We start from the raw sequence: 280,147 nt of genomic DNA, 5'->3' as shown, positions 1-280,147 counted from the left end.
CTATTCTCATCTATAAAAAGATATCAAAATCTCTGCTTTGTTGGTTATGGTTAGTTTTGATATAAATACATTTAAAGCAATGCCTTTGCGATCAACATTTGTGAGATAGCCTATTGCAAGTTAATATTAACGCAATATTTGGTAGTCAGACATTCGGGAATCAGTACTCCATCCCTTAGTTAGACCATGCTTGGGTGAGTTCACTAATTACTGGTTTTCTAAAAACCGGGCTGCAGACGATAAATAAAACTTAACTTTGTTCGTAGTTCCAGCCTTGGGCTACGCAGTGTGACACAAAACGAATAAGTGCCTAATGACAAGTTTTTGTGTGTGTTTAGAAAGTAAAGGATATTTTGTGAACGAAACCGGTTTTTCCAAGGTTTGGTCATTTGAAGTGTGTTTAAAATACCTATATGCTTTGGCTCTTTTTTGGGCTACTTGCAAAAAAATGGTTTGTTTTTGGGATTGGTTTGAAACGTGTTTTGGTTGGGTAATTTTGTGGAATCTGGCAACTCTGCAAGGTTTGCTTCTTTAAATGTAGCAAACCTCACAAGGTTTGTACATTTGTACAATTACGGGAAAATATTTTTTGTGTTATGAGGTTTTCTCAGCGGGCGTCTTTAAATGTCGCAAACTCCGAATTCCTCGCAAAGCTTGAGAAGGTTTCTGCATTTGAAAGCCTACCGCAATAGGTTTTCATAGTCTCCCTAAAGAAGATAGATTTAGACTAGCAGCAAGTAATGATAAGGTTGTCTGTAGTCTAGGCCTATCTATTTGGTGCAAACTATGAACAGTTGAAAACCTCATCGGCCATCAATTGTAGAAACCTTTCTCAAGATTTGCGGGTTTGCTAGGTTTGCTATATTTAAAGAAGCAAACTTTGTAAAGTTGCCAGATTCCACAAAATTACCCAGCTAAAAACACATTTCAAACCAATTTTTTTTGCAAGTACCGTAGCCCAAAAAGGAGCCAAAGCATATAGGCATTTTAAACACACTTCAAATGACCAAAACTTTTGGAAAAACCGGTTTCGTTTACAAAATATTCCTTACATTCTAAACACACACAAAAACTTGTCAATAGGAACTTCTTCCTTTTGTGTCACACGGCGTAGCCCAGGAACTACGGTCACCTGCAAAAGTTAAGTTTTATTTATCGTCTGCAGCCCGGTTTTTAGAGAACCACTGATTAGTGAACTCACCCAACCATGGTCTAAGGGATTAAGTACTGATTCTGGAATGTCTGACTACCAAATATAAATTGCGTTAATATTACCTTTCAAGTTTTAACATCTCACAAATGTTGATCGCAAAGGCATTGCTTTAAACGTATTTACATCAAAACTAACCATAACCAACAAAGCAGAGATTTTGATATCTTTTTACTGATAAAAATAAGACATCAACACTAAACAAATAACATAATCAAAAGGGTTTTAAAAAAAAATGCACTCGATAAATAAAACGCCAAGAAATAAAAAAAAAAAAATTAAAAAAAATACCATCTTGGCAACCTTGTGGTTTGCGAGGTTTGCTAGGTTTGCGAGGTTTGCTAGGTTTGCGAGGTTTGCTACGTTTGCTAGGTTTGCGAGGTTTGCTAGGTTTGCTACATTTAAAGACAGCCCAAGCCTGCCAAGAGAAAGTTTACAGAATTACCCAAACTAATTGGAAAAGTCACACTTGTAACTAAAAATAGGAAGGGCTGTCCTTGAAAAACTGTGTCTCCTAACTCATCATCAAGTAAAGAAGAGTTAACAGAAGAAAAGATACCACCTGTACGCGTCAGAAACAAAGATAGGATCCAGTCTACAGCAAAATCAACTGAGGAAAAAAGATCCTCCTTTTCCTGAAGCTGAGAAGCCATGATAATTTACCCATTGATCCTGATAATATAAAAACGCCGTATGATGTTATGAAACTCTTCATCTCTGACTGATGATTTTGTGAACAAAGTAGTGAGAGAGATCCAGAGGTGTGCAGCACAACAAAACCAATTGGCCTTCCAGTCAAAGGTAGATAATTCCTTAATAAGAGCAAGTCATGCAATAATGTTTATGACAGGATACATCACCCCTTTCACACGCAGGATGTATTGAGAGAGGAGAGATGATACAAGCAATGTGATGGCAAGAAGAGCTATGTCAATGAATATTTTTGATGAAATAATGCGCTATAGCCATTTTTCCAACTTAAACCACTCTAAAGACAACTCATTTTGAAAAATTACCCTTCTTTTTGAAACTTTGAATGAGATAGCAGCCAAATTTGTAGAAAAAAAATGAGTGCGTAGCTGTAGACGAATCAGTGATCCGTTATTTTGGCCCCCCACCCTTTCAAGTAAATCATAAAGGACAAACCAACAAGATTCGGGTTTAAAATTTGGTCTATGTGCAGTCCCTCTGGAGAGCTAATCCACTGTGTCCCAACGCTAGAGCAAAAACAAACATCTTCAAGTATGGATTGAGTCAGGGGGCCTGACGTTGTTTATGGCCTGATGAAAAGTGCTCGACTGATTCCTGGTTCGAAGGTTGTGTGCGACAATCTTTTCAGGAGCCTGGATTTCATAGATCATCTGTCTAAGAAAGGGATAGGTATTTTGGGGACAATGAGGTGAAATCGAATAAACAATCTATCTTTACCATCAAAGAAAGAGACCAATAATATGAAGAAGGGAGATATGAAGCAACTTTACCTTGGAGTCAAACCATTGTTGTTGGAAAGATTCTTGAACACGGTACTGTCTTTCAGTTATAGTAGGTAATCATTTTATCAAATTTTAGATACTCTTGTGATGCAGTAATGAAACTGGACGTGGATCAGCCTTACTTACTCAAGATCTACAATAACAACATGGTAGGTGTGGACCTGTTGGACAATCTCAGTTCCTGTCATTCCATCCGCTCAAGAAACCGCAACTGGTACAGGGGTGTGTACAATTGGATTCTAAATATCAGTATGGTGCAAGCTTGGAGGTTTTGTAGAAATAATTGGTGCAATCACAGAAGAGAGAGAGATATGGAAAAGATTAGGCTCCTTGACTTTATCCGATCATGTGTAGAAATGACAATTATGATCAATGGGAACAAGACATTTTCTCTCTACCATCGACGCATGCACTTGTCAACCGTGAAGAGATCAGAAGGGATCAGGGCAATTACCTGATCATCAAGACGGACAAAAAAGGTGTCTGCAAACACTGTCACAAATGAACGTCAATATACAGATGCGGTCGGTGTTATGTTCGACTGCACCCAGATTGCTTTGAAATGTATCATAACTGAAAGGAATTTGTAATATTATATATCTGTTTAGATCGAGTTTCGTTTGTGCGTTTCTCAATAAATCTAATGAAAAAGCGATGCATTTTTATTAGAAATTCATTTTTAACGCATCTCAGGGCAGCAGTATTGCTTTTTATGACTTCAAAAATTCCATTACCGGAAAATGCTAATTTCTTTTATTTTACATCAAGCCTTCGTACGAATGCCCAAGCGTCCATAGAGGGACGTACCATTTTCTGCATTTCTGGTACAGATATCAAAAAAATTTCTTTTGAATATTCATATTCAACCCATAAGGACCTTACATGAAACTTTTTGTAAAAATATTCCGACTAGAACGATGACCGGGCACTAATGGGTTAATACCGTACCGTGCAAGCTCTGTACAAAGTTAAAAACAAAAAAACCTAGATTCACCTAAATTAAAAAAAAAAAACTTAAAACCCAGATGTGGTAAAAAAAAACAGATCTAGGTGGAAAAACCAAGCTCTGGCATCCTTGGGCTACATACAGTATCGCAAAAACTAATCGTACCACTACCACATCCAATGTGGGCTTTTTTATTTTTGGAACAGTTGCAACCACAGACATCTTATTATAACTAGACTGCGCTTCTCGTATTTCGATTGAAGAAATTGAAAAAAGGCGGCGGCCATTGTTAGTGTCTCAAACTCGCGTGAAAGCTGCGCTGTTAACGATAACATTTCTGAGCTGGTTGCGCTTCTGCAGAAAACTAACTTGTTAACTATAATTTAGAACTTTGGTGTAATAGAGGTTTTATTCATCTATGAAATGAATAAAAGCATGTGTTAAATTGCACAGAATTATACATACAGTCTATAATATAAAGCAAAAACACTGCGATGCGAGAGCACGTATACGATACACTGAATGCATCATTTCCAGCAGTTCAGCAGAACTCTTACCGTATTCAATTTGGCGTTACAGCTGAGCTGATGATTAGCCTATTGTAAAAACAGCAACAAACAGTGTATTACATCAAACCTAAGCAAATGATACGCTATATTATAGCGGCTATAACGTAGGCCTATAGCTCAACAAAATCAAAACAAATTAAATATTCACCAATACTGATGTGATGTCGAAAGGAAGTAGTTTATTGGTGTTTGAAAAGTACTGTTTTGTTAAGCGTTTTACGAACCAATTTGCCTTGTATTTGCTTGCAGGTTTCCTTACCAATGTGGTAAAACCTAATTTTTAAATAACATTTGGACACAGTTTTGACTAGCGTAAAAATGTGATTATCGGTAACGGTGCATTCAAACACAAGATCCGTGAGATTAGTAAATATCTTGGAATGGTTTATATTTCCAAGCACAGCTACCGCAATAGCTTCCACAATGCCTGGATGAAGAGGTAATCTCCCAGCTGTGGTAGTTAGTAACCGTTTAATGCATAATTCAGTTTCTTCACAAATATATACAACACTGAAAGAAGGTTTAAAAAGTCCACTTCTATCTTTAAATGATAAGAAGCTGGGTTGAACAGGTAAAGTGTGTGAACTCAGTTCAAAGCGGCACCTTGCACATAACGTTATCTTTGCGCACATTTTGGCAGCATAAATTAACAAATTCTAACAATATGTTTGCGATTGTAGAACAGCAAAGGTGAAATCATATAAAGATTTCGTCATACTAGGTGAATTGCGGAGATATTTATTAGTTGTTATTTCACAGCAACTTGAAACTGAAGCTATTTCTTTAAAAGTTATTGTTGATGAAATCACACGAATTTACGTCATAATGCAACGTTTTGCTACAACGGAGAAAATCGAAAGCCATCAATCTCTATTGAACAGAATCCTGGTAAAAGCTGCGGTTGTGTTGTTGCATAGAAAACTATTTGTTTTGTCAATTATTTGTTCACAACAACTGAGTTTTTTAAGAAACGCAAATATTATAGGAGAATTACATTTTGTAGAAAGTTAAGTTGTGTTCAGTCGTGTTCTCATTGCTTTAAGAATTGGCGCTCCAGTTGTTTCAGGAACGAGGAGGCGACTGATTCTTAACTAATTAATTCATCTACTTCTACTTGTTTTAAAGTATCAGGTTTGGTGGCCGTGCTTAACTACTGTATATTTATCGATTCATATACCGCAATATTAAACCCGTTCATGCACGTCTTAAACCATAATAGTTTTGCCACCTTTTCCTTTTGTTGGTTTTGTTCCTGTATTTCTTTTTCACAATATCATTTGTTTTGCATTCTGACAAGGAAAAATAAATTGAATTGAATTCAAAACAATGAAAATTCATTACGGGTCCCTACAAAAGCATTGGCAAACGCGCGGAATAGGTACACTAATAATGGCTGACGTCTGAACCTGCTTTCTTCAAAAATCGTAAACGAGAGAAGTGACGATGCGCGGTCTAGTTATAATAAGATGTCTATGGTTGCAACCAAAGTATGAAATTTGGTGTTGCCAATAAATTTTTTTAAATTTAAGACAAGCCAAACGTTTTTTCGAGATAAAGAAATTTCCAAATCATGAATTCAAAGCATACATCTTGCAATACATTCAAATTTAAAGAAAAATGTTTTTCAAAGAATTTGTAAAACATTTACTCCTGAAATAATTGTTTTGCCTTGTTTTGCATAAAATCTTTATGTCTTTTGTTGTCTTATTTTGTTTTTTCACTTTCACTGTTACCGTACAGCAGACTTGGACCTTTGGACAACTAGAATTCTAGGATTACAATTAGAGCTACTCAAGTTTTCACAAATTAGAGTAGAAATTAGAGTTAAAGTTAAAAATTAGAGTTAAATTAGAGACAAATTAGAGTCAGCCCCGATAGCTCACTTGGTTAGCCCGTGACTTCTGGAATGAAGAAGCTTCAAAATCAAGCGGCGCTGATGGTTCGACTCTCGGGGTGTGCACTTGAGCAACGCATTTTAGGACTGCTTTCCATTCAGCGGCACCTAATGGATGGAATAATTCCCCGGAAAAAAGACTTCAACAATCGGAAACTTCACTCTGTCAATCTTGGTGACCGCCTGACCGGCCCTGCGTCAGTGATTCGAAGCCTCTACAGTCTACAGACTACAAGTATGCGAAACTGCCAGGATAAAGCTCCGCAAAAAACTTTCCCAATCCGAGGATAAAGATTCAATCAATCAATCAGAATTTAATCTAGATAAGAATTAAATGGACCTGGACGCAGTCATGCAGTTGTCACATATCTTTTTTTAATTGGACAAAAACGCCAATGTGGCAACTCGGGATCAAAGTGTCATTCCACCATCACAGCGCCAAAACCACTTACGTCATAATATAGATTGTAACGTCAGTGATTTGATGAATTACTCGAATTTTTCATGACTTTTCTGCTCAAGGGATGGAAACACTTTGATCTTGATCGTTTTATTGCATTGTCTTTTTATAACGTTGATAAGAGCGCAGTAAGGGAACGTTCAAATATTACGTAACGCTTTTTTTCCGAGTTTTTGACCCCCCCCCTTCCCCATGTAACGCCAACGTAACGCTTTTTTCAATCCCCCCCTCCCCCATGTAACGCTTTTTCACTACGAATTCAGCACAAAAAACTACCATTCCGTACTCGAAAGCGTTACGTAACGTTTTGCTTGAACCCCCTCCCCCCCGATGTGACGCTAACGTAACGCTTTGCATAACCCCTCCTCCCCCTCGAAGGCGTTACGTAATATTTGAACGTTCCCTAAGCTATCCTTCCATTGGCCAAACAATAGCCTACTGTTGGACAAACTAAAATTTTTAGCAAAACTAGAGATTGGAACTACTGGTCACAGCGGTAAACCATAATCTCCTCGTTGGAAAATTGTAACATAAGATTCCCGGACCCGTTCGTCTGTATATGCAATGACCGAAAAGAAACACTCTTCTGAAACGTTTATTCAAGAACTGTATTTCTGTAAAAATAGCCCTAAGGCTGTCGAAATTGCGACGCAACACCGTACGCCACTAAAAACTTGTCACTACAATACAAATTACTGAGATAAAAGACGGAAATTTCGTCCAGCTGGTAAGCACTAAGCAAACAGTTAAATATGCGACCAACTTCTTCAAGCAACAATTTTAAAATGACGAGAATAGATTGCAACATTTCAAACGCACGGATGCAGCTACTGTGACGTAATAATGACAAGAAATGACAAGCCATTCAAGCACCTGCCCAAGTTTGGCTTACACCTGTTCAAGTTTGGCTTACACCTGCTCAAGTTTGGCTTAGCCTACACCTGTTTTAACGATGATGTATTAATGTTATGCTGCAGCTGCAATGTTTTACAGGTCTTTGCTAGGGGGGGTCTTTGCAAACGATTGTGCAATCTGCTCATTTTTTAGAAATATTCCATTACGTAATACACTAAGATTCAGTAGACCTGAACGGTTTTCATGACGTTTGATTTGGTGAACAATTGTCTGGAACAACTACAATTAGAGCAAGCACGTTTTTACCGAATTAGCTTAGAATTAGAATTACCGATATTTCGCTCTAATTTATCGAATTAGACAATTAGAATTGTCTAGTTGTACAAATGTACAAGTCTGCCGTAGGAATAGTTTATTTGGCTTTATCAGTGCAGTTTGCTTTCATTTCTGACTATCACAACATAAAAACAGTATATAAGCTACCAAATATAGTAGAGGAGTAAAAATAGGTAGAAGCGACAAAACGAGGACGTTATAACGTGCATAATACCAAAACAGGACAATCAGTTTAAAATATGGCACGGTCGCACCACCTTATATTTTATTTGTGTTTATTTATTTGCTTCAAACATGCACACATGTTACACATCTACAGTATGGAATTGCAGGAGTAAAAACAAGCAACGATAAAAGCAAAGTAAGGAAAAATACACGTAGCCTACAAGGGAAAGACTACAAACATCTCAACCTTCTTTGTAATGTAAGGCCGACAGCAATTTCGGCCTACAAGCAACACCACAAAATTTTGATCTTAGATAGACATCAGTATTTAGTAGGGCACAAATTAGATTATTTTCGGAGTCTGAGCAGCGGAACAGAAAATTATACACATTTTTTCTCAATAGAGCATCAATAGGCCTAATTAGTAGCCTACATCACAACAAACTTTGTGAGTGCTCACACTTTCATATCTATGTAAACCAAACACACGTCTATATGCATGCCTTATTGCATAGGCAATTTTAAACTTTAATTTTTATTTAGCAGAGACATTGCTCCACAGGTGTGAATTAAAAAGAGGAATACAATAATTCAGCTTGAAACACAGCTCATCTTAAGTTACACCCACACTAGGCTACAATCAGGGATGTTTGACAAACGTAGGCACATTATTAGCGGCACAATACAAAGGTTTGATTTGCATTCATCAAATGTTGGCATGCACAACAATCTAACCTTTTAGTGTACGGTAGCCTACGGTAATTTATTAAGAATCGATTTCGCTATAAAGACTTACGAAATAGCGGAATCAGATCCCCTCGGCGTGGAGCAAAGGCTAACAGTTCCTTTGTTTCCAATGGAGCGGCTGGTCGGCTCCGATAAACGAGAAAGGCAAAGTCTCGTGCAGCGGACATTGGGCCAGCGGGAAGGATATCTGCACATTAACAAAAGAGCTGAGAAGTTACGTGAGGGTGATAATAAATCTAGGTATCAGTTCAGTTCAGTTGTTTTTTTATTTCTGACCATCATATCAAAACAATACACATTAACATAGCAAAGGTCAAGAAAAAGGTAGAAGCGACAAAACGCGAACGTTAAAACGTGCTTGTGATCGAAGTAAGTTATTGAGTTGAAAAAAATTTGGCACGGTCGCAACACCTTCAGAAAAATTTAAGATATAAAGGGGAAATAAAAAAAATAAAAAATGTTACAAAACAAATAAACATATATAGGCTATAACTTTATTAGCCTACATAACTTTAGCTGATATATTGAAGATTTGTATGGACAGTTGCTATGAAGATCGGCCATGGTGCGTTATCAAGACTGCTGATGGTCGTAAGGGGAACACGTCTTGATGCGTTTAGCTCATAGCAAACAGCAAGGCAGGCAAAGAAAACCCCACAAAGAAATCCTACCACGGGCAAAGCCATTTCAAGCGCAACGCACCAGGCCTTGCACGACTCACAAAATAGATAGGCTATAACTTGACGACATGAAACAATGACAAAAAACAAATAAAACAAACTAGCAAAAAACAACATCATCATCTTGCGGAAATTCAATTATACCCAGGGAAGTTATGTCTTAAAGATATCAAGCGTGCTTTGATAAAAGTTGCGTTGATAAAGCGATAATTTTAGACCCCTGTCAGCTAAACTCGCCACTTCCACACCGATCCAACGTTTGCTAACGTTGAATTAATGCAAAAATGACAGTCATCGCCAGCTGGGATGTAGTAGTGGTCTGTCCCAGTAATATGATAAATTTGAGTTACCATATGTTTTACACGTTAAACCATATTAAAGTGACAAAAAATATCCAATTTGGCATATTACGTTAAAAAAAATAGATAAACAATCAGACAATAGCATGACGATCCAGTCCAAGATATTGAAATAAAACAACTGGTTGGAGCACATGGCCACCGCTTCACCGAAAGATGGAGATTGGTCAAAAACGATGGAAAAACTTCTGCAGACTCTGTAGAACTTCTGTGGACAAAAAACACAAGAACCAGAAGGCCAGTAGGAGTACTTACAATCTTACTATTTTGCTAATAAATCTACACACATTGGCTAATCATTGCTGGGCAATAAAAAAAAAATATTAGTATGTTTGGTGCATGATGTAATACTTAGATGGGATTATTTCAAGGAAGATTTAGCTTGTTTATTTTTGATTTAAAGCCTTTTACAGTTTTACATTCATTTCTTATAGTAGTTGGAAGCTTGTTCCAAACTGTTGGCCCCGTGTACCGTATTGATTGTTTGCAAGTGTTAATTCTGCAATATATCGGAATATAAGGAGAATTACTTCTTGTTGTTAGGCTACTTGATTGTTTACACATAAGTATATCATTGAATGTTGTGGGAAGCAGCTTTTTTGAATATTTAAACATGAAAGTTGCAATCTCTGTAGTTTTCATGTGGTTAATTGACTTTAAATTATTGAGTTCCATTACACCTTTTATGCTTTCTCTGCGGTCAATGTCAAATACAGTACGAAGAAAGTTATTGCATGTACGTTGTAGCTTTTGCAATGTAGTTTTGTTTTCATGACACCACGTTGAGATACAATATAATATCTGACTCTCAACTAGAGAATGGTAAATGGAGAGAAGTGCTTGTTTGTTTAGGAAAGGCAGGGATATCTACAACTACGGGATTGCTAACTCACGTTTAATGACTCAGCAATTTTGTCATAAGCGGGCCGACGGTATTTTTGAACTTTGAAGTGTTTCCACAATTCCTTTGCAAGTTTGCAGTGTGCTGACCAGAGAATTCATAACTCTGTGCTTATTAGATTGTCACTGCAGAATTAGTTTTGTTTCTTGGTTATGATTTAAGTAAAGGGAGTAAATGTAAAGCTTTGTAGTGGTTCTTTGCTTAGATTGGCTGGCTACTAAAATGGTGTGCTAGGCTAGGGGTTCAGCAGAAGCAATATATGCAAGTTAGGATATAAACTTTCCTGCTAACTAGTCAAAAATTTTAAAAACTTGAGTTTAGGCTATTTATAACTATATAAAAACATCTATTTTTGTAATCTGACAATTCAAATAGACTTTCCCCCTTGTCTTTTATGCGGCATTAAATGCCATTAACTTTTTGTATGGTACCGTAGCCTACTACTACAACAATCCTATGCCTGCCCTGCATGTACTAATCGTAGGCTACTCTGCAAAGTTGATGGCAGGTTGCATCAGTACATGCTCACACTATGGGGTTATTAGGCTTACCAGTACCAACATTGTTGCTGATTCTCACCAGCTACGGTACGTTGATAATCAAGTGGCTAGGCAAGTTTCACTGAAGGTGCTGACCTGATCACAAGTTTGATTCATGGCAGTAGGTATCACTTGTTTTTATGAATGAGCAGACAGGAAAGGCCAGTTCAGCTTCTGGAGTAGGCCTGGTTAAACTAGACTTCAAGAATTTTGTGTGGCAGTCACCAGTAAAGTGAAACTGTCACTTTACTAAAATTACCGGTAGCCAGTAAAAATATTTCATGACAGCCTACCTTAAAAATATTTACACTGCTTGTACCATTATCGATCCATGTATATTGCTTTCAGCTAAATTGCAGTGTTAAGTTTCTATCTGTATTTAATGTAAACTGAAAGATGGTGTATAAATGTTGTGTACCTGGTTATAAAACGAATGACAGTAAAGAGAAAATTGCTTTATATAGGTTTCCTAAAGAACATGAGCTAAAACAAAAATGGATAAAAGTAATTCCGAGGAAAGATTGGATTGTCACAGAGTCATCCAGAGTATGTTCCCTGCATTTTCATGAGAATGACTTTGTAACGGATTCTTGTTATACAAGAATTGATCGAATGGAAGTACGGGGTTCAAGTACATTGCAAAGAAAGCGATTAAAATCTGTTGCAGTTCCTCGTGTTTTTTTGGCTTTACCCCAGTATCTGACAAAGGCAAGTTCTGTGCCTCACAAAACTGCATCATCTGCATCTGCCAGGTTGAAAAAAGAAAATTCTGTCATTGAACAACAAAATCAAAATCTGTTCCAACAAGAGGTGATCAAAAATTTTGCTTCATTTAAGACAAATATTCAGAATGAAGTATTACCAAGTGGTTATGTCGTTATTTTCAAAGAATCAAATATCCAGTTTCATTATATTGCCATTTCTGAAGACTTCACATTTGCACCCAAACTTCTATCCTCTGTTGTTGTTACTGATGCTTTGGAAGTTCAAGCATATGTGTGTTCTGCAGTCCTGCCTCGCATAGTTTATAAACATCTCTTCGCTTCTCAATGTTTAACAACCATTTCTGAGCTTACAAATTTACTGGCATTATGTAAATCACTATGCAGCAAGTCATTTGATAGTATAAGTCATACTCAGTTGTTGGAGTTAGCTGCATCATGTCTAGAGCAATGTGCATCCATAGATTTGACCATTTGCAATGAAAACACATGTGTGCCTTTATTAAAATTTATTGTAGAACAAATATCTTTACTCCAAGTACCAAAAAATGCTCGTCGCTATTCCACCAATACTACCACTACTGCATTTTTATGGCAACTGACCAGTTCATCCCTTTATAAAAAACTACGAAATTTTTTTGTATTGCCTTGTCGAAGCCGTCTTCGTCAGCTTTCTACTGGAATGACTGTTGACTTTGCAAAACTGGATTTGGAATATTTAAGATTACGAACATCTGAATTATGTCAACGGGAACGAATTGTCGTTTTAATGATGGACGAAGTGTATACTGCTCAGCGTGTTGAATATACTAGTGGCTCTTTCATTGGTTTAACTGAAGAAGGTCAGCCTGCAAAAACTGTATTGACATTTATGGTCCAATCAATAAGTGGAAAGTACAAAGATGTTGTTTGTCTCATTCCTGTAGAAAAACTTGACACTAATTTGTTGAAGAGTTGGTTTGAACGTGTGATGCTTGCACTCAATGATATCTTTTTTGTAGTTGCTGTATCTGCAGACAATCATGTCTGTAACAGGTAAGATAACATTTTTCTAATTACATCATAGTACCGGTAGTTTGTTTGGGTACTTACTGCGTAAGCTGTTCATATATATAATTGTTTAAATAAAATATTTTATTATGCTTTCATTCTCATATGCTCGATAGTCTCTTAGATCTCAATGAAATAAAAACTCAAACTTTTGCCTGTTGCATTTGCAACTTTTTATAAACATTGTTTAAAAACAAAGTGACATCTATTGCTGTATATACCATTTTCACCACTTTAAGCTGTACTTTTTATTTTATAGGAAATTGTTTGTTGATCTGTGTGGTGGAAAGCTTTCGCACAGCATAGAGCATCCATTGAGAAAAGAGGAAAAACTGTTTTTATTTTTTGATTTTACTCATAACCTGAAGAATATTTACAACAATTTTGCAAAAAGGAAAAGGATGCATCTCCCTTGTACTGGCCATGAGCACCTGCTTGGTCAGTCATGTATTGCAGAATTTCATCATTTGTCTCGCCTGTATGCTATGGAAGAAGACAAGGCATTAAAGGTTGCTCACAAACTGAAGAAATCCTCATTAAATCCAAGCAGCATTTCACGGACATCTCCACTACATGCTCTCAGTAGGTGTTTGGTTAGTGTTCTTATAAATGCATTATTGTACAAATGTACAACTTGGTAGAAAATGCATTCAATGTAACTTCTTCAAAAACTTGAAGAACATGTAATCAAGTGCAAATTGTATGATATTGGTAATTTTAAACGTTGATTGGTTAAAATATTTTTTCTTTTTTCCAAATGTAGTTCTTGCAATTTCTATCCGTCTCAAAATTCCATGGTCACACCTCCCATCTTCAGTTATTAAATGTCCAAGATAGGAAAAAGATTTTACTTTTTGTATAATTTCATTGTCAATTATAATTTGGAGTACTGGAGTGTCTGATGATTTTGAGATTATTATTGATTTGGTCTTTTTAGCGTTAATTTTCATATTAAATTCTTTACCAATTGGCAATTGAGTTAACATTGTCCACTATTTCTTGAAGATCTTCTTGTGATTCAGCCAACAGAACAGTATCATCAGCATAGCGTAAATTTGTTATGTTCAAGCTATAGCTATATAGCTGGTAATAAATTTTATGTATTTATGTGCAAGGTGTGTGTTTGTGTTCATGCCAATGCTTTACTAGTATTTTTGTGTGACTATTGACTAGTTATTTTTTGGCATGCAGGTGTTTTCAATGAATCAACTGTTCGTGGCTTGGATCATTACAGCACAGCTTGTTCAGCATTTTCAGAAACTGCTCGATATATCAATTTTGTCACCAACATTTGGAAAGTAATGTCTGTTAAAACTTGTTTTAAAGGTATGTACAGTCTATGGAGGTCAAAGAAACAAGCACTATAGTGCAGATAAGCTGAGCCTATGTATAACCCTATAAAATTTTGGTACTTTGTTTAGGAGAGAAGAAAAGAGATCCTATGTTCATTCCATTAAGCATCAGCCATGAGACAAATCATGTTGGGTTGCTTTTTTTGAAAGAAGCAACAAAAATTTTTGAAGAATGGCGTGTTTGTGGAACGGCTGGGCTTTCCAACGAGACATTCACAGCTTGCATTCAGTCCATGGGAGCAGTAGTTGAACTTGCCACCTACCTTCAAACCAATCATGGTTTTGATTATCTGCTTTCAGGCAAGGTTATGTCGGATCCTATTGAAGGCCGCTTTGGCTGGTATAGGCAGGTCAGTTTATATTATTCTGTACTAGTATTATTAGAGATCACTGTATGGTTTGCTAAGGATTCGCTGGTGTTGCTTTTAGTGCGTTACATATATTGAGTTTCATTTTTTGTATACAGGTCAATGGCGGCAATTTCTTTATTTCCGTCAAGCAGCTGCTTTTGGCTGAAAAGAAAATACGTTGCTTAAGTTTGCTACAGCAGCAAACTCTGTTGGCAGCCTCAAGAATTTCTGACATTTTTTCTAATGATGACGATGGTAGTGAAGTTAATGAAGAGCAGGTTTGGCTTGCAGACTTTTTTCTTGGTATTGTATTAGAGGATATGTCAGAATCGGATGCTGCTATTGCCTACTATGTCAGCGGATACATTGCACGCAGCATTGTACGCCGCACGAAGTGCTGTGCTTGCAAGGAGTTGCTAATAAAAGGAGATGATGAGCCTGATTTGAAGAGCTCCATCCCAAATGAGCATAAGCATCTGTTTGAAATGGCTAACCGAGGAGGTTTATGTGAACCGTCTGAATTTTGCTTTGGGACAACTGTACTGGCTGCTCAGTGTTATCAGGCCATCATTAATGATCCTTCTATGATGAGAAAGTTTTTATCTTTAAACAGTCATCAGCGTGCCTTTGTTGATGCAATCAAAAAGATGCTTTGCTCATCAAAGATTCTTGTTAGTTTACTAAATACAAAATGTTCTACTGGGCATTGTAATTTTGACTTAATTGTGCAATGTGCTTTTAATTGTTTTTCAAAAAATCAGCTTAAACGTTTTAACAGTCAACCAACTGTTGATACACCACAACCTAAACTGCTTCGAAAAATCAGAAAACTAACATCAAAAGCTTCTAGTAGCAGCTAATTTTAAGTTGTAGGAAATATGCTTACATATCTTCACATGTCATTTGTATTGAACTTGCATTTTTCATTTTTTTCACACTATATGTATTATGCGTATGATTGTCACCAGACTTCTATCCAGTATTATTTGTGCATAATGTTATAATTCATTGCGATTAAAGGTGGGAAGTACTTTTCCGATACCGCTACTGGTACCAACAATACATTTTGAGCCATGTATGGAGTACTGAAGTACTTTTCAAAGCTGATTTCAGTCGATGCCGGTACTTTTTCGGCTCTTGCTTAGCTAGCATTATATCCACATTAGCGAGAATGCTTTCAGGTGTTTGGCTCATGAAAGTTGGAATTTACGCAATATTATCACACCTTTCAGGCTCCTCGGTTATCAGTAGTCTGCAGACGAGCTAGTCACTGTCAACGCTTATTTTGGCACTAATGTCTGTGTGTGCTTGGTTATTATACGTCTTTACTGTATTCGCTATTCCAACCACGCCACTGCTCTATTGTGTTTTAGGGTAGTATTTTTATGCTTTATTTTGTGTAACTAAAAGAAAACTATCTGTTTTATTGCTTCATATCTACTGCACACGTTTTAATTTGAATTTATGACTCCTGTTACGATGCATACCCATTTTGTTTTCTCTTATTGCTTACCGTATTCATAATTAACGTTTGTGGTAGAGCTTTCTTTAGCCTGATGGCTACATGCCGACGCAAGTTGAATATTCCATAAATATACGGTTAGTTACATGGTACACTTTTGTACTTGTACATAGATGACTGAGTGCAGTGGCGTTGCCAAAGGGGGTTTAGGGGGTTACAACCCCCCCTTTGGCACGCGTGTGACGTCACAAGAGCGAGTTTTGCCAATACCAAACATTCAAATATCTCAGCCAGGAATTAACAAGGAAAAAACATAGAGACTTAGCTTTATTACCGAAAAATGCCCAAGAAAACATGATCTTATCCTTTTGCTATGCCACTGGACAGCACCATTTTACAGGAATATTTATACCAACATTTTTGTTGAAAATGCTCTCAGAACGCACCAAATTCAAAGTAATTTTTCAAATTTTTCTGGGGGAGTTCCCCCAGACCCCCCGCCGCTGGGTGTCGCCTTTCGCGAAGACAACGTCGGGCTTCGCCCGCCGGCCGTCAACCCCCCCCCCCTTTCAAAATTCCTGGCTACGCCACTGACTGAGTGCCTCCTGATTGCATCGTATCTTCACAATGTGGTGATTTTGACGTCGGCCCGCTCCTGTCATAGATATTTTCTAGTTAGCAATCCCGTAGTTGTAGATATCCCTGAGGAAAGGCTTAATTTTTTTTGTCACGCAGAGTGTTGATCTTATTTTTTGAAGCAAGATTTCCATATGAGATTTCCATGACAAATGCTCGTTTACAATTATTCCCAGAAACTTTATTGAGGCAACTTGTTCTATGTTGCTTTTTCGAATATTCAAGGGTGGGTGGTAGGCTATGATAGTGTCTTGCTTCCTTGACTTGAAAATAATATATGTTTGGTTTTGGTGACATTTAGAGACAATCGATTTGTTGATAGCCATTGATCTATGCATACAAACTCTTGATTTGCCGTATCATATACCGTAGAAACGGTTTTATTTTTATATATAATGGTGGTGTCATCTGCAAACATAATTGCAGTTCCGTGTTGAAGGCAGTTAGGAAAGTCATTTACATAAATCAGGAATAGAAGAGGGCCTAAGATAGACCCTTGTGGGACACCCAAAGATATGTTGTTAACATTAGAAGATAGTGTGCCATTGAAAACCACTCTTTGTTTTCTATTACTCTGGTAACTCATGAACCAATCATAGGCCACGCCTCTTATTCCGAAATGATATAATTTAGCTAGCAATATTTTATGGTCAATGGTGTCAAATGCTTTAGATAAATCAAGATATTATCAAAATATTATTACTCACATCGCAGAAAACCAAGGTATCATTCTCAGATCTTCCCCACTACTATGCTTGTACTCGGGATGTTGCTGTAACAGTTAGCCTACATCAAAGCATGGGCGGATGCTCCAGGCAATTCGACGTCCGCTACAAGCACCAACCATAAGCCCAGCTAGAGTGAACAAACACAGACTATGCTCTTAAAAGGTAATGGTGGTCCCATACTTGATTTACGTCTCGGGTATGATAAAATAAGGTTCTCCCTGTGTTACGGACAATCGTTCCCCAAATCAAACATGAAACCTTTAAGGTCATAATTTACCTGGCGTCTTACGTCATGGAATATTTCTGTAAACGATGAGGTCTTGCATCATTCTGAATTATAAAATATTGCATCAGCCAGATTTAACTCGTGTGAAATTATACAACAAACCTACGTACTGACTGTTACGTAATAGAGGCAATTTATGTGCGTTTGAAATATGGCAATCAGTTTCGTCGTTTGTAAATTGTCGATGAGAAAGCTGGTCAGATATATTAAACAGTTCTGCGTTGCGTACTAGCTAGACGAAATTTCCGTTCTGTATCCAGAAACCTGTCTTGTGGTGACAAGTTGTTTTGTGCGTAGTAGGCTACAATAGTAGGCTACATACGCGTCGTTCTATCTCTTGTAACATCCCGTGTAGCTGTCCTGTGTCCTGAAATACAATTCGTGAAAATACTTTTCCAGAAGAGCGTTTCTTTCGGTCATCGCATACAGACGAAGGATTGAGAATTTTATCCTACAACTTTTCTACGGAGATATATGTTTTTTCGCTGTGACCACTCTGTACTAAGCCTAAGGCACTAAGGAGAGTAGGGTACGGTAGCCAGTTCCTTTCTTTCGCTTGCCTTTCCTCAGAAATTATGCCCACCCAATTTATTAGGCTACACCCTAGGTAGAGGTGAGCGTTGTTGTCAATAACCGGCTGAAGCTGGGTGTCGAATCAGTTTTGCATAATTGGAATCCCACCGCCAGTGCTTTTAAAGGTGCTGTAAATGAGATACTGAACCGGACGCTACAATATATCATTTATAATATTTATACAGTTGTAAATGTTGGGCGAGAGGTGATCAGAACACAATGCTTTGCGATTTTGAACAACGACTGCAGTAATATTTAATTCGATAGCAGTTTGCAATGAAAAAAATATTCAACAGAGAATTATCGTTGACAGTAAAACAATCGTCTCAATTACTCTGCACAAAGAAAAACACGGCCAAAAATTAGTACCGAAAAACACGATGGCACTGAAACTAAACCAAAAAGCATTTGCTATTTAAAAACGCAGTACTTGCTTTCGTATAACTGTTTGAATGAGAAAGTGCAGACTCGATGACCTCTTACGCGTTTTTAAGACTACGATATTTCGCACTCTCTCGTTGGACACTGTACGTTTTTGTTTTATATACGTTTTGTCTCGCATCCCTACAAAAATAAATGATCAGCCATCCATCTTCAGCAAATCTCTTGACAAAGGAGAAGCAACAAAACGTGAAGATATGTTTGGTTTCAAACAAGATGTTGTATGATTTAATTTTCAGGCTGTATGATCGGCGTCTATACTCATTTGATATCTATCTATCCTTTGATGATGTAATATTCAGTCTCTTTGCCTTGCAAAGGGCCACTTTTGTGCTGTTTTTTGAAGTGGTGCTCAAGAAAATACCTGGCAACACTGAGATAAATAATTATTTTGTTTTTGTCTGTTCCTGCAACCTGTATGCATGATCGTTCGTTAAACTTAAACCAGAGATTGTTAAACCTTGTTATATATGTCTTAAGTTTTCAAAATTTCAATAGCTGATCATGTTGCTGCAGTATTTTTTAGGTTAGCTATTTAGTCTTTTGCTGCTTCCTGTTTGTTGTGGTATCTAGATTGCTATGGTGCTATTTTATTCGTATTGTTTATACCGGTAGCCTATATATTTATACCATGCTATTCTCATAACAGACGACATAAAAGTTTTTTCTCTCACAGCATGGAATATTTACAGTAGATCTTCCTACACCATCCTCTCTTTTTTAGTCTCTTCTGTTTGTTTTGTCACTTATCTGCTGTACATTGAATTGAAGAGGTTTAGAGTGCAACAGCCTATGTAGTGGCAACCTTTTAGTTTACTTGTATAGCAAGGCCTGTGATGACAGTATTTTAGCATTATCTTAATTGACAGGGAGTATCCTAAAGGACCACGTATTTTTATAGTACAATATTTAAAATTTGTTTCTGCTTACAGACACAGGCAGTTTTCCGTGCCTAGGTGACAGTTTATTTGCTTGATCTATTTAACAAACTGTTGTCTTTTTTAAAGAACGTAACCAGAATTCAACATGGATGTTGATGGAAATAATCCGTCAACTCAAACAACAATAACACAACGGCCTAGCGGCAATAACCAGGTCATTCATGTTCGACAAGACTCTGCATCTGAGCTGGAAGCGCTGTTTAATACTGTGATGAATCCAAACTTCAAAAGTAAATCTCTTCCTATGAAGGCTAGAAACTTGCCAAAATCATTTTTTGTTCAGCCAGACAGACCACGACAGGCACCACATTTTCATCATGGTCATTCGCAATCCATGGGTGTTTTAGGTGGTGATTCAACGTCAACTCAGATCAATCATTCTCGGAGCTCTAGTTCTGATTCAAACGCTTCCCATCCATCTCCTGCTGGAATCACTTCAAACACAAATAACAACAATGGCGTTTCAGTTTCATCTCCCGGTATGGCTCACGGGAGCCCATTAAATGGAAACATCAACCAAAAACCAGGATATAGTTTATCCCCAGCACAGAGACGAGCTGTTGCTTACGGCCAACATGCCAATGCAAGAAACCAAAATCTTCAAATTCCCCAGGTATTGCCAATAAACCATTCACTTAAAACTACTAATTTTGATTATCAACAAGTTTATTAAATGTGATATTCTTTTATAATACAAATAGCACACTAGTGTATCATGGGAAAAGTGGTTAGAAATTGCTGAAGTAGGCATAAAACATCAAATCATGTTGCATTAAAATTTTATTACTCAACAGGATTATGGCTCTTAATTACGTTTGTTTTATATATATCGTCAACTTACATTTCTGGTTCAACAGCTGTTTTTTCTATTCAATATGCTTTGATGTTTGAAAAATATTTTTTTGCCTTGATGATGGCAAATAGTTTTTTGGTGTCATCAAATTTTTGTCTGACAAATATCGTAGGCAAATGAGAAAAAAAATAACTGGTATTGCAAGCACAGTAGCAGGCCTCGAAATTCACGGCGGACACCGCGGACATGTCCGCCGTCACAGCATGTGATGTCCGCGGGAAGTACCACCTAGATCGTTCATATTTGTCCGCCGAGAAATAACACAGGAACTAGCGACACAAATCGTCATTGCATAGCACGAACAATTTTTGCGAGAATATAATTTCCCGCGCATTCTAGCACGCATCTAGAAAATGTTAATATTGTATCGTATCCCTTAGCTTCCATTCAAGCACAAAAACTTTCAATTTTTATGTTGCTTCGATTGATGACATTGAATCAGCGTAACATAGGTGAATTCTTCACCAAGAATCGATGGGAGTACGGTACTTTTACACTATTCACGCGCAACTTAGTTCAAGTCTTACGTCAGAATGTCTGGCTTTGATCTCCGAGTAATATTGATAAGGCAAGGTTGGTTACAAAATTTGTTAAGCTTTGGTATTAAAGTAAGAAAGAAAAGACCCAGGGAAAATTCACTTTCGCTCACATGACGCGCAAAAATAAACTTAAAGAATAAAGCCGAGTGAAACTTTGCACAGCAGAAAATAGTAGTGTTAGTGTAGAAGTTTTCCGACTCGTGCCCAAAGCAAATTGTGACGCAAGAAGCCACACGACCTCGTTTGGTGGAAGTTAATCAGTTATGCGGCGTATCAAGCAGCTACAGGGCGCTTTGACTCTTCCAGCGCACGTCGTTGGTCTGATGAAAGCCTTTCAGAGTGACTTCACTGCAATTTTAACAAGCCTTCTAAACCGTAGCTATAGTTTTCAAATGGTGAAGAATTATCAAGATAAAGGGATTAAGCATGACGATCGACTCTAAAACTGGTGTGTCCGCCGTGAGATTTAATTTGTTCGCCGAGATAGCTGCTCAGACCGGACACGTTTGTCCGCCGTCAACAAAAACGAATTTCGAGCCCTGCAGTAGTGCTTTTTCATCTTACATGATAAATTACATCATCAATAAAGTGAAAATAAAATAGAATACAGTACCGGTACTACCAAAGAAAATCATAAACTTAATAACCATATAGCTGATGAGTACTGGTAACCAAGTCTTGAACTAACTCCATAAGCTTCCAAACATTCAAGTGACATAACGCTGTAACATTCAGCCAACACAACAATTTTGTCCTTTTTATTTTTTACTTTGCTATGGTCATGGTTTGTGTATTAACTGCATTGATTGTGTTAGGTTGCTCATAATCGCTCAAAGTCATCGCCTGCAAGTTTGCAGCTTCTTGACATTGCAAGCCTTCAAGTAAAAGCTTCGGATATACCTCCAGATATGCCGTTACCAACAGGATGGGCAGTTGCTAAGACACCAGACGGCCAACAATACTTCATGAAGTAAGTTTTTTTATTACCTGCGGCCACTGGCCAGCCATGGTTCAAATAATAATTAGGTATACGCCTGTTTGATAAATGTTTTTTTTTTAGTTAAGGTGGTGCATCTGTTTGATTATTGTCGTCATATGTATCACAGCCAATGCTACCTATGATGAACTAAATGCTGAGCTCTTAAATTTTGCCAGCACTTCTATTGTTTCAAGAGGGTTCTTGGTTGTCTAAATAGTTTATTATGTTAAAAATTTGATAAAAATATAATTTGCTGTCTGCCGCAGGCTCAGCCGCCAAGGTAGCAACCCACTGGGCAGAAATCTTTGTAGTCTTATTTTCTAATGGGAAGTATGATACATTTAAGTTGTTTTATGTTGAAAATATGCTTCAGAAGTATGTATTTACCAGCTAATTGTCTTCTTGTTCATCTATAAGTTCAACATTTTATCTATTTCCATCTGGTTTCAAATTTGTCTCTATTTGCTGTGCAACAAATGAGCTATTAGTTGAATGATTGATTTAACGTGGACATAGTAGTAATACAGGAAGTTGTACTTGCAAAGTATTTGATTAACAATGTTTAAGTACCTGTTTTTACATAGTGACACAAAGTGGCTCATTTTGTAGTTGAATAATGAATAGTAGTAAAAAAAAAACAATATTCAGCAGAAAGAACAGTTTTTTTTTTATTATATATATACTTTGTATGTATAAAAGAAGGTGGTGAGATGGCGCAGAAGATAAGGTGCTCACCATTATCACGTTTTTATAAATAAAGATTATCATGTGCCACCCATAAATTTTGTTGGAAAATATTTAATGATGACTATTGTTTCCTTATTTGGAAGTTTGTTTTTGCCCAGCGAAAAATACATCCTAGTTCTTTCAGTTTTGTGTTCATCAATCCATTTTGCTTGCCAGGCTTGGATAATTTTGTTTATGGTAGATTGTGTCTGTGTGAAAATTTCAAAATTTAACTCTCTCAGTTTTCTGCAAAAATTAAGTGGTTCTACTTGTGTATAAACTTTCATTAACCTTTTTTCGTTTTAGTCCATTACCCTAGCCAGAAAATTATACCTTTTTAAATCGGTTCAACGTCCGCAGATGTTTAATCGATGTATAAAAGATCTGGTTTTCTTGCCGGGACACTGCTGGTTTAGAGTTTTGACAAGTTAAATTTCACATTGAGTGAACGTTTTGAGATTGCATACTTGACATCACACTGAGAACGATTCAGACCACCATTACTCATTGTTATACATTCATTCAATGTCTTCTGATGTCGAAGTCATTGCGAAAAAGGACTGATTTTACCAGACTGGGAAACAATAGCTTAGCGCAGATCAAATAACCAGTTTGTAATTTTCGCTTGGCTGGTTTGCCAATGTATATGAAAGCTAGCTATTACGCTTTCGTAAGTTGGTGTAAACAAGTGTATGGTGACGAAATAACTCCTTGTTGTTTGTGAGAAGACTATTTTAAAACATCTTTTGCCGCTTAAATGTATTTGTTTGCCGTTCCACCTGCTTTGACAAGTAGTCTGTTGTTGGCTATTATTGACGTAACATAAGTGCACAAAAGTCCCATCTATAAAAGGGTCTGCTACTATTCGGTGAGTCCGATTCGGTGAGTTCCTAACCTCTAACCCCAAACCCCTAACCCTAAAACGGCAATGATAATTAGGCTACGGCACCCGATAATTAAAAAAAAATTGAAAAAATCCCCCGTTAAATGATCGGACTCACCGAAACGGGCCATTCCGTCTATAAAAACCTTTTTTTATCTCTTTTATAATTGTCAGCAGTGCTTTCTAATCAAAAATGCTTTGTCTGATAATTCGTCATGCATTTAAGTAAATGCTGGATTTCATTTGTTATTGTCAAAAAAAAAGTGGTGGTACCATCAACCCATCATGTGAAGTTTTCTGCTAGTTTATTCATTCCTTATGACTCAAACAGATAATTGGATTTCTAATTACAAAAGTAAAAATAACCAATAACCGTGTTATTAAATATTTCCATACATTTATTCTTGCAATACCGTACGCACTTTGTAACAAAAAACTATGAAGATAAGTCATCGGAAGTTTTTCTATCGTCTTCCAGCAAAATGATTGATGAGACAGAAACAGCTGATGACCCACACTTAGCATTTTCTTTAGAATCATCTGTACTTCAACCAAGATCGCTCAATTGTCTGTGTTGAGCAAGTCACATAGTATGTTACCACAGTTTGAGGCGGGTCACGCGGTAGGCTTCATGCTGGGCCTGGGTGGGCATAATAATTATGGCGCGACACGTACACCAAGCCTTAAAGCAACCGGCGGCCATGGCCGCTAAGTAGTGCTTAAATGACCGCCGGTGCTACCTCCTCAGTCGGCCAAGTTTGGCCGCCGGTTTCTTCTAGCCAATTATTTAATTTCGCATTAGAATGATCGTGGATTAAATGTCGAAAATATGTAGTATCAAAGAGTGACGCAGAATTAGGTCAGCGCCTCATAATCACCATTATTGTATTGCGCGGGAACATTTGCTATTGTAGGCCTATATATTGTAAATGGAATACATCCAGCTGCGATCACCAGCGCTGTAAGTCTTGTTTGCAATTCCCGACGTTTATTTTAACAAAGTGTTAATCCAAAGTGATAATTTACATAGGCTGGCAATGTTGTTGTTTTTATATCGATTCAATGTTGTCGGACATTGAATCGTTGTTAAAAAGGAGAACTAGGTTAGTTGAAATCGGAAGGGAAAACACGTGTCTTCATAGTTGAGAAATGTTCCGGCTGTGGGTTAGTGACTTCACACCTTCAATGGTGACATCATAACTGTTTTTTTGTTTTTTTCGGTCATTTATCGGTCATTGACCGATTTTTTAGCAAAATGTCCGAAAAAAATGCAGTCAATTCGGTCAAAATGTCCGAAAAAATATATAGTCAATTCGGTGCAATAAAAAGATGGCTGCGGCCGGGTGTTGCAAGGTTGAGTTTCGCTGATGAACGTTGAAGAAACGTTTGTCTGTTCTAACTTTTCTCAGATAAAACACGACAACGTTTCTCAGCGAAATTTAATGTTGTAGCTAGTCAGGAAGTGCAAATTTTGGTTTGTATCAGCTATACTTTAAAGCAGGGCTTCCCAAAGTGGGGGTCGCGACCCCTTGAGGGGTCGCGTAGCGTAATGAACTTCGGGGGTCGCAGAAAGTATACAAATTTTACACAAAGCACTGCATATTAACACTTACAGTATGTGCAAGATGCTGTGAAAGTTATTAACTTTATTAAGAGTCGTGCACTCAATAGGCTACCCGTATTTTGTAAGATTATATGGTGAAATATGGAATAGGAGTTTAAAACCCTCTTTGCTGCATTGTAAACGTGGATTTCAAAACTAAAGCCAACGCTTTAAAAAGTTATTAGTGTTAAAAAATTAAGTCGTGATTTTTCCAACGAAAAAAAGTTTAAACTTTGTCTGCCGTTTTTGTAAAGACGTTTTTGGAAAGGCTTTTCAAATCATGCTACTTGTCAGGTTTGCTTGAAAAAAAGGGAACGAATTTAATTTGTCCTTCCAAGAAGAAAACATCTATGTTTTCACATTGAAATCTAAAGTTGGAGCGTTCATCAAAAAATTAAACATCTAGAAACAAAAAATTGAAAATGATTCATTTGAAATATTTTCATTTATTGAAAAGTTTTTGACTGACAATGGCGTGGAATCAAGCGTTATTAAGCCTCTGGTTATCGACACTTGTCAAGACTGTTGAAAGAGTTTAAAAAGTAGTTTCTTCTAGAATTGGACAATACCAATTTAGATTGGATCTAAAATTCATTTGCAATGCAAAAGCAAAGTACCGAGCACCTCTCTTTCACATCTCAGGAAAAATTTGCAGATCTATCTTTTGACTCTAAGTTGTGGCTTGAATTTTCTGGAAAAAAGTTTTACACTTTTTGGCTTAGCCGAACGTTAGAGCGGAATATTCACCATTATATGGCTTAGCAGTAACCGCACTCCTGCGGTTTGTCTCCACGCATATGTGCGTGTCAGTGTTTTCAACGTTGATAAACTACCGTTCCAGCGTAAGTAACATTGAAACCGGCTATTGACAAACATCGAGCGACGGCTGGACCTGCTTTGTGGCAGAGAGCAGTCGCACTCATCCCACTGAATAAATATGTTTACTTTTTGGTTTTGTTTGCAGCAGGCTACAAGTAGTAAAGTAGTAGGCTTCGAGTACGGATTGCTTGTTTTTAGTTTTCGTTTAAATTAAACCTTTCAATAAAGATCAACTAACACCAACATACACCAACATATACCTAATACACAAAGCAAACAACAGAGAATCCTGGAAACTTTTCATACACGAGGCAGTCAATGCTTGGAATCAAGTGCGACAATAAAAGAAGAAGAAGAAAGATCACAAACGTTAATTTTGCATAGTTTATCCTTTCAACCGTAAAGGGTCGCGGAAAATTTTAGGAGATTAAAAGGGGTCGCGACCAAAAAAGTTTGGGAAGCCCTGCTTTAAAGGACTATTTTCATCAGAAAAAATGACCGAAATAAATAAAAAATAACCGAAATTTTTCAAGTCATTTCAGACAAATGACCGAAAAGTCTCAGCAAAAAAAACCCAGCAACATAACGGAATAAATGGTCACTGGTCAGGTTTTATGAAAGGCGGTTTAATGCAGTTGAAACAATCTTCTGAGCTGCGAGTAGTTGCAACAATGTAGTGTCGTCAGATGGTCCTGCAATACCGGATTACAATCCCGATAAAGCAGTTATTGCGTGGTACAACGATTCTATAGCAGGACGTCGCCCAGACTTCAACAACGCTAAGTGATCATTGTAACACTGTTGCAAGTTTAATTCTATTTACTTGTCCTATCGTTTTATATTTTGGCCTCCAAGCGCGCAGATTTGTCTGCCGAGAAGGAGCTCTCGGTGGGCCACGATGGCTGCCGGAAAAAAAAACACGAGTTTTAAGGCCTGGTACACAATTAAAGGTTCCCGGGTGGACCTTACGTAACGTTATTGTTCATTCACTTGTTCGCATGTAGGTTGTAGGCCTGTAGGGATATCGTGTAACCGTTATCAAGCAGCAAAATCTGTCATTTTTACATTGATTTAACGTCTGCAGACGAATTTTGCTATCTCATAAACTGTCTCGTTATGAATTACAGTCACAACGACAGAAGCACCACATGGGAGGACCCGAGGATAGAAGTTATCAAGCAACAACGGCAGAGCCAACTCGCGACTATGCAGAGTCAATCCCTGGTACAGAATCCATCAAGCCAATCATCGCCCATGCAAAACAACAATCCACAGAATGAGGTCGGTGTCAGAGCCTTAACCGGCAGAAAGGGTCATTTTTGCATAGATTCATCGTCAACAGGTTATGAATCAAATCAATGTAGAAAGAAACATCTTTGCATAGCTGGACGTAGGAATCATTGATAATTTTATTGCCTTATCGCAAGTTTTTTTGTTCTGCAATGATATTAACAATTTTTCGTAATTTCTAATTTTCAAAGAGATGGATCGTGTTATAATAACAGATTCACGTGATGCTTCTTATAATTGAGTTGAGTGCCTGCCGCACTTTCAACTTGCCATGTTGAGTTTCAGCGATCCTTGCATGTTTTTTGGTGTTTTGACTATTAACAATGGTGCAAATGTCTTACGGACGACTTCATTTACAATAAATCACAAAGAATGAGTACTAAGTCTTTGCCATGCTATTGTCCTGATATTAAAATTGGTAGCAGACTATTTGTTCCTTTGTTATAAACGTTTCGTTGTATTGGTTGCAAATTTGTGACCAGCTTTCACCTAATACCAGAATTTTCATGTCTTACCTGTTTTTTCAATTTGCTTCGATTGTAGTTTTTTTATGAACAGAATTCGAATTTGTCAGCTCTGTGCAGAACAACACCCGTGCCAGGACGTTTAAACACTCAGTGTATATAATCAATAATCATATTGTTACTTCAGATTATTTTACTGCGGTGAATAAAATTGCAATAATTTAAGACCAATGGAACCGATTGCGGTTACCCCAGCTAAATCTTTTTCCGTAACTTTTCAGTTGCCAATGGATGCTCTCCCAATGGGCTGGGAGCAAGCATCCACTCCCCAAGGAGAAGTCTACTTCATCAACCATCAAACGCGTTCCACAAGTTGGGTGGATCCCAGGTTACAACAGAGTGAGTCTCTTTTTCTATTCAACCAACAACGTCGCCAGACGTTGGAGCGATGGAAAACTTGGAACTTTTTCTTCCTACCTTTTGTTGATGTCCGACATTTCCCCAAACAGCAAAGCAACCATTTTTTTTACATTGATTTGTTATATTATAGGGGGTCATTGTGCCACACTGGCATGCTCGATCATTAGATTTACATTGAAAGATAGTGAACTAGAAGGGGTAGACCATTTATTTCAGTTAAAGACACTCTTTACATGGGAAACATGTCACCCTCGGATCGGTCGGCAGCAAATCAGCTCTTTTTACATTAATCCAGCATCTTCAGACGTTGAATCAATGTAAAAGTGAACTGGTTTTCTGGCTGGGCACATTGCTGCCGTTTGCTCGCGGGGCTGCAAAGCCAACTCTTGGTGTGGGCTGTAGAATGGACACTCAAAAGTTAACTTGCCTTTGTTTGTAAAACAATATGTTTTCACATCAATGTAACGTTATCACTTTAGCGTAGCATATAAAGCAACACCGGAAACAAGTTTGATGTTTTTTTGTTGTTTCATTGTTTAATCTGTTTTTATAACTTTCATTGTTTTGCCAGCCAACTTTCGCATCAGGCTTCTGTTGTAGAAAATCGGTTAGAGCTCAGCTTTTGTGTCACTGACACTTCAATGAGAAAGAAAACAAAAGAACTGGAACTTGTTGTTTTCATGTTGTGCTTCTTTCTAGCCAGCAAATCAGTGCTTTTTTACATCTTTGCAACGTCTGCAGACGTTGAATCAAAATAAAATTGACCGATTTGCTACCTGGGGTAAACGCGGGCCTAAAAATCATTCTTAAATTTTGACTGTGCTGCCGAATGTGGAGTAATTGCAGAAGAAATTGTTTGGTTTTCTGAATGTCGATGTGATTCTGATTGTGTTTGGTTTCATTCGCTCATAGTGTGGTTGAAGCAGTTGACGGCTTGACGCGCTGGTTTAGTCTGGTCTGTGCCTGGGGCGTATTAATAAATGCAACTCATTGCAAGTTAAATGTGTGAAAGAAATATCCATGGTTTTGTTGACATGTCCAACAACAAATGACAGTTTACTTTTCTCTGAAATCAGCACTCACCACAGTTCGTTTTACAATTTTGATCTCTTAAGTTGCTATGGCTTTGTATTGTCTACTGATGTTTTCATTTTTTTGGTTATAAATAAGGGTAAAGCAAAGAAGCAAAATAATAATAAATAAAGTGTTTCAGCTAAAGTCTCAGTTACTTACATATATTATGTACAATAGTTTAATTCTTTTTTTGTTTTTCATTCAACTTTCCTTCGGTCAATGTTGTTTTTTGCAATGGCCTTTGTCACCGCCGATTTGACTATCCTCTCAAACTCGACATCATGATGTATAATTTTGTTTTCGTGGCTATAATTTGGTTTAATTCTGTGACTGCACGCTGTCAATCATATTAGTCCTCAAACTATAATAGATCTGTCTCGACACATCAACTAAACTATGATTATGCGAGCGTGCATTGCATAAGGGGATATAACGCATCCACAGGCCTTCACTTTGCCCATTTACATCATTCTGGTGACGTTTAAATCGATAGAAAAAAATCTATTCCTAAGGATGTACTCTAAACTGGTAGATTCATCCTCTGTGTTCGCTTTACTGGTTTATCCCACCAGCTCCATCAATCGGTAGTTCCGGCTTGTTGCTCCATTCAGGGGCGTAGTCAGAGAGGGCAAAGAGGGAAATTGCCCCCCCCAAAATATTTTAAATAAACATTTTACAATCTGTTACAGCGTTATTTGACAGAGATTTCCTGTTGATTTAGGCTAAAAGTACCCTCAAACTGCAAACTTTTGACCCCTCGGCCCCCTTCAAGTCCTCCTCTGTTGGCGACTAGTTGCCTGGCTCACTGGCATGTGCGATATTTATTTATTTTCCCATCCCCCGAAATTTTGTGCTGACTACGCCCCTGGCTCTATCTGTCCACAGCGTTTGTGGGACGAACAGCACGGATAGAGTTCCTCAAATTTTCAAAGAAACGTTTTGCAACTGATTGCAGTTACTCTCTACCCAGACCTATGTTAATTTTATTTAGATGACAAAGCGCACGCATCCAAACCATTCTGTTTTATTTAAGTCAAGATCAAACATCCTGACCTCGTATTTTTTATGCAGCTACTGTGGTTTTAATGTGCAGTAATAATAAAATGCATTGCTACAATACAAAGTTTGCTTTTTTCACTGATAGCCTTACATCCCACGCAGTGCTCAGTGTTGACTAAATAATACTTAGATTTATTGATTTACAAATATATCATTGTCGCCGAATTGTTGTTTTAAAGACCTTGTGTGGCATGTTAGCACACAGTTTGGCTGGTACATTTTACGATAACACGATTTCCACATTTCTCCATCAGCACCGCATTGCACGCTAAGTTGAAGTGGAAATTTTGTGGAAAATTTTTTCATTTTTCGCAATGTTTACCGTAAAATTTCGTTGTTGGACATTTTCATTTTGAAATGCCACAACTTTATTGTACGGCTTTGTGATATGGTTGGGAAGGTATTTATTGCTACAGCACTGTTGTTGCAAAAGTAAAACAACTGCAAGAAAGACGATTTCTCGAGCGTTTTTTTTTTTTTTATGAATCTAAACACTTTTGAAGCATTTTGTCACCTTACCATATGTGGTGCAATGTAGATACATTGCTCGCGTCAGTCTTCACTATAGCTTTGGGTCACCGATTCTATCTTTTATTCATCAAATTGTCACAAACCAAGCAAAAAGTCAGTCATCCATTTGCAGCCTTGCTTAGCTACCAAATCTGTTTTTATTTTTGCGTGGCTGTTCTATCATATTGTGCATTTGTGCCAACGTTTTATTCGTTTGCAGACTTTTAATTGATGTAAAATGTACTGGTTTTGTTAACTATTGGGGTATTGTCTGGCGCGGTCCAGGCAAGAGTTCGTTTTTGATTCCCTTCTTGCGTCTACTTTCACTCAGTGGAGCCTCAGACATAAGTTGAGTTTGGCTCAATTAGGAGCAACCAGTGTCAGCATTTTTCATTCATAAATGTCCAAAACAATGGTGCCTGGTTGTTTTCAAGCTTGGCAAAGGTCAGTTAGTTTCTTATCAACTGAAACTGCCGTTTTTCATTCATACAACGTCGCCAGACATTCAACCGATGTAAAATTGTCAAAGTTTTTGTTAGCTAGAGCAAGCCAAAGAACTCTTTAAGAGTCTTCTTTTCAAGTGCTACTGTGTGTATTTAACTCTCGCCAGATTTGTTTTGATGAAGCTTCAGATTTCGTATGTTACTAGGCAGCAAATCAGTCTTGTTTTTATATTGATTCAACGACTGCAGACGTTAAATCAAAGTACAAAGATGTGATTTGTTGTCTAAGTTTTCCAAGCGTTTTCTTTGACACGGCCTGTGAGTGAGTTTACCCAGACAGCAAAATTTTCTTTCTGGGTATTGGTAGCTATCATGTTTTTCTACCTTTAAAAGTGTCTCATATTGTGATCGCCGTTAGCTTGTTTGCAAGTAGCTTATTTGGCTGCACTTCATGCCTTGAAGAATGGCACCTTTCTTGTATACAGTGCACGGCTTAGTCAGTTTTTCAATGGATTGTTCTTTTTCTTAGCTCAAGCACAGCCAGTAAAAAGTGGCTCCGTATCAATGACTAGCGACGTTAAAACGATGTAAAAGCGGAAACTTCGACCGGCTAACTTCGACCGGCTGAAAGTTGTCTGGTCAACCAGCTTCATCCGGGATGGTGAAAAACAAACTGATTTACAAAACCATCAAACATAAGTGACAGCATCCCCGACAGCAAAATTGGTCACTTTTAAATGATGGATTTTGCTGTCTGGGTGACGCTGACCGAGAAACTTCACACCAATCAAATTGGGGCTGATTTCTGGGCTGAGGTTGGATTGATTTTGTGAGGCCGACGTGGCTGTCCACTTCCTAGCAAAGTCGACTGTTGAAATAATACACAGTACACACCCAACCCTGATAAACAACTCCTGATTTAAAACTGGCTCAGTCCAACCGAAGATCTGGAAAGGATTTGCCTGGTAAACAGGCCCATTCTGTATTTGTCCTCTTTGCTTGATAAATATTCGGTTGTTCTTGATATTTTTAAGTATCGGGTTCAATTCCTGGTAAGGATGTTTCTTTTTTAACGAAATAAACAAATCCTTCATGCAATTCTTCATACCCTCCCTTAGCTTAAGGAAACATTTATTGGACGTTATTTCTTAGAAACAGAAGTGCAGATAGAAAACGACAGCCAAGCAGCAAGTTAATCGCTGCTGCTCAAGCCAACAAACAAGTTCACAAAACGCGCAAACGCAAATTTTGGCGGAAAGGTTTTACAACTTTCAGTTGATCCAACGTCATACAATCGGTCGCAAGTCGTGATATTTGCACACGCGTTCTGGTCGCTGTCGTTACGAGTGTCTGGGCGGAAACCGACGTCACTTGCGCACTGGCTGCAGGTCGTGCTCGCACTGCCCACCGCGCATCGACGCCCGATCATCCCTAATATGGAGGTCTCACCGATGAGGCGAAGCTTGTTGCTGGGGGCTAGTTTCTTGTCACAAATTGCAGGTTTTTTATTCCATAACGCTAAATCTCTTCGTTTTGCGTCTAGAGAGTATGTTTTGTTATGACTGAGGATTTCATGCAAATACTTTTCAAAACTTTTTTGCGTAACATTTTTTTGCAATTAAATTGACGTTATTGTTCAATAAACGTAAAAAAAGGATTAATTTGCTGGCTTCGCTGTACCCGTAAAAACATGGCCGTTCTAAATCCTTTGTTGTTGACTGAGGTATCTAATCCTTGTTGTAGATGCAACTGGTAAACGTGTCATTTAAATATTGTATTGCGTGTCAGTTGCGGACATTTAAAAGCAAGCTATTGTGGCGCTTTCGTATCGGCGATCATAAAACAAAATCTTTTCTCATTGGGTTTTTATTTGTGTCATTTTTACCAGTCATCTTTGTTTCTAGACAGCAAAATCCATCATTTTACATGATTTAACGTTTGCAGACGTTGAATCAATGTAAAAAGAACAAATTTTGCTGTATGGGATTGTTCCCTGCTAGCAAAGTTATCGTTTTGACACCTGTTGACGTTGAAACAATGCAAAAAAGATAGTACTTTCGCTACCAAGGACCGTCAACTTGTGCTGGGAGAGGACGTGCTTTAAACGAAACTTTTAAAAATAACCTTGATGAATATCCGAAGGACTGTCACATTTGCTTCTCATCCGCTTATTCAAGTATAATAATCAGCATCTAAGATTCTAAGTGAAGTCTTGACTCCATGAAAACATTTGCATCAGTGTTTACAGTTTTTGTGAAAATTGTAGTTGTACAATAATTCAATCATTAGTGTGCATCACAGAAAGAATTTAGTTTTCTTCCAGCCAGTGTGTGTCGTTGGGGACTTGGCGTATTGCAATGTGGCATTTTGAATGCAGTGCAATAGTTGGCCAAAAACTTTGTCATGCTCGGCGTTTGGTCCACGGATACCCCGCTCTGAGACAGAAGACTTGTTTAGATTGGAATGGTGCTTGATCTATTGACTCGGTGTTGGGTTTCTGCTGATGTTGAGTGCTTTCCTGACGTCATCTCCTTCCACGCCACTTCAGAAAGAAAACTTGCGACAATCGGTTTTGTGGGAGAATTAACGAAGCACTATTTTCCAACTTGTAAAAACCGATTCACTACTGAAAGACCCCAAAAGAAGCCATTGTATTCTATAGCAGTTAGAGTTAAGCAAACGGGTGGCCAAAGCTCAGTATCAGGTCCCTGCCGTATCGGACTTTCAATCAATGTAACACGGTGGGAAATTTCTGTAAACGAATTGTCTAACTCGACGTTCGCACTTAAAAGTTACGTTTTAAGCTTTATATAGTATGCATTTGCTTGTGACCGTGTGAATGCATGCACTGCACACTAAAGTCAATTTTGTCATTTTGCAAAGCTGCACCTGTTTTGTCTATCGTCTAAACCAGCCCTCACTGCCGTGCCGTGGTGTGGTTGCTGTGGTGTTTGTAATGGGTAAAACTGTGAAAGACAACTGACTAGATGTTTGAAGACAGTTTGATTGCTAAACAACGAAGTTTCGTCCGTCTACAATATTGTTAATTTGCTTCCGACAGAAATCCGTTATTTTTGCGTTGATTCAACGTGGCACGTTAATAGATTCTGCTGTCTGGCTTGTGATCTACTCCCCATCCAGTGAACGCTGCAGAATTATCGCTGAGTACGAATTGACGTCGGGAAAGAAGGGAGCGCTATTTGTAGTTCACTTACCTTCTTAAGTTTGGACTTTTTCCCCCAGTAGTAAAATCCGTCATTTTTGCATTAATTCAACGTCAACGTCTACAGACGTTGAATCAATGTAAAAATGGCGGATTTTGCTGTTTGGCTTCTAGCAAGTGGACATGAGCCAACTGTTGCACATGAATGTCATGATAGAATAGAGCGCTGTCGGTCACTCAACTCTAGAAAAGCCATCTCTGGCTAGAGAGTGGTCGAATTGGAGAAGATACTAACAACATCAAGAACTCACATCAAGCGTTATATGGTATCATGGCGTGTCTATCATAATTCGCATGCGCAAGGGTACCAAGAAATTTCTTTGAAGTAAACCACAACAAATGATCTCCCATCTGACACTATAAACAGCAAACAGTTGAGTTTAGTTCTGATATGTGCTTTAACATTGCAACTGTTGCAAAACGCTTCAGGAAGGTCTGGAGTAGGGGTGCAGTATCAGGAGCTATTCCTGTAGAACACATTCTGTCTGTGCTGTACTAGAACAGCGAGGTCAATAAACTTGCTCAGTTTTTTGGTAATTTCGGCATCTACAGTATGTAATAATGTAAAAACAATGTCTTACTTGTAATTGCACCCACACTCGACTTCTTGGTAACCATTCACTTAATCCGACATTATTCGTGTTCGATTGGTGTCATGTGAAGGAAGATTCACATCACTCATTTTATTGCTAAAGTATCCCAGACAGCAAATCAATCATATTCTACATTGATTCAACGTCTGCATTGATTTAACGTCTGCTGACTGCAGAGGTTCCATTGTGTGGTTCAAACTTTGTTGATGTTGACAAACTGCAAAGGATTATCTTGCTGGCTGTGCTTGATACTGCAGGCAGAACTCATCTAAATCGGTACTTTTACATTGATTCAACGTCTGTGGACGTTGAGAAAGTAAAACCAACCGATTTCATTGGGTTGAATGCGATTAGTGTACAATCTCACGAAAACAGGATAGAAAAACTTTCTCATGTGTGCTCGCCTTTTACACTCACATGAACTTTTGTATACTAGTTTCTCTTTTGAATTTAGTCACCAAATCTTCATCCTATTTTCCCGCTTTACTGACGTTTCTTTCACCTGCACAAGACGAATCTATTGCAGCAGAACGGTCGCGCATCCATCCAGACAACAAAATCCGTCATGACGTTGAATCAATGTAAAAACGACGGTTGTTGTTGAATGGGAATTACATCCCGCAATAAGAATCTTAAACGTCAAACTGAGGTATCCAATGGCGATGTTTACATTTATGATGTAAACTTTGTATTCTTCACAAGACATAAACTGAAGGCAGTGTGTTACTTTTGCTTTTCGCTATAGGCAATCCATCCGTGCCTATGACAGTATAGAAGGGCGTCCACCTAATTTATTTTTAGAAACGCAAACTAGGTTTTTAGCTTTTTGTGTGTTACAGGTTTCACTGACTTAGTAAATTGTTTCATCAAGGACATATCATTGTCTCTTTTCTCTACAGCCACTGTATCTATATTATCATAACAACCGTTTAGAATCCCTTACAATAGGGTTACAGGGTCGAACATGTAAATTATATTTTGCCTGCCATGTTTTAGTTCAAAAAATGCATCAGCAGATATTGTATGTAATGAACAAAGCAACATGTTTAAACCTTGTATTCTACACCTGCAGCATTATCAGCAAGTGTATTCAACATTTTAAGATCATTTACATACGTCTAATTAATGTAAAACAACACATGACCGATGTGTGTTTTTTAATTTCTGTCACCCTCGGGCATTGCGCCATGACAGCTTCTGATGTTATACATAGAATTTATTGTAGGATGTTTGCTTAATGCTATATTAAAAATTGTGGTTTTGATTCCGAAAATGTAATGAATCATCAATAATCTTATGTGTCCGTTTCGGCGAGGCTGCAAGACCTTATGTCGGCCATTGTAAATATCATGTGTAAAAACAATAAATTTTTGCAGATTATCCTTGATATTTGTAGCAAACTATCACACAGTAGGGAAAGAAACAGTTTATAATTTCGGTTCATTCAATATTTGTCGTTATAAGAGGTTAAGTTTATGAGTGAATCTTCAGTGTGGCGTCTGCAAATGATTGCAGAGTGCTGACTTACTTTAGAAATATTGTGAGTTCTGACCCTGCTGTCTGTTCCCTGTCTCTTTGTGAGGTCTGTAAATCAACAGCTTTGGTTGTTACGTCAAGCGTGTCGTTGGTTACGGTTCAATGACTTTTTAAGAGAAGCTCTGTCAAAAGTTTTTTGTTTCACACTTCAGAAGCTACACACCTCTCGGTCACACCAGCTTGGAGTAAATGACGTTTACACACATTGAATCAATGTACAAAATTGTTTTTTGCCGACAGTGTCATGATTATTTTTGTGGCCAAATTAACGCACAACGATGGCAATAATACGACTACGGAGTACTTTTGTATGTTTTTGACATTTCATGGCAGCTTACCTGTAACACAACTGAACATACCGTCTATTCACATTTACATAATCGAATCATCCATCTCTATTGTGTTTTTCCATTTGCCAGCACATCTTTGGGCTCTTTGATTAGTTAGTCAGTACATGTATTTTTGATTGCTACATGTATCAAAAGTACATGTATTTTTGATACATGTATTTTTGATTACGTAATTTTGTTTCCATTGTTGTACAATGGCTACAGTGTGCTTCTGACGATTTAAAAAATCAAAAAAGGTTGTTTAAAATGTTCAGCGTTTTAAATCTTCAGTAGTGTGTCTTGGCCATGACATTAGGCAAAATAACTGGCCTCATTGGGAATGGTGTAACTTCGTCATGTTAAATGTAACCGGCTTAGTGGTCGAAGTGTTTGTCTTTGATGCGATAGGTATGAGTTCGATATAGCATCAGATCATCCCAAAGACTTGTTAAATTTAAAGTTATCACTGATTGACTGCAAGCTGTAAAACTATTACTAAATGAAGTTGAAAATAAAAGTGGCACCTGCTTGGCACTCGTCGAAGGAATTAATTCAACATCATTATGTACTCTGCTGCGTCTTTATGCCAGATCTCTCGCCCTGGCCTGCTCCCTAGTCCCTATCAGTCTCTATCGCATCACCAGCTGCTTGTTATCTTGTCTGGGATTTCATTTGAGCCACTTAAATTTGATTTAAAGGAGTGTGTTTTGCTTCCTTGTGAACTTGCTTTAATCTGTCTGCTTCCCAGATCAAGTTTTGTTCAATAAAATATCAGGGCTGTGGAAGTCGGGCGAAAAATACGCGACATGACTCCTCGATTTGTAGCTGGCAGTCTCCGGCTTCAATGTTGCCAGATTTTTTTTAAGTTTTGTCCTTTTTAATGTTTTTAAATTTAATTTCAATTGTGATCGGAATTGAAACGGTGACTTTCACAAAACTGACAAGAACAAACGCTTCTATTTTCTGGCAAAGTTTTAGATCACAACATGGAGACCAAGAAACAATGTCTGAAAAAATATTGTAAAAAAACTATTGCCCATCGTTTTGTATCAAGTTGGAGTTGGTCTTTTTTAAGGCAGCCACTTAATTAAACAAGACAATTCCCTGTAGGACCCGGTGACACCGCCAACCAATTAGAACATATTTCAGTGACTACGGTTCAATCGTGACCCTTCTATCATTCAGCCAGAGAGTTAATTCTACTTTGAACTTTGTTTGGTAATTACAGAAGAAAAAAAGAGTTATGGTTTAGGTGGAAATCGAACACGTGTCATCGAAATGACTACCACTGCCCTAACCCTTTACGCCAAGCTGTGGACGGCGAAGCGTTGACTTGTTTTACTTTATATCAGAAATATTTTCTCTATTTTTCCTGCAACTTCTGATTGGTTGAAACGCTGTTCCTATAACTTTTGATTGGTTTGATGTTAATTTGGTTTTTCAAAACTTTTTAAATTTAAGTGCCTACATTTCTTTTAACGACTCCGACTCCGGACACGCCAAAATCCCTCTAACTCCACAGCCTTGTTAAATGTACAGCCATGCCTCGCTGATTTGACTGACGTTGTTTAACCGAATAATTTTGTTTAGCGATGGTTTCTCATTTGTTATCGGGATTAAAAGTTAGTTAACTCAGACGGCAAAACGTTTCTAGCTTTGTATAGTTGTTACAAGCGTGTCAAAATTCTGCTTACCGCAATAGAAGGAAGTGCCCAAGTTAGCAAATCAGTCTTTTTCACTTCGATTCAATACATGCAGACCTGTTAAATCAATATAAAATAAAGAATGACTTTCCAGCTAGGAAGAAGTTGGCTGCAACAGACTTTTACCAGCAGCGGGAATCACGTTGCCTGAATTCCAGTTAACAGGATTTGACTATTGTGAAGAAAGAGGCGTTCTTCCCGGCTATCAGCACAAGGCTGAGCACTCACTAGTACAGCGAGCAGTTGCGATTCGCTAACCATAACGGTATAGCTTCCACGCTAGCCATTCAGACCATCCAATCAACAATATGTTTCTCGGCAGCCGATTTGTAGCAAGAATTGACAGCGATAGACACGTGTTTCGCCCATGAGGCTGGGCTCATCAGTATCGCACCGTGTTCTAGCCACAAATTTATTCGACCACCGCTTTACCAGTCAGTTTAACTCTTATATTTGACTGACTGCGTTGTTGCTTGTTTTTGTGGAAATTGTAACTTTTTTTGTCGAAGTCGCTGTATTTGTGGCTATGGACAAATTGGACAATTGCGATCATCTTTAGGGCCTACCACAGCATGCACCACTTTTACCAACCAGCTAATGAGTTATTTTTCTACGTTGATTTTACGTCTCTAACCGTTGGTTGATTTGCTGGCTGGAAATGTGCCCTCAATGCGGTTGACAGCCAACCTTGCAGCTAGACGAAGAAACGATGCAAAAAGGCAGCCTTTATTAACTGGACAGATGTTCTTGTTCTTGTTACTTTTAAAATGTTGTGCTGATTATACTGTGTTTCCTTAGGTCACCATCATAGGAGCAAGTTTGCTTCATTTTGTTTATGAAATGGTCTTAGTCATGCCTATGCTTTGATGTTGTGTTGACCTTGCTTTCTAATTGGGAAACTTTTGAGAGTTGCTGGCGCCAGATCTGGATTGAGTCCACTTGAGTTAGCAAAATTCGTTTTTTTTGCGTTGATTCAACGTCTGTACGCGTTAAATCGATGTAAACAAGACGACATTTACTGGCTGGGAGCTTTTTCCGTATCTTCATGGTTTGTTTCCCTTAACAACTATCACAAGGCCAAACATTGTGCCCCTACATCTGCACCAGACAGCAAATCAATTGTTTTTTGCTATGATTCAACGTCATTAAGACCACGACCTCAACGAGTCCTGTTTTCAACGGCTGTAGACGTTGAACCAATATAAAAAACGGTTGATTTGCTATCTGAGAAGTTACCTTGTTTCACAATGAAAATGTAGCGTTTGTTAGATAATGTCCGTTGATCTATCTCTATGTCAACCACAAAATGCACCTATAAGCAAATCAACGGCTAATTTGAATACTGAAAATTTTGGGTGTTCATCAGGACAATTATCATTTCTAGAACTAGTTGCAACGTTCAGCTGATGAAATTGAAAGTAAAAGCAACAATAAACAGGTTGGTTTATTGCTTCACTGACGTTTCGCGCACCATGACAATGCGCATCCTCAGAGAGAATAACATACAAAAGAAAATTTTACAAAGTTTTATACTGCAGTGCGATTGAAGGCAACAAAAATAAAACACGCAATATTTTAAAGATTGGCCAATGATGTGTGACCGGTTACTTTCCACGTTAAATTACGTAAAAACTTCAAACAATAAACATAAATTCGAAGCAGTGAAGACCAACATGGCTAATTTACCGTCTGGGGATGCACTGACTATCAGGTGGTTGTGCAGCCTTAGATTTGTCATCTTTCATGTGATCAGCTTCATTAGTTGCTTTAATACAATGTTACGTTGAATTGCCTCAAACAAGCTTTCAGTGTGTGATGCTGCGGCATGATAATTGCTGTCTTGTCTTGATAAGCTCAAGTCACCGATGACGTGAGTGCCTATTCAGCGCTTGCCGTAAACAAACATTCACTATGCTACCATGACTGTGAACCTGAAGCTTTTATTTTTGCTGTACTAACGTTGGTTTGCATCTAAGCAACGCAGAAGGGTGTAATTCTTATGTTCCAGTTGTTTGCGATTCTGGAAAGAAAATGGACCTTGCATAAAAATAGCTCCGAGCTATTTTTTCGACTGAACTAAAAGTTTTACAAAAACGTTTTGCTCAATCAACTAACAACCAAGTTCTCAGTCCGCAATTAAGTCATTTTTACGTTAGTTTAACGTCTACAACTGTTGAATGCATGTAAAAAAGGACCTGCTGAAGTCGTGGTCTCGCTGGGAGTGGCATTTGTAGCTTATTGTCAAATTTACCGCTCAATGTTTATGCGAATTTTGCTTAAGATGTCCACTTCTCAGACAACAAAATCTGTCATTTTTACATTGATTCAACGTGTGCAGACGTTGAATCAATGTAAAAATGACAGATTTTGCTGTCTGGGATTTGCATATTTAATGAGCGGTGTTCAATTTCTAGGTAAACAACAATTCTATGGATATTACCCTGACGCATATCACGATACCGTTTATTGAGTTTGGCTACTGCTTTGTATTTGGGTTGTTCAGAATAAATGCTTCGAAAGTGTTTCGAAGCGATTTTTTTTTCATTTAATTGCAGTGCCATTTCGAGCTGTGTTTTAGGAAGTGAAATTTCGTTTTGCCAAATTCATTTCCAACTCACTATCACAGCATTTTTTTGATTTATCAATTTTGTGATTTCACTTTTGTATAGACAATTATTTATAGCGTGACTTCTGAAGCCTGCTTGACCCAAAGCTTTCTTTGCATGATCAGATGTCCAAGCCAACAACAACACCAACCAGTCCAACAACACCCAGCTACAACAACAATTGATGAAAGTAAGTCTTCACTTCCTTTCTCGGTTTCCATTTATATTTATCATTGATTGTCAAGCATCAAATTACGTAGCAATGGAGCACGATTTCATCGGAAGTGTGTTTGGTTGTGTAAAAAAATGACAAGCGTTCGCGAGGTTCTCGGTTCGACTCCCACAGAAAACGAGCATGGCAGGCAGGACATTCGTCAGAATCGTGGTGCGTTAAAACATCGTGGTGCGTTAAACACCGTTCTGTGGTGAAGAACCACACTTCTGTAGAGTTCAGTTTGTTCTGACGGCCAGCTTCTGAAGAGAATCGGACGGTAAGTGTTGCAGCTTCAAGCCATACCTTTTTCTCGCTATCTTCAAACAGGTTTGTTATTGTTCTCACTTTACGTCTTCTTTCCTCAACAGGTGAATCACATGGACATTGCCGCATCTGGAGGCCAAGGAAGGGGCTCCGTTGCTCCCCAGCAGCAAGGAATGCTCAAGTACTTCGCTCAAGAGAAGGAAATGATGCGAAGGCAACTTCTTAAACAGGTTAGGCTTGTTACCCACTCGGCAAAACCAATATTTTTGACATTGATCCAACGTCTGCTGACTTGAAAGCTTTAAACGCAAAAAAGACTGATTTTTAACCGACAAAGGGTTATAATCGTAACAATATCCGTCATTTTTACATTGCAATTGATTGAGTTTCGCTGTTACCAGCATGATCATTACATTAATTCAACGTCTGCAGACGGAGTTTGATTTCTGGGAACCTTGTTGCGTGCAGATGGTTTTCTCTGTTATTCACAACCAGAAAAAAGTTAAATTCACCTCCTTTTGATCAAATCATTTAGCAACTTTCTACCGGAGGATTAGATCCGTTCCTTGGAGGCAACAACCACAACTTCCACCAACGAAACGCGAGTCTGGATAGTGGAGTTGGGATGGGCGCAGGAGGAGGAGGATTCAATCACACCCGGACACCGGAGGATTATCTTGGCAGCGTAGAAGAGATGGACACAGGTGGATGGCTCAGTGCATTGTCCCACGTAGAACGTCTAGCTTAAGACATTTCTTTGACATTGTATTACCGTGAGGTTCAAAATATTGTTTTTACAGCATTAATTTCACATCAAAAGAATAATTGTCGCGTAACATCAAAACCGTGCAGACTTAAAGTGTCATTTTGGGTGCATCAAAATAGACACAGTCTTATGTTACTCTGCAACAGGCAGTTGGACCACTATATGACCCTAAAATGCCCACATGGTGATTTAGAGCACTAAAAAGGGCCATTTCTGCCTGATCGGGTTTTCAGACACTGTTAGATGTTTGTTAATGGCACCACAACTCTCAAACTTGATTTGGTAGAAGAAAAGTTTTCAAGTATTGCAAATGATCATGTTGTAGACTAACATATTGATTGGTTTGGGTGTCAGAAGCATTCAAAAATTAAAAAAACACCTTTATGGGGCAAAATATTAGGATTTTGGTGACCCACCTAATACCCAAACATAAGTAATGCTGTTTTTTATTGTTTAATTGTGTATTATTGTTTATAATGAGCTAGCGTAGCAAATTTTAGTTATAGGGCTCTTAAAATGGCAAAAATTGCTATACGGCCACCCCCACAAGTCAAAAATGAGGGTGGTACTCAAAATTTAAATGCCCGCCATGGACAAACCCTTTGAGATATTGATCTAAAACTCTTTCATTTGGTAACCTAAGGTATAGTATGACAATGTTTCAGCAAAATCCGAGGGGTATCGTGGTATTCAAGATATTTTCATATTGGCTGTTTTCATGTGGAATGACCCTATTTTTTGTTTTTTCAAGCTCGATGTGGACCCGGTAGAGTTCATCCAAATTTGGTAATATTTTACACAACTGATTTTCTCTAGGGATACTACAGCTTTAATATACAGGGTGGGCCAAAAGAAGGCTTGGGAACAGTTATAAAAAGTAGGGTTTGGGTCTAAAAGTAAATTTATTGTTTTTATGTGGGTACTTTTAAATGTCAAGAATGCTCGTTATATCTTACACAGAAACTGTTTAATCTCATGAAGTGTACCGCAGGTCAATTTACAGCATACAAAAAAAGTTTAATAACTGTAAGCCTACTTTTTGCCCACCCTGTATATAATGCATTGAGAAATTTTTTTCATGACGGAGGTTGATTCGCCCTAGTGTCCATTGCTGCTTTCTCAACACTTTCAAATTTTGTTATGTTGTTTTCAGAAGATTTTTTGACGTTAAAATTTTTTATTCCAGGTGAGGCAAGTCGTCGACTTCAGGGCCCCAAACCTTCCCACATGATTTCCGGGGTGAGTCATCAGCAAACTTCCCACGGACCTCGCTATCCCGACTTTTTAGACACTCTACCGGCATCTAGTGTAGACTTTTCTATTGCAAACAATGGGAGTGGGGTAACCCAGCAACAGGCGGCCCCCCAAACCTGCCCCACATCATCTGGAACCCCCCTGAACGGGACCGATCTGGTGCCGTCCTTATCAGACACCCTTTCCCCAGACTTTGATGTGGAAAGCATGTTGAACCACGTGAAAGCCGAAAACGCCGACAACAGCATGATCTGGTTGTGACCGGTCTTTTCCTGTTCAAAATCTTCAGGACTTTTTGTAGATTTTTTGTCTTTTCACTCTTGCTTATCGACGATGGTGCTTACATATGATGAAATAACTAATCAGTGGATGAAATCACATCAACTGAAGGTTATTTAATGTTAGTTTTAAGTTGAAATATTGTTCAATATTTTTGAGTGTTTTGTTTTGTGGAAACGGATTTCATGATTTGTACCAACCTAAAAAGATTTGACTATCCATGGTTGCAAAATGCCGCTCGCCGAGTTTTTTTTTTGTATTTACGTTTATGGACCTGAAATTGTACACGAAGTACCCAGACAGCAAAATCCTTCCTTTTGACTACATCTCGTGCATATTCCTGATGCCTTACACTTCCATTGTAATCGGCACGTTTCCCTCTATGGAGATTTCGTGGTGTGATTATGTTCGTGATCTTCAATTCGCTGTCAGAGTGGCATCGAATTAAGCTATACCGTACATCAGTGACCTCTCAATCGCGGCCCACTTCCCTGGGCACAGATCATTGATTTTTCTTTGAAGATTTTATTTTTTAATCAAGTGATGTTCTAATGTATAATTTTTTCAATTGTGTCACTCACTAGTTGTGTCATCAGTCAACGTGCGCTTCCTCCATGGCCTTTAAAACACTCAGTTTTCATTTACTTGTGAAATACGTTCATTTATTTGCCTTGTGCTGATGTGGTTGATGAAATCTTTGAATACCAGTAGGCAATTGCCTTTTTCTCATTGAAGATTTTCATAGATTGATTTCATGATTTCATGATTCATGATTTCATGATTAAATTCATTTCATCTACCCTTGAAGTTGTTAACATACAGCAAAGCAACCGTTTTTTTTTACATTCAGACGTTAAATCAATGTAAAAGACGATTGATTTCCTGTTTGGAGCGATGCTACGGAGGTTTTTGTATGTGTTGATCGTATGGAAGTATTTTCTGGTAGCATTTTCTTCTGTTACCTCGCTTGCCTTTGTTCTAAGCATATATCGTTACCCAGTTAGCAAAATCTATACTTTTTACGTTGATTCAACATCGGTAGACGTTGAATTAATGCAAAAAAGACGAACATTTCTAGCTGATGTAATCAATTGCCCAGCCATTAAATCTATTTCTTTTTACGTTGAATCAATGCAAAAAGGACGAATTTTTCTAGCTGGTTTGGCCAATTGCCCAACCCCTAAATCAGTCCTTTTTGTATTCATTGAACTTGTGTGAACTTATTTACTGGCTCTATTGATATCGCTACAATTCGAAATATGTTCATCTTTGGATTGTAATTACAGCACAATGTGTAACTTTTATATGCAGCTTTATTGTTGGAAGATTTTTTATATCGAACCCATGTTAAAGTTTTGGTTTTGTCGTGACCCAGACAGCAAAATCCGTCATTTTTACATTGATTCAACGTCTGCAAACGTTGAATCAATGTAAAAATGACGGATTTTTCTTTCTGGGGAGCACTTGTCATTGGAGTGGAGAAAACTGACTGCTGATGTTTCTTCGCTAATCAACCAATGGTGCTTTGTTTTCAACCCAGCTAAAAGTGTCGCAAACTTTTCAGAATGAACTTTTCATATTCTGAATGGAGCTCCTTGAACGTGGCCCTGATGGCACAGGCTTTGAGCTAACTAAGCTCAACACAAACACCGTAGTTTCCATTTTCGATGCTTCTGTGATGCACTACAATAGTTAAGTTACCCTTTTCTCTATATATTGGTTCTTGCATTGTTCGGTAACTTTACCTTTGAACTGTCTTCGAACTAAAGTAAGTTGATTGGAACTTAGAAAATAATTCTGCCTTTTCTATGGAAAATTTTAGGAACCGATTATGTACAGTACTGGGGTTCGGATTATCATTGCGGCCACGTTCAGCTGGTGTGTGGTGATTTTACCCGGTTCTATGCCTTTTTAAACGTGTCAAATTTACCCAGGCCAAGTTATTTCGAATATAATTGCCTAAAGGTCTGTTGAAGGATCCCAGTACAGGTACGTTCAATTATTCTCCATGCAATTTTGTACTTTTCCTCTCTCAGTTGGTCAGTGAAGGTTTTGTATATACTCCTTTCCCAGCCAGGAAAATTCCTCTTTTTCACATTATTTTAACGTCTGAAAACGTTGAATCAATGTAAAAAAAGACAGATTTTGCTGTCCGGGTTGTAGTCACCGCGACGCTTTCATTCCAGACAGCAAATCAGCCGTCTGCAGACGTTGAATCAATGTAAAAAACGGCTGATTTCCTGTCTAGGGATATTTCCCTTATGACGCAAGTGCCATTTTGTGCTGTACCTTTCAACGTGACGTTTGTAAAATAAAAGATCACCTTAGCGGTCACAAGGTGGCGTATCTGAGTCTCAATGCGAAGAACAAAGCTTGGGATCAATCTTTTTAGATAAATTTGTATTTTTTTGCCATAAAAATTGTGATCTTTCTCAACATGGAAAGTCGTCAACTGCCGAGCAATAAATAACAAAACACATTGCAATAAAATAACGTGTTTTAAACATAACATCTACGTTATAATTTTTTTTTAAGTTTTGAGTTACATCAACTAAAACTAAGAACTAGGCTATGTGTTTCATCATAGACTGGAACAGATTTAAAACACTACGAGTATTATTTCCCAGCATTTAAGTCAAATTAACTCGAAACTTAGTGTCACAAATAAAAGCGTTTATACCACCACTGGGCGGTAGTCAGTAATTCTGTTTTGAAAAGTCATAGAAGAAAGCGACACGGAAAGAGTTACATAATCGAAACTAAATTCCCCAGACAACAACACCCGACGTTTTTACATTGATTTAACGTCTGCAGGCGTTGAATCAATGTAAAAATGTCGGGTGTTGTTGTCTGGGTCCTGTATTCTTTTGTTTGTTGATGCATATTTTTAAGCGTGTTTCAAGCAAACTGTTGTCACATCACACGCCACATTGATATCCTATATGTCTTCTCATCCATGGGATGTAGTGACTTATCCGAGTGTATCCTCCTGGTATCCCAAGTGCACAATCGTCTCCAAAACTAGTGATCCCTCTCAGGTACCAGCGATTGTTTTCGCTGCACGCAAAGGGGCCTCCGCTGTCTCCCTGAAAGTTAAAACATTTTACCGACTTTAATAAGAGCAGGTCTACCAGGGAACTAAACTACTGAGTTTTAGTTTATTACAATTTTTTCAAGATAAAACTTAGATGAAGTCATATGTTTCAAACTCGACTTTTTGCTAGAATAAAAACAAGCATTTCAAAGTTGCTTTTGTGAATGTTGGCTGTGCAATATTTTCGATTCGGTTAGATATAAAAAACTAACTTCTTGTGCTTCCAACACAACCTACTCAATTTGAGCAAATGTTTTGTGTTACTTACTTGGCAGGTGTCGGCATTCGTGAGACCTCCGGCACAGATGACTCTTCTCCATTCGTACGAGGTGTACCGACAACTCCTGGCGGGTGTTATAGGAAGACGAACTTGCTTTAAGCGGCTAGCTGTTGGTCCCACGTCTGTTTGCAAACAAGTCCATAAAATTGTGACATGAGTTTAAATTGCAAGATTATTATCAACAGAAATCCTGAAGTTACAATTCTGAACTAACAGAAAACCGTCAATCAAATTCGAAATGGAATTGTTGCTGCTAGCCTATATTTGGAATCTCTTGCTTGAATTTCAGGGCAGCTGGCGGAAAGCCAAGTGTAGCTTCGTCCAGTGCTTTGTAAGTTAGATGGACGCTCAAGGCTTAAGAGTATCATTGTCATCAGTTTGTTTTTCTGCGCCGCATTTGTAAACCACCATTGTCAATCTCGGTAACCGGACATGCATCAAAAGCCTCTACAGTCTACAAGTATGCGAAGCTATTAGGAATAACCAATCAAGGCTTTGTCAGTCCGAGGATAAAGATTCAAAACCAACCAACCACCGATAGCCAAACTCTACTTGTGCATATTGGAATGGAAGCAGTCAACTAGGCCTACCATGCGATTAAGCTTGGTCTATAGTTAGGGGCGGGGTAGGTTTAGTCATGGGAGCCGCTTCACTGGACAAAATAGAGTTTAGTTTATTTTACTGTAGCTTTCAAATGTAAAGATTTTGTTTCTTATGAAAGACTACAGAAGCTTCAGCGTTGAAGATGAAAAAAAAATTGGTTTAAGGTAGTTGTTTTCATAACGAATCAAACGTGTTGATCAATTTTCGTCTGCTCAATGTTCTAAGGTTGTCGGTTCAAAACCCGAGAACACGGTTGTCTTTTGGTTCATGGTTCCGTGTACGCAAACGATTGTATCAAACGTTTTATTCACTTTAATATGTGGCATTATTGGGGACAAACAAATTTAGTTGACCAAGGAACACGCTTCACGCTTATAGCCAGACATAAAGAAGCTTTTTTTGTTTATCTGTCCGCTTCTCGAAAGGTGTTGCGAGCGCGCCTAAGGCGTTGCGACCGTGCCCAAAGCCTTGCGACCGTGCCCAAAGCCTTGCGACCATGCCCAAAGCCTTGCGACCGTGCCCAAAGCCTTGCGACCATGCCCAAAGCCTTGCGACCATGCCTATTTTTGTATTTAGTAATCATTTCGGTGTAGAGCATGAAATTAATCCTCGCTACCTAACATAATCTACAGTAGATAAGGGGAAAACACTTACTTCTAGTTTCTCCCCAGCCGGCAGCGACACATTCATCGTTTACTCCTGGAAATCTTCTTAAAGCTTCTTGATGTTGCTCCGTGGTAACTCTTCGTGGAAGAGGAGGTGGTAAACAAATTGGTCTAATTCTGTCCCACTGCCGGGCAAATCCGTCCAATTGGATGAGAACCAAATCGTTCAAATCATTGGTAAAGTTGTATTGAGGATGGACAAGAATTCGTAAAGCTCGATACGACTGAAAATGAAACAAATAGTTTTGTGTGCCGTTATCTTTAAGATAATCGCATTTTACAGCATTGGTTCGACCCCGGCTTCAGCTGGTTGTTGAAAACACCGCTCACCTCTACCCAGGGTGTAATAAGTTGGATGGGCATAATTGCTGCAGGAAAGGCGGCCGAGAGAAAGGAATTGGCCGCCCTACTCTCCTTAGTGGCGAAGGCTCATTTAAATTGAGAACCTTATCTTCTCATGCCCAACACTTGAATCAAGTATGGCACCACCTTTACCTTTTATAGCACATAACGCACCAGCAACGTATCTTTTGCATTAAAAAAATAAAGTTTAAGTACCAATTAGCCAATATTTAGCAAATTCTTATCCAAACTAGGCTACTGTTCCGGTAATCAAAGAAATCAACAAGACTTTGACCTAGGTCTTGGCCTCTTCTACCATACCAACGAAAGAGTTTGTTCAAACATTGTCTAGTTCGGGCCATAACGATTGAAAACTATAACGTCATAGCGGATTAAAAAGTAACAACGTGTACGTTAAATTTAACGTCAACGTTAAGTTTAACTTCAACGTTAAGTTTAACGTTTACGTTAAGTATCTCAATCAATTGCATCTTCTACTGTACTATGACTACTTGCAACATCAACAGCAAGGATCAATCACCGGAAGCTGGTTTCTATTACAGCGGTACAGTTCACCAACCCCGGGGATTGAACCAATGTTGATTCATGGGTCGGTTTGCACCATCGCTATGGTTTGAGCATGGCATAACAATCGAACCATCTCTGGTCACATTCTCAACGCAACAATAGATCAATTCTTTGCTTGCTACTCTTGCAAAATTATTTTTATACAATTGAAGCCATTTCTTTGTAATTTCAGCAAATCGTAATAACTACCTCCGTTGTTCTTCCATCTTGCTGCTTGTATTGCCAATATTTTCCCAAATGAAACCAATATTTATTTCTGTCAATATTTCGAGGCCTAAAACAATACCAGATAAAGTAAAGTATTTATAGTTTATTGAGACATTTAAACTTGTAATGTAGCATTACTTATGGACTTATTAGCATTAGGAGAAATAGGGTTCAAACATAAACAAATTAAAAAAAGTTTCATATCTTGCCTAGTTTGATGCCATGATATTGACCCAAACACATTTTTGATGGGTTGCATTGGAATATCCCCGTTCAAACATAGAATGAAACTAAAGGGAAAGTTTGTATGCAAATGTTGGGAAGATAGTGAAGAATTTCAAAACGTTTTGTTCCTTTGCAGTTTAAAGCTGTTACAGTTGGTTGGTTTTGAATCTTTATCCTAGGACTGACAAAGCTTTGATTGGTTATTCCTGATAGTTTCGCATACTTGTAGAGGCTCTTGACGCAGGGCTGGTTACCGAGATTGACAGTATGAAGTTTACAGATTGTTGAAGTGTTGTTGCCGGGAAATTATCCATCCATTAGATGCCGCTGAATGGAGAGCAGTCCTTAGAATGCGTTGCTCCAGCGCACACCCCGAAAGAGAGTCGAACTTGCGCCGCGTGATGTTAAGCCGCGCGCGTAACCACTGAGCTAACGGGTTGTCGTATGGTAATTGATAATTTTCTCAATCTTACTTCTAATACTCACATGGTCCAAGTATTTCGGTTTAAAAAGCAGTGAGCCGCGGTTGCCACCCAGTCCGAGCATATCAAGGTTCCGGCGCAAACCATGTGAAGATAGTTGTTTGTGATTTGTACAATCCATGGCCAGTTGCCATCACGCGCTGTGACGCCACCTAGCGTATAAAAATTAAATTGCCAAGGTGGTTGTAAATATACAAAATAATGAAATGTGCAATTAAACGTACTAGAGAACAACAGCATGCCCGTCAAGCCGGTGCTAGAGAGGAACCTAATTACGAATCTAAAGGATACGATGCCTGGAAATTTTCTGTTTGAGGTAAATGCACGGCTAAGTCCAAATAAGCGACAAGTAGTGCAATGATCATGCTGCTAAAAGCGAAACTCAATCTATTGCATAGCCTAGTCCAAATACTATCACATCATCATGTTGGTGAAAAAATCGAAATTCCATTAAAGTAAACAAAAACTTGCATTGGTTGCAGTGGAATTTTATGCCAGTTGGAACCATCCAAATAATTTGCTGAACAGCAAATTAATCATGAAGCTAGTGAGACCTAACTGACTGCCCACTGAAGTTATATGATTGCTATCAAACGTTGTTAATAGCCTAATCTAAATTAGAAATTTCAGTAATTAAAAAAAATGAAGTGCAATCTAAATGTTTTATTTACCTATGATTTTATTGGAAGGAAGAGACAATGGAACTCCACATTGAAAGACTTTTTCTGAAAAATGAGCAAAACGAGTCAATATTTCAATTTTGTTACTACATCAGTGAAACAGAGTTAAGATTCAAGATATGGACAAAATATGTTGGTAGATAATAATTAAGTGATATGAGTGGTGGTTTTGCAAGCTTAACTAGTTCAATAAAAACAAAAACAAAAAGAAGCAGAAGTTCAATTGCAAAAGCAATTCCTCATTGTAAGCTTTATTTGGCATTAAGCAATGATAAAGTTGTAATTTTTGAAAATAAACTATGAAAATCAATTTAAATCCAAATCAAAAAAAAAATCAATCAATTAGCAACTACGCCTCAGATGATACAACAACATACTCACGTCGGCAATGTTCTATTTTAACGCATGACCCATTGTGCCATATTGGCCGTTCAGTGGGACAAGCGCAACCTGGCTCACAAGTGATGTCATCTCGTGATGACGTATCTACCACACTGCTGTTTCCATCACCTTAAAAAAAGCGCAGATGATTAGAAGAAGGAAAAGCTTAGTTTTTTTACTGAGTTTTGTTCTCTGCTGTAGCTCAATGTGTTTATGGTTTTATTGTTTTGGTATTTTAGACATTTTCGCAATCAAAGACCAATGTAATTGTTACTATTATGTCTGGCAACACTTTTATTCACATCCTACTTTAGCCAGGTAGTTTCTTTCGCATGTTCTATTCATGGTGTAAACACGTCACAAAAATATTTAACATTTTCCCAGATTTTTTTTTATTATGATACGTTTGATAAGTCTTTCACGTCCTGCATTTTACAACAGTTTGGTTGAAAAATCCTAGCGGTTCCGCAGGGTTTCCTTACAGGGTTCGATTTGTGATACAAATCTTTAGAACATGAACATTCTTCCAATTGCAAGCTTTTGTCTCGGAGAATTTTGATTTCTCATTTGACGATAAGCATTTTCAAAGGTGTCAATAAATTTTTGATATTTTGTTTCAAAACAAAACTTGGTGCCATGCAAACGCGCGTTATTTTAAAGTGATGCTGGGCGTAAAAGCGTTTATATTAGAATTATATTTAAAGGTCGCTACGCACTTTTTATGCAAATCTTCCAAGGACCGAATTTTGAGGATGTTGTGTCTTCGCAGGTCAAACGACAAATCCTCCTGCAAAACGACCACATTTGCCCGTTGTGGCATGTGCGAGGATATATTCTGTTCTCTGCAACAAATAAGATTGAATTTAATTAAAAGGAAATCAAATAGTCATTAGTTTTTCATCGATAGTTTATGGACTGAGTGGAAAAAACACAAAAAAGACAAGTTATGAATTAACATTGCGATAATTTCTCAGTTTTGAATAAAAATTTAATTTTATTGCATAAAAAATTTGCAGCTAAAAGTACAGTAAACTATGTCAACAGTAGGCTACTACAACAAGCTAATTTTTTTTCAAAATAAATAACCCAAAGCTGTTTGTATGTTCTACATTTAGTGATGAAGCACGCTTATTCAAAATTGTTTTGTCATTATTACCATTTATGACGCTATAGGCAAGTTTGAATCCTCTGCTTTCGTTGGAAGAGTCTGACACAAAAAATAAGTCCACATCTCCTCCAGAGTAAAGAAGATAGTTTTGAGGTAACAAAGTTCCACATAAAGTACTTATTTTGTTATTTCTGTTGTTACGAATTTGAAGTCTGTCGAAAGGACAATGCTCGAAGCAATTTCCTATTCTCAAGTCACAAAGACCCCTGTAAACAAAAAAGAGGTTGCTTCAGCGTAAAAATGCGCTTCCTTCGTATTTTAGTTTCCACGGTTGCATATTCTCCATATTATACCAAGTTGGCAGTTTGTAATAGCGGTTTTATGTGTTAGGAAGAATTAGGATGTTCAAAAGATTTTGTTATCATTTTTTTCAGCGGCTCTAAAGTTTGTAAATCAAAACGTGCTTGCGTATCGACTGAAAGATTTCATAAAGATACGACGTGCGCGTGAAAGGTAATACAACGTAGAACGCATTTACACGTCTGTAAGTTTAACAGTGGTTGTCAAAAAGGTATCATGTATTTACACCGGTTTTTCCGTATCCAAATCCATCAACTTGATGATGACAATTTCATTACTATTTGCTGGAATTGTCCAGTGGCAATCTAAATTTCCCGGATAGCTGCTCGGATGGTCAGGACTCATAATTATTCCGTATTTTTCTCGCATCAATCTGTATCCTCCGCATCCTGAAACTGAAATTGTAACGAGATTCTTACTATCAACCTAGCCTGTGCTCAAACTTAGTGGATTACGACAGTTACAAGATTAGAAGATAAATTTAGAAATTATCATCTGCAATTGACAATAAAACAATGAAAAAACATGAACCTCAACAAACAAACAAAAATAACACTGGTCTAAAAAAAGAATTTTGTTCTGGTCTTTGGCTTTTGAAAACTAATTTAATGTAATTTTGGGGTGCTGAATCCGAATCTATAGTCAGATTTTTACTATCACATCAGATTTTTGAGATATGATAACAAAAATACTTTATTTTTGTCAAAAGTGGAAGATTTGACGTTGCGTTTACCACCGCGTTTCATCATAATCAATAGAAACCAACACATTCGATCTTGTTCCAGGAATGGCAATTATCGTTTTTTTACAAATATCTCTATCCAGACATCACAATTCGTTATTTTTACATTGATTCAACGTCTGCAGACGTCTGCAGACGTTGAATCAATGTAAATATGATGGATTTTGCTGTCTGGTTATTTCGAAACCACTGTTCTTGACTTCTTACCTTCTCTGTCTGGAACTTTCTCGCAATATCCAGACGGCCCTACTTCATAGCCATCGCAGCAATGCTTGACATACCGATGGCAACTTCTTTGAATCACGTGTTGTCTCTCCCTGTATTGAAGACATTTAATTTTTAAACGTCGAATCCTCGAAACGAAATTGATTGTAAAAAAAATCGTAAACACAGTCGAAAAAATTTTTTTTTTTTAAATTGCAATTTTTTAATTAAATTTTACACAAAGCAATGACGTAATAAAAGTAAAAATTGAGTAATCAAAGATAATGATCCACTTGCCTGATGCATCTCACATAGGAGCCGCCAAGTGGACAAAATGTCACGTAGCTGCGATAGTCTGTGTAGTTGCAATTATAATTTTCAAGACGAGAACAAGTCAAATTAGTCCTGAAAACAAAAAAAACATTATAAGTCCTGAAACATTAAAAACAAGACAAAAAAAGTATCTGGACACTTAAAGTAGGACCTGAATATTCTTGCAAATAACTTTCAGTTTATGATCGCATACATTGCATGGGAAATTCTTATATCATTCGTATTCTTCAGAAGTTGAAGATTTAAAATTATGACTAGTCAGAATTGAAACTTAGCGACCATGATGGTGAACCAGTGTTGGCGGGGGGTAGTGCTCTTTTGACTTGTTTATGACACCACCAAATGCAAAAAGTAAGTTAATTTTTCACAAGTTACCTCCATGTACTTTAGTATTTGAAACCATAGGCCAAGTCACAAAACTAAAATTACTGTGGTTCACAGCGAAAGCATAATGAATGTCAGAAAATTTATTTTACATAAAACTAGGTCCACATTAAAACTGAAACACGGAAACAGCAAAGAAATGTTTCAGCTGTATCCAGTATGATATTGTTGTTGTATGAATGGCATCCAGTACTAAAATATATTTACCTTTGCTGCTGGCTATAAGCCACTACGTTTGCTCTGTTTCTATTTCTATTTTGATAGAACTTCACTCTTGTCCTTTGCCTTTTCGCTATTCCAGAACTTAAATCACTGAGTTTGCTCAAGTATGAAGAAGGTAATTCCAACCGTTTGGATTGTTCCTCGTCGAAGTAAAATCTCCCAGAAAAATTGTCAAAATATTCCCTGATTTTTTTATCATTGGAAATCCAAAAAGCTGTTAAAGTTCTTCTTCTGAGGTTGATGTTATTTACAAATATTCTTTCAAAACTTTGCCTGTCTACGAACTTATTTTGGCATTCGATAAAGGAAAAAAACATAAACAAAAGTAAAAGTTTTAATAAAGGCATTTTATTACTTGTAAATTTAGTGACCTCCTAGCGCAACCTGCAAAACAAAAAGTAAAAAGAAGAAATAGCTTGCGCAGTTTCAAAACATTTTATTGAATGATTCCTTGCAGGGCTTGATTTCTGATATAATTTTTTCTAAGGCCTCGACTAATTTCTATCTTTTGTTCCAACGACATCGATATATCCCATCTGGAGGAAAACACAACTAACTCTGAGTACAATAAAATGTAGTCTGGCTATTCCACCCAGCTAGATTTTCAGCCGCTGCCAGCACCTCGCCAAGATAATCTATGTGCGACGACAGGTATATGACGTTATGGTATTTATATGTGATATTTGTTCCTGCTGAGACCTTTCAGTGCAGTAAAATGCTTAGTTACTTTTTAATGTACAAACAAGCGAGACCTTTGTGCTTCTGCGTGACCGGAAAAATTAATTTGTAATTGCTTCGGAAAGTAACTACGGTAAGAAATACAATAAGTCTTTGCATGATGCAATGCGAGAATTAGACATCTTCCACGAAATTGCAAACTTTTGCACTATCTTGCGGCTGCCTGATGACATAACACACAAACGAATTTTAGCAATAAACCAATGCGAAAATTTTTCTCATTTCTATGAGTTGGTTTCATAACAATTAGTAAAGGGTAAAATCATTATTGCAAAATCACCACAAATGAAATGCATAAAACACTAGTAGTAAGAGTTATCTTATCTTTAAAAAGAGATCTATGATTATTGACATGTCGTTTAATGGCACTACCTGATACTGTTGACTTGCTTTTAAAGGTTTGCCAGTGCAGTAGTCAATAACTATTAAGGCTAACCACTCATTTAATCATCAATCTCCTTAGCTTGCTGTTAACGTTAATTGGTTTTATCGAGAATAGGATTATATTTTTAAAATAAGAATTAACATTAACGTTTCAAAGAAGAATAAATACAAACAAATCGTACAGTCGAGAAAAACAACAATGTAAAATTTTAATTGGCTTAATTACGAATATCTTTGTTCTACTTCTGTATCAAATTAAAAATGGAAAACTACAATAAAGATGTGTTTTCGTAATTTTAAAACAAAGAACCCAAGGAGAATTAGAACTGTGGTAAGTGCTAATTATAACGTTTCTCTTAGGACAGGCACCTTCCGTGGAACCAAGTTGCAAAAAGTGGTGTTTCCCCATCAAAGAAACATTGCATTTTGTCAATAAAAGGTTTGTAGCCTAATAATGGGAGAAAAGTTTAACCAAAGCTCCAACGTTGCTGTGCTCCTCCTTGCTAGTGATGGTTCTTATTTATTCACTCAACAATAAATGCAGATGTTTAATTTGAATTTTTTTGCAATGTTTTAGTCATATAAACACGATTGGATGTAAAAAATTTGAGAAAATTAAAGATTACTTGTAACTGCCTAAATGTTGTTTTATTTAACTCTATTTATTTCCTGATTTCAAGATGCAACAAACTGCCTATTTTTTTATTTGGTTGATTGTCTCATCTTGCGTTCCCATTTTCCTAAGACACAGACAAAAAATAAAATTACAGAAATATCTAGTTTTCAGAGCTACCAAAGCTTACCTGTTCACCTAAAAAAAAGTTCGCATTTTGAATGGAAAACCAATCTACCCTTCATAACCGAACTCCAACCAAAATTACGCATGTGTGTCACCTAGCAAACTATAGATGCTTGCAAAGCAAAAATAATTCCACTCGGAGGTCAAAATATTTGAAAAAAAATTCGGATGACTATAAATAAAGTTATTCGAGACATGTCACACTCCGACTTGAAATCAACACTCGGTAAAGATTTGATGTGATATTTAATACAAAATCAAGCCATAATTCGTTGCCTAGAGGCTCGCAGCAGTTTCTCTCAGAGATGTCCCATACCGTCACAGCAATCACTGGCTTGCTGTTATAAAAGCTGAGTTATTAAAATTATTATCAACCGTGCACAATGCAACTAGAGATAAATATGACCATCTGCAAAATATATGATATTCAAAGAATGGTATTTGCCATCTTATTTGGCGTATAGAGGATCTTGTTGAAACTCTTACAACGCATATAACTTTCAGCTGTGCAATAATTATACTGCTTTTATACTAAAAAGAAAACTTTGGTTTCATATTCAAAGCAGCTTTGCAAAAACGAATTAACAAACAAATATTTTATAAAAAAAAAAAAAAATATACCGTTTCTTAAACTGTATTAATAACCCACTTGCTTGTTACACAAATGTACATAAGTAGTCTATAGTCTATGCAACATTATGAAATGTAAAAACAGAAGGGATACGACTTGCCAACAAAAAATTGTGTTTATAGATACGTTTCTAATAGAAAATTCAATGTGTTACGTTCTTTTAATATTAGTCCCTAAAATTGCATTCACCGATATTAATAGCCTACTTTTAGCTAATAAAATGGCTGAAATTTGTTTTATATTCTGAAAAACTGTCCATTATTTGGTCTAATCTGGTTATTAAAAGATCATACTTTTAAACTCCATTTTTGTGTGCAGCCAAATATTGAGAAACGCTGCAATTCATCTATTAACAGGGAGTTGGATTTAACGGTTCTATGGTGCAATTTCCAACCTAATTTTCCAACCAATTTCCAACCTAAATACAACAAACAAAATCTTCACCCTTTCGTCTTGCAAGCACAAATTCGTAAAACTTGTGTTTTTTGTTGTCTTATGTTGAAAAAAGGATAGTGGTTGAATTGCCGCGTTTCTGCTCACAATTTTTTCTGTATTAATTAAGTTGACACTGAATACAAAATTATGATTAAGACTCTCATTAGTTTAAAATCTTTCTTCCATATTACATGGGTTTGAAGGGCAAAGTTTTCAAAAAAGGTTTTAAGCTGCCTCCCATGTTTCCATAAGTCATGTTACATATTCCTTGATACAGTTTATGTGTATCTGTTTACATATTAGAAACGCCCCAGCTAAACTTGTATTTATAACCAACGTAAAATAAGTTTCGGGTTTGTCTAGCTTTAGGGCGTAATGTTATCCGGAGATTAATACATAACTTTTAATTTAAAGATTAAAAATTTTGGTTTAGATGCTATAGCTATCTGGATGGTGCGATTTTACAAACATCTAAAAGCCATAAAAGACTTTTAAAAGTAATCTTTTTGACTATAAAAATAGAATTTTTGGAATCGACTTAAAACTAAGCGTCGGCTAACGAACAGTGTGGTTCTTAACTTTTTTAGGCTTACTGCACCCTTCAAAAGAGAAAAATATTTTGTGGCACCCCATCACAGACAAACAATCCTTCACCTCGAATGCAGCTGGTTGCTGGAACCAAACCTCAACCGTTTCATACTAAAAACTTTAAAAAATGGTATTAATAGCTTCTGTGCTTGACTTTCAGATCTACAGTAACGCAATGTGTTCGCTTTTTGTGCGTTCCCTTGGGAAAGGCAATTAACAATAAAACCTTCAGAAATCAACACAATAATTGTGCAGTAACATTTCAATGTCAACCTACTTTGAAATTGAATGTCGCTTTGAAACAATGTTTTAACAAAAAATAAAAAAAAGCAAAGTAAAGTATATTTATTTTGAAGTCAGTGTGAAACTTGATAGACCTATATCCGATGATATCGTTTTTCCCTTAGCAGACAAAATGGGCAAAAACCTTTCCATGCACAGCATTCACCTGCTAAACTACAATCGAATATCAGTGCAACTTGTACATATACAATGACACCACAAAGCTACTACAATATAAGAGTGCCACATCAAGGATTAGTGACCGCGAAATATCATAATATGATAGGGTATGACAAAAAAATGCCGTAAATGATGCAACAAAAACAATCGTGCATGAAAATTTATCAGCAACAATGATCCTATAGCTAACCATTTGAAAACAAATTAAAAACGAATATGAGAAATAGCTTGCGGCACCTCATAATATTGTAAATGGCACTCCGGTTTGGAACGTCTGGAAAACCTGAATCTATTACGCTTTCAGCCTTTGGTAAAACGTAAGTTAGTTTATTTTGTTCGGTTTTGTGTAGAATTTTGGTGCTATGTAAACTGATAAACCTAATCCATTTCTTGAAAAACGTTTATCGGTGTTTTATGCAAAGTATTGAAATAAGAAACATGGATAAACGGTCCAGGTGGGTGTCAAAAGTAGGCCACGGTTGGATCAAAGGAGTAGCCACGAGAGCTTTTGGGAGCAATCGCTCTCCCCCCCTCAATTTTATCTTGCCCCCAAAAGAATATGTTTTGAATACTATCACAACTTTTTAATGACATTGTAGTTGCATATTCAATGACATTTCATATTTTTCTGCATTGAGTAACCATTCGACGTTTAGTAACTGTATTTTTAAACAATTTTTTTTATTTCAAACATTAAAACATTTGCCTTCCCAACAATTGCTTTCTATCCCCTAAAATTTTCTTTCTAGCTACATCACTGGATTGGACGCAAAAGAATCAAAATATTCGTTGACACCAGACACCGCTCGATCCAAATCCTAACAATGATGCCATAGGTGACCTGTTTTTAAGGCATTTTGGAAAGTCAAATTAGTCTACGCTAACCTTTCTTATCGCTTAAACACAAGGAAATATTAACTTATTTTTAAGATAAGATGTTATCATGTTAACATTTTCCAACGATGTCCACAATTGACATGCAGTCTTATTTAATTAACACATTATGTTCGCTTTGCCGGTACAGCTTTCAGCCGCCCATGCGCTTATCGCTGCTAAGTTCTCCAATACAACACGACCACTTTATTTCCACAGAACATTTTCTTAGGTCATTGTAAGGTAAAATGTTCAAGTTTGTTTGAAATGTACAACCTAGGAAACTTTTTTATACAATTTACGAGTGAAGCGCTATGATAAGAATTTATTGAGAATGTTATCCCGGGTCAATTGACAGTTTATCATTAAACTGATTAAATTTAATGCCTACAATAACGCGGGTACTTTGAAAGGTGTGTTGTGCTATAATTTTTGGGGATTTCCTTGACGACATAAAGTTGTTTACAGACTCTGAACAGCTTGAAAATTTCTTTTTACCGCTGTCTGCCAGACGTTTGACTTTACCAGCGCAAGAAATCCATTTTAAAGAAAAGTATTTTTCGATAATTGTAAAATAAAAGGTTTATTTGACGCATCAAACATAAACTTAAAAATAAAGCTGTCTCTGATACGCCAACTAAGGTTGGTTTTCTTGCAATTTTTGATTTCTTACTACAATGCCATGTTACCCTTTTTAAGCCTGCTGTAGTGTAAGCTTTCCCGAAAGGTTGCTTTCTTGACCTTATGATAACGCTGGACCAATGCAACATATTTTTGAATACGACAACAAATTCTCAATAAAATAGGTACTGACACTTCCTGTCTTATACTAGATTAACTTTGTGTCTTTGCACCAGTACAAACTTCATCTTTAATGACTGTTCCAGACAGTATCGTAGCCAGGAATTTTGAAAGGGAGGGTTTTGACGACCGGCAAGAGAAGCCGAACGGCGTCTTTGCCAAAGGCCACACCCAGTGGCGGGGGGTCTGGGAGGTAATCCCCAGAAAATTTTGAAAAATTACTTTGAATTTGGTGCATTTTGAGAGCATTTTTAACAAAAATGTGGGTATAAATATTTCCGTAAAATGGTGCTGTCCGGTGGCATAGCAAAAGGATAAGATCATGTTTTCTTGGCATTTTTTGGCAATAAAGCTAAGTCTCTATGTTTTATTGTTGCTAATTCCTGGTTGAAATATTTGAATGTTTGGTATAGGCAAAACTCGCTCTTTAATGCAGTTTAGTTTAAAATTAGCCAAACTTTGTTTTAGAGACATAGAAACTGAAAGCATCATTCTCAATATCGTGACGTCACACGCGTGCCAAAGGTTTTTTTTTTAACCCCCCAAAACCCCCCCTTGGCTACGCCACTGCTTCCAGATAGAGCTGTTGACGCAAGGTTTCGTGTTTGAAAGTGGCGTGACTGCACAAGGTTTTCACTATGAGGGTTAAAATAGGTCCATTGGCCACATTTTCTTTATTAATTTTTTTTTATACAATTACCGTATTTTTTAACCAACGTATAAAAAATGAATTAAATGGTTACATGTGGATTTATAAATAAGCAAACCTGATAAAAGGTTTTCATGCTACAACTAAATCTATAACGTTCAATGTTCAACATTCTAACCTTAATTTTAGTGTTGTACATTAGGGTGTTTTTAATTTTCTCATATCGTAAGTTTGATTTGTACAGGGCACCAGGTTGTTACAATTGGTAAGAAAACAATGTCTTTCAAATTTCAAGAAATTATTTCAACATTTACAACTTGCGCAAGGAGGTTGAAAAATCCGCAAAATCAATAAAACAAGCAACTTTACAACACGTAACCAAATAACCAGCTTTATTCAGTACTTTTAATATGCACGCATTTCAGGCACGTTTATAGAATAACAAAGCAAATATAGCAACAAAGCAACTATTCCTCTAACAACCTTTACACCGTGTTTCACCCATAACCGAGATGATCAGAAGCAGTGGCGTATTTAGAAAGCTTATTAGGGGGGGGGGCGGCAATACATTGTGTCAGTCAGCCGTGTAGCGGTCCAGAATCGCCAAAAATACCGTCATATGATATTTGAACGGCCCCATACTTTAAATCAAGAGCGATTCCGCAGAAGTAAGTTACTGTTCCAATCAATGAACCAACAAAAGATATCAAACTCTTCAGAACATAAACAATAATGGAACATAAACAATAAGTTAGTCCTTCCGACCTCGAATACTTTTGAATATTCTCGACGATTCGCAATGACAGCCATCGCATTAAACTTAGAGTTTGCGCTTGGCAAATATGTCAATGACTGCATCATACTCGAGTACAATATTCTTGTTTAAATACATCTGAGCTAGACCATCCAAACATGGCTTTTAATTTTTTTTGGCTACGGGAAATTTTCTTCGATGATGCTCCACTACCTGCAGAACGTACTGTTTCTGCTCCTCATCTCTAGTCAATGTCGAATTGAACTCTGTCATAAGCGCCACTCCTCGTTCTGCCAAATCGTTTGTCACCCTCAGGGCAGAAACTGTTTCCTTGGCACTTTGGTACGCCTCATTTTCAGCCCAGTATTTAGGATCAAGGGTTAAGAAGCTTTTGTCTAGACCAGTGGTTCTTAACCTATGGGTAATTACCCACATGTGGGTAATTTCAGGATAGCAGGTGGGTAATCAGCTGAACCAGAATATTTAGAATTATAGATGTAACAAACAATGTCACAGTTGTGAGTGGTAAAGTTGCTTCATCACTTAAACTTTTTTTTGATGTTTTGAGTCCGTTCAAAACAACCAAACAAGCACAGTGATATTTTATCATTTTTAGAATTGTTTCGTCATAGTGATTTATTTTTCGCATTATTTTTGTTGCCGGTTTTATGTATTTCATTTTTGTGACATAATAGTAAGATGTTTCTTGTATAATCAGTTCATTTACAGTTGTTTTATGAGCAAGCTTGATGGCTGCGTTGCTGTTAGCTATGTTGCCAGATTGGGCTACTTATCGCAAATTGGGCTACTTTCCATATGTGATTTGCGACAAAAAATTGAGCTTGGCGACTTGCGACTTTTTGGGCTACTTTTAAATTTAGATTGGCGACAATATAACAAGATTGCGACTTTTTTACATCGGAAATTTCTTACTAAAGTAAGTTTCGCTTGCAGTCTACTGACAGTTTATTTGTAGTTTACAAATTTTACAGCGCATTCTCATGTTTCCAAGACGTAGCAAGGGACACGGTTGAGTGAGTTTCTAGTCTATTCTAGCGTTACGTTATCACCGAACTCTACGTAAGTGCTTGAAAAGCAGTGTGCTGAAAAAGTAGTGAGAATCTAATCTGTACCCGATAGAGCCTGATGTGAACGTGCCTTACTGTAAGGTAACTCTGTTGCTATTTACCAGAATAATTTGTGCAATTTCACTGGGTTTGTTAAGTTGATTTTTCATATGTGTGTTTTTTAGCTGTACATTCAAGAGCATTTGACTGCTTGTATGTTAATTAATTAACATTTTTTTTCATGTTCTTCCACTGACTGGCATGCAGTTTTTACATAGTTTACTAATCAATAGTAATAATTGGAATAAGAATGAATGGCTTGATGAAAATGTATGTTTGTTGAATTTGTGTAATGATGATTGTACACCTTGTCCTTCAGTGAAAAAAAAAACCAACACATGACAAAACTGAGGCTAAGCAGTCCTGTTATGAAGTATGCCTAACAGAGACATCCAAAAGATTGTGGCTGTGTCAGTGTTAGAACGCCTCACGGGGGGTCTGGGGGGCGAAGCCCCCCAGAAGTTGGAAAACAATTCCTGCGCCCCCTGCTATAAATTGGGCTACTTTGGGAGCAAATTTGCTACTTTTTTGGCTACTTTTTTTTTCAAAATCTGGCAACTCTGGCTGTTAGCAGTTGTTTGAAGTAGTTTACACAGTGTATATAGTGTACATTTAGAGTTAGTGTTGAGACGAGCGAGCTATATACTTTTGAAGATGAAAGCTTGGGAAAATGATGGGGAAAGCATATCCAAAAGTTGTGCAAAACCACTAACATTGTTGACTATGTTCCCTTCCACTTATCTCTGTGAATCAGCATTTTCAAGTGTTGTTGCTTTGAAGTCAAAATTACGAAACAAGCTGTTAGATCTGAAGTCAGATTTGCTTTGTGCAGTATCCAAAATCGCACCCAATATTGCATCGATTGTACACAACAAAACCTCAAATGTCTCACTGAAACTATTGATGCCGTTCTTTACATTAAATGTTGTTTTTGCTGAATAACGCTGTTTTATATTTTTAATATGGTAAAATAGATAAAATTAGATTTTGGGTAATGGGACTTTGATCTGGACAGAAATGGGTAATAAGGAAAAAAAGGTTAAGAACCCCTGGTCTAGACCAAGTATTGTGAATAATCGTTCAGTTGCAGTAGTGCAGAAATCAGACAGTTTTCTCTCAGCAATATCGGGTAGGTACCACGGCCCGGTTTGGCGGATCTTCGGATCCATGACTGTTTGCCATACTGCAAACCATTTCCCTCTTATCAATGTCAGTGACTCTGCTGTCAAACAGTGCAAAGGCAATGAGACCTTCCGACAAGTACCACAGGTGTCTGGAGTAAGCCTTGAAGGCTAATTGAGATACTTCTCCATCAGCATACGTTGTTAAGTTCTTCATAAAATTCAGGTCGTTGAGAGGTGCCTGTATGGCTGAATCACAGCTGTGCCAGTGGCCTATGTAAACACTCACAATAAATAAGCACATGCGTAGCAATTGATTGGACGTTTTGGGCTGCGTCTGTCTTCGGCCAGTGGTACGAAGGTCCAGTTGGAATTGCTTCCTGAACAGCCATATTTTAAGGGAATATATCGCTCGTGCCATCCATCTTGCTCGATGAAGTGCACCAGGGTGACGCAATTTAACACCTCTCTTCGGCACTCCTCCGAGAAATATGATGCTGAGTTCTAATAATTCAGCGTAATCGTCCCGAGGATGATTGAGATCTAGCTTGTCGCCCCTAACTTCAGGATTTCTGCGCGGACAGGTTGTAATTGATCAGAAACAGCAGGATCGTCCAGAGATGTGCTGAAGTTTGCTTGATCTATATTTGGCCAGAAGTCGCGGAACCGAGCGAATAAGTCGATGACTGGGGACTTAGAAACAGCATCTACCAGAGAGAAATGTTTTTCAAGGACAATCCCCAAGGAAATGACCTGAACTGCTACCTACCAGCCAAATTTTATCTTTAGACCTTGTCACAGCCATTGTACAACCGCAAATTGTTAGTAAACTGAAATAAATGCAACAGCACAACAGACATGACAGTGTAATTTTTGTAGTTTTACGAGGTGTTGCAATTGTGACGTAACAATGCTTTATTTGTTCTGTGAAGTAACGTAGCCTACAAGTACCAGTAATTGCTTATATTCCGCTGCTAGATTATAGGCTAAACAACCTAAACTTTAGCTTCTTTGCGCAAGTAGTAAATGTCGACGGATTTCAACAAAAATTTGCCAAAAGGATTTTTTTACTGAATGGAAATGAACACCATCCTGTACATTAATATTAACAATGGTTAGAATTTTGCGTATTACGCTAAAAACACCCTATTGTACATGTGATACCAGCAACACGCGCTTGCGTGGTGAGAAAAGTGCAAATTTGTTGCCGATTCACACATACAATATGTGCTCTCTACTGCATCCACGCGGTTTAATTTCCAAAAATATACACTTATGGGCCACATCGGTAAGCCATTATTTTATGATATGAGCGTAGGGACTCAGTGCACTTAATCGTGAAACTTGAAAAAGAAGCATTTGATCATGTGCTGTAATAGTTTTGATAGTCAAGGTTGTTTTAATACTTTTGAAAACGCACAGAAATTAAAACAAAGAAACAAAAAACATTTTGCAAATATAAACCACACATTTTTCACAAGAATTGTATTCACAACAAAATGTGACATTTGATTTCATTTTACAAGTTTTTTTGCCTTTTGTGACTACAGGTTATTAGACATTAAAGAAAAACTCAAGATAAATGGCACACGCCGTTCACTAAACAAACAAAACAATCAATAAACAGTCATAAACAAACCATTGCATACTATGCAAAGTCTGGCAAAAGCAACAACAGCAGGCCGCACTCCTCAGAAGAGTTGCGGATGTTAGAAGGCGAGTCAACGAATTGACGCGCCTGAGGCCACGTATAAGTTTGCAACTGTCTCGACGGTTTCAAATCCATTACTAATGTCACATATAAACAAACACTACCACTGTCTTATGGCCTTCTTTTTGATCTTTTTTGGTCATTATTTACAAGGGATTATCCGTTGTTACAGAAGATTTATTGCACGATTTTTCATGAAATGTTTCCTTGTAAAGTCATGTTGGTGCAGTGCATGCCTTTATTATAAAGGCTTTATATGAGATAAAGCATAAACTTATCATTACCCAATTTCACCAGATTAGTCAAAAATTAATCTGTTTGTTCTGAACGTGATCTTCTGTAATAAGAATCCCTGACCCAACATCAGCTTAAAGTTCAATTAAACTAGAATTTTAACATATTGAAAACTAAAAATGAAAGCTTGTAAAAAAACTTTGGGCTTTACATTTGACAAGTTGGGCCCATTGTGGTTGTTTTAGTGTCTAAATTTGCGAAAAGAAACTTTTTCAAAAGCTAAACAGATGTTTTTATCTGAGGATGCCATTTCGTGGTACAGGTCATCTATCTTACGTTATACCTCGGGATTTTAGTCATACATAACCTACATTAGGGCCAAAATAAAACAAACAACTTCGGGGAATATAATCTTTTTTGTGATAAATATTTAAGCAATGGCAAAAAATAAGCCATATCAAGATGACAACAGTTTTCAATCAAAATGCAATTGAATCAAAACAAGACATTTTTCTGACGTTTTGAAATAAATATAAGTAACATTCAAAATAGCTGGCGCATGTAGCAACTTAATTTGAAATTTTCCATCACAAGATTCAAAGTCAAACGCTTTTCTTAACTTTGTCGAAGGTTTACCAAAAAGATCTCTGCCCGTTTTTTTTAATCAAACAGTTCGAAATGAAAATTTTTTTAAAATTTGAAAAACAAATTTTCGTTTAGTCGCAAAACTTCTAGTTCTAATTTGTTTCAAAATGAAAGGGATTTTGTTTCTTTGTCTACTCAAACGTACAAAACAAATTCGAAACGCACGACAACCTCTGAACACAGAAAGCTCCTGAAAATGAAAGTCTCAAGTTTGGATTCTTCGAAAAATAACTAACTATTCATGTTTCTGCATCTTCACTTCAAAACCTTTCAAATTTCGTTCTTTTTGAGAATAATTTTTTAAAGAAGTTTAATTTCGTCTGAAACAAATCGCTTTGAGCGCCCCTAGTTTCTACTCTTGCCAATCAACATTCGGTTGAAACATCAAGCCTACTTCTAGAATTAAATCTGTTCTGTTTCTACCCTTATTTTCACTTCATCACATTTCTGTAATAAAAAACGCTAAAGCCCATAACTGACTTAACCTATTATTAGTTAAGTTTTTTTTTTTTCTTTTACAAAAGCATTGCAATTTGCTTCAACTTTTCTACGTTCTTTAGTTGGGATACAAACTAACCACTGGAGCAAAGCAACGCTAATTAGCAACATTCTTTGAAACGAACTTGTTTGTGCAGTTCAACGACTTCTGTTTGATCACAAACGACCGACTTACGTTTGTACGTTTCCATATACAATTGAAACGTTTGTTGGCTTGTCTGCGCCCTTAAACGTTTCCACGTTAGATGGCGTCTGCCAGATCAGGGATCAACTGATTAATTGCTTAAAAATATCTGAAATGTGCTTTATTAGTAGACGTCACCTAGGATCAGAGCTTTTAGTGGACTTTGCAATGGAAAGCTGTAGCTGACTGAAGGACTTTTCCAAAAGAATAGCAATATCCTTTTTGATCACATTCAGACAAAAACACTGCATTTTCATCATCTTCAGTATCATCATCATTATCAAACCACAATCGGCCAGTTAGAGAAACCAAGTAGCCTACTCCCTCTTTGGTTCCATTACTGCTTTGATAGATATAACTTACCTACAACATGTTATAGGTAGCCTAATATTTATTTGTATGTGTTTAGTAGGCTACGTTTTTTCTACGTTTTTACTGCCGTCAATTTATTTTATGCTAAAGGACGTACTTTCAACTAACTCGCACTCTTGACGGCCATTTTAGACATGTATTCTCGCGACCCGGTTGCAATCTGTTCGCAACCCGGAAATGGGTTGGGACCCGGTGGTTGTGGACCCTTGATCTAAATCTTCAACCACAAAGCACAAGATTAGGCTGGATGCGATGAAAAACGTTTGTGAACATTGAACCAACTTAAAACGCGCTACATTTGTTGGCTGGTTAAGCATATATACATAAGTTTGAACACTTATGAAAAGCCATAGATAAATTACATCCAGGCTTGAGGAAATACTTTTGCGACTTTTCGTTGCGATTTTTACCTCCGGTAGGTAGCGCTAAATACACGTAAAAATGGTTTTACAACCAGGTTGGAGTTTTGATCGTCTGAAAAGGTCTGTAAATGAACAATAATTTATTTAGTTTAAAGAATGTTGCAGAATAATTAAAAGCAGAGATAAATTGATTTGATGAAACATCATGTTTAGATAATCAGTGATGGCCAAATTATTCGAACCGATTGACACCGGATGAGTTAATCAACAACCATCATCCTTCTTCCACAGAATGGAGAAAACGCCTGTTCCAAGCTGATGCATTCTTGTGTGACTTGCATTGTTAGCCAGTGCTTTGTATAGAGGAAAAAAGTAGAAAAATTATCTCATAACTACTTAAAGTTTGACCCTTGAAAATTTATTAGCCGATCAACTTGCCATTATGTAACTGATTATTGTGTCTCCTATGAAATTTGCCAAAAAACGTTTATTGTATTTCCCTTTGCACCTGTGGAAACCACTGCGGCTTCCTTGCCAAAATTGAAATAAAATCAACAGTATAAAAGTAAAACAAAGAAACAAAATTATTTATTGACGGTTACGTCATTTAAATGTGAATGTGTTGCATGGTCTTTCAGGTTGCAGCATACTTTCAGCAATCAGCAATGATTGAAATAGTTCAGCAAAAACACGGTTGTAAAATGTACAATAAAGTTCTAATTTACATAAATTATTGAAAGAACTTGGCACTTCATTGCCTCCAACCCTCGACGAGAGGAAGGAACTTAATAATGATGATGTTGATTGAAACCAGACTTTGAAAAAGAGTTTTGAGGCGTATCTGGCACCTCCACGACCCAGTAAACAAGCACTGGCCCAGCAAGAGAAATATTTAAAAAATACTTGAACAAATACAAACTACTACGTCAGAGGTTGAATGTACTTATCCGAATTACCACGGGCGTACTAATCACTAACAAGCAAATATTGAAATCTTGACAAATAATTATAAACGACGTCACAGGTTGTTTGTTTTCAAGTTAAAAACTATCACTTGCAACAGCATTTGGTTGCAATTTTGTTAATTTTTACCTTTTTGAATTATGTAACTATGACATCATCTCAGTTACGTCTTTGTGCCTAAACACAAAAACATGTAGGTAAATATTGAAATTATTAAAATTTATGTACACGCTGTAACATAATATTTATTTTCAAATTAAAAAAGCATATTAATTATTTGATTACAGTTATTTTGTTAATTTTTATCTTCTTTAAATTACTTAGTTGTCACATCACCTGATTTACGCTTATGTGTCTAAAAATAAAACATGCAAACATACTTAAGTTTAAACTTCATCGAATACAGTCCAGGGGTGTGCAACGTGCGCCCGCGGGCCAAATGCGGCCCGCGAAGAAAAATTGTGCGGCCCGCGAAAGTGTGCCAATTTTGAATTGTGTACGGCCCGCGAAACGTATTTATAATTTAGTTTAGTCTGGTACGTGCGAACAATTCATTGTAGAGTGGATTATTGTACATTTCGCACCTTCTGTTAACCATTTTCGAAATCTCCCACCGGTAAGCGCTAATCCGATTGTATTTAATTATTGGGAACGTGAGTAGATCAGAGGCACAGAATTGTACAGAGAATAGCTCAAACAATGAAACCGTATTCTGATGGTAATTTTGTGAAGCAGTGTCTTATCGATGTCGCAGAGGAAATGTGCTTTAAAATGAAGAGTGAAATTTGAGAAAATAAATCTGTCACGGTGGACGATAGCGAGGCGTATCGATGATTTGTGATATTCGTGACACTCTCAGGGATAAGGTGAAGAACTTTGTTTCATGGAGTTTTGCCATCGATGAAAGTATCGACCAGAAAGACACAGCACAAATGGCCATATATGTAAAAGGAGTGGACAAAGGTTTGAACTAAACGGAAGAGCTTCTGTCACTACAGTCAATGAAGGGCACGACAACTGGTGCTGACAACATCTGTACGGAAGTAATTGATGCTTTTGACAAGTTCGAACTGTACTTGTCCAGCTTATGCGAAATCGCAACTGATGGTGCTCGATCCATGTCCGGAACTGGCATTGGATTCATAGGTCTATTGAAATCAGGGTCTATTGAAGTAAGAAGAAAGTTGAGGGAGAGAAAAATCGATGATGACATAGCAATTTTTCATTGTATCATTCACCAGCAAAACCTGTGCACAAAATCCTTGAAGTTCAAACACATCTTGAGCCCGGTTATTAAGGCAGTAATTTCATTCGAGCACGAGGGCTCAACCATCGTCAGTTTCAAAAGTTTCTGGATGGTCTCAACACGACACATAAAGATCTACTGTACTTTTCCGAGGTGCGTTGGTTAAGCAAGGGCTGCATGTTGCAACGATTTTACAAACTGCCGAAAGAAGTCGTGAATTTTTTGAAACTTAAAAGGCACCCAATAGCTGAAATGGAAGATAAAAATTGGATATGCGATCTAGTTTTCTTGTTTGATTTGGCTACGCACCTGAGTGATCTCTACAAAACTGCAGTGAAAAAATCAGTATGGGAATGAAATGTATGGTCACATAAAAGGTTTTATGAACAAGTTACGACTTTGGAAAATCCACATACAGACAGGAAATCTTTTCCACTTCCCAGCTTTGAGAGACTATGAAATGCATCTTGAGCAGAAAACTGAATTTGCAGACCAACTTGAAAATTTATTGTACGAATTTTTGGTTCGTTTCAAGGACTTCAAATCTGATGAACATTTCTTTGATATATTTTTTTCCCCATTCAAGACAGACATTGACAAAGCACCAGCTGATATCCAACTTACACTGATTGATCTTCAAGTGAAAACGGATTTGAAAGCAAAGTATTTAGAAATGAATCTTGGCGATTTTTACCGAAAACATCTCGATTTTTACCGAAACCAAGATGACTTTCCACATTTGAAAAAAATCATTACTTCAAAAATGGCTCTTTTTGGCTCAACGTATTTGCGCGAACATTTTTTTTTTCTAAAATGGGCGTCATAAAATTCCCCTATCGATCGGTTTTGACAAACGAACACTTGAAAAATAGACTTCGAATTGCGAGCACTACCATTAAAGCAAATTTGGAAGAAGTCGTCGGGAAAAGAAGCCAGCTGCAAATTTCTCACTCAACTAGTTTAAAGTCGGTGTGACAATAAATTTAAATGGCAGTTTTCTTCAGAAATTTATGCTTTCCACATTTGAAAAAAATCATTGCTTCAAAACTAGGCTACTAGAAGGCACATCGTGCGGCCGCGGTTTCACCCCAATATTTATATCTGGCCCTCCTGTAATAAAGGTTGCACACCCCTGGACTGTACACTATAAAAGATGCTATGATAACCATATTAAGCTATAAACATGTTTTCCAACCGAAACTGTTGCAGTGGTAAGCTTTGGATAGCGGTAAGCCTACGATAACAGTTTACAAGCGTGCTTGCCACTGACCAAATAGGAAAGAAAGCAGAATAGAGTTTTACAGAGAAAGTTTGTAACAAGACCTAATTCTACGTACTTGCTATGAAATGAAGACGGTCGAATTTAATTTCAATCAAACATACCAAAACAAAATTTTACTTTGCAAAAAACGATTTGAAACAAAATTCTTTACCAAAAGATGATCACTGGAAGCAAATAAGACAAGTAGCCTAGAAACTATATGTCCGCCAAAAGTCGTTTTGTTTTGAGCACTCAAACTATTTACTATATTTTAATTTCAAAATAACCCTGTAGGAATGACCTTGTGATGGTTAAAATATAAAATCACATCTTTACTTGCATAGTCTTGATAGCCTTGAAACAAAACATTTCTTAAAGAGCAGTCTCAGTTTCGTCACGTTTACAGTTGGGAGTCGGTTCGCTTGCACCGACAGCAATCCATCTCAATAGATGCTCGTGCTTTACGGCGGCCTCGGCTTTGTGTGCTGTTAGCATTGGAAACGTTTTCTTGAAACCGCATTTGTGCTTGCTCGAAGCTTGTGCAGTTTGGGCTTGGGAAACTAGCAAGTTGAGTTGATAGGCCTACCGTGTATTGACGTAAACAGAACCGCAGATTTATCTGTCAAAGACAAATTAGTCGTGTTTTTTTTTCTGTGCAATGTAAAATAAAAGCAGGAAATACAGCTAGTAGCATTGTTTTTCATTAGCAGCTGCAAAGCCAGTTTAGCAAAAATTGCTTGTTGGATAAGTTCTTGCAATCTGACTAGTCAATAGTCATCACCAATTCACTGCACTATGAGGCAAAGAAAGCCGAATCAGAGTTCTATTTATTGTGTGCGCTGTGCCGGCATACTTTATCATAAACAACGTTCTTCTTTCAATTCATGAACTTATATGACTGTAGCTTGGTCTTATTTTGTTCCCTTGTTGTGCATCTAATCTAGAGCAGATGGACAAACGTGAGAGTTATATAAAACAGTGAATCATTTTTGGGCTGGATGCATCCAACCATGCTGTTCTTATAATGGATAACACCTGCACTGGTTTCTTTCACACGAAAAACAACGTGTCATATATTTCAGCGTCATCAGATGCCAACAAGAAGACATAGCCTACATAGCTTTTTTCTTATGCCAGTTTAGAGTTGTTTGTTTTCGAAAGTTAATTTTAATTTCCAATGGCCGATTGCAGACGTATTTACAAAATGTGATCATTTTTATAATGTGATCAAGTGGGACATTTTTAATCATAAAATCAAGTTTATGATAAAAAGTGGCTTAAAACAACCAATAGAGAAATATTGTGTGGTTAAACTACCGATTGAAGTTTCCGGCCGTTGATTGAAAAAATACTAAGCTTATTTAAGGTTTGGTAGCCTATCCAAATGCTATTATTAGTAACCAAAAAATTATAAAAGGTTCCGAAATTGGAGCTGCACGATACGATTTTTGGGGTTGACACGAAATTCTTCACAAATGAATTTAATTGAAACGAAACTAAAACAAACATAATTTGTATAGCAAAAAATATGTTGGAAAAATGTTTGTGCCAACTATTTGTGAGCCTAAATAATTGTCTCATTTTAACCTACGTTTCGTTATAGCTTTGAATTTACAACGAAACGAAATGAACAAAATTGAAATCACTCAAGTTTGAAGTAAAATATAATATTTTGAAATATTGAGGTATTTTTGATGCACGGCCATTTCCAGTCAGACCATCCTCAGGTTGAACAACATTGCATTTTATTTTACTCATGAGAGTTCAATTAAATGTCATGATTTCACTTTCAGATTAACTTTGAGTTCAATCAAGAGCAACAAATCAACAAGATTTGGTTCCCTCAAGTCGACTCATTGGCTATGGTGTCACGTTCCTCGTCAAAAAGCTTTCTTTTTACATTTTTTCAACCATAGTGATCTCCATAACGATGTTGAAACGGAAAATTTAGCTAACTGGCATAAGCGTAAGCTTAGATTAAGTTCGAATAGTTCGACCTTAACCCTTATCAAAGATCCAATTGCATTTACTCTGTTGGCGGTAACCGGAAGGCTAATAGTTCGATTCTCTTCTGATGCGCTTGCAAGATTTTATTGTGGCTCCATAAAACAAGAAGATAATCTTATGATTATGTTTCATTTGCTTGTAGTAGGTTGAAAGGACTACTGACTTTTGCTTTTCAAATTAGACCACCAAAGTGTAGCTTATAATCTAGTTGGGCCATGCTGTTTGTCCCCACTGCTTGCAGCATTGCGCAAAAAAAGCGATAAATTGTGGTTATTATAAAGCAAATATTCGCCTAAAATTGACATTAAATTATTACTAAATCATTTGGTTAACACTAAAGTTAGTGAAACAAACAAAACGTCTTCACTAGTGGTTTTCAAGTGTTTTTGTTATTTTTCCATGAGACTTTCTTATAATTGTGTTCGAACTTGTGAATATGTATTTTTCTGGAAAGGTTCAGAAGGTGCGCTTTGCCGCAAGCAGATATTGAAACCCACAGCAAAGTGCTGACCATCTCTCTGCAACGATCTAACATAGCAATTGACACATGCATCTGGACATTTCCCACAGAATCTGTTCAATCGCCACAGGTTACACAACGTCCGCAAACGTTAAATCAATGTAAAAAACGATTGATTTGCTGTCAGGGTTGTAGACCAATTGTGTCGGACTGCATGAATATCCGGTCCTCGATCGTGTTGTTCCATAACTCTACAGTATGACCCTTTTGTCAAGTTCCCCTTTATGTTCATTTGTACCAGACGATCAATTAGATTTAAATTGACAAGTTTGTTTGCTGCTTTCTGCTTACTCTCAGTTGAACATTTACACAATTTTAAATAAAAACGATTCTTCAGCAACTAGCATTGTCACAGGATAGCCTACTGCATGAGTAAATATTTGTGACACATAGCTTTTTGTAAAAAGACAAAAGGATAGTGAATGCGTAAAGCTCTTGAGCATTTGCGCCTGCACTCCTGTAAACGATATTAACTTATTTTCGAAAGAACAGAGAATGCAACTTCGCGATGAAGAAAAAGGCACAGTCCTCCTACGATGACGTGTTTATTTATTAACCCACCTCTCCCAATCGCCAGTTGTTCTTAGTTCACTTCGCGCTTTTTTTGCAAAACGGAACGTGAAACATGGTTTTGCTCAGTTGGAAATGAATGGAAATAAAGATTTAGTAGTTGGAGCAACAACATTGGCTGTTGGGTCTTGTTTTATGCTAAAGTCTGTTTCAAACAATCGTCTTAAAAACTTAGGCCTGCATGAATGTAATGCAGCAGAAGTGAAAAAAATAATACTTACAGGAAAATGTATGAAGTTGAAAGCAGATTTTTTTGTCGGGTCCAGGCTTACGCCCTGAAAAATTTAGATTAATTGGACAGAAAGGCACGGAAGCCAATCTTACCTTCAGGTGTCCTGCCAGGTGTCCAGTCGCACTGCGCACAGCCAAATACAGAGCGGTGTCGAACAGTCGCCCTTCGAGTGCTGTTTCAGTTCCACTTGGCAATGTAGCTGACTTAGCTAAGAAACTTGAAACCAATCAAGGTCCTGCTTACTTTTATAACAAGTTGAGCTATTCGACCTATTGCTCGGGTCGGCAACTTGGTACACAAGATGAACCCAAGTTTTGAAGAGTTGTTGTACGAAACAAAATTAGTAGGTTCAGATTCATTCACACAAGTAGAAGTTAATTATATGCAACACCCAACGTTGCATTGAACAAGCAGATACATACCTCGACATGGGTGTTGTGCGTTTCTGGTGCTGTCACACCTAACATCTATGCTTGTCTGCTAGGCTTTTGTTTATCAATGTAAAGTCATGGTTCGAAGTTTCCCTACAGTTACCGCATCGCAAGCTTTGAAACTAAGTATCCTTCCCACTTTGTGACGGAATTATTTTGCAAGTTCAATTACTAAAAACGTGCCAAAGATTGTTCAATGGATGTCAATTGCCCACATGCGTTTTGTTGCTTGCTTTGTTTTCTGCAGCTTGCGAACACGCTCTATTGTGATTGAGAAGCAGAAAGCACATCGGTTTTCTTTCATTAGGAGACGTGAAATACGGTCAAATAATTTTGCAAAAGTATTTACACAAATAAACTGCAGATTAGTTATCCTTTTATTACCCCATGATTACATTTAATTCAGTAAAAAAATTGTTATTTTAGTCGTATAAATTGAAGTTTTAGACAGGAAATTTAGTTAGGTTATTGGACCCAGCCGTTCTCACGCCTGTTGCGACTTTTTGCACTTTAAGCCAATTGCTTGTTTCTATGTTGCTGTAGATAGCAAAGAATTGTGAATCCAACTATGAACCATCAAATTGTTAATGTCGAGTTAGCAGCTAGAAAATTATAAATTTTTAATTTAAGCACATCTGAAGGGAGTCTTAGCTTAGTGGCATTAGATGTGCATTTGTAGCTTAACAACGTAACAAGCGATAAGGTTATGTCTTCCCATTTGAATTGTTTTTTTTTTACATTGATTTGACGTCTGCAGACGTGAAATCAACGTACATATAACCAATTTATTACCTGAGTTGATACAGCTTGTTAGATTTATCAACTGATCTAAGCTAATTCTTTTAGTAATCTGTAATTCTTTGTTAATTTAATCGACTTAACAGCCCTCCGCAACAGTCCATATCTCCTTCGAGACCAAGGCCTTTCAACACAATCATCTCAAATATTTCACATGATATGATGTGACGCGCAGTTAGAACTTGTGTAATCACATAAACTTCAAAATAACTTTCATACTCTTTGCAGTAGGCTACATTAAGAAAAAAAATGTAAATTTATACCTCGCCGCTAAAAAATACTAAAACACATTTTCGAAAGGCCACTACAAATTTTGACCTAGAAATAATGTTAAAATTACGCTTAATAGTCTGCTGCTGTTTTTTTTTACCGGAAATCAAAAACATAAAACATGCCTTTTATATTGAGGTTTTTTTATAGTATAATACTGGTAATTGGACGTGTTTAAGGAGCATCCACTTGCAACATCAAGTAAGTGAATTGAATATGCTTGTGTTCAATTTTAATCCGGTGGTGTCTCCATTACTAAGATGACCATGTCTTTAATATGCGGCAATCGCTTTCACAACTCGTCTCAATGCCGACCTGTTCAGAGAGTTCCCTTACATCAAGTCTACGTTTTTCTATGTCAAGATTTTGTTGCCTTTTTTCCTTCAAATGTCTTTTCCATATCTTCTTGGATCTTACTCGCTTTCCTTAACCGCCCACTTACCCCTCGTCTTGAAGCATCATTTTTCTTCAAAACATGCTCACACCACCTCACTCCATTTGCTTTTTCCAACTCATCAACCGTCTAATTTAACCCAAGCAAATGCATATAATCTACGGCATTCTTCTTGTCTATCAGCTTCACACAACACACCGTTCTCACTATAGCTCTCTGTCTTTTCTAACATTTTCATTATAGTATACTTTTGTGTAAGCACCATGTCCCACTTCTGTACAGCATTGCTGACTCCACATAACTACGGTGGATTTTTTTTCCCATCTTCAAAGAAAATCTTCTTCCATGTAACAACCATTGATGCTCTCAAAGTTTTACTCAACTAAACTTTGCCCTTGCAGTCATCACAGTTTTTCCGCCACTGTAGGCATTTAACTTATCTCCCAGATTTCACTTCATCATTTAGCTTTGCTACAGTTATCCACTATAAAGTTAATGTATCCAATCTTCTTGCATCTTTCATCATTTTTAGGATAATAATAATACGAAGAGCCATAACGTAAAAGGAAAATGGAAGGCAAATTTAAGAAAGCGCATACATTATTTGTTCTTGAGGAAGTAATTCGTCCGATTAGGTCGTAACGCTTTTGCAACGGAATGGCCATAAGTTTGTAATATGCCGTTATGCGTTATAGTAACTTTTAGTTTTGGATTCACTCTAAGTTGTTGAAACAGAAGATGAGCCTGTGTTGACGTCTGAAAGGAGGCCTGAACAGTTAATCGAATGATGCTATTGGTTGATTCGAGCAGAAGCGACTTTGCAGACGTTTCTACATTGCATTGAATTAATTATGTGCTATATTGAGCTACGTAGAAGCGATATCACCTAACTTGTAAGTGTTCTTGGAGGCTTTTATGGAAACCACTTAGCTCAAGGACAACTGCAGTATAAATACAACCTATTGACTATCCGTAAGAGTATTCTCCATTGGTAAATTTATTGCTTTGAAACAGAGGATATGCTAAGTTGAAACGAATTCAAATTGAAGGCCTAAGTTTAAAAACTATTATTTAGATCACCTTTTTGAGTTTTTGAGTTGGTGCTAATCTTAGGAGTATTAAATGGTCTATGATGCGTCGTAGCACGAGTTAGTTTATTTCGTCAACGACTTGCTTTTGCCTCACCAACCAGGGCAACGTCATTGAGATCGAAACGAGATTTAGTCGAAACGTATTCTGTGTTAAAATGAAACAAAGCATTGCTGTTTTGACATTTCAAACCGTACAATGAGAATAAATACTGAAACTTTCACCACTGTTGTAAATTGTATCTGTTGTTGAACTTCCAGTAACCATTTTTAATTTTGGTGAAGTGAAGTTTTTGTAATAATATAATTAGCGCTTACAACAGATGTTTGCAATTGCAACCTGTCTGAAGTCTGTGTCAATTGGCGTAACAGCGTATAGCTGGTGTTTTCCAAATTAGAGCTAAATAGATGAAAAGTTTTGCATTTACTAAGTTGTTACTAACTTGAAACAGCTACATACCAAGAGGGTGTTTTTTATGTGTTTCAGATTAGCAGGCTTACTTATTGTAAATGGTTGTCTGCAATATGTGGCGCAACCTACTTATAGCATTGTTACTGTCTCTTGCGATAGTGAGGTAAGAACATTTTTTCATTTTTGTGTATTATTTTGTGCACTGCTATTGTTCCTCACATTTCAGTATGCGCATCTGTTTTTTTACGTTGATTCAACGGCTTCAAAGATTGAATCAATGTAAAAAAGAACTCATTTGCTAGGGGATACCTAAGCCAAGTGTTTCCCAATTGTTTCACTGGCTATTCAAATGCTAAACCTAAATTGAAATGCAGATCTTTGTCAACCACTACGACACAAGACGTTGTGACGCTGTTGCTTTGTCTAGCGACTTTTAAATGTTTTTTGTTTTTGCAAAATACAGGCTGCTTCTGGAAAAATCATTTGTCTCATGACTTTTGTGTATTCTCTGTTGCTGATTTACATATGATATCGTGGTCGTAGTGATACAATTTTAGGGGTGATTGCGATTATGGCGCAAGCGTTGCCAGCAGTACAAGGATTATTTTTTATATTCCAAAGCTAAACATTTCAATATCATTCTGCATGTGCAACTTGCAATAGCACAAGTTGATAAAAATTACTTTCATAAAAGTTACTTGTCTGTTGATAAGCTTGGCCCTGTTCCAGGCTTGGCTGTTTTATTGTAAACGCTTTTTCTTGTGCATTAATTCTTACATTGTGAATTATCAACCTTTGAGTAATACGAAGCCTTTCAATTTTTCGTACGAGGGCAGACCTGTGGAAAAAAAGTGTCATCGAATAGCAAATGTTTATAAGTAGCTTTAAAGTTTAAATCTTTGTTGTTTTGCTTCAGACCAACAATTGTTCTCTGTAGCTTAATTTTTACTTGTTCTTTTATTTTACGTCATAGTTTCACGCGAGGAGCCGAAATTGATGAGTTGGCGGCAGAGTTTACTGCAAACTACTCCACAGATGGAGCAGTTGTCTTCCACGACTCTGGGATTGCTGCTTGGAATTACCAAACCGACATAACTGACGAAAATCAACAGGCTATGGCGAGTTTAATGCGCTACAATGAAACCTTCTATAAAAAAAGGGGGATTGGGCCACTTTTTCCCAGACAGCAAAATTGGCCATTTTTACATTGATTTAGCGTCTGCAGATGTTGTAAAAATGACCGATTTTGCTGTCTGCAGATCATGGGTTGTACTATGTGACTCTTGATTTTAAGCCGCACGAAGTACTGCTAAAAATTACTAAAAGTTTCCTTTGATTGTAAGCCGTGCATCAAATGAGGTGGAAATTAATGTTAAAACGCTGATCAGATCAAAGGTTCTGTATCAGTATCGCTTGGTCTAATATCGTTTCTGTTCTCTACGCCAATATCAGCCCCTACAGATTTCCAAGTTTGCATGAATTTGATTTGTGTTGTGTTCGAGCTGTGCGCACTAATTAGTTCAGATTCATTGTCTTCATTATCATAGTCATTTAAAAGATCATTCGAGTTGATCATTGCCGCATTATTACAACAAACGATATTCGATAACACTCGGAGATTTTTTGACCTTTTGTATGAAACACGGGATAAAACGATTGAAATAAACCTCAAAAGGTTTGAATTGAACAGTGAACACTGCTGCCTTCCTTTGTAATTTTGGAGTAAAATTTTGTTGGATAAAAAAGTTAGTTTCAGCAAATACAACCATAACATATCATGTTCAATTAATTCTTCTTTTTGCAGATTGACGAAAACTTGAAATCAGCTGAGTTTACTTTGGAATATGGAACAAAAGCAAAAGATTTATTTTCGAATGATATAGATTCATTAACTAGTAGGTGAACTTTTTGATGTAAACAATGCCATATTATGGTAGAGGTATACTACTGCTCAGAAAAAATTCTAATACTGCTTTTGGATGTTGAAAGTGGTGGTTCAACGTGGACCCATGTAATTCGGAGCTTCACTTTCTAGTATTATCATCATGTAAAAAAAATTAAGTACTACAAACTGATTATTATTTTTTTTGTTATTAGTGTGTATTTAATGCAAAAAAAGTCGTACGATTTCTGGTTAACTCTGAAAATTAAAAAAATTTACTGTATCAATTTGAAAAAACAAAACAAAAAAACAACAGGTAGAAATTAAATTTTACTACACTGAAATATAAGTTGAAACTTCATTACTCTGCTGTTGACACAACGCGGATGATGTAGGCGAAACACATGTCTATCGCTGTCAATTCTTGCTAAACTCGACTGCCGAGAAACACATGTTTTTGGAAAAGTCTTGGTGGCTAGTGTGGACTGTAGAGGCTACACTGGTATGGTTAGCGAACCACAATACTCGCTGTTCTACAGTGAGAGATTGTGCTGACGCCAGGAAGATCGCTTCTTCTCAACAGATAAATTGAAAGCTGCAAACAAATTCATTAAAAAAATGCGCTCAACAAAAACGAAGAATCGTAGGCCTATGCGTACACAATTGCCTTTTCAACGAGATATTATTTCGCTTGAAGTACACTGCTTCAATGGATTTTGTCTCAAACTCAGACCTGCTTCAAAATTGGTCTTTAAATTGCTCGATTAAAACATTAGCCTACTGTGGCACAATGCACTGGATGCAAGAAACATTTTAATTGCATTTATGTTTCGTTATCAATTGTACTCGTCGATTCACGCGCACAACTAAGTTGATTGGAGAAGGAACATAAGGAGTAGGCGACTTCAACTGAACATATTGGTCCACTTGCATAGACAAACACGTAAAATGGATATAGCAAAAAATTGCTTTTTTAACAAGTGTAGCCTACCTTGATTTTTTGAAAACCACATGGATTCCTTTTCTAAAATTACTCATAAAATTAAGGCAAATTGCTGATTCAGAGTTAAGCTTTCGTTTATGTACTTCAAGTTATTTATTTAACTTTTCCGAAGTCGAACCACGAAATACGATATATACAACACGAAATATACAATCCAAAATACACATCACCACGAAATATAAAAAGAAAAGAATCGATGTGTTATTTAGCAGCCAGAAGTGGTCATCACAAATGAAGAGCAGCCATGCATCAAATTGATTGTTTTTGCAGATGCTGATGACAAACGACAGATAGAAGGGATCATGGTCCTTGGCACGGCAAACCTTTCTCCTGAAGAACAGACGCAGGTTGGAAGATATGCATTAGTTTCATCAAAGTAATTCCTTTGGTTGAAAGCATCTCTTTTGCTGCCAAAGTCATAATCCAAGCAACTTCTATTTGCAACTTATATTTGATCACGGTCTGGTTCAAATACCCCAGCATATACTTAAATGAAATCAATTTAACATCTCACTTATTGTAAGTTTCCTTCCACTTTCAAAATCTCAAAACTACGATGTTACAGTCAGTCATGTATAGCTTTAGCCAATTTAGAATGTTGCAGTTTTCTATTGCAAGCACAGTGATATTTGCATGTCGTTTGTCAACCGATTTTTTTACTTTCCATTTTATATGTGAGTGTTATATATTTGTAATTTTGATGCTTGTACAACATTTGTAATGCATGGAAATTCACTCACTAGCTTATCATTAGAAATATAGACGGTACATTTGCTTAAATTATGCGGTACACTGGTGTGCCTCGGCACATAAGTTGAGATCTATCTGTTAACTTTCTATATTTTGGGCTTTACATTTTTTACTTAAACTGACCAAGAATTCTAAGTATTCTGCTTTTAAATTCATTTTCTTTAATAAGATTTGGGGTAGTGCATTGACAAAGATAGCATTACCAATGATATTAAAAATAACAATCAATTATGTAACTTGTTTATTATAGTTTGTTCAATTTTCTAATTTTTTACTCATTTCAGAAGCGATAATTTTGGTTTATAACAGACCGTTTGTATTTCTTTTCATCACCAAAAGCGTTGTTTTACGTTTACTCTTTTATTTGAGAATTGATGTTTATTGGATTTGAAATGGCATGATTAGCAAAATAGATACTCATCGTACATTTCCAAGGCATTATGTTCATATCACTGTTAGCCTGCTTGTAATGTTGTCTTGCACCCTTCACCAATAATTCTTAACCTGGGGTCCGTTGATCTCTTGGGGTCAGTAAAAATCTTTAAGAGACCTGTGAATACATTGGTTTAAAAATGTTCTAAAAGTTTACGCACTAAAATACATCTATTTGCAAAGACAAGCTGTGGAAAATGTTTACTCAGGTTTACGCTTGCAAGTTGACGAATCTGCAGATATGATAACCTTTTGAAAGGGTTGTGTGATCACAATGAGCTTAAGAATCACTACTCTACTGCATGATTAAAACTGAACGTGTATTTACTAAAATTAAATACTTTCCAGTACAATACAATCACCAGCGATATGGAAGCCACTTATAGTCAAGCGAAAGTGGAACTTTCTGATGGTAGTGTGGTCCCTCTGGACCCTGGTACGTACATTTGACGTTTAGTGATAGAAAAAGGTTGAGTTTTAAAAAGGACACAATGTTTTGCATTTTCTTAAACTGATATATCTGCAAAAAACCTCACAATGAGAAAATGCAATAGCTTCATATTAATAAGAAAACAAGTTTTGAGAACTTCCACTTCGTTATTCGGATTCACTTTGGCAGTGAGCATAGCTTTGGGCAAAACATAGTCATGGTAATGCGGCCACAGTAAGCGTTTAATTTTCCAGCGCAGCCGTAAACGCAAGTCCGAGCAAAATGTCGTTTTATTTATTTTTAACAAAAACTAAATGGCAGATGTTTTATTAACTATCAATATATATCAAGCTCCGAAACCGTGCAGTAAAATTATATGATTGTTGCTTTGTTTGACCTTACTCTATGGTAGATATTCCATTGCCTTGAGCGACTTTGCTGGATAGATTATTTTTGATTGCATTTCTGTGCTAGAAGTGAACATTTTTGGTGGTTCCTTTTTCGTTTCCAGCCGTAATTGCGACGTGAAATAGCTTTACGTTACTTTTGATCTGGCTGGGCTGGGCTTTTGCTTTTTGTAGCTGGGCTTTTGATCTAATGCAAAGTAATCGAAATTTGCTTTAATTACTGACGAATGAACGTTATGCAAACGTACAATAAAGAAGACTGCACAAAAGTGGCAGCACCATATCGTATCAACGTTATCTAAATGCTTAAAATTGAGATCTCATACATCTGTTTCATTTTTCTCAATGTGTTTTAGACCTTACTGCTCTCATGGCCACCTCAAGGGACTATGAGGAACTGAAATGGGCTTGGAAGGGTTGGTATGAGACAGCAGGGCGACCCATCAAGGATCAATACGAAGAATTTGTTGTTCTTTCCAACAATGCCAGTAGACTTGATGGTGAGAGCAAATTTTGACTAAATCTTTGAGACTATTTAAAGTTTTACTTCAGCTAAAATTAACACGCACAAACAACATTTCAAATTATTGTTTTCTCTCCTCCGAAATTTTTTTCTGTCATATTTTTGTTTCTCTAAGTTCAGTGTAAGTTTTTAAGGCTAGTTTAATCAAAAACCACATATTTTTGGTAAACCTAAGTGATTAAAATATTCAACACATGTAAAATTGAGTCTCTCTTTCTAGCTTTTTTTTTGAAAAAAATGTTGCAGCTTAAATGTAACAACAAAATAATGTCATCATGGTAACAATATTATTTCAGCTATCAATGCTTTCAATCGAAAGAGCACATAAAATTATATTCAATCAATTTAATACTTCAATTTCTTGCTTTTTAAGAATTTGCGGACACTGGAGAATATTGGAGATCTTGGTATGAGATGACTGATCCTTCTTTGGAGGAAGACACGGAAAGGCTGTGGCAAGAAGTAAAAAAATTGGCAAATTTAAATTAAAGATATTTTTTTTATTTCTTCATTTGTTGCCATCAAAAGCCTCTGTGCCACGATAGTCGTAGAAAATTTTAAAGCTTTTGTATGAAAATATTACATATCAAACCCATATTGAAAGCTTTACACGCAGACGTTTTTAAATGGTTAAAAGAAAAATATATAGAAAACGCTGAGTTTAAATAAAATTTTGATTTGCAGCTTTACAAAAGCGGCCTGTTTGCAAACCAATAAATAAAAGTGCTTGATCCTCATGGGCGAGTCGTATTCAATTAAACATTTAATTCCTTCAGTTTGCGAATTCCTTGTTGGTCATTCCTCATTGGTCTGGCTAGCGTGAAAATTCCCAGACAGCAAAATGACCTTTTTTGCATTGATTCAACGTTTGCAGATGTTGAATTTATGTAAAAATCTGTCAATTTGCTGTATGAATTTCTTGACTTCCTTTTCAATTACATAAATTAATGTGAAGAAGGGACGTTCTTCCCAGCCATCAGCACAATGTTGATCACTCGCTAACCATAACGGTGTAGCTTCCACGCTAGCCATAAGACCTCCAATAAACGATAAGTTTCTGGGCAGCCGATTTGTAGCAAGAATTGACAGCGATAGACACGTGTTTCGCCCATGAGGCTGGGCTCATCAGGATCGCACCGTATTCCTTTGTGGCAAGAATTGGGAGCTCTAGTTGGCAATTGGGAGCTCTAGTTTTTGAGCCAGAATGTTTGCTCACAACAAAAGCGAAACAACACTTCACTGCAAAGTCGCTGCAGGTTGAAAGATTGTTTTTTGATAACTTTGCAGATATGCTGAGCAAAGTATAATGTTGGCTAATCAAGACGTGTATTTACAAAATTCGATAATTACAACTAATGCAAATTGCTTCATGAGATTGGTCCATTATTCATTACATCTCCAGCATGAATAAACTTGCCCAACTGCCAGGTGGGCTGCCCATATTAGGAAAACAATAACATTACATCAACCTTCACAAAAAGTTATAATACAATAAATCATGACTATACTTGGTACCTTGCACCACATTGAACGGAGATACGTGTTTAGTTGTGTAGTAAATCAACAAGTTCCGATTAAAAAATTGCCATTTTTGTTGATTTATTACAATGAGCTGTTATCTTTGCCCAAGCAACGTAGCTTTCGTACTGATTGTTTCTCTGTTATTCATATGCCATCTGCGACATTACAAAAGCAAACAGAAAGGAAAATGAAATCTCACCTGCGTCCACATTTACTACTAGTCTCGTAAATTTTCCCATAAATTCTGATTAGCCATTGTCATAAAGCTGCAACCTTGAATTCAGTTTCTCTCTATAGTGGGAAGTGGGAACAATTTATTCTTTGTTTTGGCAACGGCATGTTTTTTGGCAATTGTGGAAATAATTTATTCATGTCTTGATTTCGATTCAGCGAAACAAAGCTGTTTTTATTCCGAAGCGAAACAAAAAATACTTCACTGAAAACTTAATTCAAAATGCATGAACTGTAGCAGCATTTCAGCACTGTTCTAAAAATATGTCCCATTGCAGAAACTCACTCACTCACTGACACTCTGAACAACATAAGCGAAAAAAGTCACAACTTTTGCAACAGTATCAAGTGATGTTAAATCGGTTTTTTATTTTTTTACAGCTCCAACCCCTTTATCAAGAACTCCATGCTTACGTGAGACGAAAGCTTTACAACTTCTATGGACCAGACTACATCAACCTCAATGCCCCCATTCCGTCTCATTTGCTTGGTAACTTGTTGTAAAATGTTCATAAAAAATAGCTTTCGTTTTTTAAGTGAAAGTTTATGGCAGGAAATTGGCAAATGGGAACGAATGTATTGCCTTCAGTTTACTCTGGACACTTGCAATAATTCAAGTGTTTGACAATACGCTTACCTATGCAGCAAAAACGAACCGCATCTCAGAATAGGTTGGATACACGTAAGACAATCGTAATTATAAGTTGTCATTTCTTGAGTGTTAAAAAGCAGCCTAGCTAGATGAGTATAAACATTAACACAGAAGGGTAAGGACTTCAATTTTAGGCATAGATAGCAGCTGCTGGAAAAAAATTAACACTAATTACATACTATAGCAGGCAAACTAGCTGAAAAAAAGCTTGCTGCTTTAGATTTCTTGTAGTTGTAAGGGCAAGACTCATGCTCAACCAAACAGACCTTATTTTTATGTTGAAAATAAGAATATTACATCCTTGACCGCTGAGTACTTTCTTGATACAACTAATCATTATTACGGTTGTAACACATTTGTTGTTTATCAGCAGTCGATTGGAGCAAGAATTGATAGTGATAGATACGTATTTCGCCCATAAGGCTGGGCTCATCAGTATCGCACCACTAATTTATGCCACAACAAATTTGTTGTTGTTGCTAAAAGCTCAAGAAAATTTACAAAGTTATGCTCGATTAATTAAAAGCAGCTAAAAACAAAAAAAACGTCACCCAGCAGTAGTGTTGTCTGGAGTTGGTGTCAATAAAAATGGCGAGGACAGTTTACACAAGAAACACCAAACAAACAAAAACGTGATAGCTAGGATATAACAATCACCATGTGACAGGAATAATCAGAAGGGGTGAGATGACTATTCGATAACCCTGTTTAAAACCCAACTGCAAAGTATCACTGTATTTAGAAATTTCGGTTTAAATGTGAAACAACTTGGTAAGTTAAGAACTAGCCTAAATCCTTTTATCCTCTTGTTTAGGAAACATGTGGGCACAGCAATGGGGAAATATATTTGACCTTGTTGAGCCATTTCCTGGAAAAACAGGCGTTGATGCCACTCCTGCCATGATCGAACAGGTAAGGATGTGTACTTGGGGCCGTAACTGGCAGGGGGGCTACAGCCCTCGTTGCTTATACCGTTGGTCAATTATAATTAGCTACATTTGATGGAACAGTTTGTTCATGATTAAAAATTAATTTTTCTGCCCCATTAACCAGATATCTGGTAGGCATCTGGTCTTATCTTTTTGTTATTTTATTTTGTTCATCCAAGATAACCAATTTGATTGACTCGATTGACAATGTAGCCACACTTAATGGGGTCGACTGTAGTTTCCGCCAAAATAAAATATTTTAAAACTTCCAAAAAATTTTCTAAATTTTCTTGCATATTCCAGTGTTATGAAGTTGCTGATACTTTACCAACATTAGCCTACCCGTAGTGCTACTTTGGCAACATCCATGAATTTTATGCATAGAAGAGTTTCAGCTTTACAGAATCATTTGTGGAGAATTCGTATTAAGTTGTGTTTGGCTATCCAGAAAACCTTCTTCATGCCTGTAAGCGTTAAAGTAACGTTAAACAGGATTGGACTGAATCAAATTGAATAAAGATTAAAGCAAGGCACTGAAAAATTGGCAAGTTTGACTATTGTAGCAGTAGCATCAAAGCTTTTGATATTAAAAGTGACTACTGCATGTATTGGCATTTTCAGGGATACAACGCAACGCAAATGTTTCGAACTGCAGAGGAGTTTTTCATATCGTTGGGACTAGAACCAATGACTGATGAGTTTTGGAAGAACTCCATGATGGTAAAACCAACCGATGGACGAGAGGTGACCTGCCACGCTTCCGCTTGGGATTTCTACGACAAAAAAGACTTCAGGTTTGTGTTTAAATATTAAGCAGTCCCTTTCACTTTTATAAAAATAATGAATTAAAAAATTGAAAGCAAAACGTGCCATTTAAACGGTTTTGACATCTCAAGACCAGTTTGCAGTCAACCATTTTCAAACGGGGACTCAAACCAGAAAAGTGATGTTTTCGACAGAAAGACATCATTTCCGTTAATTCCTCCCCCATTATGGCTCGGCAAAAGAGAAAGTTTTATTCAAGAGCACTCAAAGGCTAAAATGAAAACACTTGGGCCAAAACAGGGTTCTTTAACCCCTGGGTTCTCACACCACTGGTCTTTCTAATATGTACCCACACTGCAACAATGCTTGCGTGTTGTAGAACCATTTAGTGGTGATCACCATGATGTTCGTCAACAACATTTAATCAAAACGTTGTTACCTTTTTTGTTGTTCCATGATAGCCTACGTGGGAGCACGGTGAGAGTTTCTATGTGTATTCGTTCTTTTTCTCTTTCTTATTTCCGAAATACTCAGAAAGTGAATATTAACTTGAAATGCCCTTATTGCATGAAGCAAGATAACCACAGTCGGTGTCGTATTTCAGCCTTGTTGTGAGTTACAGTGACAGGCGCACGAATTCGTCAGCTCTTATTAAGAAGTCAAACCAACTGAATGTGTCCTTGCTTCCCATTCGTCAGTACGTTGCTCCCATGCCCTGTGATTTGTTTGGTATTGTGCAAATATTTTTGCCGATTGTAATGTTAAAATCCAGTAATCACACAAATGGCAAGCAAAAGCAAAGAAAAGAAACGTTGAATCAGTAATCTTATCCTTCACTTCTCGTTAGTCTCACACCTGCAGTGCGTGTGGTTGACATTGCAATCAATGATTCAATCTTATTTTATTTGCTTAAACATAGTCTACCGGAAACACTTTTGTTTGGAAAATATTTGAAGAGAAACTGAACCGCTTTTCACGTTTGTATTTTATTCTTTTGCCTTTGTCTCGAATAGACAATCGCGTAGACAGGGAGTCCAGGGGGTACTTTTGGACATGAGCCCAGAATGATTTTAGGGGCCCATAACCTTTACAAAGAGTCCAGGAACTTGAAGAAACCGCTTCGTATTTTTTGCTAGTGCGTTTTTCTTAGAAGTGTCTGGATTTAGGGACAATCGTCCGCCCCGATAGCTCAATTGGTTAGCGCGTGACTTCTGGAACGAAGAAGCTTCAAGATCAAGCGGCGCTGGTTCGACTCTCGGGGTGTGCGCTTGAGCAACCCACGTTAAGGACTGGTCTCCATTCAGCGGCATATAATGGATGGAATAATTCCCCGGCAACAAGACTTCAACAATCGGAAACTTCACTAGCTGTCAATCTCGGTGACCGGGCCTGCGTCAGTGATTCAAAGCCTCTACAAGTATGCGAAACTGCCAGGATTAAGCTCTGCAAGAAGCTTTCCCAGTCCGAGGATAAAGAATCAATCAATCAATCAAAGGATCTCATTGGTACCGGATCCAAACTATCTTTTTGACGGCCTTGCGTATAGGCATAGGTCTCACCAAATCTGGCAAAATTCGAAAACAGTTTTGACCAAACATTAACTGATTATTTTTGCATTGATTAAACGTCTGAATATAAAAGGTACAGCTTTGTCACTTGCTGTTTCGACAATAAACTAAATAATCTTTCAAACGTCGTGCTGTTTAACTGAGTTTGTTAATTGTTATACCTTGCTGTATTTGATGAAGTATGAGACATCAGAAACAGCAGCATTAGAGCACAAAACAATGTAAAAATAAGTTTTGTTTAGTGTTTGAACAAACTGCATTGATGACTTTGCAGATACTGCTTCAATCAATCAAGTTTATTCCAGAATAGCTTGACATACGGTACATTGTACAAAACTAATATATCAAATGCTTCAATCAATCAAGTTTATTTCAGAACAGCTTCACATACGGTACATTGTACAAAAGTAATATTTCAAATGCTTCAATCAATCAAGTTTATTTCAGATACGGTACCTTGTACAAAAGTAACACCATATCCATACGGAAGCTACATCGTGGAGGCACCGAAAAACACATATGCGGTTGTCAAAGTGAAAATGCCATCACAAATATGAAAAGAGAGTGAATTCTGCTTTACAACAAACTTCCAACACTCACCGAACAGAAATCCCAAAGAAAACAGAACACTCAAATTTACCAATTTACATATTAAAACTTAAACTAATTGGAAAATAATAACGTTTTGCATTTGTAAAGGATAAAGATGTGCACTGTGGTTAATATGGAGGATTTAATCACCATCCACCATGAAATGGGTCATATCCAGTACTACGAGCAATACAAGGATCAACCAGTGCCCTTCAGAAGCGGAGCCAACCCTGGATTTCACGAAGCGGTTTGTAGTCTTTAAAAAATGTGACAATAATACTTCTAATCATAACTCTTGCTCTCTAAGTAGCCATACCTACTTAGTTTTGTTGTGATTTCTCTGAAATTAAATATTGTGAATGAAAAAGAATACAACCCAAAATGATTTCCGTCAAATTGTACTTTTATCTTCGATGTACTGAAGGTGAAAATGGTTTAGTTTGTAAAACATTTAACAAAGCTGAGTGCCGCGTTTACGTTTTCGAATTTTTTGTTGTTATCCAACTAAAACAAACTTTCCGACCAGTTTACTCCAAATAAAAGTAATTTCTTGAAAACACAAAAAATTAGATGATAGTTTTGATAAAAAGAGTGTGAAAGTACTGTGGGTTGCTTGGTTGCAGACTTGTCATCTATGATTCTATGGGACAAAACTAAATCGAAAACTTCACTTTGTCAGTCTCGGTAACCGGCCCTGCGCCAAAAGCCTATACAAGTATGCGAAATTACCAGGAATACAAGGCTTTGTCAGTCCGAGGATAAAGATTCAAAACCAACCAAACCAACTAGCCAACAACGTAACGAGGTTTTCACTGAACGTAGGCTACAATTAACAACAAGTTCGAAAAGTTTACAATTTGGTTTGAAACTTGAGTTTCACATATTTTTTAAAAACACAGTTTCGGGAGATAGTTTGCTTTCTTGTACCAAAGACAGGCAAGACACAACAATGCAACAGGGTTGAGTTAACAGTATATTTTACATATTTACAAATAGTTTAACAGTCAAACGTTTTTGGCCTTTGTTTTTAGAACAGTTTTCTAAACAAATTACATTCGTATGATACAAAATTATCTTTTCCTCTTGTTTTGCTTCATCTTGGAACTTGCTCAGGTCGGAGACACTCTTGCTTTGTCTGTCAGCACTCCAGCTCACTTGCAAAGTATCGGCTTACTCGACGTTGTGGAAGATGATGATGAAGCTGACATCAATTACTTACTGAAGCAAGCCATGGACAAGATAGCGTTTCTACCATTTGGTTACATGATTGACAAATGGCGATGGAGGGTCTTTGATGGATCAACAACAAAAGCGAATTATCAAGACAAATGGGATCAACTGAGGTAGGCTACCATGTAAATAACATATTGTACCTGTTGTTTTTTAAAATTACTTTGAAACCATTGCTCAAACAAACAAGTGAAATTTTTTGTTCAATGTTTACCTTGCACCATCACTAGGGATCATTGCATTCAGTAATCAAAAGGTTAAAAATTGCGTTGTGAATAACAGATCTTACGCCAATAAAAACGCTGTGTCTCATCTCAAACTGATAAGATCATGGTGTTGTCATTTGATACTGCAGTGACAAACAGTCTTTATAATTAATAATAATTATCCAATTAATCTGCAAATTAATCTTTGACAGATTGCAGTACCAGGGCATTCTACCACCAGTGGAAAGAGATAGCGTTTTGGATTTTGACCCCGGTGCGAAATACCATATCCCTGCAAATACCCCTTACATAAGGTAAATATATTACTTAAAGGTCGAGTACATTTTAAAAATTAACTTTATGGTTAAATACAATTCATTCCCAGTGTAGTTAAATGCTTCTTTCTACTGAAAATGTAAGTCAAAACGTATCTGAAGAGCATTGTTTTACCACCAGTCAACGTTAAGCCACTGTTACGGACATAGGTTTACAAACTTTTCCGTTTTGCTTAATAATCTGTTTCTAGAAATTACACATGAAAGAGGATTGACTTTCTGTTATCAGCAACATTTATCTTCTAGATACCAATACAAAACGATTCCAAGCTAAAATCTCGTCTTTAGCTGTTTGCCTTCGTGTTTTGTTTCCATACAAGTCTGAAAATGTGTTTTTCGACGAGTTTATTGACTTTTATGTATTTGGTTTGTAGATACTTCGTTAGTTTCGTAATCCAGTTTCAATTCTACAAAGCAATGTGCGATGAAGCGAACTTCCAGGGTCCACTGTACAAATGCGATTTCTACCAGTCCACCGAAGCTGGAGATAAACTCGCGTACGTTGTTACAGATAGATACAGATTATTATCATCTACCTATGGTTTGGCGTGCTAAAATTATTAATTATTTATGACTTGATTGAATAATATCGTAAAGGGAGAATACTTGTTTTTGGCATCCGTAATATTGTATACCCGTACCGTATGTACTTGTATACCCGTTTTTGGTACCCCTATGGGTTTTGCTTTGACACATTTTTGGGAATCTTTCACTTTTCCAATCTGTATTATAACATAATAAAGAACTATGAAATATATTGCACGCGTTTTTGAAGTTAGATACACGTCAAGCTTGTAAAGTGAACAACTGCACATGTAGGCACCTGGTAAGCAAAAGTGACTAGAGTGTTTTCGTTAGGTATACTTTACACTACAGCACAGCCTATAAATTAAGAAAGACTTCTTTGTAACATTTACAAAATGCAATTATTTTTGTTAATCTAATGATATATTTTTGTTAATCTAAACTTTTGCTCAATCTTTTTAGTTGATGTTGTGTATTTTGGTTTGTTTTCGTTGAAACAATGTATCTTGCTTTTGTTCCCCTTAGGTCTTCTCTTTTGCGTATTTGTTAATCAGCGCTTCTCGTTTTGTTTCACAATATATTTTGGTTCCACGCCTTTTTGATGGTATAGTTTCATTCTTTCCATTTTGAATACAAGTCGAAAACTTTTGTATGGCTCTTGTTGAATGAGTTAAAAACACAACAGTTGATAATGAATGTCATCACAACAGTCGTTATTGCTAAGATTTTTATGTTCGATCCACAAAAAGCCTTGATGGCCATTTCTGCTATTTACTGAAGCCAGCATGAAAATATAAAGTTCATTACTTATTACTAGGGCCATTTTTATATGACCTTAAAAAATCAATAATATGACTTTATTTTTTGGAAAATATGACTTTATATGACTTTATGTGAAAATCGTTTATTTTTACATGCGAACAACGTCACTCACGGAACTAACGAGTAAAACATACGCAACATAACAGTAATACACATCCATTTTTATTTTAAACCACTGTTGTAGTACAGTTTCATCATAGTGTGGAATGTTACAGTTTTTGAAGTTACGATTTGGACGTAAAATGACTTTAGTAAGGAAAATGAGTGCTCCACAGACGCTGACGTGGGTTGACACTTCTGCAGTTTTGCATAAAGCGCTGGTGTAATGTTTTGTCTTTGTAGCTCCATAATTTGTTTCACATCGTTTTTGTCCAATCGCTTCTTAATGTAATTTTTGAGCTCAAGCGGATCTTTTCCGAAATCAAGGGCATTTAGATCAGCATGGGCCTCTTTGATGGTGTACGTACAACTTTCCATTTTGAGTATTAAGTTTGAAATATTGTTGTAGTGGAGGCATATTTCTGTTAACTGACTAGTCAACTTTGGATCGTTGACTGACCTTTTGACGCTCTTTACAATAACTCCTTCACCTTCTCATGCATTGACTATTTCTTTCACTTTAATGCAATGTGTGACCTCATAAAATATAGTTCTGTGACTGTAAGTGTTATGTAGGCTAATCCTACAGTTTGCCTTCGTTCAATCAGAAATTGCCTTACTTTCTTAGTGCTTAATTGCTTCACCGCTTAAATTGGTACTTTTTATTTAAAGTATACAACGGTATGACTTTATAACTCAAAAATATGACTATATAACTTAAAAAGCTGATTTATGACCTAACCAGGAAAATATGACTTTATATGACTTCATAACTTTCTTAATATACCTCATAGGGATGCGGTTTTTGCGTTAAAATTGATTTCACGACTTACTGATGCATAGAAAAAAATATGACTTTAATGACTTTAAATGGCCCTACTTATTACTATGCGGTGGGATGGCGCAGTGGATAAGGTGCTGGCTCTTCAATAATGTGAACTTGGTTCGACATCCGGCATAAGCTGGTTGTTGATTGAATACCGCTTGTCCCTACCTAGGGTGTAATAGGCTAAATCAGGTGGGCATAGTTATTGAAAGGCGGCCGAGAGAAAGGAACTGGCCACACTACTCTCATTAGTGCCGAAGGCTTACTATGATGAGAACGTTATCTTGTCACTACCCAAAGCTCATTAACTGTGTATGGGACCTTTGCCGGTACCTTACTTATTTATTATAACTGCTTCAAATATGAAAAGCTCTTTTCTCTTTTGTCGCATTGAAAGATCTTGCGGTTGCAGGGCGATGCTGCAAATGGGGTCAAGCAAGCCGTGGCCAGAAGCAATGCAACTTCTCACCGGAAGCACTGAGATGTCAACTATACCTTTGCAGGAATATTTTGAACCTTTAACTGAGTGGCTGAAACAGAAAAATATCGAAAATGGGGAAGTCGTGGGTTGGAGCGACACCACGTGGAGGCCGAGTAAGAGAAAAAACTGTTCTCCATAAAGCTAGTGGTATGCTCTTGTTGTTTCTAATCTAAGGTCCACCGATCCTTTAGGGGTCCGAGAGAAGTTTTAAGTGGACCCGTGAAATACCCATGTCAGAAACTACATACCAAAGTTGAAGCAAAAAGATTCGTATATAAAATATATGAAGAATTCGTCAAACGATAAATACTATTAATACTACAAAAAGTGCTCAATGCCAAGAAAAAAGCCAAGCAGAGTGAATTACATCAAATGTATAGTTACTCTTCTGTTTGAATAAGGACCTTCTGATGATCTCATTCTAGGGTGAAACAGGCTGTAGAGGCTTTAGAGAATAGTAACTATACTTGATGAAGAATTTGTAGTATTTTCACTAAAATTTAAGCTTAAAAGTTCAGGGGACCTTTCTACTGGCAACACGTAGAAAAAGGCTTTAACTACTCAAAATTCCTCTGACATCTTCGATACTACCTGAGAGCATAAGGATCTTTACATCGCCTGCAACTATTGATTATTTTCATTTGGAGATCGGTCTGAGACTCATATTAGATTTTTGGAGCTTCTGTTGTGAATCTACCAGTTGTAGCAAGTGTTGCAGTTTATCTGAAACTTTAAGAGAACAGTGGCATTGAATTTGTGCGTGAGCTTAAAAGTGTCTTGAATCTGACAAATGAAATTTAGCAGCTCTGTGGTAAAATGGCTTGTACTGTATCTTCGTCGTTGTTTCTCATAAATTTTGATTTGATTCCACATCGGGTGGATTTAGAGTACACACGAAACTTTACCGATTGCGTTCTTTTTTGCGTAAACCAGTGGGAATAAGTCGGGTAAAACTTGGCAACTTTAAAAATAGGCTACGTATTATGGTCAATTGAAAACAGTACCGTAGCCTATGGTCGAACTTAATAGTGGTAGAGAACAACTAACAAAACAACAACCTACTATCATTATCAAATGAAGATTGGCTAAAGTTTGCTGGGTTGCCAACTGAGCAGTGCTCTATAAGGTATTCAATATTCATGTTAGAAATTAAGTTATCCTTGTTTTCCAGAGGGCTATAAATCGCCTAACACTGCTGACACCTTTCTCAACAACTTCAACACATCAGCGGAAGTGTTTAACTATGACGCTGTTTTGGCGGAATGGAATTACAACACTGACATCAAAGAAGAAACGCAATTGGAGAGCGTAAGAAACTACCTTACTCGTTTCAGTAACCTACCATATGGATGACTAAACATCCTCTTCATCGTAAAGTAATTATATGACATATACATTCTTCTTCTTCTTCTTCTTCGAATATATTATAAAATAAAACGTATTCTTTTTCTGCTTCTTGTGCAGTAGGTTAATAAATAACAATAAACTCTCTTTTTTTTAATAGTCATTAAAATGTGTTTTTGTTACTTATGTTCTTTCTCTGCTCTTTAAATCTGTCAAATTTTAGATAATTTTTATAAAACAAAGTCAGTACAAGTCTCACCAATTTAGATCACATTACTCCACCGAAAAACCGCACGAACTTTCATATTAGGGATGGTACTGCTCTAGCTACTAATATGGGGAAAATGTTGAACAGGAAGCAAAGAGTCAGGCTCTATCTCAGTTCCAAGCGGAACAAGCTGTCCTAGCTAAACAATACAACCCGGACGAGATTGAAGATCCAGCGAACAAGAGGTTGATGGAGAAGATCAGCGATGTTGGCCTTGGAGCTCTTAGTGATGAGAAGTTGAAAAATGTAAGGATAAGATGATACAACCCCGGAATATCGCAGCAGGCAATACTATGTCCAACCTCGTTGCGTTAATTCGACAAAAATATCTGTGCTTAGTTAACTTCGTTATAGTGTACCAGTTTTATAAGTATAGTGCTATGTACAATTCTTATACAATCTTAAATGTTTCACTGGAACTTTACTCTTGTCAACTGCATTTGGGGGAACCAGACAGGGGATTTCTTCAATGTCGTCGCACTTGACAAGAGAAGCGTTCCAGTGATATATTTAAGATGGTATAAGAATTGTAATGTACAATAGCATTATATTTACAGAAGCTGGTACGCTAACAAAGTTAGCTGAGAACAGATTTTTTTTAAATTAAGCTGTGATCACCTTTCACTCATTAAGCGCTGCGGAGTTGGACATACTATTACCTGCTGCGATATTTCGGGGTTGTATTCAAATTAATTAACCTTGATTCAAACAATCTGTTTGTCGTTCATGTGATCGGGTAGCCAGAGTGCCTATTACCGGATCGAAACTGATTGAGTGTACAAGGCTGTACTTTGACCAGACACATACCGTTAGCATTTTGGAATTATTTTTATCCCTACTTAAATCCAATTCATACCCACTAGTCACGACGACACTGTCTGCTTTGTACACCGCTGAGGAGCAACGCATATCTACGATTGATACAGCGCTACATAAAAACAAGCATTATTATTAGTCTATTATTAATACGTCTGAATAGATGATTTTAATGGGTTGTCATAAAACCGCATTTACTGTATGTCAATTGGACGCCTAAATAGTTTCCAAATTTTAATAAATTGTGAACGCTATGTTGTATTTGAAAGGGTTTGCTTTAAAATTAGACACTTGAGTTTCCCCACACTTTTATCGAAATAAAAAGACAAAAATTCCGAAATCCACAAGTAAGCCTAAGCTACATCAGATTAATGAACCTTTTCCACAATACGTCATCAGCTTTCATCAGTGAACTCAAAGATGCAGACGACGTACAGCACAGCAAAGGTGATTGTCGGTGACAGTGATGTAGCTGTTCCTCTCGATCCGGACCTCACCAACATCATGGCCACATCACGAGATTATAACCTCCTCCGTGATGCTTGGAAAGGATGGAGAGATGAGAGTGGTGCAATGATGAGAGATGATTATAAGAAATACAATGAACTAGAAAACGAAGCAGCTGTTTTGAACGGTGAGCTTTCATTAATTGACGTCAAATTAACGTTTTAAAATCTAAGAAATTTAGATTGAAAATTGCATAAGTTGCAAAATTTTGTCCAATTGTTGCTTGATAGGGTGAGCAACTTGTGATAACTATTAAAAATTATCAAGCTAATTATTTCAATAAATGAAGAAAAGAAGGATTAAGAACTTTGGAATTGAAAGTGCAAACATATATTGATATAAAATGAAAGTTTCAAGTGATTTCTTGCATAAAGATCTTTATAATGAAAAATATCTTAACCTTTTCTGTAGCTGATGGATTCAAAATCACAGATATTAACTTTGTGTTTATTTGTTTATTTAGATTACCCCGACATGGGAGCTTATTGGCGATCTGTATACGAAACTCCAAATATTGAAGAATTGCTTGAAGACGTCTGGAGGGAAATGCTTCCCCTTTATCAACAATTACATGCTTACGCAAGACGGTAATAATTAAACGGAATTTACACAACACTTGTTTGACTATATTTTATCACTAGGTGACCATTGCTTACCTAGACATAAAAGACAGTGTTTATGATTACTATAATTTATGATTTGTGTAACGTACTGTATATTATGTAAAACTTTAAGACCTCATTTTTACGTTTTTATCGCCTTTACGTACTGTCCATAAAATTGAACCTAATTTCCAATATTGGTTATACAGTTGGTTAACACCCAAACCAACGTTTTCGTTTTATTGCCCCTAAAATCGTCACTACATTTATTCAATCTTGCACTTCCAGAAAGCTATTCAACTTGTATGGGGAAAACGTGATCAACTTGAAGGGACCTTTACCATCCCATTTGATGGGTAACATGTGGGCACAGGATTGGGTCAACATCTATGACATACTGGAACCATACAAGGGAAAGGCCAGACCAGATGCAACTCCAGGGATGATTGCCAAAGTAAATTGTGCAAAATTTAAATATACTCTAAAAACGAATAACATGCTTTACTTTAGTCACAATTGCAAACGTTTTCGGCTATATCACATGTTAGCCATTATCAAGCATCTGAACAACTGAAATACTATAATTCAGTTATTGTACTGGATAATGTAGACTACTACTCCTACTACAGTTGTTTCATTGAGTTATAGTAATTCAGTTGTTCAGATGCTTGATAATGGCTGACATGTAGCAGACCCACAGCCGACAACGTTTACAATTTCAGTTTATTTTTTTATCTTATGTTAAATGCTATGTTGTTGCTTGATCTTATCTGCTAATGGTTCGACAAAGTTGTCTGTATACCAAAATTCTATCAATAATGGAACCTACACTTCACGATTGTTGGGTAAAGTTTGTTTGTACCTATAGAAGTACTAAATGTGCATTACGACAGTGATTTAAAATCATAATATTTGTTGCTTTTCGGTTTTATTGGTTACATAATCGTCGCTTCAGAGCAAGAAATAACTAAATATATTATAGTTATTATTACTATAATATTATCATATAGTGTACAGTATATTATAATAATTTCTTCTCATTCAAGACTTTGGATAACGCTCTGTATGAAATATATGTAATATTATAATCTATTTTTTCTTTTATTATTATTATCTATCTTTTTTATTGTTATGTTGCTATTTTCATTATCGTATGTTATTATTAGGGCCATTTAAAGTCATTAAAGTCATATTTTTTTCTATGCATCACTAAGTCGTGAAATCAATTTTAACGCAAAAACCGCATCCCTATGAGGTATATTAAGAAAGTTATGAAGTCATATAAAGTCATATTTTCCTGGTTAGGTCATATATCAGCTCTTTAAGTTAAATAGTCATATTTTTGAGTTATAAAGTCATACCGTTGTATACTTTAAATAAAAAATACCAATTTAAGCGGTGAAGCAATTAAGCACTAAAGAAAGTAAGGCAATTGCTGATTGAACGAAGGCAAACTGTAAGATTAGCCTACATATATAACACTTACAGTCACAGACCTACATTTTATGAGGTCACACATTGAGGTCAACTTAATACTCAAAATGGAAAGTTTTACGTATACCATCAAAGATGCCCATGCTGACCTAAATGCCCTTGATTTCGGAAAAGATCCGCTTGAGCTCAAAAATTACATTAAGAAGCGATTAGACAAAAACGATGTGAAACAAATTTTGGAGCTACTAAAGACAAGACATTTCACCAATGCTTTATGCAAAACTGCAGAAGTGTCAACCCACATCAGCGTCTGTGGAGCGCTCATTTTCCTTACTAAAGTCATTTTTAGGTCCAAATCCTAACTTTAAAGACTCTAACATTCCACACTACATGAAACTGTACTACAACAGTGGTTTAAAATAAAAATGGATGTGTATTACTGTTATGTTGCGTATGTGTTACTCTTTAGTTCCGTGAGTGACGTTGTTCGTATGTAAAAATAAACGATTTTCACATAAAGTCATATAAAGTCATATTTTCCAAAAAATAAAGTCATATAATTGATTTTTTAAGGTCATATAAAAATGGCCCTAGTTATTATATTATTTTATTTATTATTCGATTAGTATTTATCATTATTATTTTCATCTTTGATATCTGTATTAGGGATGGGACGCTATGAAAATGTTCCATGTCGCCGATGACTTCTTCAAAGATATGGGACTGATTCCTCTTCCTCAAGAGTTTTGGAACGAGACAATGTATACGAAGCCAGAAGGAAGAGAAGTTGTTTGTCATGCCTCTGCTTGGGATTTTTACAACCGAAAAGATTTCAGGTTAGCTTTGAAAGTTGTTGTGATTAGGGCTTAGATTTATCGCGAAACCGAGGAAATCTCTACCGAGGCAGGTGTGTGTGCGTTTCAACTGTCTTCGCAGAGAAGTAAGGATATTGTTCTGAACTGTAAGTGATGACACCTTGTTATTGTTTGACATTACGTTGTTTGTCCTAGAATAAAAATGTGCACTCAAGTTCAGCAAAACGACTTCGTCACTATTCACCATGAGATGGGTCACATCCAATACTTTCTACAATACAAAGACCAACCTGTCACCTTTAGAGATGGAGCTAATCCTGGCTTCCACGAGGCGGTGGGTTCAAGTTGTTTTAAAATGTCTTTCGAGGTCTTTCGTGGTTGTAAGATTTAATTCATTTATTGCTACAACGATTAAAAATATAAAAATAAATTTTAAATCTGTCTGTTACGCAAAACTAGCATTTATGTCTCGATTTTAGTTTGTTGCATCTCAAAATTTCATGTAGTATGTAGCCTAATAAGCTGAACATTTCCTGAAAACGGTGCTTCAAAACTTCGAGGTGTTTACAAATTCGAATTTTCTGACACAAATTGTCTGTTTATTTTGTCTGTAAGTTAGTTTAGAGTTACCTGTGTGCTTATTAAAAAAAGGGTTGATGAGTGATGTATATGTTTGCAATACAGTAGCCAACTGCAGCCGCGCATACTGGAATTTTTATCCAGCCCTGGAAAATGCGCTGTAAGAAATTTTATATTTTTATCTACGTCATAGTGGAACCGAACTAAGTTTCTCATCTTAGGTTGCTAAGACTTATTGACATGATTTATTGTTTCAATTTTTTAACAATCAAAATGCTTACGGTTCTGCGATAAAACGTTTATCGCTTTGACCGTTGAACGGCAAATTGGCGATGAATCATATCTTGAACGTTGAAGTTTTATGGCTAAATAAACATGTTACAAATCGTAAACCAGATTTAAATTTAATACAAACATGTTGTACAGCAGGTGCAGTGTGTAAGCACAACTATTAACTAAGTTAACAATGATTCTTTCAGGTCGGAGACACACTGGCTCTGTCCGTTGGTACACTGGACCACCTGTACAAACTAGGCTTGATTGACAAGCCGTCCGATGATGATCAAAGTGACATCAACTACTTGATGAGTGTGGCTTTGGATAAGATCTCCTTCATCCCATTTGGATATCTCATGGACAAGTGGAGATGGGATGTCTTTAGTGGAAGAGTAGGCATCAGTTTTAATCAACAAACGTTTAAATGAAGTATCAATAACTTATCTACTTCATAATAATTTGGAAAACGTTGATTTGCATGGTTATTTTTTTGATGGTTTAGATCAGTGGTTCCCAATCTGGGGTCCGCGGACCCCTTGGGGGTCCGTGATTACCTTGATGAATTTTGGGGAAAAAAACGAAAATCGATTTTTTTACTTTCATTTCTCTTATTTAATTTGCTTACGTTGAAAAAATTTCGGCATGGCACTTTGGGTCACATTAATATTCAAATACTGCTGACATTTCTTGAACAATTCATTCATTTTCTTATTTGAGCAACTGTTTAACCTGATATTTGCCGCAGGAGTCATAAGGGCAATGCAATATGAAACAGTGAGTATAGCATAATTATTACAATAGTCAATAGTATGTTAATTGAGTTTCAGGAAAAATTTAGCTAGGGGTTCGCAGAATTAATAATTTGTCTAAAGGGGTCCGTGACAACAAAAAGGTTGGGAATCACTGGTTTAGATGAAAGTCTCGGAATTTTGGGGTTTAGAAGCCCGAGTGGTATTATAGGATAGACCGGCTTTGAAACAAACTTATTTCAAACGTTTTTTTGTAAAATTGTATGTAGCCTAAACTGTTTTCTGACTTATTTAGTTTTGAAATTGTTTTGTCGTAAAGAATTTAGTTTCGTTGTGTTTCGACCAAGGATGCGAAATGGCCAATGTGTTGGACTGGAGTTTATGCAAGAGAAGAGCTTTAGCTTGCAATCAAAAGCTTTTTTCCAGTGGATCGTAATGATCGAACTGCGAAAAGCAATTTTTCAAACATCAAGCGCAATTAGAAATTATTAAATATCAGATTACTCACAGCGGCAAGTAGGCCTAGAACATTTTTCAACGTTGATTAAATGTCATTTGACAATATTGATGTCTATATTACGGATGTAATGAGTATACCTCATAATAATCATAACTGCAGACAGTGCACACCGTTTCGGCCTTCCGGCCTCCTTAGTGCAGGTGCATTTATAGCCAAAATTCAAACATAGTCTAACATCGGTAATATTTTCCAAGCCCACAAAGTAATTGTTATTTCACAGGTTAGTACTTCCAACATGAATCAAGCCTGGTGGGAATACCGATTGAAATACCAGGGAATGGCGCCACCTCTCGACCGTACAGAGAATGACTTTGATCCTGGCGCAAAATTCCACATTGCTAATAATGTTCCTTACATCAGGTAAGATAACCGATCATCTTCTTTATGAAAAAGATGTTTAACAACGACCAATAGAGTCGTAAAGTCAGCATCGTAAAAGTACCAACTTCTCTGTTTAAAATATTACGAGAATGGTTACGATGAAAGAGCGTGTGTATGTGCAATGTAAAAGCGTATGTTGTGAGGTATTGAGCAACTCATTGCAGGGCCTCTTTTAACAGATTTCCAGTGGAGGGGAAATATTATCAGTTAATGTCGTAGCTGCTAGGGGGCTTCGCCTCCCAGATCCCGCAACTCTTTTCTGACTTCTCTGATGCATAATTTACTTGGCAAAAGGTGTTATTTCATTTTTTTCTCATTTTTTTCTATAATAGCATCGACGTCCATTTGAAGTCCGCGATGAAAATATTATTTGAGTTTTGCTTACAGGCCCACTAAGTAGGCCTACATTGTCAATGTATTATTGTGCTAGTGCCAAGGGTGTAGCCAGCACAAAAATTTGGAGGAAGGTGGGCAAATAAGCACTATTTGCAGATTTTGTACATCCGGCTACGAGTTGACGAAGGTGAATTATCCTCCATTGGGAGGGGGGGGGGCTTTCACCAAAAAAAAAAACACCTAAAAATTGAGCGTTTTTGAGAGTAATTTCAGCCTAAATCAACAGTAAAACTCTGTCAAATAATGCTGTAACAGAGAATGAAATGTTTATTTAAAATATTTCTAGAGGGAGGCAATTTCCCCCCCATAACTAGCCCCCTGGATAGTGCCAATACACCATCATTCTTTTCAGTGACCCTGGGAGCTTCATTTCTTACATTACCAGATTCATGGATTAAATTTTTTTGTGGTGTCTTAGGACTTTCATCTTGTTCTAAAGTTATTTGATCCGGGTTTGCTACACGAGAGAATTCTGCACTTTTTCTCCTTGGATCTTCACGAAAAGATGAAATTCGAGCTTTTGAATCATCACGTTTTTTCTTTGCAGAATATGCAAAATCATTTTTTGCTGATATTGCTACTTTTTCGTTATATCTTATTCGAAATATTTTATGTTCTTTCGCTTTCAAACGAAATTATTTCTCCTAAGTTTACAGTATTTCGATTCGTTGATAAATAAACTGCCTGCGTCTCTGATGAACAAACGATTACTGACTGTGCAGAAGGCAATTGAAGTAGAAATTGGTGGCAGCAAATTACCTCGAACAAAACTAATTGATATAACTGTGATTTAACGCGATAGCTTTTATTGGTCCGATAATCATGTTTGTCATGTCAAAAGAGTTTTAACCGCAAAGGAATAATGCTGATCAAATGCTTAATTCTGAGAAGAAATTCTTAAATTTTTAAAAGATGGATAAGGCTACTTATCTTTTTGTAAAAATTATAGACTGTTATTGATATTACTTAACTTGAAGAGAAAAAATTACAAAAAAAGTGGGGTCAAAAAGTTTAGCGAGAAGCCAAAACCTTTCAGTGGGAGGCAATTGCTCTCCAACTATCCCCTTAAAAGAGGCCCTGATTCATTGTAAGGACTGCCCTCCATTTAACGGCATCTTGTGAATGAACTAATTTCACAGACCTTGCGTATACATCAGAGGTTCATAGTCATCGCTACTCTACTTATCCACACATAAAAATGTTGCAGGTATTTCGTCAGTGTTATTGTTCAATTCCAATTCTACGAAGCGTTATGCGATGCCGCTGGTCACACTGGACCGTTATACAAATGTGATTTCAACGGGTCAACTGCCGCTGGTGAAAAACTCAGGTAAAAATTTATTAAACGGCAAAATAGATAGAGTTTCGCTTTTAGCAGCATGATTGTTATTTATTTCGCAAGTGCAGAAACAAACGACCTGTTTTAGCTTGAGGCTGCGGGTTCGCTGTTGTAGTAATGGTTTGTCACTAGCTTTCGGAACACAGTTCCTGGTCATGTGCAATGAGGAGTGCACGGTATTGTATTAAATTTATTTAAGTATACATGTCAGAGTGAAAAACTTAGGAACTTTGTTTTTCAAAGAAACCAAGCAGTTTATGCAAAAGCTTGTCTATTTAGGAGAGGTTAAAGCTGGCACTGACGTTTTTTTAAGAAGTGGGAGTTTAGTTTTGATTTGATACAATTTCACATCAATAAACATATTAAAAACATTTGTCACGTCATAATCTTTTTCCACAGCTCCATGTTAAAGCTAGGTTCCAGTGTCAGTTGGGAAGATGCTCTTGAAGTGATGACGGGAAGTCGCGTTTTGTCTTCTTCTGCACTGGTTAGTTACTTCCAACCTCTCCTCACGTTTTTAGAAGATGAAAACCGAAATAATAAAGAAGTTATCGGTTGGCCTCAATACTCCTGGCAACCTCCGACAAGTAAGTTATACACAGAGAGTTCTGAAATGATTCCGTAGCGTTAACAAGGGGTCCAGGGGAAATTTTGGACCGGGGTCCGAGATGATTTTTGGGGTCCGAAGCCTTTCAAAGCCCCGATAGCTCAGTTGGTTAGCGCGTGACTTCTGGAACGAAGAAGCTTCAAGATCAAGCGGCACTGGTTCGACTCTCGGAGTGTGCGCTTGAGCAACGTACGTTAAGGACTGCTCTCCATTTAGCGGCTCTATAATCGGAAACTCCACTCTGTCAATCTCGGTGACCCCAAAGCCTCTACAAGCATGCGAAACTGCCAGGATTAAGCTCTGCAAGAAGCTTTCCCAGTCCGAGGATAAAAATTCAACCAACCAAAAGGGCCCGGAAAGTTGACAAACATTGACAAACACCGTATATGTTTTGGATATAATGCGTTTTTCTTAGAAGTATCTTGATTTGGGGCCCGAGGATCTTATTGGTGCCGGGCCCAAAATATCCTCTCAACGGCCCTGTTGAAATCGCCCGACACATAATCACCCAGACAGTTAATCACTTGTGGTAATGGTGGATCATGGAAATCAGTTCTAGGTTTTTAAATGACAAAACGTTTGTTGAATTTGAATTAGAACCTTCTTCAAAATCCATTTTAAGATGAAAAATGCTGTCTAACTTACTTTGATGAATGGTGATTTCATTTATCTAACGTTAGTACCGTCAACCAGGGCTAGGCTACTTTGAACGGTAGTCTAACTTTGAACACTAATTTAAAAATCCGACTACCCCTTGTATTAAGGCCTGTAAAAGGAACACTTTAAATTGCATTTCGCGGAAAACTTCATCAAATGATCGTTATTAATTGTCCTTTCCGAAAATGGCAAAATAATAATATTGTTGACAGTAAAAAAAAAAAGGTGGGTCCCATACTTGATTCAAGTGTTGGGTATGAGAAGATAAGGTTCTCATTGTACTAAGCCTTCGGCACTAAGGAGAGTAGGGTGGCCAGTTCCTTTCTCTCGGCCGCCTTTACTTCAGCAACTACGCCTACCCAATTTATTACACCCTGGGTAGAGGTGAGCGGTGTTTTCAACAACCAGTTTAGCCGGGAGTCGAACCAGGTTTGCATAATTGGAAAGCCAACGCCTTATCCGTTGCGCCATCCCACCGCTTAACGTTGCGCCATCCCACCGTTGCGCCATCCCACCGTTGACAGTAATAACTGCTTTGAGAGTATTTTCTGGAAATTTTAATATTTTGCCCCCAGATAACAGTTTTAAGTAGGCTGGAAACTTTTATGCCGATCTTGGAAAGTAAAAGAGCTTTTGACCCAGTTTTTTTAGAAAAAGGTTTCAATTTTATTAGCATGTCGAGGATAATTGAAAACTGGATTTGTGTTGAGCATATCGCTTGTAATTACGAAAGTTCTGGATCGCATCACTGTTTTAGTTTAGGTTGCCTAACTTTGAACAGTGTTCAAAGTAGCCCGAACATTTTCTTTGGACTACACCACTGTGATATAGCGATGTTCAAAGTAGCCCTAACATGTGGCTGTATTGAGGTTGTTCGTTTGCGCCATGTTCCTCATGCACATGGCATGGACTGTTGTGTTTGTTGTCATTTCAGTGTTTTGATCGCTGTATACAACTGCTTTTTCACGTGATTAAATTTAATACCATTTGCTCCGTGATTTATTAAACCTTGCAAGAAAAGTAGTTATTATTGCTTCATGATTACATTACGTGAAGTTTTGCTTCATGATCCAGGGCTGCTGACAACTCTTTGTCCTGGTAGCGCAGCTAAGAGGGCAGTTGGGAATCGCACAACCCGATTGAGACGTGTGTGACATCACAATAAGTGAATCAATAATAATAACATTAATATTTTTTCTCATTTTTTCACTAGATACAATGCAAGGAGAAGACGGAATTGTATTATTGAGTGGAAATTCCGCGACCAGCACAAAAGGATCTTCGTCCATGATTATTCTGAGTCTGCTAGCTGTCATGAAAATGATGTTTGAGTAAATTGATATTTTTGTACAGATGCATTTCAATTATTATCACTGCTTCAATTGCTGAATTTTCTTTCGCATTGGCATGGGTTTTCATATAAAAACGTAACCGATCGGTTTGTTACCTGCTCCAAATCTATTTTATTGGTTGTAGTCAACGAAGCACAAGTTGGAAACCTTTATGAAGATAGGTTATTGAGAAAAGTGACAAGTTGTGTAATTGTAATTCGATCTATGCACTAGATGTTTTAATTTTTTGACAAAAATTACATCGAAGGACTAATTTTTGATGTCGTGTTTTTCTGTCTGCTCGCACAAAGTTGACTATTCAGCTTACTAACTAGCCTTTCTTTCCGTAGAGAGGAGGTAGGAGTAACTCGAAACTGACGAGTATGAATAAAATAACTAGGTACTGACGAGTATGACATTATGATGAGTACTGACATAAAGGCAATAAATCGTTGCAGCCGCTTTCTGTTTTTAATTTTATGCACTGTCAATTGCCGATATGCAGTATGGTAGATAGCTAATCAGGGCCGGATTTAGCTGATGGGGGGCCCGGGGCACTTTTAGATCGGGGGCCCCCTTGTAAAAAAAATTTTCGCGCCTTTAAATCCAGTACTGCACAGCATTTTACAGAAACTTTAAAGGCTGAAAGGAAACAAAATAACATAAAATCACATTTTTTCCACGTAGGGGAGCCCTTCAAAAGTCGGGGGCTCGGGGCACCTGCCCCTTCTGCCCCCCCCTAAATCCGGGCCTGTAGCTAATGATAATTTTACTGCAAGGAATGGTACAGTAAAATTGGAAATACTGTGCAACGATGCTTTTTCCATTGAAGCGGTACTATGCTGTGTTTGGTATGTGGCTTTTTTATGATTGTTTATCGCAGAAAAAAATGCTGAAATAAATCGTTTCAAAATTTTTATCTTTTTCGTTGACGTAGTGCTGTATGCCAGCCTCGTTCAATTGAACAGGGCATAGAGTCAAGACCATCTAAGATAGTCTTGGCAAAGGTTCTCTAACTGTGCGTCACGACACTCTGGTGAGTCGTTTCAATTTTCCAAGGGCGTCACACAATGATTCTGCTTTGTATTTAAACTCAGTTGTGGAAATAAAATGCTTACAAATATTATTATTTTCTGACACGGGCATTGAAACTTATAGTTACAAAACTTTAGCCATTGATTATACGATCACAAAGCACAATTCTGGTTCACTTCACTGAGAGACAAACGAAGGCTGGAGACACAAACAAATAAACAAAAACACTGAAATTCCTATCGTTGGGTGCGTCGCAAGCCCAACAACTTTTGCAAGGTTTGCAAAAAACATGTTTGAGAACCACTGGCATAGAAAGTAAATTCGTATGTGATTGTTTTTAAAGTATTGAAATTTTGTTATTATCCCAATGAAAAATCAAATAGACTTACTGCACCTTGCACAAGTGACGAAGGTATAGGCTACACGTATTTTCCTTCAAAGTTAAATAAACTTAATTAAAGTAGGCTACAGTAGTTCAGTTTGTTTTTATTAGCCTACTGACCATCACAACGAAAAACAATATATGTCAAACATAGCAGAGGTCTAGAAAAAGGTAGAAACGACAAAAACCAGTTTAACCAGCGCAAAGTCAGAAAATCGAACCAACGCCGCTTGATCTAGCAGTTCATTTGCAAAACCAGGCGCTTAGCCAATTAACTAATGACGATATGTTAAAAACAAACCGAATTCAACTTCTATTTGAGCAAGCAGTGTGATCACTTCACAGTGTTAAACCTTTTTCTTATTTTAGCTGCACAAAAAACTTCCTATTCTGCATAGGCTACACTCCTAAAAATACACGTGCAAGACTTAGGCTATGCGGCGGTTCACGTACTGTAATAGTGGTCGAGTATTTTCACCTTCGGCTCTAATTCGGGTAGATCTGAGATCGATAAACGAAGACTTTAAAAATAGTACCGATTATGTTTTTTTATATAACGCAGTAGTCGAGTAATAATGAGATGGTATCGTAAACCTGATAGTGATATATACAGTAATTAAAAATGAGCCCTGTCGCTAAAAGACCTTAGCTGTTATAGAGCGACAATAAATAAAACCATAACATTATTATTATTATCATTTTATAAAATATGATTATAAGCGAGTGAAAATTGTTTGCAACAATCGAAAAAAATCTGCATCTCTTTTCTCGATTTTCTGAAGGCACATGGCCAAGTAGGCTACCCCGGCCCGGCGCTGCGTTAAGTTTTGAAATGGCTATGCCCGTGGTAGGATTTCTTTTAGGGGTTTTCTTTTCCCACCCTGCTCTTCATGATGAGCTAACGCATCAAGAGTGTCTAGAGTCTAGACCAGGGGTCACCAAACTACGGCCCGCCGGCCAGAACCGGCCCGCGAACTGATTTCATCCGGCCCGCCACGTGCTGCGGAAATTACGGCTGCACTACAATTCTGTACATGTGCTTCCCTTGGTATTAGCAACCGTCTTTGGCTTTGCCTTTTTGTATAATGAGACTTCATTGTTAAAATTGTTCGTTTTTATAGTTATTTGTTGTATGTTAAATTTGTATATTTTTTCACCTGGAGCCTACATGTTGGTGTTCTGTTTTTATCATTAGGCCACCACAAATGGGGACAGCCTAGGCCAAACTTGGAAAAATGTAATGTTTTTTCAAGAGCACGATACCCCGTAGTGTATCACAGCAGGGGATAACTTTTCCAGCAACCTTTCGACTTTCACCACAACTTTGCTATTCCACCGCTGACTTTGTTATTTATTGAGTTCAATTCAAGTCAATGGAGATTCTAAAATAGTTGTATATCTTTTCGCAATTTGCATCCGGCCCGCAGCTGTTAATCTCGCAGCAATCCGGCCCTCAAAGAAAAAAGTTTGGTGACTCCTGGTCTAGACCATCAGCACTTTTGATAACGCATCAAGGTCGAGCAACTGTCTATTTTGTCTTGATTTTTTATTTATTTATTCATGTAAATGGTTAAAAAAAATTCAATTGCTTTTCTTCTCTCTTCGCTTTTTTTTTTTAATTTAAAAATATTCTACTAAGGTGTTGCGCCCGTGCCATATTTTAAACTGATTGTCTTGCTTTGGTACCATGCACGTTATAACTTCCGCGTTTTGTTGCATCTATCTTTTTTAGACTTATGCTATGCAGTGGCGAAACCAGATCCATTTTATAGGGGAGGCTATAGGAAAGGGCAAGGCTTTTTCCAGGGGGGGGAGGGCAATATTTTCAGTGACGTCATAAACGAAGGAAGTATAAACGTTACTGGAGTTTAAATGCAAACCTTTTCAAAACCCAAGTAACCTGCTTTCACTTAAATAACCGTTAAGCTAGTCAAAAACTTAACATCAATTGGGAACACAATGCTTTAAAATAGGCTACTTTCTTATCTGTATATCTTAGCATCACACTGGATAGGACCCTATCCTATAAGACACATCTAAGTTACAGAAACTTAAGAATAGCCTAAATCAGTGGTTCTTAACCGGGGGGGGCGCGCCCCCCCAGGGGGGCGTGAAGCATCTCTCAGGGGAGGCGCGAGTTTTACAACAATTTCAATTTTTTTTAATTACTTTAATGTCCTAGGACCTATGCTGTTCGTCATATTTTGTATTTTATCTTGTTTTATATTGTATTCAGTAATTCTTGCTTTATAGCATCATTAAGCATCATGACATCATTTGAACTTTTATAGCCAAACTCGACCTATGGAAGAGTCGAATTCAACAAGGAAATCCATCGAGCTTCAGTAACTTGGACTCTGCTCTCAAAGATGGTAACTTTTGAGTCTGAGTTGAAGAAACAAATAGAAATCCACCTTAATGAATTGAAAGCGGAGTTCATCAAATACTTTCCAGATCTGGATGAGAAGCGTGAAAACTGGAAGTTCATCAGAAACCCGTTTCAATGCAAAGTAGTTGATATTTTCGAAAAAGGACAAGAGGAGTTTCTTGAGATGAAGTTCAACTCCACAGCTAAAGAAGACTTCAAAGCACTGGAACTTGAGACGTTCTGGGCTAATTACCTTCCTGTTTACGCTCTTATCGCAACTAGGGCTCTTCGAATTCTAACAATGTTTAGATCCACGTATCTTTGTGAAGCTGCATTTTCTGCTCTCGTTGCTATCAAGACTAAAGTACAGAAACAGGCTGAGAGTTGAAGGAGACTTACGTTGTTCACTCTCTGGAGTTACACCTCGCATTAAAAATCTAGTCGCTAAGAAGCAGTGTCAAGTATCTCACTGATGTGTACAATAAACAGACAAAAATGCAATTTGTTTGGTATGATACTTGTTTAAAATCTAGGGGGGGCGCGAGGCACATGACCATTATTGAAGGGGGGCTTGATAGAAAAAAGGTTAAGAACCACTGGCCTAAATTATCTACCCGGTACTCGCAACAACCCTCTGCAAAAGCGGGGAAACTCAAACTGGGGAACATATGAGCACACACTCAAACAGACAGTAGGCTACTAACTCTCTGCTATTGAACGGCTGAATACCACACTCCACTAGCCTATAGTATGCTCCACATCATGCCTTACCAAAGTGATTGACTCTGAACTAAACGAAGCGTGTAGAATAAGTGGTGTCAAAAAGGAGGGCCCACAGATAAGTGACTTTTATGTTTTGGTAACAACATGTTTACTGTAATGTTAGGCTACTGTTTATCCGCCCCGATAGCTCAGTTGGTTAATGCGTGACTTCGTGAACAAAGGAGCTTCAAGATCGAGCGGTGCTGGTTCAACTCTCGGGGTATGCGCTTGAGCAACGCATTCTAAGGACTGCTCTCCATTCAGCGCCACCAAATAGATGGAATAATTCCCCGTCAACAACACTTTAACAATCAGAAATTTCACTTTGTCAGTCTCGGTAACTGGCCTTGCGTCAAATGTCTCTACAGTACAAGTATGCAAAACTACCAGGAATAACCTATCAAGGTTTTGTCAGTCCGAGGATAAAGATTAACAGTAGGCTAGTAAACTACTAATTTGAATGGAGCGGACATGTGTTAGTAATGTTAGCAAGGCAGATGATACAGTGTGAGTTAGTAGTTTTAGCATGCATGTTTTTTGCTTTCAGTATTCTCTAGTATTCTTTTCAATCAGTGGTGTTAAGGGTGTGGTTTCAGTTGTCAGTCAATGCTTTTTCAGTCAATGGTCTTTCCGCTCTTCATTTAATGTTAGTGGTTCTGTACAATGTTGGTAGGATAGTTAGTTTTAGAATATAGCCTATATTCTTTGCTTTGAGTTTTCTTTAGCAGACTATTTATTATTTTTTCTCAGTGGTGTTAGGGGTGTGGTTGTTAGTCAACGTTTTTCTAGTCCAGAGGTGACGAACCTGCGGCCCGTCAAAGAATTTTGTGCGGCCCGTAAAACAATTTGACAATCGCTCATGCATTAAAAACAAAAGACATCTCAAAGCTGTTTTATGCCTTCACTGGTACATCTTTCCGTTGCTATTTTCTTGCCCTAAACACTAACTTTCAGGGTTTAAAGTTAGAAAATAGAAAAGCTATAAGGTAAAGTTGTGAAAACACTGTGACTATTCACCAACTTCACCTTGTATTTTGAGAGTTGCCACATCATCTGTTCGACCTAATACTGAAGGCTTAGTCAAGCACAAAACTTTTTAAAAATCCCACTAAGCAAAAAAATTCAATGCTTCAATGTTATTTTTTAATATTTTATGCTTCAATGCTGCATTAGATAGCTTCAGCCGTATGATTCGCATGGGCTTTTGTTTATTGTTTGAAAAAGAAATTTCATTAACTGATTTGTTGTTTAGGAGCATAATGGTCGAAACATTTAGCCATCTTGAGCAAAAAGGATAGGGCCAAAAAAAGAAGAAATCATACTCATATGAAAGCAAAAGCTTCGAAAACTAAACTGTCTTCATTATCAGTGCATGTAGGCCTAGGCTACTGTTGCTCTTTTTTGATCAAGTTGATTTGTTTTTATCTTTTACTGTTGTACGTTTCGATTCTGCGTAAGATAATTTCAACTGTGTGGGGTTTATTACTTTCATCTGCTGTTTGTTACTTTTCATGAATAATATCTTGAGTCGCTTCTAAAAGATTTCATAGTAGGTTACGATTAAAAAGTTGTGTGGCCCGATAACTCATGTGTAATTGACAAAGTGGCCCGCACCGCAAAAAGGTTCGTCACCTCTGTCTAGTCAATGGTTGGTCTTCCGACACTTCATTCAATGTTCAATGTTAGTAGCCTAGTTAGTTTTAAAATTTATTTTGCTTTCAGTTTGTCTAGCAGGTTATTCTCTCATGCCGGTATTGTTTTTGTTTAGTGGTAGCCTATTTGGGATGTGATTATTAGTCAATCTTTTTAGTCAATGATCTTTCAGTTGTTCATTCAATCTTTGCAGTTTGGTACAATGTTTGGCTAGTAGTTATAGTTAGCCTATAGCATGCATGTTTTTGCTTTCAGTATTCTCTAGTACTAGTAGTGTTTTCGTTTGGTGGTGTTAGAAATGTGGTTTGTGTAGAATTTTGACGCGAATTCTACGTCAAGAATATGTTTCTCACTGGCGCAAGCAAGCGGATTACAATCGTTCACTAACGTTGATACAACATTTTTCAAGATGCGGCGAAAGGCTTCGAAGAGATAACGCGCTCAGCCAGTATTTATAGTCACATACAGACAAACGACATTTAAACGTTGAATTAACGTGGGCCATGCTATGCCAACGTTTAAATGGATGATGAAATACACCGATTAATTTTCAGCCCACAAGATGACGTAAGCTTGTTTTTTACAGAAGTAAAAGTTAAAAACAGAATTGCTAAAAATGTAATTATTTTCGTACAATTCGATAGATCACCAACTCCGTGGAAAGAGATATATGGATTTAAGTAAACACAAGCTTTATGTCTGTAAAAGTAACGTAATAATTCTATCAACACGAAGACGCGATTGACGTTTCAAAGGTTTTTCTTGAAACAACAAGCATCGCTTGATCTGGCTGATGCTTGACATAATACTCAAGGCAATTACAAAATTAACAGTTTGGTCAATGTTTTTTTCGTAAAGAGTTTGGTGCAGAGCCACTTGTCCAAACTACTGATAGCAGTGGCGTAGCCAAGGGGGGGGGTTTGGGGGTTACGACCCCCTCCTTTGGCACGCGTGTGACGTCACGATATTGAGAATGATGCTTTCAGTCTAAAAAAAATTGCCTAATTTTAAACAAAATTTCATTAAAAGAGCAAGTTTTGCCAATACCAAACATCTCAGCCAGGAATTAGCAACAAGAAAACATAGAAACTTAGCTTTATTTCCGAAAAATGCCGAAGAAAACATGATCTTATCCTTTTGCTATGCCACCAGACACCACCATTTTACAGGAATATTCGTAACCACATTTTTGTTGAAAATGCTCTCAGAATGCACCAAATTCAAAGTAATTTTTCAAAATTTTCTGGGGTTGGGTCCAGACCCCCCGCCGCTGGGTCGTCAAAACCCCCCCTTTCAAAATTCCTGGCTACGCTACTGACTGATTTAAATGGAATGGTTGTGTTTGTAAGTAATGTTAGCAAGTTCAGATGGGACAGTGTTGGTAAGTGAAATCGGTAGCCTATATAGGCCTAGTGCTACTTGCTGTGCCCCTGTAGCATTTGGCAGTCAGGTAGGCTAGGCCTAAGTTTATTTGTGCATGAGCTTAAATGAATTGGTTTAAACCTGCCAGGCAAAACATAATTTTGCTTTGTTACGCCTACGCATTTAAAAAATGATATAGGCAGTGTCGGTCTTAGGGTATTTCGGACCCTGTGCGGAATATGCTTTGCGGGCCCCACTGACAATGATCCAATTCAGTAGCGTAGCTAGGTATTTTGAAAGTGGAGGGGGTTTTGACGGTCGGCGGGCGAAGCCTGACGGCGTGTTTGCCGAAGGCGACACCCAGCAGGAGGGTCTGGGGGGCCTCCCCAGAAATTTTTGAAAAATTACTCTGAATTTAGTGCATTCCGAGAGCATGTTCAACAAAAGGTGAAATGTCGTGGGTGGCCTAAAAGCATGTAAGCTTGTAAAGGTAGCCCGCCACGACAATCTCAGCACTTGCCTTACCCTAAAGCCGCAACTGACTTCAAGGATACCGGTAGCCTACTTGCTTGTTGATCGAATTTAATTTTTCCATTAGAAATGACAAAAATTACTGCATTTTCTGAGTAAATTGCGGGCCCCTAATTTGCGGGCCCTGTGCGATCGCACGGTTTGCACACTCCAAAGACCGGCACTGACATAGGCTACCGTAGTAAAATTTCGACTAACTGCAAAAAATTAAGTCAATTTAATTGAGCAAGCCAAATTTTCATGCTAGCTTCTGCTGTGTGATATAACTTCTGGGTTGAATGACTCCAATGTTCATGAACATTGCCACTATTTTTGATTAAAAATCTTTAATGCATTTGGCTTTCATTCCGAGTAAAGGATGTATAGGCTAGCTATGACATAATTACAGTGATGTACGCGCATACAAAAAATATTGACGCCGTCAGCGTAAACGCAAACGTTCGAAAAACCATACGCCGTATGCGTCAGCGTAGCCTAACTTGTAAAAAAAAGTTGGCGGCGTCAGCGTCAGCGCATACACTAGCGTTAACTCATTTTGTTGGTTAGGTGCCAAACATTCACACGGTATAAACCACTCGAAACAAACAAGTTTTATTTTGAATTTCTACGAAGAAACACAAGCACCTGAAAGTGTTCATCTGACATTTTGCTGCGTTTTGGTTTCAATATGTCTTTGCCCATTGAAAACATTCTTTTAACTGCAGAGCTCAGAGCTGGAAGGTATTGGCGTGTTGTAGCGAAAAAAAGACATTAAAAAGTATACTTTGACGTCATGCGCTAAAAAACTGCGAAAACTTTACGGCGTAGCCTCAAGCGACAACTTACTATCTAAAAAAATGTGGCCGTAAGCGTTAGCGTAAACAAAAAGTCTACCCCGCAAGTCTACGGCGTAGAATTTGCGTCGTATACGTACATCTCTGCATAATTATAATAGACCTGTGTTTCAATACTGGAAATTTTGGGTGTTCGTCAGGACAATTATCGTTTCCAGCACTAGTTGGAAAGTTCATCTGATGAAAGTGAAAGTAAAAGCATAAATTAAAGTAAAAAAAACAGAAGTAAAAAACATAAATTCGAATCAGTGGAGACCAGCAGTATTAAAATCTCCGAAATTAAAAAAGGCTGGTATTTTCGTTCGTGTAGTCAAATGTTAATTTTTTTTGTATTTTTGACAGGGATATCGATAACTACGGGATTGGAAACTCTGTGGAACTGAAAACCATTTTATCCACCAATAGGGTCACTTTTCTTTGTGCGCTGCTGTTATAAATAATCACATAAATTGACCTCAAATGGCAGCAAGTAGTAGGCTAAATGAACAACCAAACGTGTAACAATCAATTCACCTGCTGTAAATTGTAAGGTCTAGCCTAGTCTTGCCTGGTTTGTTTATTTGTTTGTATTCCATAGTGTAGTCATGTTGTATTTTGTTTGCTGCTTAAAAAATTTCCAGAGTGATTATTGGTTTTAGTTCTGATGACATCGTAAACGGATTGGCTTCATATTGGATTGGTCTGTGAACAAGTTGATGATACAACAGCATATTTCACTGATTGCTGAACACTCCTCATTTACTTCTGATCCGATTTGCAGTACGCAAAATGCTTAAGAACAACAGTAGGCGGTATTTGGACTCGTTGCATTCATTCGTTTTTTGGATTCATCGTTTTTTTTTTCTAGCAGCGTAAATGTACTTTTAGCCTATACATCAATTAAGTTTTAATGTGAGTGTACATTTTGTATTATTATTGTAAAATCAAATTTTGTATATCTTTTAGTCAGTATTTTATTTTATTAATCTTTCTGCAGTCGTAGTAATGTGATTACCCTACTGATGTATGGTAGCCAGTAGCCACTTTAAAGGGCGGGGAAACCCAAATTAACTTTTTGCGAGTTTTTTGTTTCAGCGTGATGTCATTGTGTACAACATGCGTTTTAGCAAAAAAATATCCAAATTTTGTTGCCCTCGTCTCGCTAAGGCCGCTTTTGTTTGATACCCGTTTGCGAGGTCTCGCGCTCATCAAGCTGTGACGCTGTTCGCTGTGACGTCACAAGGTACATATAGTTGTGACCAAAAGTTTAAGACCAGACTTGATTCATGACCATTTTTGCATTACTTCAAAATACTGCATCAGATATTGTTTCAGTTGCATCATCGTTATGCATCATCTTATATCTGATGCAGTATTTTGAAGTAGTGCAAAAATCGTCATAAATCAAGTCTGGTCTTAAACTTTTGGCCACAACTATATGTACCTTGTGACGTCACAGCGAACAGCACCACAGCTTGATGCGCAACGAGACCTCGCAAACGGGTATTAAACAAAAGCGGCCTTAGCGAGACGAGGGCAACAAAATTTGGATTTTTTTTTTGCTAAAACGCATGTTGTACACAATGACATCACGCTGAAACAAAAAACTCGCACAGTTAATTTGGGTTTCCCCTCTCTTTAACAAGGAAAAATTCTGCCACTGGAATTGACTAGAATGCACCGCCAACCAATCATAAGCTACGTTTTCTATGACGCGAAAAAGAGCGAAAAGATGATGATACAAAGCAAATCAAGTGATGGATTTTCTGTCTGCTGGTTGACTTAGGGGTTAGGGATAGAAAGTAGTTATTTCGTTGACGCGGGTTCGATTCCCATCACTGCTATTGCCCTTTTTTCTTCTGTAATTACCAAATAGAGTTCAAAACAAGCATTAACTCTATGGCTGAGTGCTAGAAAGGTCACAATTGGATGGTAGCCTCTTATAACATGTTCTGATTGGTTGGCGGTTGCATTCTAGTCAATTGCAGTGGCAGAATTTCCACTAGCTAAAGTGGCTACCCTGATGTATAGCACTGGATAGAGTTTCCAATCCCGTAGTTATAGATATCCCTGATTTTTGATAGTCGACCTACAAGTATACTGTAGACAGTGTTGTACGCGTCATTGAAATAATTTGACGGCGTCAGCGTCAACGCGATTTGCCTAAAAACTTTACGGCGTAAAGGACTGCGTAAGCTCTTAAAGAAATTGACGGCGTCAGCGTCAGCGCTAATTTCTAGCGCTATTTTTTGCCAGCGTCTCATAAAACGGAAATATTTCAACCAAGTTCAGGCTAACAATAGCTATAAATAAAAAGCAGGTAGGCCTATTATGTTTTGAGACTGTATTGTAATTAGCTGCTCAGCCTATTAGTTATTTCCTTGCAGAAAAACAAGCATTTCAAAACGTTTGTCTGACAATCTGCTGCGTTTGGGACGCATATTCAGGGGCGCAGGAGCGATTTTTGACTGGATGGGCAGGAGTATGAAAAAAGGGCACTTTTGTTGCTAAAAGGCCAATTTTTTTTGTAAGTTTTAAGATAAAATATAGCGATAATGCTCATCTATAGCAGCTCATTATTGAGTAATGATAGGCTACAAGTGTCCGCTATACGAAGAACAATGGCACGGAAGGGCATCATGTTATTTTATAATGATGTAGCCTAATATAACTTACTGTGATGGAGAATTTTGTGTCGTGAATATTATTTTGAGGCAAAAATAGAACATTATAATTAGGCTAAAAGCGAATAGCATAAATTGTTATATTGCAAAGTGTGCAGTAGCTTACATGACCTTAAAAGGGCACCATTGCCCCCTCTTCCCTCTCCATCCACAGAAATTTTAGAGCAGGGGGGCATCCGCTCTCCCTGCTCCCCCCGCTTCCGGCGCCCCTGCGCATATTGTCCTTTCCAAGTGAAAACATGCGTTCTACAGCAGCGCTGGTTGGTATTGGTATATTGTATTTCAAAAACAAGTTGAAAACGTTTAGTCGGAAAGGTAGGCTATCACTGTTCCAAGCGTGCTGTGATAGTTTAGCATGTATAAATCTTGTAACGAGGTCCACTGCACCAACATCGCTCTTTTCAGGGGTATAGAGCTCTTGAAATAAAGTATATTCAACGTCCGCGATGCCATTCATGGATGTTTCGCTTTCTGTCTCTGATCCCTCGTTCTCAATAGCCTATACATGGGATCACAATTTGGCGAACTTCTTCCGCATGTATTCCAGGGAGCCATTCCAACCAACGCAAAAGCCGGTAATTCGGATGAGTCGCGCTGGCCAGAATACATTGTGAAACTCTTATTGTGAAACGAGATTTTCCATGAAAACAAAAAATGACGCTTAGCGCTTGAGTAGCCTACATGGCTTGACGCTTAAAATCGGCAAAATAGTTGACGGCGCTATCACTTCCGTCAACTGAAAAATAAATTGACGGCGCTAGTCTCAGCGTCAACAAAAAGTTGACGCCGTCAACGTACAACACTGACTGTAGATTAAATCGTGTTATTCCCAACTTGCATAAAAAAAAAACAAAGACCCGACTGAAAACGCTCTACTTTTAAGGGTGGTGGCTGACTAGATGACTGCTTGTGGTCTTTTACTACCATCCTGATTGCGCCATAATCTAACCAACAGTTGTACAATGCATTGTTTTGACAATTACATTTAGGCTACTCTGCTCTGCTTGTTTATTACTAGGGGAGACCGGGGCACAGTGAATCACAAATGTTTATTTTTGCATTTATTCACATTCAAATCAACATAGAAACATAAAATTTTGTCACACGATTCCGCATAATCTAAACTATACATGACTTTAATGCAAGATCTGCTGCACTTTTACTTTTTGAAATTTTGCATTTTAAATGTAAACAAAAAATTGATTCACTGTGGACCGGTGCCGGTACACAGTGAATCACGGTTACAATCAGTTACTTTTTAAAAGTGAGACATAAATTTCTTCTTGTAAATAGGCAAAAGGAACAGATCCATGAGCTACACAGAGGCGTAGCCATAGGGTGGGGGAGGGGGAGCCATCCCCTCGATTGCAAGCTTGCCTCCCCCGGCATTGAAGTTTTATTTTTGATGATCTGTTCTACAGCTTCTTTCATCAACTCCGGAGGAGTAGCACCAACTTTTCTTGGCTTTTTTTTAGCTCTAGGCATATTTAGTTACAAACGTATCTAAAATAAAAAAAAAAATTTTATACACATATCACAGTATGCTAAAGTCCGGTACACAGTGAATCAAATCCGCCATTGATTCACTGAGGCATGATTCACTGTGTACTATGCCTATCCTCAAAACAAAAATGAGAAAAACGTGCTTTTCTCAAACGAGTTTAGTTTTAAGTTTTATTCCTATTTATGCCCACTTATAACTGTACTTTTCTATATAAACACTCTTGCATAAGTTTGACCATGCACAAAGATATGATCAAAACTCTTCAACATAATTTTTTTACTTTTTACTAACGAAATCGACAAATTCTATCTTGGACAAAATGCTGAACTATGCTCCGCCTGTGGTTTTGCACGTGAAACGAAAGCTTTACTGTGGTCACGCAACAGCGATTACAGAGAAAATTTGATATATACTTTTTACGTTTGATCGGGTGATTCACTGTGTACCGTGATTCACTGTACCCCGGCCTCCCCTACTTATGGGCGCTGTTGAAACAAAATAAATCGAATTGACTTGACTATCACGTGACAAGGAGTGTGGATACTGACGTCATGACAAAACAAAACTTTGGTCAGCTGACTTTATGTTATTGAGGAACAACATTCCAATTGTGGTTGTTGCAACTGCAGTTTGCACTTTGGTGTTTGTTATTTTGTTCAGAACGTTTTGCTCAGCACAAGCTTGTTTCAAGTGAGAGAAAATTTAACTAAATTTGCTAAGACTAAGGTGTTTAGTGGGGCAGGTAGCTGTGCATTGAAACATCATAGACAGTTGGTAAAGTTTTAAATGAATCTTGGTTCCTCTTTTTACAATTGTAGGCTTATTATAGAACTAACCTATTGGGTTCAACCAATGACAATATCCAAAGAGACAATCATTATTGAAAGTAAATAGCTATAAAATAAAATATTTACTTTTTGCTGCTGAAACAAAGTAGGCATATGAAGCCGAGCAACGTGATCAAGTTTAACATCTTCAAGTTTATTGCATTTACATGAACATAAAACTACGCAACAAATTAAGTACCGGTATTGAACGTTTTCGACATCACAAGATGTCCTCTTCAGGAATAACATATATACAATTAATATATATATACCACTAGTGGTACGCGAAGTACTACTAAGCGCTAACTTAAACTGTTACTATTTTGTACCAATTCTCAGCAATTCACTTTTACAATAAAAATACTTGCTTTATTAACGTAACAACTTTCACGTTTATATGTTATCTACAAAACGAGCAATCGTGGTTCAGTATAAGCTGCCCACAGTTTGCTGTGATCGATGAATACTGCCTCCACCAATAAGCCGCCCACAGTTTGCTGTGATCGATGAATACTGCCTCCACCAAATATGCTGTAGCTTTCTCATTTCTGCTAGGATTTTAACAATTTTACTATCGTTGGATGGCATTATGCTTCATCTACCCGAATGGATTAATTGCCAATCTAAAGTAGGCACTATATTTATGTAGCGCTAACTTAAACTTTACTATTTTGTAACAATTTTCAGCAATTCAATTTTTACAATAAAAATACCAAACCAATACAAATTAAAAGAGTATGTCTTGTTTTATTAACCTAACAACTTTCACGTTTATATGTTATCTACAAAACGAGAAATCGTTGTTCAAACGTAACCGCTCGACGAAGCTTTTTTCCAATGCATTTTTCAAGGCGATTCGATCGTGGTTCAGTATAAGCCGCCCACAGTTTGCTGTGATCGATGAATACTGCCTCCACCAAATATGCTGTAGCTTTCTCATTTCTGCTCGGATTCTAACAATTTTACTATTGTTGGATGGCATTATGCTTCATCTACTCGAATGGATTAATTGCCAATCTAAAGTAGGCATTACATTTATGTAGCGCTAACTTAAACTTTACTATTTTGTACCAATTCTCAGCAATTCATTTTTTACAATAAAAATACCAAACCAACACAAATTAAAAGACTTGTATTTTGCAAACAAATAAAAATGAAGAAAAGATCAAGTTAAACAATATTGGCAGGCCAACTGTCAAATTAGTTTCCGAATAACCATTGAAAATGGTTAAGTTGGAAAACTTGCAATTGATACTGCAGTTGTGGATTATTGATCAAGTATAGCTTGCCAACTTAGCCTACTTAATGATGTCTTACTGAAGATAGAACGCTTAACTAGTGCAATTGAAAAAATGCACAACAAGCTGTAAATTAGAAACATATTACAAAAATAATTGGTTGATTGATTCATTGAAACATGCAAGCATGAATAATTGAATATATATTATATAATCATTTTTGACACCTGTGCCATTAATGCAGAAGGTTTAATGCAAGTTACATTATACTCAACACATTACATTGAAATAAGTTAAGTTTCGACAAGTATTATAACTAAAAATGTAACAATGCATTCGTTTTACTTTGTGTGTCACAGATTAAATTATTGTGCAGTTAACAAAAGTTGTGAAAAATGACCGAAGAAGTAAAAAGTACTGGAGATTTGCCTGGTGATGAAGCTCCTTTTATCCCCGATTCTTCGTTCTCCCAAGACATGGCTTTAAGCAGCTTCTCACAGGTGCAAAAATTCAATCAAATGTCTCTAATGTATGATTTTCCCTTATCTGACCTTATGCATGCCGTACATTGCTTAATCCTGACCTTCTCATTTACACCGTCATGTTTGATTAAGTCATCAACTGAGCAACTGTGTTTCTTGCCACCTTCTCTACTTTAGTTTTAGTTTGATAATTTGCTCAAAATTTAAAGCCACTAAGAACTTTGTTGTGTATCGCCTATCGATACTTACAATATTTTTTGTAAATTGTGGTTACAGTATGCACATTGCACTTGTGCAGTCTCAGAGATTGTAAAAGTTGTATGGGACAATGATGTAATCAGAATGTGTTCCATATTTTTAGGTGATTTTTCCTGATATCCCAGATTTAGTTCCTCCAGAGACTGATACTGTAGTGACTTACATTTTGTCTGAGGCTCTTCAGCCATCATCAAGGGATTGGATAGGTCTTTACAGAGTTGGATGGGGAAACCCAAGAGAGTATGTTACTTATGTATGGTCCTCCTCAGAGAACACCGGCAACAATGCCCAGAAGGTTACATTTAAAGGTAATGCATCTTATGATATTAAATATGGTATATATATATCATACGGTATAATATTTTCATAAAGTGTTAATTTTTGAAAGAATCACAGCATGTCAGCAATGCAACATGCTGTAATTGAAGTAATTAGATGTAATGGAAGTATTTTTATTCTAAACATATACTACCCTTTTCACTCATCATATATTATATGATATATATACATTGTTTCAATTTCAATTCTTTAATACACTGTGTGTAATACCTAAATTACCATGGCAATAGTTTTTGCCATATTGAATATTGCCATTACAAAATATTGCCACATTTAAGCTGGCATTTTTGGGACATGAAGTATTCGAGTTTTTGTGTTTCATAAACTGTTGGAGCTCATTATTAAAACAAGATCTTGAAACACTTTTCTTGGGTCTAAGATCTTTGCTACCATCAAGAGTTTTTTATCTGTGCTTAGTATTCATATGAGCATGGAAAAACATTCTTCACTTTTTCAGCTTCTCAATTGCCACATGATGATGGTGAATTTTATCAATTCTGTTATGTCACCACAAATGGCTACATACGGGGAGCTAGCACTCCATTTCAGTTTCGTGTTAGCACTGAAAATGATCATTTAGTAGAAGTTGAAGACGAAACAGGACTGGTTATCTTAAAGACAAAATCTGATACATTGGAGGTATTTTTAAATACCGGTACTTTATTTCAAAAACAGATTTCAAGTCAGTACAGTCTTGAAGTAGCAATCGAAACGAGCCCATGATGAGTGAATTGATGCCTGTTTTTATATATATAATATGTATAATTGTATATATATTGTATGTATTGTATGCAGTACATATAAAGATAAGGTTTGATGAAAAATGTGATCTACACAGTACACATCCCACTCTCTGAGTTTTGGAATAATAGTTTAAACACAAGCAAGTTCACTCTGATGACATTCCATATACAGGTGGAATCACTGCTTTACATAATGAATAGTCATTTTATTTCTTAAAACGCTTCAGAGTTGTGAAGCTGAAACGATTGCCAATTATTTGTTATGAATAATAATATTACATGCAAAATTTTTGAAAAATTAATCCTGTGACAAACCGAATTTATCTGTGCAAATCCCACTTGTATTATTACTTGCCAAAATACATGACTTTTTATTAAAGGAAAAAATCTCTTCCCTTAATCTTGAGAAGCAATCACTACAAGGAACCATTGTGGGCCTGACAAAGACGAAGTCTGATCTTGAAGTTGAGCTGCAGAAGCTTTCAGATGAGATTGGAGATCAGCAACACAGATGCAAGATTACTGAGGACAAAAATAGTGTACGTGACCTACTAGCCTTACTCAGCTTTGTGCTGCGTATAAGTTGGTCAAATTTTTAACTGAGTTATCGTCAAAGGCAAATTGTTACTCACGCAGTTGAATTTACAAACTACTGTCAATAGGCATTAAGCAGCTATGAATTACTGTGGTACATATGTTTGATTTGCTTCTTTTTGTCTCACCTTGTAGAGAACAAATTTACATTTGCGGTGACTATGAACCTATACGCAATCGAGGTATCATTTATTTCTAGAAATTGCAAGCAACACTTCTCGCTAAAAGTAGAGAACTTGAAAAGCTAACCAAGAGGTTAAGCAAGGCTGACAGCCGGATTGAGAAGACTAAAGCTCAACTTGCTGATGCAGAAGCTATCATTGGAACCTTAACCAAAGAACTGAACAGGTTAGTGGTTATAATCGCAGTACACTGGTTTGACACAATGGGGGCTTTGAAAAAAATGGGGCATTGCAAATCCCCAGGAAGCGTGACAATTACTTGGTTTTTGCATTAAATCAATGTTTGCAAATAAGAATTTTATTTGAAAAGCTTGCTACAGGAAATCTTGTTCTTTTATCAAATCATGCAATCTGGATAGAGAGGTTACTTTTACCAACCATAAGCAGACGGGAGCGCAGCGCATTTAAGATGATAAAGTGATAACGTGATGATGTATATATAGTCATAACATTATAAATATTTTGTCATGTTAAATGCCGTCCGTGGTGTTGCAAAATTTTGTCTGCTTATGCTTTTATCTAGTCATAACAGTCACAACGTGTTAAGACTGGATGACCAATAGGAATGGCTTGAGAAGGTTTATCTCTGTCATAATGCAACCTGATTCACTTGATTAATTGAAATGAGGCAAATTGGTTGGGTTACTTCCGTGATGCGCATAGGCCGAGCAGAATGCCTGTAGGTATGCCTGAATCAAACTATGATTATATAACTGATTTGGTCACCTGGGGAAGTTACTTTTTTTGGCTCGTATGCATTTGCTTTTCTGTTGTACCAAAAGAACATTCCTTAGATGAACCGTACACTTGCAGCAAGATTGCGAGATTTTTCAGCTATGACGTTTAATTACCCGTTGCGGTTCAGCGTTATTCCTGGGATGATAAACAAATTTGAAATCTTTTTTAAATAATCAAGTGCTTTGCATTCAATCTTGCTCATTTTGTTATAGCTTTAAAAAGATGCTTAGTTAGCAAGTTTTTGCATTGATTCAGCGTTTGCAGACGTTGAATGAATGCCAAAAAGACCGATTCACTAGCTGATAGCTCGCGCATAGCCTTTTAGGTCCTCCGGGCCACTGGGTTGGTGCCATTACTAGCAATGTTGTTAGTGTCGTGGTTCTTAAAAACTAAGCTAGTAACATCTTAGATGGAGTAAATTATTCATTTAAACTGATTCGGCCTTTACAACTGTTGAAATTATTAACAGTTGCATTTTTTACACCACTTAACAAACCAAGACTTATGTTGACATAAAATTGTCTAGTCATGCAATCCAGCGTTTCAACTCTTGGTCATTACATTATTATTCAAACAAGCATGATGTGTTTGTTATGGTTCAAAAAACATCTCAAGATTTCCTGTTACGTCTTAATGATGGGTAATGAGTGAATCACAATCATCACTATGCGATGCATCGAATCATGTTGTCCTACGTCATCATTCAAAACAAACAAACCGCGTTCATGGTGTACCAACGGGTCTGCTACTATTCGGTGAGTCCGATTCGGTGAGTCCAATTTGGTGAGTTCCTAACCTCTAACCCTAAAACGGCAATGATAATTAGGCTACGGTACCCGATAATTAAGAAAAAAATTGAAAAAAATCCCCCGTTAAGGGATCGGACTCACCGAAACGGGCCATTCCGGTACCAACAATGATTGAGGGTGGTGACGATTTGCCAACTCACAAAACTTATGCTGGCATTGCCTACAGAGATCCAATCAGAATATACTGCTTTTTCATTGGTTCGTCCTCGAATAGTATTGAAATAAGCTTTAAATCTTACGGAAATTACCTGGTAGTGGTTGGCTTCAGACGATGCTATTTTTTTGTGGGAGCATGATAGGTGTGGACACTGTGCAGTGCATGCATTTTTTTAGGGCACGGAATGTGCGCATGACCCAAGATATTTTCTTCGATATTATACTTATTTTAAATCAGATTTAACTATTATCACATAATTTTTCATGAAATAAAAGGGCGCCAAGATTTACATCCATCAGATTTGTCATATATGCTGGATTGTGACATCTGACATACAGTATAATTATGTTGTATATCAGTGTTTCTCAACCTACTTGTAGTTTCGGCACCACACTGCCCCAGGTTGTAGCTGCTTTCATGGCACTGACGAAAAGTTATTCTGAAAAGTTTGTTGAAACACTGTGGGAGTGATCACGATGTTACCAAACTGCAAAATCCGTCGTTTTTACATTGATTCAACGTCTGTAGACGTTGAATCAATGTAAAAATGACAGATTTTGCTGGCTGGTCAGATGACTGAATACTTACTGTTTCCATGAAGACACATAAATGAATACATTTGTGAAGGTGTCGCAAACAAATCCAGGAAGCGGAGCGTCTTCGAGCAACATCAGACGAGAAGCACGTTCAAGAAGTGAATGCCCTCGACAGGAGAATACAACAACATGAACAGGAGAAATACAAAATGCTCGACGAGATCAAGGTCAGCTTGACATGTAGCTATGAACTATGCTCAATGAAAGCACCTGGTCTTGCCAAAGACATTCAAAAACTGGCACAGAACCTCGTTCCTGCTTTACACTCAACATTGAAGGAAATGAATTCAGTGTGATCCCAGACAGCAAAATTCGTCAAATTTACAACGTTCGCAGACGTTGAATCAATGTAAAAATGACGGATTTTGCTGTCTAAGATATTGTACATAAATTAAATCGGTGTAAAACGGGCAATTTATAAGCAGCTTTTACTTGACTGTCTGGCTGGTGACTGCTACATGCGAGTTCACGGGCATGTTGCTGTCACCTTCATATCGTCAAGTACATTGAGGTGACTTTGTTGAACATCTCACCACAGTTGACAAGGAACTACATCTTTTTCATCACTTGACAAGGTGGTTTTAATGCGATCTTTAAACTTTATAAATCCATTTCTGTTCTTGAAGCGACCTACAAGTTGCTACAACCACACTACCAAGTAGAGAAAGTCACAATTTTACATTGTTTCACCGTAAGACGGCTTGGCAACCATGTGGCACTTGTAACTTTGGTAGGTGGATTATGTTGCGCGGGCCGCCGCTGTGACGTCATATTACTGAACAAAGAAGCAATCTAACAAGGACTTGCTTTCATACATACCGTAGTCAAATCCCTTTGTTCTTAATTTTAAACCTTTTCTTCTATGACATTGGGCTTTTCATTGAACGGAAGCAAATCATAAATAATCCATTATTTTTATGTTCGCTTCGAATAAACTAAGCTTTTTGAACAAGCTGCCTACACCTCGTATCTAAATATATACCAATACCATAGCTCTGCGCAACGTTCGTTTTTCTTTTATACAAAGGTCTTTGTTGAGTTAAGAAAAGCAATTCTGTTTTGTTATTAATTCGAGCAAAACAATTTGCAGATTTTACGACATCACAAAATATTTGAAAATGCTTCCTTTTAAGCGTGTGTCTAAAAGCGGTGATGTTAGCTGCTGTATTTATGTAAAATTGTTTCGATGCTTTTTTGTTGTTGAAATTTGCACCATCTTGTAGCAGATTAGCACGTTTCAAGCAATTTTGTTCTGTTTGACAAAAATCAGCTTTATAATTTTTAAAACGGTTCATTGCAGACTTTGTCGTTGATCAAAGATGAGACTCAGAGAGCCAACTCTTTGTGCAAGCAGGAGAAGGAAGAGGCTCTTTTTGCTTCCATCAAGATGAGAGAGGAAGCTTCGGTGAAGATGAAGAGATTTAAGGACGAAAGGGATTTGTTCAAGGTAAACAAATACACAGGCAGCAAATCAAATCAGATTCATCATCTGCAGACGTTGAATCAATGCAAAAAATGATTGGTTTGCCGTCTCGGTAGGCCACCTTTTGTGTTATGAATTAGCTTTTAACCCAGACAGCAAAATCCATCATTTTTACATTGATTTAACGTCTGCAGACGTTGAATCAATGTAAAAATGATGGATTTTGCTGTCTGGGAATATATTGTTGGTTTTTGTCGTTGAATAATGTCGCTTTCATTTTGTAAATATAACTAAGCTGTTGTGTTCAGTCGCCTTGACGTGTTGATTTAAAGTTGCAATATCTTAACTGCTCGTGCAATATTTGCTTGTGAACAAAGAGCAACTTGTTATCGTTTTTAGCTGCTACAAACTCCATGTGCCAATGTGCGGCTTTGTTAAATCAGACATGTACAATTATCCTAGGACTAAAAGACTTGATAAAGTTTTGGTAGAGAGTTCGCTTTGTTGTACCACAGGCATACCAACAAAGTAACTTCAATGGGTTTAACATATTTTATTTTTATCACACAAAGAAAATTAACAAATTCAAATCAATTTGTCTATTTTATGGAATTAGACAAATTTATTTTAATTTGTTAATTTTCTTTGTGTGATAAAAATAAAATATGTTAAACCCATTGAAGTTACTTTGTTTTGTATGCCTGTGGTACAAAAATACTTAAATAAGGCGATCGCATATTCAAGCAATATCAAAGTCTGAAACAAAGTAGTAATGCAGCATAAAAAAACTACGTTTTAACCAATTACGTTGTTCCACTTTCCTCATGGTTGTAAATTGTTCGGACGTCGGCGAAACACCCAACTATCACTTTTGTTCATCCAATCAGGCTCAGCTTACCGAGTCGGAATTGGCCAGGCAGGAAGTTTTGGAGAATCTCAAGCGACTCACAGAGAAACTTGGACAGGCTGAAAACAAGATACAGTCCGTAGAAGGAGAGGTGGCGGTGAGAGAAGAAAGGTTGGAAGAAGTATCCAATAAGTTATCAGATCTTGAAGCAAAGTCCCAACGTGAGGTAGGGTTGGATGGTTGTTGCTGTTCGTCTCTCTGTCACAAGCTTATTGTGGTGATAACATTTTTGTATCGTAGCTATTTACTTTACTGCCAACAGTATCTTCCATGGCGGCAACAAATGCTGGATCTCTATTTTACTTCACAGAACGTTTAGCAAAGATGATGGTTGGCGTAATTTTGTTAAACATGACATTGTTTTTTTTTATACTGTAAGTTTAATGAATCAGCAATTTTTTTGAAATGTCATTATCGCACAAAATTACGTCAACGTCACGTGGATCTAGCTTACTTTGAGCGATTGTGGTCCTTTATAGATGGACAAGTGCCAGGGTCTTCTTCGTGAGTCGTTAGATCACGCCCGAGCCACGAAAACCGCGAAGGAACTGATTGCTGAGGAATTATCCGCCACCACGGCGATCAGAGATTGTCTTCTGGAAGAATTGAATACAGTCAAACAGGTGCTGCAACCTGCAATATTGTAAGATTATGTCTTAGTCTCTAGACGCCTTGCTCTTAGTCTCTTATTTTATCATGCTGACTGGCAATTGTTGCACTCTTTAATACCGTTTGTATATTGCAGTAACTGACAAGAAACAGGATAGAATGATAAACGCCAATACTTGCCTCGTTTTGCACCAAAATTTGGGCAATGATCCCATTTAGGTAACTTACTCCCATGTAACGAGCCTCCAGCTGTACAACCGAGTCTCCTGTCTATCTTTATAATATTTTTTTTTTCTGAAAGTTTCTTGTCAATAGGAAAGAGAAAAATTGATGAAGGAAGTTCAAATCAGTCGCTCCACACTGCGCGCTGTTCAGTGCCAGTTGGAAACCGTGGAGGAGAAGCTAGCATCCAAAGAGTCTTGCCTCAGTGAGCACGAACGACGGATAAAAGAGGAGCGAGGAAAAGCGGAAGAAGCGGAACGTCAAATGCATGTAAGGATCAAAAATGTTCCGTTCTATCACTTCTTTTCTATTTGAATGATTTGCATACAAAGCCATCTAATATCCCAGCACCATTCGACAAAACAGAATATTTTAACATTGTTGAAGACGTTATTAAGTTCCTTATTGAAATGCTTGTTATGTTTGCAATATTTAAGCAATTTGGGTAATAGGATAACGCAGTGGATAAGTGTTTCGCTTTGCAGCCATGCGTTGCGGACTCGACACCCAGGTTCAGCTGGTTGTTGAAAAACACCGCCCACCTTTACCCAGAGTTAATAATCTGGGTGGGCGTAGTTGCTGAAGGAAAGGCGGTTAACAAAAAGGAACTGGCCACTCTACTCTCGTTAGTTCCAATGGCTTAGTGTGATGAGAACCCCATTGTATTCCCCTAAACGTGGAATCAAGTGTGGGGCCACCTTTACCACATGCAATTTGGAGAGTGCTTGTGCACAGTGCACCTTTATGACTGCAGGGAAAATCTCAATTGGTGTGATTATCCAAATATAGCAAAAATGCAGAACCGCGTGTTATTTAATGTCATTTTCCAGCCAGCAAAATTTCTCTGGCGATGCTGATGTGATGCATACCATCAGTTTCCATTATCTTTGTGTTATCGTGGCTATTTGACCCCGAACTACACGTCCTAAAGTCTAAACATTACGAACGTTGTTTACGCCTGGTATCTTGTCCCTAGGAAAGAATCGTGAACCTACAGAAGCAGCTTGAAGAGGCTAGCAAGGCTCTGGCGAAAGAAACCGCAAAGGCAGCTAAGAAAAAAGGTCAATCTGTGTCAAAGAAAGATTGCAAGACTCAAACGTCTCAGGTCCAGCCGAAGCAATCGCAAAACTCGGTGAGTTGCGTTTTGAAATTTTGTTTTGTTTGTCTAGTTGCATTTTGAAGGTATTTTTAACCATTCTCAATTTCTCATACTGTGGTGTGTTGTGGTAAGTCTACTTTCATGAATCAAAGCAAGATTTCTACTCATTCATCGTTTAACTTAAAATTAAGCTTTGACTTGAAGAGTTGATGTACTTCCACTGCAGCACCAACCATCTAACGTTGTCATATGCGAGATGTACCCACAAAGTTTGTCGGATTTGTCCACGATAAAATTGAAGGATCCAGAAAGGATACAAGCTGATTTATATAAGTCAACAATTAAGAAAAATCAGCCAAACTTCACAGAACATGTATCTGCACGCGCACACCGAATATTATTTCACACCGTTTTTTTAAACGTTTGATATAAAAATACCCAACAAGCTCTTGAGAAGTTTGGCTGATTTCTTTGCTTTCATTTGCGGCTTTCTTGCCTTCCCGACCACTTAACCCAAATCTTTGACCACCCGGCCAGGCTGGATACGACAAAAATACATTATTTGAATTTATCCAATTTTAACTGCATTACAGGATGCATCTACTCAAGAAGACACCCTGCCCGCCCAGGAGTTCATGATCAACGACCTCAAAAATCAAGTATGTTAAAGCCGTATGGTCTCTACGGACTGGTGTCATGCCAACTTGTATATTACCAACATACTCTAAAATTTTGGTGAAAGCTGAATGTTGTATTTGCCTAGGAAACTACAGACAAAGAGTATAAAGCTCCTGAGCGTGGACAGGACAAAAATCCAAAATCCTAGCGGTGAAAGTGTAAATCCTCTGTCTCAAAAGCGCAACCAACAAAGTCTCTTTAACCAACCGATTGTTGTTTATAGGAATAACTTCGCTTTCTGCCATATCTAGCCCCTTCATACATCCACGTTGATCCGACCGATTTAAGTGGTAGATACCGGTCCCAAATTCATCTTTTTATACTATTTTCCCATTTTTATGGGGCCACTTGAGCCCAATTTGACTCTGTCCAGATATGGCTCGAATAAGCGGCGTTAACTATAGCACTAAAAACTTTATAAATTCAAGTTTTAAAACGATGTTGCTGCTATGAGCCTAGTTTTTGTTTCGCACAACTATGCACCATCTTACGTCAGCAATAGTCAAGCCAAGCAGGGCACCAAATCATGGCTGACTGACTAAGGTGTTGGTTGATTAAAGGTTGAAGACCTCACCACTCGTCTCAACATGGGAGCTGAAGCTTACAAGGAGAAGTATATTGAGTGTCACAAGCTGGATAAGAAGATGAAGAAGCTCAAGCTCAATTACGTAAGCAAGACTTTTGTGTGCTGACGCTAACGTTTTTCGTGTCCGAGTATTATGCTCGGTGGTTGACGATTTACATTAATTGGCCTGGAAGGCAAGGAAGAACTTTTCGTGTCCAACTTCAAACGTGCTTTGAAGTAAGTAAGTGTCTTGCCAAAGACATAGCCACATGCTCTTGAGCGGTGTCGAACCGGTGCCTTTTCGAACGTCGAACCAATGCTCTCACCACGGCTATTCAGCAGCTCAAAACCAGCATGACCGTTGAAATTTTTACCATAGCTTCATTATTCGTTAAAACTGACGCTATTCCTCAGGAACAAAACAAGCAATCTTTATCATCGGAAGTGGTTGGCTCAGCAACCACATCTTCATCTACCGGTGAAGAGCGCAAAGAGAGATCCGAAGGATGGGGCAGCAAGTTGGAGAAGCTGTTCATTGCAATCGCTGATCCTGATTCAGAGGAGAAAGTAAGATCAACTTCACTAAGGTCCGGGATCTTGTTGTTTGTGCTTGAAAATAGAACCATTGCGCCATGAAATCTGTCATGAAATTTCTACTATGACGATAACGAACCTTCATCACATCCCAGACAGCAAAATCCGTCATTTTCACATTGATTCAACGTATGCAGACGTTAAAAATGACGGATTTTGTTATCTGGGATCATTGCTTTGTAAAACATAATTATTAATTGGATTAATAAAAGTGGCAAACCTGAAAAAAATTGCACCCATTTTGAAAATGTAATTCGTCCAATAATCACTTGGTTAAAACCGTGTGATGGCGCTAAAGCTGCATAGTTTTTATTAAACAATGTGTTGAACCAGGAAGAGACTTTGCAACTCCACCAGAAGATAGAAGTTCTCGAGAAGAAATTGGTATCCTTGGACACCAAGCAGAGGAGATACAAGCAGCTCTACAAGGTGAGCTCAGGTGGTGGGACGCTTGAGGGGAATGAATTGATGTACTGACAAGTTTAATTTTGGATCGGTTTTTATTACAATTCCTGCAATGTAAAGCTAAGTTGGAAAGTGTAAGCAAAATATAAGTCATTCAGTCAGATCCTAATGAGCAATGAATAGAAAAACTTCACAACGTTATTGTAGCATTGGAAATAGCAAACAATGCACAAAAGCATGAGATCTGGCATTGAGATTTTCTGAATACTCTATTGCTCTCTCTACGTTCTTGCAGGAAGAGAAGGAAAAGATTACTGCTTTAGCGTCATCTGGCGGTGAGCTACAATCAGACATCAACCGAGCCTTGACCGAGGTCAAATCTAAAAACGTCGCTCTTGCTGAAGAAAACCAGGTCATTCACATGTTGTGCAACGATTGTAAAAAGCTACACTGGGTCTCTGAGAACCGACTTACTTCTGTTGGTGGTTGTTAATTTCTTTCACTCGTGGATCATTTTGTCATCCAAAATTTTGATGCGTTTCGGTTAATCCGATCAGCAAATCAGTTCAATTTTACATTGTCTACGTTAGATCAGCGTAAAAAAGGTCTGGTTGTCTAGTCAAAAATTTTTGCACTCATCAAAATGCAAAATTTACTCATTTCAAACAAAGCTTTTCCAGCCAACAAAACCCATCGTTTTTACATTGATTCAACGTCTGCCGAGCAATCAATGTAAAAACGACAGATTTTGTTGACTGGGTTTCTAATGCAACGTAAAAAGTTGTCATTAAACTAATGCAAAGCAACGATTATTTAACGTCCAACCTCAATTAACCTTTCCTAGATGCTCCGAGTTCAACTGAAGGAATTCGTTGCACGATCGGATGACGCCACACTGAGAGACTTGTTGACTTATCAAGGAACGAGCTCAGGTGACATATGACGTCATAATTACAACAGAAGGCTGTTGCAAACCGTGGGTTTACGCTCATTTAACGTACAGAGATGTCAGAATTCGCTAGTTTTTAAGCAAATCAAAAAATCAGTTCCACATCATCAACCAACTTACATCAAATAAACATGGCGTTTCACCTTTATTGGGATCACCAGAAGGTTCTTATTCAAATAGAATCAATAACATCGGCCACCCCGACTAGTGGGGAACAAACCGGGAACAAACCGATCGGCCACCCCCACTAGTGGGGAACAAACCGACGATGGATTACCGATGATGATGAACAAACAATAAATATCAAGTCATAAAAGTATCAATAGCAATCAATAATCAACTCATATATTTTAACGGTGACTTTTTCGTAGTTTTTCATAAAATTTTAAAATTTTCCTTAACTTTAGCCCTTGTTACGAAACAAGTCATTAATTAAAGACATGTTGTGATTTCAGATGGACCGTCCAGCTCTCCAGAGACCAGGTTTGAGTTGTGCATTACCTTAAACTAGGCAGATTCTCAAACCATCATTTTTCATGTCGTGATTTACGTGTTTTTTTCTTTTTCTCATTTAATTGTTACTGTGGTGCGAAGGCACAGCAGAGTCTTATACAATCAAGCTGAAATAGTGATCGTTTGACCACTTGCCTTCGTACGGGTTTTTTTCGGATGTGGTTGGTCTTCATGGTCCATTGAGGCAAAGACACAAAGTCACAGGAAGGTGGAATCAAACCCACACCTCACTGCTATGACAGTTGCAAATAAAAAAAAATTAATTTGTTTCTTGCCGTGGCGGTTGTCAATATGGCTGATATCTTTACCGCTTTCATAACAGAATTAATCTTTTATCGAAGGTTTTCACTTTCAAATATCAACATCTGAATTCAGTTTTGTCTTCACCAGTAGAGGTGGCCGATTTCTTCCTTGCAGCTATTGTCTTCACTTTTTTTCTATTGTTTCATCACTTTCAAACACTAATTTTCAATCTCTCTTCATTTTGCTTTAAAGAAGCCTGGTCTTCATCCCGAAACATCCGGGTGGACCACTTCTCTGCAGTGACTCCTCCACTTCTCTCTATCGTTGTCATTTTGGATTTTCAAGTTTCTCTTTGTCAGATTTTCCTTTGCTGTGTCTTCCCATGTTTTCTTAGGTTAAATCCTTGATAATATTTCATCTTTTTTCTCCAGAGAACGTGATGCTGGAGAGGATGATGTGCAGTTTGAAGATGCTCCCGGAGTGCCCATGTGCGCCACAATCGCATCATCAGATGAGAAATCATCACCATCGAGGTATGTTGATGTGCATTTAACTTTTTCTGTTGTTTCTCCACCGGGCTGCTTGGTTGAGCTTAAAGCAGCGAGTCATTAACTCGATCGGTTATAATTCAAGGTCGATTTACTGTTTTTCGATGCTACATTACTCTTGATTTTTTTGATAAGCAGAAGCGTTCAAGTCGTGATCTTTGTCTCAACCTTTCTTTGTCCATTGCACTGCTATACCGTGCATCTTGTTTGGGTGCTGTATACACAGGACACTCAAGAGTAAGATGATCTTAAGCCATTACAGACGTTGAATCAATGTAAAAACAATGGATTTTGTTGGCTGGAAAAACTTTGGTACAAATATGCGAAACTACCAGGAATCACCTGTCAAGGCTTTGTCAGTCCGAGGATAAAAATTCAAAACCAACGATAACCCATTTTCGATTAGAAAACCAATCCTCTTTACGTTGATTTAACGTAGACAATGTAAAATTGAACTGATTTGCTGATCGGATTGACCGAAACGCGTCAAAATTTTGGATGACAAAATGATCCACGAATAGAATAAGATAATCAGCGATATTACTTCGCCAGGTTATCGAACCCAGGTCTGTGGGCTCGGAGGTGAGCTCGGTACAGCAAGCTACAGAGTCGCCTAAAACACTTTCGCTGAGCAAAGTCATGGTCATTTATTGCTGTAGATCAGCGGCCCCAATCTTCTTCTTTTTTTCTTTTTTTTCATCACGGACCAGTTTTAAAATGAAAATAGCCTCACAGACCGGCAATAGGAAAAATGAAGTTTGACATTTACTTTCATAGATCTAATTTCTATAGCGGTTAAAACACACTCCAATTTGTTAGGATTCTACATCTTTTGAGCCTTTACCGGTAGGCTACTACAGTATTCCTTAAATATATTTCTGCAACCATCGCAATACCACCCGTGAGATGCACAACATGGAATGGAGCAAGCCAGAATTTTTGCAAAAATGTAAAAAAATAGCTTATTTTTTGGGTAGCATGTGGCCAAGTGTGCCTCTCCCTGGATCCGTCACTGCTTTGATAGATATACAGCAGGTTATAGGTGAGGTTCCTGCGTATTAAGTGCATGATTGCAATCGCTTTCATTGTGATGGATTTATTTTATGGCTGAGGACATAATTTCAACCAACTCAAACACTTAACCACCATTTTGAAAAAGTGTGTTTCGCGACCCGGTAACAACCTTTTTAGGTCCCGTGCTGTAAATAGTCCGATCGCTTTCGTTGTCAGCCTTCTGACAACATAAAGCACAGTTTTTGTTATACCTGAGTTCGCTTATTTTTTGTTTATGACGCAGTTCTGACGTTGCTGATGAGGCAAAACCTAATCACACGAAGCGAGACGGTGCTGGCTTCGATAAGCTCAACATGTGTGCGAACCGCGGTAGGGAAGGCACAAGCGGTAGTGGCCAAGCTACACCATCGGTAAGTTACCATGCTGCATTGTTCTATAAGAGGTTACAGAGGTCGTATAGTCGAGAACAATCGCCACCGTACAGCAGCACCCCAGACAGAAAAACTCGTCATGTTTACATTGATTCAACCATGGCCACCTGGAGATGCGGCCTGATTTGTCACATTTTGCAGATTTTGATTACAGCTACTGCTACTGCTTGACTGACATTTTTTGAGATGTTTTTACTTTTTGCGGTTTCCTAATGACAAAAAACTTTTTTGTTGCCTTGGGGAAGCAGTAGCAAATGAGAAAAAGTAAGTTGAAAAACGCAAAATCAGACTGTTATTGAAAATTAACAGTCTGACTAAAATCTAAAAAATCAAATTTTTTTTGTTTTTTAACATGTGAGGATGTTAAAACCTATTGTGTCATCTGGGGAAAAGAATAAAGAAAGCGTAAAAATCTAATTTTTAGAAAAATTCATTTAAACGTTCGCCCAAAGTTAGAAAAACCTGGAAATTTCTGCAAAATGTGACAAATCAGGCCGTATCTTTAGGTGGCCATGATTCAACGTCTTCAGACGTTGAATTAATGTAAAATTGACGAATTTTGCTGTCTGGAACTGTCTTTCCTTTTATCTGTTCAAGACGAAAGGGCGTGTTGTCCTTTATTAAAACAAACAATGATGTTTCGGTATTTGATATTTTAAGAAAGCGTTGGTATTTTTTTAGCTTTAGACATCCATTGCACTTTCACTATCGGCATGTGCATTCCTTTTTTGGACTTGACCAACACAAGTTAGTTTGTGTAAATCAACTCCATACGCATGCACGGCTGTAGCTTGGCATACGGTTAGAACACGTTACCTAGACAGCAAAATCCGTCATTTTTAGGAATTGTAACCGGATTTGTAAAAATGACGAATTTTTCTATCTGGGTAATAGCACTGACGACACATCGCAATGCAACAAAAACTGACTTTGTAACCTCATAGGTGGCCGTTCCTCGCAAGTCCCGTGTAATAAACAAGCAACCGGTACGTAGTCCAACCCAGTTGTCAGACATCGTCCAGGCCTCTTCACAGGCCAGCCCCCGCGCCTCTGGACAGGCCCGGAAAAGAAACGGAAAATCTGGGAAAACGAGCACGAAAGGGAAAAGTAAGAAAAGCTTGAAGGGAGCCATGTAGATGGTGTGCTTCGGTGATGGGAAGTGATCGATTTGTACAGTATGCTGAAAAATTTGCACAAACGCTATATTATGTTTATTTCTCCGTTCTATGTATCAGTATTATTCACTATACTGCTTTTGTCAGACTAAGTGAGCTTTTAATGATCGGTATTATTGCTAAAAGGCAAAGCCCCTCGACCCCTAGAGTGGCAAAGTAGGTTCAAACAAAGAAGAACCTTCCCAATCCAACCTATCTCATTGCATTAAATAAAGTCGAATTAATGAGGTTCTGCGTTGCCCAAAATCAAAGGTTTGATCACATATCAAGAATAGATTTTAGTGCCACAGCGGGAATCATATTTATCGAAGTTCCAATGAGCAAAAGTGTAGGTGTACCCGAGTTAGGTGGTTGCTGCATCAGTACAAAATGAACCTGGTTATATCTTTGGTATGTGAAAACACACAAGTTCACATTTCATAATCAACATCGCAACGATGTTTATCATGCATTTCTGAACTTATTTCAAGTCAGCAAATCAGTCACGTTTGCGTTGATTCAACGTTGATATAAAAAACAACTAATATCCCAGTTGGGCATATTGTTTGATGCAGATCGGCATGTTGCCATTTACGTTGTTTGCCGCTGTGTATTATTTTACTGCCGTGTGTTGCCCGCAAATTTTCATCAAAGCTATAACATTACAGTATACGTTATTGATGCAGAGTGTACTGGTATATCAACGTTTTTGTTTTATGTATGTGTTTTACAGTGTATACTGTATATGGGTTATATACAATAATACATGGTATATTGTATATGCTTCCCACATATCAATTTAACTTCCAATCGTTTTTATTTGGTTAAACAGATAAACACCCTCTCCCATCTAAAGATGAAAATTGAGCTTCCTTCTAAGAAGCTTTACAGATCTTGAACTTCAGCACTGTACGCCTGAAAATTGTCGTTGGATTAAAAAATGTCGCTCTTATACAGTGTTATCAATTAAAAATCTATAATTTTATTTAGCGCGCCAAAGTATGTTCATTAAGATGAAAGCAAATAAATTGCCTTCCATCTGTAAGTATCCCGCACCGTGGATGTTGTTTCCATTTAAAATGAGGTTTATTTCGTTCTGAAATCGTGCGACTGCAGTTTCAAGTCTAATATTATCGCTGTAACATCGCAAGGTTTTATAAGAGTTATATTTGTTAATGAAGTGACAAAGTTTAGATAATTTTATTATTGTTGTGTTTACTCAATTACTCAATGGTACCTTGTAGCTTGCCGAACGCTATCAACAGCTTTATTGCGGAGTGGTTGGCTGAGCCACTGCCCTAATGGGCATCCCAGACAGCAAATCAACCGTATTTTTACATCGATTCAACGTCTGCAGACGAATTTGAATCAATGTTAAAACAAACGTTTGATCTGCTTTCTGGAGTATTAATCTGACGCCGAGGTATATGTTGTATTAGCAAAGAAAATATATTCCATTTTGAAAAGAATTATTGGAAAGCTTGTTATTTGCTTCTGAGAGACACATACAGGTGAAGGCAGTTTTCCTGATGTGCATATCCGCAACATCTCAACTCGAAAAACATTAAACTTTGTATTTTTCAGATTAGAACACGTATGAGCAAATGACTTGAAAGGTAGCCACTTAGGCATGATAATTCCCTGTAAGATCCGGTGACACCGCCAACCAATCAGAACATGTTTAAGTGACTGCCATCCAATCGTGACCCTTCTAGCATTCAGCCAGAGAGTTGACCCTACTTTTTTGAACTTTGGTTTGTAATTACAGAAAAAAAGAGCTATGGTTTGGCCGAGAATCGAACACGTGTCATCGAAATGGCTACCACTGCCTTAACCCTTTACGCCAAGCTGTGGACGGCGAAGCGTTGACTTGTTTTACTTTGTATCAGAAATGTTTGCGTTTTTCTCTGTTTTCCCTGCAACGTCTGATTGGTTAAAACGATGGTCCTGTAACTTCTGATTGGTCCAATGATTCATTTGTCTTGGAAAACTTTTTTAATGTTTAAGTGTCTACCGGCATGAAATGAGTTGTTTTGTACCAGCAAGGCAAGCCGAAGAGACATGCGGAAGTACTTGACCGCTAGGTAGCCTGTGAGAGCCATGGTTGGTATAAGCTTTACGCAATAATTAATCTACCCAGGGTGACATCCATGCAAAACATCGTATTCACTTTTGATTTCAACGGTTATGAGATGAGCCACTCCCACCCGATCAGCTGTGGTCGCCGTCTCACAACGTGTTACAGCGACATTATCCCGGTAACAACGAGTTGGATTGCAGGCGTTTTGATGTGCGCTCAAAAATATAAGATTCCTCTTTTGCGAAGTGCTTGAATATCGAAAACATCTTTTAGTTTAAACTCGTGTCCAAATAACAACAACACCGACTCGAACCGCCATTCCTGGAGAAGATTGAATTAAAGCATTCACACAGGTGAATCGTCAAGTGAAGATATTTCAAAACTTTGTTATTAAACTTTTCATCAAATCTTATGATTTAACTGATGATCCGGATTAGGATGTGCAGTGTGAAAAAATATTTGAAACAAAGTAGACAGTATCACACTAAATCTGTCACTAACACTATCACACTAAATAATATATTTAATTATGAATGAATTGATTTTTCTGATTTAGTGTGATGATACTGTCTACTTTGAAGATATTACAGTTTAGGTTAGGTCCAGACCTGGCTTAGGACTATGTTGATACAACAAAACCAATCCAGTACATTTTTGTGTTGGATTTACGCACATGGCAGATGACACACCACTTCGTTTAGTTTCCTCACTATAGTCCGGGCTTCGTTTCTGTCAAATCACTACAATTAGTAGGCTGAGGAATCATTGCTTTCCTGGTGCGATAAAATTTCTTCACAAAACCTTTTTGTCTAGACTTCTGCACGTCGTTGGCTACAACACTTTCCTCACTTTTACTCAATTAACCATTTATTTTGATGGAGTTGTGCGTAATTTGCTTTTGGTTGCTTATCTTTCTCATCTTGCTAGAGGTTCCAAATTATTAATTAAATCTCGCTTCTGTGATGAAGCACTGGCTTATGAACAAATGTAAAGTTACAAGGCAGTTTTAGTGTCAGTCTTAGTTTTATTTTGTGGAAAAAAAACGGTTTCGTTTAGTTGTGAATTTAAAACAAAGCGATTTGCCAATTATCAAAGATAACAAATGTTTAGCACAAAATATTTTAAAACAGTTTGTCTGTTTTTAGCAGGCCAGTCACCTCTATGACACAAAAAAGACAGGCAGATCATCAACAGACTTAGGCTACGCATAATTTACACGGCAGACATTGTAGATTATGCTAACCGTCTGGTCACTGCTGTAATCAAAGCAGAACAATAATGGAAAAAAATTAGTTGCAATGCATAGCTACCGATGTATGCAGACTATAGTACTGTAGTGTATAGACTATTAGCGTTAATAGAAATCAGTTTTGTCGGAGTGGTAAAGATGGTCTGACTAATGTTCGCAAGGGCTTCGGCTCGACACCTAGCAGCTGTGTCTTGTTAAGTCTAGGTTAACATGAAGCCTGGCACATTTGCTTTCCAATCAACTTATTTCATATCTTCTCTTTCAGACACCAGCCTAAATTTTATTTTAAAATATTTAATCAAATAAGTGTAGCCTACAGAATATCGATCATTCTCCGGCATTTGCGGGAACAGCCGCCTTTAAAACAAGCTATTTGACCATGGGAATATGGCTAAGATCAGGTCGCATTGTTGACAGTATGGCTAGTCACTTTGTAATTACACCAGCAAATGCATTGTAAAGTTGGACATCTATTTTGTTGTCATGTGAAAGCTGAGCTTAAACACATATTGATCGGAAATCAACAACAAGTGCAGGCAAGAAATATTTTGTGTCAGCAGGTAATTTGTTTCAGACGGCGTCCGTACATTATTGAAATCCCGTCACTGGCACCAGTGGTCGCGAAACACCGCAGCAACAACCTACATAGGGAAACCAAGTAGACATTTTTAGTTTATTCACTGAAAACAAAAGCAGCCAAGATGTAGCCTACCACAAAAACTGAATCTTACCTGCAAAACGCTGCGAAAGTTCGACTCATTTAAACACACATTTAAAACGAATTTAATGAGCACAAAAATGTGTCATTGTTTCAGTCAGGCATTATACAGTTTACAGAGCATTGTCAAATATTATTCTTTCACATTCATAATATATGACGATGAGTGATCGTGTTAATGGGATGTGCTGTCTATTTTTTGCCAACACCATGCAAAATATGTCATTAGAAACAAGAAATTCGTGAAATAATCCTAACGTTGTAAAATCAGGCTTTTAAAATGTTTATAAATCAATAAAGTGTATGAAAAAAATTCCTTTCATTTTATTTAATTTTGTCTCTTTTGACATGTTATATTTTCTTAAAATATTTATCTTATTTGTTCTAAATTACTTACCTTGGTTACTTTGGGGACATTGTAAAAGTCGTGCTTGGTCTGGTCACCTTGTAAAGTTTGATTAATCAACAAAAGCGTTTTGGTGGTTGTTTTGAATTTGGAGACTAAAAGTCTTTTCAACAAAACACGAATAGATCAGAACGAGACTAAACGGAAACCTATCCTGTATCTGTAAAGGCCTAAGTGTGTTTTGTGGCCGATAGACGGAATTCCGACCTGTCATTGCCAAGAGAATCGTGGATGCAACTCGTCCCCACACAAGAGTCAGATTTTCCTGCTCCACCTTCTATTTATCGAGACTGGAATCTTCCACTTTTGCGGATGAGCCGCTGAGAAACAGACTACAGATCACATCATTAAGTACTGCACCATCTTTCGCCAATATCATAGAGCAGGTGGTCTGTTGATCTGGAGTGAATTGATTTAAAATTGTCTGCGGTTTTAATAACTTTTCAGTGTAGTCCGCCAAGCATTGGCACTTTGCCCTGGTGAAAAAACAGCCTCATCATCCCTGAGACTCAAAAATTAATGATCTTGTGTCTCAATTACGGTTTGTAGCTGACACATTTTAACGTAAGCGACTCTCAAATAAATGATGGTGAGTATTCACTGTCCTGTCAATTTCCAGTGCATGTGTTTGAGTTGGAGGCGATGATGTGTCACGAGAAAAAAGAAACTTTGCGCTGAAAAAGTTTGTAATCGCAAACACACCCAACAAATAAAAGACGCTCAAGCGAATGAAGGTGCTGCAATGTGCAAACGCTATTCTATGGGAGTGACATCAAAGAATAAACCTTTCAATGTTTTTTATAACGCTATTAATTGTAAAAAAAAAATTCTTGGAATTTGCTGGGGCATTTGAAACATTGTAATGATCGATTAATTTCAATGTTTAATTACATAGGCCTAGTCCTTGCATGTAAGCCGACTTTGCTCCTTAATAAAACACAGCTTATGCTTGCAATGGTTAAGGTCTACAGTTCACTGGTAGGCTACGTGGTTATTTGATGCCATAGCAGTTTCTTTTGCGCCCAAGTTGACAGCTGAGTGCTTTATAATCTGCAATATTTCAGTTTTATTACATTTGCAATAAATTTGTCCCTTTGTCTGCGTTTGAGAATCTATCATAAGAGTTTCGCTTAAACATAAAATACATTTTGGGCAGAAGAAAGCTAAGATATTTGAGAAACTTTTGGTGAAAACTTTCATGGGGTTGCTGCAGCGCCGCAGCACACACTATAGCGAGCCGCCCCTGTAAGAGACTACTAAGTAGTAAAGCCGTCAGACAGCACAAGCGCTAGGCTACTTCACATTGTTTTATTGTTCATCTTTTCAATGCCCTGAATGAAAAAAATATTGGGGATAATAAGGCAACAAGCGATAGGCTACATTGCCATCTATGATGGAAAAGAGGTGGCAAACCTGGTAGAGTTTTTAAAACGTGCATGAAAAGTTAATGACTTATTCTCAATGCGCTAAGCAGTTGATGCACTTATGCACTTATTCTCAATGACAATAATACCAATGGCACCCTTTTTATTGCCTTTTCAATGCCTAGCCAGGAATCATTTGTGTACTGAGATGGTGCCAAATCTCATGATTTTGAAGGCAGGTGTGTTCAGAGTTGAGGAAAAGAATCTATACCGATTGTATTTGTGTTTAAAGGCTTATTTTGTCGTCAGTTCAGTTCAGTTGTTTTTATTTCTGACCATCACAGCAAAACCAATACACGTCAACATAGCAAAGGTCGAGAAAAAGGTAGAAGAGACAAAACGCGAACGTTAAAACGTGCTTGTGACCGAAGTAAGTTAAGAAGTTGAAGGATTTGGCACGGTCGTCAACATGAATCGGTTTCGAGCCAACTGCCTTCCAAGCATGAAATTAAACCAAACCGAAGCGAACCAGAATAAGTGGTTGAGATTTTCAAGACATTAGCACTGTTGTGTCACTGAGGTGTTATGCTGTATGTTATTTGTAAAGGGAATGATAGATGTCACCTGTAGCCTATACTAAAATAAAAATAGAATGATTAGGTAAAAGTAGTGGGTTGTAAATGTAATGGCAATGAATTGAGTAAGCGCCTCTACCTTTTTTCTCATTTTTCAAACCGCAGGCGAGGCAGCCCAGTTGATTCATTTGCATTGCAGCTAATCCTATCGCAAAATAGATCTTTGCATGTTTTTTGAAAGTGTTGCAAAACTCAAAACATTCGTTTTTAAAGATATTGTCTAATTTCATTGAGTGCTTTCACCGGTTTTCTCTGGTTGCTGAGCCCGATTTCTCTACAATGCGACATCGATTTTATCGAGCCAACACATGTCAAATAAATAAAAATTGTATAGTTAAATAAAAGAGCAGGATGCAATTGAATTTGTTGTTTCCAGGGTTAGCTTCAAGACCTATAGCTTGATTCAGAATCTTTTTGGTGACAAAAACGTATGTGATCAATCGTTCAAACAAATTTCAGATAAGTTAGCATCGCATTTTAAAGAAACCATCCATATTCAAGGAGCGCGCCGTAGTTTTTACAACTGTAGCCTAAATTACAAGTGAGTCAGTCTTAAAAAGATTGGATAGCAACTTTACGAGGGCTTGCTCAAAATTGTGAGTTTACCTGCAAAAATGAGCAGTGTAGGCTAATCACCACAGCTATGTCGGCGAGCGGATTAGAGATGTTATTGTATTAAACACCCCACACCCTAAAGTCAGGCGTCAGTGTTTGATGAATTAAATTTTTTACTCGATGTTCTCAACAAAGCTGAATTTTATATCAGAACTGTGCATACTGATAACATCCTAAGCGGGGAAGTAACACCAGATGAAGCAGCTGTCGTTAATCAAATGTCCGCAACATGCATTAAGAGTAGAAAGAAATCTCCAGTTGGTTCCACAAATCAAGGTCGCAAGGCGTGGAAGTCATGTCAGGATTGTTTTTCTAAACATTCTGAGGGTGAATGTCCTGTAAAAAGTAATGTGTGTTAACAAGTGCCGGGAAAAAAGGGCACATCAAATCTGTGTGCCAGCAAAGCGGTTACAACCAGGGCTTTGGAGCAGGCATAAATGTTAAGTTGCTCCAGCTCCGGCTCTAGAGCTCTCTTTTATCATAAATTAGCTCCAGCTCCTGCTCCGGAGCTTGTTGATACCACTGCTCCGGCTCCAGGCTCGGAAAAGTGCTTTCATTAAAATAACGACAACATATCAATTTAATTTCTAAAGCTTAAAATTGGCTGCAGTCAACTGTTGCTAAAAAATGGCACAACTTTATGAAATTTAAGGTACTTTCATCAAAATGTCACGCGGAACTGCGTTTCAAAACATATCTGTTAATTTGACGTCTGATTACGCAAATAATTTCTTAATTTTGTGAAGGGTTGCTGTTAAATCATGTGAACTGAGCCAATAGTAGTAGCATCTTATGAAATACATCGGAGCCGGAGCTATTTTTCAAACAACTGGCTCCAGCTCCTGCTATGTGTTCATTGTTCAGGTGGACGCAACATTGCAAACTCGTTTTTCAACAACTGAAGGAAGACGTGATCAGTGCAACCAGCACGCTAAGTCACTACGATGAGAGCAAACCACTCATACTAGCCACCGATGCTTCCCAATACGGAAAAGGAGCAGTTTTGATGCAGAAGCACGATGGTGTGGAACGTCCACTCATCCATGCATCGAAAACTGCCAGGAGCTCTGCAAGAAACTTTCCCAGTCCGAAGATAAAGATTCAATCAATCAATCAACCGATTGATTCCAATGAACACTCTGGGCATAGTATAGTTGTCCCGCAGAGTCACAATCCTGTTCGAAACAGACGCAAACCTGATTTCTATCAAGCTTAGCCAATACGTTTGTTAGCCGTATGTGCTTATTGTAATATGACCATTATTACAGATTTGTTAAAACATGGCCACCTAAAGATACGGCCTGATTTGTCACATTTTGCAGAAATTTCCAGGTTTTTCTAACTTTGGGCGAACGTTTAAATAAATTTTTCTAAAAATTAGATTTTTACGCTTTCTTTATTCTTTTCCCCAGATGACACAATAGGTTTTAACATCCTCACATGTTGAAAAACAAAGAAAATTTGATTTTGTAGATTTTAGTCAGTTTTTCTCATTTGCTACTGCTTCCCCAAGGCAACAAAAAAGTTTTTTGTCATTAGGAAACCGCAAAAAGTAAAAACATCTCAAAAAATGTCAGTTAAGCACTAGCAGTAGCTGTAATCAAAATCTGCAAAATGTGACAAATCAGGCCGCATCTCCAGGTGGCCATGGTTAGAAGCACTATATATTGTTGTGTATGTTGTGAATACTTGGTTAGCGTCACCTTCCTTTAGCTGTAATGTTTTTTTACACGAGATCGTGTGTCGTGTAAGTATACGTATGGTGGAATGCCATGTTTTGTTTCTATTGCTAAGTGTTAATTTATAAGAGAGGAATGATACAGTCTGTAACGTTAGTTTTGAATTATGGTTTTTGCTTTAGTGCCAGTGCATTACACCGAGTCGCATGCTCTTGATTACGTCATGCATCCCTGTGGCTGTGAGTAGTTTGTAATTATTGCAGCAGGACTTGGTAACCACACAGTGGTTTGTCACTTGTACACATAGCTGTATTCCTGTTAAGCCCTCCTTTCAATTCCTTTACGTTTGCGGGTTTCTGTAGCTATTGTGCAGTACCTACTGCACAAGCGTGACATGTGTATAGTTCTGCAAAATCAGCAACATTTCTATCATCTTGAGATAGTCGAAAACGAAAAGAAGAAAAATCAGAAAACCACACTTCAACACCACTGTTTTGCCTATTTCAGATGACAATAGTTTACAGATTTATATGTTGAATTTTTACAGTAGCTATGTTCTTTTGTGGCATTTCAATTCTGTTTCTTTACGCACTGCCACTGCAAGGACTGCAAATCAATCAAATAAGCGACAGCACAACTGCAGCTTTCCACAAAGACAATCTTATCAATGAGGTGAGTGACATACATTTTAATAAATTGTCTTCAACGATGAGTTTATGTATCAAATCATAAACCTTCTTTTCACACTGACAAAGTCACGCAGTGGGTAGCGAAAGCTACACTCCGCGCATGGGTAACGGGCGTGAGATAACACTTGATAAGTCACTCACATACCGTCACCATCTGCAGACACTACGCAAAAAGCTGATATCTCGCGTCGCCTTGCTGATGCGTTTGGCAGACACAACTTGGGTGCAAGTGCTGACCTTTCTCACTGCAACTCTGGTTTGAGTTCACTTCACTGCTCAATACTGCGCTCCTGCTTGGTGCCGCAGTGCCCTCACCCGCCTCATCAACCGGCCAATCAACGACGCGTTATGTACTGTAAATAAATACTTGCGCACAACTCAACAGAGTTGACTACTTACCAATCCCTGCAGACATCCAACCTTATGAGCTTTGCCGAAAGGAAGCCATTATACACCGCACTCCGCAGGGCAAAGTATCCTAACCTTGCTCCACGAAAACCTCCACATCCCACTTCAAGGGTCTGCGATTAAAGTTAAGACACCACTTTGTATCAGGTACCACCATTCAGTGATCATATCCACAGCGCAGCACATTATACGGAAGACACTTGGAATGCAGCATTGAATGCACCGACACCAGGCTCCATGATTTTACACCTCACCCGGTAGAGCGCCCTTTAACATGGACCTACCCCGACCGACTAAGGTCAAACCAAATAGAGTTCGAGCAGGAGTCGGCTGCTTCCATTCCAATATGTACAAGTAATGATTGGCTTCCTCATCAGCTTGCAGATATTGTGTGGAGGAACAAACTTCTGACCATGTCGTTCTTGAATGTCCCATTTGCAAGGCACCATATGAAATGTATGGTATAGCAGCACTGGACGAAGCTACACTTACCTCGCTTTTCATCACCTGCCTGAAATCTGAACAATCCTGTCTCATGTGAAAGAAGAAGCGGAAGAAGAAGTGGTTTGCTGTAATTACCACAGTTGTGAAAATGCTTAGGAGCAAATTAAAACCTAAGTCAATTGTTTACTTTTCTACAATGGTAACATTAACTGATTCGTTTAAGGATTTACATTTATTCTCATACATTTCCTTTTGACCAGATTGTGAGTTTCGTTTAATTTACTCGCTGTACAGTAGATAGATGTTTTTTGAACAGAAATTAAGGAAGTGGTTGATGTTTAGAAAACATCACTGGGATGGAAAGTCAATAGTCAGTTGAGAGTTTGGGCACCATTGGCGCAATGAATTGTCGACTTTGATAAATCTCTTTTCGATATACGCCTAATAAATTTCTGGACTTATACATAGAAGGATTTGAACAAATGAGTTCGTAAATGACATTGGTAGCTCGTTTACGATCGGCACAGGAGACGAATTTTCTGAAATCAATAAAATTAAATAGTTTTATTTGTTTTGATTTCCCTTGGAACATTTGGAAGTTATTACAACGAATCGAATTTCTAAGATGCGTGATAAACTTCATCCGATCTACAAATTGATGAATTATTTTGAGATTAATTAATTATTTCTAGGTTGAGCAACTGATCTTTCTTTAGGGCTGCATTACAAGGAGCTATGTGGCCGACAATTATATTGATCAAGTGTCTTACCGTTTGGTTAGTTTTGTTGGGTTTACACTAACTGAAGATGGCTATGGTTTACAACCATGGCAGGTGTTGAAAAAATTGAACCCAGACGACCTGTAAGCCTGTGTGCTTCGCACGGAAGAAGTAGGCTTTACACACGAAATAGCTACTTCAAGTATTCGCTAATAGAATGGCGCTGATACCTACTTGACTTTTTTGGAAGTTTTTACTGTGTAAGTCAACCACCTATGTGTTCAAGGTGAAGTATAAAATACCGTTCATGGTTTGTAACAAGTGGGCTAATACCAAATATGCGCTTAAATACGCTACTAAAAACATTTCCGCATCAACACTTGATTAAAGAAAATAAAACTAAAATATATCTTTCATTTTAGCTTTAAATCTGAATAAAAAAAACAGAAATGAAAGATTTGTTCAGTGAGGGTCAAAAAAACTTTCTGTAAAGGATGCTCTTTGTTTGCAAAGTATTCACATAAGCAGCAGGCTTCCCTAAGCATCTAGAAAAGATGACATCACAGTTTAGTTTTATCTTACACTTTCGGCAACAAATCTCTTTATATGGAAACTTTTCTCTATACTTTATAACTATTGGTTTTGGTGATAATAAACCATAGGACTACTATGTGCATAGCAGACTATTTTTTAATTATCTCGCACAAGATTACAGAGTCAGCACGGCAAAGTGTATAGTGTTGCATAATTCACAAAAGTAACTCTATCGTTGGCAACATTCACGTTCACATATCGTTAAGATACGTCTTTCTTGTGTAAGTCAGCTGTACTCGGCTCTCCTCGAAATCGGTTAATTTTAACGCTTTCCGGTTGTCTTGTCATAATTGCAAGAGGAAAACACAATTTTCTTTTCCATTAAAAAATCAACATTTATTAAATTTTTTATTCTTTCCGTCATTACCGCTAACTCGATTGTGGGAGGTGTGTGAGTACACCAGTTTATGCTCGTGGCCTATTCAAGACTGTAGACAGTCAAATTATTCTAAGAACACAATTTTCCAAATGGAGAATTGTCCGAAGTTTGAATCTTTTTCTCCTGTTGTTTTTATACGTTTGAAGTCTTGTATTACTGCATATCAGTGGTAGGAAAATTGTGGGCCGGGACCCAAATGTGAGCCGTGTAGCAATTCCTGGTGGGCCGTGAGTCATTGATTATTATTTCAATTTTATTATGTAGTTGTGGGCCGCGTGATGGCCGTACATCCATAATCTATTGTAGGCCTACTGCACTTTAAAAGCTGGTGTTACTGTTACTGGAGGGTTTTATATTGGCTCATTGTTGCATCACAGCTTCATCATCAAGTCTAGTATTACTAATATTTGGGCTAAAGCAGGGTTCCTCAACCACTGGGTCGCGACCCAGTACCGGGTCGCAAAGCGGTTGCCATCGGGCCACGAGAGTACTCGATCAAACTGATCGTCAAGAGTACGAGTTGATTGAAAAAATGGCCATAGCATAAATTGATTACAGTGAAAGAATTTTGCAACCATGCACTTAAAACGTGTGAATCTTGCCTATAATGTGCCGTATATCTATCAAACCAGTAGCGGACCCAGGAGAGGGCACTTGTTCACTTGCCACTCAAAAAATCGAAAAACACGTTAATTTAACAGGTTTATGGAACATTTTCTGGCTAGCTTCGCTCACTTCTCAGATCTCTTGCCAGACTTTTTTCCGACCTCGACTTTTACATTTTCTATTTAATTTTGTTAAAGTTGGTGCTGCTATTACAATAAGACTTACACGTTGATGTCAAACTTGCCAGTCCACAAAGCTATTTTCATTTTAAAGCCGGTCCATGATAGAAAAAATGTTGGGGCCCGCTGGGCTGAAGCACCAAAGTATTAAATAGCAAGCTATTGCGTTGTACAAGAAATTGATGTTTTCGTTTAACAGTTATTTATTTTTTCGTAGTATTTTCACGTACAGTGGGCCTCCAATAGCTCTTGAAATAGTATTTTGGACTGCGATAAAAAACGTTTGCTAACTACTGCTGTATATAGTCAACATTTGTTGGTTTGGTTGGTTTGGTTTTGAGTCTTTATCCTCGGACTGACAAAGCCTTGATTGGTTATTCCTGGTAGTTTCGCATACTTGTAGAGACTCTTAACGCAGGGTCGGTTACCGAGATTGGAGGAGTGAAGTTTTCCGATTGTTTAAGTGTTGTTGCCGGGGAATGATTCCATTCACTAGGTGCCGTTGAATGGAGAGCAGTCCTGAAATGTGTTGCTCAAGCGCACACTCCGAGAGTCGAACTTGCGCCGCATGATCTTAAGCCGGACGTGTAACTACTGAGCTAACGGGGCGGACAGTGTTTCCATTAATCAATTTGTGACTTGATTAATGGAAACTAGTGTCAGTGTTAAGGAATTTGGTTTGAGTCTCTAACAAATTAAACGCCCAATCTCAATTTATTACGTTTTCTTCAGTAATCATCATCCACACAAAATGGCAAATGATTGTAATCAGCGTGATACTGTTGACGTGGGCCAGAAAATAAGAAAGCTGTTTTGACTCAAAATTGCGACCTTGTTATTTTTTAGACTTTTGATAACCAAAATGAAACCGCCGAAAACATTGAAATACTGAAAAAAGTTGGAAGAAAAGCTCATCCGCTTGATGTAAGGTATTATTCCAAAGGTGCGTCACGTTTCATATAAAAACTTTTCATGATTTTTGAAGGTTGGCATCTCAATAATGCGAATCTTTGATTTGACCAACCTTTAAAAAACTAGTCTTGGTATTAGTATGATTAGATTTTACAGTCATCCCAAATGCCTTCCATAATAAATACATCTTAGATATTAATATTGTGTTAAAAACAGTCATAGCCCACAACATTTTCTTCATTAGAACAAGGTTCTTTATTAATTTAACTTTTATTTAAGCGGTATGTTTTCATTAACTTTTGCAATGTTGTGATAGACTGGAAGAGGTTCTCTGTAAAAGAAATTCAACCAATAGCAAAATGGACTACGAGGAAACGGGACCTTGCTGGAATAGGAACGCACTTTGGCCAGCCCGAATCAAAAAGAAACTGGTACAAACTAGGAATTTCACGGGTAACGTGTGTGTTCTTGGCAGTAGTGAGTCTCTTTGTAATCTACTGTGTTTCTAATTGTGTTTAAACTTTGCAGAGCAAACATTCTTGGGTCAACCACGTGGTGGCAGAATCGAGTTTATTATCGTGAAAATGACATCAGTCAACCCACTAATCAAATATTAAACATGACTCATTACGTCACTAAGTATTTTCAAGCTTGTTTTCTCAATAAGAAGACAAAAACGGCAAAATTATTGGCATGAAATAGATAAGAACTTTAAATGATGTCAATGGGAATTGAGAATAAAAGGGATAAATATATGCGACAAAAAATTTCTCATGTGAATGTTTTCTCTTTCGGTAGAATGTGGTCTGATTCCATCAACAATTAAATAAAATCTGATAATAAGGTCTAGCGCAGACACAGAAGATTTCTTGTTGCAATGATTTGATCCCATATTGGGCTTTTCAGGCTCGTTCGTAATCCCAGATCGTTGTGCATTGGACAATGCTTGATTTGTAGCCTACTCAACCTTTCATTTCTGCAGCTTTTATTGCTTTGTTAATTTTATCGTTTCACAAAGGCAGTAGTTTTGTTTTGGTAAAGAAATATTTTGTTTGCTGTACGGTGTTGCAGACTCAATCTTTTATTCAAGACAAAATTATGACTGTTCGAAATTTAATGTCAAAGATAAAAGTGAATCTGTGGTTTATTTATTTTATAAAGTTACTTCGTGGTTTACTTATATAAAAAAAAAATCCATAGGATTATTTATAAAATAAATAAACTGGGGCTTCACCTGATTCTGTCTGTGGCAGAGTATATTTTCTTCCATGCATTTTTATGGTTAGGAAGATATCAGAGGAGTGCCAAGGTCCCACAGACTACAGCATAATGCTCTTACATTCGTTCAATAATGCAAAAACGTGGTCACACAAAAGGCTTGGCAATGTGCCATAATTTAGATTTAGTTCCTTTACTCCGGTGCAAACGTGGTGTATGCTAAGCTCATTTTATACATCCCTTCAATCGCGGCTCGTACGGAGGGGCTGCGGGGCTGCAGCCCCCTGTAGTGTAAAAAATAAGTTTTTCTCAACTTCGTTTTGTTTCCAAATCTTAATTTTTAATTAAAAAAAACTTCTCCTTACTTTAAAAAAATTTAAATTTTAGCAATTGTGTCGAATTAACTATAGGTATAACCATCACTCCAATTTTGTTGTTTTCTTAGTTCCAGTTTCCTTTCCTGAACGATTTTCCTTATTTTATTATTGAATTTTTATTGGAAACACTGTGTAGAGGGCTATAGTCCAACTCTGAATGTTGCTTTATTTATGACGACGTATGGGAAATCCCCAGCTACTTCTATAGCTTTCTGTTAAACTTGCTGAGTCACTGGGCTGACAGTCCATTTTGCTGTTTCACTTTTGTTCGTTCTAGGTTGTGACTGACTCTGAGAGTCACTCAGCTGAATTCGGAAGTGTTATTTTGCCGGTTTATTTTCAGGCTAATGAAAAACAACTATGTCTTGCTGAGCGTTAAAAAAAGAAGAAAAAAAACTAGATGGTTTTGATAGTAGGATAGAGTTTATTTTACGTATGTTAAGTAGGAGGCAGGCTAATGTAGTTACTGAGATTTGTATACAGTGGGTGTGTACTTAGAGAACTATAGACATTAGGGTACTGTTATTAGTCTATCAACATCGCAGCCCCTCCACTACAAATGACCACGATCCGCCACTGCATCCCTTCAAAAATTTATTCATAGTTCAAGTTATAGGGTCGCCTCTCGACAAAAATCTAATAAATTTTTTATGCAGTTTTGGTTTGTATTTGAATTTCACGATGCCCTAAGTTGAGTTTATGTTTGACTTAATTTGTTTGTTATCAAAAACAAGTGTTGCGCTTATAATAATAATGGTGGTGCAAGCACAGTAGTGCTATGACTTCAAAATGCAATAACCTTCCCTTATAGAAAATTTCCACTTGAAAACATTATCTGGTTTAATTTCAGACGAGATTGAATTTACCAAAAGAAGAATGCGCTTCGCATTCTTACACGTTCATGGTGGAAGAGTTTTCAATGAACGGAAGTGCAAAGTTTTGCTACAAATTTGAAGACAGGTTAAGGTGCGTGGCTAAGTGGTTGATTAATTGTGAGAATGTTTATGCTCAGCCGAGAAAACTTCTTTCAAAGCATAATCCTAGCAGTTTTGCAAGCTTTTACAGTTGTTGATGCTTTGGACCACTGACCCACCAGCTTGTTGGTGAAGTGTTGTCTGTGAATTATTCCACCCATTAGACGCCACTAAATGAAGACCAGTCCTGAAATGCGTTGTTTGAGCGCACATTCAGAGAGACCAACTAGGGTCGCTTGATCTTGAAATTCCTATTTCATAAAAACAGGCGCTTAACCATCTGAGCTACCGGGGCAATCTGGATGCTAGATTGCTGAAAAGTCTTCTTTATTTTTTAGGTAGGCTATATCTTTTTTTATTCTAAATAGTGTCTTGCTTGCCTTTATAACTACTGTACGTCACTTATTCAATTTACAGTACATGTAAAATGCTTGTATAAAAGCATTCATAATATACGGTTACACAGTATTGAAAATTGGTTGGTTGGTTTTGAATCTTTATCCTCGGACTGACAAAGCCTTGATTGGTCATTCCTTGTAGTTTCGCATACTTGTAGAGGCTCTTGACGAGTTATATAGCTTACTCTCTCTCTCTCTGTGAAGTGTAGCATCCACAATGAAAAACACATTACGCTATTTCTGACTTTCAGAATTATCTTTAAGTTTTCAACCAACGGACGCGGTAATGCAACTATGGCTGTAGTGTCAAGACACCAATATTCTCCCGGTTACAGTCGCTTAGATTCCAGGTTGGTCAAAGAACTGGAAAAATTTGGAAATTTTTTAACGTTTGATGTAATATTTTGAGGCATTTTGGGGCAAGATTAACAACGAAGTATCTGTCACTAGGGTTTTCGACAGAGTTAGTTTAGGACTTTAGGGTGTCGTCACTTCTGTTCAACTGCAAGAAAATGTTTTGAGTTTTCCCCGTAAATGATAACGCTGACGCTGACACTGTTGATTTTAAGCAGTCACTGTGGTGAATAATTTCAATTTTAAAAGCCTTTGTATCTCCATATGATCAAATTTCGTGTGAAATTACATTTTTTACCCTGGATGTAGGCTACATTGACGGCCATTTTATCAGGTACATATCTTTACCATATTTGGTCAGAGCTGTACCCAATCTGATGAAGATATGTACAAGACAAAGTGGCTGGCTTTGGATCGAAATAAACCTCTAAAACTGTTTTAGCTACAGAAAAAAAAGCTTATAGTCTATCTAGCTATAATAGTAATTGTTTGACAGCTTGACCGGTTACCAGCGGCCACAGAACTGCCATTTGCAAAGCGAAGACGTGTCTGATATAAAACCAATTCAATGTGCGTGGAAACCAGGTGAGTGAAAACTGTGGCTGTCACCTCCCGCAACAGAATTAGTCTGCAACTGGTTGTTTTACAATAATTTGCCTCTTTTATTGCGATCTTCAGTAATAGACAGATAAAACCCAGCAACCACACGGCATTTAGGCTAACATCATACATTAGTTAGACTGAACATAAACTATAAACTACGAACATTTTCGGCCAAACACATGTTAGCCCTTTTCAGTAAGTAAGCTAAGGTGAAAGAGTAAATGTAAAACTGTCTTTAAGCCTAAAACTCATGTAGCAAATGTACAGTAATACCTAAGGATGCAAAGACAAGCCCGATAGCTCAGTTGGTTAGCGCATAACTTTGTGAACGAAGAAACTTCAAGATCAAATAGCGCTGGTTCGATTCTCAGGGTGTGCGCTTGAGCAACGCATTCTAAGAACTGCTCTCCATTCAGCGGCACTTGCTGGATGGAATAATTCCCCGGCAACACTTCAACAATCGGAAACTTCACTCTGTTAATCTCGTAACCGGCCCTGCGTCAAAAACCTCTACAAGTATGCGAAACTACCAGGAATAACCTATCAAGGGTTTGTCAGTCCGAGGATAAAGATTCCAAACCAAACCAACCAAAGTCGTACCAAGATCGGACCAACTTTGAATCTACTTTCTGACTCAACTGGACAGTCTTGTTGAAACCTCAATGAAATTTATTTAAAATTAAAGGTCGTATTAATGTGTTTTGCAGACAAACGAAAAAAAGTTACAAGCGCAGGTTTTGCAACTCGCTTAAGGATCAACGAGAAAAGGAATATGCTAAAAAACTCTTTCCTACAAAGAACATTTGATCAATATTCTTCAGTTAAGACATCAACCGAAGATTGTCGCAGAAATGTTATGAGGTTTAAAACCCGTTGGGCTTGCCTGAAACCAGCTGTTCTCCCTTGCTTTGTTATCTTTATTCAAGCTAAAAGTTATAAAATTACTGAAAAAATTTGCTTGCAAGATTTTATTTTAAACAGCAAACCAATTCGACAAAGACATTGATGGAATTATTTGTCGGTTAGGCCTAAAAAATGGTTTGCAAACAAAAACAAGCTCAAAGTAGGCATATAAGTTTCGTTGATCAAACTATTATATGAGAGTGGATGCAAGGTTTACTTTAGATATAATAAAATGAAAGATTTCTGTGAAACAGTACTTGTGAGACTTTATTGACAACAATCGTAGCCTACATGAAGCACAATAATTTGTAACATATTTGAAAATGTTTACATTTAAAGGATTAGGTGAAACCCCTCCGAACAGTTTTTATACTTAGATAACATCTAAAAAGCTTTTTGTGCAAAAATGATTTTTTTTTAAAGTTTTATGCTAAGACTTGGTGAACAGTGTTGTAATCCAGGTCCCAAAAGTTTATAATCTAAAAAAGTCTGCTGTGCGGTCAACACCATTAACAAGTTTGAAATCGCAGGTTGTTGTGAGCCAAAAGATAGAAGTTGACCAATCATAAGGCTGAAAGGCACTTTCAACAAGAAATGCACAATTAAAAAGTTTTTCTTGTTTTCTCTGGTAGTTATTGTGCCGTTAGAATTATTCTTGGTGAGATTGTTGGTACAAGTCACAGTCCATATGAACTCCCTCCGTTTTGCTCTGTTTTTTTGTTTTCGCTAGTACTTCTGGCATACTTTTTTGTTCCGGTAATTTGTTTGATGTTGTCAAATTATTTCATTTTTATCGTTCCTTTGTTCGTTAGGCTACCCGACTTCTAAATTCTCCTCATCTGAATCCAAACAAACCATGACGGCAAGGTAGTTGTGATGTAATAGACCAGAAATAACAGCGTCAGCGTTAATACTTCATATGTTGCGATGATGGATTTATGAGGTGGAACCACAAAATTTTGCAAAAACTGTCCAGGAAAAAATGATGTTGTAAAGTTTGCTTGTTGTGGCAGGCACTGCAACACTTTTCAGACATAAACCACCCGCCATGCAATTATTAGGCCAGCAAACTCTATGAAATATTTACCACTTAAAATTTTTTAAACACGAACAGGGTAAACTTTCTTCAACATGTAATAATTTTACACATGGATCTGACCAAAAGCTACGGGGATGAAAAACAGTGAAAACATCATTATCCGGGCAACAAGCAATGCATTCGATGCATCTCACACAAACTATAAGTAAAATTATAACCCAGTTCAGAGGACATTGCAATACGGCATGTAACCGTCATCTGATGTGTTGAACAAAAATAAACCCAGACAACAAAGAAACCGTTTTTTACATTGATTTGCAATCTGGAAAGTTTCACAACATGTCGAAACAAAATTTCTCCGTTCTTTTCGTCGCTTTTTCGTCCTGTATAGCATATGTTCTATTAGACAGTTCAATCATGTTTACTGAACTGATCTGAAATTTCGATTTTAAACACCACATTTTGTCACATAGAATTTTCACAATCATTTCAAGATGGCTCTATTCAAAACATTCAGACTAAAGATAACCATTTGATTTCAAATTGATATGACGACAAAAAAAAAACTTGACGATTATATGAGTGTCACAAACAAGTCTTGCAAGTGAAAATAACAAATGAAATAAACAAAAACAAAAGAAAAAAAAGATTTTTCGTCAACGTATTTTTTTGTAAAAACAAAGTAAAGATAGCTCTCGTTCATATAATCAATTTCCCTGAAAGCAAAATTAAATTGGCTACACTAGGCAAGTTAGCTCAAAATCGCCACGTTTGGAAGCAACTAGCCCATGTTCACGCGCAAACTGCTGCAAGCGGAGATAGCAACTGATGATGAAAATTAGTACTACGCCACAAGAATGATAAAGGCTCCATAAACGTTAAAAATGATTTTAACTCCACTAAAAATGTTAAATACATTTAACATTTCCAATTTCTTCATGCTTTGCGAAACACATTATTACATCACAAGCATATTATAAAGAAACCGGGCAATAATCCAACCTGCACAATCCATTTTTTTTCCTAGAATAATTCAAAGTTTGCAGATGTTGTAAAATGCAGTCAATGTAAAAAGAACGAATTAGTAGCTCGGGTTTCATATCCTGGGGAAACGAGGTTGACAGAGACAAAGACATCTGTGTCGCAAAGTCGCCTACAAATCGTTGAAACAAACAGATTCAATAGGCTATGTTCGCCTGGTTCAACAACGTAAAAGTGTATTGATCATAACAGAACTCTCAAGGTTGATTTCTTAGCAAGGTATTGTGATTATGTGAGGTACAGTAGGCTACATTATTTGTTCAGCACCGGAAAAAGTACACCACAGTCTACACTTTATTTTTAGGTATACAGTAGACTAGTTTGAACACTAGCACAACAGAAATATATATGAAAACATGGCAAAATACAAAAAATGCGGTTGCTTTTGCAGCAAAAACTAACAATTGGCATCCTTGCAAAGCAAGGCAAAACACATACTTATATTTTCAGTTTTCTCTTTCTATCAATATACATATAATCCATTGTCTATTCCAGACACCTAAGACAGTTTTGATAGTCTTATCAGCTGTACAATGTACATAGTACTCTGCGCCTTTGCTGAAAAGATGTACAAGCAGACCCCATACATCCTGTCGCTCAGTAAGTCATACAAACAGGCAGCTTGCTGTGCTTGTACAGTCAGTGGTGCAGCATTGATAGGAAAGTCAGACAACTGTCGATATGATTTGCGAAGTTACGTTCTCGACGTTATTTTCCGCTTTTTCACGAAGCTTCGTCTCCGTTTCATCCACATTAGAAACATCAGATGCGGCAAGATCATGGCGAAGGACCAGGAAGCGCTCGTAGACACACCCAGCGGTGATTCTTGCTTCCGGTTCATATTCCCACGATTCGGTCAAGATTTCGTCAACAAACCGGGAAAGTCCCTGATCAAAAAAACGTCGTTAAAAGTATTCTTGTTACTGAAATTTCATCAGAAAAAATTGCCAGCTAAACAGCTTTGTCATACCAATAAGTTTACAGTAAATTACACGATAATTCAATCCATTAAGTAGGCTATACAAAAAATATTGAAGCAATAAATGAGAATTCTACTTGGATTACATTTGACTAAAATGACAATTCTTTAAACAAATAGACTTTAACAAACAATTCTTTAAATCAATAAACATATTCCTATTTATGCAAACATAGATGCCCGGAAACTGAAACCGAGTTTTCCAAACAGCTTTTGATTTCATACAGAAATGTTCTTGATCATTAAATAACATCCAAGCATTCTTACATCTCTAACAGAAACTATTTCAAAATAATTGATTTAAACTTGAAAGATTCTATTCGTGTTCAGTTAGTTTTCGAAGCTATGGTGGAGTAGGCTTGTTACTCTATTTTGCGAAAGCCACTTCAATGCCTAAGGTCAAGCAAGTCTTCGTGCATAGTTTCTTTAAGAGATTGAGACTAAGTGACCCTGTTTTGTTTTAATTGTATAACCAGCAGATGAACAGCAACAAACTAATTGAGTTAAATGATATTATCCACATACGTATATATCAAACCAAAACAGAACGAATTTTAACGTTTTGGTCAGTTTTGTGTCCTTAACAGAAAAAAAATGAAAAAATAAATAACCACACCAAAAGAAAAATATGGGCTTTAAAAAAACTATTTTTTTATTTGGACTTGACGTCGTGGCTCACCTTATGTTCTCGCCATCTGTCTGGTATATCTGGCTGCTGGCGTTGGCGGCAGACCAACAAAAGCATCTGCTGCTTAGTGGGGTGGTCGTTGATCTGGTTGCCGAAAGGAGGCTTGTATGGTGCCGCCATTCCTGAAAATTTTAAAAATTAGTAAAATTAAAAAAAAAAACGAAACATCTCAGAACATAAAACCGTATCCCATACACGTAATTGATCTACTGTACAATATCCGTCAAAGCTTAGAACGTCAAAGGTTAGAACGATTTTATTTTCTAACTTACACACTTACAAGAAGCCTTGAGCCACTGATGTAGGCCTAGTCTTGGTTTGTCTGATGCTGTTCAGGTATGAGTAGAGTACAAGCCAAAAGTAAACTTTCAATTCAAAGAGAACAATTGAAAACTAAATGCGGCACGTATCGAAATCTTATCCAAAATAAAAAAAGTGAATCATATTAAAATATTAGCAAAAAAATATTCCAGTCCTGCCACGATATTAGTGATAAATTTTTCAAAGTTCAAACGTTACGGAAAAACTTTTCACAAACTAACTGATGTTTGGAAAGCAGCGGAGTACGTGGAACAAACAGAGTTGAAAATCTCACCTTCAATGGCCTCACATCTATTTGCCATCTCCCACAGTACAAGCGCCATCGCATAAACATCCACCCTTTTGAACATTTCAATGTCGATCAAATTGACGAGCCTCTCCAACAGTTCTGGAGCCATGTACCTGGACGTTCCCACTTGCCCTGGAGAAAAAAGGCTCGAAGTGTATGCTATGTTCACGTGCAGTAGGCTACATTGCAAATACGCACCTAACTTGTAAATTTGCAATCTTTCATATCAAACTAGAAAATCCGCTCATTCTAATCCAGGAATTATGTAAAAAAAAAGGATTTGCTAGCTGGGTAGAAATTGGTGCTATCTGCTTTTATTCTAATAAACTGACAAGAGGGAAGGGATACAAGTTAGCAATTAAAGTAACAAAACAACACTCTTGCACAAAAAGTAAGACGTCTATTGTTCAAACTCCTTCACAGGATGGTGCATTGAAAAACACACAAGCAAAAAGACTGTTCAAAGTAAGAGTAGTAACTTGCTTTTAAAAGATAGCGTAAAAATAACTCTAAATCGTTACATTGTTTTACTAAAAATTGAATGAGACTGTTCACCAGACATTTAGTTAAATAACATGCTATACGTTCTTCTCGTGCAAACTAAGCTGAACTATCACAAGATGTATAAGAAGATAATAATACGTCGGAATAAAATCAGATTGTCATCTTATACATCTTGTGATAGTTCAACATAGTTTGCACCAGAGAAACGTGTAATTTGTCATTTTTTTACTATTTTTACGGTTTATAGCGTTAGGTTTGCCCTGTTTCGTACTATGATGATTCAAGCTCCCAAGTCTACAGTATTTGAGCAAAACATTTCAAAGGCAGCTATCCGCAAACAGAACCAAGATGAAAGGAATGGTTACTGACCACTAGTCCACTAAACTTCTAATACAAGGCAAACGTTTTGACCTGTAACAAAGATTTGTGTCTCCACAGACAGTAGTAGAGGAAGCCACAAATATGTCAAATAATTCCCAGTGTGAGCATAAACATTTCCAGAGTCGATAAAATTAATCCCGTGCTGTACCTGCGTTAGACAATTCATCCAAAGACAAGGTAGGATCAAGTTTTAATGATAAGCCGAAGTCAGCTAGGACACATGATCTGCATCCGTTTTTAACAAGGATGTTGCAACTTTTGACATCTCGATGAGCTATTGGGATCTTTGCTCTTCCCGACAGATCCCTCTCCGCATGGAGGTAAGAAAGTCCTGTGAAGATACGTCAACATAAATTGAGGCTTATTTGATTTTAAAATATATAAATATGAAACAATTTATTTTGTAGTTTATGCCATGATACTTTTATTGCTGAACTGTAAGTGGATCTTACATGTTAGATCTAAATTAATAAATTTATTAGCTTGCAGTGAACTAATAAGTTAGTTTACAAATTAGGCGTATATCGCGGTTAGAGCAACATGACTTTCTTAAACATCTAAAAAATCTATCGAATTCAGACCAGTGTCTAATTAGAGCTTCTTTCAGACACATTGAAAGCGACCCCTTTATAAGTTGCCCATAACCTGGTAATAAAGGACACCATTTTTTCTTATTTGTTCTTTGAGCCAAAACAATTTAAAAACTGTGGATCAAAAATATCATAGAGAGTATTTGATGGTTTCACAGTCTTCATGTTCACAAACGTTTCTTGCAAATCTAATTTAATTCACCAACGGGATGTAATCGACTCATCTCCTCACATAGTTCTATTGCTAGTTTGATGTTACTTTCTTTCCACTACCACAGAGAAGCCAGTGTGGCTCAGATAAGTCGTTAATTTTGAGAAATCATAAGGTAAATCATGGTGAATGGATGTACTGCATCCGCTGTGAATGCATCGTGAGGCACAAGAAGCCATGAAGATACAGTCAAGTTGGGATACAAAGGCATCTTTTCTCCTCAACTGTCAACTGCAAAATCGCTTTTGGGGATATTAACTCCTTTTGTAAGTCATTGTGACTAGATGCGGAGTTTTTCAAAATACCGATGTTTTTCCTTTTCCGGTTTAAAATACAGAGCAAACTTTTTCCGCAAGGCTGCAAAATTCGTGATTGAAAAGCATCTTCACCGGGCATTTAATATTTCTAATTTTGTCAAGAAATTCATTATTGGAGAAATCCAGTCGATCTTATCTAGACTATTATTATCTTCACTCCTTGCAGATACAGTGTTTCACTTTACTCGAAATTGTGGTTGTGTTTGATTTATTTATTTCGATGAAAAATTAACGAAACGAATCAGTGATATGACGTTGTCTTGTGAGAATGTGAGAAACCCTAACTCATTGTTATCACCTAGTCCTAGTCTAAAAGGCCTTGCTGACGCAGGTTGCTTTACATAAGTATCGTTGCTATCTCGCTCAGTACGGTAAATTGATTTTGGTGATGCTAATCCACTTCCATCAGCCGGAAAATAGATCCAAGCAAGCTTAATTGTTGGATGCAATGGCGTTTACTGCGTTCACTTGGTCTATTGTCGTTCTCACCCGATAGGTGAATGACATTAGAAACTACAGCCCTATGACGTATCGTATTATTATTACGTCTGCAGACGTTGAATCAATGTAAAAAAGACTGATTTGCTATCTGGCAAAACGCTAAACACCTTCTTGACTTGTGCTTGTAACTTTGCCTGACGTGGAGTCAGACAGGAACACTAAGTGTAGCCTACTAAATACGGTTGCTCCAGTTTGAGCACGGCTTGCAATAAAAAAGTGTTAAAAGTCTAATTTTACCACTAAGTTCCTCGCATACTTGTTAAACAAACATTTTAAAAATCTGTATTTTGGAAAATTTGTTATTGCGTAGCTTATGAGACTCGAAATCGTTTGGACCAGCCACTAATAGAAACAGGTACAGCTGTGCTGCCGATTCTTGGTGTTTCTATACAACTTTTTATAATACTTTTTTAAGTAGGCATGCTGGCATATTTCTATTCAGAGAAGTAGGTTCAGACAATGCTTCATTCCAGCAGCAAGGTTTTAACTACACAATGCACTTACAGACTTGTAGCCAACACTGAAATAAGATGGTGACTTGTCGGAACCAAATAGCTCATCAGAAAAACAAGGCAAAGTTTCAAATATTAGTCCTCACCATTTGCAATGGAAATTGCCATTTCGCAAAACTGCGCCCAATCCAAGATGTTCGAACGTAGAAATTCAGCCAAAGAACCATGCTGATAATAAGCTGTAACGAGCCAGTATTGCAACCTTCCTCTCACTGTACGTTGCTCGGACGAGTAAAACTCGATAATATTTTCATGACGCATCCAACTGAAATGCAGGCGTAAGAAATCAATACAGCAGCGCTGGAAATTTCAACTGCCATCACACCGAGTGGGGCTACAACAACGAAAGCAGCGACGAAGATTTATTGGCTGACTGGGCCGCTACAAACCATCTTGACCCCCTTATACAACCCAATTGGGTATTGAAAAGTACATATTAGTTCCTTAACTAAACATTAAATAAAATAATACGACAAAAGCGCTCCATGCCAATTGCCAAGCAAAAAAGCCAAGCAGAGCGAATTATATCAAATACAGTTACTATTCACTAAAAACCTTAATACGTTGTTTCGCTATTATTGGGATCCTTCAGAAGGTTCTTATTCAAAAGAACTCCTACCACAAGAACGCAAAATGATTTTATAATTAATGCCTAGTGAACAGGCTCATTTAATATTTAGACCTACACATGTTGATAAAAATGAGCAACCGCTGTCAAAAAACTTGCCACTAACGAGCAAGAGGCTTCATATGAAACTACACATTATTGGAAAGCCTGTCGTACTTTTCAATGAGCATATCCTTTTCCTGCCTCCATGCTCCGTAGTCGCGGAGTTGGAATACTTTAACCGAAACCACCTGATGGCTTTTCGCTTCTTGCTGAAGTTTTCCTTTCCAGACTTCAGCAAAACGACCACGTCCTAAGATAGAGATTAAAGCAATATTACAATCAGAGTACACCGTTGCAAAGCTATCTGAGGTTTTCAAAAAGTCTTTACAATCATGATACTTCTTTCTCGGAAGGAATCACCCAAAATTACAGTTAATGGAAAAAGAAAGTCCAATAAGACTATCATAATAAAATGAAACAACATTTGCAGATATTCAAGCCGAAGCTGCAGGTCTATCACAGTTTTTCTTGTACAGAATATATCAGAAAAATGCTGCTCTTCTCCATAGCGTACTAAACCAAAGCACACAAATAGATTGAATAAAATCAAACCTTTACCACAACAAAGTGAAATAATCACCGATTATCTTTTCCAGAGTTATGGGAAGATGCATGTCGTTATGGTTTAGTGCATTTCCTCTGGAACCTCTGCTGTATTGTGTGGCAACACTTGAAGAATACCTAAGAAAACAACCAATCACAACTCTGCGGGAGTGAAAACATTAAAATAAAAGCGCGAACTGCATGCGTATCGGCAATAGTTAAGATGCAAAAATCGTGCACTGGAAGCCTGACAAAACCGGTGTTTGAGAGAGTGAAGACTTTTTCGGAGATCATGTAGGAACTGACGGGAAACGTTTAAAACGAGGAGAAGACACCTCGTTTTGTTTCTTTTCTTTAGAAATTGTTTTGAAGTTAAACATTATGATTGAACTATTATTTATCAGTATCGCCATATTATGTAATTCCCAGGATCATATCTTGCAAAATTTGTGGATGTAGCGCTATATAAAAGCCATATTTAACAATATGGTATGTCAGCAAGTTGGCAAAATACAATAGTAGTCTATTTGCGGTGAAAAAGTGCCAGTAAGATGAAAATGCAATTGAGAAATTTATAATGCGACTATGTGGGAATTTATTTGACGCGTCTGGCAACACTGGTACATGTTATGCTAAACCGCTTTAAGTAAAACCGCAAAACACAAAAAGTAAGGATGTGCCGAGAATCGGCATCGTAATCGGCATCGAAAAAAATTGCCGATTTTTTCCGATTCTTTATCAAAGTTTCCTAATCAAGAGTAGCGCTTAATGCGTTCAACAAACAATCGTGTGATTGCGCAAACGTAATCAAACCAGCTACCCGGTAATCTTCACGTGTTTGCTAAGCAACAAGATTGGCTGCAACTCTGCGTTCGAAAACAATACTAATTTCTTCACAAGATGTTTTTCTTTTTTCGCCTATTGATGCACTTTGAATGCAAGGCTGGTGTGTTACTTTTTTAAAGGTTTTTGTATATTCAATACCGCTGCGTTCATTTTCTTTTACACTCTAGTCTTTTTCTCTTCTTGTTTCATGCACTTTCATGAATTCTGCGAGAAAAATACTGCAAACCGCACAAGATAATATTTTGCACACTGCATTAAGCTACGTTGATTTTGCACTCTGTGAGCGATGGCGATTTTTCTCTTGTAACTGATTTCCGCGACAAATAAAACGCGTGTCTATCACCACTTTGTAGCGCGCAAGAAGTGAAGAACTACCGTAAACAATCACGCTGTCTAGAGCAGGCGACAAAGTGAACGCTTTTAGACATTTCAAAGGCAGCAACTTGTAGAGCGCCAACTAAAAGCAGCTTTAATCATTTAACCAAAGAATCGGCATCGGAAAATATTTAAGAATCGGCATCGGCAAAAATTTTGTAATCGGCACATCCCTAACAAAAAGCTTGTGAAAGTCTCGTTTTCACCAGATTTGTTCACATACTTGTACGCTGAATAGCTATGCTTCCCACTTTCGTCCCATCCACCATCCATGCTTGTGTCTTCGGAGGATAAACGGCTCCCTGGTGTCAACTTGCAATCGTACTCACTGTCTTTGGATCGAATGTGACGGCACACACAGATGTAGATTACCACGACAGTTATGATGACTGCTAATAGAGCGGCTCCAGAACACAGCCCAATGACAAAATAATCTTTGCGTTCTTCTGAACAATAATATGAGAGTTCAAACGAGCTTTTGCAACAAATGAGACAAGCTAAAGGCATAGCCAAGCGGTGAGAGCCCTGGTATTCCGCTTGTAAGGGGCGCCGGTTTGACACCATTCAAGAGCATGCGAATGCGTTTATGGTAGGATTTTCAAAAAAGCCTGATTATAGACACAAAAATTGGCTTCCTTGCCTTCCCATCTACAATATTTACATTTTTAAGGCAGGCGGTAGCCTGGGTAGTGGGTACCACAAGAAAAGTATAAAATCTACACCGCTAAGTAGTGATTCATATTAAGATAAGTTGCTAAAGGGTTGATTGTTTCTTTTACAAACTAAGATTCACAACTAAATGAAAATCAAGTGCAATTTTAAATTCACTAACAATACGTATTTGCGCACACCGCTGTCAAACTCTACAATTGTGCAACGTGCATCTTGGAGATGGGAATAGATAAATTCCAAAAACACGGAAATAAAAGCGATTTGTGATACCCCTATCTTTAAAAGTGTGAGTTACCGTAGTTTCCTAAAACGCAGCACCCATCAAAAATATCAGAAATGCTGTGTGTGAATGTGGTGATAGAGTGTATAAAAGTGATAGGACTTAATATTAGATAATTTTCTACATTTTCTTTTATGGAAATGCGTGCAGAGTAAACCGAAACCCATCAGAACACAATTGCAGTGAACAGACTGTTATTTCTGGACAATTTAATAGAAATAAATCGATTTCTGGATGCCGGGATGTAATTCTTCTTAACACTTACGCTGATTCGTCATGGTCATCTCGGTGTTCTCATCAGATGCACCACGTGACGGGAAAGATATCACGTGATTACAATCGTCAAAGCTGCATTCGCAAAGCACACCTCCAGGAATTGGTGTACAATGCCCATTAATTTGCTCATCGCTGAAAAGATCTTCCAACTGTATCATTTCCGTCTGAAAGAAACAAGCAACAACGAAATGTAACAAACACATTCATTTTGCGCAACAAGTGCATTAGCCAATCAGCAATGTCTGCAGAAGGTCAATGTAAAAAACGGCTGATTTGTCGTCTGGGTAGGTGCATAGCCGAGTGGTCAAAATGTCACGTCCTCAAAACTCGATTAGATGGCGGTTCGAAGCTTGTCTCGCTCATTTTTTATGGCATGCTCCAAGGTGGATGAAAAAACCGCGTTCTGAATGCAAAATCACATTCTTGGCTGCCAGTCTCACTCGATTTTTTTGTGAATAGAAGCGCCTACCAATACCACAGCAGGAAAAAATATCAGAAAAAGTCATCTTACTTATAACTTTGCAAACAACAACTGAAGTTTCAAACATGTTTCTTTGCTAGACCCTGGACAAATTATATTGTTAAAGCTTAAAACTGGTTTACAACGCTAAATTCGCTCTTGTGGCTATTGTTTGGTTTTTGAATCTTTATCATCGGACTGACAAAGCCTTAATTGGTTATTCCTGGTAGTTTCGCATACTTGTAGAGGCTTTTGACGCAGAGCCGGTCACCGAGATTGCCAGAGTGAAGTTTTCCAATTGTTGAAGTGTTGTTGCCGAGAAATTATTCCATCCATTAAGTGCCGCTGAATGGAGAGCAGTCTTTAGAATGCGTTGCTCAAACGCACACCATGAGAGTCGAACCAGCGCCGCTTGATCTTGAAGTTTCTTCGTTTACGAAGTCACTCGCTTACCAACCGAAAATATATCGAATTGTTTCTCCAACTGAGGTATTTGAGAAAGTTTCAAAGGGGTCCGCTAAACATCTTTTAAATTCGTTGACTAATAGATAGCTCTCAATACAAGCTCTTTAACAATAATAATTTAATGTCAATGATAGTAGCTCTTTATCCAGCGGTACCTAGTGGGTGGAATAATTTACAACAATTATTATATAACTCAGATGAACCAAACTTTACTTGCACCAAACATCAACTTATAATAAAATGTGGGCATAAGTTTGGTAGCTTACTATTTTCAAATGTTAGTTGTTGTTTTTCAAACGTTGTCATTTGGCTTCTTCTTATTTGTAACGCATGCAGCAGTGCATGTTTTTATACCGTTTAAATTTTCTTCTTTTCTTATTTATTATTGTTTTTATATCAGAATTCTATCAAAGAAAATTAAGTTAAATCTTCTGTCACGGTTTCTTTCTATCTCTTACCAGGAAAAAGACTTGGAAAGGTTCAATGACTTAGTTTAATGGGTTATAACCGAAAAGCAGTCAAATAAATGTCGAATAGTTCTACTATTGAAACGATATATGAAAACGCTTGAAGGACTTTAACGAATGGCTTCTCAAATGGTACCCGGTCAATTGGTCGAAAGACATTTGGTCGACAGTCATTTGGTCGACAGACATTTGGTCGACAGGACGTTTGGTCGACAGACAATTGGTCGACAAGACATTTGGTCGACAGGACATTTGGTCGACAGACATTTGGTCGACAGGACATTTGGTCGACAGACATTTGGTCGACAGGACGTTTGGTCGACAGACATTTGGTCGACAGGACATTTGGTCGACAAGACATTTGGTCGACAGGACATTTGGTCGAAAGAACGATTCATTTTAGGGTTAACTAACCCTTTCCTAACCCTAACCCTAATCCTAACCCTAACCCTAACCTAACCCTAACTCTAACCCAAATGTCCTGTCGACCAAATGTCTTGTCGACCAAATGTCTTGTCGACCAAATGTCTGTCGACCAAATGTCTTGTCGACCAAATGTATGTCGACCAAATGTCTTGTCGACCAAATGTCTTGTCGACCAAATGTCCTGTCGACCAAATGTCTGTCGACCAATTGTCTGTCGACCAAACGTCCTGTCGACCAAATGTCTGTCGACCAATTGACTGTCGACCAAATGTCTTTCGACCAATCGACCGGCCACCTCTCAAATAACTCTAATTTCGAACACAATTTATATCAGCACAAAACTCTCATCTACTTGTATTCAATTACTTCAAGTCTCAATCACCTATAATTTCTGCACCAACTACCAATCCACAAGTCATAACACAACTCTCGTAATAATCAACTCATAATAATCATCCATCAATTCACACCACTATTTATAGCAGGTTGTTTGGTCTAGTAACTTCGAGAAGGTTACGTAAACAAGAAGAAGCATCCAGATTGTCACGTAGGGTAGAAGATTCTAGAAAATACGTTACATAACAAAGACCTCGCAATCATAGGTTACTTCAGGTCAGTGACCGATAATAACACACAACATGAGAATTCCATAACCAAAACAGCACGCTCGGTCAAGATACAAAGCAGCCCGTCGCGAGACCTTGCACCTTGATTGTGACATCTTCCAAGATTCGTTTTTATAAATGTGAACGTACTTGGCAGACGGGGTGAGGAGTTGTGACATGATGATGCGTTGAATCGTTGAACCTGATGGAAGTTGTACACAACGCCACTTTGCAAGGGTAAGACGCCAGCTTGCAATTTAAAACGCAGTGCGTCTGATTGCATTGCGATGGATCCAATTTGCTGTTGTCGCAATGCCTACACTGCAGCGCCATCGTGTGGAATGCATTTAGAAAGGCAACAATGAAGAAAGACCGCCACAAATCTAAAAAAATAATTTTGTAGAATTGGATGCGAAAAGCGCCAAAGTGTGTTTTACAACAGAATATGACACAAAGTTAAAACTGTTCAAAAACGTAATTCTGAAATCATTTCAAACTACTATTAAGGTATTTCTTTTCAACCAAAAGAAATCACTTCATACGACTTTATACGGTATCGGCAATCACGCACAAAACACCACAACAATATATATCTGTATTATACTGTGTTTATAATATATTAGTTCATTTCATTTTTTGACAGAAAATGTTTTCGATAATTTCTTTGAGTGATATCAACTACAGCTATTTACTGGTCACAGAGTCGTCTTTTCTAGAATCCTCTGGCACACAGTGACCATTTTTTTGGGTTGTTTATTTTTTATCAGCAGGCTTTAAATACACACTAGGTTTGCAGTTTGCTCACTATTCAGATCATATCAAAAGAAACTGATGTGATATGTGATATTGTGTAAATCAAACATGCGTTTAAAACTTTTCTAAAAAAGTGAACACCCAAAAGTATGGGTACCGTATACGCCACTACTGTACTACCTAATTTAATGTAGTTTGTATCTGATATTAGTTGTCATCAATTTTGTTAAATGATACTATAGAAATCTGTGTGCAATTTGCAATACAACTTACGCATCATAGTTCTTTAGCCCACGAATGAATGGATATCTTGTAAAACTTTGTCAAAAAACATGTGACATTCAGAGAAGTGTAAAGTGTATAACAAAATAAGATGTGCAAATTTCATATCTGTAAAGCATGCATGCAGACAATTTCAACATTAAGAAATGTTATCTTTAGGCTATTTGCTTTAGAAACCGATTTGATGCACACTGATTTGAAATCGAAATTGATTCAGTCCATAACAGAATACACATATTCATACTACCCAATTTCAATACAGAAAAATTAGTCACTCCTAGCTCGCGCTTATGGACTTTTTAAACTGCTGTGTTTACAAGCTTACATACATTATGTAACAAGAAAAAAAGGTTAACAATTTGAGGTGTTTCTCAATTATGTACTAAAGCCTTACATTGAGGAATTAGATTCCAATATGTTTCAAAAATGAGCAGCGTGTCAAATTGAATGAAGTAATGATGAATTGGCATTTTTAGCACTGGCAGGTGAAAATAAGCTGATAGCCTACAACGACAATGATACCAAAGGGTAGGCTATACCAGCCAATGAAGCCAAAGAGACAACTAAAACGAACAGGGAGAAACGTTAAAACTGGAAATAAAATTAAGCAAGTGCCAACCAACTTTTCAATACCGTGATATAAAAGTTAAGCCTAGCCATAGCGTGGCAATCCAGGTCGCATTTCATTGACAAAAAAGCATGAACTTATTCGGCTGGACCAATGCTGTTTTTGACGTACAGTTCTGTCTGCTCTTTTTCTTTTCACTTATTCTCTTTTCATGTTTCTCTTCATTGTTTTCTCGCCTACTCCAACAAAGCGGAAACTAAAGGTCTAGGTTTTCTGAATTTCTGCCTTGACCGAGCAAAACTGCCTTGCAAAATGAACACAATTGAAATGAACATTTTTATTTCCAAATACTTTCCGATTAGTTACAGCAATCAAGCAATTGTAAAGCTGTTGTCGATTTCCCGAGTAGGTATGCTCAACGTCTGTATTGGGACTTAACAACCAGCACAACTGAATACCTCTGTTGTATTGGTCGTGTTCAAGATCTGAAGGCTTCTATTTTGTCATGCACAAGCAACACCAACACATAAGGAATGCCAAGAACCAGTAAATATAAGCTACAGTATATCTCATTGATCTGGGCGAAAACTCAAAAGAATGATCAAAACAACAACATACAAAAAGAAAAAAAACATTTCATTACTTTCTAATGGGGAGTAACTGCATGAATAATACGGCCGAGAAAATCTAAGTGGATTGTTATTATTCCTATAGAAAGACCCGTTGTGTGTAAATAATAAACCAAAAATCAAAGGTGTGCTTTTAGTAAAGTTTTTACTAAAACTGGAAACACAGAACTCCAGATGCTGTAATTAAGATTCGATTTAACTTGGTTGAAATCTTACAGCGTTTGGCAGATGATTGAACATAGTTAGCTTCAACTTCTCCCCTTTGATCTAGGATTAGCCAGCTTGACAGAAGCTTAATGAGGAAAAAATATTTGGCAAATTATAAACTATTTCGACCTTCTAAGTTTTATCACTACTCAGTCTTACACTTGCGCGAAGTAGCCTGCAGTACAGTAGAACATTCCCTTGTCAGCATGTGGTACCTTGCTAGATCTAAGACTTTCCGTACATGCCAAAACTCATGCAAATCCTGCTTAAGTTCACTCATGTTTTCCACAAGTGACCAGTGAAATACCTCTCGTCCTGACATTTGGCATGCTGTTTTCTCAAGCTATAAAAATGATTCAAAAAAATCCACAGCCAAGCAAGTAAACAAGGCAACGTACAACACCAACCCAGTTACACTCAAAAGCTGATTTGTAGATCGAATGACGTATCGTTCGCTGGATTGCCTTTCGTGAGGTTGTCGCCATCTTCTTTGCTGTGACAAAGAGAGCGAGTTGGGAGAAAGGGCTTGTCGCGCGAAATCAAGACAGGAAAGGTGGCATTCCTTTCTCATTACGAATTACACCGAGCTGTAGTTTTCAATGCATGATATGAAACAAGACGGACTCCGTCTTGATATGAAATAATGGTATGGTGATTCTCTTCACTGACAAGCTTAATATAAATAATAATATTATAGTTTTATTTATTGCCGCTCTACAACAGCTAAGGTCTTTTAGCGACAGGGCCCGTTTTTAATTTTATATCAGGCTTACGACGTTACCACACTATAACCCGACTTGCAGAGGTGGGCAGTAACTAGTTACAAAAGTAACTAGTTACTGTAACTAGTTACTTTTTGAGTAACTGTAACGGTAACTTCGTTACTATTTTCCAAAAGTAACGAAACGCGGTAACTAGTTCCTATTTTAACACTTTTTCAACAGTTACAGTTACAAGTTACTTTTGTATTGAAATTTTAGTTTTTAATTGCCGTTTATTTCTCTGCACGTGTTTGTGTCTTGCTTAGTGCGTGTTTGCTGCGTTTTGCGCAATAATGCATTTTTTTCGCAGATGTATCGGCGCAGCACTGCGCATGCGCGGTTCTACTTTTGTTTTGTTGTCTGGTGGAGAAGGGTTGCCATATTGGCGAATTGATCGCCAAAGTCCAGAAATCTGGCGATTTTTTAAGACGTTTAGCTTCATATTTATGATTTGGCTCTTTTTTGGCGATTTTTTTATAACTGATTTGGCTAAATTAGTTGTTTTTGGCGATTAATCAATATGTACCAAAGACAGGCAAGACACAACAATGCAACAGGGTTGAGCACTATAATAATAAATTTTACATATTTACAAATGAATTTAACAGTCAAACGTTTTCGGTTTAACTTAAGCCCTCATCAGGAACCTGAAAATATTTATAAAAATGCAGTAAATTTCAACTTATTGAAGGTAACTAACTAACTGACTTTAAGCATCAAGAAACACGCAGCGATTAAAAGAAATTTGTTGATGCTTATAGTCAGTTAGTTATAGTTACCTTCAAGAAGTTGAAACTTATTGCATTTAGTGTAACGCTTGCAATGCCTCTAAAAAGATTGTCTGACATTAAAACCAGCAACAGCATTGCTGTTTGCTTGCCGTTGGTGGACGTTCTTGCGGAAGCAATACAAACCAGATTTGGTCATTGGTTCGAGGACAGCGACTGCATTCCACCTACAATTTAGACTTATCTGTGTTTAATGCCTGATCATTAAGCGACACTGCTGAATTGAAGACAAAAATAAAACAGAACATGCTTCAAGCAATTGAAGAAGCAAACTGCTCTGCTGAAGAGGGGAGCAGCAGCGACGCTGAAGTGGATGGTGGTAGGTAGAGCCACGGAGGACTTTTGCACCACTTTACGCAAATACCTAGAAAAGAAAGCAATGCGCGTTGAATCTGTTACAGGAGTATTTGGAAGCGGACCCTGAGGACAAGTTAAGCGGATCCAGATTCACAATTGGACCGATGAAAAAACTGTTTTAAAAACATAACACTCCCATTCCGTCAAGTGCTGCAGTAGAAATATTGTTTTCATTGCAACACTTGTTCATCACCAGACTTTATTCGTTCATCCCCGACGCCGACACACGCTCCATCGACCTGACACTACCAAGACAGGCATGGGTGCGCCTCAACCGTCTCCGTACGGGCGTCGGGCTTTTCCGCTCAACCATGCACCAATGGGAAATGGCCTCTTCCTCCTGTGAATGTGGTGCCGAGGAACAGACCGCAGACCACATCATTGATTGATTGATTAAATCTTTATCCTCGGACTGGGAAAGCTTCTTGCAGAACTTAATCCTGGCAGTTTCGCATACTTGTAGACTAAAGGCTTTAAATCACTGACGCAGGCCCGGTCACCGAGATTGACAGAGTGAAGTTTCCGATTGTTGAAGTCTTGTTGCCGGGAAATTATTCCATCTATTAGATGCCGCTAAATAGAGAGGAGTCCTTAACGTGTGTTGCTCAAGCGCATGCCCTGAGAGTCGAACCAGTGCCGCTTGATCTTGAAGCTTTTTTGTTCTAGAAGTGACGCGCTAACCAATTGAACTATCGGGGCGGACATCATCGATGACTGTAACATCTTCAAGCCACCTAACGGAGTGGAAGGTCTGCGTCATGGATGATGAAACCGAAGACTGGCTGCTCTCTAGTAGCCTTCCAGTGTAGTCCGGGAACATCGTGAATATGGGGCGGTAGAAGGATAGACTTTCAGCCCCAGGGGCTCACACAACGACGACGATTGGGCAAGGATGGACATTTTAAAGCCCAAAAGGGCAGGCCTGAGTGACGAGCACTTTGAAATGCTCGTATTTCTCAAAGGAAATAAACATATAAGCCACTGAGTATTTTTTTTTAAATAAAACCTTGTTGGTTTTGTACTTGTGCTGTTATGTTAGCATGGATGGCTCTAACACTATATATCAAACATTGCGGTTAAACTGGGCTTGCATGCAGAGCTGGCCAGGTGCAGAATTTTATGTTCAGATTTGTGAGTAACTGAAAGTAACTAGTAACTGTAACTAGATCCTTGAAGACCAACTCTACTTCCTCGCAGTAAGGATCGGGAAACGCTGGGGCAAAGTCCTAGTAGGCCAACGGAGCTCTGGCACTAGCAATGGCCTGTGCTAGTCAAATCATGGCTCAACATACCTCATGAATATTACAAAGATAAAGTATAACAAGAACAGCGTAAAGGGAACAATCCCTTTGGGAGGTTCCTCGCTCGGTAGGACTCCAGTTTGTGGGCAGGCTGGACCAGATCGTCACAATGCTACTGCCCCACAAACAACACAGCAACAAATGAAAAAGAAACTCAGAAAAAAATGGAAAAACAAAACATTGAAAATTGGAACATGGAACGTTAGAACACTTTACCAAAAAGGAAAACTTGATAATATCATTGAAGAAATTGAGAGATTGAAGATCAGCATTCTTGGTTTGGCTGAAATGCGTTGGAACGATAGTGGGCAAATAAAGAAGAATGGTTACAATGTAATTTACTCAGGAAATCAAAAACACTCTAATGGAGTTGGAATAATACTACATCCCAAAGTTTGTGCTAATTTGTCTGGGTTCTGGGCAATTTCAGACCGCGTTCTTCTCGTAAAACTAAAGAACTTACAACAAGACATTAGTCTAATACAAGTATATGCGCCAACAAGTACTGCTTGTGATGAAGAAATTACCACATTTTACGGCGACATTGAAAGAGCTCTACAAAACTGTAAACACAACGAAATACCAATTATAATGGGTGACTTCAATGCTAAGGTCGGAAATATTGCTCATGGAAAAACAACTGGAAACAACGGTTTAGGATCCATGAATGAAAGAGGCACAACATTGATTGAATGGTGTCACGAACAAAACTTGTACATTGCCAACACCTGGTTTATGAAAAACCCTGAAAAACTTTGGACTTGGAAAAGTCCTGATAATCACACGAGAAATCAAATTGACTATATTCTGACATTTCAAAAATTTCGAAATACTATCACAGATGCTTCCACAATTCCTACAGCCGACTGTGACAGCGATCACAACCTATTGGTTGCCAAGTTTAGACTCAGACTACAAAAAGTTAAGAAACTTAAAAAGAAACAAAAAATTGATTGGAACTTCTGCAAGGATATTAGCCTAAGAAATGAATATCAACAAAAATTCCAAAATGAAATGATCAGCTCAAAAATCAACAACAAAAACGCAACATCAACAGAGGAAGACTTCAACGTGATTAAACATTCTCTAATCAAAGCAGCTGAAGTTTTTCCTACGGTTGAAGCTTCAAAGCATAAGAACTGGATGAAACCCGAAATTTTAGATATGATCAAAGAGAGAAGAAAATATAAGAACAAGAATGACTTAGAATATAAACGCTTAAACAACAAAATAAAGAAGGCTTGCAACGAATCAAAAGAAGACTTTCTCAATAACGAATGTGCTACTATTGAAAAAATCTACAATTTCACACCAGGTGAAGCACACCAAAAGATTAAAGCAATAACAAGAAAATTCCAATCAATACACAAATCTGGGTGTTTAAAGTCTAAATCAGGTGAAATACTTTTGGAAGAAGACAAGATCCTTAACAGATGGAAAGAATACATTGAAGAGTTATATGGGGACCCAGAAAGAACAACAAAACCGTTTAAATTCTCTGAGCCACTTTCAGGACCAACCATCTTAAAAAGTGAAATAACATTTGCTTTAAGTAAAACAAAAACAAACAAAGCATTAGGCCCAGATGAAATAAGCACAGAAATGATAAAAGTACTAGATGACATTGGCATTGACGTACTCCACGCACTCTTCAACAAAATATATGACACCGGTGAAATTCCAACTGATATGACAAAATCTATTTTCATTACAATCCCGAAGAAACCAGGCACAAGAGAATGCGAAGAACATCGCACAATTAGTCTGATGTCCCATATTATTAAACTACTGCTGAGAGTCATCATGAACAGAGTTAGAAACAAATTACACCCAGAAATAAATGAATGCCAATATGGGTTTATGCCTGATAAAGGAACAAGGAATGCGGTCTTCATTCTGAAAAACCTCGCTCAAAGATCAATCGAAATGCAAAAAGACCTGTACTTGTGCTTCATCGACTATAAAAAAGCTTTTGATAGAGTTCAACATAATGAAATGTTATGCATGCTCGACAGAATTGGAATAGACGACAAAGATCTAAGAATCATTCAAAATTTATATTACGAACAATCAGCTGCTATCAGGATAAATGATGACTGCAGTGACTACACGCCCATTCAGAAAGGAGTAAGACAAGGTTGTGTGCTATCACCTGACCTTTTCTCATTATATAGCGAAATAATTTTAAGACATATTGAAGATGAAAGAGGTATTAGTATTGGAGGAAACAACATTAACCACATACGATATGCTGACGACACCGTTTTGATAGCCGACTCGGACGTAAAACTGCAGAACATATTAGATATTGTGTGTACGAAAAGCAAGATATTTGGCATGGAATTAAATAAAAAGAAAACAGAAACAATGGTCACTCATAACAAAGAAAAAAGCAACCGAAACTCCTATTTGTAATTTATCAGTTAATGGAACAATTCTTAAACAGGTCCAAAAATTCAAATACCTCGGTACTATGGTGAATTGGGATGCAAGAGACGAAACAGAGCTCAACATAAGAACAGCCCAGGCAAAAGCAAGCTTTCAACAAATGAAACCAATTCTTTGCAATAAAAATATCTCTTTCAAAACAAGATCTAGAGTTTTAAAATGCTATATTTATCCTGTTTTTCATTACAACTCTGAAACCTGGAATATTTCAACAAAAATGGCAGAAAAGATTAATGCTTTTGAAATGTGGTGTTTCCGTAGAATGCAACGCATTTCATGGCTGGCAAAGAAAACAAATAAAGAAATTCGACACCAAGTGAACCAAACCAGAACTCTGTTAAAAAGTATGAAAACCAGACAATATAAATTTCTCGGCCATGTAATAAGAAAGCAAAAACTGGAGCATCTCTCTTTAACTGGTAAAATTTTTGGAAAGCGGGCACCTGGCAGACAAAGACAAACACATCTGGAACAATTTAACGTCAAAACAGAAACAATTATCCATGCAACATATAATAGGAACATTTGGTCTAATTATTCATCTGAGGCCGTCGATGCCTGGTTCAGGCAAGGCAATTGAAGAAGAAGAACTGTAACTAGTAACGGTAACTAGTTACTTTTTAAAATTGGTAACTGTAACGGTAACTCAGTTATTATTTTGGCCAAGTAACTGTAACTGTAACTCAGTTACTTTTGAAAGTAACTTTGCCCACCTCTGCCGACTTGTGTTCTCTGTATTATTCTAGATCTAGAAAGAATACAATCTGTACCGTTTAAAGTTTTTTAAAGTCTTTGTTTGACCGACTTGGAATCGAGCTAAGATCTACCAGCACCAGAGCCGAAGGCGAAACCACTTGGTCACTGAGCTGGTTGACAAGTTTGTTTTTTGAATACCGACGAGACCTTTTTATACTTTGAGCTTGATTGGGATATTGTCAGTGCCGGATTAAGGGAGGGGGCGGACTGGGCTGAAACCCAGGGCCCCCACTTTTGGGGGCCCCCACTTCAAATAAAAAAATCTACTAATTTTTTTTGTTTCACAGCTGGAGATTACTGCTTTAATTCGTATCTCAAACAAGCAAGGGCGGCTCACCCATGTGTGCTACGGTGCTGCAGCACCCCTGCCCACTGCCCAGCCCCAGTTATTCAATTTTTCTTCGTTTTTGTTTTAACAAAAAACATATTTATTTGATACTTTCATATCCGAAAATGGTACGAATTACGGGGCAAAGTTATGATAATGCTGCCAATATGAGTGGCAAGTATAACGATCTTCAAGCTCTTCTGTGCGAGAAATGTAGTGTAGCTCATTATGTCCCTTGCACAGCACATTCACTTAATTTAATCGGTAGCCTAAATGTCCTGTAGAAACATGCCGTTCTGCCGCTGAGCTTTTTGAATTGTTGCAAAGCCTTTATTCATGGCTCGTCTCGTCTACTCATCGTTGGCAAGTTCATCGAAAATTCCTAGATGGTTTGCCTGTTTTGAAGACATTATCTGATACAAGATGGTCAGTTAGATATGATGCAGTTCGTCTTCTTTTATCGAGTCTTCTAAAGTTCGTTGATACATCACAGATTGACACATTCTTCCGCAACGGAGTTATACACTGACAGGTCCCACCTACTGCACCGGGTGGCAAGCCGAGGGCAAACAAGAAGGTGATCCGCTGCATAGGCATAGCCAGGGGGGCGAAAGGGGCCATGCCCCCCCCCCCCCCCCAATTTTCCAAGTTTGGATTCCGAAGTTGAGCCCTTTGTTGAAAATATAATAAAGTTTGTGGAAATTTATATCGTTTTCCAAGACATCTGGCTATTAACACCGCCAAGGACTTGTTTTAAACACACAGAAAGACACCAATAAATTTTGCAAATCGTAAATCGCGCAAAATTTACGCGATTTACGTTTCTTTGAACTAATTTGTGGAAGCAATTTCAAAATGACTTACTCTGTTGGGTTTTTGTGTAGCTATTGAGTTTTTGTGTATCTGGGTTTTTAGTGTTCTTTAATTTTAGCCGCAGTTTTTGCCCGTTCGTGTGTAAGCTAAGAGCTATCTTTAATAAGTTGATAGCTGTTTATCTGCTAGTAAATTTCATACAAATATTACCCTAAAAGTGTTTTCAGAAAGCGCTATAATCCACTATTTGAGTGTAATTTTTCAAAAATTTTCCGGGGGAGCATGCCCCCGGACCCCCCTACAATACGCGTACCTTCGGCACGCTTTAACCCCCCTACCACTTTTATTGCTTCAACTCACCAGGATACGCCACTGCACATCAAGTGGCGATGGTTTTAAATCAAACACTTTGTTGTTCTCTTCAATTCATCAAATATTGGCCCGCCCAAAAATTTTTTCTGGCTACGCCACTGGTCCGCTGTTTGGGGCTCGGTGCCACAGATAGCCTACATGCAACTGGGCCCGTGGCGTAGCCCCACTCCACCATTAATTTTTAGCGAAAAAGGTCACTTAATAAGGGCCCCCACTTTCAGCTCAGCCCAGGGCCCCATAAACCCTTAATCCGGCCCTGGATATTGTGCATTGTTTTCAGAGGAAAACGCCTATTGCTCTCATTATGCTAGTAACTTGGAATTTCGTTGTTTATATTTGCACATTCATGCTGCTTTAAATCGGATTAGGAACGCAGGAATAAAGACAAAAGAAAAGAAAAATTGTTGAACAAATCTATTCATGAAATATGAGGGACCAATCTAAAAATAATCTCTACTTTTAGTATTGCTACTAGGTACTGTGTATTACAGTGGCGTACCGTGACCACTTTGACAGGGTGTTCAGTGACGGCAAAGCAACAGCGGGGGGTCTGGGGGCCCCCCCAGAAAATTTTAAAAATTGACATTGAATTTGGTGCGTTCAGAGAGCATTTTCAGCACAAATTCTGAACATGAACAGAACTGACAAAAATAATGTTGTCAGAATGGAGAAGAATACAAAATAGATATTTATTTGACAGCGCATTGAATGAAAGACTTAATAATATCAAACATTAAGTTGCATTTCTAAAGTCACATACTTCAGTTCACTTTTTATTTCCGACCATCAAAACGAACAATATTACTTGCCATAACACAGCAGGAGTCTGAAAAAACGCGAAAGTTAAAGCGTGCTCGAGATGGAAATGATTTACTTCATGCAAGGATTAGGCACGGTCGCAACACCTTGAGAAATGTACAAGCGAATTAAAAACAAACAGGTGAAAGTTAAAACAAAAAACAATAGCAAAGCAACTCGATAATAAACAAGAAAAGAAAGTCGATTGTTATGTTGGTCGGCTGTACTTTTATCCGCCGTACTACTTAGTAAAAACGAAAATGTTTAACACCTCGACTACAGAAGGAAAATTCATCTATAGCATAATTCGATTCTTCTTGTTTGTGCAATAAATTTTTGAATTACATCGTCGTAGAAAGCTTGCTTTTGCTTTAGTTCTAGCAAAAGTTGTTTCCAACGCTGATCACCTCAAACTCTAATCCAACAAGCTAAAACTTGCTATTGCCTGGGATTCCCCCAATGACGCGCCAAGGTGTGCAGATCAGCGAGTGCACAGCCTGGCTGACCTAAAACCATTGCTGTTTTCGCTGCCTTGTGACGTCATTTTTCTTAATTGTTTATTTTAAATAGCACTCGCAAAGTTGTCAGTGCACACCCAGCTTAAAGGTAATGACCGAAAAAAATTAAAGGCAATGACCTCAAACGTTGGAGTATTAAAATTAGAAGGGGAAGAGTTTTGCAATTGAAAAAAAAGCAATCAGCATGCAGCGAGATGTTAGAATATCATGAAAGTAAAGAACATCGACAACCGATGGAAATTTTCTTTTTTTCTGGATTTCTTGGGGTGTGCAGTGCACACCTTGAACACCCTGAATATACGCCACTGGTGTATTAACATTATTAAATTAATCATTCTTTATTACAAAAATACATGAAAAATCAGCAGAGCCTCATTGGCATATGCATTTCGCTCTACTATTGTAGAGTATCATTAGTGCCTTATTCAAATAGAATTTATTTGAAATCAAAGAAATTCTTATTAAAAGAGATTCTATTTGAATAAGGCAATAATGATGCTCTACAATAGTAGAGCGAAATGCATATGCCAATAGGGCTCTGCTGATTTTCCATTTATTTTTGTAATAAACAATGATTAATTGATACTTGATGGAGAATCGCTGGCCTGCTGCTTCTGAGTCAGGAGATCCCCTATCCTTAATGGAAATCAATATTATGCATTATTAAATTATTACTAATATTGTTTTACGGTTATTATATAGCCTACATTAAATCCATAGCAAATTTTGCAAGAATTACATGAAAACAAAATACATTAATAACTTTTTAATATAACGGTAAACTGTTCTGCAAACAAACGCAGTTTCTATCTCGTCAAAATTTTGAACAGTTCTTCAGCAGTTGTATCGCAAATGTATCAAGATAGTTCAAATATCTTAGTTAATTATTAATAAGACGACTAACAATCAACCGATCAGTGCGAAACAAAGATCTTGTCTTTATGGTCCAAATGAAGAAAGAGTTGCATACCCACTTTGTGTTTTATCGACATCGTAAAATCTTGATCGCTTTGTTGTAGTCTTGTTTTGCAAGTCGCAAAAATTGAGAAGTACTTATCTAAAGCTATACTAGGCTACTTACGTCTCATCACTATAAACTAACGTTATATTGTCAGATAACGAATGAGGCAGTCAGCTCTTTAATGAAAAGCTGTTAGTAGATTATTTAGCAGCCTACCAATAAAATTTTGAATAGTTAAATTGTGTGATGCCCGACCGTCCGATCAGTGTAACAATCAAAGGTCACAGAACGAACCAAAATAGAGAAGTTGGTTCACTGATCTAAACAGTACAACAAGAAGTCATCAAATTGGAAGGTTATTTGATACAAAGTACCATAGCTACTTGTTGCATTATAATGTCAAACTAATGCAAATAAGCTAGTTGAGATGCAAATAAACTAGTTTAAGTGTATTTTGGAACAGAAAATTATTTCAGTGCTTGAGTTAGTGATATAATTTAGTGTTTTACATTTTAGGAAAATATATGTTTTGCAAACAAACCTAAAATTCTTAGGTTAAAAATTTCCTAACAGGCTGTCTTTTGATTTAGGTAGGCTATAAAAAAAAAATGAGAGCTGTCAATAATGCTCTGACAGTCGTGATTTCAACTAGGCGGACAAGTGTGTAACTAGTGTGCACAACTGTATAATGGTCCAACAAGAATACACTGACTGCTGTATTCGGTAACTTTAACAATAACTCATACCTAGCGGCCTAGTTAAATAGTGGACCATGATTCAAGTAATTAAGAGATAAGTAGTTTGTGTCATACTTAGGGCATAGCCTAAGTTGGAGACTACAGTGCGACCTTATGCGCACTAAGTGCCCAGAGAATTGATTCAGAAAAGGAATTGATGCGTTGGCTTTAATTGCTAATGCCTGATGGATGAACTAAAGATAATGAAGTTTATGAAAATATCCTGTTTAGTAACTGCTTTCTTACCGTACCAAATCCAAAGCTGTGTAATGGCGGATGCAATAAAGCAATTTTTTTAGTTTAAAGAAAGAATGATGAAAAAATTTACAAGATAGCTTTCACCAGGCTATGCATAAAGGCTTGAGTTGTGATCATTTAGACTAAATAGAAATTTGGCCTTGTCTACCCATACCACGTCTAACACTTGTTTAACCAGATTTTTTTTAACATGTAACAATTTTAATGAAACACAGATGCAAAACTATAGTCAGCCACAATTCAACTTTTATTATGTTTCAGTAATTAGGGAATTCTAAAGCTTCGGAAATATTTTCAAAAATTTTTCTTTTTGCATATTTATTAACAAAAAAGTCATTCATTGAATGCAAAACTACTCGCAATTAAAACCAAGGCTATTTGCATATGCTCATTGCAGTGAAAAGCTGTGACTACAAGGAAGCTTTTGCCTATTTGTTTTTAAAGATTCGTTTATGACAGTCCATGTACAGAATGAACAATTTCACAACCGAAGGTAAGCTCAAATTGAGGCGGTCGTTTCAACTAACTTAATTCCAAACGAGCTAGCAAAATAACAAATCATTCCGTTTTCACGTTGATTCAAATAACGCAGAGTTTAAAAAAGAAAGCAAATGAACCTATATTCAAAAAAGGTCACATTTGCAAAGCAATATCAAATAAAAAAAAAATTCTGTAAAAAGCGTAGACACTTCAACGGGGAGCTGCGAAGTGACCTGGGAGTCAAGCAGCCGCCATCAGCTTATATGCTAATAAAAAAAGTAGCAAATTGAACATAGAAGGAGAAGCACGATTATAAGATATTCCCGCGCGTACTCCGCAACCAAGCAAGAGGATTTTCAACATGGTTTTAGCAGGCGAATTTCAAGCAATACTATTTCCTCAAAGTTGCTCAATGTTACTGTAGCTTGTCAAATACATTGCTATAAACTGTAAGACACTGGTTGGTGTCTTGGGACGTGATTTCAACTTGACCGACCTCACTAAAACTTTACAACATCAATAAAAATAGACTTCCAAATTTATCGGACTAATTGTACTGGGTAAACTTTCCTTACATTTCAGAGCAGCAGTTCTCAAACCAGGGCCCCGGGTCAAATTTGGGCAACAGAGGAAATGAATTTGGGCCACGCCTTTAACCGCAGAAAAATATAACAAGGCGAAGTTACAATTGGGACACGAAAGTCATTCCAGCAAAAATAAGTAAATTTGGGACTTTGCAAAAAAAGGTTTGGGAAGCCCTGTTCGAAAGCAATGTTTGATTATTTTTTTTTTATGTTTAGAAATGTCATCCAAAGCAATGCGTGATAGTCAGGCCTTATTTGGCGCTCATCAGATTCCTGCATTTGTCATTGGAATCACCTTATCAACAACGGCCCTATATGTACTTATCGCAGTCATTGTGCATCGAATTCGAAAGAGCAAAGCACAACAAAGAAATGCAGAATCAACACGATTTTCCAGGGCAGGGAAAGGTAAAGTGAAGCTGATGACTTGCCCCAAACTTATTTACGCAAAAGGTCTTGTTTTTGCTTTAATGGTTTGGTAATTTCAGGCAACGAAGAATTAGCGTTTTCATAAGTATTTCGAAGTTTATCTGCAGTGCTTTCTGCACAAAATGTGAAGTGATACTTATTAGCCAATATCTTCTTCTTCTTCTTGCGTTTGAGGCCGCCACAGATCACGTTGTTACATCCAGGCGCAGCAGCCAATGGATTGTGTATTCATCGAGCGTTGTTAGGTCCACATGTCTATCTTGTGGTCGGTATACAGGACATTGATAGATAATGTGGTGTGCAGTTTGAAAATCTGAGCCACACGCACAAGATGGTGAATCGGCGAGGCCCCATTGGAACATGTTGCTGCTAAAATATCTGACATCGTTAAATGAAATAAATACAGTAGCCCAGCTCAAATCCTTGGTTTTCAGGTAAAGTTAGCTAGAAATAAAATAATAATTAAGTAATAAGTTTATAGCCTCCAGTAGACCTCCTATCGTAAAAAAGCGTCAATTTTGCAAGGAATGAAAAAGCACACAACTAGATAATTAATCTTTACAATGAGTTTTTGTGATACCAAGTTTTACCTCGCGTTTTAAGTTAACCCTACAGCCTATATAACATTATAACTGCAATACCAGCTGAGTGGCCGAGTGGTTTCGCCTTCGGCTCTAGTGCTGGTATAGGTAGGAAATCGATTGTAGGTCGGATCAAAGCGAAGACTTTAAAAACTGTATCGATTAGGCCTATTGTGTTTTTTCTTGCATAACGCGGTAAGAATAAGTCGGGTAATAATGTAATGACATCGTAAACCTGATATAAAATTGAACATGAGCTCTGTCGCTAAAAAACCTTAGCTTATAAAGAGCGATAGTAAATTTAAAGCCGTTAAAATTATTATAATTATTACAAAACTTCAAATGCTTTATTGTTCAGCTACTTCTTCATCAAGACTGGATAATCTTAGCCTTTCGGCAGCCACTCTGACGTTTTTGGATTGTTCGAGTAACCATCCTATTGTTTTCACTTCTCACACATCGGATATTGTGTGCAAAGTTATACAGGTAAATCTGCGTTTCATCATTTTGAAACTCTGCAAATTAACAACCGCAACGTTTCTCGGCAGCCGTTCGCCCGTTTGTAGCATGAACTGACAGCGATGGACGCCGTGATCCGCCGTGAGGCTGGGCTCGTCAGTATTGCACCACTGATTTAGGTCACAGACCATCTACTACCGCCTGTACCAGTCCATTGCATTCTTACCGGTTGACACTAGCTGTGATGCAGTTACAGTAAATTTAAGTGACAAATGGGATACAAAAATACTGAAAAGCTGCCACAATAGGCTACCTTGTTATGGAGGTGATGTAGCCTACATGGTACAATACTTTTAGGGAGTTTAGGCTACACTTTATGGAATAGCTTATAACTAGCCTACGTGCAAAAAAGAACATAGGCTACAAGGCTTTCGACAAAATGGCATTGCTGTGATAAACTACCGTGTAGCCTAGCCTATTGTGTAGTCTTTCAATTTAATCACAGTAAAATTCTTGAAAATAGCGCATTATCATCGCATTGTTCAATCGGAAATATTTCCTTGTACAGTATTGTGTGTGTTTCCGACAAGACTGGTTTTAAGAAGCAGTAAACCTTCCAGGCCGGATTTAGGGGGGGGCAGAGGGGGCAGGTGCCCCGGGCCCCCCGACTTTTGAAAGGCCCCCCTATGTGGAAAAAATGTGATTTTGTGTTATTTTTTCTTCCTTTCAGTCTTTGAAGTTTCTGCAAAATGCTGTGCAGTGCTGGATTGATGCTACTGTAGACACAGAGGTGGTTTTTCGCGCCGTAGGCGCAAAAATTTTTTTTGCAAGGGGCCCCCCGATCTAAAAGTGCCCCGGGCCCCCCATCAGCTAAATCCAGCCCTGAAACCTTCCACGCTATAGCCTACACGCACAAAATTTTAGCACACTGTCTGAGATTGTTGGACTTGAATAGCTTACATTTCATTTTCGCTCTAAGTTACAAGAAAATGAAATTGCTTGTGTTTCAGAATTGAAATAGCCTACCAAGATTAAAAAACCATCAAGTCTTACACCAATTTTTGCGCATTTAAACTTCAATCTACTTATACTAAAACTATGAGTGTGACTTTTTTCCATTTTACCTCTACAAAAATAGCTCAGAAGCTTTTTACTCTGATACTCAAAATCCGGTATATCGGTTGATTAAGCGCCCGGCATTGTGCCCGAAGAAACCGCAAGATCAAACAGCAATGTTTCGGTTCTTGGGGTGTGCGCAAGAGCAATGCATTTCATGAACTGCCTTTCCTTTAGTAGCACGTAATGGATGGAATAATTCACAGACAATAAAACTTTGACAATCGGAGGCTCCACTCCGCCAATCTCGGTGACCGGGCTTGTGTCAGTGGTTCAAAGCTTGTACGTGTAGGCAGGGCCGTTGAAAGAAAATTTTGGGCCGGTACCATAGGCGTAGCCAGGGGGGGGGCGAAAGGGGCCATGGCCCCCCCCCCAAATTTTCAAAGTTTGGATTCCGAAGTTGAGCCCTTTGTTGAAAATATGATAAAATTTGTAGAAACTTATAACGTTTTCTAAGTCATCTGGCTATTAACACCCCCAAGGGTTTGTTTTAGTCACACAGAAAGATACCAATAAATTTTGCAAATCGTAAATCGCGCAAAATTTACGCGATTTACGTTTCTTTTAACTAATTTGTGGAATCAATTTCAGAATGGCTTACTCTGTTATGTTTATGTATAGTTATTGTAGCTGAGTTTTTGGTGTTCTCTAATTTAGCCGCAGGTTTTGCCCGTTCGTGTATAAGAGCTACCTTTAATAAGTTAATAGCTGTTTACCTGCTAATAAATTTCATACAAATATATTAGGCTACCCTAAAAGTGTTTCCAGAAAGCGCTATAATCCATTATTTGAGTGTAATTTTGCAAAAATTTTCCGGGAAAGCATGCCCCCGGACCCCCCTGGAATACACGTGCCTTCGGCACGCTCTAACACCCACCACTTTTATTGCTTCCCTTGCTCAACCCACCAGGATACGTCACTGCACATCAGGTGGCGATGGCTTAAATCAAACACTTTGTCGTTCTCTTCAATTCATCAAATATTTGGCCCCCCCCAAATTTGTTTTCTGGCTACGCCACTGGCCGGTACCAATAAGATTCTTGAACTCTAAATGAAAACATTTATAAGAACAATACACTGCATCCAAAGAATACGCTGTAGTTTATTCATTTTTCCGGGTCCCTTGAAAAGGCTCCGAGCCCCTAAAATTATCTCGGGATTGGGTCCAAAAGTACCTTCTGCTTCTGGACACTCTAATCCCTATCAACGCTACTGCAAGTGGGCTATATGAAATTGCCAGGAATAACCTTTCATAGGCTTTCTCAGTCCAAGGATTAAGATTTTAACCAACCAACTAATTAATCGGTAAAGTAGCCTAGGCTACTGACGAGAAGACTAAATTTCTCTGCTGGCCAAGGTTGGACTGCGGCTCGTAATTGAACCATACTGAGGTAGTTTATTTTTGTTTCAGCTTTTTTCCTTCCTTTTTTACGCAGCTGGGATTGCGTGCTTGTATACCTTTTTATGGCAGAGACAACGAACTTGCTACAAAGACCCAACTCTAGCCATGACGTACAACAAACCGTGCAAGGTTGCCAGTGCTTGTATTTTGCCAGTTTTTCTGGTAATGATGATAGCAGGTAATCTCTTTTGCCTTAAAGATATGGAGTTGTTTATCAAATGGTGTAACGTGGTCAGTCCGATTCACTTTTTGCTTACAGTACTTCAATTAAATGCAGTCACTTTGATGAAGTATTTTTTTAAATTGTTGAAAGTGTAGGCTACCGTTAAATAGGTTCTATTTGAATAAGAACCATCTGATTATTACAACCAAAGGTGAAACAACATGTAAAGGGTTTAGAGACTAGTAACTACATTAGATAAATGTAGGCTAATTTTCTCTGCTTGGCGTTTTTGCTTAGCATTGAGCACTTTTGTGGTAAGTTATTAATAGCAATAGCCAATAGGCCTAATCGTTTCAATCTATCAAGCAGTTCTAACATTAACATTAGGCCTATACTTTAATTTTGATAATTTAAACCGAGTCAACTTAGTTTGATAACTTTAAAAAATTTCGAGAGCAAACAAAAAACTAGCTAAGGATCTGTGAAGAGCACATAAGAGACAGAAACTTATCCTGAAATCAAAGGGAATAACAAATGCACCACTTTGGTGCCTGAGTCAATCGACTTTAGGATTTGTTGGGTCAAATTCGATCCTGTCGAAATAACTTGTAAAATCGTGGTTGGTCATGTTGTTTAGTCTGACTACATCGGCAGTTGCCTCATTGTGAACAGGTACTTATCAGAGGTGTAGGCCTAATGCGGATCCAAGGTTTATAATAGGACCTTGATCCGATTTTTGCTTTTCTGGATCCGATACGGATACGACACTTTCATGATATCTCAAACGGGGTTCCGAAACAGATCCGAATAAATTTTACTACTGAAATCTGATTAAAAAATATTTCACTAGGCTACATGACAAGTTGAACGATTTTTTGCTAAAAGATGTTTGCAAAACAATTTAAAGCATAACATGTACGCTTTACATGGTAACACACACAAACGTCCTGTCATAATAAACTTTCTCCGGGTTTGGAAATGTAGCGAGAGAAGCTTTTTCAAAATTTTTCTATTTTTGTTCAAAATTTAGAAAAAAAACATGCCAATTTAGAAACTGGATTCGCTCCAGCTTTTATCAAATAAACGAGATGCAAATCCAATCTGAATTCGTTAAAAAACAGTAAGATCCGAATTCGGACCCGCTTTAGGCACCTTGCCTCCAACCCTCAATACAAGGAAGATGGTGGTGATGGTTGAAGGTTAACGCCAGTTATGATGACCGGTTTTTCACTATAATCTCTTGTTGAATAATTACCAGAATAACAATTTTCCGCACTGCTTAAAGGTATATTCATGACCGGAGCCTTATGGGAGTTTGAAGCAAGTGTGGATGGTTGCTTAGAAACAACAGGCACGCGTGCACCTCTAGTGATGCTTTTCGCTGGGTCTCTTGTGATGCAACTCACTTTGGAACTGCTTTTTGTTTTCCCAATTAAGCGCCATGCAAAACGATTCTTTGCAAAGTCTTCTCAAAGGTAGGCTATGTGATTTGTGTGCTTCTTGCTTATATGTTTGCTCATTAAACAATAAATGCTATTAATGCTACTATAAAAAGTGCTTAATAGCCTACCAAGTGAAAAGCCAAGCAGAGCGAATTACATTAAAATTAGTTACTAGTTCACTACAAACCTTAACAGACTGTTTTGCCTTAGTACAATTATCAGAAGAAACTTATTCAGATAGAATCTATTTGTGTATTTGAGTAAGTTTCTTCTGATGATCCTATTAGGGCGAAACAGTTTGTTAAAGTTTTTAGCAAACTCAGATAATATGAAACCAAGGAACTTTCAGAAATAATTAATTAAACTACCATTCAACGTTTTATAGGCAGAGAAAACTTTTTCTCAAACCGTAGAAAATTTCATTATCAGATCACCGCTTCAATGCGTGATGGAAATCTACAGATAAATCTGCATCAAGCATTGCAGAGTGCAAAAAACAGTGTTGCAGAACGCGTTTTCGAATATTAAATTCTCATCAGTGCAACTACGTTTATGAACGCAATAACAACGGTTAAATTTAAACTCAATACAATACATTACAAACATTATAAGGACATATTCTCAGTGTTCAATTGAATATTAATAAATCCAGAGACATCAGAAAATCACTTCCCGCATGCAATTCCAGACCGACATTACTCGCTTAAGGTGTTTTTTGTTAAAACAAACTTAATGTTCAAAGCAAAAAAGCCATCACAATGAACATCTACCGAAGTATACTAATTTACAGTACTTAGATAAGCACTGAAAATTAATAGACGGTATTGTTATTAATATCAATTCAATATGATTTCAGTGATTATAATACAATGTAATACAGTAGCGTATCCAATTAATTAGCGACGACCTTTTAAAGTACACGTTAATTCGAACAGAAATAAGAATTTATCCAAAGTCTCAATCATTTCAGAAAGATTTCACCACCGGTTACAGGACCATCTTTGCTTGTTTCCTTGACAGAGTCAACTCTGAATGATTATATATATACGCCTTGGAGAGTAGCTAGTTGAGAAAATTCAGATAATATGAAACCAAGGAACTTTCAGATATAATTAATTAAACTACCATTCAACGTTTTATAGGCAGAGAAAACTTTTTCTCAAACCGTAGAAAATTTCATTATCAGATCACCGCTTTAATTTAAACGTGATGGAGTGACGTGAATCAATGGAGTAAACGTGAATCAATGCGTGATGGAAATCTACAGATAAATCTGCATCAAGCATTGCAGAGTGCAAAAAACAGTGTTGCAGAACGCGTTTTCGAATATTAAATTCTCATCAGTGCAACTACGCATTGAAACGGTGATCTGATAATGAAATTTTCTACGGTTTGAGAAAAAGTTTTCTCTGCCTATAAAACGTTGAATGGTAGTTTAATTAATTATTTTAGCAAACTAGTAACTAATTTTGATGTTTGCTCATTATGTGTAGGACTTGTAATGTCGGAAAGCATATAAACAATCTCTCCATCTCTCTTGTGTATTTTACTTTTCCAAAAGTCCGCAATAGGATAATCTTCATTGGCAATGGAAATGCAGAAACGAATTTGACCGTTGATTTGACCGACTTAAAAACTTTTATCTTCTACTCTACATCGCTTCAACGTTACAAAACATTGCTGAAACGCAACGTTTCAATGCAGTATTTTGTCAGCTGAGTGGAATATTCGTACGGGCATGCGAAAGAGTGATTTACATATTTTCTTTTTTGGCAATCGAAAAATTCGTTGAACAAGTTTTTCAACATTTGTGTTATTCAATTAAGCGCACTAGCAATTTTTGCATTAAAAATATGACTAATGGCGACCATTTTAGCTGGACATACCTTTTCTAACAAAAACTTTTACTGTTAGATATCTTTAAGGCATGTCAAACTATTTAACGTTATTTTCAACAGATCAACAGACAACGTTTTGGTCAGCCTTGTGAAGCGATCTGTAATCACTACGATCCTGTGCATTCTGGCGGATTTAATTACCTTCGTATTAGCACTTCTCTTGACTCATAACGTTCCCTTTGTTCTGATTAACTATCTTTACGATGCTAACTTACTTTGTAATCTTATTTGCGTCATTTGTTCTTATGCGGATTGGCAAAGTAGACTGGGACTTTGTTGCTGGAACAAAGAAAAGTCAAAAGCTAAAAAGACGTCTTCGAACTACACTTCAGTCAAGACAACTTCTACTACTGTTGTATGATTAGCAGAAATGTACGTATAGGCCGCAAATTCTACGCCGCATACTTGCGGCGTAGACTTTTTGTTTACTTACACTAACGCTTGCGGCCACATTTTTTTGGATAGTTTGCGCTTGAGGCTACGCCGTAAAGTTTTCACGGTTTTTTAGCGCATAGCGTCAACGCATACTTTTTAATGTATTTTTTTCGCTACAACACGCCAATACCTTCCAGCGCTTCAGTTGAAAGAATGTTTTCAATGGGCAAAGACATATTGAAACCAAAACACAGCAAAATGTCAGATGAACACTTTCAGATGCTTGTGTTTCTTCGTGGAAATTCAAAATAAAACTTGTTTGTTTCGAGTGGTTTGTACCGTATGATTGTTTGGCACCTAGCAAACAAAATTAGTTTACGCTAGTGTATGCGCTGACGCCGCCAACTTTTTTACAAGTTACGTTGACGCATACGGCGTATGGTTTTTCGAACGTTTGCGTTTACGCTGACGGCGTCAACATTTTTTGTATGCGCGTACATCACTGATGGTTAGTAATATAATTTACATTATACATTGACTGTGTGTTTATGCACTGTAAAGTTGCACATCTGTTGCCCTTTTTTGTACATGAAGAGTTAGTATATGATCTAGCTTCTGGTACTGTACTAGCCTACTTGTAATGTCTTCAGAGGGTTTAGTTATTTCATTATTTAAATAGTTGCTCGTTTAAGGTATGTGGAAGTTGCAGTAGCATGAAATATCCAAACACAATAGCAGCTGGAATGCAACGCTCTTAAAATAAAACTTCATAGAAGTACGATGGCTCATTTTCATGGTCTTCATTCGTAGAATCAAAGCTTACTATTTTCAGAAAACTTCACAGAAATCACTTTTTTCTATGAACTAGTTTGGTATTTTCTTGCATCAGAGTCACATAAATTATTCGGAATGAGTGTTGGCAAGAAACATTATAGTTTATTGACTATTGTGATCACTACTGTAAATTAAGCATGAAGGCTACTGCTGGAGTTATGTTGTAATGTGAATGCAGCAAAGCAATTCTTATTATTTAGAGATTCATTGCATACATCGGTAGCACATTTAACTTTTTTCTGAAACCTTTCAACTGCATTTGTTAGCTAATGCTACAAAACTCTGTCACCTGAAAGGTAATAATTTGTTCTAGCAGATCACAAACTTGCTTCAAAACACCGTGATAACTGTCACACTTCCTTCAAGCTGAACAAAGGACGCTTATAGCACTGCCGTGCAACCGGTGGCGAATTTGTAAATTGTGGGTAGATAGACACAAAATAAAAAAAATTACTCAAAAAGATACGACATTCTTTCAAGAGAATTTTTATCTCCTGCTTTCCCGCATAAAAATTTTTCGTTTTATTTTCTCAGCAGTTCGCCTTTGAGCTCTTTTTTATAAGTATTATTTCATACAGTTGTAATGCGCTATTTCTTGAGACTTTTTTTCCTTCGGCAAACAATTATCACAGCAAACGTCTTTTGCATCTCACACGTTGCGAAAAGAATATGAATAAAAAGTTGAATGTTATTCAACAGTTCACGGTTGACCTCCCTTCAATGCCACTCACAATGGATCAGCTGGGAGAGAAGATGAGCATTTTTACACAGTCCCTCCTGTGAGTAGCCGAGTTCAATTCCAAATGAAAACGAGAAACCAAGCTCATCAGCAAGTCAGAAAAAAATATCAGGGAATGTTGGGGTTGATAGTTTAACATGCTTTACACTACACTAAAGAAATATTTCTTTACCGAAGTTCTATTCAACTTGCAAAAATTGTCACTTTTACATCAAAACAATGTAAAAATGACAATCTTTGTTAGCAAGATATTGCTCTATTCTGAAAACGACAATCAGCCTATACGGCTCCAAACTCCCGATTCAAAGCTCATAATATCAATTGGCCTTTCATGTTTTACTCTACAATAGCTAGAATTTTATTGTTTATACGGTCTTTATGGTTAATATGGTTAATTCTGTCTTTTTAAAAATTGTACACCTAGTGCAAGATTTCAAATCAAAAGTTGACCAAAAGGTTTGCTTAGGCATGTATTTTTTCAGTACATTAAACTAACAAGTTTCCTTTTCACTTTGCAATAAACAAACAGTTTAATGGGCCTCAAATTATAATCAACATTTACGAAAGCTACGAACTTATACAATCACAAGTGAATGATTAAAAAGATCTAAATTAATTCTTCCGACAATGTTCCAGTTGTCCGTCAACGGATCGTAGCACTCTATTTCTTTGGGCACTCGTCCGTCGGTATCAACTCCTCCGACAACAAAAATCCTGCCTTGCAAGACGCAGGCAGAGGCAGCTGACCGTTCATAGTTCATATCCGAAACGTCACTCCATTCATTGGAGTTTATATCGTACTTTTCAACAGTTCGTAACCTTGTATCAATGCTGTTCCCAGACTGGCCTCCAATAGCGTACAGAAATCCGTTGCAGTTGACAGCAGCTAGCCATCTTCGCGGTGTCTGCATAGGCTTGACTCGTTCCCATTGACTGCCAACAGCGTGTAATCGCTCCATCGACGATAAATACTCGTTATTTTGATATCCACCTATTGCGTACAAGCTTTCTTTACAAGGCACCAACGAAAGACCACTTCTGTATTCTGTCATTGACATGGCGGCTTTCCAAGTGTTTAAAATTGGAGAAAAATATTCGACCGAAGACAAGTCATTTTTACCATCATTGCCTCCAGCAACAAACAAGCAATCTTTGAAGACAGTTGCAGCCATGGCGTGCCTTTCTTCTCTCATGGGGCAACTCTCATGCCATTCATTTCTTGGTTCTTTCACGTTAAGACGCCAAACAATATTGGTTGGGATTACTTCGCGAGACACATTGCATCCTCCAAGAGAATAAACAAAATCGTGCAACTTCACAGAGCAACCGCAATCCCGGGCGTCTGGAAGGTCCGGATATTCCTTGGATGGTTCGTTGAAGCAATTGTATACGTCTACTATTCTTGAAGGCATTCGAGTGGCGCCTATGCTAAGTATCCTTGAATCGATTTCGTTTAATCGACTTTCTCTCAATTTATTGCTGATTGCTTTAACCAACTTGTTAGAACATTGTTGGCTTACAAATTCAAGAAGAAGTTTTTCAGTTACAAGGTTTTCATTTGAAACGAGATCTTCAAAAAGTTCTTGAGGAAGTTGTTGTAAATTAATCAACTCTAGAAGATCAGGAAAATCGTCTGCTCGATTTTCTTCATCATACTTAGTCCATGTCAGCATAGCTTTGTACAAAGAAGTTTCTTCAATGACATTACCATCTTGCATCAGCAGAAAAGCTTCCAAGTCATTTTTGGTAAAGGTTTTAAACTCTTCACTGATTGGTACTTCATCAAAGTTTGCGGTAATGAAATCCTTGACAAAAATATGAAGCAAACCATTTTCGTAGTGAGCTGCTAAATTGCAAATAATAATGCAGTTATCTGGAGTAATAGCCTCTTCCAAGAATTCAAAACAAAACAGCTTAACGTCGGGAATCTGTAAATAATCTGAAGCGGATAATAATTTGCAGACATTATCGGAGTTTATAAAAATTTCTCCTGTGTAAATATATTCTATGAGGTTCTGCATGGAATCACTGTCAACACATTCGATTTCAACTGAATGGATGAATATATTTCTCATTTCATTCTTGAACATCTTTTCAAAGAATCGAGAATGACACGATAGCACCATTCTGTTAGCAAAGAAGCATTCATTTCCGGTACTGATCGAAACATCGTTGTAGGTGCCGGAAAGTCTGCAGTCATTTGCGTATTTCAATAAACTAGCAGTATGTGTCCTTTCTCGACATATTTCTCCCACATTCGCTCGACCACTGAGAGAAAAACTCATTTTGCAACACTTTTTACAAAGAGCGGATTGATAGCTGTGAAGACTTGACCTGACAAAGAGCTGATGAAAGCAATGGGAGACAGATTCGGGCTCTCGCCCTCAAGATTCAAATTCATTGCCACAGTACGTCCAACAAAAGGCAGATTTAAATCAATTTAAACAGAACAGACATTTTACAAAAGGAACAGACTTTACAAATAGATACAAACAAACAAAAAGCCTGAAATGCATTTGAAAAAACTCAAGATACAATAAAAATAAATTATCCAATAAAAAAATAAAGAGCCCAAAATGTTGATAATAAACTCAAGCTGAACATGAGCTTAGTGTCTACTATTTTGGTTCTATATATCTTTACTAGACTAACCAGGCTTTCCAACCTTTTTGCTCCAAAATAAAATATGTTTTGAAACTTTCTTTTATTCGCTAGATTTGATTGTTTTCCGTTTTTTTAGTTACGCCTTTGGATGTTTTTTGTTTGTTGCAAATCAATAAGAAAAAGTGCAAATGAAATCAACTTCATAAACAGGTCTATTTTGGTTTCTGAACATAAAAAAGTTTTTTTTCTGATACGTCGAGCTGTACAAAACAAAGTTAGATTATTTGTTTTTCTTTCACACAAAAGTTGTTTTCCTAATTTCTTTTTACCTTAATATTTTGTATAGAACTTGGTTTATGTTTTGATTGAAAACGTGGTTTCGTGGAGCCCTAGTGACAAATCAAACATTGTTTTGGTGGCAACTTGCTCTGAAGTGGGATTGGAATGCTTTGTTTTCATTGGCCTTTGCTAAGTCGCGGCTTTGCTCAGAATCCTTGAATCGATTTCGTTTAATCGACTTTCTCTCAATTTGTTGCTGATTACTTTAACCAACTTGTTAGAACATTGTTGGCTTACAAATTCAAGAAGAAGTTTTACCGTTGCAAGATTTTCATTTGAAACTAGATCTTCAAGAAGTTCTTGAGGAAGTTGTTGTAAATTAATCAACTCTAAGAGATCAGGAAAATCGTCTACTCGATTTTCTTCATCATACTTAGTCCATGTCAGCATAGCTTTGTAAAAAGAAGTTTCTTCAATCACGTTACCATCTTGCATCAGTAGAAAAGCTTCCAAGTCATTTTTGGTAAAGGTTTTAAACTCTTCACTGATTAGTTAGATTAGTTAGAACCTCAATATTTTGTATAGAACTTAGTTTATGTTTTAATTGAAAACGTGGTTTCGTAGAGCCCTAGTGACAAATCAAACATTGTTTAGGTGGCATTGTTTAATCGAAAAGGCAGATTTATATCGATTTAAAAAGAACAGACATTTTACAAAAGAAACAGGCTTTACAAAATAGGAACAAACAAACAAAAAACCTAAAATGCATATTAAAAAGCTCAAGAAATAATCAAAATAAATTATCCAATCAAAAAATAAAGATCCAGGCTGTAGACACAAAATTCATCCTTAACTAAAGTTTAGTATCTAGCCCAGGGGTTCTCAACTGTGGCCCTCGGCCTCCCAAGGGGGCACATAGCGTTCTCATGGGGGCCACAATAAAAGGCTTCATTAATGAATTGTAACATGTATTAATTGACAGAAACGTAGAATTGTGATACAAAAAGCACTCGTAGCCTGTAGGTGTTAGTATCGTAAAGCTAGCTAAAAGCATGTTTTTTCATGGTAGGCTATGTTCTATCTCACTGCATGTTGCATCATCTTTTGTGATTGTAATGAGGTAAAAATCATTTAATCACTCGTTAACTGTTTTCATTGATTTCGTTTCGATCGCTGTTCTTTAAACAAACACATTTTTATTTCACTCAAGCGGGCCACGGTCTTTTAGAGCAACAGTCTGGGGGGCCAGGGCTCAGAAAAGGTTGAGAACCACTGATCTAGCCTATATTTTGGGCTTTTTATCGTTTGATTAAATTAACTAGGCGTTTTAACTAATTCGTTCCAAAATAAATTGCAGGTAGGCTGCGTATATGCCTACGTTATAAAACTTACTTTCATTTCCTAGATTTGATGATATCCAGAGATGTACGTAAGCTATACGCCGTGGACTTGCGGCGTAGACTTTATGTTTACGCTAACGCTTACGGCCACATTTTTTGGATAGTTGTCGCTTGAGGCTACGCCGTAAAGTTTTCGTGGTTTTTTAGCGTATAGCGTCAACGTATACTTTTTAATGTCTTTTTTTCGCTACAACACGCCAATACCTTCCAGCGCTGCAGTTGAAAGAATGTTTTCAATGGGAAAAGACATATTGAAACCAAAACGCAGCAAAATGTCAAATGAACACTTTCAGATGCTTGTGTTTCTTCGTGGAAATTCAAAATAAAACTTGTTTGTTTTGAGTGATTTATACCGTGTGAAAGTTTGGCACCTAGCAAACAAAATTAGTTTACGCTAGTGTATGCGCTGACGCCGCCAACTTTTTTTTACAAGTTACGTTGACGCATACGGCGTATGGTTTTTCGAACGTTTACGTTTACGCTGACGGCGTCAACATTTTTTGCATACGCGCATATCACTGATGATATCACGCTTCTGCTGCAGTTGCGCCTTTGGATGCTTTTTCTTTTATGCAAATAGAAATAAGTTGGCCTAGCCTAGGAAACTAGTTCAAAATAAATAAACTTCTCAATTCTCTTTGATTTCTGACTTGACATCAATAAAAGAAAAGTCTCTCTTGATAGGCTACGTCGAGCTGTGCAAAATCAAAATATTTGTTTTTCTTTTACACAAAATTTGAAATTTTGATTTACTTTTGCCTTAATATTTTGTATAATACAGAACTTAGTTTATGTTTTGATTGAAAATGTCGCTTCGTAGAGTCCTATAGTGACAAATCAAACATTGTACATAGGTAACAGCGTGTTATGAAGTTATATTGGGATACCGTACCGTAGGCTACTTTGTCTTCCGTGGCCTTTCGTAAGACACGCTTGTGTCCTTTTAGTGATGCAATGCAGGCAGGTTCGACCTGGTCTACAAATAACAGCAGCTGAGCAACTATAAAACCGCAATTATTACAACAGGACAACCATTCCAACGGACATTTGTATGAAAGACCTAATTGTGAAGGATTATAGAAGTTACTAGTAGTTAGGGTTAAGCCTTAACATTTTCAGTGCAATGGTAGGTGTCCCATAAGAGACTTCACATCAAAAACCGTATTTGCAGGTGGCCTAAATCATTGGCTTTTCAACTTGGTTTTGAGTTTAGTAGGACATAGTCTAAAGTTTGAAAGATATTAACTGATGGCACGAAATAAGAATCGATTCCAAGAATAAGTAGGCTAGTCGTTCCAGTAGATGTTACTGTACATCATTGCTAAGCTAAACATTGGTTGTCTGTTGAAATGAATAAAAGTGTAATAAAACAGTAGGCTAAGTAGTCTATTTATCATAGATTACACAAGCAGGCTATGTATCTTCGGTAAAGTTTCGTTGTGCTATATAGGCTATCAAAGACAAAGTTATTACAAGCAAAGACAAATGTGCACACTTTTTACAATTTTTTTGGTACCGTACTTTGGTGCGCCATTTTCGCATTATTGCTTAGCAACGAATGTGATGTTTGAATTACCAATTCAAAAAAATAGCAATTGTTATGTTTTTTGGAAGGGTCAACATGTGCTTGACAGAAGGAACATACGTTAAATTTACGCATTAGGCTGTGGGATCCATCGTAAAATTGGCCTGTCAAGAAACAGAGCACAAAAATAAATATATGAAAACAAAATATCAGTGGTAGTCTTATAAAAACAAAGTTGTTTCGTCAAAATAAAACTAATAGAAGAAAAAGAAATTTTTCCTAAAAACTAACTTTTTTTTAAAAAGTTATCAAAATAAGAGAAAGAAAAAAAACTTTTATTTCATCTGTTGCGAGAATAGCACAATACAGTTCAGTTCAGTTGTTTTTATTTCTGACCATCACAGCAAAAACAATACACGTCAACATAGCAAAGGTCGAGAAAAAGGTAGAAGCGACAAATTGCAAAAGTTAAAACGTGCTTGTAACTAAAGTAAGTTATTGAGTTGAAAGAAATACAATTATAAACAATGCGAATAAAACAGTACCATAGCAATCTAGATACCAGACAGGAAGCAGAAAAATACTAGGCCTATATCAGTCATCGAGTCAGCTGCTTCCCTGTTCTTAATTTCAAATGTCAAGCATCGGCAAATTGATTTTCAGTTATTTTTCCAGTTTCCCTTTTGTTACTTGGCCGTTTATACATGTCCCACGCCAGCAATAAAAAATAAAATTCAAAAGAAATCAGAAAAGTAGCCTAACAAGTTTCTAGAACATTTTACTTGAAAATCTTCAAAGCTACCTAAGTAGGAAAGGAAAACAAATGACTACTACGTAAATAGAAAATATTTTAAAATTTAAGAATAGCCTGATTTTTTCATTTCAATCTGTAGCCTACTTATGGCCTATTTTAAGTTTTCAACATTAGACAAAGCAAAATATGTTGACCTATCAGGGGCGATTTAACCGACCAGTAGCCTAATCAACTTAGATAAAGCAAAGAAGATAGTTGGATGATGTTGAAAGAGGAAATGAACAGAATATACTGCGTATCAGAGCAGTCCTTAAAATGTGTTGCTCAAGCGCAAACCGCGAGAGTCGAACCAGCACCGCTTGATCTTGAAGCTTCTTCGCTCACGAAGCCACGCGCTAACCAATTGAGCTATGGGAGCGGACAAATCGGAGTTCATGATGTGATGAAGTAAGCCTAGTAGCCCTACCCCCACCAACAGTAGCACTTTCAAGGTGGCACTTTGTCAAGTAGCCTACCCCTTCCAAAAAAAAACAATTAAAAACTTGCGATTTTTCTGTGTTTTACAAAGTTTTCTCGATTTTTTTCCTCGCGTATCAAGTCTTCTTGACCGCATAGCGCATGGGTGTTCTCAGCAGTAGGTTATATGTTGAGGATAGATCTTTTTGTGTCCCTTAAAAATTGAAAAAAATATTATAGTAATTCGAAGTATAAACACTTAATATTAGCTTAACTTAACTTTATGGCCTAAAGAATGGTGGAGCCACCGGGAACGGATTTTTGGCTTATAGTGGTTCGATGGCTTAGTCACCTCAGTGGTTACTGGTTAGTGTGTCCGCCTCTGAATCGATAGACATGAATCGATACCATGTCGGGTCATTACAAAGACTGTTTAAAGAGGTACCCAATCTTATTCCTGCTTGGCACTCAGCAATGGAATGGATTTGGATAATAATGTAGCCTACTCAGTTGCGCCTCTATTCGACTGCATTGATACTGTCTGGCTTGTAAAGCGCTGAGTAGCAACGCATATCTGCAATGGATACAGTCCTACATAAAAACAAAACACGCATAATATATTTCACTGAAAGAGTATGCAACAAAAGACTATACAATAATAATAATAATTTATTTGCATCAGACAAAGCTGTCCATATCCAAAACAAAACAACAAAATAATACACAAACTGCAACTGCAAATGCAAATGCACAAATACAAACTTTGTCAAGAAATTTTTCTGTGGTCTGAAAAAAAAAAGATTTAAAACTTAACTTTACTACCATTAATAATTGATGATAATAAATGGCATAAAATTTGGGAGCAAAGTAATGGGAACGCCTGGTCAATGTAATCAACAATAAAGTGCCTAAATATAAGCCTACGTACTGTACTAAACTCATGTTTAGCAAACGTTTCGAAAACTTGACTGTTTTCAAATATAGCCTACATAGGCTATAAAAGCACTGAAGATAAAAATAGTAAAGTGTTTGAAACGTTTGCTGAACATGAGTTTAGCAGCCTATAACTACATTTTGGGCTTTTTGTTTTTGAATGGCATGAATTTTTCTCCTGACAATTTACTTCATTAGCCTACCAAGATTTTCGCCATAGTTACTGAACAATATGTTTTATTTGTCACAATCAGCGTAACAATTATATTGGGGAAATGTTTCATGAAAAATGAAGTTTGAGTTAAGAAAATATGATGCTACAGTGCGAATATTGCAGATAAATCGTTATTCGCTTTCAAATCTTTAGAGTACATTATTTTTCAGAAATTTAGATTATATATTCGTTTTGCATATTCAAATTATGATTAAAACTTAAAGCAAGCTACACTGTCAAACGATTTCCTTATGGCAGTGGCACACGCCAGCACCATGCAGCAAGATCACGCAAGAAGACATAATGGGTCATTTGATTCTGTTGGTAGCAACACAGACAGCAATGAAAGTGACACACGGTTTCAGGGGAAGATGAAGAGAAGGCATTCGTTTTGGAGCGTTGTGCCACTTAACAGGCTAATGAAAGATGGAGCATGGGGTAAGGTGGATAACCTATCTATAAAAGGGGGAGCTACAAATAGGCTACTAGCAGGGACTTTGAGAGGATAATTTGGGTCTGGAACTAATGAGACTCTCGGTCCCCAAATACAGACACTTAAAAATTACCATCATATTCAACGAATACAAGGTGATTTTTTCATGTTCCTGGCCCCTTAAAATGGCTACGGCCCCCTAAAATCATCCGGGCCAAGGTCTAAAACTACTCAATTAACCCCTATCAACGGTAGCCTACTAGCTACAAGTAGACTAAATGATTTTAATGTAGATTAGATTTAAAATGTATTTAAATCTAAAAAGTAGGATACAAATAGGCTAAGGAGTAAGATAGGCCACTAGTAAAGAAGGACTAAAAGGTGGTCAACGCTCAGCGTTTTTATTTCGCTTGAATCGGGGTACAGATTCGCTTTTGTGATCAACACATAAAATGCAATAGGATCTTTTGATGATCCTTCTTTTAGGTGAAACAGGCTGTCAAGGGTTTACTTAGATAGTACTAACTATATTTGATTTAAATCGCTCTGCTTTGCTTTTTGCTTGGCATTGAGCACTTTTTGTAGTACTGCATTAACAGTTTTCTTTGTGTAAAGTGCAATAGGTTAACTTATCGATACCGTATATCAAATTATTGCAGTAGGCTACAGCCGACGAGTTTTGTTTGTATTGTTTTGTGGTACTGCGTTCTGTTAAAACATCGTTTATTTATCTTTTGATGTGGGATATAAAAGTAATAAGGGGCTGACATCGGAAAAAACACCAATGAAAACATGACCCCAGATGTCGTCGTTGTCATGTGAGCCTCTGGGGCCGAGGTTCTATCCTTTTACCACCCAAGATTTACGATGTTCCCGTACTAAGCTAGAAGGCTATACTAGAGAGCCCCCCAGACGTGAAACCAAGGGCGTATCCACGTGGGGACATGGAGAAGATATTGCGCCTTCAAAATGTTATCTTGCTCTCGCAAAAAAGGGCTATTTAATGTTATTACAACGTTTTAATCATATGTATTGATTTTGATTTCATTTGGTTGAATCTTCATCTTCGGACTGGGAAAGCTTCTTGCAGAGCTTAATCCTGGCAAGCATCCTAATTTATGCCAACTCTTGCGTTGCAGTGGTTGAATAGTATAATAGTTCACCATGACTAATTATCCTTAAAAATTTGCAGGGTCAATGGCCAGTCAAGGAAGAGCCAGCAGTGCTACTGGAATGACCTGCAAATCACTTGAGAAATCAGGAAAACTGATTTTTACTATCTTTTTCGTAATTGCGGTTATCATTGGAATAGTTTTATTGGTTGAAGTAAGTGAAGTTCTTTAATCCACAGCCAAAGCTATAGCCAGTACAAAATTTCAGGAAGTACGAATAAGCATTATTGCATATGTCAGTGAGCCAGGCGAAACTTGATGAAGGCGAAGCACCCGGAGGAGGTCTGGAGGGGAGCCTCTCCCAGAAAATTTTGCAAAAAACATCTAAAAAATGCGCATTCTGAGAGTACCTTCACTCCAAATCAACAATAAAACTCTGTCAAATGATGCTATAACAGAGAGTGCAATGCTTATTTAAGATATTTCGGGGAGAAATTTCCCCTTTTGCCCCCTTTGACTACGCCCCTGTCTACAGCACACAATTGCAAGTCTTGTCATTAGGCTTCATCTCTTGAGTGTTTTGGTAATTAGAAAAACAAGTTTTTGGTAAACTATATCGCATAGACCAGGCCTGGCCAACCCGCGGCTCGCGAGCCGCATGTGGCTCTTTGCCCGGTATTATGCGGCTCTTTCGTTCATATTGTATTTGTGTTTTTTAGGAATTAGCAACAAGAAAACATAGAGACTTAGCTTTATTGCCGAAAAATGCCCAAGAAAACATGATCTTATCCTTTTGCTATGCCACCAGACAGCACCATTTTACAGGAATATTTATACCTACATTTTTGTTGAAAATGCTCTCAGAATGCACCAAATTCAAAGTAATTTTTCAAAAATTTCTGGGGGAGGTCCCCCAGACCCCCACCGCTAGGTGTCACCTTTGGCAAAGACGCCGTCAACCCCCCCCCCCCCCCCTTTCTAAATTCCTGGCTACGCTACTGCCAATGTGTATGATGTGGCTCTTTGCGGTTAACACAGTAAGAAATGAGGCTCCTAGTCTTTAACTGGTTGGCCACCCCTGGCATAGGCTATCAGGACACCTGACCAAATAGCCACTGCTGTGTGCACTGTGCAGGCCGCAGGGTCCTCAACACTTTGTGAGATTGCACAATGCACAGTGTGTTTCATTGATCATGATCACTTGGATCTGTATCGTTGTTGTAGGCAAGCTGGGTTATGATGTCCAGTTTGACGTTTGTGATGTCTTCAACATTTAGCTGCAAAATGGTCAGTCATTTAGGCTACTTACGTTTGTTCTGATGCGGACAAAAATGCAATTTGGTTAGACACGTTGTTTTGAAAATGCCTTTTGAGAAAATAGAAAAAACTTTCGTTTGCTCCGTAAAGTTGAAACCCGTGATTTGGCTTGAAAGAAAATTTTAGAGGGGCAAAAGTAACTGTTGGGAGGGCATATATTGTAATGTTTGAAATAACGAGTTTGTTTAAAAATATACCATAGCTACTGAATGCATCCAAACAGTTATGAAACATCGTTGCAAACACATTATTATTAAACATGCAAACACATTATTATTAAAGCGTTGTAATAGTAACCTATTAAATAGGCTACATATTATTTTGGGGTGCACTTACTCCCCCAAGTAGCTACGTCCCTAAAAGGAACTGTACAAAACATACACATTTGCTGACATCTTGTGCTGTACTTTGCAGCTGGTGCTTTTGCCTATTCTTTCTGACATTGAAACGACAAAGGCTGCTACAGCAACACAAGGCCCAGGGGGATGAAGCCAGTTGATTCCAACCACCATTTCAGAAATGGCTTGCACGCTGAAGATAGATTAGTATGCATAACCAAGCGCAGAAAATTAATACCGGTTGAATCACACTACCGAACTGTCCACCAGCTCGATGCAATCTACAAAAGCTTGGCAGCATATTGACTCTACGGTTGCGTTTGTTGTTTGATAAGAATAATAGATTTGATAGAACATTGTAGCCTACTACTATTTTCGTGCAGTAGCCTAACCTAAATGATAGGCATGTATATTGTATATGAGTTATTTTTGACGCTGAAGACTGTAACGAAATCAATGATGTGCAATAAATTATTTTAAAGTAAAACTTCCTGGCAATGGATAAAATGGAAAGACAGTGTGTGGAACCTCTTGTAGGTTAGTAACACAATAAACAATAGCTGTTGAATGTTGACTCCAACAGAAATACTCAGCTATGGACTTTTTGCAACGGTTCTGAATGAGCCTTGGAATTGTTAGCAAAAAGGCCTGTAAACAGCACGATAAGCAGTAGCAATTTTACAAGAATGCCAGTTAAGTGCCCCCAAAAACTTACCCAATCGTATGCCCCACAAAAAAAATGTTTTGTTTTACAGCAAAAGAAAAAGTTGTCAAAATTTCCTAAAGAAATTTCCAGACCCGAAGCTGGGAGTTAGCTCGGATGAGACAAAACTTTTGCCTTTTTTACTTTCTGCAGTGCATGTTTGAAAACGTGCATCCCATTCTTTTCTAAATCCATTGCTGGGCTGCACCAATAGATATTTTTGTAATTCTAAATCATTCTGTATTTGCTTGTAACAACAAAACAAACTCAATCCCAGGCAAAGTTCAAGGTATCGCTTGATGCTTTATTGTAGCCTACAGTGAAAGTACGTAAATTATAACAAGATACTATAAAATAATACTGTAAGATTCATCTCAGCTTTGTGGGCGATTACTGAAAGTTCGACCGACAACTAGAAGGCCTCGGTTCGACTGTCACCGGGACCACGTGTCTGCGTCTTGGCCAGACAGTTAGGCTAATTACATGGTTGAAGGTGAATAAAGTAAATCTTCAACCAATAGGAATAATCCTAAATAAGACAAAATTTATTAACGAATCAAGTGGCAGCATAATTCGTAATTTTGCAGTTATACTGCTGAACATACAATTCAACAAAGAATAGGCATAGCCAATTCAACAGTTCATTAGGCTATTTCTTCGGGTACCATTCCAGTCTAATTGGAATAAAGGGCACAATGCTATCCCGAATCTTCTGCTTGCGGTCAAACGCAGTTAGCAAAGGGGCGGAGGTGGCCTTGCTGGTCGGTGAGGGGAACTCGGTACACTGTACGATTTTTTTTCCCATACGCGTTGCATATCCTGTGAGAGAAAAACGTGTTTTTTTAATTAAAGAAAAAAGAACTAATGAAATGACCTATAGGCCTACTGCTACACTTTGCATGTGGGTCGGCTGATTCAAGATTAAAATAAACATTAAAAGCAGTCGATAAGTAGATTATAGCCTAATTTTATTTTTGAAATCGAAATGTGGTGAGCTACGTTTGTTAAAAAAAAAATTAGAGCTGAACCTGTAGTTAGGTGAAATAGCAAGCAGGTAGCCTACCTTCTCTTGTACTGTAGTAGCAGCGTCTCTTGTAAAGAAACTGGTTATAAGAACAAACTTCTCTAATATAACAAACAAGCTAATAGACTGCATGTAACAAATATAAAGTAAGTTGAAATCTAGGGGTGGGGTTTCTTTTGTTTTTAGACTTGTGTAGTCAACAAGCCTACTTGTTAGAAAAGAAAGAAGAAGTTTTAAAGATTCTTATCTTCTTCGTGCTTACTCCATTGACGCAGCAGTAACTGGTCGGATGACTAAGGCGACTCGTTTGGTGATAACGTACGTCCGGTGCGGTACTTAAAACTTTTTTATCGTAAAATATTACTTTTACTAGTGTAGCAGTTATTTCGCACAACTCTTAGACGGTTCGAAGATGGGCACAAAGATGTTTGCCTTTTATTTTATTCTAATTTGTTTCACTAAGTGTTTGGATTCAGTTAAATCAGTGGTTCTCAAACTTTTTTTTGTTGCGACGCTTCTGGAAAAGTTTTCTGGACGTGCGACGCACCAGCAAATAAAAGTTAATGAGGAAACTTATTATTAAAGTTTTGTTTGTTGATACAACAACAAAAAGCAATGCATATTATTTAATGTGACGTGTGGGCTTCTTTGTTTTTACAAAGTTCATTAAATCATGGGAGAATTTTTGAAATTGCCACCCGCATTTTTCTTTCAGTGTTTATTGGTGATCGAAATTTGCTTTTTATCACCGCCAAGGCAGAAAATTCTGCTTTACATAAATATGACGTGACATATGGGATAATAATTCGTAGTGCTTTCTTCACCAAAGCTGGATAATCGCCATTCATCGAAATCCAGAAATTTGCCGGATTTCCTGAATTAAACATCCTTTTCAGGGAATTGTAACAAGAAAGGTCAATGTAGGCTTCTTTTTCTTGTGCAGTAAAAGACAGTGGAGTAGGTTGGACAAAAGGATCACGAATCCATAATTCGTAGTTTGAAAAAAATTTCGGGAAGTATTTTGCAAATTTCGACTCGAGCTTGGACAAATGTTGCCCAAATATGCTTCACAAATTTGAAGGCAGCGTCATACTTTTCTTTTCAAGCAAATTGGACAAGAAAGTGAAGTATCGAGAGCTTCCAGACAGGTTTGCTATATCTTCCTTCCACAATAGCAGCTTTTTAACGAATGCTGCAATTTTATCTGAAATGTCATTTTTATTCGGCGCTTGCATAGAAATGTTCAGTTTGGCAAAGATATTACACAAGTAAAGTAAGCCAATTTCAATAAGAAATTGTTCTGAGCTAAACAATCTGCAAGTGGATTATTGCTGCAAAAAAGCCTGAAAAGCTATTCTTGCTGCAAAAAAGCCTGAAGTTCATCCACCAATTCGTAAAAGCGTTCAAAGAATTTTCTAAGCGAAAGCCACTTGGATAAAAAATAAAAGAGCAAACTCCGATGCGCTGCATTCATTTCTCCACAAAGTTTTTTGAAAAGTCTTGATTTCAGTGGGCGTGTTATGAAGTTAACAACTTTGATGACAACTGAAACTGCTAACCAAAGGATTAACCTCATCTTTATAAGATAAACTGAATTCAGCTACGAAACGAAACTCTTCTGCGACGCCCTTGGAAAATTGAAACGACGCACCAGGGCGTCGCGACGCACAGTTTGAGAACTACTGAGTTAAATAATGAAAAAACACTTTTGTGTTTCTCTTATGTAATGATATCCTACGATGGCAAAGTTTACACCTGCAATTCTAAACCTATTCAAAAACCAATCACATCTTTCATTTGTTTCAATCAAAAACTACCGTACCTTGCTTAAGGGTCTTGCAGGTTTATTTGGTTTCATCGGCACTGGTGCTGAAATTGACAGCCTACCATTTGCGTCAGAAAGCCGTGAATTCCCATTCAGGTTTGTGATGACGATAGATTGTCGTGGTGTGTTTGAACGTGATGGAATTGGAGTATTTTGATTACTAAACAGCAACTTTGAAATTAGTCTGGGAAAAAAACACTGATAGACTAAACTTAAAAAATCTTAAATTGACTAAAATTGCTGATTCAATTTCAAAATGATCGATACTGTATAGGCCTATAAGCAGACCCGTTGAGAGAATAATTTTCGCCCAGTACCAAAGATATTCTCGGCCACAAATTAAGACACTTTAAAGAAAAACACGCTACACATCCAACAAATACGAAATGGTTTCGTCAAGTTCCAGGGCCCCTTGTAAATGTTTCTAGCCTCTAAAACTATCCCTGGTCCAAAATTATCCACTGGACCTTCCTGTCAATGCTACTGCTTGTAAGCTTGTTAGGTAATTCTTTCTGCTATACCTGAATTTACTATGATTGGCTTGCTGTCCGATTGTCCAACCTTGCAACGCGTTCGAATTGCGCACGCTTTCTCGGTAGATGATGATAGCGAGCAACAGAACAATGGTAAGTGAAAGGATGACAACGGCCACCACCAAACCGGTACCTATTAAAAGTAAAATTTTTGGGTTGGCAACACGTATTGCCCTTTGCGGTTTGAACTGAACTTACACACCATGACGGCACAGAGCAGACAACTAGATGACGTCAAACCGGCAGATTACCGCATGATGGAAGTGATCAAATGAGATAGGGCCGAGTCATAAAGGCGTATATTTCATAGATTGCCAATGAACTGCAAGTTTGGCTTTATACACTTTGCGCGTCTACACAGTAAAATATTAAGAAATTGCGTTGTTTAACTGTACACTTCGAGAATTAACCATCGTCGCTTAAATTAAATATTTATTTTAGATCTCATTTGTTTATTTTTTTCACTTTGTATTTCAGTGGTTAAAAGCCCGCCTCAAGATCAAGGGGCGCTGGTTTGACTTTCACGGTGTGCACTTGAACAACGCATTTTAGCACTACTTTCCATTCAGCGGAACCTAATGTGTAGAATAATTCTCAGGTAACAACACTTCAACAATCGGAAAACTTCACCCTGTCAATCTCTGTAACCAGCCCTGCGGCAAGAGCCTCCACTAGTATGCGAAACTACCAGGAATAACCTATCAAGGCTTTGTCAGTCCGAGGATAAAGATTCAAAACCAACCAGTTGCTTATCAACAAAAAGTTTTGCTTACACAAATCGGTAAATGATCATATACTCACAAGACGTAGTTTCTGAAGAACTTTTTGAATCTGGGTAGAAAGGTGCGGGTATGGATTTATCTCTGATGGGATTTGCTAAAAATGTGAATAGCTTAGTCTCATGTGAGCCGACATTGCTAAATTCAAACGAAAATTCAGCTTAATCACATAGTTTCATGTAGTTCTATAAGTTTAAAAACCCTTTCGCTTGTGCCACAACGAGTTTCAACGTTAACCATATTGTGTCTTACTCTGGATAAAAAATATGTCAGGCTTACTTTATTATTAATTTACAAAAATTGAGATATTTTTTTCCTATATCGTACAAGCGACATTAACGACCAAGTAACAGTGTTACGGTATGCTAATTGTCAATACACAACTTTACGTTTTTGTGAACTCCCAGTACTTTTTTCAACTTCTGTAATATGATGTGACCACTTTTTCACACCACTAGTAACCAAATTACCCATACTCAATCTCACTGTTTTACAAAATGAAAAACATATTCGTTAGGTCAACACTTTTAAAGCGTTTGGTGTGATCTGACATTAAACCTAGAGACCTCACAAAAAAACAGAGAAAACATGAATCATTTCGTCACTGAGCTGGTTATCACTTAGCAGAGAATTCGTTAGCTCACCGTGAAGAGTGAAAACATTTTAATAGAAACCGACAATTCTAATTTTCATCATACCGCACAAATTGTCTTTGCACACATCAGATGGTGTTTCGCAACTGCTGCAAGACTTTCCCAACAAGAATGGTTTTAACATGGTTGCACTACCCTGTGGCCCCAAAACGTGCACGTTGCCCCTGCAATGAAAAATCAGTAAGTGAAATATGTCCCAGCTAGTCTAGTTGTGCCAATTTTAAAGTGTACTTGGTAGAGAACTGTTGTTCACGCTGTGCAAATTTGTTTGCAGAGCAAAAGCCGTCGGCAAGGGCAGTTGAAATCTTTCAGGACTACGATCAGCAACATGTTAAAAATCTGTTGCTTTTGAAGCTTTTTACCACGTCGGAGACCGTAAGAAAATAATAAAATGCTATTTTTGTATGGTTTTGCAGCAGCTAAAGTTTTTTTGCAACAATAATTTTACTTTCGTAATCATACTTGTTAATACCGTGGTAAACTTACGCTGGCGAGTAATTGCAGATGAATAGGTGAGAGTCTGGTTGGTTAAAGTCACTGACGTAATCACACATAGTGAGGGAGCATCCGACCTTGTACGACTCAGCCCACGTCACCTGAGAATAATTGAATCAGTAATTCCTGCTGAGAAATTTAAATCACTGTAAGCACAATGACATTATTGCAATGACCACATCAAGTAAAATAAACTACAAGATAATATAAACTTTACAACCAAAACGATTCAAGCGCTTGGAAAATCGAAGCAAAAATATAAAGCCTGAAATGCAGAAAATAAGATAATGTTTAGCAAACGCGTAGAAAACTGTACTGTTTTATCTTTACTACTGCAAATTGAATAAAGGAAATGCTTTGCTTCATGTTACACGGGATGCGACAGGGGAACAGGTTTTGCATATGCGACAAATAAAATTCCTATTTCTGTCTGTGCTGATGACCAATGATTGCCAGGTCATGACGTTGACTCATAAGACGATAATCACGTGACGTGCGAACGCCAGGTGCAACGTGACGTCATGAATCAAATCGACAACCACAATCACAACGTCACATACAATCACACGTTATTGTGCAATTGATTTGACCAGGGGTCACCAACTGGCGGGCTGCGGCCCGCGGTAGGTATCAGCGTACAAGTAGGCTATAACCAAAAATACTTTTCTTGAGGGGTTAAAGAGCACGAAGGCAAAAAATCCTTTCCGGAAAGCATATTTCGCTTTGCATACGATTCCATCCACCGACCAAACAGATTGTACTGTAGTTCTAGGTGGGGGTTGCTTAAAGTTATTCCAATGCGATGTCCAGCCACACTGTCCCAGTGGTTGATTAAAACGTCTGTTTTCGAATTTCGAAATTGTCTGTGAGCATAGGGTTGCTGACTTTAAGTTTGCAAATGTCATGTAGGCTAAACACTAGTGTGCGTTTCACCGTTAGTGTGTTTCACGAGCATTGTTTTCGTTATGCAAGTTTTTGTTGGCAAAATAGGTCGATGTGCCAACTCAATTTATAATAGAGAAATAAAACATAGTAACTTTAGCGGGTTTAGCATACTTTATTTCACACAAAATATAACATAATTAAATAAAATAAACTCAAACGTTTTCGACACGTACGTGTGTCCTCATCAGGAATTAAATCTGCAATACATAAAATGAAAAATCGTAAGATAAATTTGACTATGCACTGTAACTGTAACGACACTCTGTACTGAAAGCACAAACTGAACAAATGATACGAGAATGATTGCGAGTAAATTATGCGGTGGGAAACAGATCACGTGAGGTGTAGACTACAGGCATTGGACAAAACAAACAATTTTAGTGAAAACCAACCAAATCGACCGCCCATTGCGAAAAAATACTTCATAAAATTATTACATTTAGCCACAGAAGGCATGTTCCTGTACAACAATAGTTTGTTTCAACAGATAGATGGCGTCACCATGGGTTCCCCATTGGGCCCAACACTGGCAAACTTTTTCTTGGCACACATCGAAACCAAAATATTTGAATTTTATCGTGATTTTTATCCCAAACTGTATTTACGTTATGTTGATGATATTTTCGCCATTTTTGATGATGATGAATCGTGCTCAAAATTTTTGAACCTTTTAAATTCGCAACATAAAAATATCAAATTTACACTTGAAAAATCCAATGATACCATCGCTTTTTTAGATGTTGAAATTGAAATTAAAGGCAATTCTTTTGACACCTGGATTTGGCGAAAACCTACCAACACTGGCTTGCTTTTAAATTATAACGCTCTATGCCCTAGGAAATGGAAATCTGGTTTAATCTTGTGTCTGTTATCTCGTGCTCGTTTGGTGTGTTCTGATGATCAGTTGTTTCAGAAAGAAATCAAGAAATTAAAAAACATGTTTTATTTAAATGGATATCCTTTTCACTTTTTCAATAAAGTCTTAAACACCTTCATGGCTGATGAACCAAAAGACGCGCCTGAAGAAGTAGATTTTAGTTATTTCATTAATATACCCTACCTAGGAAAAGATTCAACAATTTTTGCGAAAAACCTAGCTAAACTTATAAAAAAGAAATTTTCATGTGACCTTCATCCTGTGTATAAAACATTTAAAGTGCACCAATATTTTCAATTGAAGTCGCCTACCCCCTTTGCTCTTTCTTCAAATGTTGTGTATAAATTTAGTTGTTTGCGTGACGCAAACCAGACATACATTGGTATGTCAACCAGACATTTGTTGACAAGGGCCGGGGAGCACTTAAACCCAAACCTAACAACTAAAAGTGCAATTAAAGAGCACATCGCCTCTTGTGAAACGTGCACTGACAATGTCTCGATCGACCAATTTAAAATCATCTCTCGAGGCAGATCTGATTTTCAGACTAAGATCATGGAAGCCTTAAGAATCAGACGTAACAATCCATCTCTCAACCGGCAGTTATTCGCCTGTGGCTCATCGTTCCTTTTGTGTGTGTTCTAATTGTTTGTCCAATGCCTGTAGTCTACACCTCACGTGATCTGTTTCCCACCGCATAATTTACTCGCAATCATTCTCGTATCATTTGTTCAGTTTGTGCTTTCAGTCCAGAGTGGATTTCTAGAGTTTTCAAGCTAGAGGAAGGTTGTGAGATTTCTTCTAGTAAGCATAGCCGATTTTTTGCTTGCGAATTGCCCAGAGAAGCAAGTGTTTTGCGCGGTGCAGAACAAGAAGGAAGGTGCAGTTTGAAATACAAATTTGAGCTCTCAATTTTAAACAACTCAACCAAACTGGAGACAGACGACCCAGAAAACAAGAAGGAGACGCCGTCTCTAAAAAGAAAACGAATGCATTCCGAAGAGGAGTACCAAACGGAAAACAATCCAGACGAAAATGGCAACAATACTACTACAGTCATATTGAAATTGAACCAGCCGGGAGAGCAAAAAAAAACATTAAAAATGTATTCGCCGATACTGATCGACCGATGTCTGCAATATCTAATAGGCGAATACAAATCCTGCTCAGCAAGACAAGATGGAGGACTTCAGATAAATGCAAACCCAAGCCAGATAGAGGTTATCCTCAAAACAAAGACACTGACGGATGGAAACACCATCAACATTCCGATCACCGCCTACGCCAAAAGACCACCTGGAGCAAGTGGAGTAATATACAATGTTCCTCTCGGCATGGAGGATGGAGATATTCTTGCGGCGCTGAAGGATGCGAACATAAGGTCGGTTAAAAGGTTTAATAAAAGAAATTCTGAATCGGCTGAACTAATTGCATCTACTACTGTATTATTAATCTTCAATAGCAAATCACTACCAGACTCAATAAAAATAGGTTATCAACGATTTAGAGTCTCGCAATACATTCCAAAACCCTTAAGATGTTACAACTGCAATCGATTTGGACACATAGCAAAATTCTGCAGATCTAAAACCAAATGTCTCCGATGCGGTGATCAACACAAGCATGACGAATGCCCAAGTATAGCAGTAAAATGCTCAAATTGTGGTGGAAATCACGTCGCTATTTCTAAAAACTGCCCCAAGTACTTGAAAGAAAAAGCCATTCAGAAAATGAAAACCACTAAGAACCTAACATATGCTGAAGCCTGCAAGCAGCAAAGAGCTGTAAATACAGAAATGCCAAGTTACGATCTGGACTTCCCTCCTCTTGTAGCAAGCACAACTCAAACAAGCCAATTGAATAAAAATCTATCCTCTAACCAAACTAATGACAATATAAATATAACTCCAGTCACAATGGAAAAACCCGGACCCTCGAAACCAACCAACGTAGGAGACGAGAGCGGCCACTTTATAAATAACCCAATCCTATTTCTTGCATTTTTAGCAGAAGTGATTACAAAGACAACGTTCGCTCAAAGCCAAAATAAAGAAATTGACATTTCTCAAATTATCGCCGATGCAGCAGGTTCTAGAATGGGATTTCTAACAAACTCGGACATGCTAAAATCACTAATAATTTAATGTTCTTCACAGTGTGGCAGTGGAACTGTCGGTCAATTTATAGGAAAATCCCGGAATTGAATCAACTAATAGCAAGCTCACAAACCCCACCGGATATCATTTGCTTACAAGAAACACACCTAACTCCTAAATACTCCCCTAATATTAATGGATATCATCTCTACAGAAAAGACAGACCTGCTCACTTGGGAAAAGGAGGTGGTGTCGGAATCTGCATTAAAAGAAATATCTCCTTTACAGAGCTACCCATCCCGGATGCAGACCCACGGCTGGAAATTATTGCAATTAAAATCGAACACCTAACTGTATGCAGTATATATAACCCACCCACAAACTCATTTGCAGGTGACCAAATAAACTGTATTTTCACTAACCATAATAAATTATTAATTTGCGGTGATTTCAATGCCCACCATGTCATGTGGGGGTGCAACAACAATAATAATAGAGGGAATGCTCTACTTGAAGTAGTTGAAAATCATGACGCAGTAATCCTCAACACCACTGTTCCCACCCACATGTCTTTAAATAAGCCGGAAATCCGATGGAACACTCTAGACCTCACTATTGCTTCTACTTCCCTTGGTCACAAATGCATCACCGATGTCACCAATGAATTTTTGGGTAGTGACCACTGCATAGTCGCTACTACAGTCAATGTTTCTTCCCCAGATAATGCAGAGTTTGTACCATCATGGGCATTCCAAAGAGCTGATTGGGCAAAGTATTCCAAATTATGCCAAGAAAAGCTAAATTCTTCTGTTGTCTCAAATGATATAAATACATTTAACCAAAACTTCTCCGAAACTATCCAACTCTGCGCGTCTATAGCAATTCCTAAAACCAAACCATTCAAATCAAGTGGCGTTCCATGGTGGAATGACAATTGTAAACGAGCAGTAAGGAACAAAAAAATAGCACTACAACGTCTTCATCGTACCAGACACCCAACAGACATCCAAGCCTTTAAGCGCCTCCGGGCAATTGCCAGAAAAACCATCATCCAAGCAAAAAAAGAAAGCTGGAACAATTTCTGCTGTTCCCTCGATAGTAAAACAAAGCTTGACAAAGTGTGGAAAATTATTAAAAAATTTTCAGGCATAAAGGAAACCAAAAGAATTCCCACTCTTGCCACTAAAGCAGAAAGTGATATCAACAAAGCCAACATCCTTGCAGATCAATTTCTCTCAGTTAGCAGCTCAACCAACTATTCAAAAAAATTCCGTGAAAATTCCAGTCTTTCAATTTCGAACAATCTACAATCAAAACTGGCAACCCATTTCTACAATAAATCTTACAATTCACCCCTGCAAATGAACGAGTTGAAGACAGTCCTTAAAGGTAATAAAAACACTGCTGCAGGTGCGGACGGCATTTATTATCAAATGTTATGTCATCTACCCCCTTGCAGTTTGAATATCCTCCTCGACTTGTTTAACTACGTCTGGTCGACAGGTACACTGCCACTCAAATGGAAACATTCAATCATCATTCCAATTCATAAGCCAAACAAACCAACGGGTATACCCTCCTCCTACAGACCAATTTCTTTAACCAGCACCCTTTGCAAAACTATGGAGAAAATAGTAACTAATCGCCTCAGATGGTTTCTAGAACAAAACAATCTACTTCATCTTCAACAGTCTGGATTCAGAAAAAGACGTCGAACGACAGATCATATTATCAGACTCCACGACACCATCCAAAAATCCTTATCTTACGGTGAATCAGTACAAACTGTATTTCTTGACCTTGAGAAAGCTTATGATATGGTCTATCACGACGCAGTCCTCCTAAAACTATATGACCTAGGGATCAAAGGAGCCATGCTATCTTGGATCAAATCTTTCCTGTCAAATCGTACTTTTCAAGTCAAGGTTGTCAAAGCTTTATCTACCACAAGAAAACTAGAAAACGGAATTCCTCAAGGCAGCGTTATTAGTCCATTACTATTCAACGTAGCGATCAACGATCTACCAAACTTAATTACCTCTTCTACAGCACTTTTTGCAGATGACTTCTGTTTTTGGAAAACTGGAGAAGACATCTCAACTCTGACTAATATAATCAAATCTGACTTTTCAAAAACCAAAGACTGGTGTGATAAATGGGGCTTCAAGATCTCCGCAAACAAATCAGCGGTTGTGCTGTTTACAAACAAACGTAAATATGATCCGTGTACACTCGAAATAAAAAATTCGTTAATCCCCATCAAAAAAGACTACAAATACCTTGGAATCACATTTCAGTCAAATGGAAAGTATAGCATCCATGCTAAACATGTTGCAGAAAAATCCAAATCAAGACTAAATGTCCTCCGTGTACTGAAGGGCACAAACTGGGGAGCAGGAAAATCAGCACTGCTTTGCATCTACAGAGCCATAATACGATCGGTTATTGAATATGGTATGGAAGCATATTTTGCCACAAACAAAACCACACTCCAACCAATTCTGACATTACAAAATGAAGCTCTAAGAATATGCTCCAGAGCAATGAAAAGTACCCCAATTTCAAACCTACAACACTACTGCAATGAATTACCCTTGTCACTTAGATACGAGCAACTTTGTCTAAACTACAAAGCCCACATTCTGACATTTTTACGCCACCCAGCACATGACATCCTCGAGGAAAGTTTGCCAAGAAATTTGATCAGCACAAGTAACTACCAACCATTCCATTCCCTCACCGAGACAATAGACACGAATATTACCGTAAACCTCATCCAAGAACCATCTATCCCACCCTGGGAAGTCTATATACCCATAACTGACTACACCCTTGTAACTGAAACCTCCCAGCTTGACCATCCAAATGCCATCTCTGGAATAGTCGCTGAGCACCTCACAAAAAATTACTCAGAATTTCTCAACATATATACAGACGGATCCAAGACCAACACGAAAACCGGATCTTCCTTTTTTGTAAACCGCTATGGAATAAAACGCTGTTTCACAATTAATAGATCCGCATCTGTGTTCAGTGCCGAACTGTTTGCAATAAAGGCTGCACTTATTTGGATAAAAGAGACCAAACAAAGTAAGTCGGTCATCATTAGCGACTGCTTAAGTGCACTACGGACGATTTCAAATCCAACCTGGACAAAACACAGCTTAATCAATGACATACTTCTGCTTCATTCCAGCATTATATCAAATACAACAAAAGTAAAGTTTTTATGGGTTCCTAGTCATGTAGGCATTCCTGGAAACGAAACTGCTGATTTCTTAGCAAAACTTGCTTCAGGAGCCATACCAGCAATACCAACATCAGCCATTACCCCCATCTCCGCAAACACAAAACTCAGCCTAAGTGAAGTCAAAAACCTCACCAAAGATCTAGCTCTGCAAAAATGGAATAATCACTATATAAACAGTACCACAGGCCAACTCTACAAATCTATATATCCTGACATCAAAAGTGCAGGAACAAACAAAGTACCTGACCATCCAACCGTCTTTAGACTCATCACCGGTCACTGCCGTTTAAACCAACACCTCTTCAAGATCGGATGCCACACTTCTGGACTATGCGACACATGTATGAGCCCTGAGACTGTGAATCATTTTCTATCTCATTGCAGTAAATATGCAACTCAAAGGAAGTGTCTTGAACAAAATCTGAGCACGTATGGAATAAACATATCGGTGAAAAATTTTGCTGAAAATCGTCCAACTACTACACATCTGCTGGCTTTTATAAACTCCTGCAATAAGCTTATTTAAATTATTATTTTAATCACTGTAATCGTCCATGTTGTACTGTAGTGCACCCGTGTCGTGTCTGCTCCCAGCCAGAGATCGATCGTTTTTTACATTGATTCAGCGTCTTTGGACATTGAATCGGTGTGGAAGGCGATTGATTTGCTGGCTGGGCTTTCCTTATTTTGTTTCAGTTTGTAACACCAAGCGTGCAATTCCAAAAAAGTACCTGCCTTTCGTGGGCCTAACCTCCTACAAGAATTTCTTTTCCACTAATGATGTATGTAAACTACTGTATCGTATTATGTTGTGTTGTGTCGTATTGCACCCTTCACTATGCCCTGTTGTGCTCTAACTGTGCTAAATAGCTATTATAATAATGAATGTCGCTAAAAGACCTTAGATGTTGTAAAGCGACATAAAACAAACCATAACAATCAATCAATCAATCAATCAGTCCAGAGTGTCGTTACAGTTACAGTGCATAGTCAAATTTATCTTACGATTTTTCATTTTATGTATTGCAGATTTAATTCCTGATGAGGACACACGTACGTGTCGAAAACGTTTGAGTTTATTTTATTTAATTATGTTATATTTTGTGTGAAATAAAGTATGCTAAACCCGCTAAAGTTACTATGTTTTATTTCTCTATGGTTCAACAAAGCAAACTCTCTACCAAAGCTTTATCAATTCATAATAAATTGGCAAAATATTATATATAAATTTAAAGACTTTTTCTGATTGTATAATGCTTAGTCCTGTAAATTTTTTTTTTTTAAAGAAATATGGAACGCTTCACGATTTTGCGTGTCATCCTTGCGCAGGGACCATGCTAATCTTCTCTGTATCGTTCCAATTTTAGTATATGTACTGCCGAAGCAAGTACTGCAAAATGTTGTTAATCAACAAATTCTTGCCACGCTGATAAGCACCGCAAGTGACAGTTGTCTATAATAAAAGAAAGACGGTTTTATAGACTCTCACAAAAAGGATGAAAAACCAACTCATTGCTTGTTTAGAGGGAAAACTGTTCATGAATTACGATAGAATTACGATTTTTCGGTGACTTCCACAAGCGTTTGTTTCATGGTGCCTGGTTTCTTTCTCCCTGTTATTGGAACCTATTTTTCGCTGATATGTTTGCAGGTCACTATTGTTGCCTGTATTGCGGTGTGTCAAACATTTCCTTGTTTACTGAAATTGTTAATTGCAAGATATCTTTTGTGAAGCGAAGTGGCAACACCACTCTTGCTTGGCGATGAATATTCTGATGAAACCGCTTGCCTCGCTATAAGTGCGCAAAACAAGTGGCCTCGTTTATTAGGCATTGTTAAAAAAGTCAAAAGTGTTGTAAAAGGAGCTTGGCCTGGCAGTAGCGTTGTTAGATTAATTTTGTTGCTGCGGTATTCTAACATAAATATGAACAACATGTAACGCTGGATACTGGGTACGAAATGCGTTCTTTTCTAGCATAAGAGTCAACCTACCTAACATTTTATTAGTGCGCCCGCCACAGCTCTCCTTAGTGCCAAAGTGGCCCGCATGCAAAAAAGGTTGGTGACCCCTGGATTTGACGATTACAATGCATTGTCGCGACCAATGCCAAAACGGAACGTTCGCCACGAGCAATTATTTTTTGCTAAGATTGGCTACTGTAGCCAGGTGAAAGCAAGGGTGTATTGGCAGTTTTAAAGGTATACCAGAGTTTTGCTAAGTATGAAAAAACATAGTGCTGGTTTCATTACTGTTGATAACCACTAAAAATTACAGCTGTTGACGCAAATCAGGAAGCTTATAAAATTAAAAAAAAAAACTGGCAAGCTTGCAAATAAGGCTTTTCACCATTATTCTACAGTCTATAGACACAGAGCCTTTCAAGCTTTTTTGGTTTGTGCTTCAACACAAAGATGAGCAAAATGATATCATGGAATTAGAATTCATGCTGTACTGTTGGCAAACCAATTGCAGTAGTACACAAATACCTGCGTGTAGTGACCACATTTCTTCTTTTCTTTACATGTGAGGGTTGCATAGTCAAAGTCTTTCTTTTCGTCGAACCACATCTGTATGGCTCTTGTGGCTCCAAAATTGGCAGCAGGAGATCTTGACACGTATATGTTCTCACCAATGCTGCAAACGTAAGGTTTATTTTATAAAAATCTACGTAGCATTTGACATCAGTAGGCCTAGTCATTGCCAGTAGCTCTGATTTGAGGGGGAGCAGTTGGTCACGTGTATGTCACGTGGTCACAATTCAAACCTTTTTCAAAGGAATAAATTATTGAAATTGTTCTGTTGTCTTCAAAACAAAAAGTTTTTAAATTTAAATTCAATAACAAACCAAAACTTTCAATTTCAACTTTGATAGAAATCTAGATTTAATATTAATAGTCAAATAGAACAGGTGAGTGGTAAACGTAAATCATTGTTGGACTAAAAAATATGGAAAAAATGTGGAAAATCAAAATCACAAATTCGTGTTTGTTTTTCTGCTATTCCTGCCGGAATATCAAGTTTGTGCTTATCTAAACAGGTCCAGATATCGCATTGAGAAAAAATGACAGTGAATAAACTGTTACGTTGTTTATTTTATTCCATTAGGTCTATTATTAAATTTCGTTTAGTGTTTCACAAGGTTGTTTCCATGCATAAAGTGTTCAATGGCTCAAGAACACTTGAAAACATAAGCCATGTTTTAGAAATAGCATTTCGAATATACCCACCCGTCTGTCTCTAACTCTCTCTTTTAAATTGTCGGAAACACATGATTGGCTGAAATATTGCACTGATGGTGCAGACGAACACTAGCACATAAATTTCTGCCTTGTAAGTAAGAACAGTTCAACAGTTCAATGAAGTTTTTTTCATTAAAGTAACGTCAAATTTAAGAGTTAACTACTTTGCATTTTAGTTTATCAACTTTTACTGCGACTCGCCTGTTTTGGAACTTGGAATGTTTTCCTTCTGTGTTGTGAGAAAATTGGCATTTTGTTCCATAATTTTGAGAAATCAAGGCAAGTTCGTCATCCCAAGTCTGTAAAATATTCGAAGCGACGTCTTAGTTCGGTTATCACAGAAATACATCTTACCTACAGGTCTAAATTGTTTAGACTGGTCAAATTAAATAAATTTCCACATTGTGAATCATTACTATTCAAAATGTTTTCGATGAAATGCAACTTACATTCGCTGTGAATATGACAAGAAAATAAAACGAGCACCAAAGTATTTCAAATGTTATAATTATTGACCGTTTGACTACAGTTAACTATTGACAATTGTTTTAATAAGCACGTTTTTTGCGTTTCGAAAAAACTACATCGATGAAGAAGTTCATTTTTCTTTGACTTAAAATACATTATTAATATAGCAAATTTGTACAATGATTTCCTAAAACATATTATTTCGTTATCTCTTTGCATGTGCATGCGGCTCTTTTATCTCTGCGCTCTGGCTCACGTGATACTTTTTTGTACTATAGTTCGTGTCACAGTTAAACTATTGTAGTGCAATAATCAAAATCCGAATAGTTGCGACAAGGAGGTGCAACATTTTACCTTTGTAGCTACGGTTTGCTTTGCAGCTAGTAATGGTAATTTGTGGCTAGTCAGTATAACTAAATATTGTAGCTAAATATTTAATTTCAGCATTACTTGAATAGATTTGTATCGATTAAACATCAATAATAGCTAAATGCAAGAAGAGAACAACTCGAATAAAACGCTTTCCTGTAAGTAAGCGTTAGGTTTTTGCTGTAAGCAGTCAATTAGATGGTGCGGCTCAGAGCAGGTTTTAGTTTGATGGAAATGAGACCAAATGGCTCTTTCAATGCTAAAGGTTGCCGACCCGTGTAGGTAGGCTAATGTTTGGTGTTTTTTTTTTTAATGTTTGGGTGGCAGCTGACTTTGGTGACTTTTTGGTCTTTTAATACCATCCGTGTTAGCTCAGTGGTTACGCGCTAGGCTCAAAATCACGGCGCAAGTTCAACTCTCAGGGTGTGCGCTTGAGCAACGCATTTTCAGGACTGCTCTCCATTCAGCGGCACCTAGTGAATGGAATAATTCCCCGGCAACAAGACTTCAACAATCGGAAAACTTCACTCTGTCAATCTCGGTAATCGGCCCTGCGTCAAGAGCCTCTACAAGTATGCGAAACTACCAAACAGTGGTTTTCAACCTTTTTGGTAGAACGGAACCCAATGAAACATTCCAAAAGCTCGAGAAACCCCTGTTCAATAATTTAATTGTCTGATGCAAAAAACATCGTTTAATTAATAAGAACTCCTATTGAAGCGAAGAAGACATGTCGACGAAATTTGGCGGGAAAGAAGAAATTTAAAGGTAATCGCACCACAAGAAAACAACGAAAATTCGAGATCGCAGCAAGCGTGTTAAAGTGTAGCAAATTTATTAATAGTGGCAGACCTAATCAATATTTGATTATATTTAAACAATATGCATATAATAATAAAATAGACTCTCAGATTTGAATGCAAACTTGCGGAACCCCTAGCCTTACTGGCGGAACCTCAGGGTTTCGCGGAACCCTGGTTGAAAACCACTGTACCAGAATAATCAAGGCTTTGTCAGTCCGAGGATAAAGCTTCAAAACCAACCAACCGTGTTGAGCGAATTATTTGTGTTTTTTATAATTTTGTTTTTTTGCCAACAATCCAAACAAACTGAACTGATCTCCACCAAAATAAAACACGACTTTTATTTGTAATTACTGTTTTGCAGGTGGATTTGTCATATTTTGTTCAAACAAAGTATTTCTCATACCTATGTCTTATTCTATTTGAATAAGTGTTGCGTCTGATGATTGTTAGGCCATCTAGCATGAAATCTTAAGTAGAGTATGACTTAGCCAGTTGGTTTTTCTATAACTACGTCAAAAGACTGCGTAATATTCATAGATCATTATTACGTACCATGTAGCGCATGTTGGAAGAAGAAACCGAAGCTCGCAATTTGTTGTGTACATCAACTATTTCTTCAATCTGCAGCGAAGCTAGCGGAAGTTTCTTTGGTCCACTTCCTCGCTTTATCTGTTGAACAATAAACAAAGATAAATAATATAGTACTGATGGGATTAAATTTGTTGAGGGGGCGAAGGTGATAGAGGGCCAGGGAGCAATCCCCTTTGCAGTGGGAGGGAAGGGTCCCATACTTGATTCAAGTGTCGGGTATGAGAAGATAAGGTTCTCATTGTACTTTAAGCCTTCGGCACTAAGGAGAGTAGGGTGGCCTGTTCCTTTCTCTCGGCCGCCTTTACTTCAGCAACTATACGCCCACCTAATTTATTACACCCTGGGTAGAGGTGAGCGGTGTTTTTCAACAACCAGCTGAAGCCGGGCGTCGAACCAGGTTTGCATAAATGGAAAGCCAACGCCTTATCCGTTGCGCCATCCCACCATCCTCTTCAGGCGAATGTAAATTGGAAATACTTGGTTCCTTTCTTTCTTATCTGTGACTTTCCGATTATCCATCAAAATTGGGCTCGTTTTAGCGATATCACAGTTACTTTATCACAAACACTTCTACTGTACGAAAAATAGATATACCATAGCATTTTTATTTATTTGTCTAAACTGTTGACCAGGTCATGTTTGACTCTCTGACCTGCACAACACCAAACGGAATGCACTGTCTAACTGCACTGGATGAAGTTATCCTGACAAGACTTTTCACCACATGCTCTGAACTTTGATAAATGTGTCTCATTCATGATTGGAAATAGAGAAAGAGCTACTGGCCATCAGGGCCTATGAGAGGGGGGTACGGAGGGTACGGCGTACCCTTGAGGGCCCAGGCCTGTGTTTGTTGGGGGGCCCGAAAGTGTGTTTTATAATTTACGCGCAAAAATGTTTGGTTAAAACCATCTTAATCGACTGATTTCCATTTTTGTAGTTAGTATCTTTTTCGTCCCGGACGCGTTAATGACGAAAAATAAAATGATTGATTGATTGATTGATTGATTGAAGTGACTTTTCTCGTTAACCTCTGCTACTGCTAGTGCTGGGCATGTGGTGAATGCAAAAGTTAATCAAGAAAGGTTAGGATTGGTCAGATGATTAACTTGATTATGTTTTACCAAGATGTTATATGTTTGAGCCTTGGTAGAGAGCTTGGCTTTGTAGGCTACCAGATACAAATAACACTCTGTAACGTTAATGGATTTAACATTAAACACACAAAAAAACGTGAAAAAACTACTAAATCCAACGTTTTCGACATGACATAGGCTACCGGTAGTGTCCTCTTCAAAAATAATTATAAGCTACATCTAAGAGAAATAAAAAAAATGAATTTAAAAATTTTACATTAAAGATGTAGCCTACAATAAGCGACACCTCTCAACAGCAGTTCAGCACCATCAATTTATTTTATTTTATTTATTTATTTGCAAATTTTTAACAGTCATCACACAAAATATCAGACTAACACAACATCAAGCAGGCTACATCAAACAACGTACAAAATACTGTTGTAGTGAATATAAAATGTAGAGTGAAAATAGTAATCAGAAGACATAATATTGCGCAAAAGTGGATTAATTGATCTTTTACAACGTTCTACAAATGCATAGCAATTTTTTCTTAATAGAGCATCAAATGTTAACACGTCGTTCTGTACCTGATACACTCTAGCACTGTCGCATCTCGACACCTTGTGGATAATTCTGTACGAGTCGTTGTAAGCAACTCGTATGCGATTTAAAGTAGAAGTTTTATAGTTGCACCATAGCTGCGAACCATACATTGGCATACAATATGATTGGTACATTACATTTTTAACTTCGGTAGAGCAATTTCCAAACTTGGACCTAAGCTGATTGGCAGCGACATAAAGAGATCGCACTTGCCTTTTAATATCCGCGTCATCACTGATGGTATCATCAATCAGTAGGCTATACCTAAATATTTCACTTGTCTAACAAATTTAATTTGTGTATTGTACAGCCGCATGCATGGAGAAGTCAAAACTTTAAATTTGCGACACTGATGGACCAATCCAACAGTTTTGTTACAGTTGAAAAGAATGTCATGTCTAGAAGCATAGGATTCACAGACATCAATGAGTTTTTGGGTACCTTTAGCACTTGGACTAAATACACACAAGTCATCTGCAAACATTAGGTGATTCAAGTGAGATGAACCAGTATTACATCCAACATCTAGGGAATTCAATTCAGTCGATAAGTAACTGACACACGAATTCAATGCAGGATATACAGAAATTGGCGAAGGTCAGATCACATAGACCTATGCACAACACAAAATAATAGTTTTGTTGCAGCCTGATACTATTATTGCGCACAGATGTCCAATTCTGCAGTAAAATGTTGTGTGGTGTGCAATACGCCAAAGCAAACATCACACTTTTTGCCCAAGACAAAGGGGGCCCGGAGTGAGAGAGGGGCCCGGAATGACTCTTCGTACCCCTAGTGAAAATTTCTCTCAGAGGCCCTGCTGGCCATGTTAAAAGTGTTAATCTGATTGTTTTATTCCAAAGCAAACCAATAGACTGTCTTTTTGACTTGACGTGTTCAAGCTATCAAATAGATTTTGAACCACAATTTTCGATTGCACATTATCTTTGAAAACTCACTGTAAGTCAAACCTGTTTTTTCTTATGGGTGATGCACTGTTGCTACATTGTTATAGCTTAGTTATGTCCTAACCGAAATTCAAGTTTTTGTAATCCATGACTTATCCCTGATTGATGAAACCGAGATTGAGCAGATAGGAATACAAGCAAGAAAATGCACATGTCCACCTTCAAGCATGTCATTAATGTCTTGTCAAAAAACAACCACGTGTTTCCTATAGGTGTCGAACCAACGACCTTTCGAATGCCGACCAAGCAATCTCACCACTCAACTGCGCAGGTGCAATTTAAAAAAATATTTTTTGCTAAATGCTTAAATTACCTGTACTTCTAAAAGCTTTAGTTGGGTAGCGTTTTACACTTGCAGTAAAACTGTTGTAAAATAGCATCCTTAGCAGCAATCCAACAAAATGTTATTGTTTTTATGCGTGTAGGAAATCATAACGTTTTACACAAGTCTTCTTACAAGATATCATGTGATATATGTTGATGTGAGGTTTACGAAGGAAACTGTTCTGTCCCATCAACCTACCAGTGGTATTCTTCTGAGACCATCCTTCAAACAGCCATTTCCGAGTTTCAAATTTACTGTTCATGTGACCTTTTCAATGTCAGAAAAAGAGTTGAATACTCCAAGCGCAGATGTTGTAATGGTGAATTGACAGGCGTTTATAAAAGTTTCAGCAGGCCAAATACTGTCCAAGATTAAATGAACTTGATACGTTTCCACCAACGAATAGTGTTAAATATAGCAACGCCATGCGATCGGTGTCGTTTCTCATGATATGTCAATTGTCGGGGATGTGCAGACCCAGACAGCTTAATCAGTCGTTTTTTTGCATTGATTTAACTTCTGCTGACGTTAAATCAATGCAAAATACGACTGATTTTCTGTTTGGAGAGGAAGCGATCAAGTTGAGTCGCTGACAGGGATCTAACCAGAACTTTATGACACCCCGGTTCAATTTATCGATCAATCTTCAGTCACTTCCACTCAATTGTCAACGAAATGGAAGCAGTGATTTCAGATGAAAAGGCAGTTCGATGTTTTTAAATGCTTAGCGTGAGCAAAGCATTCGCGTGGTGCGACAGAATAACATTTACGCTAATCAGCTATTTGCTTCATACAAATATTGTAAAATTATTGGAAACAATTTGTTTCACTGAAACGAAATCACGACAAAGAATTTGGTGTCGAAATGAAACAAACTAGCATTGTTTACGATTTGGTATTGTAAAAATGCTGTTTTACACAAAATACACGATTGTTTCTTTTAAAAAACATTTTACTCATGGCGATCTATACTAGGCCTACTGGCTTTTCCAACGTGGCAACAGCCAAATAATGTGGGGGCCTATACGGAAATTCAATTTACCAACTGAGATAAGTGTTACAACATATAATCAGCAATTTTCATTGGTCAAGTAATGTTTTTTAGCCTAAAAACTGTAAATACAGTGCTAAAACGTAATTAAGATGTAATACTGTATTATTAAATAAGTGGCAAGAAAGCAGGACAATAGCTACATGTTAAGAATACCATGAGAATCAAGATATCAACAGAATCAAGGTACACGAAATCAAGAGTGACCCAACTTTCAAAACACTCAATCCAGAAGTATTTGTTTGTTAGTAATAATTCATGCAAAGACGTCTTTTTTACGCCTAATACCTGTTAGTTGCCAAAACTTAATAGGCCCCCACATTATTTGGCTGTTGCCACGTTGGGAAGGCCAGTAGTATAGATCGCCATGATTTTACTGCAATCCTAAAGTATTTAACATCGCTATCCAAAACGTAATCACGTTGTGATAATGTGTTCGCAGATATCACTTACGTAAAAAACATTGCAGCTGTAGCCTATTAGCTTGAGCATTGATTTCACTTGCATGATGTAACGTGAAAAAAAAGCGTGATGTTTGCGACACGTTTTTACGTTCGTTTGAACGTCGTTTTTTCATAACAAAATCTTTCCGTTGTAAAGCTAAAACTGTAATCAAGTAATGAGTTCTCAAAACCAGTAGCAGCCCACACAGCAAAACCCGTCATTTTTACATTGATTCAACGTCTGCAGACGTGGAATCAATGTAAAAATGACGGGTTTTGCCCTCTGGGAAATCAATGATGGGGGACGAAGGCTTACCCGAGAGCTAAAGGATGTAGAAATTAATAGAAACATAAGCATCAACATCCAGCATGTGCTGTAGTAACAGGTCATACGCATTATTAGAATTGCAGTCGACGGAAAATCTAAAGATAAAAAACAACATAAAGTGTGATTTAGAGCAGTAAAACAACACTGCAGTTAAAGCATAGTAAAATAATTATTGCAAATAAAAAGAGTAATAAATTCAGCTTGAACAAATCATTTCATAGTTACGCTAAGCCAGTAGTTTTCAACCTTTTTGCTTTGGCAGACCCCTTTTGGTGCCTTCTAAGCGGTCGCATATCCCTACAAAATTTCTATCGGAAACTTTGGTAGGCTACCTCGCGTCTCCTAATGGAATCAACTGCTTCATAAGTTTCGAAGCGACACATTTAGAAGAATTTGCTGACCTCATGACGTACTTATGGCGGTTGATGACATAGACGAAGTAATGTTAATGTTATGAGCTATATTCTATAGGCACACATTTAATGTTTTGTGAAAAATTAGGCTATCTATCAGAGTCATGGCAAATCTGTGTGTGCTGATAGACTGCTGACAAACGTTAGTATTTCTAAGGTAAGCAGGGATCAACAATCTGCTGTTTAAAAAGAATTAAGTTAAATCATAGGCAATCATAGCCTTATTAGATTTAACTCATTTATATGATTTTTTTTTAGTTACGAAATCAAACCTTTGTGCGATGTCCTTTGAAATTTCAAACAACGCACCAGTGCGTTGCGACCTACAGTTTAAGTATCACTGTAGTACACCAATAAAGCGCAACCAACTTTTAAGTTTTTTATTTTATTTATTAATCATGCTACAAACTCGGAAACTTTCACGGACCCGTTGAAATCGCTTTGCGGACCCTTTGGGGTCCGCGGACCCCCGATTGAGAACCACTGCTCTAAGCATTGCTCGTCGAGGCTACGGTATCGCAAAATTCACTTGTTATTGAAAGTCTTCAAACAAAATAAACCTTTTCGAACAGAATGAAAACCTTGCATTTCCTATATTTCTGAACAATATTTGACAGACAATATGTTTAATTGCTTCCTACACATTTTTCTAGCAGTTTAAACAAGATAATTTTTTTCTTTGCTGGTTTGTTTCTTGCTTGTGGTTCATCACTCTAAAGCATAACCTGCTTTGTACTCCTTTACCACATTTTCCCTCGTCGCTTTTCTTTGAATGGCTATTTCTACTTTCACGTGAATATAAAAGGTTTCCAAGTTTTTAACGATCGGCTCACGAAGACCTAGCCTAAACAGCAAAATGCTTTCTTGAATAGCCCTGGTGTTGTGTTACATTTAGGCTACATAATGCTGAGGAAGCAGCTTGCAATAGGAAGTGACTACGTCATACGGTTAAGGGTTACGTGTTGAGAACAAAACAAAAAGAAAAACATTTCCGAAAATAATAGGAGACACTCATAAAAAATATGCAAGAGCAAAAGAACACCTTAATTTTCTATTTTTAGGGCTTGAGCAGATCTACCTTTTGTGTTTAAGCACAATGCCAATTGCTAGAAACTTCTCTGGAATTTGTTCATTCTAGTGACTTCATGTTGCTGGCAGAAGCTTTTAGTTTCTGCAAAACTAGTTTTCTGGTTTCATTTAATGGATGTTTATACTGAGGCCTATTATAGAACGAAATGTGGTTGAGCGAGCGAAAAAATTTACAAAAATGAAAAAATGAAGTAAAATTACAAGCTGAAAAACGCTTCACAAACTAAATATGAGTGAGCCTCTAGTCAGAGATAGGCCTCCAGTCGGGGTTTGGAAAGCAGTAAATGCGGCCATGCATGATTTAATTAGCTAATGATTATCGAGCTTTTATTGTATTTTTTAAACAGTAAAAAAATAATAGAAAGACTAAAATGAGTAGGCCTCTAATCAGCCGTGTCCCCCCCCCGGCTGGGGAGTACGGGGGCAGTTAACACGGCTCTGCTTCCACGACAAGAGAAAATGAACCATAGCCGAAACTCATCCGTTAGTTGTGAATGCAACTTGAAGCGAGCCGTGTGAACTTTCCAGTCAGTAACAATCAATTGGTCAAGTGTCAGCTTTGGACTGAAAAAAGTGAACATTAAAAAAGAAAGTGAAGAAACAAGGACGACGTCATTTCCTAACCTATGACATCATTTCCCAAACTGCCCATTGTTGTTTTGATATTTACTGAGTTGAATTGAATTTTGTCAGTTAATAGAGGTTTACCACTAACAACTAGACCACCACAGTTGGGTGCCAGCATACAAGACTGCATTTCCATTGGGCATTGATACGGTGACCTATTGAAGAAGTTACTTGAGCGTTCCAATCCGTGTGAAAACAAATTATGCTTTTTTGTTACCGGCCCGTTTTAAATATCAATATGATGCCTTTGCTCTGCAGGTTATGAGAACGTCAGAAACACCTACTCCGTGAATTACTTTGAAAATACCGTCATATTTTGCATTACATCCCAGCCAGTAAAAGTCGACGTTAAAACAAGTGAAAGCGTCAACTTTTGTTAGCTGCGATAAAAAGACTAAAAACCACGACCACACGAAGTAACTAAAGTAGCCTATGACGTGTATCTCCCAAAAGCGAAAGGTGTGTCGGTCATAGTGTTCTTATCTTTTAACATAGTCTGTTTAAAGGGCAAAGGGGTATTAAAGGAAAAACCTGACTTGGCGACTTTCCATGTTCTTTGTGTTTAATAGGCTACCATAAAACGATTTTCAATAAAATTTTGCCCCATTGCGGTCTGACCACCATTGCGCGCGTGGTTTTGTCTGCGCTGTCAAAACGGGAATTTGCGTGAGCAGCGAAGCGTGCGACTGTACAGCCTACGTCATAAAAGCTGATCGAGCAATATTTCTTACTGCGGGCGATTTAACTGTATGGTATTCTCTCATTAACCTGAGGTTCTATGATTACAAGCGGTTTTTATACTTGGTTTTTATACTTGGAGAATGAAATAATGCTTTGTCTAGTTCAAATATTGCATTCAAAGAAATGGCATACACATGATTTTACACAACCAACCAAATCTACATAGGCTGCTGTGTAAATTCACGCTCGTCTGATCACATAGGCTACATTTCTTGGACCAACAAAATGAGCGATTTTATGTAGATTTAACAGGACAGTGAATTGCTTTTCATAGTTTAGTGCATTTTTCACTAGGTGCAGACTTACATATTACTAAGGCCATTTTAATTTAACCTAAAAAAAATCTTTTTTACTTTATTTTTACTGAACGGAATTGATAACTTGGAAACAAATAAGGCAATAGCAATTAGCAAGTCAAGTCAATTTATTTTGTTTCAACAGCGCCATATATTAACAAACAAGCAGAGTAAATGTAATCATGCATGTCCAATTGTCCATCTAGCATGTCTTTCATCCGTGCTGTATCTATCTCACAGTAGCACAAAGCTTGATGTTGCTCATCCATTGCCACACAGTGACAACATGAACACCTGTTGATATAAAATTGGTAATAATTAGGGTGATTACTTTTTCACTTGTCAAAAAAATTCATCAAAATTGTAGCGTTAGATCAAAAATTGTTCACAAAGTCAAAATTATTTACAAACTGCATTGTCGTGGTCACTGACAGTGCAACCTTTACGACACCACGACGTGGTGTCGTAGAGGTTGCACTGTCAGTGAATTTTTTTCATTTTACACCTTGTAGCCTACTTTGGCGCAGAGGGATGGTGTAACGGATAAGAATTGGACTCACCGAATAGTAGCAGACCCTCTACATGTACAAGTATGCGAAACTACCAGGAATAACCTATCAAGGCTTTGTTAGTCCGAGGATAAAGATTCAAAACCAATCAAACCTGGTTCGACTCCCGGCTGGTTGTTGAAAGCATCGCTCACATCTAGCTAGGGTGTAATAAATTGGGTAGGCATAATTGCTGCAGGAAAGGCGGCCGAGAGAAAGGAACTGGCCACCTTACTTTCCTTAGTGCCAAAGGCTTAGTACAATGAGTACCTATCTTCTCATACCCAACACTTGAATCAAGTATGGGATCACATTTGCCTTTTTAGCTTACTTTATACTGGTGTAAATGGCCCATTGTCTACTTATTGTGAATCATAAGCCATTAGGTGAAATAATTAGGTGAATAATTTTTGATAGGTCGTTTTGCGGCAGCTGTGTTGTACAGCATTTTGTACAATGATGCGTAATTTAACTACTTGAGTTCTTCATACGTCAAAATTTGTCAAAACAAATTTTAATGTCAAAAGTTTCAATTTTTAAGCCAAAGAATAATTGCCCTAGTATATAATAATTCATTGCATAGGCTACCGGGACGGGAAAATTCAACTTTGCAATATAATTAGTATTAGGCAAGGTAAACTTAAGAGCGTTAAGATTTCATTTTCTTATAATGTCAGTTGCATTTGTAAAGTTGTTTTCAACGTGTTGTAGGTTCAAGGCCTTACAAACCCATAGGGAAATGCAATGCAAAGCTGAGCACTTATCCTGGTACGGTCGGTGATTTAATTATTTTATGTTAAGTAAAGCTAAACGAATGCAGTATTATGATGTCAAATATCTAAATTTGCTTACCAATCAGTGTTTCCCACTCGATCCTCCTGCTGAGAAACGTCAGTCACATCAGCAAGGTAAAGCTGATTGATCTCTGCCTCTGTGTACTCAGGCTCAAAACAATAGGGTTTAGGTTCTAGCGTACTTTCTTCTTCATCATCACTTACTTCTTCAACCACCGTACTATCTTCCTCTTCGTATTGGAAACCAAGATTCAAAAATTCTCCAATATGACACAAAAAATTTATAGTAACCTAAAGCACCTAAAAATTGACAACTGTATAAACCACGCATACAATAATGATGTTATAATTAAAGTAACTTGCGTTCTTCTGGTGACTATAGGCTACCATACTAGGTTGCGGTCTTCTGGTAACCTAGTAGCCTATAGTCACCAGAAGAACGCAAGTTACTTTAATTATCAAATGCCTGGTGAACCGTTTCACTCTGTTTTTAATGATGTTATAGGCCTAAAGTGAATTGAATTCATTCAATTTTATTTTTTGCTGCTGGCGCAAACATGTACAGAATGACAAGTAAACATACGAATTTGACACCAAGCAATTTTGTGAAGTTGGTTTTTGTCGCCGAAAAGTGCTTCAAACTGTGGTTTAGATTTTTGATTAAAAAATGTTTCTAATTCATCACGAAGATCAAAACACGTTTCCAAACTTTGCCTCTGGATAACCATCTCACACTAGTGTGAAATAACAAAACATTACTGGATGTATCCAATTCACTGCAAACTTTTGAAAATAGGCGGCTGTTTAAAACACTAGCTTTTACAAAATTCACAACACTTACAACGCTTTTCATTGTATCTTGGAATTCTTGTGGCAAAGTTTCTAAACTAATGAAATTCTAAACTTTTCAGAAGGCCTCAGGTGACCCCAGGCAAATTGTCAGGTGACCCCAGTTGGGGTCGCGACCCACATGTTGGGAACAGCTGCACTAGGTTAATGGCCTTGTTGTAAATTAGGCCCTGGGGTACCGTACAGGTTATCAAAACCTAATTCTGTAATTCTAAATAAATACAATAAACCATAAAATCAACATTACTTCATTAACTTGGCGTCTTCTATAAGCTGGTCGCCAGGAAGAAGTCAAATGTGATCTTTCAACTGTTGCACTAGTTTCTGGTGGAGAAGGAAAGATTTAATATGGACATGCACCGGGTTTCAAGTCAAGTCTTTTGGCATATCCCATTTGGAATTGAAGAAAATTTTTGAAGTCTGCTTCTTGAAAATGCAGACTACAAATTCTGTGGTGTGGTTTTGGTCCACTCCAATGACAAGTTGTGGTGTTGACAAATTTATTCCATTTCCTTTTTTTGTGTACTGTCTTTGAGAAACCCAAACATACTAACTTTATGCAATGCTGTCGTGTCACAGGCAAGCACAACACAAAAGTCAGGCATAGTATTTGCTATGATGCAATATTGTTTCTACAATAGTCAAACTATGATGCAATATTGATTTTATGGACATTTAATTTTTAGCAATGCCACTAGATTTATACACTACCGTACCTCACCTTTCTAGTAACATTGCTACAATTACTCAAAGAAATATCCTAGAAACTTAAAAGACGTGTAAAACTATCCTGCTAAACTCCTTTGAACGCAACACGTCCGAACTTTGCAACCCAGCGCGAAAAGACTTTTGGTATTGCTGGAGCTCTTGGCATTTATGACGTATCCTCTAGCAGTGTTTCCACTTTTTGGTCATTTTGAAAAAAATAAAAAATAAATGAAACATTGGACTTTGGGCCTCGCCAGCGCCATTGAAAACCATTTTTTTTCGGTAATTTTTTTAAAAATGTATTCTTGAGTGTTCAGTTTACGCATTTTAATGCTTAATTCCAGTTTGAAAATTTCATTGAATATGCCTTTAACAATTTCTGTGCAGCTTTCATTATGCTTCGACTTCAACCTCAGTTCTGAATAAGAAAGACAGGAAAGATTCCAAATAGTGCTTCTAAATAATTTATGAAGACAACAAAAGTTGCCTTCGACTTTCTTCATTTTTTCAATGGCAAAAACTAAAAATTAAATAAAACTGTTCACCAGGCATCTAACATAAAGCGCGGTGGTTTATTGTGATCCTTAATCTATAAAAAGCTAAATTGTCACAACATGTAAGTGATAATAATCTGTATTTTTACGTTTCGTCGATCAGACACTACTCATTTCTTCAATGTTAGTTATTGTTACAGTGTTACAAACTACTGCTCTAGCGTGTGACAGAACTCGGAATCATATAGTGAGACAACAAAGCATGCGGGATGACATTACAGGTTTCGAAACATAATCACGAGAACTTTGAAATAGAACGCGAGAAAAAACAAATGAAATGTTGCCAAGCACATGGAAACCTTTCTGTGTAAGGGGAAGTCATGTTGAATGGAAGTCCAAGAGGAGCTTTTGACGCCGGCCAGAGATGATTTTTAAACGAAAAAATGTTTTCAAGCGGTCCGGAAACTACAAAAAATATCGGACATTCTCACATTTTGTGGAATTATTATTGCTTTCTTTAAAGACGTTTTGTACAGGGGCTCCGTGCGTCTCATTCGTATTGCGCTCAAACTATTATTCTTTCAATGGCCCTGCCCTTTACAATGATAAGAGGGATGATAATAAGTTAGGTCTTTTCCGTTAATTTCTTGCTCTCACAGTGCAAGTACATGTGCATCAATAATGATATGATGCAAATACAATTTTGTATAAGATATCTCAAGTCAAGCGATCAAACATTTGCCCAACATCTTCTCGTTGATGATGTGGTGAGAGCATCTGACCTACGCTTGAACAACGTTCGAAGCCCACCAAGAACATGTGACTTTTTTTTATATTAAGATACGTATTCTAAAAGCTTTCATGTTAACGTCAAAAGACATCTTAATCTTCAACTATGAGCCATACTCGATAAAGGAATTAAAATCAACCTATTTCATATGAACTTGTTATCATAAAGTAGCGGTTACGGACTATAGAAACGTGGCTACTGACTACCACCACCTTGACTACATGCAAATACAATCAGTAGTGGTCTACAAATTGAGCTTTTCAGACACTGTTATGACAGCAATTATAGGCTACTCCACAAAAATCCAGCAAAATTCACAAAGAAAAATCCTTTCGTCAGATGTCTTCATGTAACTAGATCTGTCAACAACCATATATATATATATATACACTTCTCAAAATGGAGGAACAAATTTTCAAAATTTAAAATCTGATGGATCGCATTGTTAATCGGTCATCTGGTACCACGAGGGCTACCAATTGCTTACCTAGATGAGTGAATGCTCAACTTGGAACATTAATCGGTACAGATGCAGGCCATGACATAGATAAGCGCACAACAAGTACGTCGTAACCGTTATAATGAAGCATTCTGAGACTTTAACAAGATGCATTAAAAATAAACACATAAATGTTCATCTCAAGAGTTCTCACAAACGCAGCAGTGACACAGTTCCAGTTAACAGAGAAACGATGTTATTAGTAGTTTGGATGCTACCAGGCGCAGTTTCACATAATTTTCTCTTCAGAGCGTGTGCAGCTCAGACAAGCTTGCATGGTGCTGGCTATTTATTCTGATCATGGAAGCTGCTTTGATAGTCAGTGTTGTGGCTTAACGATATCGGAAATGAAGCTGAAAAAACGCAAAAATTAGAAACAAAATAGGTATATAGTATAGTCCTATAGATATGATTGTACAAAGCAAATTTTAAATCCTGTGATGAGAGCATCCGACTAACGAAGCTTGCTCATTTGATCCCAATAAAGAGCACGTGGTTGTATTAGACAAAATTCGTAAAAACATGCTTAAAAAATGAACACGAGTTTGCTATCTTGTTCCCGCGTTCATATGATTTACAGGACCGTTTTAACTGTCCCCCCAAACTCTGTTTCCTCCTCTTTTTTTTCCAGATCCGCTACTGCAATGTCGGCATTTTTATTGTTTTTGTTTTTTTTAAGTCTAAGCGTTATTTACTCTTTGTTCAAATGATAAATGTGAATGTTTTCCCTATCTTGAAAGCGTTTGTGGCCCTAACCTATAAGGGCTCACTAGTGGATTTGTAGGGGAGAATTTTGGTGCTCCACGGCCCTGATTGTTTAAATACTCTCCACCAAGCATGAGCTTAAAGATGAATTTCAAAGTCGTGTCGTTATCTTATGGGACAAACTGACGTGATGACTCATGATGAGGATGCATTATCAGATCATGATGGTGAGAAAGTCCTCTTTGATATCGGGGTTCACATCGCCGCACAATGTTGCAATCTGGGATTTACGAAGGGCAAGAGAGCACTGCGGTTGTTGAAGCAGAAGTTGGGGGTACAAGGTTTGGTGAAGTGTATAAAATTTATTCGAATGTTACTATAGCCTAAATTCACCCACGTTCATGCAGAAATAAAGTTCTCCATCGCGACATATCGAATGGCAGAAGAGGTACCCCTGATGGTAGTATGGAATGATTGGTGGGAAGAGATGGAATCTGTAAAGTATGAACTATATTAGGGGGGTGCTTAAAAATTGTTTTTCTGTGAGTACATCTGAAAAGTATGCTACAGGTCATCAGATAACACACTAAAAAAGTTTTATGTGAAAATATTAAAGTTACCCCCCCCCCCCAAGTGCAAAGTGAAAAATTTGGGGGGGCGCGCCTAAAAAAATCCAGATTTTTCAAGATATTTCTTGAACTACTTATCACAAACACTTCACATTGGTATCAAATGATGCCCAAATTTGATTGCTTGTACATAATTAAACTTTGGACAAAACTAAACGTCTTCATGATGTAGTTTTAACAAAAAAGGTGTTATTTTTGGCATAAAATTTACATTTTTTTAAAATTTTCTCTGCATTGTGCTTGATATGCACTCTAACAACATAGTATAACTACATTTAACCCTTTTTTGAAAACTTAGGACTTCAGCAGTAATTACAAATACGAAAAGCAGCTTTTGAAGGGCCAAAATCTAAGGAGTTATTACAGTTACTGTACTGTATAAAAAATAGCACGATTGAACGATTTGTGGGCCCCTCCTTATATGTATATTGTAACTTATATGTTGTTAGATTTATCATGTGTCTGTTTTGGACCCTTTACTTTAGTTATAATATATATTTGAGCTTCATAGTGGCCCAAAATGAGGAGTATAGCGGCCCAAAATGAGGGGTTTTTCCTCATTTCAAACTGACATGAGTAAAACTTCTACAGTTGATCACATCCCACAGCATCTGATGTTTCTCACTCATCCCTGCTTAATGTTCAACCGGAAGATTGTTGAAGTTGTTCGAAAGGTGGATAGATGGATAATGAGCTGGGTTCAGAAAAAAATTTATTCAAGTTTTTTAATCAATGCAACCACGCAGTATGATACAGTTATTGAACAGTATCTTCATTGTACCTCGCGACTGATATCACTTGATTTTGATCATAAGCCTTGGAACTATTCAAAAATGTTTAGTGTCTTCATTGCACCTAAAAAGAACTTGGCTGTGTGATTAAAAATGGAGCGTTTTAATAGATTTGTGTGGGGTTGCATTGAGCATACAGGACGATGTTCATGCTTTCCTCCACAAATATGACCACATTACCAACACTCTAGCTTGTACTGTTAGATCGTTTGCTAATTTAGATTTTATGAGTGTTTTTTGTGTTGTTGGAGCAATCATTGGCATACATATAAGTCAACCTTACCTCAGTATCACTTATTTTGACCCTTTGGTTTACAGTGATTTGATCCAAACTATGCAAACACTGGACCATGACTTGCAAACATGCAAAGCAGAATATTGGATGGACTTGTCTTGACCAGCTTTAAATTTTGTCAGTACTGAACGGTTCGCACAATGCAATATAATATAATTGGTGAATAGTATTGATCCATGAAGTACAATCTTGCTCAAGAGTACAAGAAAATCGAATTGTTCCCATTGTGCAAACTGTACTTCGTCGTATGGCGGATGGTTTTTTAAAGAAGAGAGGAAACGTTTTTGGCTTTGGAAACTTCAATGCAGAAAGTTTATTCTATCTTTAATTCTTTAACCTGGAGATTCAAATTTGGATTCAGCACCAATTAACAATATGGACAGTGAAAAAGACGTTAGTTATGTCAATTATGAACTCAAAACTCGTGGTGCGAAACAGCTAGCAAGCAGCAGCAAGTCTCATGTAAAAGCAAAATTGGTAAACCTCATTGAGCTCAAAGATGCTGGTGAATTTAAAAAACATTACAAGAATTCACAAAGGGTTTCAATAATGATGCAAGTTTGGGACTTAGCACAACAAAATCTTGTGAAACAAGACGCTTATCTTCTAAAAAAGCCCAGCTTTTGCTCAACAAAAAGCAAAAAATGGATGACTTGGAGTTTTTGAGAAAGTTTGGTGGTCCTTTTGCCGAGGAAGAAGATGTAAGCCTAGATGGTTTTCTCACAAATGAACTTTCAGCAGAAACACAAGCAACTGTGATGTACAGTCAAGCGCGATATGCTCTTGATACTTCACTGTCCTTGCCAAGATCTAGTGAAATTTTCGCCTTATGAAAAATCGTCAACGTTTATCCGTTGATGTGTACAGTTCGCACATGAAAACATATGTCAGCAAAGTGCAGAGCTGTGCAATGGCAACTTGGAATGACTTTGACACTGCAGTTAAACGTTTGACATCATGAATAAACATTTGCATACAATGATCACTGATCAGTACTGAATCAAAAGTCCATTCCTACATGTTATTTTACGAGTGTATATTTATTCTTATTGTCAATTTGTTATTATTGATTATTATTTCTTATACAATAAGTGTCATAACTGGTTAGATTTTGGCCTTTTAAAAAGTGTTTTTCTAATTTAGAATCACTGCTGAGGTCCGAAGTTTTCATAAATAGCTAAATGTGGTTATACTTTGTTGTTAGAGTGCATAGCCAATCAACCATAATGCAGAGAAAATTAAAAAAAATGTAAATTTAAAGCTAAAAATAACACTTTTTTATGAAAACTGCATCATAAAAGAGAAGAATTATCTCCAAAGTCTCAAAATGTGCAAGCAATCAAAATTTGGCATCATTTGGTACCATCATGAGGTGTTTGTGATAAGTAGTTCAAAAAATATCTGAGAAAATGTGCTTTTTTTGCAGGCGCACCCCCCCAAATTTTTCACTTTGCACTTGGGGGGGGGTAACTTTAATATTTTCACATAAAACTTTTTTAGTGTGTTATCTGATGACCTGTAGCATACTTTTCAGATGTACTCAATGTTAAATGACAAAATTTTGAATTTTAAGCACCCCCCTAACTATATACATTAGACTAATAAAACAATCTTAAGCAACAGAAACAAATTCGTTAGATGGAAGAGATACTAATGCTTTTATGATGAACCATATTTGAACAATATCTTTATATGAACAACATATCAAATTCAGCCACTCTTTTCTAATAATCTCTACAGCTTGTTTTACCCTTTACTGGAGATCATCAGAAGTTCCTTATTCAAATAAAATAATATATTCAATTTCTATTTAATAATTCTATTTTAATAAGATTCTATTTGAATAAGGACCTTCTGATGATCCTGAGTAAAGGATGAAACAGGCTGTAGAAGTTATTAGAAAACAGTAGCTGAATTTGATGTAATTTGCTCTGCTAGGCTTTTTTGCTTGGCATTGAGCACTTTTGTAGCATTAGCATTTATTGTTTTGTGAACAATACTTATTTTATATCTCAGTCGGATTGATATTCTTGTACTCACCTGAAAACTTGGCATTCTGTAGTTAACATCAAACCAATCGTTCTGTTGAAAAGGGATTTCTGAAACAAAATAGCCTTTTTCAAAACCAACTTTTTATATGTCAGTGATTAAAGATGGTAGCCTACTGCTATCTTGCATTCATCAAATGCTGGCATTTGCACAACAACCTAACCTCTTAGTGATTAAGAAGTAAAAATATTTGGCTGCAAAGGAACGATTAAATGTAGTGTTTGCTGTTATTCCTTGATACATTTGTTTACACCTTTCCAAGGTGGCTCAATCAATAACCATCAGGCTTTGAGAACAAAAATTATGCCAAGAACAAGCATCGATGGTTCAACTGTGTGGGTGTGCGGTTAAGCAACGCAATTCAAAAACATCGTTCAATTTAGCGGGATCTGGTGGAAGGAATAATCATAGCCGTACGAGCCAGGGGGGCAGGGGAGGCAGCCGCCCCCCTGTTGTTTCAAAACGTCGCGAATTCGGGCAAAATCTTGCAATTATTAGGGCAAAAATTGCTATATAAAAAGCTACAAAATTGCATGAATTAAGAAAAACTATAAATTAATATCTTTTATCTATCAAACTAAGTACAGCCTTTTATTTGCACAAGAAATGTGCCGCAAAATTTTCATTTGGCACACCCGTATTGATGTATTGTATTGCATGGTGATCAAACTGTAGTACGAAATGCATTTAACCAACTGCATTATGCCAATTTGGGCAGCCACCAAAATATGTCTCTAATACTTTTGTAAAACTGCCCAAATCAAAACGCAAAATTTGCTATATAGCTAATTTTATTAATTTTCACAAATGCATCGTGTTAATTTGGGTAACTGAAAACATGAAATTATCTGATGAAACTGATTAGTCTGTTTATGCAACTGCCCAAATTAGCGTGAGGCAGTTTCCCCAAAATGAAAAAATTCATTAATTTTTCCCATTTACATAACTGTATCGTATAGATTTGGGCAACAAAAAAATATGAAATTATCTGATTCTGGTCTATTTATAAAACTGCCCAAATTGGCATAATGCAGTTGCCACGGCATCAAAATTTACAAAGTCTTTAATTTTTTTCATAACATCCATAAATGCATCATCTTGATTTGGGCAACTACAAAATATGAATTTATATAAATCTGGTGAATACTTTTATAAAACAATTCGAGTGGAGAGGTTACAGTACTTTTTTAACCATAAACGGACATAGCTAAGCAACACCACAACATTTAACAAAAAAATGTTATATATACCTGTTAAATGTAATGTTAATGTTGTGGTGTTGCTTAGCTTTGTTTGGTTACTTTTATAAAACTACCCAAATTAAAATGATGCAGTTGCATCCCAAAAAACAAATATATATATTTAGTTTGTTTATGCAACTGTGTCATGTTAATTTCACCAACATTTAAAATGCGACTGCTGAAATATATAATTTCAAACCAATCATAATATATTAATTTATTTCAAAGCTTTCCAAACTCAAAACCTGCCATGCAAGCTGGCAAAATATTTGCTTTGCAAGATCTTGTGTGGAACATGGCAGCTCTACTTTTTTCATTAATATCTTGACTTCTGTTCTGTGGAGACAGATCCAGTTGTTTGCATTAACTTGACCTGCTTTTTCTGGTTGCAAAAAATTGTTGGCAAGCGGCATGCATGGAAAGTGTTTCTTGTGATGTTGTAGAAAGCATATTTTTATAGTTTTTAGCTCAAGCATTCAACAGTTACTGCTGCACGATGACATGCATTGGATATGTGTACCGTACTATAGTTTACTGCAGTTGTATAGCCCTTGGTTCTGATGTCAGCAGTTAGCAAGCGCCTGAAATACTGCAGAAATTTGACTATGAGAGCAACATACCTAAAACATTATATCTGGATGTGTATGCCTATCTTAATTTTGATATTACCTCATTGGCATAGATATTATACAATGGAGAATTAATTAAAGCACTTGAATGCATACTCAATGAGGTGTTTTAATACAGATAAGTTATTTTTAAGATAAGCAGAATGGATTCTAGAAAAAGATCGTACAGATATAAGGTAGAATGTACAGTGTGTAAAATAGGTTTTACTCTGATTACAAAAAAGAACACCTGAAGAGGATACACAGTGAAGATAGTAACGTTAAATTTATAAAAGTCAATGAAGATCCAAAGCAACGGCAGTTAACGTTCAGTATCGGTACAACAAGAGCTCAGAATCTTTCCGGCAGTGACACAATAGCTTTAGAGCAAATGAAGAGTCAACAATTGCCGAGGTTGCTAATGGAGCAAACAGTGATAAGGATATGGAAAATACTGAGGCCACTCATGTATCAATTGTAAAGTTGACATCTGTCAGAAATGTAGAAATAGACAACAGTAGATCATGATTTGCATGAGGAAGGATTATCTGCCGAAATTATAAAAAAAGAACCAATAGTCATGGATTTAAGCCAGGAAGCAGAAAGTAATAATTATATTGAAAATTGTGTGTCAAATGATCAGGAAGAAGTGTGTAACAATTTGAACAGTGTGTGACTAAATCGCCTCCCTACTGGTGTTGGTTGCTTCAAGTACAACATGTTTCCCTGGGGTTTGTGTGACTCACCAGTCTGCGCTTGTGGCAAACCTCAAGCAGCACAGCACATTATACATCACTGTTCAATTTTGTTACACAATGCCAAAGTGCAGAAGTATTGAGCAATGCACAAGCAAGGTGTCTTCAAAAATACCTTTCAAGGTTTTGCCACCTTTTCCCGTTCGTTAACGTGCTGGTGGGTTTATATCGATTTTTGTAGTTAGTATCTTTTTCGTCCCGGACGCGTTAATGACGAAAAATAAAATGATTGATTGATTAATTGATCTTGTTATGTTAATTTTTCACTGTTATCATGCACCGCATACATTATATTTGGGCAATTTCTATAAAAGCGTGCAGATTTGGGAAAATTTACGTTCTGTCCCCCCCAAAATGGTTTGGTCTCGTACGGCTATGGGAATAATTGACAGAAAACCATATTTCAACTAGAGATTTATAAAAACAATACTTTCCACGTAATTATGTAAGTTGGGCTAAAGATATATAATAAAATATTCAACACCAATGCAAGAAGAGTGATCAATGTGAAGTAGCCTAGGTTGGTTGGTTGGTTGGTTTTGAATCTTTATCCTCGGACTTACAAAGCCTGGACAGGTTATTCCTGGTAGTTTCGCATGCTTGTAGAGGCTCTTGACGCAGGGCCGGTTACCGGCATTGAAAGAGTGAAATTTCCGATTGTTAAAGTGTTGTTGCCGGGGAATTATTCCATCCATTAGGTACCGCTGAATAGAGAGCAGTCCTTAGAATGCGTTTCTCAAGCGCACACCCCGAGAGTCGAACCAGCCTCTCTTGACCTTGAAGCTTCTTCGGTCACGAAGTCACGCGTTAACCAACTCAGCTATCTTGGTAGAAATAAATACGCATGCAACTCAATTACTATTTAAGCATTTTTAATTGGTATAAAGTCTATGAACTGTTGCTATTGGACTACATATGTCTGTGCGTTTTTTAGCTATTATTGCTGAGGTTCTTTCTGATAAGGATTAGAAAACGGTATGTGTAGGATTATTACACAAAAGCTTACCAGAATCCTGATGGGCTTCATGAGCAATCTGATGAGAAGGAAGTGATTGTGGAAGGTGGACTGGCTTGTTAATGTGATGGATTGACGAGGTTGTCGGTGTACTGATGAGAATATAACATATTAAACGGTAATGTTAAGGAAAGTCGCTGGTTCACAGGCTCTGATGCAGATTATACCCAAAGATGACTGAATCAAGTTTCTAAAACGGTTTGTCACTTTGAAAATAAAGGCTCCACAATCCAACAATCAATAAACTACGAATCAGAAATACAATAAAAACTAATTAAATCTCTGGGATATCCCGATGCTTCACCCCAGTGCCAATTGACTTTAACTCAACTCAGGAGTTATATAGCAAAAAAAAAGCATTTAAAGTAGGCTAAGAGAACCAGTAAAGAAAGCAAATAAATTTAACCAAACTATTGTATATTCTGTAACTCTACGTACATTACAGAACTATATTTAGTTCTGTAACGCATTGTACTAGTACAGTATTCTACTCACACTTCACTGCTGGCAGCTGGTTTAGACATGGATTCAGACGAGGTTTGTGTATGCGATTGAACTGATAAACTGGTTGCAGAATCTTCAGAATCTTCATGTCAAAAAAAAACAGTTTTACTCGATTGCAATTGTCATGCTTCATGCAGTAAATTGATGAGTATTGGTACGGTTCAAGCATTCCTATTTTTCATTTGAATTTGCTTTTCGGCAAAATTTGGTTAAACTTAAGGTTGTACAAAATGTAACAAATATTGCATCTTAAAATCGCAAAAATGCTACAAACAAAATTAAGAATCAAATTTGTCAAAAAAGTCTTTAATTTGAAACAATTGCCAAACCAGCAAAGGTTGCAACAAAAAAACGTCACAACAAAATTGCTATATAGCGTCATTTAGCGGATTAAAAATATCCTTACCTTTAGAATCTGAAGCTTTCGACTGCTGCACTTTCAATTTTTGTTGCTTTCGAAACTTTGCTCTTCGATTTTTAAACCAAACCTAAAGTTGATGTAACATTAAAGAAATTAATAGTTTACAACAAAGAACACAGAAAAGTCCACCCCGTTAGCTCAGTGGTTACGCGCCCGCTCAAGATCACGCGGCGCTGGTTTGACTCTCGGGGTGTGCGCTTGACTAACGCATTTCAGGACTGCTCTCCATTCAGCAGCACCTAGTAAATGGAATAATTCCCCGGAAACAACACTTTAACAATCGAAAACTTTACACTGCCAATCTCGGTAACCGGCCCTGTGTCAAAAGCCTCTATAAGTATGCAAAACTACCAGGAATAACCTATTAAGGCTTTGTCAGTCCGAGGATAAAGATTCAAAACCAACCAACCAATATTAAGTATACTGCACAACGGTCTACCACACAATCTGCTGCACAATTCAGGTCTCAGGTTTAGCCTACCTCATAAACCATAAAGCGCTGTAATTACTTTGCAACAAACTTAAATGGCAAGTCGTGTAGCTATAGTACAATATGTTTCGACCTATCTGGTTTATTCAACATAGCGCAGTCTGTTAGATAAAAGAGAATCATGAAAAATAGATTGAGCCAAAACAATGAAACACAGTAGATTACATCTGGCATGAAGCAACCGAGAAACCGCGCAGTAAAGTGTAGCGGCGATGGAGTTTGCATCACAATAAGAACAGCAAAAAAATATCAGGTCCATGGCATGACGGTTTTCAGAACAATCGGCCTTGGAAAAAGTTTGACAGATGCTCAAAACTTTGCTCAGTAATGATCACGCTTTTCAAATCAGCAGCAGGTTTATGTCAAAGCAGTTTATCAGTTTTGGCAAAATTCTGAAAGCAATGATTTTCGTTTGCAAAGTTTTATATTTGCATATTCCCATATATTCCCGTCCAGACGGTCCAGAGGTATAAGTTTGACTCAAAGTCTAAACTGTTGCAACAATGGAGAATTCGTATTCTGTAGTTCTCGCAGATTACAATAACACTCTTTCTGTGTGAAAACAGCTTCATTAAAAATTGTTTAACAAAGTGTTTGCTTTTCCCACACAAGTATTGAAAGATGAAGTCCCATCATATCGGATTATCGTTCGTTAGTCGACAAGCTACATTCATTAGCTGCTGAAGTGTTCTTGAGACAATCGCTTTGGGAGTAGTAGAGGATCAATACAACTTTCATGTTTAGTCCACTTGCCCCTTAATCGCGCATAAGCTGGCTTACAAATACTTTGTTCTTCAGCAAGTTTTAGTTTATGCTTTAAACAAAACTTTACAATTACCAACACGTACAATGCTTTTCAGGAAAATTTATGTGAAACGTATACACAGGGGTGTCCAAACTTTTTCCTACGTGGGCCAAATTTGATAAGCGAAAATGCTCGCGGGCCACTAGCCTCAGGCAATATTGTTTTGTGGAAAGATTCATGTAGATTATTTAATGTAATTTTCATACAACAAAGCAATATGCAGGTTTAAGTATTTTGTTGTATGGGAAATGATAAGTTAGGCTGTAGGCTATACTGCATAAGTTATCTGTTTTTTCATCAAAAATTAACACATCCAGAAACTTTGTAAAAACACAACGATGTTAGTGTCAAGAGTGAAACTAACTTCTTGATTTCTATACCCAGGTCAAGTCTGATTAGAGGTTAGTGGTAGACAAGCGTAGAATATCACATAGGCGGGTGTCAAGCGGTTCTTGTTGACAACCGAAAACGTCTGCTCACACAAAACATGTGGCACCGAACAAGCTCAATATTTCTTTTGTAAACTTTTGCATTTCTGGAAATTTGTTTTTATCCAGCTGCTGATTAAAAGGCAAGAGAAAAAGATGTTGCTGTCGGCTTCGCAGAGAAGCTTAATTAGATGCGGCCGTTGAATTTGCTAACAAGAAAATAAATGAATGCTCGACTGTCGGTATCGCTTACTACTACACTCTCTAGCGATAAATAATAGTTGATTTCGCAATTATGACGCAACAATCATTCTAACGTTTCTCGCCTGGATGTGTCTGTGAGAAAATACTGTATTATTGTCTAAATCAATTTTTTTTTAAATGGAAGTTGAATTTGTACGATTTCTGTGTGTCTGTAGGCCAAAAGTAACAGATTGTATAACTACAGCCACGGGCCATACAAAAACGTATCGCGAGTTGGGGTTTGGGCACCCCTGGTATACGGTATACCGAAAGATTTCTTAAAGTATACACAAAGTAGGTAAAGTTTGTAGACAATTTTGCAACTAAGAAAAAATGCTTTGTAAGATAATTTCATTATTGTCGTTGCAACTCAGTTCACCGTAAGCAAACTAAATCTGCTGTGCTTTTAAAGTTCTTTTTTTTCGAAAACTGAATTGTTTAAATAGGAACAGGTTTTATAGTTTTTACTAAATGAAATCATGCGCACAGTACTTGACCTGCAGCCTACTAGTCTTAAATTGGATTAAAGTATTAGGTTTTTAACGTGGAGAGCAAAGCTAAATTTGTTTTTGTTTTCAAAGCACTTGGCTTAGTTCATTCACTTCCTGAAATCTGATCAAAGAGCAAAAATGTGAAGCCCTAGCCCAATCCTGTAGTGCTTTCTAGACTTGCCACTAAATCCGTTTGTAACTGTTTTGCAGTTTTATACTCAGGCAGGTATTTCCAGTTTGGCTCCTTCCCCAAGCAGTCTTGTTGGCTCACAAAACTTCGGAAATACCGTTGATTTTATCACTAACATTTTACAATAGAATACAGTAGAATAGCCTTTTGCAAATTGTTTGGAAACCCATACCTGAATCCTAGCCTCTGCAAGATTCGTGCACATGGCCAAGTTTTCTCTTGTCTCCACATCTGGGTACTGCCCTTCATTAAACGTCCTCTCCAAGGCCTCCAATTGCAAGGAAGTGAAAGCTGTTCTACTACGACGATGCTTCCTTGGGATATGCCCGTTTCTTAGAATATACTCTGTATAAATCATCAGTGCAAGTTTCTGTAAAATTCTATTGGTTTTCCAATCAAAATTATCAATTATGTAACTATATGCGCTCTGTGCGCAAAATGGGCTTTTGGGAATGGTTGAAACAGATTAAAGAGATTTAGCCTAACTGTGTAAACGTATTGTATCAAGAGGTTGCAGAATTCATTTTTTTCTGAAACTTAACCGACTTCCATCCATTTTTTTAATATATTGTCTTTTCATTCGCGAGTCCTTTCTGTGCGCAGCCAGTAAGACATTAAAATGGTTAAGTCATACAAAAACAAATTTGTTTTGGTGGACAGGTACATTTCGGGCCATGCAACAATGGATGTACTTCCACCTGCCCCTTCACACAGCCCTGCCAAATCATTGAGTGGTGCTATCTGTTTAAGCATTAATGAATCCGTTCATTTAAAATTATATGTGTTGACACTTGATATAAATTAAACTCTGTTGTGTCATATGGCACTATATGCTTCCTACAAAAAACAGAACACTTTGTTTTGACTTCACTGACCTGCCAATGATTCAGCCATGGAATGGGCGTGTACAAACGGGGTGTAAGGTCCTTGTGTGTTGTTACAATGCAAATGATGCAAAGCAGAGATTGCCTGGATACGACTTTGATAGTTCATATTTTCTCTTACACGTTTCTAAATTCTAGAAATTGAATTACACAAGTTTTACAAATGTGTTTAACCGTTTACTGTTATTGTAACAGTTTGCTCATTTCAAAAGAAGGTAAGATTGCTTTTTCAGTTCCGTGAAAATATAGGTCACAGTCTAATTGTCATTTTGTATTAACTCTACAACAAAATTATTTCCAACTGACCGACTGATGCTAAAATATCTAACAAACGGACTGACTACTTAATTACAAAACTAGTCATCCAATCTTTTATCTATTTGAAAAAAGCTTTTTACTGCGGTTACATACTTGCTTTTTTGTAATCTCTATCTCCAGTTACTAACTACCTGAATGTTTAGGCTAAGCCAATACCACGTTCAGCAACATGTGGTCAAAAGCGTCTGTAGTTATGGAGCATGTTCCCACAAATCATTATCCAAAAAGACCGTTTCAAGTATGACTTACCGATCTTTCTCACCTGCCAAGGGCCCTGTTGTTACGTCATAATCGGATTAGGGTTTTGTTATTTTTGTCCGCTGATTAACTCCGAAAATCCGAATTGAATTATTCGGCCATAGGATTGTTTGTATGTTTTAATCTGTATTAAAGGCCTATAACAAAGCAGTGAAATATTTTGCTTGATATTATAATACAAACGGATAACACGTATATCTTTCTGGTAGCTCGGTAGTGCTTGTTCTCTTTTGACATAGCCAGACATAGGTTTTGAGAAAAAAATTCCGATGCGAGTGGCAGACTGTGCTTTCATGGTGCAACAAAAGCTTAGTTTGCATAAAGGATTACGATGCTGACAACAGGGACAGGATTAGCACTCGAACAAATCTAACAAAAAGCAATCAATTTTATTTCCTTTACTTGAAATCAACGAAATAATTGCCATTCAAAAAAGCTCAATAAAAAGCAGATGCTTTAAAATACATCGTATGTTAAATTAATGCATTATAACATCTTTATACATGGTCACGGCTTTCATAAATGAACCTGTGGACGTGTTTTGTGTGGAAGCTCCCACTGACAAATTTTCTTGACAACGAAATTTTGATGACTCAAATACTGACATTTGTCTCAGCTGTCTCTTAGTGGAGTTGTTGCAAGCAAAACTATTTCGAAAATGTGAAATAGTTTGTTTCGATACAAAATATCCTGCCTCGATTTCATCAGGTTTCGAATAAAGTTTCTCAGTGAAGACTATGTTTGAAAAACATGAAACGAAAACGAAATAGGCCTATAAGAAAATCTCTAAATATGGAAAGTACATCCCAGTTTTTAGTTTGTTCTCTAATTTTGCTGCCTTTGGAGTCGTGAGGAGCATATGGATGCAGCAAGATCGTGCCACTGTGTCTTAATAGACACTAAATGGCACGCTTGGAGATGGACACAATGATTGGATTCCTTGCCTTCCCGTCCACTAAATCTTTATTTTGATTTATTAGAAACAAAAATATTTTGAAATACGCCATTTTGACACAAAATTTTTAGTCTTAGTTTAGTCTTGAATTTCTTCAGAAATTTCGTTTCGAAAAATAATAAATTTTTGCAGTGTCATAAAACAAAAACAGAAAAATTTAAATCTACAATGTCTTTTTATTTTAAAGAAATACCGAATTTTCCACTTGCGAGTATCCAACAAAACTATAAGAATTTCGTTTCGGCGGAAAATTCATTCGCCTTTATTTCGTTTCAAACAACTTTTTGAGGAAAACTTTGTCTTCATTTTAAACCATTTCTTATAGAGTAAAATTTCCTTTCAATAAAAAAAGTGTTTGGCAATACTTATATGACGAGTAATAAGGTAGACGCTGGTGCAGTGGCGTAGCAGACCAAATTTTGAGTGGACCCAAAATTTTTGACTAAATATTTTGCCTGTTTCAACAAAAAATGCTGAATTGGCAAATTAAATTATTTATTTGAAAGATAAGTAGCTAGCTTTTGCCAATATAAAATTCACTTTTTGATACCTTTTTTTAGCTAAAACATCATAAATATATTTACAACATTATCAGCAAATACCACCATAAATAAAAGTCCATTCAACGCTTTCGTCAACTAGGCCAGTAGCCTAACAACTCGATTTATCTTCTCTTCATTAATCTTTTATGGTGGCAATGAGGTACATACTAGTCTTAGAGGAGATCAGAAGTTATCGCTGAGCCGTGTTTTGATTCATTTCTTGCACTAAAAAGATCTCTCAGCCTCAACTGTTGTTGCGGCTAACGCCACGGTGACATAGACTGCGAATGCGTGTTTGTTTATCTCTCAAGTTACATGCCACCATACCCTACAGCTCTGCCAGACAATTTTTTGGAAATTCACTCTTATCCTAGAAAGATGGGCTAAAATACTTAATGAAATTGATTTTGCTTACGAAATATATTTTTACTTATCCTGTGAAGCTTTTATGCTTGCTGCTGCTTTCCATGCACCTCAAAACAATGCTGCGTTGTCCTTTGCCGGAAACACCTTACGACTCGCCATCCTATTACAGACACAAATGATTTGTTAGCCTCGATGAGGATCTCTTGCACTATCATATTACTGGCACCCCGGGAATTTCACTTTGTTTTATTGAGTCATTGTCGGCTGCATTGCCGAGTGGTAAGAGCCCTGAAACGGCAATCGAAAGGGCGCCGGTTCGACACCGCTCAAGAGCATGCGGCTGTGTCTCTGGCAGGACACAAAGCATGCCTCTGAAGGTGGACACGAAGATTGGTTTCCTTGCCTTCCCGTCCACTTAATCTAACTCTTCAACTACCGGGTGTAAGCCTGGATACGACAAACAAAAATTGAGTTAAGCCTACTTAGGCCTACTGAGCGTTCCCGGCCATTCAAGCAAAATGATTTTTAAATCTTCATCTTCGGCATCAATGCAAAATTGAACAAGCCTTTAAAATTTGTTTTTATTAAGGAATGTCTGCACAAAAAGATGTAAAGCCTACTTTAGGCACAGAGCATTACATCTTTGCAATGGAAGTCATTACGTTCCTCTATGTTTTTCGCTGTCATAGCGGATTTTGCCTCTTAGCTTGCGCACACATTTTGGCCAGTTTCCGTGCCTTTGAAAAAAATTTTGCTTTATTGTGGTAACCAGCATCTCAATGTCAACAGCTTTTCCGAGTTTCCGACCAGCTTCTAAAAATCTTGAAGTTTTGTAGAAAAAAAAAAATTATTCAATTTTGCTTTTTTAGGTGTTGTTTTCACAGAAAACTTGGTTTAAAACTAATATAAAAAGCTGGGTAAACGTTTGAAATTCGAAGACTCAGAGTGAAAATTTCGACCAAGCTAAAACTGACTCCAAATAAAACACAATGCTTTTTCAATGGTGAAAATCATAGTCGAGTACACGAGTAGAAAAATTATGATAGGTGGTCTACAATGTAGGCTAACACAGTTTGAAACAGCCTTAATAAAGATCGGCTTTTGACCAACCTTCTCCTGATAAAATTCTAGAAATAGGCTACAATAATTGTATTTCTAGATTACAGAATTGACAGTTAAAATTTTACAAATTATGGAAAAGGCCATGGTGCCTTTGGCCCCTTTCCCTGGCTACACCTTTGTGCTGGTGCCTTTCAAACTCTATTCCGACTTGTTGGTGTTAGGCAAAAATGTAAGTTGTATAAAGATGCGGGGACGTTGAGGCGATAATTTGGGGCCGGTACCAATGAGATCCTCTGGTCATAAACCAAGACACGTTTACGAAAAACGCATTATAAGTTATTCAAAGAATACACGGTAATTTCTTCAAGCTCCCGGACCCCTTGGAAAGATTAGGGGCCACTGAAATCACCCCTAGCCAGGCCCAAAAGCACCCACTCGACTTCCTATCAACGCTACTGGCTGTACTTATATCTTTCTTTTTGTCACTGCAGTGACAACTGAAAAACTGAGAGTAGTCTTCTGTAGTGAGGTTGATGAAGAATGTTGCTTGAGGGACTGAAACAAAAAGCTTTATATACTACACGGTAATTGTTCCGCTAGGTGAAGTCGAGAGTCGGATGATTCAATTGGTCCCACGCCGACGATTAACATTTTGTATTCATTGACAATCTTGGTTTGAATCATGGTTAAAAGTTTAAGTCACGCTTTTAAAGCCACGTCATCTAACGAAAAGCTCATTTAAATTGTGATTGAATTCTTAATAATAAATCACGGTAGGATCTGTTAGCTCATCAGTAGATTTAATTGTTGCTTTCAATTTCGCTGCTCTGGCTTGAAATTAAGATTAAAGAGTAAAGGCTTTCATGAAATTGGCTTGAAAGAAAGAATCTGGGCTTAGTGTGCTTGTGACTAGACAAATTTCAGTCGATTTAACATTTTTTGAAAGTAGCGTATTGTATAAAACCAGAAGAGATTGTTCCTAGTTACATTTTGCAATCAATTTTACCTGATTTTCTTTGGCGTTGTCATCACTAGACGTTGATATATTTTAGCATCTTATTCTGGTAGAAACAATAAGTAAACAAGCAAAACAAAGTAACCTATGTTTAAATGGTTCAATGGTTCTATGGTTATGGTTCAAAAATGCAAAAGTCTATGGTTCAAAAATGCAAACTCTCTGCCAAAGCTTCACAATAAACAATAAGTAAAACAAACCAAAAATAAGTTTTAAAGCAGTCATCTTAGCATGGACCGAAAGTCAGACATGTTTATTGCATTGGGGTACGGTACGCAAAAAAGCGCTTGCTTTGGCTAAGTAAGGTTTAGGAGTAATGGAATCAATACGTCACAAAAGCTCAGAGAGGCCTGAGAAAACGTTTTTGGGGAGAAAGAAAATAAATCTAACTGTTTATTTAAATGTATTGAAGGGATTGATGCATGATACATATGATCCAGATTGTAAAGGACTAATACCCAATTGCAAAAGGTTCTGGCCATTTAATATTACGTTTGCTTTCCTTGTCGAAAAACCTATTAAGTTTCAATTAATTATTTAAGCATTGGGAATAAGACTAGTTTTTAAATGAGCTACCACCCAATCAAACAATTGAAATGAATGAAGATTATTTGTTATAAAACAGCATCAAATTTCTGTGTGAGAATAAATCTGTTGGTTCATCCAACAGATTGCCTCTTTGTTGGATCCAGACAAAGATCACGACGAAAAGTCAATGAAAAGAATTAAAATACAAAACTGCGTATCGTTTTCGTGGTATTGAAAACCACTAAACGCTTTAAATAATACAAGTGGCAATTTTGTGTATTATTGACAAATGTAATTTCTATTGTACAGCCCACGTTTGAAGCAAAACTTCCTACAAACCGGCCATGTTAGTTTGTTTGATGTGTAGCCTACTACAAGTAACTTATTAGAAAAGCAAAATTTGCTGGTTTGCACACATGGAATCGGAATGTGAGTTTGTTACAGATTTGAACGATGAAATGAAAAAAAAATTTTTGCACATTTTTCAATTAAGTGCTAGACTACACCATTATGTCAAGTCAAACTAGGATCTCAGAGTTTTAAGTATTGCGTGATTCTCCGCAGAGAACGTTTTTGAAACAATATAGCACCGGTACTGATTTAAGCTATTGAAACCTCGGAACTACACGCTTTTGATACAAGCAAGAGGTGTAAAGTGCAATGTATCATTTTGTAGCATCATCTCAGAAAGGGTAGGTATGAATGGAAATATTATTTTTATGTTGAAGCTAATCACAATCCTAAACGACTGAAACCAAAGTTGAAAAGAAGAACTATTATCGCAAACATGAAAAATGCTCGGTCAAGCCTATTTTAAATTCATAGAGAGATTAAAAAAAACGTTTTCTAATAAATTCCTGAAATATTGTGTGTTTGATTTCAAGCTCTGCTGTGTAGCTTTTAAGGATATCGATGTCACATCGGCTTCAGTGAAGGAAACAAAGACAAACAATAAGAGTAGCCATGTTGGACTATTGTTGCTATTGTAAAGTTGGTTTCTATGGAGACGCCCACTCGACACAAGAGGTCTGACTCTCAGTGACACATTTTCGTGCCAGATAATCGTCAGATTTTAAATAACATGCTTAGCAGGTTTTACCTTTGTACCTATACTTTGTATACTTGACTATGATTGGTTACTAAATAGATAGATAGTTTGACAAAAACAATAGGCCTAGTTAAAACGATACTTAGCCTATTTACAGTAGCAAACAGTAGTAAGCCTATCAGGAAAACATAAAATAAAAGATTAATTTTCAAGGTAGACAGAAAATAAATGAAATCCTTCCTTTCCGCAAAAGCATTTGTTTCAAACGCATTTATGTTTTGTTGAAGATATAACACACGTTAAGATTTTTTTCTGTTTAAAATAAAAATCTTATAACCCAAATAAAGTGTCTTTAAAGCAGAATGTTACAAGAAAGATTAAACTATTAACTTGAACGATGCTAACATATGCCCTTTAAAAAGAAGATGGAGAGAGTCACAGTTCGGAATGGGGGGGTGGGCTAATAAAGTCAAGTCTGCTAGTCGGATAAACAAATTAAAAAAGTTAGCATACTATTCAAATGAATATTTTCATGCACATCAATCTTCATAGTATATTGATATTAATACTTCAAGCTTGTAGTTATAATAAATAATATTATAACAAACTTCAATACTCTGTGCACTCAAACGATTGACAAAGTTATTGCAGTGCAATGTACCGTACAGTATTGCATTATTGTTACGTACGTAAGTGATGATTTATCAGAAACATTTTGAAAATTTTGGGGGCATAGACCTGTTCAACTTATTCAAAACTCTGAAAACAAAAACGGAAAAAAGTAGCCTAATCATTTAGAAACTTTTTGCAGCATTGATCATGAAATGTGGTCTAGCACTCGAGGTCTATTTAATGGTTCACTTAAAATTTACAAATGTTGGAATAACAATCATTCAACATAAGAATAGAATAAGTTTGATTATGCAACACAGGGCACCTTCAACAGGTTTCCAGAAGTATTTAAAGAACTGAAACTAATGTTTGAACGCGCTCAGGGCTTTTAAACCGCCTAAGTAAATATTTAGAGGTCAATTCAACTTATTGTTATATGGAAAAAAGTAGCTGAAAGGTTTTAGAAACTTTTGTTACAAAAGAAAAAGCAAAAAACATTTTAGGCTGCTGTAAGATAGACCATGGATAGACCTAGATTCGATGATATTTTTAATTATTCACAAGTTTTGTGATTGTTTTATGCAGTAGGCAATTAAAACTCACTTTATATTTGTTGAAGAAAAGTCTTAGTCTGTCTTAGAAAAGTTTTATAAATTAGATAAACCATCATATTTTACAAAACAAAGGAAAAGTGTTTACTTTTAAATAAACACATTGAAAAATCCTGCAAGAAATTGATGTTAAATAGATCTGTAGGCTACACCTTTCATCAGCCAGACAGGAGCTACTTATTTAGAATTTGCTTGTACTGTAAAAAGATAAAAAGCAATAGCTTGGGATTAAATTGAACAATTTTGTTTCAGCAAATATGTCGCAGGTTATGTTAAGTAGACCTGGCACGCAAGGCAGTAGAGCTGGGATTTTGCCCAGGATAGAACATCCCCTATCTAGGCTAGAAAACCCGGATAAGATGTCTGTCCGTGGGATGAGTCGCGCCAGCTACCGGTCAAGGGCAGAATCAGAAAAACAACCTTTTAGAAGTGGAAGAGCAAATGCTATGAGTCCACGAAGGAAAGATCTCAGTCCAAAAATGCCAATTGATACCATTCCTGAAGGAGTACAAGTTGTTCAGTCGTCGGATCCAAACAAGACAACACTTCCAATCTTTGGTCAGTAAAAGTTTGTTTTGTTCTTCACTATAATAAAGGTAAAAATGTATCGCACCACATGCCCCACAACCAATCGGTCATGCAGGCTTTGTTTAAGCTAATAAATAACAGTCAGCAATCATAGCTTGTATCATTTTCCGATTTAAAAGAAACAGTTCTCTTTTGAATGAGAAATTTTGACAAACTTTTCCTATTAAAAACGATAAACAAACGTAATCCGACCCTACTTGTCATGAAGAACCATTTTTAAACTTACTTTTAAATACTGAGAAAATGCTTTTCCTTAGATCGAATCGTTTCTTTTTATTGATGAATTTTTGATAGACTGAGCCTAAGTATAAACACACAGCTTTCCATGCACAGCGATCAAGATTCCATCACGCAAACTTCTACGCTAAAATAACCAATCCTTCAAAAATATATCTTCTCTTCGATCATCTTGCATCAAGAAAGTTATATTCTATAAGGAAAACTGTCTTTTCTTTGTCCTAACACAAATACATTATTCCAATAAACAGGTGGAAGTGATCGAATGCGAAGTGGCTTGGGTAAGAAAAGAGAACTAACAACCTAGAACAGTCGTAGTGCTCATATAGTTAGAAAATGTTGTAACTAAACTAGAAGAATCAGAATTAGTTTCCACATAGTTGCAACTAAACTATAACCACCAGTGTCTAGATTTTACCAGACTACTGTATATTAACCCAATTTACAGATATCTGGAAATGATAAAAGACAGAAGCAGCACTGAAAATCTGAATCATGAATGTTGGATAAAAGCTGCATTTATAACCTTTTAGTACCGATACGATAAGAAACAGGACCTCCTAAAGGAAGCTGTAACCGAGTTGAAAAACCGTTTCAAGAGCCCTCCCAGAGAATTTAACAAATACTTGACACTTTTTTCTATTGTTTTGTAGAAGGATATGGGCCTCTTGGCAGTTCGGGCCTTATTCCAATGTGGCCTAGTTTTCTACCTAGAAATTCTCCAATCGCTCAAAAAGAAAGATATCGGCCAATTTACCTATTTGAATATGAAGATTGATATTACCTGGCTACCTTGTTTCCAAAGACGTTCAAACGCATAGTCACTTAAATTTACAAATAAACAAAAGACACTAAACTATTTAGCTTTTCCTCTCAGGCAATCGTGCTGTGATGAGCCGAGCGGAATCACGAGGAAGTAATGCAAGCAAGCTGTCGACTTTATCCAGGCCTGGAACCCAAACAAGGATAGAAATTGACGAGGTAATAAATATCTTTGAAACATAACTGATAAAAAAACGTGCTTTAATGGTTCATCGACATACAAAGAATAAGGAACAAGAACGCTGGTCCTCAAATACAAATCAGACCGTGTTGTTGGCCTCCATTCAGCTGCACTAACCAGCTATTGATCCTGCAACCTAGTAATTCACCCAAATATCTATGTAAAGAGACAAAATTAGTTTTGATGCCTGTTGTAGTGTTGTTTATCTTTTTGGGATGCCAAAGGTCGTTTCCTTCATGAACCACCGTACGATGGCTAATATACGCTAATTAAGTATCAAAAACTTAGTGGCTGGGAATGTTATTTGATTGTAAGAATCTTTGTCCTCGGACTAAGAAAGCTTCTTTGCAAGTTCATTCCCAGTAGCTTCGCATATTTTCAGGGGCTTTGAGTCACTGAAGTAGGTGGGATCACTGAGATTGATAGAGTTTTCCACTTGTTGTTGAAGTGTGGTTGTTTGTAGATTACTCCATCAAGTAGGTGCCGATGAATAGAGTATGTTATCCTTAACTGCGTTGCTCAAGCGCACACCTCGATAATCGAACCAGCGCTACTTGATTCTGGCCGTTTTTTGTTTACAAATTTAATAGCTTAACCGATTGAGCTATTGGTGCAATATAACCTAACCTTAAATCGTATTTCAATCTACATTGAAATATGTTTCCAACAGCTTGAAATGCTTCTACGTGACAAGATAAAGTCGGGTGGATTCTTTGCTGTCCGGCAAGCATTCAAAAATAACGATCCTGAAGGAAAAGGAAACGTGACAAAAGAAGCTTTGATGCACATCCTCTCATCTTTGCTTGGAAGAATGATTACATCGAAACAGTTTCACCTTTTATTGAAAAGGTAAGATTTCGTGAGATTTTATGAGATTTTGTAATGTAAGAAAAAGTCACACTGTTCACAACGACCGACTCTTCAGTCACAGTTTAAAAAAACAGACATCTTCCAATTCTGCAAAGCAAAAAACTACATCTTAGAAATGAAAAGAACTAAGCCATTGCTGTTTAAGTTTTGGCGTATGTAGTTAAACAGCGCTCTGTTCCAGTTAAAACTATCCAGCATGCAGGCCTTCTATAAGCTACCATTTATTGTGATTCTGCGCAACAGCATGAATGTTTGGAAAGGGTTGTCCAATAGGGTGGCTCGTTTTTGAACTTTTTTTAAAATTCTCTGGGGAAATGGTGCCAATGAGTGAGAAAACGCTCATGACAAAATTTGAGATTCGTCACAAATTGTCTTCAGCCTCTTCATGGGGCCCAAAAATCGAAAAATGGGGTCAAAAACGAAACTTTTTCCAAAAATATTTTTAGTTTGGTAGATTCAATATTGTTTAGATATATCTAATTAACCTAAGAAAAAAAATTGGAGTCATTTGAACTATTCCTCACAGCTTCTGAAAATTTCCATTTTGCTGAAAATTTCGCATTTTTGTGGGTGGTTACATAATACATAATTGCGTTAGACATTTTGCCAACTATAAAACGTCATTGTATTTTTCTTTATAGACCTGCCCTGAGCTGTTGCGTCATTTTTTAATGCAATTGGGTTAATTTGGTAAGAAAAAGTTACGTTTTTTATTTGAATTTACGTCACTGACGAAGTTTGTAGTTATGTAACCACCCACAAAAATGCGAAATTTTTAGCAAAATGGAAATTTTCAGAAGCTGTAAGCAAGCTGAAGGAATAGTTCAAATGACTCCAATTTTTTTTTAGGTTAATTAGATATATCTAAACAATATTGAATCTACCAAACTAAAAATATGTTTGGAAAAAAATTCGTTTTTGACCTCATTTTTCGATTTTTCCGCCCCATGAGGAGGCTGAAGACAATTTGTTACGAATCTCAAATTTTGTCATGAGCGTTTTCTCACTCATTGGCACCATTTCCCCACTACGCCGAGAGAATTCAAAAAAAAAGTTCAAAACGAGCCACCCTATTGTCCAAACCAGTCTTGACAATAGATTTGTTTAGATTCCATTTGAACCAAAATATAATCAAGTTTGAAGAGTTTTATTCCCAATTCCGAGAAAGTGTATCATCGGAGTATCCCAGGTGGCTTGATCCTGTCGCGAGAACACAAACTGAAAGAGCAAGCATGAACGCCTCCCAGGTACAAGTTAACAACATATTAACAATAGAATAACAAACGGTATTAGTACCACAAAAAGCGTACTCAAAGCCAAGTGCAGTGCGCAGCAGAGCAATTTGAAATATATGAAATCATGGTACACTGTCTGCAAATCAGTCTTTCATCGATTTGAGTTTACTTTTACAACGTCTGCCGACGTTGAATCTATATAAAAAGCCATTGACTTGCTGTCTGGGAAAAACCTTTTTAGGATCTCACTTGGGATAAAACAGACTGTGAAAGTTACTTTATTAACAGTGATTTTATTAACGTACAAAATAACAATCAATAAAAGATTCTATTACATTATGGTCATAGTTGATACAAAGCATATAGCCTCTTTTATGAAATATTTTGTAGTTTAAAAGATATTAAATGTTGTTTTTGCTTTCTCCACTATCACCTGTAAGGTGTATTATACATTTTCAGTTGAAAATTTGTGATTATGAATAACTCAGAATTCTTCCTCTTATCAACAAACTATTTATATATTGTTTTGTAAATTTTTATAGCAGTTGATGTTGTTTGAAGGTGCACACTATGTTGAAAGAAAAAGCAAAGCAAAGGTTTTTGGACCTTGCTGATTTAGTTCCACAAATGAACCCCGGTGGGTCGGGAAGAATCATGGCACCAGAATTTCGAAATGTGCTAAATAAGTTGGGATTCTATATGGATGACGCAGAATTTGACAAGTTATGGAAAAGGTACAGTAATATTTAAACTACAATTTGACGTTTAAGTTGTTAAAACTGATTTCAATTGCTGAAAATATTACTATCACACCAAAAGCACTTTATTTGAAATTTTAATCTACGCTTGTAAAACGAAAGAAAAAACAAAAGAAGTTTTTTCGCCATCATAAGACATAACGTTTGCGTTCTATAGTATGCTGTAACAATACTTGTATTGTCATTTATGCGTGCTTTTTTCGTATTGTGCTGTAGGCCTGCGGATCTTAAAAACACGGACTGTTTTAGCCAACCAGATCTGACGCATTTTACCACCAGAGTTGAAATTGGCTCCACAAAATTGTATTTGGTTGAACAAGGTTTTGTAGGCACGGCTAATTGTTCTTTCTTCGCGTTGATATAACGGTTGTGACAAAGCCTAACCAGAATAGAAACTTGCGATAACAATTGGCTTTAAATTGTGATTATAAAGCAGTTTCTTCGCAGACTTCAAACAAAGGCTAAGGTAAAACAAGCTAATACATTGTGATCACTTCAGCAAAATATTTCCTTGAGAGAAATTTGATCTAGTTTAGTAAAAAAACAATTTTCAGCTGTGCTTATTGACTCTAACTAAACCTAAATAGAGAAGTTAGACATTGCCTCTTCTGGTTTCGTTTTGGTTTGGTTGGTTTTGAATCTTTATCCTCGGACTGACAAAGCCTTGATTGGTTATTCATGGTAGTTTCGCATACTTGTAGAGGCTCTTGACGCAGGGCCGGTCACTTTATTGTACTTATTTGTTTCTTGTTACTTATTTGTTTTTTTATTGTTACATTAATACTTGCTTATTCAGATACGATAATTCTGGGATAGGGGTGGTGAAAGCAGAGATTCTATTGAAAAAACTCGGAATCGAATTTCGTGAATCGAAATCAGCAGGAGTTAGTTCGCTTAGTTCACTACATAGAAGTGATGCCCATCCACAAAGATCAGTTTCAATGGAATCAGCTCGTAAGTTGTGCTAAATTTTGTTCCTCTACAAAAGTGTATAAAAGTAGATGATACAAACAGATCAAAACAGATAGTTTTGGCCTGTTTGGCTTGATTTATCAAAAGAAGTAAAACAGTAAAAAACTATATGTTTTTCGCCTCCTTGAAGAAGTCAGTCGTACTAACTGACGAAACGTCGGAAATCAAGCTTGTTATCAAATTCCATATCTTGTGGTAGCCTATAGTCTGTAGTCACGAAAAGAACACAAAAAATTATTTTATAATTAAACGAATAGCGAACAGTCTCATTTTATATTTAGTTTAACGTGTGTGTTTCTGTTTTGTATTAGCTCTGTTGATTACGCATTATTCTCGTGCAAATGTCTGATAAAATATTAGCCTTTATCAGTTTACATGTAGGCCATTTACTTGACTTGTTTGATAAAATTATTGTCAATTTGGTTTCAAGAAAAACTTATTTTTGGCTTTATCCGTAGCAATGTAACACAATTTAATACTGTAGTGCATTACAATAGGCTACTATTGATTTAGGCAGGGGTGTACCATGGTTCTAACGGTTGCGCTTATGCAGTTTTCTTATACAACTTAAAGGTTTTATAATATCCAGGGATTCATAGTAAGTATTTCCCTGTATAATTAATTTAGTGTAATATTAATCCCTGTATAATATCATTAGTATTTTTATAGATATTATTAATCAACATATTGCTACTCAATACCTTGTCAATAATTTCAATTATTTTGCGTTGTTGTATTACAGCCACTTCCGGGAGATCTCTTCGACCAAGTGAAGCAGACAGAAAGACATCAATTGACATTGAACGATGGCTGAAAGACAAGTTTCGTGAAGGTTTTAAGTTCATGAGAGCAGAATTTAAAAAAGGCGATACAAAAAAGACAGGAAAAGTAAGTAAACAAGCAACTGAAAAGCTAACAAGTTAGCAAGCTTAAAATTTAGAAAAGCAATTTTTTGACTGCTCCTCAAGCTGGAAAATCTTATTCTAAAGGCAATACCCATTGTTTCAGGTTTCACGCGACACTTTTCGGCGAGTTCTTTCCCAGTTTGACCTGTACCTTCGGGAAGATTCTGCGTTAAATATGTTCCTTGCTCGCTGTGGACTTTCTGAGAAAGGAGATATATCTTACGTTGCTTTTCTGAATAAGTTTCAAGACAGAAGTGAAGAAGGAATGGCACACAATATTTTGTCCAATCCAAAACATAGGTAGGTTGTAACAAGACAAGTAGGCTATTCAATTACAAATAGACATGTCAAATTTTCTAAACGGGCACAGTTTTGTTTTGATTAATAATTGTTATAATGTTCAAGTAATGTAGTGATGTCATATAGATATTATGGCAGCAGTAAAGGTTTCCTGCAGCTATGTTAACCATACGTTTGATTAATACCAAAGTAGGCTACGTTGTAGGCCTATAAACTAAGAGGTAAGTTATGCTTGAAAGTGAAAATGTCAACATAAAAACAAGTTGTACTGGTAACTTACAATATATCGTGTAATGGTTTCCTTGTGTGGGCAACACCACAAGCACCTACCCATTGCTGTTTATCAAATACCTTTATTTAGGCCATTTGTAATCTTTGCTCTGAAATTAACCACAAAAGGGTTGCTACATTTTAGGTTCAATCAAAATCCGAGACCCGTCAGTCCAAAGTCAACGGTGACAGCTGTCGAAGCAAAAATGATGAGTTTGTTCCAGTCCGACTTCTTAGCATTGTTAGGAACCTTTCATAAGATTGACAAACACCACCAAGACATAATATCGCAACAAGAATTTAGAGCTGCTATTGAAAGCAGGTTGGTAGAGAATAGCAAACACTTTTTAAAAATTAAATAGGGCTATTAAGTAAGTTTTTGTCCATTTTTGCTAATAACAAACTGCAAAAAAAGGAAAACAGTACGTAGGCTATATAAAATAATTTTAGATACTTTAAATTCACGGTTATTAAACTTACCAGGCAGGCTACTTTTATGGTATCATGAAGATGGCTTTAATTTTTAACGCAAGTTTCTCACAACAAACAGATTTCAATTAGAAATGGATGATGAAGAATTTGATCATTTTATGGAGCAAGTCCCTCTCAACGAAGACGGTGATGTAAAATACCCAGAATTTATGGCACAGTTTGACACAAAGTAAGATGTCTGTTTGTCGTATGAAAACTCTTAGTCATCGCCTAGGCTACATCCCAGCCAAAAAAAAGTCCTCATTTTTTATTAATTCAATTTCTGCAGAAATCGAAATTAATGCATAAAAAGAAAGATTTGCAGGCTAAAATGCATCCATCAATATTTAGTTGAATGTGTCCCCAAAAAGACCAAACTGTTCGTATTTAATAGAAAGCTTAACCACGTAAATAACTATAAGTTAATGTTGCAGTTTCTACTCCGGACATCAACCAAGTCCGGAGTTTCTACAAGTAGCGGGATGTTGTAAACGCTGTAACGCTGTTGTTCTTTCAGGAAAGGAACCAAAAGCTTATGGGACGCAAAGTCCGCCATTACAAGTGTATCCAAAGGAGTGGCACCAAAGGCGAAAAACACAGAACCAAGGTTGGTAACAAATGTTCATTTGCAAAGCAAGAAAATACAAGCCACTTTATCCAACTTGAACAATTGAACATCTTTCCTACTTTCCTCTTTAGAACTTTAGACGATTTGCACGCCATACTGCGGGATTTTGTGCGGAATGATATGAACAAACTGGAAAGCGAGTTTCGTCAGTTGGATGAGTTCAACAGTGGCCGGTTGACGCAAGAAATGATGTTTCAACTTTTATCAAAGTAATGCTGAGTGATAACTTTGACAAAAAAAGTCTTAGGCTTAAATGTAAACCACGAGTGAAAAAGCAAAGAGTTACATTGTCAATAAAATATCACAATTTTTATTAATTTTTCAGCAAAATGATCACATGTTGTTTCAATTTCAACCCAGTAGATTTCCGAGTTTTATTAAATCAATTGATATTTGAGAGACGTTATTATGAAGTATAGTTGGATATGTTTGAAAACAAAACGAAATTGTAGCACAAGATTTATGTCACAATAGCGATTTTACAGCATGAATATCAAGCCGGTTGTAACCAGAGGGGAAATAAGGAAACTATGGGAGACCTTCATTGTCAACAAGAACAGAACGCTCAGTTTTCTGCAGTTTGTCAGACACTATGGTTATTCGTTGAAGTAAGTTGAATTTTCAAAGTAAACTTTGTTTTCTTCGTGTGAATTTTCTTTGCCACTCCAGGGATCGAGGGGCTCTGCCTTTTACCATCCTTGGGTAAATAACCTTTTTTATTGAAACAGTTCATTTCAGCGACGTATTGTACAAAAGCTTGGCTTGTGAAGCAAAGAGTTTAATTATTACTGACTTTCTCAGATCTGCAGCATTTCCAAACGCCAAAATCGCTCCACCGCTCCGTGGAGACAATGACTTCATGATTAGATCAAGGAAGCTGAATTGCGCTGCTGATATGCTGGAGGACAATCTCAGAGCAAAGGTGACAAACCGGCCGTCAAACCTGTTTTAGATGGACTAGGAAACTCTCCCGATATCAATCCAGCAGAATACCTTTGGTTAATTCTAAATTCTCTTTTGCAAAGCTCGATTGCTCTACAAAATCCAAGCTTATTGAGGTTATATTTGGCCTATTCAAGTTTGGTATAGACATTTAGAAATTCAAAAACTGCAAAATTCTTGTTTAACCAATGCCTTGGCTTGTGGGAAAGGTGTCTTATCATAGAATCAATAAATGTGACAATTTTTGTCTACCCAAATAGTGACAAAGGTATAATTTTTTCCATGACAGGTTGATTATTTGTGGGAGGATTTGCGACGGGAGTTCGTGGAGATGGATCCCTATCATACCGGCTTTGTGTCACGTGATGAATTCCGTGACGTTCTTATGGAGCTTTGCGTACATCTAACCAATCATGAAGCAGATATCATCACCAATAAGTTTGACACCAATGGAGATGGAAGGTAAGAAATGATAGGCTATTTGTCTGGTAAGAATTATATTAATGCTAGCCTACCTCTTGCCGAAGAAAGCTGTGCAATTTTATATGGTGAGAACAAAGCTTGTAGCAGCCTACAAAGAAAACTTGAAGTAGTGATGTTGCAAAGCTTAAACGTTTGTCAAAATCTTGACAAAACGATATCTAACAAGCTGAACTATCAAACTCCTTAGAAATGACTTTTCAAACGTAAACTTTTTGCTTCAGCGTAGAGTCGTAGCCTGAAGTTGTGCGGTAAGTGATATGTGTTGATTTCCAGCTTGGAAAACAAATAGCCTAACAAATTTAAAGGAGAACAATATTTTTCACAGAATTTCATACGTCGAGTTTCTTCGTCCATTCGCTCAACGCAGACAGTTGTGGAAAGAAGGAAACAACATGCTAGCTGTTCTTACACACCCTCAAGCGGAACTCCCGGCGTCTATGATTCCAGGCAAACCCACGCAAGGTCTTCATGCAGTAACCTCCAAGTTGAAACAGCAGGTTTGGTCGATATTTTGCACCGTAGCCGTAATGGTGATTTGTTTTCTTTGAACTGCCAACTATCAAGTTATAACGGCATGGCGTCGTCTTCTCTATTATTCATATTGGCCGTTAATTCAGCTGGCCCTTTAAGGACCATTAATTTTCCCCAAAAAAATATTTACGTAGAATTTGTTTGCACTTCATTATGTCATATAAACAACACCTACGCAAAAAAAAAATTAAAAAAGGATGTCTATCCTAAAATTAAGCATAGATATCCAATCACTTACTACGTTAGGGTATCAGCAGTGGCAAATTTTTTAAAGTTAACTGGGGAGTAATCGGCTAATTTCATGGGACACATATGTCCCATCGGTCCTCAAAGAGTTAAACGCCCGAACGGTCTCGGAGTCGTGCCTGACTTTACTAAAGAAGAATCTTCGCGATCAAGCGGCGCTGGTTCGACTTTTGGGGTGTCCTTTTGAGCATCGCATTTCAGGACTGCTCTCCATTTTGCGGCACCTGGTGAATGGAGTAACTCACAGACAACATTAACAAGCGAAAACTTATGATTCGGTTATGGCATAACGTGTAACTTCACTACTAGATAGTAGATATTTGTCAACTGGCCATCCGCAAAACTAGCCTATTTCTATAAAGCAATCACAATATGGAACGTTTGCACTTTTCCAATCAATAAAACGAGTAACTGTTGGGAGCAAACAGCATTAAAATGGTTTATATAAATCATGAGTACGGTATCCTAAATCCGTGACACGGAACTTGTAGCTTGCGGGAGATTGGAGAACACTGCGACGAGCATTTAAAAAAATGGATGTGTCGTCTGACGGGATGCTAACTTTACCAGAATTTCGAAGTGTTCTGAAGCTTTGCAACGGTAAGTCGCGTGTCTAAAAATTTTTAAGAAGATTTGGAAAGTATCGCCTTGTGCCTTCATAGTTTACATTGCACATCATAGCCCGGTAATCTATAGCCACTGCCGACTGGACACATTTATGAATCAGTGTGTTTTCTAAGAATCCCACTTTGTGGTGTATGACCGATCAATGTAGCCTATCTCAAAAGGCTTGAATTTGGTTTGTTTTTTTTAAAATAGCTTAGGCCTACCTAGGCCTACTATTTTAGATATGAGTTTGTTCTTTTTTTCATTCTAGTTTGTGCAATTATCTTCATTTGGTAACCTAAGTTACAGAGGAATTAAAAAATTACGAGGCGTATGGACTTAAGATTGAACTTCGGTGATTCTTTATTAGTTGTTTTGGATGAAGATGAGGTGTACCATGTTCTAACCAAATACGACGAATCGATGTCCGGAAAAGTCAATTACAAAAAATTCTTAAGGGAAAACACCAGTCGAGCTGAGTCAAGGCTTTCGAATGCATGAACTGCAAAACTCGACAAGAGACCAGCGTTGCATACGTTTTGCTGTCCTGTTGACAAGCAACTATGTTTCTAATGTGTTCGCTGGTTAATCATTTTCACCTGTGGCATCCCGAAAATGCAAGTAGACTACAGTACGGTATATTTTAAGTTTTTGTATATTGTATCTACTGTTTCTTTGATAAGAAAGTGTTAACCCATTTTAATGTCTCGGAGTCTACAGTTATTAGACTGTACGATCCTAACTGTTTGTCAATGAAATGATAAACTGCATTGACTTGTGCCAAACAATAGCATGCCTGTCCGAATCGACAACTAATACAATTTCAACTGCAATGCGCTGTCTTCCCAGAGCAAAAACTCATTATTGAAAGGAACACCGAGTGATTCTAACTTTCTTTAATTTAGTCATTTACAAACGGTGAAAAGTGAAACTTGCTGACAGCTTCAGCAAGGTATTGCAAACCTAGTTTTTTATACTGTAGCCTATAATAGCCCATAACCACTTTTCTAAGTATTTGATTAAATTTCTATGCATAATTTTGGGTTGGATGGCAAAGAAGTTGAAAGAACCCAATTTTTTGTCCACCTAAAAGCACGTCTAGTGACTATTTACGGTAGAGACGCATGCTGTCGGTAAATGGCGAACTAATGTTTTATGAGTGTTGATTTTACCTCAAATCTTGCTTTGAAAAGAAAAACAAATTATTATTTTACGTTGTATTTCACCCAGTAAGCAATGTTCTGTTTCTTCTAAATGACTTGTGATGCGTATCAGAGTGAGCTACCGACTTCAATGCTAGTTGATACCGCAAATATTTTAACTATTGAAAAGTGAGATTTTTGAACATTTTATAGCTTATGTACTGCTAACATTACGTTACAATTTAGAGTTTGAAAAAAAGATTTAGAATATGATGTGGACTGTTGCTTATACTTTTTGTTAAATAGCTTTACTTTGTTGACACATTATTGTGTGCCAATCAGTATTTGTAGCATTACATTGTGCCATTGCAAGAGCTTACAGCTCGACAGCCTGAGTGTTTTACCTACAATATTTTATAAAGTTGTCTTTCAGGCAACACAGTAGCGCACCCAAAGGGAGGTCACCTTTTAAAGATTTTACGATAACTGGATCGACACCAATACTTAGTATCACTCCTGATCTTTATATTTCGCAAAAGAAGGGGGTTTGACCCACCCGTTGGCTGTTATTCCAACACAATGCCGGGTACGGTATTTAATATTTTGCTGTAAAAAGTACTGTTGCATTTAGACAGCTAGTGCCTAAGTCTTAGAAATCTATATTTATTTACATTATTGTGTGTTGTGGTTGTTTTCTACGCTTCGAAATACAACCATCCTGACGATGCTTGCATGGCATGAAACACAGCTACACGACTTCAAAGTAGACAGTACGTTTTATTTTAAAAAAGTATTGAAAGTTTGAACGGTGATACGCTTCTGCGTTGCATCTGCTGTGAAGAAAAACCCGTCATATAAACAGGAAGTTTGGATATGATAAACTATGGTTTGCGGGTAACTTATTTTAACAATCAATTGCTCATGAAATGCTACGAGTAGTTTTAGGAAGAGCTATCACTTGGAAAATCGATTGTGCAACATGTAAGTCAAGTACAGTCCAGTGTTTAATGCTATGGTTCTATTCTATTCAAGAACTGATCAATACAACTTGGCCGTAACTCCACAATGTCAATCTCGGTGACCGAGCTTGCGTCTTAACCAAAGATGTTTAAACCTTCCACCGATACGCGAAACTGCTAAGATCAAACTTTTGAAGAGGCTTTAAAAGTCCGAGGGAAAAGATTCGCACAATCTATGATACCAAAATAGCCCTTGCTTTGAAACATGAAAACAATGCACTACTGTACCCTGGCTTCCTTCAACCTCATTGCAAGCACACCACGTCTATATTACGCTCATTTATTTCTGTTATTTAAAGAGCAGATTGGCTTGCAAGTATCGACACTTGCCACACACGTATAAGGTTATCGGTGTATCCAGCGAACAGGGTCTGAAAAAAAAACAGCATACGGTACGTTTAATATTGACAACTAAACACTAGGGTGTTTCATTTTTTCACCATTTTTGAAATTCAAAATGCCTGGGGTCCCATCTGGTGGTATTTGGGGTAAAAAGTTTATACTCCAATTTTTTTTTCAATTATGACGTCATATTGAGGTGGTCCACGAGGTTTAAAATTTTTAGGCCTCAAATTCTCGAAATTTGGCCGTATCTCCGGAACCGCTCATTATAGATCGACAAAATTAGTATCAAAATGCGCAGAAGGGTCGGTTTCCTATACCTGATGTAGAGAATATTAAGGTCTATCTGCTTCAGAAAAAAAGTTATTTTAAAAAATCTGATTTTCGGTCTATTTTCTCTTGATGAACAGAGATCAGGTGATCAAGATAAAAGTTTTTCTGTATTTTTCCACTCTTGGAAGCTGTTACTGCGTAATAATAGTTGGTGTTAAGGTTTCAGTACTGGGCTTGTCTAGTCTTGATATCTGCTTAAGCAAAGCCCCATCTTGCATTGCTCCGGGACTCTTCTTGTCGCCGTCCACAAAAGAAATGACATGGGAAAGATATATTTCGTTTATGTGGAACATGCATTAAAGGGTATGAATATCATGACCAACTTCATCATTAAAATAATTGACCAGTCGAGTATTGACTCCGGACTTTTTTCCTGTGTTGAGAGCAGTCGTATCAGCCATGACTGAATATACTTGGGATAGGTGAACTCTGCAAGCCTCCTGGATGATGGTGCCAAAAATCAGTTCTGCAATGACCGACACACTTTTGGGAAAAGATTTAACAGCAAGCACACTTTCGTGCTTCATGCCATTATCATCAACAAGTTGGCCCAAGGAAACGTATCGATCTATTTTATCGACAACGCGCCCATCATAACATAAGCTGAGTTGAGAAAGTTCTCATTTTCCATCAGAGATTTTTCTCTCGTTTTTTGGCGTTGGCGGTATACTGTCGAAGGTGATGCAGCATTGCAGCTACTTGATCTTTTCCAAGAACCGACCTCATAAGATCTTACTGCTGGCGTACCGAAGTTATCCTACGATCAGCAAGTACACAACTTCTATCATTTATGGAAAAAGAATGTACTTTCTTGTACACTTTTCCCCAAACAGCTGGTTTCAGAGGCTCGTATTCCTTATCATCTTCCCAATTCATATCACCATCAGAGTCGCTTTCGCTACTGTGTAGACATCTAACTACTTCATTTTTTTTCTTTGTTTCAAACATAGTAGTGCCGATGCTTTGGCAGATTGTATGCCAGAAGTGCTAGGTTTCTCTGTTTGCTAAGCACTGGAAGACCAGCTTTGTTCCATATGCTAACTACATCTTTCAGCAGTTCATCTTTCAAATGGAGTATTTTCTTCAAAAACTTAGGATTAGTTTCGGCTACTTTCTTCAAGTAAAAATAGTGACTGGCTATATCTGAATTCAGGGGAAGCACATTTCTCTCCAATTCCTTGAAGTTTTGCATCGACTTACTTATACCTGACCTTAATGCCATAATGACACTTAATCTAAAGCAGGTGATCAGCATACCTCTTCCTAGGGATGGGCAATTCAGAATAATTCACTATTCTAGAATTATTCCGGAATACTAAACCGAATCCAGAATACTGAATCCTATCAACTTCCAGGCTCCAGCAACACAAAAAGTAAAAAATTTCAGACACAAAAGCTACACAATCAAAGTAAATGTTTGTTGCAATGCAACACATTAAGGCATTCTAAATGACTTCCAGCCAAATGGGAGCAGTGTTGCCAGATGATGGAAGCCGCTTGGCAACAAAAAGTAACTAAAATTTCACCAGATATTTAAAACACCCTAAACAAGCCCATAGCCAGCCGAGGGCCAGGGGGGGCATCGCCCCCCGCCCGGAAAAATTTCCGCCCCCCCCCCTGGCAAAATCCAAACATTCTCGAGCAACAGCTATAGCAACATCATCGAGCAACATTCTCGATCAACAGCAATTATAATGATTTTGCCCAAAAAAAATTGTCGGCCCCCCCTAAAAAAAATTCCCCCCCCCCCTTGCTCTGCGGTCTGGCTATGGCCCTGACCCTAAGTAAAGCAATTTCGCATAAATACAAATAGTTTTTAAGACTTAAGACACTGCCATCATCCATATGCAGACCTCTTGCAAAACGTTTTCTATACGAGCAGGGATTATTTGCTAAAAAGTTTAAAAAAATTGAAAAAACTTTCTTGAAAAAAATTGAGTAGGAAAAATTTCACCAGATTTCACCAAAAAGTTATCTGGTTCCAAGGTCAAAAAGCTTGGCAAGAAAGACCTCTAAATTTCACCAGAATTTTTTAATTTGATATTCTATTTCCCCATCTGGCAACGCTGAACGGGAGCGCAGCTTAGTTTCCGTCAAGCCGCAATCGAAAAGAATCGCTCGAAAGATGCTGAGGTGTTTCAGAGCCAACTCCTTTAGCAAGGGGCATCTGCTCAATGTTGTTACACCCACCAGTCAAACTATCGCAGAGTCGCATACGCACGTGGATTGAAAAAAAGCATTGCACGATTGTGCATATTGTGTACAAAGCGTGAAGAAAATTGCGCGCTTAGTTTCTTTGGTTGCTCGTGCGAGCGAGTGGCGTAGAGTTGCATGAGCCGTGCGCGCACAACGCGTGCACAATGTTTTTGAAAGTGCGGAACTGCGGATGGTGTCAGTGCAAAGAAAAAAGGGAGTAAACCACACTTTTTTTCAGTTCACTGTCTCCAGCTGACAGCTCGCACAAGACTTATGTATACCTTTAAAACCGAATCTTATTACCCGGTTTTATTGCCGTTTTGGATTCGGATAGTTTAGGATCCGAATCCTTCTGGATTCGGTATTCTGAATTGCCCATCCCTACCTCTTCCTCAACGGTTACATTAATATTATAATAGTAATACCTTCAAATTACTATTTCATCTCTTGCAAAACGAACAAGGACTATTATTACGCAATAGCAGCTTCCAAGATGGAAAAACACAGAAAAACTTTTATCTTGATCACCTGATCTCTGTTCATCAGGAGAAAATAGACCGAAAATCAGATTTTTTGAAATAACTTTTTTTCTGAAGCAGATAGACCTTAATATTCTCTACATCAGGTATAGGAAACCGACCCTTCTGCGCATTTTGATACTAATTTTGTCGATCTATGGTGAGCGGTTCCGGAGATACGGCCAAATTTCGAGATTTTGAAGACCAGAAATTTTAAACCTCGTGGACCACCTCAATGTGACGACATAATTGAAAAAATTTGGGGTGTAAACTTTTTACCCCAAATACCACCAAGATGGGACCCCAGGCATTTTGAATTTCAAAAATGGTGAAAAAATGAAACACCCTACTAAACACATTTCTCGAGGCTTATACAAATGGTAAACTACATATTAGGGTGCCGGACTTTCCGTATTGAAAGTTAAACTCATATCATCACACTGAAGCTTCCATTCAACAATAATTAAGTTAGACAATTTCTTTTTTCCCAGTATTTAAAGCAGACAATTGTTAACCAATATAATTAAGGAAAAAAAAAAAAAACTTAATACCAACCTGGCCATCAGGAGACCAGGCCAAAGAAAGGCACTCCGGTTGGCCGGCTTTGCTGTTGAGATTGATCAGTTCCGGGCGGAGTTCATCCAGCAAAGCTTTGCCTTCAAGGTCCCAAATCTTGATGGTGGGACCACAAGCAGCGCAAAGCCAATATCGGTTTGGAGAGAATGCTAGTGCGTGGATTTCGTTTTCTCCGTTCGCCAAGGTGTACAGATGCTTTCCTGAGTGGGCAACAAATGATGTTGTTCAAGAACAGTTCAAAAGTTACTTTATCCATACATCATAACGCTATACATCCTTAACTGTAGAAAAATGGCGTATTTTTGGCGCAAAAATTTTTGCATAGGATTTGCCCAAACCTTGCTGGTTTGATCGGAAACCAATTTCGCTTGAGGTCCTACAAGTCAGCAGTTGTGAACTGAGCAAGCGACAACTGAGCTTGTAAAACTTCAGCAAATGGCTGAAGTTGGTACATGATGAAACTGAGCAAGTAACAAACGAGCAAGCCATGACTTGGAATGTCACAAGTCAACAAAATGAGTTTGACAAGCGATGACCAAGCAAGTCCGACGTGAGCACGTAAATCTCATCTGCTAACTTGGCAGTAGCTGGAATGTAATTGCTGAACTGTCCCATGCCGAATTGTCCGACTACCATCTAAGATTGGACAATTATATAAACATCATCTTGCTTCCAATAATCCTACTGAAAAAGTGCGGCTAATGTGAAAGGTGCACGCAAACACGATAAAGCACTTGATAACCAAGCATGAAGACAGTTAGTTACATACTTATCGATTTTCGTGCAATTTTGGTGAAATCGATATCACTATTAACAACCGTCAATGCTCTCATAATTGCAGAGATTTCCTCATTAATTCAGCAATTGTGTGAATTTGTAATCATTGAGCATAGACTGCCATCCGAGCCTCACTAGACAGCAAAATCTGCCATTTTTACTTTGATTTAACGTCTGCAAACGTTGAATCAATGTAATGACGGATTATGCTTTCTTGATGTTAACATCAACCAGTTAGATAGATACATGAAATGAAGTTTAGACACTTTCATGATCATACACCTTCGCTGAGATCCCAAAGCATTGCCTGGCCATCTTTGCCACCAGAGGCACACAAGGAACCATCAGGCGACACGGTCACAGAGTTGATGAACGCTGTGTGACCATAGTGGTCAGTCTTCAACTTGCAGTTGGTCAAATTCCAAACCTGTGGAACAAATAGGCAACTAATTATGCGTTAATTAAAATTGAAGCATGTTTGCATGACGATTTATCATAAAGTACTGCATCGATTTAACCGACTTTGGTTAAAGATTTTTTCGTCTACCTCCCCTCCGCTGGGTTCTAAACTTTAGCTTCGGATTGGTGGAAATCAAACAGCCTGAGCAAGAATAGGCAATTTCAATGCTTGTTTGATACACTTGGAGATAAAGGCTTTTGCTGTATGTCAGTGTGGTGTGAAAGAGTAGATTGCCTATCACATCTTTATCTATGACTGCCTTATCAATTCCTTTCCATAGAGTAACTGGCCTTTGCGTAATTAAGTAAAAAAATGGCTCCTAATCTTACTATTTTGAAGTAACTTTACAAACTTTCTACTTGGCAACAACGACGATGATAGGTTTTTCAACCTCGGAATGGCCCGTTTTGGTGAGTCCGATCCCTTAACGGGGGATTTTTTCATTTTTTTTAATTATCGGGTACCGGAGCCTAATTATCATTGCCGTTTTAGGGTTAGGGGTTGGAGGTTAGGAACTCACCAAATAGTAGCAGACCCTTTCAACCTTGTAACCAGCAGCTCCCATCAGCTTTTCTCGAGATTTTTATGTAATTTATCATAAATTCTGTTACAAATTTATATACCCCTTTGTAAAACGGAAACTTTACTCTTTGCTGAAAGAAGTCTGATTTACACTTTGAGACCAATTTTTATGCTGAGACCCAAGTCAATGTAAGCACTTCACACTTTATCAAACATATCCCAAAAATAGTCACAAACAGAAACGGAACAATTAAAACGAGCATTCTTTTGACAAACACTTAGTTTTACTCACCTTAACAAGTTTATCCCAGCCACATGAGACAATGATTGGAGTGTTTGGGTTAGGGGAGAATTGCACACATGACACCCAGTCTGTGTGGTTATCCTCCTGCATAGATATAACACAAAGATTAAACACAACAGTAAAAAACAACTAATCCAAGTTTGAATAACAAACCTTATTAAATTATAGAAACTTGAGAAACATTAAGATATTTATAAAATAGCACACTTACTGTGATGGTATATTTGCACTGTCCTAAAGTGTTCCATAGCTTGATCGTTCCATCACGAGATGCAGAAATAATCTGCCTGTTATCACCAGAGAAAGCAACCGACATAACATCTTTAGTGTGGCCATGAAATCTTCGGGTAGTGACTCCCCTGAAATATAGTGAGTTAAGCAACTGACAATTTTTAATGAAACCAATTAAGATCTTTACAAGGGACGCAGAAGGCGATGGCCTTTTGCCATAAATAATTATGTTTGCATTGTTAATATACAGCACAGAATCTACATCAAATAAACCAATAAAAAATGATATACAAGAACTGATTTTTCTTAATTATTGTTAACAATTGAGCAAAACACTTTGAATCAGACAATGAGGAAGCTTAAAATAACCGCATGTTGTAAAATGTTGCTAACTAGTCCCATACTGTTTTGTTTAACGGAATCAAACCAAAATTTTGACCTTCTGCACCTCAGTATATAATATGTGAAATAGTAAATTGAGAAAAGTTGAAGAAACTATAAATGTTGAACTGAAAGTCTGAAATTGTAATGTCCACAATAAAACTGGTCAACAAATTTTAACTAATTTTTTTAATCAGAGATGCAAGAAAACTCTTTTAGATGAATTTTCTGTGTTGATTCAAATCTGTGTATGTGAACTTTTTTTCAAAAGACCCAAACTGAAACTGGTGTAATCCAGTTCATATCGCAAGATTGTATAACTGTTCTACAATTTAGTCATCAAGGTTTTCCATACTTTTTTAATACCAACAGGGAGGTTTCACGAAATTCCCAACCTTATCCTGGTCTGGAAATGGGTTTTCAAATTCCCTACTTTCTCGACTGCATGGGAACCCTAATATACACAACAGTTCATCGTACCCTAATATACACAATAGTTCATCGTACTTTTACCAGCATAAATCTAATTAATGGCTAACAAGCAATAACTTACAAAACTGATTGACAGTCCTATTTTTGGAAACAGCATTCTTAAAGCATACAATACAAAATTCATTGAACATATCGCAGACTAGTCAGTTGCAGGTAGGTCAGTAATTTTTTTGACTTCATTGCAATCAGAAGTCTAACGCTTTAAACATCATTCCAGCTGCAAATTTGCTGCGAGACAAACGTCACATTATCACAAAACAAGTACAATAATTACAAGCATACACATATTTGACATGTTTTTGTTAATAACAGAAGTACCAATATAGATAATAGTCTGTCCGGTAAGCTAATACAAGTTATGGTGCATATACTGTGACAACTTAATGTACACTAGGATCACAAATGCAGCAACTGGAAGCCGCAAAGGGACACATAGCTATTGAATCAGCAGCTCCCTTGGCATGTCATGAATAATTGAATATCTTTCCAATTTGTCGAACATCTTTCGAGCGCCACAGACATCCCAAGCCTTGTAGCTGATAAATTGTCTTACTTAATCTTTTCATGCTTTTTGAGATAATAAATAGCCAAATCAAATTTTGATAAGAAAGTGCAATGCACAGCAATTACTCATCTTGTACTTAAACAAAATACACATCCCACCACAACTTACTGTTGGAGATTCCACAATCTAAGGTCATTGTCCCATGAGCCAGACAGAGCAAATTGTCCATCAGAAGAAATGACTACATCTGAGACGAAGTGAGCATGACCACGCAATCGACGATTCATCACACCGTATGTGTTCTCATCTCGTGTTAGCTTCCAAACAATTAGGGACTTGTCTAGAAAAATAAAAAACTTGTAAGTTTTCTTTTTATGACTCATTTTAATAAACTATAATATATTGTTTTCCATAATTTGTTTTATGATAAAATTGTTGTGATAACGTGGTTTACACATGTTTGACAAACAATATGGTCAGTAACAATGTAACTTCATGGAAAGTCAGAAGTCTAACGCAAAACATCATACCAGTTGCATTGCCAAACAAGTTAACATACCGTAGTCTACCATTTATCATACAGACTTGCAGAACTTCACAATTTGTAATATTATTATCATATTTTTTAGATGCAGGCTTTAATTGCTGGCCCACACAAGAGACAGTAGTGGCAGCCTTATCGCTAGTTCGTGCGAAGTTTTCCCAGCAAGTGCGATTGATGCGGATGCGAGAGCATGAATTACCAGAAGCTCAAGCGTATAGTTTTGCGATACCCAAGTTTATTTTACAAACATAGAAAAAACGATGTCCATCCAGAAAACAGGAATAAAAACAATACTGGTTTTGCTTGGCACTTATTTCTCATACATTACCATGGAATCAAATATGCGTGGATGCACAAGGGAGCCAAAAACACTGCAAAAATGCAATTATCAAGCAATTCCCATATTCAATCAATTCTACATTTGCCAAAAAAAATACACTTCAGTGCTCGAATTGAGGCTCCATTGAGCTTCACACAGACACTCTTCACTGTTGTACTATGAAAGCAGACATACCCTACCAGTAAAAGATAAGACCACCAAAGATTGTACATCACACACAAACTTTACAACATAACAATGCCAGTTGTTAAGTATACATTGCATGCAAGCTACACAAATATCAGAGCAATGGTTGCAAAGGTTTATGACACTAAAGTAATGATTAAAGTTACCTCTTGATCCAGACAAGATCATGTCTGGAATTGCTGGTGTAGTCGCAATTTTGGTGACCCATCCTTTATGGCCAACCAAGGTACCACGTAAAGTCATTTGTTCTGCAGCCATAGTTACGTTTAGTTGTTTTTCGGGTCAGATTAAACCAGATTTATTCACAACAAAACGTTCAAGACTCCATTTTCACGACAACCTGTCAAAAAGAATGAACTCGCTGTAACGAATAGCTGAGACATTTTTGCAGAGTTTCTGTCTATTTTTATTGAATAATATGCAAGTCCAAGCAGTTTTTATTTAGCCATTCCATAAGGACATTGTAGCGTGAGTTGGCCATGAAATCATTCCTTTTGAGACTATTTTCTCTTGACATTCAAATACGAGATGGTCTATGGAGTAATTTGAGGCGTTGCATTTTGGACAGTTTGTTAGAGCTATCACTTTTTTCCCCTCGGTAAACGTTGTTCCATTCAGTTTATTTGGTTGGTTGGTTTTGAATCTTTATCCTCAGACTGACAAAGCCTTGATTGCTTACTTCTGGTAGTTTTGCATGACGCATACTTGTAGAGGCTTTTGACGCGGGGCCGGTTACCGAGATTGGCAGAGTGAAGTTTTCCGATTGTTGAAGTGTTGTTGCCGGCAGTGA

General features: G+C 37.4%; 15 protein-coding genes, 1 long non-coding RNA gene and 1 other non-coding gene across 19 annotated transcripts; 9 read left to right on the top strand and 8 right to left on the bottom strand.

The window, feature by feature from the left end:
* The first annotated feature begins 12,747 nt into the window (after positions 1–12,747).
* Positions 12,748–16,429, top strand: LOC145777493 (uncharacterized). The gene is made up of 5 exons (XM_082588874.1): positions 12,748–12,911; positions 13,186–13,508; positions 14,118–14,252; positions 14,348–14,628; positions 14,745–16,429. The coding sequence occupies exons 1-5, from the start codon at positions 12,748–12,750 to the stop codon at positions 15,486–15,488; spliced, it is 1,647 nt and encodes a 548-aa protein (XP_082445000.1). The 3' UTR covers positions 15,489–16,429.
* Positions 16,430–19,691: 3,262 nt separating this feature from the next.
* On the top strand, positions 19,692–46,580 carry LOC145777057 (transcriptional coactivator YAP1-A-like). Its single transcript, XM_082588335.1, has 8 exons — positions 19,692–20,308; positions 21,903–22,057; positions 27,225–27,378; positions 28,133–28,250; positions 41,473–41,537; positions 41,930–42,055; positions 42,361–42,529; positions 43,778–46,580. The coding sequence occupies exons 1-8, from the start codon at positions 19,781–19,783 to the stop codon at positions 44,104–44,106; spliced, it is 1,644 nt and encodes a 547-aa protein (XP_082444461.1). The 5' UTR covers positions 19,692–19,780; the 3' UTR covers positions 44,107–46,580.
* A 462-nt stretch (positions 46,581–47,042) lies between these two features.
* Positions 47,043–65,191, bottom strand: LOC145776780 (enteropeptidase-like). The gene is made up of 16 exons (XM_082588005.1): positions 65,178–65,191; positions 64,403–64,958; positions 56,950–56,957; positions 55,010–55,207; positions 54,379–54,490; positions 54,089–54,194; positions 53,366–53,534; positions 52,828–53,045; positions 52,388–52,513; positions 51,672–51,800; positions 51,282–51,335; positions 50,615–50,762; positions 49,886–49,970; positions 48,756–48,990; positions 47,487–47,620; positions 47,043–47,210 (listed from the first exon to the last, which is right to left on the bottom strand). Exons 1-16 carry the CDS (start codon positions 65,189–65,191, stop codon positions 47,043–47,045), a joined length of 2,460 nt encoding a protein of 819 aa, XP_082444131.1.
* Positions 65,192–78,657: 13,466 nt separating this feature from the next.
* Positions 78,658–107,691, top strand: LOC145776608 (angiotensin-converting enzyme-like). The gene is made up of 27 exons (XM_082587836.1): positions 78,658–78,747; positions 79,558–79,702; positions 80,389–80,479; positions 81,740–81,816; positions 83,000–83,087; positions 83,845–83,988; positions 84,385–84,473; positions 86,145–86,253; positions 87,230–87,327; positions 87,966–88,138; positions 90,377–90,515; positions 91,382–91,611; positions 91,917–92,018; positions 92,414–92,536; positions 94,724–94,905; positions 95,964–96,100; positions 96,492–96,650; positions 97,620–97,854; positions 98,191–98,314; positions 98,618–98,783; positions 100,430–100,599; positions 100,774–100,912; positions 101,637–101,825; positions 102,923–103,062; positions 104,687–104,809; positions 105,218–105,405; positions 107,296–107,691. Exons 1-27 carry the CDS (start codon positions 78,683–78,685, stop codon positions 107,415–107,417), a joined length of 3,747 nt encoding a protein of 1,248 aa, XP_082443962.1. The 5' UTR covers positions 78,658–78,682; the 3' UTR covers positions 107,418–107,691.
* A 3,508-nt stretch (positions 107,692–111,199) lies between these two features.
* Positions 111,200–111,586, top strand: LOC145776777 (zinc finger BED domain-containing protein 5-like). The gene has a single exon (XM_082588004.1). The coding sequence runs from the start codon at positions 111,200–111,202 to the stop codon at positions 111,584–111,586; it is 387 nt and encodes a 128-aa protein (XP_082444130.1).
* A 10,648-nt stretch (positions 111,587–122,234) lies between these two features.
* On the top strand, positions 122,235–140,292 carry LOC145777608 (uncharacterized). Of its 2 annotated transcripts, XM_082589037.1 has the most exons (22): positions 122,235–122,355; positions 122,948–123,071; positions 123,415–123,619; positions 124,108–124,289; positions 124,774–124,932; positions 125,187–125,335; positions 127,501–127,636; positions 128,770–128,916; positions 129,780–129,965; positions 130,279–130,422; positions 130,724–130,900; positions 131,607–131,762; positions 132,323–132,388; positions 132,968–133,075; positions 133,387–133,539; positions 133,900–133,995; positions 134,267–134,383; positions 134,816–134,903; positions 135,376–135,403; positions 136,108–136,209; positions 137,522–137,648; positions 138,614–140,292. In XM_082589037.1, exons 2-22 carry the CDS (start codon positions 122,967–122,969, stop codon positions 138,803–138,805), a joined length of 2,823 nt encoding a protein of 940 aa, XP_082445163.1. In that variant the 5' UTR covers positions 122,235–122,355; positions 122,948–122,966; the 3' UTR covers positions 138,806–140,292. The 2 variants fall into 2 exon arrangements, with proteins under 2 accessions (XP_082445163.1, XP_082445162.1); XM_082589036.1 differs by lacking the exon at positions 122,235–122,355 and having other exon boundaries at positions 122,934–123,071.
* Positions 140,293–158,187: 17,895 nt separating this feature from the next.
* LOC145777309 (TGF-beta receptor type-2-like) lies at positions 158,188–171,925 on the bottom strand. The gene is made up of 11 exons (XM_082588660.1): positions 171,811–171,925; positions 170,935–171,167; positions 168,351–168,525; positions 167,357–167,579; positions 165,950–166,050; positions 165,484–165,619; positions 164,786–164,964; positions 162,717–162,899; positions 161,669–161,815; positions 161,065–161,195; positions 158,188–160,293 (listed from the first exon to the last, which is right to left on the bottom strand). The coding sequence occupies exons 1-11, from the start codon at positions 171,815–171,817 to the stop codon at positions 160,072–160,074; spliced, it is 1,737 nt and encodes a 578-aa protein (XP_082444786.1). The 5' UTR covers positions 171,818–171,925; the 3' UTR covers positions 158,188–160,071.
* Positions 171,926–176,424: 4,499 nt separating this feature from the next.
* Positions 176,425–178,456, top strand: LOC145776776 (uncharacterized). The gene is made up of 2 exons (XM_082588003.1): positions 176,425–177,961; positions 178,446–178,456. The coding sequence occupies exons 1-2, from the start codon at positions 176,425–176,427 to the stop codon at positions 178,454–178,456; spliced, it is 1,548 nt and encodes a 515-aa protein (XP_082444129.1).
* A 6,384-nt stretch (positions 178,457–184,840) lies between these two features.
* Positions 184,841–194,087, top strand: LOC145777073 (uncharacterized). The gene is made up of 6 exons (XM_082588361.1): positions 184,841–184,912; positions 185,700–185,891; positions 186,852–186,979; positions 189,480–189,648; positions 190,919–191,108; positions 193,034–194,087. Exons 1-6 carry the CDS (start codon positions 184,882–184,884, stop codon positions 193,332–193,334), a joined length of 1,011 nt encoding a protein of 336 aa, XP_082444487.1. The 5' UTR covers positions 184,841–184,881; the 3' UTR covers positions 193,335–194,087.
* Positions 194,088–195,373: 1,286 nt separating this feature from the next.
* On the bottom strand, positions 195,374–197,446 carry LOC145777072 (kelch-like protein 25). The gene has a single exon (XM_082588360.1). It carries the CDS (start codon positions 197,204–197,206, stop codon positions 195,497–195,499), a length of 1,710 nt encoding a protein of 569 aa, XP_082444486.1. The 5' UTR covers positions 197,207–197,446; the 3' UTR covers positions 195,374–195,496.
* Positions 197,447–203,183: 5,737 nt separating this feature from the next.
* LOC145777724 (uncharacterized) lies at positions 203,184–206,748 on the top strand. Its single transcript, XM_082589163.1, has 3 exons — positions 203,184–203,524; positions 204,712–204,845; positions 206,363–206,748. Exons 1-3 carry the CDS (start codon positions 203,338–203,340, stop codon positions 206,435–206,437), a joined length of 396 nt encoding a protein of 131 aa, XP_082445289.1. The 5' UTR covers positions 203,184–203,337; the 3' UTR covers positions 206,438–206,748.
* Positions 206,749–207,518: 770 nt separating this feature from the next.
* LOC145777671 (GLIPR1-like protein 1) lies at positions 207,519–229,814 on the bottom strand. The gene is made up of 10 exons (XM_082589103.1): positions 229,726–229,814; positions 224,902–225,018; positions 222,908–223,005; positions 221,954–222,101; positions 212,290–212,399; positions 211,849–211,967; positions 211,173–211,247; positions 210,360–210,504; positions 209,836–209,998; positions 207,519–207,808 (listed from the first exon to the last, which is right to left on the bottom strand). The coding sequence occupies exons 1-10, from the start codon at positions 229,804–229,806 to the stop codon at positions 207,722–207,724; spliced, it is 1,143 nt and encodes a 380-aa protein (XP_082445229.1). The 5' UTR covers positions 229,807–229,814; the 3' UTR covers positions 207,519–207,721.
* Positions 220,751–220,857, bottom strand: LOC145777806 (U6 spliceosomal RNA). The gene has a single exon (XR_014290379.1). It is a non-coding gene; the product is annotated as a U6 spliceosomal RNA (small nuclear RNA).
* A 3,199-nt stretch (positions 229,815–233,013) lies between the features above and the next one.
* Positions 233,014–234,874, bottom strand: LOC145777775 (uncharacterized). The gene is made up of 2 exons (XR_014290360.1): positions 234,304–234,874; positions 233,014–233,197 (listed from the first exon to the last, which is right to left on the bottom strand). It is a non-coding gene; the product is annotated as an uncharacterized LOC145777775 (long non-coding RNA).
* A 6,955-nt stretch (positions 234,875–241,829) lies between these two features.
* On the bottom strand, positions 241,830–250,238 carry LOC145776775 (uncharacterized). The gene is made up of 7 exons (XM_082588002.1): positions 250,121–250,238; positions 249,418–249,590; positions 246,584–246,665; positions 246,169–246,259; positions 245,665–245,765; positions 242,046–242,104; positions 241,830–241,889 (listed from the first exon to the last, which is right to left on the bottom strand). Exons 1-7 carry the CDS (start codon positions 250,236–250,238, stop codon positions 241,830–241,832), a joined length of 684 nt encoding a protein of 227 aa, XP_082444128.1.
* Positions 250,239–257,701: 7,463 nt separating this feature from the next.
* On the top strand, positions 257,702–270,358 carry LOC145777050 (EF-hand calcium-binding domain-containing protein 6-like). 2 transcript variants are annotated; one of them, XM_082588326.1, is made up of 19 exons: positions 257,766–258,002; positions 258,521–258,550; positions 259,147–259,250; positions 259,943–260,121; positions 261,251–261,389; positions 261,939–262,111; positions 262,932–263,089; positions 263,850–263,995; positions 264,116–264,312; positions 264,728–264,904; positions 265,133–265,243; positions 265,571–265,660; positions 265,753–265,890; positions 266,167–266,289; positions 266,483–266,603; positions 266,913–267,085; positions 267,432–267,603; positions 268,375–268,483; positions 268,860–270,358. In XM_082588326.1, the coding sequence occupies exons 1-19, from the start codon at positions 257,804–257,806 to the stop codon at positions 268,988–268,990; spliced, it is 2,670 nt and encodes an 889-aa protein (XP_082444452.1). In that variant the 5' UTR covers positions 257,766–257,803; the 3' UTR covers positions 268,991–270,358. The 2 variants fall into 2 exon arrangements, with proteins under 2 accessions (XP_082444451.1, XP_082444452.1); XM_082588325.1 differs by lacking the exon at positions 258,521–258,550 and having other exon boundaries at positions 257,702–258,002.
* A 558-nt stretch (positions 270,359–270,916) lies between these two features.
* On the bottom strand, positions 270,917–279,702 carry LOC145777043 (small ribosomal subunit protein RACK1-like). The gene is made up of 7 exons (XM_082588315.1): positions 279,504–279,702; positions 278,456–278,627; positions 276,890–277,037; positions 276,667–276,762; positions 275,675–275,819; positions 274,595–274,815; positions 270,917–271,021 (listed from the first exon to the last, which is right to left on the bottom strand). Exons 1-7 carry the CDS (start codon positions 279,613–279,615, stop codon positions 270,944–270,946), a joined length of 972 nt encoding a protein of 323 aa, XP_082444441.1. The 5' UTR covers positions 279,616–279,702; the 3' UTR covers positions 270,917–270,943.
* Positions 279,703–280,147: the final 445 nt, after the last annotated feature.

This window comes from Aplidium turbinatum, chromosome 9, assembly GCF_918807975.1.
Source record: "Aplidium turbinatum chromosome 9, kaAplTurb1.1, whole genome shotgun sequence".
NCBI lineage: Eukaryota > Metazoa > Chordata > Ascidiacea > Aplousobranchia > Polyclinidae > Aplidium > Aplidium turbinatum.
The sequence above is the reverse complement of the archived record's forward strand: the minus strand, read 5'-3'. Positions and strand labels throughout refer to the sequence as shown.

Coding starts and splice junctions, on each gene's coding strand:
- LOC145777057 (XM_082588335.1), top strand. CDS start 19,781: ATGGATGTTGATGGAAATAATCCGTCAACTCAAACAACAATAACACAA. Junction 20,309..21,902: donor AAAATCTTCAAATTCCCCAG/GTATTGCCAATA, acceptor TGATTGTGTTAG/GTTGCTCATAATCGCTCAAA. Junction 28,251..41,472: donor GGATCCCAGGTTACAACAGA/GTGAGTCTCTTT, acceptor TTGCATGATCAG/ATGTCCAAGCCAACAACAAC.
- LOC145777073 (XM_082588361.1), top strand. CDS start 184,882: ATGTACAGAATGAACAATTTCACAACCGAAG. Junction 185,892..186,851: donor ATTTTCCAGGGCAGGGAAAG/GTAAAGTGAAGC, acceptor TTTATTGTTCAG/CTACTTCTTCATCAAGACTG. Junction 186,980..189,479: donor TTGTGTGCAAAGTTATACAG/GTAAATCTGCGT, acceptor TTTTTGTTTCAG/CTTTTTTCCTTCCTTTTTTA.
- LOC145776775 (XM_082588002.1), bottom strand. CDS start 250,238: ATGAACTATCAAAGTCGTATCCAGGCAATCTCTGCTTTGCATCATTTG. Junction 246,260..246,583: donor GAAAGCTTCAGATTCTAAAG/GTAAGGATATTT, acceptor TTTGACATGAAG/ATTCTGAAGATTCTGCAACC. Junction 241,890..242,045: donor ACAGAATGCCAAGTTTTCAG/GTGAGTACAAGA, acceptor TAACTTCTACAG/CCTGTTTCATCCTTTACTCA.
- LOC145777050 (XM_082588325.1), top strand. CDS start 257,702: ATGTCGCAGGTTATGTTAAGTAGACCTGGCACGCAAGGCAGTAGAGCT. Junction 258,003..259,146: donor GACAACACTTCCAATCTTTG/GTCAGTAAAAGT, acceptor TTTTCCTCTCAG/GCAATCGTGCTGTGATGAGC. Junction 265,661..265,752: donor GCGAAAAACACAGAACCAAG/GTTGGTAACAAA, acceptor TTTCCTCTTTAG/AACTTTAGACGATTTGCACG.
- LOC145777671 (XM_082589103.1), bottom strand. CDS start 229,806: ATGCGTATGACCTGTTACTACAGCACATGCTGGATGTTGATGCTTATG. Junction 212,400..221,953: donor AATGTGGTCACTACACGCAG/GTATTTGTGTAC, acceptor AATTATTCTCAG/GTGACGTGGGCTGAGTCGTA. Junction 209,999..210,359: donor GCCAATCATAGTAAATTCAG/GTATAGCAGAAA, acceptor GTTGCTGTTTAG/TAATCAAAATACTCCAATTC.
- LOC145777724 (XM_082589163.1), top strand. CDS start 203,338: ATGGCAGTGGCACACGCCAGCACCATGCAGCAAGATCACGCAAGAAGA. Junction 203,525..204,711: donor AATGAAAGATGGAGCATGGG/GTAAGGTGGATA, acceptor AAAAATTTGCAG/GGTCAATGGCCAGTCAAGGA. Junction 204,846..206,362: donor GAATAGTTTTATTGGTTGAA/GTAAGTGAAGTT, acceptor TGTACTTTGCAG/CTGGTGCTTTTGCCTATTCT.
- LOC145776780 (XM_082588005.1), bottom strand. Junction 54,491..55,009: donor GCTTATAGCCAGCAGCAAAG/GTAAATATATTT, acceptor TTTTGTTTTCAG/GACTAATTTGACTTGTTCTC. Junction 52,514..52,827: donor TGCCTATAGCGTCATAAATG/GTAATAATGACA, acceptor TATTTGTTGCAG/AGAACAGAATATATCCTCGC.
- LOC145776777 (XM_082588004.1), top strand. CDS start 111,200: ATGGTAACTTTTGAGTCTGAGTTGAAGAAACAAATAGAAATCCACCTT.
- LOC145776776 (XM_082588003.1), top strand. CDS start 176,425: ATGAATATTACAAAGATAAAGTATAACAAGAACAGCGTAAAGGGAACA.
- LOC145777493 (XM_082588874.1), top strand. CDS start 12,748: ATGGTCCAATCAATAAGTGGAAAGTACAAAGATGTTGTTTGTCTCATT. Junction 12,912..13,185: donor GACAATCATGTCTGTAACAG/GTAAGATAACAT, acceptor TTTATTTTATAG/GAAATTGTTTGTTGATCTGT. Junction 13,509..14,117: donor ATCTCCACTACATGCTCTCA/GTAGGTGTTTGG, acceptor TTTGGCATGCAG/GTGTTTTCAATGAATCAACT.
- LOC145777072 (XM_082588360.1), bottom strand. CDS start 197,206: ATGAGTTTTTCTCTCAGTGGTCGAGCGAATGTGGGAGAAATATGTCGA.
- LOC145777309 (XM_082588660.1), bottom strand. Junction 162,900..164,785: donor GGCAATTTCCATTGCAAATG/GTGAGGACTAAT, acceptor GTATCTTCACAG/GACTTTCTTACCTCCATGCG. Junction 160,294..161,064: donor ACAGATGGCGAGAACATAAG/GTGAGCCACGAC, acceptor TTTTTTGATCAG/GGACTTTCCCGGTTTGTTGA.
- LOC145777043 (XM_082588315.1), bottom strand. CDS start 279,615: ATGGCTGCAGAACAAATGACTTTACGTGGTACCTTGGTTGGCCATAAA. Junction 277,038..278,455: donor AGATTGTGGAATCTCCAACA/GTAAGTTGTGGT, acceptor ACTATATTTCAG/GGGAGTCACTACCCGAAGAT. Junction 271,022..274,594: donor CCTGGTCTCCTGATGGCCAG/GTTGGTATTAAG, acceptor TTTTTTTTTCAG/ACCCTGTTCGCTGGATACAC.
- LOC145777608 (XM_082589037.1), top strand. CDS start 122,967: ATGACCGAAGAAGTAAAAAGTACTGGAGATTTGCCTGGTGATGAAGCT. Junction 123,072..123,414: donor CTTTAAGCAGCTTCTCACAG/GTGCAAAAATTC, acceptor CCATATTTTTAG/GTGATTTTTCCTGATATCCC. Junction 130,901..131,606: donor AAGCGGAACGTCAAATGCAT/GTAAGGATCAAA, acceptor TCTTGTCCCTAG/GAAAGAATCGTGAACCTACA.
- LOC145776608 (XM_082587836.1), top strand. CDS start 78,683: ATGGTTGTCTGCAATATGTGGCGCAACCTACTTATAGCATTGTTACTG. Junction 98,784..100,429: donor CTCCAGGGATGATTGCCAAA/GTAAATTGTGCA, acceptor TATCTGTATTAG/GGATGGGACGCTATGAAAAT. Junction 103,063..104,686: donor AATAATGTTCCTTACATCAG/GTAAGATAACCG, acceptor AAAATGTTGCAG/GTATTTCGTCAGTGTTATTG.